The sequence below is a fragment of the Chelonus insularis genome, unplaced genomic scaffold (genome assembly GCF_013357705.1).
Source record: "Chelonus insularis isolate UGA/USDA-ARS -01 unplaced genomic scaffold, ASM1335770v1 contig_116_pilon, whole genome shotgun sequence".
In the NCBI taxonomy this organism is placed as follows: Eukaryota; Metazoa; Arthropoda; class Insecta; order Hymenoptera; family Braconidae; genus Chelonus; species Chelonus insularis.
In genome coordinates this window covers 841,810-1,063,575 of record NW_023276357.1, presented here as the reverse complement: position 1 = coordinate 1,063,575, position 221,766 = coordinate 841,810, and the positions used below count along the sequence as shown (strand labels likewise).

General features: G+C 27.7%; 9 protein-coding genes and 3 long non-coding RNA genes across 40 annotated transcripts; 7 read left to right on the top strand and 5 right to left on the bottom strand.

Annotated features, from left to right (window-relative positions):
- Positions 1–327: 327 nt before the first annotated feature.
- vap (RAS p21 protein activator vap) lies at positions 328–7,007 on the top strand. Of its 2 annotated transcripts, XM_035078349.1 has the most exons (13): positions 328–464; positions 682–1,051; positions 2,307–2,488; positions 2,564–3,143; positions 3,225–3,704; positions 3,790–4,133; positions 4,278–4,469; positions 4,656–4,854; positions 4,920–5,138; positions 5,215–5,447; positions 5,597–5,738; positions 5,832–5,969; positions 6,090–7,005. In XM_035078349.1, exons 2-13 carry the CDS (start codon positions 1,007–1,009, stop codon positions 6,165–6,167), a joined length of 2,832 nt encoding a protein of 943 aa, XP_034934240.1. In that variant the 5' UTR covers positions 328–464; positions 682–1,006; the 3' UTR covers positions 6,168–7,005. The 2 variants fall into 2 exon arrangements, with proteins under 2 accessions (XP_034934240.1, XP_034934251.1); XM_035078360.1 differs by lacking the exons at positions 328–464; positions 682–1,051 and having other exon boundaries at positions 2,348–2,488; positions 2,554–3,143; positions 6,090–7,007.
- Positions 6,995–10,779, bottom strand: LOC118064085 (uncharacterized). Its single transcript, XR_004690022.1, has 3 exons — positions 10,177–10,779; positions 9,390–9,704; positions 6,995–8,779 (listed from the first exon to the last, which is right to left on the bottom strand). It is a non-coding gene; the product is annotated as an uncharacterized lncRNA (long non-coding RNA).
- Positions 10,696–18,165, top strand: LOC118064049 (NF-kappa-B inhibitor cactus). 5 transcript variants are annotated; one of them, XM_035078427.1, is made up of 9 exons: positions 10,696–10,930; positions 11,103–11,464; positions 11,570–11,887; positions 13,593–13,801; positions 13,877–14,180; positions 14,258–14,724; positions 14,816–15,037; positions 15,113–15,804; positions 15,970–16,181. In XM_035078427.1, the coding sequence occupies exons 1-4, from the start codon at positions 10,794–10,796 to the stop codon at positions 13,751–13,753; spliced, it is 978 nt and encodes a 325-aa protein (XP_034934318.1). In that variant the 5' UTR covers positions 10,696–10,793; the 3' UTR covers positions 13,754–13,801; positions 13,877–14,180; positions 14,258–14,724; positions 14,816–15,037; positions 15,113–15,804; positions 15,970–16,181. The 5 variants fall into 5 exon arrangements, with proteins under 5 accessions (XP_034934318.1, XP_034934298.1, XP_034934308.1 ...); XM_035078407.1 differs by lacking the exon at positions 15,970–16,181 and having other exon boundaries at positions 13,877–13,958; positions 14,034–14,180; positions 15,113–15,928; XM_035078417.1 differs by having other exon boundaries at positions 15,113–16,181.
- A 4,794-nt stretch (positions 18,166–22,959) lies between these two features.
- On the bottom strand, positions 22,960–55,364 carry LOC118063996 (insulin-like receptor). 4 transcript variants are annotated; one of them, XM_035078307.1, is made up of 11 exons: positions 54,860–55,364; positions 39,291–40,237; positions 32,657–32,831; positions 31,908–32,154; positions 29,635–29,740; positions 28,028–29,389; positions 27,542–27,831; positions 27,061–27,435; positions 25,859–26,887; positions 25,524–25,768; positions 22,960–25,440 (listed from the first exon to the last, which is right to left on the bottom strand). In XM_035078307.1, the coding sequence occupies exons 2-11, from the start codon at positions 39,718–39,720 to the stop codon at positions 24,783–24,785; spliced, it is 4,917 nt and encodes a 1,638-aa protein (XP_034934198.1). In that variant the 5' UTR covers positions 39,721–40,237; positions 54,860–55,364; the 3' UTR covers positions 22,960–24,782. The 4 variants fall into 4 exon arrangements, with proteins under 4 accessions (XP_034934198.1, XP_034934217.1, XP_034934227.1 ...); XM_035078326.1 differs by lacking the exon at positions 54,860–55,364 and adding an exon at positions 48,245–48,676; XM_035078336.1 differs by lacking the exon at positions 54,860–55,364 and adding an exon at positions 45,518–45,863.
- A 215-nt stretch (positions 55,365–55,579) lies between these two features.
- On the top strand, positions 55,580–58,722 carry Hpr1 (THO complex 1-like protein Hpr1). The gene is made up of 8 exons (XM_035078372.1): positions 55,580–55,829; positions 55,943–56,632; positions 56,711–56,958; positions 57,019–57,315; positions 57,421–57,570; positions 57,640–57,787; positions 57,895–58,128; positions 58,236–58,722. The coding sequence occupies exons 1-8, from the start codon at positions 55,794–55,796 to the stop codon at positions 58,398–58,400; spliced, it is 1,968 nt and encodes a 655-aa protein (XP_034934263.1). The 5' UTR covers positions 55,580–55,793; the 3' UTR covers positions 58,401–58,722.
- A 70-nt stretch (positions 58,723–58,792) lies between these two features.
- Positions 58,793–60,737, top strand: LOC118064038 (lipase 1-like). The gene is made up of 7 exons (XM_035078395.1): positions 58,793–58,918; positions 59,045–59,225; positions 59,298–59,412; positions 59,489–59,735; positions 59,825–59,983; positions 60,066–60,293; positions 60,547–60,737. The coding sequence occupies exons 1-7, from the start codon at positions 58,820–58,822 to the stop codon at positions 60,700–60,702; spliced, it is 1,185 nt and encodes a 394-aa protein (XP_034934286.1). The 5' UTR covers positions 58,793–58,819; the 3' UTR covers positions 60,703–60,737.
- On the bottom strand, positions 58,956–61,210 carry LOC118064071 (uncharacterized). Of its 3 annotated transcripts, none has more exons than XR_004690017.1 (6): positions 61,147–61,210; positions 60,247–60,327; positions 60,076–60,169; positions 59,850–59,966; positions 59,518–59,749; positions 58,956–59,204 (listed from the first exon to the last, which is right to left on the bottom strand). It is a non-coding gene; the product is annotated as an uncharacterized lncRNA (long non-coding RNA). The 3 variants fall into 3 exon arrangements; XR_004690020.1 differs by having other exon boundaries at positions 61,126–61,152; XR_004690015.1 differs by lacking the exon at positions 61,147–61,210 and having other exon boundaries at positions 58,960–59,204; positions 60,247–61,011.
- A 224-nt stretch (positions 61,211–61,434) lies between these two features.
- On the top strand, positions 61,435–63,822 carry LOC118064030 (lipase 3-like). Its single transcript, XM_035078383.1, has 7 exons — positions 61,435–61,560; positions 61,682–61,862; positions 61,981–62,095; positions 62,168–62,414; positions 62,490–62,654; positions 62,738–62,965; positions 63,507–63,822. Exons 1-7 carry the CDS (start codon positions 61,444–61,446, stop codon positions 63,663–63,665), a joined length of 1,212 nt encoding a protein of 403 aa, XP_034934274.1. The 5' UTR covers positions 61,435–61,443; the 3' UTR covers positions 63,666–63,822.
- Positions 63,823–63,925: 103 nt separating this feature from the next.
- Positions 63,926–164,263, bottom strand: Mp (Multiplexin). 16 transcript variants are annotated; one of them, XM_035095183.1, is made up of 24 exons: positions 164,155–164,263; positions 158,516–159,697; positions 150,251–150,330; positions 118,860–119,125; positions 118,513–118,788; positions 85,665–85,733; positions 80,709–80,783; positions 76,771–76,849; positions 76,587–76,696; positions 76,243–76,419; positions 75,681–75,881; positions 73,013–73,036; positions 72,473–72,824; positions 71,997–72,373; positions 71,070–71,084; positions 70,823–70,918; positions 69,270–69,471; positions 69,097–69,171; positions 68,432–68,526; positions 68,256–68,348; positions 68,023–68,145; positions 66,413–66,427; positions 65,869–66,179; positions 63,926–65,755 (listed from the first exon to the last, which is right to left on the bottom strand). In XM_035095183.1, the coding sequence occupies exons 2-24, from the start codon at positions 158,527–158,529 to the stop codon at positions 65,374–65,376; spliced, it is 3,507 nt and encodes a 1,168-aa protein (XP_034951074.1). In that variant the 5' UTR covers positions 158,530–159,697; positions 164,155–164,263; the 3' UTR covers positions 63,926–65,373. The 16 variants fall into 16 exon arrangements, with proteins under 16 accessions (XP_034951074.1, XP_034951090.1, XP_034951082.1 ...); XM_035095199.1 differs by having other exon boundaries at positions 68,432–68,523; XM_035095191.1 differs by lacking the exon at positions 164,155–164,263 and adding an exon at positions 161,346–161,429.
- On the top strand, positions 126,177–128,106 carry LOC118074244 (uncharacterized). The gene is made up of 3 exons (XR_004691202.1): positions 126,177–126,563; positions 126,813–127,670; positions 127,749–128,106. It is a non-coding gene; the product is annotated as an uncharacterized lncRNA (long non-coding RNA).
- Positions 164,264–164,699: 436 nt separating the features above from the next.
- Camp (Cathelicidin-like antimicrobial protein) lies at positions 164,700–166,237 on the top strand. The gene is made up of 2 exons (XM_035095954.1): positions 164,700–164,856; positions 164,918–166,237. The coding sequence occupies exon 2, from the start codon at positions 165,193–165,195 to the stop codon at positions 166,072–166,074; it is 882 nt and encodes a 293-aa protein (XP_034951845.1). The 5' UTR covers positions 164,700–164,856; positions 164,918–165,192; the 3' UTR covers positions 166,075–166,237.
- A 145-nt stretch (positions 166,238–166,382) lies between these two features.
- Positions 166,383–216,262, bottom strand: LOC118074586 (tRNA dimethylallyltransferase). Of its 4 annotated transcripts, none has more exons than XM_035095938.1 (9): positions 216,171–216,262; positions 204,986–205,123; positions 204,264–204,676; positions 186,968–187,103; positions 173,583–173,698; positions 168,513–168,609; positions 167,670–167,783; positions 167,369–167,554; positions 166,383–166,721 (listed from the first exon to the last, which is right to left on the bottom strand). In XM_035095938.1, the coding sequence occupies exons 2-9, from the start codon at positions 205,067–205,069 to the stop codon at positions 166,584–166,586; spliced, it is 1,284 nt and encodes a 427-aa protein (XP_034951829.1). In that variant the 5' UTR covers positions 205,070–205,123; positions 216,171–216,262; the 3' UTR covers positions 166,383–166,583. The 4 variants fall into 4 exon arrangements, with proteins under 4 accessions (XP_034951829.1, XP_034951800.1, XP_034951811.1 ...); XM_035095909.1 differs by lacking the exon at positions 216,171–216,262 and adding an exon at positions 214,662–214,825; XM_035095920.1 differs by lacking the exon at positions 216,171–216,262 and adding an exon at positions 214,501–214,616.
- Between the last annotated feature and the right edge of the window lie 5,504 nt (positions 216,263–221,766).

The following is a 221,766-nucleotide window of genomic DNA, read 5'->3' as shown; positions in this document are numbered from 1 at the left end:
TATCAATGGAAAGCTCTTGCTCTCAGGAATCCATTGAAAAAAAATTCTTCCGCTCTCAAAATTTCTAAGAACAAATAAAAGTTGCACTTTTTTTGACAGTTTGCCATGTGTATTTTTTGCTTTGTCCCGCTTGGAACTGATAATTCCGAAATTTTCTCATTTCTTGATTCCTTCATGCTTTTTTTTTGCATTTCTGTTTATTATCATTTTCCGAACGATTTCTCTGTTACCTACCCAATTTCAGTTGACATCGAGCTTCGACCTTCTACCGTATAACGCGAGGGCGTAAATTCAACTCAGGGAGACTTCCTAACTTTAGCACAGCCTTTAGCTCTGATAGTTGACAGTAAAATTACAGCCAATTAGTGTCAATTTTTACTTTTACTTATTACTGTCGAGGGTGAGCTATTTCCAAGTCTGAAAATTTCGTACTGGATGTGAATTCGCCTACGTTAGCTAATTAGGTATCAATTAACGTCATTCAAGCGTGTACAATTATCATTTATCCATCAATAATTCGAATAATACTTTTTATAAATATCCTTTACTTTTGTCATTTTATTATTTTTTTTTCTTTTATTTGTAAATACAATTTTCTAAAATGTTTATTGAAAAATTAAAAAATACATACACTAACATGTACAGTATCTGTTTCATCTGATTGTGGTTAAATTTTTATAGATATGTCATCGCAGCTGTATTCGAGACAGATAACGTAAAGTGACCGCAAAATTCTCATCTTCAATTTTTGTATTTTCATTGGAATTTAGTGTACTAACTTACATGCGTGTTTGAACATGGGTAGATTCTAAAGCAAAAGAAAACATAATGGATGTTGAAAAACGTCAATATATCTGTTCTTATAATAAATTATAAGGCTTTTTTTTTACTAAATTGAAAATGAATACTGGTGGTTGAATGATTTTGTTTTTTAGAGTTTTGTGAAAATTGAAATATTCATACGTTTTGTTCGTAATATCTTGCAAAGTGAATAAAAATTTACAAAATGGCAGAATTTGTTCGTGGAGGTCCTAGTATATCCAGTAATAAGGTAAACTACTAGTGTAGAATATTTATTTATAATTTCATTGATCAAATAAAAAGTTAAATGATAGATAATTTATTTTTTACTACGATAAAAATTTTACTGGAAGTGGATTTTTTATTTCATAAAAAATTCACAAGATTCGAAAGAACATATAAGCAAATCATATTTTGAATCCAACATCATTTAATTAGGCTTAATCGAATTTGCTGTTGTAGTTTGTTACAATAACCTACATCCAATTTAATTTAATTGAAATTATATTTTTATTTCATTATATTCAATTCAATCACAATATATTTAAATAAAGAAAATTCTGAATAAGCTGATATTTTCATGTACATAATTATCACTATTTAAATTTATCATGTTAATTACTCATGAGCAGCATTATAAAAAAGCATTGTGTTTATTATGAATCATCGATTACATTTGAGATTAATATATTATATTTAAAGAAAAAAAATTATATTATTTCTCATTACTGTTTCGATACAAGAAATGCTTCATAGCAGAAATAATATGAAATCAAGAAATTATAATTAATTTTTTAATTATTTAAAAATGGATAATAAATTCAATGTTTTATCTCTACAGAGTGTAGTAGTTGACGATTGTTAGTTTCTTATTTAAAATAAATAATATCTAAAGTTTTTTGATATTTTTATTTGTAATTAATGATTGAGTAATTAAAAAATTTAAATAACAAATTTTACCATTTAATCTACCGAACAATTTCTTTGAATAGTTATATTAATAGAAGAACTTGACTCTATTTATAATTAGGTTTAATCATCCAGATTGAATTGGCTAAACTTTTGCCAGAAATTTTTATTATATTACATCCAATTTATTTGGATTGAGTCAACTTTTCAACCTGACTTTGTCTAATTAGATTGAAGTTCCACCATTCCTTTGCTTAGTTTGCAACCAGTATTCTTAATAATGATAATTCAACGACCTTTTTTTTTTCTTCGTATTTCTTTTTTATAAAGTTGTTAGTTAAAAAATTATTATAACTAAATAATTTTGTACAACTGTATACTTTTCAGTGATTATAATAAAAGAAACTTTAAAATGATTGTATTAAACAATTTTTGTTATTATATAAATAAAAATTTAATAAGAAAAATTCAAACATAAATATTTTTATAATAGTTATCATTATTAAAATAAAATGTTCTGTCTGCTTCAATACTTTATTATTATTTGATATAAATTTATGTGGCAACTATTTTTCCACTGAAACATTTTATTCCAGATTGAACATTCTGTAAAAGGAGGATCTCCTAGTACTGGCAGCGAAGACGGTACACTCAATGAATTATTGAATGTAGAGAATGAATTCGATCCATTTCTCGAAAATATACCAGATGATCCTCATGATGCTGAAGAACAAGATAGTGCTAATGCAACGTTATTAACTGCACCTCCAGAAAATCAGTATGATCTTTACTCGATTATTAGGCATGAAATTGACGTAAATATAGTACACAAATTATTATTAGTTATTTTCAGATGGTATCATGGACGACTTGATCGATTTACGGCTGAAGAGAGACTATGGGATGCGAGCAAAATGGGTAGTTATTTGGTCAGAGAGAGTGACAGAAAACCCGGAAGTTATGTTTTATCTTATTTGGGACGAACTGGCATTAATCACTTTAGAATTACAGCTGTTTGTGGGGATTATTATATTGGCGGTCGTCAGTTTAATAGTTTATCTGATTTAGTAGCATATTATACTCGATGTTCAGATTTATTAAAGAGGGAACGGCTTATGCATCCAACACCACCTCCAGAGCCTGTAAATGATAAAAAACGAATAGTCGCTATTTTGCCATATACAAAAATGCCAGATACCGATGAATTAAGTTTTCAAAAAGGTGACATATTTTTTGTTCATAATGACATGGGAGATGGTTGGTTGTGGGTTACTGCCCATAGAACGGGTGAACAAGGCTTGATATTCCGTGAATTAGTTGAAGATCTGGATGATTCTATCGATCCAAATACAGTATTTTCATGGTTTCATCCTAATGTAACTAAATGTGAGGCAGTTGATATGCTGGTAAAAGCAGGACCAGGAAGCTTCTTAGTAAGTATTTTAAATTATTATTTACTAAAAATACTTATCATATGAAGATTGCAAATGAATTTTTAACTTAAAAATCTTCAGGTCAGACCATCAGATAATAGTCCGGGAGATTATTCATTATTTTTTCACATTAATAATCAAATACAACGGTTCAGAATTCAAAAAAAAGGCGTAAGATATCTCATGGGTGGTAGAACTTTTGAATGTCTTGATGCAGTTATTAATCGGTACAGAAAAGAACAAATCGTGGAAGGCCATACATTGGTTCAAGCGATGGTAACTGAACCAGATGGAAGTGTACGAGTCAATAGAGAAGTGCAACATGCAGAAAAAATTTATGCAACTTTAAGAGAATGTCGCGAACAGTCAGGAGCTAAGAAGAATAAAGGCATTAAAATGCAAGGCTATTTAGAAAAAAAATCGGAGAAAAATAAAAAATGGAAAGCCTTGTATTTTGTACTTCTTGTTGACGGAACTGACACTCATTTATACTTATATGATAATCCAAAACGAACGAAACCCAAAGGGCTCATCGATTTAAGCTGTGCTTATCTTTATCAGGTACATAACATTTATGAGATATCAATTTTTATCACTAATAAAAAATTAGATATAATCACTATTTATTCGTTGTTTATTCATACAGGTTCATGAGAGTGTATTTGACAGACCACATTGTTTTCAATTAGTTGAACGTGCTCTTCCTTGTTTAGCCACTGTGACATATTTAGCTGCATCTAATTCTGAACATGCTCAAGAATGGATTAATACTTTGAAGCCTCTATGTGTATCACAATTAACTCGAGCACCAAAAGTTGCACGTTTACGTGAACTACGATCTTTACATCTTCATATTTTGGATGCACACAGGCTCCCTTACAAATTAGTACCAAATCCTTTCATCATAGTTGCGCTTAATAATGTTAAAGTAGCTCGAACGAAAGTTAAAACTGGTTTACATCCACTTTGGGATGAAGAATTTATTTTAGAGTACGTATAATTTTAATAGTTCATGATTCATATCAATTCAAAATAAGAATTGATAAATTTAGTTTCAAATTTTAATTTAATATTTAATGTATAGCCCTAAAAAATTAACCATTCACTTAAGTATGTAATTATTTCTATGAATAGGGATGTGCCTCCTGATGTCATGTCATTCTCCCTCACCCTTTATAATAAAGGAAAACGAAGTAAGGATACTGAAGTTGCAGAACTATCAATAGAATTAACTAATCTAGTAAATGGTGAGGAAATGGATGATTGGTATCCGTTATCTGGAATTACACCCATTGGAGAATGGGGAGCATTACGACTTCGTATACGGTATAAATTCCAAATGAATTGTTTGAATAACTTACATTTGAAGAAAGTAATATATAAAGACAATAAACTGTTAATAATTGTTAAATATTTAATTTATTGCAAAGAAAACATAATATTGTTTGTTCAAAAAAACTTTTAACTGTTATTACCTAAAAAGTTGGTAATTTAATTATTTTTACCACACAGATATCGACATGATTTGGCTATGCCTCCTGAAGAGTATAGCCCGTTGCAAGAATTATTGTTAAACCCAGAGCTGCACGTTGTTCGTGCTTTAGCAGATGTGTGCCATTTGGATAGAATACCATTAGCCAATAGTCTTCTTAGAATATTCAGACATGAACGAAAAGAAGCTGATTTATTACGTTCATTAAATCAAGCTGAAGTATTAAAAATATTTTTTTTTAAAGTCAATTATTTGTTTCTATTGATAATTTTTTTTTAATTTAGGTTGATAAAGAAGATGAAACCCCAACATTATTCAGAGCAGCTAGTCTTACTACAACTTTGATGGATCTTTACATGAAATCAATTTGTACACCTTTTTTAAAAGCTGCATTACGTGATACTATTATTAAAATAATTGAAAGCAAACAAAGTTGTGAATTAAATCCAACGAAAATGGATTCACCAGATGATGCTTGTAATAATGCTGAATTTTTATTACAAGTAAGTTAACTTTTGAAGCATCAATCTTCTTATATTGTGTATTGATTCTTTGAATTATTTTTTCGATTCTGTTTAGATTTTGGACGAGATAACACTGAGTATTTTTACGAGCCCTGATGCATGTCCTAAAACTTTAAGGTACATCTGTGGATGCTTACAAAAAGCAGTAGTTACTAAATGGCCTCATGAAAGACTTGTAAGAACCCGAGTTGTAAGTGGGTTCATCTTTTTACGTTTATTATGCCCAGCTATTTTAAATCCTCGATCATTTAATTTAATTGCTGAACCACCACCACCTGCCGCAGCAAGGTATAAATAATTTAAATTCTAATAATATTATAATATTTTAAACCCAAGATTAGCATAAAATTCAAATTTACTAAATCGCTAAAGTTTGTAAAGTTTTTGTTTCTACTTGATGCACAAATTGAGTATTAATTGGTTTCAATTATTTCTAGATCGCTAGTTATGGTAGCTAAATGTCTGCAAAATTTAGCCAACTTAGTTGAATTCGGAGGCAAAGAGCCATATATGGAAGTTGTAAATCCTTTTATACTAAAAAACAAAGAGAGAATGGTTGTATTTCTCGATCAGTTATCGGTAATTGAATCTTTTGAATCTCTTTTACATAAATTTATTTCTATGTATCTGTTACTTATAATTTAATTATCAATATAATAATTCATTCAACAGAATGTCACAGAAAAACCAGAGCCTGAAAGTGCAGACATTAGAAATAAAAATTCATCAGACACAGCGAGAGATTTAGCGACATTACATCATATTTGTGTTTCTCATTTACGTGAGCTCCAAGTTCTTTCGAAAACTCAAGTAAGTGCTAATATGAAATTTGTAGGTTTTTACCTTAAACATGTTCACTTGCTGAAAGTGATTTATTTAAAATAAAATAAGTTTTTGATTGACTTAAAAAAATGTCATTTTCTTTTTCAGCCGACAATAAAGCAATTAGTAACAGTGACCGAAATGCTGAGCAAGCATAAACAAAAATACATGGAAATGATACGGTAGTGATGTTAATTCAAAACATGATTTTCATTGAACATAACGATATTTAATAAAAGTAATCTTGATGTAGTAATTTATGATACGTACAATACCGCTTTAATCAATGAATTAAACTTTTCAGACTGACGTAGTTAATTTTATATAAATATATACACATATATATCTCAAGCTTTTCCTGTCAATTTATCGTAAGCGATAAGCTTATATATTTAATTTTTTTTTATAGTAACAAACATTGAGCAAAATAATTATAACTGAAAGATATATTCTTTTGAGAACTTTACCATATGTCGATTACGAATAATTAACGAAAAGAAAAGCTCGATATATACATATTAATGCGAGTGAGTGTGGGTGTGATACTTTACAAGTGATACGATGCCATGAAAAAATACTTATACTGATTTTATAATAACTACAATTATTTAGCTACTTCATAATCGATACTAATAATACTAGGAGTAGTAGTAGTGTTTCTTACGCAATTTCTGACTAATTTCATAGAAATCAAATGGATTTTGATGATGACCTAAATATGTATAAAGTTTTTTAACATAACAATATTGGTTCCTAAGCGTCTTGTTTTAAGGTTTACATTATTTTATACTCTGTATTTTTTTCGTCATTTTTTATATCATCAATTTATCTGAAAGATCTATCGAAAATTATTGTTTTGTATTCTAGGACTGATTTGAATACATGAGTGCATGTAACCAAATACTAGAATGGTGATTTTTATATTGATATGTTTAAGTTATAGTGATATCATTTTTTATATTTCAAGAATTGTGATTCTGAAAAATTTAGAAAAAAAAACGAAAACTGTATTAAAAAAAATTTTCAAAAATACACAATTTTTCCATTTTACATCTTTTTGCTACAACAAAATATGAATTAATGAATGAATTAATCAACCATTGTATTTCAGAATGACGTACGTAATTGTTCCAAGTACTGGCAAATCCTCGGTCTCTAGACCAACGTTGGGCAACTTTGTACTATTAGAAGCAAAGCATGTATTTATGATTTTCATAAGAATAAGTGAAAGAAACTGCAGATCCTTGTTGAAATCCTTTGTATGTTTTTTTAGCTGTGTTCTAGATCTCCAACAATGATCTCACCTACTTTTTATCTGATAGTGTAAGCTCATCATAAGATTTTTATTCTTTATTCATCAAAAAAATCCAAAAAGCTCTTATATTTAACACCTTGATTATGATTAATTTACATTAGATAAGTATTTTGTTCGCCATAAAATTTCACTTCAAATTCTGCAAAGCATTATATATCCTGTCATACTAGATACAGCAGCACTAGACAGGGCTTGTTTTTAAGCTTACCCAGCTCTAATCGTTGTCACTTAAATTTTGTATGACACTCACATTTTTCCATGCAGAGCTAAAAATCCTACTTGCTAGTCTTAGCACATTCAGGATCCAAACAAATAATTGCAGCCTTCAAAGTATTTTTAAAGCTTCTGTAGTAGTTGTTAGTTCGTTTTTAATTCATAGAAATAAAGAGTAACCATGTCTTACTAGTATTATGTGTCTTTCTTAATTGTTAATGTAAGTTTACAGTGAATTTTACTAGTTCTGAAACGGGTATATTTAAGTATATCGAATAGAATAATATCATTAACCTACATCCGTAGTATAATTGATATCGATAGTTCATAAGGCGAAATAGAATAAGTTTATAACATATAGTAATTAAAGTATTACATATTTTTCAATTATGTGTAATTATTTACTTGTATGAATAAGTTACTTATTTATAAAATCCTTGCATCCTCGGGACAAAATGAAACAATAGTCGTGGTCGTGCTGGTCTGTGTAATTTCTTTGCTAGTCCTTTACAACACAACTACAGATTGGCGAAGGTAAATCAGTAAATTTTTTATTCAAAAACAGAAATAGCTTCAAGCTCTTCTGAAATGGGGTTCATCACTGAAGCCGTTGTAATAAATGAAAAGCTACTCTTTTTCAATTTTTTAAAATTTAAGTAGTAGGTCTTTTGATATACTAACTTTTAACTATGCATTAATAGTTAAGTCACAAAGTTAAGCAACTATTTGTTCTTTTGTTTGATACTAATCCAAATAAGTTCTTACCATAATAGCATTATCCATTCCGAATGATCAATATCATATCTTCTTGATTTCTTAGATATCATTAGAGTAGATGTTTTTTCATTTTCGGTTAGAAGTTGGACGTCAAATCATTTTCCTTGTAAGTTACCGTTAATATTGTCAATATATTCTGAAGAAGCCATCCACACGCCATTAAATTTATTATTATCGATATTATGCTAGAGTTAGATGCCTACAACAGTACTGGTTGAAGTCTTACTAAGAGTTTGCATCCTTCATCTAATCCAACTTGTACAAAAATACGAGTTTATTTTAAAGACATGCATTTCTAAATTCAGCGGCTACAGTTTTCGGTTGAATATCGTAAATCAGTTATTAGATTTTTAATTCTTACGGTCAACTATGCCATAATTCAAGGTATAATTTAAAAAAGATTCATACTTTCCAATGGTTGCCGTTTTATAGTTATAGAACCATAGTCCAATTAAAAAATGAATTATGAATGACTCTTTTTTGAATTTTGCATCTGAAAAAATGAAAAAGTTTTATACTTGTGACCGTGATCATAATTAATTAACATTAATTAGCATTTTGTCATATTAATAAAATCTTACTTCAAATTTGAAGCATTTTTAGTTTTGTTCATAATTAAGTATGATAAGATTAAATATTGTCAGAGGTCGATTTACTATCAATTGAACATATACTTTTTTTACTATGTTACACCTTATCTCGAATTTTAGGCATTTTTAGTTTTATTTATTTTGAAGTATGATAAGATTAAATATTGTCAGAGGTCGATTTACTATCAATTGAACATACTTCTTTTATGCCATATTCATAAAAATGGATCAAATTTTAAAATAAAAAATGAATACCAAGCAAATTCATTGTATTATGTAGAAAAAGTGTGCGATAGAATAAATGATTGATTATTATAATAAGCGAGACATAAGATATGGGATACAGTTTAGAAAATATGATAATTAAAATAATATACACTCTTCAATCATGTGCACTCATTTATTCTTCTTTTGTTATGACCCCTGAAATGGTCTCATTGTTTTCTCTCTCTCTCTCTCTATATATATACACAACAATTTCTATACTATGTCTGAGTAGAAAGTTCAACTTACCTTAAATGAAAAATTGAGCCATTCCGTAAGAAAAAATACAAAAAATTAATCCACTGAATACATCACTTTCATCACCGAGAAAAGAATTAAATTCACTAAACAATCGTCACTATTTGTAAATAACATTGTTGTCTCTGATAGAGTTGTATCAATACAATTGTTACGATAGAGTTGTATCCGGTTGAGTCATCATTACTCCTTTAGGGTTCGCTCAATCTCTGTCGAGTTACATTTTTGTCCGGTAACATCTCTATCAATAACCAATAAACACTGAAGTGCCCCGATAGCCAGTCCTGATGATCATGCATGGTCACACTGTTAATAAAACATATTTTAGATTGTTGTTGCGCGAATCTTTTTCTGTAGGTATTTCATTATTTTATCTATTTAATTGCCTAAAACTAGTGTGCAAAGGTCCATATACTTTTATATACCTATATTTTTCCGCTCGAGGCGCCTTAAAGCATGGTTTTTTCAAAGCCATCTTTCATGATTTATTTCAAGGACGTCTGAAGCTATTTTTGGTAATTTTATGTCCATTTGTAATAGGATTGTTTTATTTAAAAAACTCGTACGTTTTTTTTTATCGAAAACATAATATTATTTTAGGTTACTTTGTAATCTCGTATGACTTTGATATGCTCTTTAATAAAACGAACAAATGTATAAAATATATAAATTAGGGCCTTTCACACTAGTACGCATTAAACGTTGCGTTTATATTAATGTCGTATCTAACATGCATCTACAGAGTTTTCTATTAATCATATGCGAGATTGATACGTACGTTTACTTGAATTCGGCACAAGTACAATTCGTATGTTGTATATATACATGTGTATCACGTCATTCATGTGTTGGGACCCCTTAGTAAAAAATGAAGAATAAAATTTTTTAATATCTCGTTTAGTTTTCGAGATATTGATACTCCAATTTTCGGCCACACCGTTTTATAAAAAACACATCACGGCTTCGGGAAGCCTATAGCCTTCCCAGGTCCTGAAACAGAAGACTGATGTATGTTTATTTTCGGCCTAGCATTATGCTTAATCCATATATCATAATTTGTTACAATAACAAAAATAATAGTGCATAAAGAGCAAAACACAATTATGGCTGTATGTAAAATAACTATACATTATCATATCAGTAGTAAGGAAAACACAATGTTAGGAAAACCCAATTGGAATGAAAAATCTCCTAATGAACCCAATCCTGCATATATTTGTGAGAGGTTATCTTCAAACTATGAACTGTTGACAGTTATATCGGTAAAATAAAATCCCAGATATGGAATAATTTATATTCAGTTGTGTTGATTGTAGAGCAGTTCCCAAGATTGCCCAGTCGCAATTCGTTCCCCGAGTGATTCGGAACTATCCAGAAAAAATTAAATTCTTTAAAATGAGTTCAAAGGGAGTGAAATTGGAGGGTGCTAGCAAAGCTGTTGCCACTAATGGGACTCAAACAGAACAACCTAAGTTATACGAACGTTCTTTTTGGTATTTACAATTTTATAATCAAGACGCTGATGGTGACACGTAAGTAGATGTTATTTGTAAATATTTTTTTTCCACATGTTTACGGACTTTTTTTATTTTCAATAATTTATGAAAAGAAGAGTAGGAAGAAAATTAAATAATTATAAAATGGTGATTTTTTAATTCATTTTAGTGTTAATACAAGTAACTAAAAGTTTATTGTTTGTTTTAGACAACTACATGTATTGATGGCTCATTTACCTACATATACTGATTGTGCTCAGCGACTGATCGATGAAACCTGGCCAGTATCTCTCTTAAACATAGGAAACAATGATGGAATGACGGCTCTGCATTTGGCTGTGATAAATAATCAACCTGACATGGTCAGATACCTTCTCATTAACGGTGCCAATCCGATGAGTAAAGATAACTGGGGTCGTACTCCATTGCACTGTGCATGTAAGAAAAATAATATTGACATGATCAACGCACTTACGAATGATTTTAAACCCCTGGAGATAACGAAGATGAATTGCAAGAAATTGATAATACCTGATTTATCTAAAAGTATTCATGAGCGGAATCATAACGGTGAGTATTTTATTTTTGTAAAGACATTTTACTAGTTAAAAAATAATATGCAATATATCTAATGATGAGAAAACATGACTTAGTTTATTTTTTTTTATATTCCAGGTGAAACGCCTTTGTTCGTAGCAACAGAGAACGGACTTCTAAATATTGTGAAGCAACTGGTCAATTTAGGCGCAAAAATTAATACAATCAACTACAGAGATGGGCATCGACCACTTTACGTTGCTATTCGCAGAGGTTATAAAGACATAACAAAATTTATCTTAAACTATTATCAAGCAAACCCAGATGGAAATACGCGGTTTGAGTACTGTTATCCAGAGTTAATGAAACCTTTAGAACAGATGGAGCTTGATAAGGCGTTCATCACAATTTTAAAGTTGCCAATAGATAGAATGTATCCACAGTCTTCATCTGACAGTGAGTAATAATATATCATGTTATTTCATGACCTCTTATTGTATAGTTTATCAAAATGCATTATCGTTCCATGCATGTTAGTAACACAATGTTTCAAGGTCTCTTTACACTGCTAATCTCGAATTTCAAAAGTGTGTTATCGATATTATAATGTATTTAAACTGTGTTATTATGACTCTGCCTATTCAGTTATGACACTTTTAAAAATCTAGATTTGCAATACGCAATTCATTATTAAGTTTTTTGTTCTAGCGTTAAGAGTATAATTTTGTGTGTTCTATTTTTAGTAATAAACATAAAAATATCAGAACTATATCATATTGTTCTTGGAGAGAAACAAGGTCTGATTATTTTTATATGTTTATAATTTAATATGAAGTCCCAATTAGGGGTTATCACCACTTTTTCAATTTTTTAAAACATATAAACGACTCCATAATTAGCCCAGGTCGATTCTTAGTGAAAAACATATTGTGTCGAGACCAGGACTCGAACCCAAACCTTCTAGTTCCGTGCTGGCTACTCTATATTCTCATCTCTAATCGTATCAGTATTCGTCTAACATGACTATTTTAGCATAGACCTGCATAATTTATGTATTTGTGGATATGTCCCCTAATCGGAACTCTAGCCATAGTTTTATTTTTACTTGTTTTTTATTTTATGAAGTTATAGAGAGTAGTTACAATAAACACCTAAATTTAAAAAAATGTTAAATTATCTGTTCAATAAAATACTTACTCAGATTGTGATGAATTCCACGGTTTGAAATTCCCAGATGATGTCACATAGTTTTCCAGGATCTCTAAAAATGTGTTGATTAGTTTTAAATACAATTATAATCGTAAGTGTGTTTTACGTATGATAGTACTGTATGTTAGTTGTATAAATTGCTATTAAGTCTCATCTAGTTCAAAGATTGTAGAAGCTTGATTTTAAATCTTCAACACTGCTTGGATATTATTACTAAAATTAAGATAATAATTTTAATGAAAAACCGAACTTTGTTTTCGATCTTAATTTATTGTTATCACAATTAAAAGTAAATTATGGTCGGACATGATTCAATTTTATCAGGAAGAGTAATACTTATTTGTGATAATGATTCTTTATACCATTTTAGTTAGCTTTGGACTATTTGAGACATTTTGGATAAGCTTATATTTGTACTAATTAGTTATTATTTTTTATGTACATCATCAAAACAGGAAAGTTTTATGCATAACAAAGTAATTAGCTTATCTAAAACTATTTTCCTGGCATTGTTACAACATACTTGTTATATTATTGTGAATAACTTAGTTAAGTGTACATAGTTATATTATTCTATTTTATTCCTTTATGGTACATTTTATATTGAGGAATGAACAATCGGTACTCAAAGCACGTAATAAAAAGCAGCAGTGGAAAATACGTGTTTTGAGGTAACTCTGTTGTCCTTTGTAGATATTTTTGCCGTGCATATGTGGAAGGTTCAACAAGTTTAACATGACGAAATAAGCTTCTCATACTCTCATAGTAAAAATAATATATAGTGAAAGGGAAAGCGTATGTACCCTTAAGTTCATCACATGGCTGTTATCTTATATTGTAATTATTTTAAGAGTGAATTATTATTGCCTTTATATAGAATCTGATCATATTTTAAATATAAAGTTAATTTGCATTTAAAAATAATTTTTGTTTGACTCTTTCTAATTTTTAGAACCCTTTAACACGATGCTAGACCATGGATCTACATATATGCTTACTTGGTACCATTATCTGCGTTTTCCTTGGAGTCTCGTGAGTTTCAATTATCATATTAATCCCGATACCAGTCTGGAACCGTTCATCTGCATAACAATAGACAGTTCAGAAACCTAAAATCGATGTTCAGTACAAGATGATGCAATTATGTCTGGCTGACTCAAGGTTAAGTATTATTGTGCTAATTTATATTCAGAGATAATGCACTTCTTTTGATCTTGAACTTCTTTTATGATATAGGTCAGGAACGTTAATAATAAAGCAACAGTCTGTACTGGATTCATATCTTCAATTAACCTTGAATCGAACACTTCGAACTATGGTTGTAGTTATCTATGATTCTCGTATTCATATCAGCTATACACATGTAGTAACGTAATTATATTGCTTTTCTTAGAAGGATGATGACACCCACAGTCACTGTCTACCCATAATCTCATGTTGTGTAAATAATAAAGGTGTTGATGGCTGATTATAGAGTTAGGAATCTACAATGATTGACATGAGCTTTTATACCAGGGTTCATGAACATCTTTAAAGAAAGGTATCAATTTACCCTCAAATACATCAGCTGTTTGACTTTCACTGACACTAATTTTTAAAAAAAATCTTATAACTCAGAATGGTGAGAAACAGTTGGGCAAGGATTTATGAACTAAATAGCAAAAGTATAAGTGAAAAAGAAATGGACTACTGAAGGTCAAGAAACATCTTAGATATACCAAAACAATTACAGCTAGTCAAGTTCATAGAAGTATCTTATGGCTTATCTAAACTTTATGTGATCTTGACGCAATGAAAGCTGATCTAAATAATAGTATTATAAACATCCGGCTCTAATTTGCTTCTTAGCAATTTGCATGTCCCTCTTAGTTAGTTTAGAGTCCAGCTTTGTTCACAATGGACTTCCTAACAAAGGTCGTGAAAGTTGCTCATGATATTTTTGACTACTATGGAAAGTGGTACAGATTGATAGACATTTATAAAATCCTTGCATCCTCGGGACAAAATGAAAAAATAGTCGTGTCCATACTGGTCTGTGTAATTTCTTTGCTAGTCCTGTACAACACAATTACAGATTGGCGGAGGTAAGTTATTATAATTTTTTATTTAAATACAGGATTACTCTCTCTCTCTCTCTCTCTTTCTCTCTGTTTATTGCTACTCCAATTGTTTTAGGTTCAATCTAAAGAAAGTCTAACATCACAAAAATAAATATCTGAGTTTCATGACAGACTGTGAAAGGAATGTAGCCTATTCATGATACTTTGTACTTTAGTAGCCAATAACTATCTAACAAGTGTTGTGTATTTTCCCAAGGCAAAGAAATGGAGGGAGCTTAGAACAAACTGTTGTTATAAAAGAAGATGAAAGGGAAGACGGTTCAATAGAATTGATAGAGTAAGTAGCAATTTTAAATGCCTATTTATCCAACAAATGTAACAATATTATAGACATAAACTTATTCTTTTATAGAGTTTGTGGTGAGCAAGATGACTCATGTATACCTAGTGAAAATAGAACGGTTAAGCTCCTCTGACGTGGGATTCATCACTGAAGTAGTTGCAGTAAATGGGAGGCTACTCTTTTTTAACTTTTAAAAACTTAAACCAGTATTCTTAGTAGATTTAGTCAACTTGACAAATACTTAAAAGATGTAATTTGTATTTGGTAATTAAATTTTAAACATATTATCAGTGTGTTATTTTAACATATTTCGAATATCTAATTAGGACCTGGAAAGTAATGTTTTTTACACATTTAGAACCTATATTATAGCGAAACCAGGCAAACTTTTTTATTTGAAGGATCTTTAAAGTCCAACTTTCTTGGGCTTCATTCCTTACGATAATCTCTAAATACAGCAACTATATATTATTAATTGAGCCATACGATAAAAATGTAATACTTGTAGCCTATTGTAGTACAAACAGGAAAACATTCAAGATACTTATAATTGTGAGCAACCGTCGACATAGTTAGTCAGAAGTAGCCCTTCAGTACAATCGCATCCTGAATAATAAAAGTTATTCTTGTTCTTTATTATTTAAAAAAAAGTGTAAAATGAATTCAAGAATAAAAAAATTGAAACATTGTACCACTGCTGAAACATTGAGAAATTCTTTTTGGTATTTAAAGTACTATGTCCAGGACTATGACGGAAATACGTGAGTAAACATTATTTGTAAATAACCATTACTTAATTACTACAAAAAAAATCTACATTGAAACATTGATGGGAAAGAAAGATTATTGTTTAACTGTTGTATGAGTAATTTCGTTGGCCATAAATATTTTAACATTAGTAGCTAATATTTAACTATTTATTTCAGGCAACTACATGATTTCATTATATGCTCACCTACATATGACAATGATATTAAGAAATTGATAGATTCAACCTGGCCAGCATCTCTGCTAAACACACAAAATAATTATGGGATGTCAGCATTGCATTTGGCTGCAATAGGAAACCAATCAGACATTATTAGAAAGCTTATCGTCGCTGGTGCAAATCCATACGCAAGAGATAGTCAAGGTTGTATTCCACTACATTATGCATGTGGATTTGGCAACGATGATGCGATTATTCCACTTACAAGAGCGATCAGCGATGAAGAGAAGACAAAAATGCAGTCGAAACAACTAACTATACCTAATTTGAAGAAAAGTCTTTATACCCGAAATTTTAAAGGTAAGTTTTGCACTCTTATAAATACATTTTTGATTAAAGGGTACTGTTGAGTTGATATAATATGAAAGCATTATTAAATTATTTCTTTTCATTTTTTAAATAGTCCATTTTCTTATATTCCAGGTGAAACACCATTTCATTTTGTAGCACGGTTCGGATATGCGAACATTGTGAAGATATTTATAGAAAATAAATTAGTTTGATAAAGCTTGATAGGGAGTGAGTAGTATTGTATAAATAATTATACTTTTAGTTATGTTTATAAGGATGCATTCTTGTTTTGTTAGGTTTAGGGAGAAAGCATGAAAGTTAAATTTATAGGTAATTAAAATGTAACGACATGGATGAATTAATTTGATTAAGTTTGTGTTAAAAAATGTTTTAGGTAATATATTGTTTTACGCTTTAATTAAGTTATCCTTTATAAAAAGGAAAATTATGAAGCGGTATATTCAACGTTCCGGATAAGGAAACTAGTAAATACCATAGTATTATTTTCCTTACAGGTCAGTGAAAAATAATCTAAAATTAACATATTAGAAACCGAATTACGTCATATTTTTTGTTTATAGTAAATCTAAAGTGACGTGTTTGTTTTTCGTCTCTTTGAATATGGCTTCGATGAAAAAAGATATAAGAAGCTGCATAGTTGTCTTTAAGCTCAGAAAATTTCAATATGATTATTTATCTCTAGGGATCCTTAAAATCCAATTTTCTCTAGCTTTTTTCTATAAGGTAATTGCCAAAGTAATTAAAATTCAAATTCTTTAACAGTCATCATCGTGTACATTAGAATTTAATAGTCGATACACATTGAAAAATATTAATTTCATTATACGTTGCATATATGAAATTTGTAGTTTGTTACAGTCGAAACAGGAAAACATTCACGAAATCGTTGCATTTATAATTACAAGTAATGTACGAAATGTCCAGTCTAGAATCATCCTTTAGTGAAATCACACCCTGACAAAAAAGTTATACTAGTTCTTTTTCATTTAAATTCAAACTGTAACATGGATCAAAAAGTAAAAGAATCTGAATATGATGTCAAAGATCAATCACCTGTGAATTGTTGGTTTTCATCATACTACGTTCAGGACTATGACGGAAATACGTAAGTAAAAATTATTTGTAAATGATTATTATTTAAACTGAAAAGTCTATATTGAAAAACTAGTAGCTAATAGTTGACTATTTGTTTCAGGCAACTACATAAATTCATGCTTCATACACCTATATATGATAAATTGGTTGAGGCATTAGTTGATGCAACCTGGCCAGCATCTCTGCTAAACACACAAAATAATTATGGGGTGACAGTATTACATTTGGCTGCAAAAAAAGGCCAATCTGACATTGTCAGACAGCTTATCGTCGCTGGTGCAAATCCATACGCTAGAGATAGTCAAGGTTGTATTCCACTACATTATGCATGTGGATTTAACAATGATAAAGCGATTGTTCCACTTACAAAAGCGATCAGCGATGAAGAGAAGACAAAAATGCAGTCGAAACAACTAACTATACCTAATTTGCCTGAAAGTCTTTATGCCCGAAATTTTAAAGGTAAGTTTTGCACTCTTATAAAGACATTTTTGATTAAAGGGTACTGTTGAGTTGATGTAATGAGAAAGCATTATTAAATTATTTCTTTTCATTTTTTAAATAGTCCATTTTCTTATATTTCAGATGAATCACCGTTTCATTTTGTAGCACGGTTCGGATATGCGAACATTGTGAAGATATTTATAGAAAATAAATTAGTTTAATAAGGCTTGATGGAGAGTGAATAATATTGTGAAAATAAACTTTGTGGTTTGATTGCTTTAAATTTGTACAATTATTAACAGATAAGAGTAAGGACTATTTTTAAGTGACTTATTTGTCTTTCATTTCTTTAAGTATGTAGTAAAGCTAAGTAATGATTTGTTTAACATAAGCAGTGCTGTGATAAAGACAAACTTATTACTTAGGTTGTCTTTGGTTCGTAAGATGACTCTTAGGCACCTAGTGAAAGTAGAGTAGTCGAATTCTCTAGATGTGGGTCCTCTTACCTTCATAATTAAAATAAAAAGAGATATTTTTAGTAAGTAAAGTTTACATTATTAAGGAGTGTAGTACTTGTTTGTTCGTTCGTTTAATACTAATTTTAATAAGCTCTTAGAATAATAGCATAATTCACTCCGAATGTTCAATTCATATACGAATTGATTTCTCTCAAGAGTTTATGTTTTTTTATTGTTAATTAGAAGTTTTCTGAAAAATTCCATAAACTGAATATATGGTTTGAATATTGGATTATTTTTTATACGTCAAATCACTTTCCTTGTAAGTTGCTATTGAATAACCATCAGCATTATCAATATATTCTGAATAAGCCATCCATACTATTGAATTTGTTTTATTTCATTTCATAGCAAAAAACACATGGTAAATTAATATCTTGAGGTAAACATGTATAAGCACCATGAGAGTATTGGAGTACATTGCCTATATATGATTTATTTTATTAGTATCGTGATGACAGGGGTAGTATATATATAACAGTATATAAAATATAATAGAAGAAATAACCAGGATTTATAAGTCATCATTTATTTCAAAATAAGTTTTCTTAATAGATAAGCAAATTTTGGTTCATTTTCTGAAAAGAAAGAGAGAAAACGAAACAATCTAGTATCTAAATTTTGCTGAAATTTTTTTTTTGACAATAAAAATTTTATATTCTTGCTTGAGCTTTTAAAATTAAAGTAAAAAAACAGATTTGGAAAATCATCAGCTGAATGAATACCAATAGTAATTGCTTCGTACGATATGATTGCTATTTATCATTTCTTATTATTTATATGTTATTACACTTTTCCTATTCATAAAATCTGTTATGAATTTCAAAGTAATATCCTTCTTAGTTTAAGCTTTAATTCCATTCTGTACGTTGATCATTACTATGTCTATAGACTAATTTTGTTAGTTGATATTTTGAAAATGCTTTTTCAATTAATATTTGACCAATTACTCACTTAGCTATAATATTAATTCTCTGATGAGTATATGTACAATGTATTTCTACATTCTTAATAACCCTTTTCATTTTCACCTTAGGAAACCAATACTTCAAATCTTTTCTACCATGATATGATCGAGAATAAACTGGATTATGTGTATTACATTTCCAGAGTGTATTGAAAATTATAATTATCTTTTAATAGTAATGAACAGGGGAGGAAATAAATCATATATAAGATATAATATAATATAATAAAAAATGGTAATGAAAAAAAAAAAGTTTTTGACTTTTTCGTGAAGTCAAGCAATTGTATCTACTGTTAAAAACTTATTAACTTCATCACTTATCACTTATCTAATTCATAATTAGAAACTTATATAGCTGTATATGGTTCAAGCTTTTTGAACGTCATTACATCTGGTTTTATAGAAATTAACTGTTATTCTATGTCAATAGATAAAAAACATTAAGATCTTGGTCATACAGTCTTCAAAACTTTTTGATTTCAGTGAATTTCTTAAAAAAAATTGGATCTGATCTATGATTTTAAATTTAATTCCCGATCTAATTGGATCTAACATGTTTTGTAAATCATAATCATAAAGCTGTGTTATCAAACAGTGTTTTAAATTTGAATAAAAGTGATATCTAACTTATCAATTTGTTTCCTTTAATTCAACATCTATCCTTCTCTTTTATTCATAATTTTGAGCCTCTAAATTAATGTCTCTTTAAATTCATATGACAATTAACAGTCAATAGTAAGTATAACTTACATATATGACGCATATTCTTTCTCTTTTTTTTACTTCGGTGAAAAAACCCCTTGTTTGTTCGACATAACAATTATCTTTATTGTTACATTGAAATAAGGATCAAATAAAGCAATAACAAAATTCATTCACAAAAAGCTTTTATTAAAAAAGTTGTATTTGGTAAATAAAATTTGTTTTCCTCTTTGCATATAGCATAACGTATGATCATAATTGTTATACAGTCAAATTATTGGATATTATTCAATATAATCACGATATAGACGTATACAAATACGTCTATGAACGTGAATATTTAATTATTATTATTATTCCCAATAATGGCGCCGTACATTGACCAAGGGATGACCTTAAGGTAATATATTACAATCATCATAAATCCAGCTATCTGGTACTGGTATTTATTCCTAGAGTTTTTTTTCTTAATTGTCGTACAACTCTATAATGGTGAACACTCATTCCATTTATTTTGCTTATTTCAATGAATTATGGGTCTTGAAAATTTTGTATTGAGCTCTCTATTATTATAAATCGAGATCTCAAAGATTCTTTAATGATTTTCTTAAATAGTTTTTGTGTTTATTTTTTAAATAAAACTTTATATTGTGATAATGAAGTTGGCGCATCACACGAGCAAATTAAGCTACGTTTATGGCGTCATAATATAATCTACCGACAGTCGAGGCCCTGATATTTCGTTTCACTATGATTGATAGTCTTAGTCATTGTTTAATAAATTTTTTAAAATGCATTTTGCATTTTCATTAAGGTGAGATGACCGAGCTACATGTAGTAAAAAATAATTCAAATATCCTTTCTTTTGTATTGATTAATGATTACTGGATAAAAATGAACTTATTTGTCAATTATTCATCAACTATAAATTGTACTTCTTAGAATATTTTAATAGTGATCTCTCTGGTTATAAATATTTATATCATTGCCAAATAAAGGCAGTTGTCATAATTGAAATCATTCAACGTATTAAAATATATTTAAAACATAAAAACTAAAATACTATTATTTAAATGGTTAATTCATAAAAATATTATTCAAAAATATATCCATAATAGGAAATAAACTTGGATATTAATTTCCAAAAACTTGGATGAAAAGATAGAAGAACTTTCGTTGTAAGAAAAATAAAAACAATAAATATCAATTGCGCAAAACATACATGTGATAATTATGATATAAATTGATGAAATTTTCAAGTCTTGTATTTTATCGTTGAATAAAAAATAATGCATTTTATGGAAGAAAATTTAATCTGCCAGGCACCGCGGTGTGATACTGATTATTGAGCAAATCTCGTGTAAAGACAACCTATCTATTAGAGATCTTTTTTTTTCTTTTAAATAATTATCTTCGTTACATATCTTGCAGTTAGTTTTTTATTTACTTTTCTTAATTTAAAAATTCATCAATATTTTTCTTCTGCTCATTATAAATACATAATCTGCCCATTGATTGCTTGAAAAATAAATTATATTAAAATATTTCTAAAACGAGAACTTTCTTACGATCATGATCGATTAAAATATCATATTGTTTTAGTTGAATCGTTCATAGAAAAACCTAAAACAGTTCTGTAATATTTATCATATTAAAAAGTAATAAACTTTTTGAATGCTAAAGTGAACACGTAGCTTCAGTCACTTAAACTTATTGGAGTATACCTCGCTGTCAGCAATGCTAGCTTTCAAATACTTTATTAAAACTTATTTATTTTAAATTAATTATTTATTCATTTAATTATAGTACTAATTTGTGGATTGATAGGCTTATTGGCATGTTAAGTTCTTTTTATTATAAACTATTTGCATAAACGTAAACTTCATCATCACTGATTCATTTTTCTCACGTTCGTATACACTTTATATATACATACATGGTATTGTTCAATGTATACGCACGCATGTTTTTCATTTAATTGTATACATCTATATATAGATTAAAACCTAAATTTTTAAAAGTATAATTGTGATTAATTTTTACTTTTAATCATAAATACTTGAGAATACAAGAAGGCTTCTTGTTATTTTATTTGTTTGTAATACATTGGGTATGCAATTGACGTCGAATATCCGCATTGCATTTATTTCTTTCTGTTACATGATACCTATGTGTTGTTTTATATAATTTATTTGTGATGTAAAATGCTGTTATGTAGTGACTATGTTTTGTGCCTTTAAAGTTAGAGGCACAAGCGTGAAAAATTAATCAAAACGAGAATAGGGGTATAACTCTATTTGGTAAATACATGAGAGAAAAAATGATTTTTTTCACGATTTATCAATTTAAACTTATTATGTAAAGTACATTGTATCTGAAGTTAAGATTTAAACAAATAAAATACACAATTAATATCATTTAGTATTTGAAATATATTTTATTGATAAAAATAATATTTAGATTATAAATTACTGTTTGATTAGTACGTTATCAATAAATAAATAAAATTTAGCAATCAATTAAAAAATCGTTGTAAATTACATATATTTATAAATTATTTTATGCATAAATAATATTAAAATCTTTATTGTATTTTTGATTCATTAAATGAGAATTGTGTTCCCCATTTTTGCTTAAATCACTCTTTCTCTCGTTGCATTAAAGAAAGCAATAATATTTTGACTATAAGTACGTGTGACTGTTTCAATAAAATTGTATAATAGATATATTAACCATTCTGGTAATCATATTTTATGATCAAAATTATGTTAATTTAATAGTTTGTAAAAATATTTTTCAAAAATAATCGCTTGGATGACATTGGCACTGACGTGAACGGTACATCAAAAATGTTTACTGCATTATCCATTATGATTTTTAATTTCTAGAGTTTTGTGTTTCTTTTGTTTCATAAACGCCGAAAATTTAAATAAAAATAATTAGTAAAATATCCGAATGGTTAAGAAAAAATCGGAAATTTCTACAACTGACATGAGATTATTGATAAAAAGTGAAGCTACTATTCAAGAATTGGCAATAATATGTAATTAGTTCTTTTGCCATATTTTTTTTCCAAAGAGTTTTCTAGAAGTTCAATTTAACTACAGTACAATTTATATTTTTTTTTCAGTGGCTTGTTACATTTTATAATGTGGATTACAACTGTACAAAATTTTTTATTTAAAACCTCGATTAATCGCGTATATGGGCGATAAAAATAAAGTGGGTACTTTTTAATGGGTTACTGATGTGTTAATAATTATTGTTATTAATATTAATTATTAATTCATCATTATTGTATTCATTTCATTCATAAAAATTATTATTATTACTAATAATATTCTTATTTTAATCATTATATTTAATTATTATTATCATCATTGTTATTATTACTATAATTATTATTCATAATAATAGTAATAATAATACTTAATACATTTAAGCGGGTATGTTTGCAAAATAAACGAAAAATGGCATTACGGATAAGAAAAGAAAATTCGTGGAACTTCTACCATATTGTGTTAACTCATTAACAAATTGCAAGATTATGAGAGAATAGCTAATCAGTCTTGTATTTTGAGGCTTATCATATCTAGTTTTAATTGTATTGCGTTACTTTTTTTTTATTCATGTTCGTTTTTTCTAATTTCTTATAACGGAAATTAGTTTTATTATTTTAATTTTTACTGCTTGATGACCACTGAGTCAGTATTAATTTATCATTATATCCACTAATTATGTATAGTAGCACTTACAAATCGTGAGTAAATAAATCCTAATAATAGTACGAGTTAATAAAGCAATAGATGAATAATTAAATATTTGTGTTTATTTTTTAATTTTAATTAGAGAATTAATAATTCTTCTTTTATAAAACTATTTTTTTTTCTCAGTAAAAAATACTTATTTAGATAGATATTCTTTTTCTAATTTATAATTAAGAATATTACTTGAAAATAACGACATGCTTTTTCAGTTAGTTTTCAAACAAATGATTTGAAATTTATATAATTATTCACTTAAAAATAATTTTTCAATCAATAAAATAACAAGCTCAATTTAGAATCATATCAGTTAACTGATTTGATAGTCAGTTAATAAATTTCGTTTTATGCATAATTAATAGTAATTAGAAAATTTTTTATATCATCATTTTTGATAAAAAAATTTTGTTAAGTTATTTTTATATAAGAAAATATTCTTAATATAGTTATATTTATATTTACGTATTGAAACCATTCACCTAACTGGCTCAGTAGTCAAACATCGCAATGTAAAGTTCAGCAACACAAATTAATTATTAATTGTACAACTGTAGCAACCTTGGGTATATGAAAGAAGACGGAATTAAGAGCTTGATTGAACCTGCACCAATAAGAATCAAGTTTTTAATCCGTACACATTTACGTATAAAGGCTAAAAATTGTAGCTTATTAAATACATACTAACTTTAAATGTTACTTCAAAACATTAATTTTGTTTTTTTTTCCTTTCGTTTAACGATAAACACAGCAATATACATAATAAAGTCTTCAAAGCTTTCGATTTCCTTTTTCAAAATTCAAAAGCTTTTTTTATCATTTTATAAAACATTCATGCCACTAAAAATTATTACAATTCTAGGAGTTCATGTAAAAAAGCTTCCTATTATTTATTTATTTTTTACTTCTCTAATCGATAATAAACTCTACCATTCACCACAAATTTCTTAGACTACGTAGTCGTTCCACTAATATATCCATTATTCAGACTTTCTCCTTTTTCCAAGTAATCAGTTTGAAGTTGTGTGTCTGTATCTTGAACTGAGACAATCACGTCTACGTTATCTAAAGACGGGCAATCTATCCTAGTAGACCCTACGTCATTTGCTTCAATATTAGATAAGATTTCAGGACTTCGGTTTTCATAGTCCGGACTATTTTTGTGTGACTTATTAGGTCCTCGATTTCTCAAAAACATTTGATTTGTTTTATTCTGTGGACTTACAGAATTTTTCCCCGATAATGGACTTGTATTTACATGAGGCACGCTATTGTTCTTTATGGACGGGGAATTTTTTAATGATTTGAGGTTTTCTTCTACAAATGGAAAATCTAAAGTACCCTTGCTTGATAATGATCCTGCGGATACACCATCAAAGTCCTCAAAACCAGCTTTGAGAGGTGTTTTTGAAAAATTCAAATCGTGAAAATTAATCGGAAGTTTTGAATGTTCACCATAAAATTCTAAATCATATTTTAAATTACCACTACTCTTAAAACAAGTAGGATCAATATTTGCAAAATCTTCAAAATCTTCACGTAATGGCGAACCTTCATCACCCTCTCTTTCATCTTCTCGTAAATCTTCTAGTGTTGCTATTTCAAGATCTCTGCGATAATTAATAATGATTTTAAATTTTGCATTTTCTAAAAAATGACAAAATAAAACTAAATTTTTTAAAAAACATCTTACTTATCGATTTGAGGAGAATGAGAGGCGTTTTGAGTACGAGCTTCAATACCTTCTGGACTGTGATAAAAACTAACAGTTTCAAACCCGTCCAAGGGTACTTCTTGTAGAAGCATCGTAGCAATATCGATAAATGTAGGCCTTTTTGTTATTTTTTGGTTCCAAGTTCTTCGCATTAGTAAATATAGAGAGTCTGGACAATTTTCTGGACGCTCCATAACACCTCCATCTATAACGTATCGTAGAACCTATTGACAAAATAAATATTAGATTGATTATTTTATAAAAACAACTACCTTAATATAAAAAACTAAAAAATTAAAAGCGTCATAATCTACCTGGTCATTCGATAATCCTTGGTAGGGTTGTGATGCAAGTGTTACCATTTCCCACAGGACAATTCCGTAGCTCCATACATCAGAGTAACTAGTAAATACACCATCCTTTAAACTTTCAGGCGCCATCCATCTCACTGGTAAAAGTCCTTTTGTTCCTTTTCTATAATAATCCGTTTCATAAATATCTCGGGTCATACCAAAGTCACCAATTTTCACAGTGAGGTCTTCCGCTACCATACAATTACGAGCTGCCAAATCTCGATGTACAAATTTTTTTGCGGATAAATAAGCCATACCATCAGCTATTTCTGCTGCCATTCTTATAATTCTCTTGAGAGTTGGAGGCTGTCTTGACATATTTTCACATTGATCCGGTCGATGGCTTCTCAAGTATGTTTTAAGATCGCCATTTACCATCAATTCCATTATAACCAAGGTTGGTTGTCCTCGTGATACAACTCCTAATAATCTTACAACATGATGAGTATTAAAAGCCTTCATTACAGATGCTTCGTTTAAAAATTCAATGCGTTCACGATCAGTAGCATTTTCATTGACAGTTTTAACAGCACATCGGATCTCCGGCTTTAATTTATTGATATCTTTAGCAACACCTTCATAAACCATTCCAAAAGATCCATTTCCAAGTTCTCGAAGTAGTCGGATTTTTTTACGCGGTACTTCCCATTCATCAGGTACATAAACCGTACTAACATATTCTGGATTGACAGTTGCTATCAATCTCATACTGGGAACATTTCGCATTAGTTTCCGTCTACAAACGTAGTATGTAGCTAAAATTACTAACAATACTAAAGCCATGATGGTAAATATTATAATTAGTACTGTTCCTCTTGTACTATATTCTTCAATGTAAAAATATTGTACTTCCGAGTCAGCACCATTTCCTGCTAAACTTGTCGCACGAACTTTTATTGAGTAATTCCCAGATGCCAAGTCTTTTAAAGTATATGAGTAGCCAGCATTTACAAAATCTCGTCGAGGAATACAAACTAATACAGGCTGAACCTGAAACAAATTATTTAAAGATTAATTTAAAAATTATATCATCAATAAATAGTAGAAAATTTAATGATGAAAATTTAATTGATTTATGGTATCATTAAGTTTGATTGTTGAACATTGATTAAAAAAAAAACTCTTTTAAACCAAAGTTTCAACTTAAAAATTTGTGTCCTTACATTTTGAATTCCAATTCTCTTGTATTCGATCTGATAAGTAACAATCAATCCATTGGGTTGCAGTGGTTCATCCCATTGTAACTTTATCATTGGATGGCTGTTGTTACCACTAATCTTTTCTACTTTAAAAGATCCCGCTGGGATATCATCAGCGTGTTCAAATGGCAAAGTTCGATAACTTCTCATTGTTTTAGTTGAACAATTATCATTGGAATCATTTGGGATTGATTCACGACATGCTTGAAGTTCAATATTGTATACTGCAAAGTGTCTTAAATTTTGCATGACAAAAGAGAGATTTGAACTGGGTATCAATCGTTCAAATTTACTATATGTACCATTTATTTTCTTATCTGTGCCACCATCTTTTCCATTCTGAAATAAATATCAAAAAAATTATATTATTAGTTATTATTATTATTATATATATATATATATATATATATGAGTAAAAATTAGTTACATTGAATAGAAGCATTACCTCATAAGAAAAATTGGACTTTCTTTGTTGAGTAGCAGCGATAAGCATTTGACTGGTCGTATCACGCTTCCTTCTATTGTTATTTCTCTTGACATAGACTTGATTATGGAGTGCATCTTCAAAAGCGATTGAACTAGAAACTTCTTTCTCACGTAAAGATTGATCTGATTCCCGATCAGCACAATCACAAGATGCTATTTCTGGCAGTTTAGCACGACTTTCTGCCTCTGCTCGCTTACGTTCATCTTCGGCCATCTCTGCTATTGGTTTCTTTTCGGGTGTTTGTAAAGCTGAAATAAAAAAGAAAAAGGTTGCACTATTTAAAAAAAAAATAAAAATAACTTGTTTCAATTTTATAAAATTAATATCAATGTATTTATAATAAAAGTTTTTAAATTTAATAAAGTTGAGTTTTGAAATTAAAAAGAAGAAAAATATTTAATAAAAGATTATTATACAATGTAAAATAAGTACTATAATACTTACGTTCATCACAATAATTTCGCTGTGCGAGGAAACTGGGATCATCCTGTTCCCATCTACCGATAATTCTATAATGAGTTAAATTTCCATTTTTTTTGAGCGGAGGAAGCCAGGACATGACCAATTCGCTACTTGAATTACTCCAAATGAGAAGCGCTCTTGGTGCACTTGGAACTCCAGGCATAGTTGTAAAATATTGAAGTTTACTTTGAGCACCTGATCTCTCAGTTGCTATGGTATAGGTCTTAACATAAAATGCATACTGTGTATATGGCTTTAGTTGAGTAAGTAAAGCCGATACAATGTGTGAGGCCTCAGTAGATTCTGCCGCAATATCATCAACTCTCCATCCATCACCCCCACACGCATCACGACCATCATACATCGTGACAGTTTGATTGTTTGCTTCAATAAAATACACAACGTAACCCAATAAGGATCGAGGATCATGATGTCTGAATGCCTCCCATTGGATAAGAGCTGCTTCAGCTGTTTTCTTCGTTACTTGAACACTCAATTCAGTAACATTACAAGCTACTTTATCACCATTACTATTAGGTGCAACTTCCAAGTCTGTGAATTGAGGCAATTTTGCAACATCGCGCAATCTCTCGATCTTTTGAAGACAAAGCTTTGGATTGAAGTGAAAGAATACTTTAGGAGGTCCATCTTTAGATTTAATTGTCAATGGTGGATGGGAATTCCAATCCCAGAGCTCTTGAAGATTCTGATTATCAAGTACAGCCAATGTGTACTTGCCATTCTCTAAATCATTTCCATTTATCACTTTTAAATTTCTCAAAAAGTTTAGAGATATTAGAGGGAAACTTCGAACTATTTTTAAATAGCCGTCAATCTCCTCTATCATATTTAAATTATCTTCTAGCTCCTTCACCATGTTTTTTCCTCCTCGTATTTGAATTTCCAGACTTCCTCTGATATGAGTACATCCTCGTAGTTTCTGAGCTGAAGCAATGCTGTCAACGCTTGCACCTGAGCATTCTTTTAAACAGGGACCATCGCATTTCTTACACCTTGCTTTACCATTTTTCTCATCATCCATGTATCCTGCTGGACAGTCAATCACGCAAGTGTTATTGAATGGCTTATACGGATATTCTCGTACATTGCCATACGCCTCCCGGGGTTTCTTCATTTTCCTGCACTCATTCTCGTCGATACAACGACGATTTAAGAACTCGTATCTGCCCGGTGGACAGCGCTTGACGCATTGGTTGTCAAGTGCTACTTCTCGACATACCGTACAATTTTTATTTGTAGGTCCAGTACATCCTCCTAAACATGACGGATCACAGCATTCTCCGGACGGATTACATGCACGATCTCCACACTTTCGATTACAAACTGAAAAATTTCAACAGTTTTTATGAGTCAAACAGTCTTTTTTTCATACATATTTATATCTTTAATTATGATAATAAATTTCTTATTATTGATTGATTGATGGAAAGTTACTCGATACATTTATATAATCATTGAGAAATATATTTTTTTTCTTAATATTCTAATAACATATTTTTCAATTTTTAAAAATACTAAAATTTCAATAAATAATGAAAAAATAATTAACAAGGATTTTTAAAACTTACTTTTTTGGCAGTGTTGTCTGTTCCAACATAAAGTATCATCTGGCTTAGTTAACCGAGTTGGACAGTTTTTTTCACATACTGGACATCCATTTTTGGGTTTGTTACCCTGAAAATCAAATAAAGTCCGATAAGTATTTTTATTTATTTATATATTAGTGATATAAAAAAAATTCTATTTCATCAACGTAATTCTTTCCACAAACTTTGTGCTATATAAAAGTATAATAAATATTTGTACAGCTATCAAATAAATAAAGAATAAACATTTTGACGTAATCGTGATATTCCTGATATTTGGAAATAAATTGTTCATCTTACAATTTTTTAATACTAAAAAATGCATGATTTCATACATAATAGAATAAGTAAAGAATAGTTTATTTTGATACTTTAAAAGTTAAGTTAAATAAATAAAAAAAATATTAATTAAGTAATCAACCTTAAATCTTTATAATCATAATTATTATCAAAGATTGCCAAAAACAAGGTTAACTAAAAATTATTATGATTTTAAATTCATTGACAGTGTAATACAAATTAATTTAATAATTTCTTTCTTTGATTAACATCAAAATATTTATTGAAAATTGATTTATTTATTCTGTATGAGTGTTGACCTTATGGTTATATTAAAAGTTTAATCGATGATGACGCAGTAATTTCAGAGTTCAACTTTTGAGTTTGGTACCTATACCTAGTTGAAATACCTTATAAATAATTAATCATCATTCTAAGAATAGAAGTAAATGTAAACGATATAAATTAGGTCTAAGAATACGTATTTAAATAGAACATTTGCTAAAAATTTGAATAATCATAACTTGCACGTATTTAGGAGACATATGAAATTTTATGTGACTCTTATTATAGATAATTTGTTCTTCATTAAACAAGAAGGCTTTATGTGAAATTAAGTGACATCGTAAAATAGGCGAATGCTGACAACTCTGAGAAATAGAGCACACAAGTCTCTTTATCTTGGGACGATAATATACCAAAAGTGTGTGCTTATTCTCTGATTTATCCATTCTTCATCGTGAATCACACGGATAGCACGTGCACTAATACTAATATATGCTTGAACGTAGACAGTGATGTTAACCACAAATTAATATGTGTATATTTACATATAAGTCATAGACATTAAATGGTCTTATTTTTTTGTCTAGATAATTACATTGTAGTTAGTAAAATTTCTGATACATTTTTAAATGAAATATATTAAATTATTTTTGAGACTAAGATTAAATTCTATAATTCAATTTACTTATGAAAAATGGCTTCTGTTTTTACAGATAAAAATTAGTCTTATTTACAATACAGTGATCAAAACAATAAGCTGTTTATTATCTAATAATGATAAATAAATTTTTCTAAACAATTGCTAATAAATAAATGAATTAAGTTAGTACACTTTTTGGTTCATAAGAATAATTTCAATCAATGATAATGTTTTTAGGATTATTGATGATGTAATCTGGCGCCACTCTTAGTCAAGAACAATTGACTGAAGCGAATGGCTTGTCTAAAATGAGACTTTGATTCAATTTAAACTATCACGTCAAGGACAATTTTTTATTGAGCATTCGATTATTGTCTAGGGACAATCTACGATCCAATTTATTATCAGTCTACTTTTCTAATGTTCTTACATGAGAACTTTTCTATGACGTATTGCATATAGTGTCTGATAGACGTACTCTTTCAAAAACGTACACCGTGGTAAAAGACAACAGTCAGACTGCATGAAGGTCGAAAAACAAATTGCAAAATACCATATTGTTCTGTATCTAGATTATTTTTAATAGAAGAACATCGTAGACAAGGATAAACTTGGAGTTAATTACACTAATATCATGTATAGTATTGATTTATCTAGTTTACATTGAAAAATTTAATTTTATGATAAAAACATTACCGTATTTAATTTATTTACTACTCATTGATAGAAATGATATATAAATTAAAAATAATGCATAAAATAGTATTGCAAAACTGTGTATCTTTTTTAAAAACATGTTTTTCTGAATGAATATTATTTGTATAAATAAAGTATCTAGTAGAAGTGAAATAAAGATAAAAAACAAATGATTATAATAAAAAGTATCTTTACTTGATAGCTGAATAACTAGGTCAAAATTTGAATAAATGAGTCTTATCATTTCACAGTTTACGAAAATATTTAATATATTTACAAAAATAAATATTATTCATCTAATCAGAATTTTTTTTTTGCAGACAGTCTATGAATATGATGAGTTCAAAAATCTTACCGATATAACATGCTCTCCTTTGCCAGCTTTGGCAATTATATCCCAATCAATAGTGTCAACATAGCAAAGAGCAGGATTTTTTTCAAAACGAACAGAACCTCGTTGAATATCAGTTAGATGATGTAGGCCAATTTCTTGCAAGTGCATCATCTCAAATGTTACCAAAGCATAATTGATGAACAGTGAATGACCACGAATGACAGTTAGATTAGGGAAGAGTCGACCAACACTTCGTAATCCATTCACTCTGAAAATAACAATATCAATATTTAATCAAACCTTGTAACTAAAAATAATATGTTTATGATTTTTTTCCAAGTTTTTTTTTTGATTTTAAACTTAAGTACATTAATGATTCTATTTTATTGATTGAATTGATAAAAATAGTGCTAGATTAGAGAACAAGACTTTTACATTTATTGTCAATAAAAATTATAAATAATTTGATAGAAATTATCACAGTAGAGTAAAAATTATGAATAGTACAGAAAAACAACCCAAATGAGCACACATTTTTCTTATAATTTCAATATAGTTCATCAATACTGTCCAACCCCAGTAATTTTTCATGTAATCAACTCTCCATGTGGGAATGTTTATTTAAAGATTGAAATGAAATTGGAAGAATCATTTGATCTGAATCCATACATGTTATTATTTGCTATTTCACAAAAAATATAGAGTAATTTCCTTTCTGAATTTAAATATCCAATATTCTACCCAAAAATAATAAAAAAAAAAAAATTTACCTATAAAGTAAAAGGTATCCAGTAATTTCCACCAAATCTGGAAACGTGAGATTAGCATAAGCCGCATCATCTGCATGGTCGATCAACAGTATTTGTACGAAGCCTTCGACCACTCGGCAACCTTCCAGTCTTGAAAATTGAGTCACGCTATTTCTTATGTCTATGCTTTGGCACACTGAAATAAAAAAAAATCGTGTTAACCTTAAATTTCTTTTTATAGCCCTAAAATTATATTATTAAATCCAAATTATTCCCCTATAAAACCGTACAAAAAAAGTCCATTTTCGATATTATCATCGGTATGCTTGTAATGATAGCAAGTACATTATAAGTGCATGAGCACCAGGGTTTTCATGAAAAGAATATCAAAAGATTTCTTAAAATTACCCGTTCACGTGATACGAAGACATAAAATAATATTTTGTACGTTTTATTTTTAAATAAAGCATATTATACTTCGTCACATTGTACTTGTAAATATATCTGATTATGTTCTTTCAACGTAACTTATAATAAAAATATTTGAAAATTTAGCAGAAATTTTTTAAAAATAATTTTTAATGATGAAAATGATATTGACGCACGATTTTAACTACTATAATAAAATAATCTAGTGTTTATGCATTTTACGTCATTTGTCATTAAAGGAATAATGATAGTGATAAACTTTTCGATATATAACAGTTGTTCAAACTCTATTCAATTTTCCTACATATTAATGTCATGATTAGAAAATTGACGTCAATGTCATAAAAAAGATTGCATTGATAATAATTCTGTGAAATTTAAGTTATTTTAATTTATAAATAAAAAAGGCTTTTTATCATACACATTATTTTTGCTGCATAATTATCTTGTCAATTTTATACCCATTTTTAAAATATAATAAGCATTTTATTTTTGAGGATAGATATTTATATAAAAATAATCAATAAATTATTAACAGATCAAATTGTTTAAAAAGCAAGATAACAAAGAAGAATATAATAAATATAATAATAAATATAATATAAATGACTGGCACAGTTGTCAATTTTACTTTTATTTATTAATTGTTATTTTTAAATAAAAATCAATAATGATGAATTTTTATCACTTCCTGTCAGGTAGACTCTTATTTTTTTCATAGTTTGATTCATTAATTAGATACAAAGTTGAAAGCAAAAGTTGAAGATTAATATTTGTTCTTCCAGGTAAACATATAGAAACAGGATAGCAACATAAAATGAAAAACATTGATGCAGTTTTTAGAGAAACAAAACAATGTTTGTGATATAGTATCGTAAGGTATCCATTCTTTCAGTATGATTCTGGTTCACGAAGGTATCCTGAAGATTCTTTAGAGAATGAGGAAAAAGGACGGATCCACCACGTAACATGGAGTGCTTTAGTCTGAGTATGAAGTCGCGTTAGGCGCACATTCCTGACACTGGTTTCAAGGTTACTGAGCCGTTCACTCAAAGGCCGCACCAGGTGCTGGATTGACCAATCCGACTAGGCATAAGTATTTAACGACGCAAGTTCATTCGACTTACATTTTGCCACATTCTTTCACGAGGACGCTAACATTTCTTCTTCTTGTTTCTTTGTTCAAATAATTCATTTTTATGGACGTACAATATGTGTTTGGAAATAGCTAATTTATTGAAGCTCATTCTGGGCGCCTCTGGCGCTAAAACTGTTTCAATGTTTTTCTTTAACTGTTCTCACTGATATTATTAGAGACACATTAGATAAATAATTTCTTTTCGAGACAAATGTTTCAGTATATTAAAAAAAAAAACAACATTTCAACTAGGAAATGAGCCTAAAAATAAATAACTTATGTTTTCCTTGTGAAAAAAATCATTCATCAAAGGTTCACCATGGTGAACATTCTATCTTATAACACAATGATGAGCATGGAGGTGATCATTGTATTTTAAAATGAATATTCACTATGATAAACATAAGTTGAACCTTTGGTGAATAATTTATACAAATAACTATCAGGGTATTAGTGATATACATAGTTCAAGTATAGATTAATGATAAAGATAGTACATGTGCCAAAAGTTTAGTGATGTCAATTACTGAACCCAAAACAAAGAACCAGGATTAGAAGCTCTGGAATAGTTGATAACAAACATGAACTAAGTAGGGTTGAAATGATTTGTTTTACTTAGTTCCATTTTATCCAGGTGGTTTTGAGGAATCAACTTGGTCCATGTCTGATATCTACACATAGTCAGTCAGTCTAGAGCTTCATAGAGAGATATTCAGAAATTTTGATTATCTTTTGATAAAACTTTAAATTAAACTATGATTTAAAACAATCATCAAATGCATTATTAAAATGATTGTTAAACCATAATTAACTAATCATTCATAACAACTACTTTTACAATGTATTGAATAATAAATATAAATTTTATTATTTAATTTCAAATTAAAATATGATTTGCATGTAAAAAACATTTCTGACTTCCTGGCATTGGTAATTCTTGTTACAATGTTTCTTTACAATATTAAAAAACCCATTTAAAGAAGGAAATATTTATTAACATTCTACTGATAGTTTAAATAATACAATACTTTGCATGGTAATTTATTTTAAAAAAAAATAACAGGAAAAATTTATTTCAAGTACCTTCAATCATGTTGTAATAATGAAAATAATTACAAATCTACCTCTAACAATAATTGTAATAATAAAATAATCATTCTCTTTATTTTTTACAACATGCAAAATCAATATGATCTTGATGACCAATGAATGAATTCTATTGGTAAACAATTTAATTTCATTAAACAGTTAAATAAGGATTATTTATCAACAGTCATTAGTTATTTTCCATTGATTTAAGAAACCTCAAGAAAATCTTTGTTTCATTCAAAATATTATGGCACATGTTATTCTTTGACGTCAGAGTTTCTCTTTCAAAATAAATACCGAAATTTATCTGTTTAAATTGACATCATGAAACTTTTTAACTTGGTACAATTTCTTATTAACACTTCATTAATTTTTTCATTAATAATTATCAGTTATAAAATAAAAAAATAAATAAATCAATGCTAAATATAATCATCACAAAGAGACAAATTTTTTATTCACATCATTAAATATGTGATAATAAGTAATATGAGCAAAACGCCTTTGTCACATAAATGAGCTTTAATTTTTATAACTCGTTGGAATATTATGCATTTATTGTGTGAGCACTAGTGAAAGATCAATTGTTAATTGATGAGGCGTCGTCGTGACCAATGATCTCGTGACCAAAGTATAAAACAGAGAGTATAGACTGTGAGATATTTTTTATAGCCTTATTACAATTATAAACGCTTCACGTCATGCTTGATCAAATTATCAACATTCCAATTTACCAATTTCCTATTTAATATTAAATAAAACGTCATCTAAAATGATATACAAATGCAATCGCTATCATCAGACATATTCACAATATCTGTTTATTAACGAAATAAATGAATAATTTTTCTTTGAATGCAGCACCACGACAAACACCAGGTATGTCGAGACCGGATGAAATCGTTTTGCTGTCCCAATGGGATAATACCAGCCTAGACCTCGTATATCTCCTGTACTAAGTCATTCGATGCTGTTTGTTCAAGCTATTTATCATCTTGTTACTTTTAATACTCAATGATCATAGTATATTTGAATTGAACACTTTGCTCGTAAAATTTAGTTTATTGATACGATAAAATCTATTAAAATACCATGAATATATATGGTTTGTATATCAGCAACTAGATAACTCATTTTCAACCGGTTCTATATTATTGTTGCTCGTGAAAGTGATAGAGAACTTTTGGAATTATATTTTTGATCGTTGCAGAAAATAATTTAGGATCAATTTAAATTGATATGTAATAAATAAGTGTAATTTTTTTTTCAATCACCTGCATATTATTTTTAAAAATATTTCTCTAAAAATGAATCAGTGAAAATAACAGGACTACATTCACTAGTCTGCACTTAATTATTGAAAAAAAAATTGTTAATTAATTTTTTAAGCTTTGATTTATTTTTATTGATCAGAGAATTAATTCTTTATATTGCGAATGTTAATTAATTTTATATTCATTCTTTAAACAAAACATCATTGAATATAAAGCTATACTATTTAGATCATTGATGAAAATTGGTATTATCTTTCGAAAGTTCTTATCTTAAAATATAACTTAATACTTAAAGTGATAATTCTTTTGTTTTTAGTGATAGAGAGTAATGAAGATAATATCTGGTTTTAGATATAAATAATCTCATATTTGTCAACAAATTCAACAGCTATTATTTTTATAAATAAACAATTGTAATTAATAACATAGAAATACATTTAATAGGCATAATTCTGATTTGAGTATTTAGAAATCTTCAATAATAAAAATATTTTCAGATAACTATTTACTTCCATCATCAATAATAAAATAAAATGCTATAAAAACGAAAAATTTCTAGAATTCCATTAAAATTCATTTTCTTTTACCTAAACGATTTTAGTCAATAAAAAATAAACGGATTTAGCATCGAAACTCTAAATTTTATTACAATTTCTATTGAGAATAAAAAGCAAGTTTTTTTTTCAAGTACTTCAAACCACTCTTATGAACACTTGAAATAATGTCCTTAAAACAAGTGCTATTTTACAAAACCTGCTATCAAGTGAGTTTAGTTTCAATTGAACTGATTAATTATTAAAGTGAGTACACGACGACGATCTGGTGACTATAAAATAGTATGAATGAAGTTATTTTCACTTTACTCTAGGAGCTGTGAAATTACATGCAGTTAAATACTCTGCAACGTTTATTAACTTTTCTGATTATCATACTTTCAACTTGAGTATATTTCTAATCAATATCGATTTATTGGATCTCTGCAATCACTGGTAATTTAATTGAAAACTTTAAGAGAATAATAAAAATATTATAGACTTCTAATATAGATCAAGAAAAATAATTATATACATTATACAATATTAATATCCATTTTTTAATTATTAAAAATAAATTACGATTTAAAATTGATTAATAATTAATCATTTTTACACACGTGTTTATCTTCTACTATCCATTGAATTACTTGAAGCAATATTTACAAAAAGTCAATACTGAAATGATCACTTATATTTAAAAGTAATAATGATTATCTGTCATTAGTAACATTGATATAAAATCAATTATCAATTACAGATTGATAAATGGAATTTTTATAAAAAATATTTTGTAGTCATAATAAATACAAAAATTTATATCACATGAATCATTAATTGTTTAGTAAAAATTACAAAAACATTTACCTTCTATTATCTATTTTTAATTGTTTTATTTCTTATTTTCATCTATCTTTTTATTTCACCATAAAAATTTTTTTTCTATTATTTACTTATTCTTAAATTTACGTATTTATTTCTATTTTATTTATAATTATATTATCTCTCATGTTCATAAACACACAGGCTTTGTTTTTCATTTTACATACTTGATTCTAAAAGTGTTAATGAAAATTTTAAAGCCTTTATATTATTATAATTATTATTTTTTATCATTACTAGTAGTGACAATGTTGCAAACAAAATAAATTGAATTATTTGTAGTCAAGAAACACAAGCACATTATTTTGATATTGATAGTATATAAATAAAAGGAAAATATCTATTCTGCAGTGATAATATATCTTACGTTATTGACAAAAAGATATTTAAATCTCATGTGCTACGTTTGGTGAAGTATAAGAATAACTCTTAGAACAATTGAGTTTACATTTTATTTATCTTTCAAGATTTATTACGAAAAGAGTGATTGTTTTTAAAATGAATATATACATTTGAAAATAAATATCTACTGGAATAAAAAAAAAACATCCAGGAAGTGAGTCACAAATTATTGTAAATTATTTCACTTATAAGAATCAATTTATAATGGATTTACGATTTAATAAACGAGATATTTAATATGGATAAGTTCATTTAAGTCAATAGGATATTATTAATAAATGTCGTACGAGAAGCTGTCACTTGTGTTTAGTCGATATTACATAGTACGACAATTTTGCTATTGATAATTCTCTTTTATACGACACGTGTAAAGCTTAAAATGTTTTATTTTAAACATTCTTAGTAGTAAAGATATAAATAAATAAATAAATATATCTCTGCATGAATATGTAAAAATTTTTTACTGTGTTCATGTTTTAGTCGAGTTTGTTAAGTAAATGCTTCAACATTATTATTAAATATTACTTCATTCCAAATATTTATTATGAATAAGTAAAACTTATTATTATGATTTATTAAATTAATCCTCTGTACTAACTTCTCATTTGTTTGAAAATCGAAATGCACACCACTGAAGGAATCGTTTATAAAAAAGAATATGACTAGTAATAAATAAGTATTTAAATAGTAGTAATAAATTGATATGCAATAAATAAAAAAAATAATTCTCAATTTTTTACATGTTGATTTTAGCTTCAAAGTAGGTAACTTTTAACACACCACCTACTCATCCCCAGCCTAACTACATCATGATGGAAATTTTTATTCAGTACTATCCCCCACATACTAGTAACTAAACTTATTCATATATCATAATTTAATAAGAATAGAAAATAAATGATATTTACCATCTGATCTGGAGGAGTTCGAGGTTTTTTTAAGCGAAGTACTTAATTGCGCATAACTGGCAGTTATAAAAGAAAAGAAAATTACGATGATAAAGATGAGATGTAAGTATGAAAACGTTTTATTAAAAGAACTCCATCGCACAACACTTGAAGCACATCTAGACATTCCGCACTGATTTAAAGATTGTGAAGAACGTTGATGTTTTATCATTGTTCTTTTACAACAACGCCAACTGACACTATTTAGGCATTCGACTGTTAATTTTTTAGCTGTAGTCAACGTGACGTTGTTAGATTTGCCATAAAGACGTGAGCAAAGCTCACATGTATCATTCAGTCTTGCTGATGAGTTTAGGTGGACTAAACAATTTGGACATCCAACACTGGACTCTCTTTCGTCTTCTTTTTTATTCACTATGGAAGACTCCATTGGAATCAAATCATTTAATTATTCTTTCAAGTTATTTCTTCTTCTCCTTACTTGAAGGTGTCTTTAACTTTATCAGAATCAATCCACTATCTTTACGTGATCGATGTTATTGATAATGTAATGACACCTTTCAAGTAACCGCAGTAATGTCAGCGGCATTGACGTGGACGACACCACTTCATATTTGCCTTAAAGCTGAGGTAGACAAATCGGTGTTCAGGAAACATTTCTTTGATTCATGCCATTCATATAAACATCAAAAACATGTTGTTTATCATTTGGGGCTTTGTGTCGCCAAATTACTTGATGTGAAGTCATCCCGATCCAGATGGTTTGACCATTGGTCTCCAGAGTTTTATTTCACTGATTTAGGTGTCTCTTTTTCCACTTGTAAATATTTATGATGTTCACTTATTTACTCCATTTATAGTTTCTTTTTAATTATCAGTTCCATACATTTTTGTTATCAACTTCTTCAGCCAGCTTTCATGAGGTTTTATGGTGATGTATCTGATTTCTGAAATATAAAACAAAACAGGTTGTTTAGTTCAATTATTCTATTAAATTATTGACAATATTTCTAAATATATTCATTTGATTATATTTTGTATAAATTAATACATCAAAAGATAAATAAAAAAATAAAAAATTATTACACATAATTAATCATCTGAATACTTTTTTTTAATCAATCTGATCTTGATCTAAAGTTATTGAATGTATTTGAATTATTATTTTATTATGATTTTAACCTTTCATTTATTTTCTAGGTAGTGTTTTATCTATTAGTCAATTAACCTTAACTTTTTTTTATTAAATATGATTATTTATGAACTCATTCATGTTTGTTTTGTTAGTAAATATTTCTAATTGATTTACAATAATAAAAACCTGCACATTATTCAAAATTGATGTTAAACCAATAAAAAGAAGTCATACAAATACATTACAATGAACCATATGCAATTAAATCTACCTCGTATTTCATAACGTGGTCATAATATTCGTTCATGTAATCAAGTTCAGAAAGGATTTTACGATGAAGGTCGCATTTACGTTACCGTAACAAATATACCAAAACAAAACATATATATTTAATGAATCAATATTAACAATATTGAAATTTTCTTTTTTGTTTCAATTTAATTATGATAATTTACGCTGTAATGTTTTCACGTGTTTAAAAAAAAATTTAATAGCAAGCGTAAAATTTCTTTCGATGCTATCTATAAAAAGATTAAAAGCACAACGTACTATTCTGACACGTGTCATGAATTTTATCAAATGCTACTAACTACTTGTAGCAAAGAAAAATAATCACGATTTGACAAATGTAAAAAAAAATTGTCGAAATTCATACTAGTGTTTTTGTAAAAATTTTTTTATAACTTGGAAAATTTTTTAGTTCGCTTAAATTGGAGTATTATTAAGTTAAAGTAATTGGGGTGTTTATTTTATCATATTTAAGAATATAAAATTGTTATAATTGAGATTCAATAAATGTAATTATTCATACTAGGAGTGTACTTTGTATTATTGTAATAATAAGTGTATTTAAAATTTATAAATCCAGTATTTAATCATTTATGATTGATAGAATAATAATTATTACATTATTTATGTTGATTTAAATATAAAAAATCTGATAAAATAATTATTATTTAAAAAAAAATTTTTTTATACTCATTATCTTATTTATTATTTATGTTACTAAAAATAATTTATTTAAAAAATACATGGTAATTGTACTTGATTATTTCGAATAGAATAATCTGAGAATTAATTTATTCTAGTGTTTCATTTAATTGATAATTTTTTTTCAAGATCCATGGAATTTTATAAAATATGAATTAATTAACTTATCATAATCTTGAACGAAATATCAAAATAAGTATTTAAATTCAATAAAATATTTTAAAGTATTTCTATTAATTACATGAACATTTTTTTGTATAATAAAACTTTTTCCCTCAGTGTATGAAAGTTTATTCGAACTCCAATAATAATTTCATCAATTTTTTCTTTGTGTATGTATGCAGAATCAAGATAAGATAATCACACGTGGAAGTGGAACATGATATTTTTGCAAAATGATGAGTAATATATTAGATAGATAGATAGATTTAAATGATGATCAAGTAACGAGAAAATACGTTGATATATAATTTACAGTAGTGTATGTCGTATTTATGCAGTAGATGTTATTTAAATAAGTGTTTTTACATACACTTTATTTAAAATTTAGATCAATAAATGATGATGATGATGATGTCGACGAATTGTAACTAATCTGTGGTGTTATCGGATATTGTGAATATCACAAAACCAAACAATTCAGGTTATCATAAAATCAGCTGTCGAACTGACAGTATATCAAGCTTCGGTTCTGAGCATTAGTCGAATCTCAAGCTAGTTTCGGAGAGCAGATGTCAAGCACACCAGCATCCGGCTAAGCTTGACCCTGTTGTTCTGCGGTTCACATAAGAGAATTTTTCATCTTCAATTTTTTATCCATTTTGTGACAAATGGTTGAGTGAAACTTACTAATAATCAACTATTTAATTAAATTTTTTGCTTTTCAAGCTGATTAAGTGTCGATATGTTGGAGCTTCATCGACATAGTGTTTATATTTTCTTTAAAATAATTATTTAAAATATGAATTAATTAATTACTTATTTCTATTTTTAGTTGATAAAAAAATATATTTTATCAAGAAAAATATTAATAAAATGTCATTCATCACAGAGTGTATGGTTAAAATGAAGTATCAAACTCACTTTATCAAAGAAAAGTTGAAAATTCCGTAACACTATTCAATGGTTGCATTGTTGTGATAATTTGAAAACATATCAGCATTGTATGTACACCAATTTTGATATCATCACCAATATTTCAGGAGTAAAAAATCATTATCTAAATTGTGCATTAATTTTAAAGTGAAATATTGGTACTTGAGTGAAACTATGACTACACAAAACATCGAAAAATTTCAATCACTTGAAAGAACACAGACTACAAAGAAGCCAGTACTCGAACTTCGTGTTTCATTTTGGCACATTGTGTTTTTGTGTAGTCAAGTGTTATGTAGAGAGGGTAAAAAGTAGCGGGAGAAATAATAACACAGAGAGACACGGAGTATGCGAGAGAGACCCTAGGTGAGGGTCAAATAATATAATTTGATTAAAGATGAATTTTTCTCAATAACAAGCATTAATTAATTTATTACATTTAAAGGGTCAGACTGGTGGCAATAATCATTCACGTGCATAAAAGCATTCACTATAAATTTGTCTTATGATCCAATTAAATTATTAAATTTATTTTTAAAAGTGGAGTATAAATTAATTACTTTTATCGAACATCTATTTTGTTGATCAAAGATATATTCATTTTTCTCTTTTAATATTTTGGATAGAAAGGTAATTTAATTATTTTAATTGATAAAAATAAGACAAAGAGTTGAGAAAATGGTCGGAACAATGAAGTTTGAATTTCCAAATGTAAATTTATTCTTGTATATATCAGGAGTATTTAGTGCATGTGCCAAAGCTATAAAAAGATGGCAAACAAGTGCTAAGAAAATTCGAATAATCATTTTATAATTGCCTAAAAAATTATGGACAACTCAAAATGGTCAATTCATTTAATACCATTATCAGGAATAATGAAAACATTTTTTTTTTAAATTAATTATTTCCCATAAAAGCCATAAGAAATTCAAATATTATTATTTGTAAATATTTATAAAATTTTCCAAAAAAAAAGATTGCATGATCTTTTGCAACTTAATCATAACACCAATATAATTTAATAATAATTTAAATAATACAGCTTATCCGAATTAATAAATAAAATGAAATATTAACTTATTTTTATTAGAATTTTTTAAAATAAAAATTTTAATAAATAAATAATACAAATTAAAAAGTTAAAAATATAGATCAATATTTGGAATTTTTAGTGTGAGTCATTTTGTCATTGAAACTATTCTATGCAATAGATCTTTTTATAAAGTATCTTTGGATGTATTTCAAGATATTTATGCATCCGTAGATTAGGTCGACGCACGAAGAAAATTGTATTCTACTATGCCCTGATATCTTAATGCTTTCTTGGAAATGAAACAGGAAAAGAAATAAAACAAGATGAAAAAAAAAATGCAAGACTATGCATCAGTGACTGCTTCTTATTCACAAGTATATTACAATGTTATCTTACTTGTTATTTTCGCCTACAACATTCTCTGTTATGTCTGAACGCACTTCGATTTGCAGTTGACTGTGACAACTTTATCGGCTATAATGTAGACGGATAGAGGGTTTTTCTTAACATTGTGGGGATTAGAAATGGTGAATGTAGTAATATCTTGGTAATTCTCTATTTTACAGACATATTTGGTGCAGAAAAGTACCTCAAGTATAATGATTATTTCGATGGAATTTGCAACTACACTCATTTGATGATATGTAGTCGGCAAGAATCACACTTGAGTTGGTCAAAAAGGAGACAGATGAAAAAGAGAAAAAGATGGAAACCCGGCTGGGAATTTTGGCGATAAATAGGACGCTCAATAAAACTGTATGACGCGAGAGTAGACGCGTCGCACGGCTGCACTGGCTAAATTGATTTCTCACAGGAAATGCCTTTTGGCGTAAAATCTCTTTTTTGTCTGAGATATATGGATGTCTTGCCAGATTCATTTATATCATTTTTCCATTGATATCAACCACTAAAAATGAATTAACAAATTCAATAAAAATAACTCTCAATCATTAAAACAAAATATTTTTTTAAATAGAAAAAAATTTAATTTACACAAAAAATCCTTTCTAATATATTAGATATGATCAATATATTATTGTTACGCTATTTAAAATATATTTCAAGGATATTAATTTTTTTTTAATCGAAGTGATGGTTAAAATATTTTTAATTAATATAAATATTAACCGAATTTTCTTGAAATAATCTTTTTTAGATTTAGAAACGATTTTTTTCTTCAATAGACTCGATTTTGAATAAAATGGTGCATCAATATGTTTTATTATAAAATGCTATGAATTTCAACAAGTTTTTTTTACTTTTAAATTGGGGTATTTTTATTGGAGTCCAACGAAGAGTTGACTGTGAAAAAAAATCAAAAGATTTTGCTCTCGATGTTTTCGTGTAAACATCATCGATCTCTCTGAGTTCGTAAAATTGTTTATAAAACAGTTTGACATGTTCAGTTCTTTGTGAATCTATATCAGTATAATATCGAAATTTCATCGAAGACAGTTTATATCTCAGTTTCAAAATATTTTGCTGATTTTCTATCAAGAAATGAATTTAATAAAATTCCTCATTATTTAATGAAAAAAAAAAAAACACTTTAATAATTAAAAATCAATGAATTAATTGAATAAATTTTCTTATCTAAATATAAATATGGAATGAACATGAAAAATATTCTTTTATCAGTAATTGATTAGAATTAAAAATTTCATTCAATAAAATGGCAAATAAATGAATGTTGTCGACATATTATTTTAATCTGGAAAGTAATCATTCTTAGCTTCATTTACGTAACATAAAATATATATAAGTATATTATAGTATGAAATACTGAAAAAAAATATTATATACCAAAAAGTAATTAAATTTAAAAATATTTGTGATAAATTTTGATGATGATAGCATAAAGTAGTTTATTTAATTTTAAGAATATGACTTCAATGATATTTATATTCAATAGAAATGTAATATTTGCTACGAAATACATATATATATATATATATATATATAATATTTACGCACACAAATATAAGCAGGAAATATTATGAAATAAAAACACGATTGGAGTATCTTTTTCACCGATATGCCACCATAATTTGAAACAATAATTAAAATTTCATAAAATTAGCACGAAAATAATACATGAGAAGTTCTAAGAACAACAACAAAGTCCTAAACAAGAAGTCATAATTCAAGAAAAAAAAAAACATTTCTTCGAGACGCTCAAATATTTAATTAAAGGTTCAATGTCCTATTCGAAGAGACACCACCGCCGACTTTGCTACAAGCCTGCTGGCATGGTAGTACATTGATAGTAATGCTGCTGCGCGTACCGTAGCAGCATCAAAACGCCGGGCAAACTGAATGGGACGAGATGATGGTCGATACTCGTACCCCCGTACTTTCACGCAAATTCTCTTCCTGCCTGCTGAGGTGCTTACGCTACTCGCGACGTACTCCCTCTTCTTCCCTTGCCCGCTACTCGTTGCCCGGTCAACGTGAGGTCCCAGCCAATCAGAGTAGACTTGGAGTACGCGCTCTTTATGTGTACTTATGTACGACGTACTAACGTAGTAGTAGATGCACCGAGAACTGCACCAGACTGCATTCATGCATCCCAGAACGCCGCCAGAGATCGAGTTAAACTACACACGATCAAATTAGCTCAAGAAAATAATACTCCTTTACTCTTTAAATATCTTTTTTTTTTATGTTGCTAATTTATTAAAATTTTATCATTTTTGTTTTTTTATTTGTGATTAATATTCGATTAAAAATTTGTAATAATTTTTTTTTTCTTTTAATTAAAATATGTCTTGGAAATTGGAGCAAAAAAGAATTTTGTAAATATTGAATATAAAATGTTACTTTTAATTAAATCTACTAGAAAGGCAGTCTTGCTCTATGACTAAACTTTTAGGATCTGATTAATTTAAAAATGTATCATAGTTAGAGACTTAAAATTAGGAAACAATTATTTAAAGCAAAGAAAATCTTTAAAAATAAAGAAGATTAATTAAATTTTTGAATTCTACACAAAAACATGTTATTACATTTTTATAAGAGTTAATATTACCAATAAAAATTCTAAAAATAAAATTTTTCTTATTTATTCTTCTTTGTGTTAATTATTTTATTAATTGTAATTAAATAAAAAAAAAGCTATTCTGTTATCTGCTGACTAATCCAAGTAATATAAACAAATACTTGGAATTTATTATCATAAAAAAATTCAATAACAAATAATAACGGTAGTATATATTTTCTTAAAAAAAAAAGCTAAAATATTTCAACAAAGTGACGTAATTACAGTAATGATTTATGTTCACTTCAGAATGGTATTTATGAGAATGCAACAAGGAATGCAACGTTAATAACTGTATTGTTTACAATAAAATTTCTTGTACTAGCAAAATGACTAAATCAACGTAAGAACTCATGAGATGGTGTAAAAGGATGACCAAGAATTAAGATACAATAATGAGTATGAGAAAATAATTTACCAAATGCGAACCACTGAGTGTTGTCGAACCCGACTGTTCTCTACTCGTGGATCAAGTTCGGTTAAATTCGGATCAACTCGGTAGTTCTCGGATGAGGGTCTTGTCCTTACACATATTCGTCTTCTATTCGTGATCTTTCTCGTTAACTTCAGACTGTCTTTATGATCACTAACCGGAATTAAGAATACTCTATTTCTTCAAGTACATCCGTACATTCAAATAAACATATAGAACAGATTTTTTTGTCTAAAAAAGTAAAAAAATACCAATCGCATCGGTTCTTTAAATATCTAAAGTCATGGCCAAATTCATGAAACAATAATGCAATTAGTAATTAAGTAAATCATTAGAACACCTAGTGATTGATTAATAACAATCACAATGAGCATGAAATAATAATTGTTTACAAATGATTTTTTCAATTTAATTGTGATAGTCAATGAAGTAAATAATAAATAGTGAATTCAAGTAATGAATGGTAACAAAAACAATAGTAATTGTAGTTAAAGTTTATGTGCAACAAAATGACTCAAATACAATGAGAATCCCTGCTGTCTGAGGGTGGTTAAGTGAACCAGGGCGTGGGTGGATTATACACGGTAGTGGGGGAAGGAAAATACCAAACGGGGAAGAAAGGTAGTATGATACTACGCCGCAGTGTAAGGGGAGGTCGATCAATGCCGGCCAAAACATCGCCACATGCCTGACTCGCATTCTCGCACAACAAACTACCGTTGATAACGATAACGAACCCGATGTTCTTATTGCGATGCAGAATTACCCGAGAATGTCATCTAGTCACGATGTTATGTTATATATTAGATTTTTATTCAACTTGTTACCATACAACTTTAGCTGTTTTTTTTAGAATTGATTGGTATGTTTGTTATCATGATGTTTTCCGCAAAAAAAAACCATCAAATTTTCTCAAGGTTACCAAAAAAAAAATGATATTCAATAAAATTAATCTAAAGAAGAAAAATAGAAATGAATTGTCTGTTAAATATTCTCCTATCTAATGGAATTAATAAATTTTCAATTTAATATGAAAAAATGAAAAGATCTAATAAGAGTTTACGAATAATATTTCTTGAATTATATGATAAATAAGAAAGTTAGAAAATATTCAAGTACCCACATAAAATATCAATTAATATTGGCTATTTAATTAGCTATTAAATAAAATTTATTTATACGCAATATGTGACACCACTTAATGATGACTAATCTTAATGATTACACTTACTTATAATTTTAGTGTATAACAGGAATTATCTCTAAAGTGTTCACCAAATAATAAATCTTTTTTGGTGATCGTTTTGCGACGTAAATTTACCAAGTCCCCTATATGTTCATCCACTCAACATTCAATAATTTATTCCTTATTGACTAGGAAGAACTTTCAACAAAAAAACACATCTATTGCGAATTTTATCACTGAAAATTAAATTCAACTATCAATTAATAAATTAAGAAAAAAAAAATAATAAAATCGAAAATTGATTAAATATCGATTTTTAAGAGTATTTTCTAATACATAAGCATGACACTAAATTTTCTAAATAGTCTAGGTACGTTGTTGATCGGTGAATGTGAGTATTTTAAAAGCAAAGTACATAAATGTATCAACAAGTTCGTCAAACGCTACGTTAATCAAGTGTTGACGTATGTCTTTAATAAGCACGCGGTACTGTCAACGTAAAATAACTGAACGACGACGTAGAATAAACTGTTATGTGAAAGCATGCGCGGTACTTTTAGTGAAGAAAACTGCGGCGCGGACATTGTAAGGTACTTAGAGGGTGAGCATACCGTCGGAGGAGTAAGAAAGTGCGCAGAAAAAAATAAGACGGACTCCACCCTCACAATTTTCTACATAATTACTAATACTGACAATCTGTTGCTATAAGAATACATTTTTATTAATACTTAATTCTTCTTTTTGACGATAAAAATTAATTATTAATATCATCTAAATTAAATCATATTTATTTCTATTAAAAAAAAATGTCCTTTTCTATGTATCTTATTTGTTTAATAATTTAAGATTTATTGATCTTCTTTCTGATTCTGACTAACATGATATCATACTCTAATCATTATTGATTTAACTATTCAATTATTAAAGTAAATTGGTAATCAATAAGAACATGATAAAATTGACAGTAATTTTCTAAGTAGCATTTTATTAACTTGTTTATTTTTTTTTTTTTCAACTTATTGCATAATAAGTTGTTGAATTATTGTCAACTATTAGATGATTATAAACCATGAGATTACACTCTTTGAATAAATCAATAAAAATAACTGAAAATCAATGTTTATATACTGGTTATCAGTGCCAATAGCTGATTCACTTGAAAGCTTGTTTCCAACTAACTATGCTAAAAGTTGTTACTATACTATTCAATGAATGTTTAATGTATTTGTAAACGTTTCACTTTCTATTTTTTTTTGTTGTTTTGCTTTCATATGAGACAATGAAGATTTATTATTAAATGTACATTTTATAAGTCTCTTTAATTTTTATTGTTCTTTTAATTGTTGTAATATTTAATTATACTCTATAAAAATACTATATAGTAGATAAATAATTTAATAGATTGTTTATTAATCATATTAAGATAAAAGTTTTTGGTCATGAAAATTTGATATTAAATTCGATATTTTAACCTGAGAAGAGTCACGTAATACAATCTAACAGTTTTGATCATGACGTAGAGAATGTGCTTCAAGACTTTCCAGTCGTAGGCAAGTTGAACATTTCTAAGTCTTAGTAGAGTTTGAAGAGGCATTTTTGGTCCAGGTTTCATCAAAGATGAAGCCAGAGCTATCAGACTACTAACTTAGTTGGTATTTAAACGTTTTCAGGTACTCTAGAGTCCGAAAAAAATTTACAGTTGAAATTGTTATTGGTAAGTAGTTATTGGATTACTATTTATTAATAATTGAAATGGTTATATTTTTTTTTTTTTAGTAAAAATGATGCTGATTGAAACTTAAACTCTATTTGACTTCTAATGTATAATGCTAGTGGGAATATCAATGGAGAAATAGCAAATAGGTACGTGGCATAAGAAAGTTAAGGTAACAATCTCTTTGTAGTGTTAAACGTCACTTTATCTTAAACTCTAGAATATTTGTTCTCTTTTACGAATAAGAAGTAGGTATAGTTTCATTCCTATTATATTAAGTGAAGCGAGAAACCAGCCATCTTTGAAGTAGCAACAGCAGATGATGCTTCTCATGGAACTTGCGTATTCTGCTGAATATTTTTTGTGAATTATTTGAAATATTTTATTAAACAACTTATCCATTTGAATGTATGTAATATGATTTTATATTTATACATGAAAAATTGTCAATTAGTTTGTAATAATTATTATTACTAAAAGAAATAATATGTTTTCATTTAATTATAAAATTAAAATCCAATTTTTATTAATATTCTTGACTATTATGAAATCTTTCTATCAATATTATCATGAAAGTAGTTTTCCTTTTTCTGGTAAATTATTTTTGTGGTATTTAAAATATTCCAAGCCATGATAAAACCGGTAAAGAGAATGTATTTAACATTAAGGTAAGAATGCCACTTCATTTTCAGAATTTAGATTTTCTCGCATTTTTACAGACAAACTCAGAGACATCTATATGTCATTTCACCCTCATTATATTAAATGAAGCGGAAAGTTCGTCATCTCTGAAACCGTCAGAACAGATGTTTGTTTTCATAGACATAAATTACATGGACAAATTTAGATTATGTTGCATATTTTTCTCAAATTTTCCACAATACATACAATTATTTCATTTAATAAAATGAAAAAAATGTATTACATTCTCATGTTTTTTCCTTTGTTTTTAAATAATAATTTACATATTTTAAATTCAAAATTTACTATATCATCATGTGAACTGGGGTGTTATATTCTGAATGTTTAAATTAAAAAATTTCCAATAAGAATCAATTATTCTTCACCAATTGTTCACCATTAGTCGTTTTAGAAATAATTTATTAGACAATTTTTAATCACCATTTATCGTTAGTTGCTTTTATAATAACTGAGAACTAAATTCCAATTTCTTTTTATGAAAAGAAGAAGTGGAAAAAAAAGTAAAACCGGTTTGCTTTATATAAAGGGTATACGCCATGAAGTGGGAAGTTTATCTTCAACAGACGAAGTTTGCTGAGTATATTTTATAGGCTTCAACCCAAAAATTAGGCAAAAATATTCTATTTACTTCAACTAATTTCCACACATTTAATAATAAAAAAATATTTTTCTTTTCATTTTTTTTCTAAATCATTAATCTATTATTTTCATTCATCTATAATTAACGACAACAGAAAATAAATAATCTTCGTTAGCAAAGATTGTCTATTTACAAATAGTAGTATAAAACGTTGATGTTTACTTTAAGAATATAGTAGTTGTATTTATAATTGCATGTTTGTAACCAATGAATCATATAAATTGTATCCAATTATCTAAAGAGAATTTGATTTTAAATTATTTTTTTACATTCGATAAAAATATACTGTGATTGATAGATAGTTTTACTGATAAAAGAAATTTGATAAAATTTTCTATATTAAATTAATAATTATTAAATTGACATTTTAATTTTATATATATATATTTTATGGTCTATGTATAAAAAAAACCCTTTGAATAATTTTTTTTATTATTATTAAAAAATGCTTCTTTTTTTAAATGATATATTTAATGAAAATTTATCTAAAAGTCATATGACCAATCACTAAAATTTTAATATCAATCCAAATGATAAGATAGTTTATTAATGTTTATTAATATCATATCAAAATTTCATTGAATTCTTTATACCCTTCTTCATCAGCCAAGTCACCTTATAGTGAAACAAGTTTTACTGCATATTTTCATAATAGAATGAGCATCAAATGTATTTTTCAAGAAGATTATCTTATCAACCTTTTATAGAAACTACTATTTATTGATATAAATAAACATTCTAATCAAATTTCATACTTTGTAGAATACTTCAAAGTTTTAATTAAATATCAAATTTTTTTTTAGAAATCTAGTGTAATGTTCTAATTAACTATTTACTTAATGATCATCAAATTATGATTAATTGTTTTTAAATTTTATATTCAATGAACTTCAATTGCATCATGTATTGATTCACAAAGTTGTGATGTACTTTTATCTTTTTGAGTGAGCAATTAATATATATGTATAGATGCTTCATACACACATACACATATGCATACATACTTTACTATTTTACATGTTTTTGCACTCTTACAGATACAATAGTGACAAATACGCTTGCAATCTTGTACAAACAGATTTTCATTGATACATAACATTCAACAGAAAAAAAATATTTTCGTTGTGTCATAAATCAGCTGTTACTACAATCATCACTCGAGATTTCCTTGAATAGTATTTTTGCAAATATGTACTTTTGTTTCTTAGCCAGTTATTATTTTCATTCAAATCTGATCAACAATATTGTTGTAAAAACTTGATTAAATTTTTTTTAAATAACTTTACGATTATAATGATAACAGTATAATACAATATTAGCATTTTTAATTACTATGAGTGTAAATGTATTGAATGATTTATTGTTATTAATAACTGTCGATATTGGTAAGAAAAAAATATGTTAAAAAATAACGGTAACATAAATAATGGAGTAACTATGAAAAATACAATTACTATAAAGCATTATCTCAGAAATATGCCCTTGATGTTCATTCATAATAATGTCATATTATGTCAGTTATGTGATTAATAATTCTTGCAAAATATGTTTACCGACTCTTCCTACACTTGATTTTATTGACTTTAAAATAATTTATTATCTTTTCAACAAGAAAAAATTACTACTACTCGAGAAATAATTTAATATCTATTAAAATCATTTATAAAATTAACTTATAAATATTTGACTGTCTAGACATTTAATTATTATTATGCTCTAATTTATAAATGACATTAAAAATAGTAATTGTTTAAAAAAAAATTTGATTCAAAAAAATAAAAAAAAAAATGATGATTTCAATTGGCTTAAATTTATTTATAGAATGAATGAATTAAAAGTATTTAAAGAATTGATTATATTTAATTTTATTAAGGATATGTTTACTTAATAATTTTTTACTCCAATGAAATATCCATAAAACGTATTTTAAAAGCAGTAAAGGAGAATCTAATTATACATTTCTTAGTTTAATTTAACAACGATTGATTTTAAAACAAATTAATAAGTTTATTGTGTAAATTAAATGACCTTAATGGAAGGGAAGAATGTAGCCACATATTATATGTATAGATATAAAGAAATGTTGCAAAGAGGAATGCACAAACGCTTGGATCTTTAGTTGTAAGATATACGAAAGACCATTTAATAGGGATTGGTACAAGGAATAAGATGAAGAGAATGTGTACGTATTCTGTTCGGATCGTAAAACTGAGATGAGACGACCAGACTGTCGGTCATTGACTACACAAAAATATCCTGGAATGCTTATACATACATTGTATGTATACATGCATGTGACGGGATATTCTTGTGACACTTTTACTTGGAGTAGACGAAAAAATTAATTTTATAAAGGCGAAGATCAAGTTTAGAATCATTACTTGATTAAATATAATTTATTTAATGTGTAAATAAACAGAAAACACATTATTAAGCTTTCATTTTTATTACGAGTTATGTTATCACTGTCATTTTTATGGCAGAAATAAAATTAAAAATAGCAATGGGTAAAAATAGTTAAAATAAGGTTTGATATTTTTTTTAAATAAAAATCATAGATAAAAGACATCAATGATTAATATTTTTCAAAAATTAATTTTCAAAATAAGTGTGTGGTTTCTAATTCAAATATTTTTTTTATTTAAATTATCCCAAGATTTTTCAACCGAAATTTTTTAATAATTTTTTGATAAATCCACTTAAGAAAAACGGAAAATACTCATAATGTTAAAGTGTATAATGTTTATTAAATTGGCAGTGTAGTAAAGTATCAACTTATCTCTCACGATAGGCAGTTATGACCATCACGACATCCAGTTAATTTTTTTATTTTATTAATAATTAAAAAAGCAAAAAAAAAAAAAGAAATTAACTTCAAATATCAATGAAATAATATTCATTTATAAAATTGTATTTAATCAGTAAGTTTTTTTTCTTGGCTCGATTAAGAATCATTTTCATAAATAACATATAATTAATGGTTGATATTAGCCTGGGCATAATATTTATTCAACAGGCACATCAACATAAAATCAAGGAAAAAATTAATATATTTTATTTAAAATAAATTCAGCAACTTGTTGCTAAAGAATAATAGTAGTGTAGATAAGAATGAATTGGTAACATATAAGAAGCCAAGCGATGGGTGATCCATCGAAACGAGTGCGTCCTCAATACATCAAAGATTTCATCAGACTCTACTCATCAAAAAGCATCTTTTCTTCGCGTTAATAGAGAATCATGCTTCTAATTTTAAACTACGAAATGACACTTACATTATTTTTACTCCAATTTTGTGAGTTTATCAAACAGTAGAAAATTTTGAAAAATATTTTTGTAACAACTATTTTGTTAGATGATCAATATTTTGATTTGAAAACAACACACTTATGTATATTCAATAAATTGTTGATGTCAATAAATTATACATTAAGTTAAACTACGGTATAATAATACAGTGGCCCTGAGTTCTTAAAATACGTCGTTAGTAAAGAAAGAAACGAAAAAGAGAGAAAATAAATTCAAGAGAATAGATGTGCTAGAGTAGAGACATAAAAGTTATCAAGAGGAGAAACGAAGATGTGAATAGTCCAGAGATACTTACTGAACCATAGCACGCCGTGTTCCAAAAATTCCACGCCACAATCAGCAAGCTTGAATCGAACAGCAAAAAAAACACTATCCACACTAACAAAAGAAACTAACCACAAATATTTCTCACAATTCACTGAAAATAATTTATCGAAAATTCCAATACTGCGTGTCTTTAAAACTGATTTTGTGGGTCATAGATTTTTATGTAATTCGTACACAAGTTGTTTACTAAACCGCACACCACGCCATGCTCAACGAGCACTCGTCTGCCTCCTATGTTTGCTCCTTGACTAGTTGAGAAAAACAACTTTTGCGCACTATTTTGTTCAATAATCACACACTATTTAAACTTATCTCTTTATGATGTCAATATAAAGCTTGTATTTCAATTCAGTTAATTACTTAGAAAAAAGAATTACCACTCAACTAGATACTACACAATACATGCTTGCTAACACGTAAATCCGGTCAGGTCATCGTCCGCCATGCGGGAATAATGCGTTCAATGGCGCTCGAGTTTGCGCCGATAATCATTTATAAGTTTGGAAGAATACAAACGCCACCTATCCTAACCCTTTCAATAGTCTTAACTCAGTCCCGCCATCTTGTTCCTTTGTCAGGAAAAAGTTTCAATATTATCGATAATAAGTAACCATAATTCGGTCAAAAATTAATTTATTTGATAAAATTTATTAATAGAGAAATTTATTGATCATTTAAAAGATTTTACTAATAAAAATAATTAATTTTATCATTATTTATCATTAAATATTGACTTTTCCATTTTTGGCGCCTTTTAGAACTCCGATGTGACGTCATCTAGTGCAGTGTGTTTAATTTAGCGTATATACAAAATGGAGTTTTGAACACAGAGCTTCGAAAAATTCGTTACATTTATTTTGTAAAAAAGAAATAACTTGTCTTTTATAACAAAAAAATATACAATGGCAACGTTCGAAAAATTACGAAAAATTTATAGCGTAAGTTTAAATAAATTGAATAATCATGTTCTAATTCACCTTTGAGAAATTCCATTGAAATGTTCTCTAGTTTAGGTTATGTTTATAATTTGTTATATACTAATTGTTTACAGAATTACTTGCAGCAATGTCAAGCAATTTCTGATGTTGGAAATTTTCAAAAAAAATGTATCGAAGCTTGCCCAAATGATTTAGATAGAAAAGCTGCGATAGATCAAGCATTGCGAGATACTTTGCTTGTTATTCTCCAGGAAAATGCAACGAAAAATGTTTCTGCCTTAGAATCTTACATTACAATAACAATTGAAATTTGTAGAAAAGATTTAGCAACAACTAGTATGCCAGTAATGCTTCTGAGTGATATTTTTGACGCGATGACACTAGATAAATGTGAAAAATTATTCACTTATGTTGAGAATAATGTTGCTGTATGGAAGGAAGAATTATTTTTCAGTGCTTGTAAAAATAATTTGTTGCGAATGTGTAATGATTTATTGCGACGATTATCTCGTTCCCAACAAACAGTGTTTTGTGGACGAATTTTATTATTTCTTGCTAAATTCTTTCCATTCTCCGAACGATCTGGACTCAATATTGTAAGCGAATTTAATTTAGACAATCATACTGAATTCGGATCAGAAAAGACTGATGAAGATGCTGTAGAACCGATGGAAGAAGATGATAAGACAGAAACTAAAGTACAGATGGATTATAATTTATACAGAAAATTTTGGGCTCTACAAGATTTCTTTAGAAATCCTAATCAATGTTATAATAAAATGCATTGGAAAGTTTTCTCTGCTGTAAGAATTCCTCTTTTCAGATAATAATTATACATTATTGCTGTCATCATTAAATTTATTAGATTTTGATGATTTCAGCATGCTACAAGTGTGCTCTCTGCATTTTCTTCTTTCAAATTAGAAGATCAACGAACCTATTCTACGACTGGAATCAGAAGAGAATCAGTTGGAGAAAATTCGTACAAAGAAACTCATTATTTTGCCAAATATCTCACCAATCAAAAGCTACTGGAATTGCAACTTTCTGATTCTAATTTTCGACGTTATGTTCTACTCCAGTTCTTAATTTTATTCCAATATCTCAATAGCACTGTCAAATTTAAAGCGTAAGTATTCAATAATTCATATGAAAATATTTGCATCAAAATGACCTAATTTTTTTTTAGTGAAACTCATGAATTAAAACCAGATCAAATTGAATGGGTAAAAATAACTACAGAACAAGTATTCAATTTATTAGTTGAAACTCCTCCAGATGGTCGAGCATTTGCTGAAACTGTTAAAAATATTCTGAAACGTGAAGAACATTGGAATGCCTGGAAAAATGATGGTTGTCCACCGTTCAAAAAACCTGCTCATGATTCTGGTGAAAATGATGAGCCGAAAAAAGTTAAAAGAATGAGACGTCGGATTGGCGATGTGATTCGAGAAGCACAAGCTGCGGGTAGATTTAACATGGGAAAGTAAGTTATTTATCGATATTAAGGAATACATTAATTGAAATTTAAATATTGAATATTTATGACTAATGTTTGTATGTAGAATGTTAATCATTGGTGTTTTTGTAGCCCTGAGCTCACTAAATTATGGAATCTATGTCCAAATAATTTAGAATCTTGCAAATCGAAAGATCGAGATTTCTTACCATCATTGGAGACCTATTTCGAAACAGCAATAGTGGAATTAGATCCTGCTTCTATGGTTGAAGATGAATATAAGTAAATATAATAATAGTTCTTCAATCATTTGAAATCGTTGTATTTTTTTAATTTCTTCTCTTTTTAAAGGAAAGTTAATGATGGCAATTTCGGATGGAGAGCCTTGAGATTATTAGCTAGACGAAGCCCACACTTTTTCGTTCATGGAAATAATCCTATCAATAAATTGCCGGAGTATCTTGAATTAATGATTAAAAAAATTGCCAAAGACAGGCCAGTAAGTAATTGATTGATTTATTCAAATATCTATATCATATTGAATTCTTATTTTTTTATATAAATATTAAAATAATTAGTAATTAATATTAGTATTCACTTCATTAGCTTCAATCTGATGCTAAAGCTGACGTTGAAGAAACTACTCCTCCAGATTCCAGTGAACAAGAATTTAATGAAGATGTTCTGAAACAAGATTCAGAAGTAGTTGAATCAGAAAACTCCGATCATAAAGCTGGCAAGACAAATCCTATTACTGAAGGAATGATTATAAAACTTTCAGAAGTATTGAAGAACGATTGGGAAAAATTGGCTATTAAGCTTGGATATAAACAAGATGAGGTTCGATATATTTATCTAATAAATTGTTCATAAAATTAACGATAAAAAACTTCAATATAATTTGAAAAACTATTATATTATTATATAATCATTTATTTTTCCAATAGATTGCCTTTTTCCGTGGGAAATCTACTTTATACGAACAGTGTATGAGCATGTTGAAAATTTGGGTGGAAGCTGATGAAGATGCTTCAGTCGAAAATTTAGCGTACATATTGGAAGGATTAAATTTAACAGAAGCTTTAGTAGCCTTAAAATTAGACAGTAATTAATAAATATAATTAGATAAGAGTAAATATATTAATTCTGTACTGTTTTAATTAATTGGTATATTAATTATTCACCGTCAACATAACTGTTACAGCTTTATCAACTAATTATATCTGGGAATGAAACAAAAAACTACATTTTTTCATATTTATATATAAAATATAATGATTATTGTTCGAAGAAAAACAATTACGTACAAACATAAGTGAATTACAGATAAACGTACGTAAAGTTACACGCGAAACATGTCTATTAACTTTATAATTTTATATTTAAATGCAGTTAAAGATCATAAAATTGGAGTAAAAGTATAATTATATATAAGTAGAGGTATTATTATTTAATTTGATAAGCGAAACCCATTACTTACTAAAGTATAACAGTGTTTATTTTGCCATCTTGTAAAACAGTCACCGAAAAAATGATAAAAATTCAAATAAGCATTTTCATTTTTGTTTTTACATTTTGTAATATACAAGGTTCATTTAGTGATTTTTTTTTGAAAGATTACTGGTTAGCTGTAAGTGAAAATTAATTTTTACTCAGAAAATATACAATTTATTCAAAGGAAAAATTTATAATGAGTTTTTACTAAGTATATTACATGTCAATCAGCTTTAATGCTGTTACATTTATTCATTTTTAGGAGAATATAGCTAAACGAGATGGATATCCTATAGAAACACATGCAGTCACAACGGAGGATGGATACATATTGACTGTTCATCGAATCCCAGGAAGTGAAGGAGGACAGCCAATTTTAATACAGCATGGACTGTTAGGCAATTCTGCTTTATGGATTGTTTCTGGAAAAGCGCATTCATTAGGTTTCATCATAGTTTCATAAATACACTATAAAATTCATATAAATATTTTGTAATAACATTATTACTTGATAGCATACATACTAGCTGATCAAGGATACGATGTTTGGCTTGGAAATATTCGTGGGAATACGCAAGGAATGAATCATATTAACTTAACGACAAGCGATTCTGAATTTTGGGATTTCAGGTAATTTGATTAAAAAGAAAATTGATCAAATCATTTGCAGAAGATAAAAGATTAATTTTCTGTTGTAAATATAAAGTTATCATGAGATGGCTGTATACGATTTACCTGCAATGATTAATTATATCCACGCCTTAACCAACCGATATCCATTCTATATTGGTCATTCGCAAGGTGGAGCAATGTTTTATATATTAGCTAGTGAAGTACCAGATGTAGCAAATACAGTGAAATTATCCATCGGTTTAGCACCAGTTGCTTACAAATCAGATATGTGGGATCCAGTCTTACGATTAATATCAAATATTTTGAGAAAAATCGATGATGTTAGTAGAAGTAACTATTATGATATTTTAAAAATGAATAAATGATGAACAATAAAAAGAATTAGACTAATCTATCTTAAAAATTTCAGGTACTGTCAATTGTTTTTAACATACAAACTTTTATGACTCCGTTTTGGCCTTTGTTTTTACTCAGATTACTATGTGCAGTACTGTCAATAGGAAATTATAATTGCTTAGATTTGTTTCCAACACTTGTTGGTGCTGAAAGACCTGAATTATTTGATCAAGTAATTTTAAATATTATTACTACGAAATATTAATAATGTTTGATTAATAATAATTATCAAAGTAAATTTTTTTTTTTGAAAGGCAATATTACCAGCAGTTGCAGCTAATTTTCCAGCTGGAACATCCAAGAAAAATATGCGCCTCTATGCTCAACTTATGCAGACTGATCGTTTTGAACGTTATGACTACGGTGAAACCAAAAATTTAGAAATCTATAATTCTCCAATACCTCCAGAGTATGATTTGAAGAAAGTTACTCAACCACATGCAATATTTTTAGCAGATGCTGATGTATTCGCTCATCTTCCAGTAAGTAATCTTCTTACATATTTCAAATAATTCTCTGTAACATAGCATAGATTTAAAGCCCTTCATGTATTTCAATTACTATAGCTGTCTTATGTTCTGTTTGAAATAAAAACTTTTATCTTATCTTGAATGAGAATATTGAAATTGTCTTTCAATAGGAAAAATGTCAATACATTATAATGAATGTGAAAATTGTAGTTGTCAACAATAAACATAATGATTATCAGTTACTTAAAGTATATTTTTTTTACAGGATTTAAATAAATTATTTAATCTACTGCCCAATATCGTGGATGAACATCTTGTAAATGCTTCAGGATTTAGTCATATGGACTTTCTTTGGGGATCAAAATCAAGAGATGTTATCTATCCTCGAATATTAGAGCTTATTGATAGATATAATAATTGATAATTTATTAATAAAAATTCTATTAATTTACTATAGCTCATGATTTAAAGTATTTATTTTGTAAAGTAAATCATAAATTTGCTCTACTGTAACATCCTGGAATTCGAAAAGCTAAATAAAATTAACAAAATTAATCTGAATAACGGAATCATAAGTTTTTTTAATTAAAATGATTTATTATTTAAAACCATGAAATCAATTTTCATGAGAAATTATAAACATTCTCTGAAAATTTTAGCAAATTCTCTCGACGAGGTTTCTCAAATTAATTCAATATAGTCGATGATAGTATGAGAATAATTTGAATAATATTAATTTTGAAAAATATGGAAAAATTATAGCACAAATATCTGAAAAATATGAATAGTTTTATCACAAGAAATAAATGAGTGAAATGTATAATCATTGTTGAAATTGATATACTATATAGTGTTGTCAACTAACAACGTGTTATTAGAACTGATGCATTCAATTGAATAAAATAACTTTTTATACTTATATGTAATTACGATGAATCACTCAAAACAATAGAATAATGTATACTCCCACATATTTCATAAATAAACGTACAGAGTGACTTATATGCGACAATTAGAGATCATAAAATTTTATGTTATGATAAAATAAAATTGTAAGTATAATTATACATAAGTAGAGGTATTTTTGAAATTCGATAAGCAAAGTTTATAAATTTTCAAGATGTGTAATTACCCTCTAACAGTGTCTATTCTGTCATCTGGTATGACAGTCATTGAAAGAATGATTACTATTCAAATTAGCATTTTCTTTTTTTTCAGTACATTCTGTACTATCCAAAGTTCATTTTCTGATTTTTTTTTAAATGATTATTGGTCAACTGTAAGTTAAAATTGACTTTTGTTCAGAGATATTTCATCGATTGCAAGGAAATCTTGTAATTAATTTTTATCCAGTTTATATGTCGATAAGCTTTAGATTTGTTACGTTTGTTTATCGTTAGGAGAGTATGGCTGAACGTGATGGATATACTGTAGAAATACACAATGTCACAACTGAGGATGGATACATATTGACTGTACAACGAATCCCAGGAAGCGAAGGAGCACAACCAATTTTACTAGTGCATGGACTGCTATGCAATTCAGCTTTATGGCTTGCTTCTGGAAAAGAACGATCATTAGGTTTTTTTATAGTACTATCTGAAAATAAATTAATGGAAATCACTACATTTAGTGAACTTCACTCATTTATTTTTGAAGTTTGATATACGATAGACTTTATAAAAATATTATTTGTTAGCATATTTACTAGTTGATGAAGGATATGATGTCTGGCTTGGAAACGTTCGGGGAAATACATATGGACTTAATCATGTTAATTTGACAACAGATGATACTGAATTTTGGGACTTTAGGTAATTTGAAGTTGAAAAAAAAAATTGATTTGAACAGTAGACAATAATATTTTTTCATATATAATTGTAAAGCTATCATGAGATGGCCATATATGATCTTCCTGCAATCATTTATTACATTCAAGCCTCAACCAACCAATATCCATTCTATATTGGTCACTCTCAAGGCACAGTATTATTTTTTGTACTTGGAATCTTACGACCAGATGTTGCAAATTCATTGAAGCTGCCAATATCTTTAGCACCAGTTGCTTACATAGGCCATATTATTGGTCCACTTCAGCGATTTGCTTTATATTGTGTAGCAGCATTGTACAGAGTAATTATTTCTTCATAAGAAGTCGTAAAAGCTTTAATACTTGAAGAATAATATAAGTGTATCTTAATATTTTAGGTAGTACAAATTTTCACTAATGTGCAAACCTTTTTCACTCCAAGTTGGCGGTTGTCCATTTTTTTACTTAAATTATTCTGTGCAGTGTTATCATTAGGAAATTATAATTGTTTGAATGTAGTGTCCAGTTTTCTTGGATATGAAAGACCTGAATTATTCGACATGGTAATTTTGAATATTTTGGATAATTTAGTTTTAATAACATTCAATAAGTATAATAATTTATTTTTATGCTAATTTGATTAAAGACCATATTACCAGCAATAGTAACTAATTTTCCCGCTGGAACTTCCGCAAAAAATATGTATTTTTACGCACAACATACAATGTCCGGTCGTTTCAATCTATATGATTATGGTGAAGCAACCAATTTGAAACTCTACAATTCTTCAACACCTCCAGAATATGATTTGAAAAAAATCACTCAACCCAATGGGATATTTTTGGGGGACTCTGATATTTTTGTCAAGTTTCCGGTAAGTATTGAAAAATAATATTAATCATATAATCTAAAAAAAAGTTTGTTTAATCAAATTTAACATCCATCAATAGTTTGATTTAATTAGAAACAAAAATACTTGATCCATGTGAAAGATACATTTAATAGGTTTCAATAATCAATTCTCGGAAAATTGAGAAAAAATAAAAAACTAACTTATATTGGTAGATCGTTGCTTAATTAATTTAATAATAGATATTCTATTTTAATAATTAAAAGATCAGCAGAAAAATATTGAACCAAGATGTAGTTAAAATATTTATTTTTGATTCACTAATTAAATAGATTCAATGAACCAATTTTTACAATTAGATCTGGGTTCTTTCACATTTTTAAAGATAAGAAAAGGTAGTTTTAAGTAGAATGTGTCTTATTATAAATTAAAATTGGAATTGGCTTTGAAGTATTAACGATGTGAAATATTGTAATATAATATAGATACTGATAAGATAATGGTCAAGAACCAAGACAATAATAATAAGTTACTATTAAAGTCAATACAAGTATTTTTTTAACAGGATTTGAATAAACTATTGCAATTAGTGCCTAATATCGTTGTTCAACATGTCGTGAATGCTTCAGGATTTACACATATGGATTTCGTATGGGGAGCAAAGTCAAGAGATTTAGTTTATAATCATGTGTTGAAGCTTGTTTATGAATATAATAATCAATAAAACCTCACAAATTGAAGTTCTCTTAATTCTCCATAGATTTTGGATTTTAGAATTTATCTCTTAGATTATAGCTGTTATATCCATATGTATTTTTTTTATAAATTTACCTGTATAATCGCTCGATTTTTATATTTGATAAAAGTACGTATGAATATTGATGAATAAAAGTATTGAAAAAATAAAACATTGATTACTTTTTATTAAGAAATACATTAATAAAAAATACAAATAATGGAAATTTCGTTAAATTATTTTTAGCAAAACAATATGAAGGTAATAATTAATTATTCAACCATTTATTATTTAATTGATCCATCATAATAATGACACAAAGTATATGTTTTTTCAGTAAATATAATTCCTTTCCACACACAAACATTTTGTTATTTATACTTTCTCCATATTTTAGAGGTTTAAATTAATGGTACATTTACATTGGAAATTCAAATTCGATGTTTATTTGTTTCCATGGATATAAAAATAATTAAAAAAGTTATGCTAAGGTTGTCGAAAAAAATGACCTAATTTAGATAAGTTTTTTTCAAATAGTATGGTAAATGATATTGTATTTAAATTCTGGTAACATTATCATTTGGAATTAATAATTAATTGGAATCTCTATGACCATTTAAGTATCGCAATGTATTAAAAACAATATATTAATATCATTCTTAATTTACGTTAAGGTTTAGTATAAATCAATTCTTATTAGTACTATTAATTATCATCAGTAATGTTGTCACAAAGACTATACAAGATATGGCAGTATTTAGAACATAAATATTATCCACGCTTACATATATTATTCATTCCTAAAATTAATTTTTTGGCTATTTTTTATATCTAAATTAAACCTTTTAACATCTGAGATTTTGAGTATTTAATAAGTACAGTTACAAGTAATAATCTCAATCTTAAATATTTTCGTGGCAAAAATTCTTTCAAATCAACGTTTCTTTTTTTTCATTTATTATCAAATATCTAACTACGTTAAAAATGTAATATGAATTGAAAAATAATTATTGCCTCACGTAGTCTCATTTAATTATTTAAATTTTGAACAAAATTAACGTTTGATAATTGTGGGTTGAGAATATTTTCGATTGAAATTAATAAAGCAATTTATGTTAAATAATTTAGTCAATAAAATTACATAGTAAATATATTCAGGCATCATCAAGAAATTTTTACAATTTTTAAAAACAATGGATTTTTTAAATTTAGTCAGATTATATAAAATATCATAAAGCATTCAAAAAATAAACACTAGAGCTGTTTGTTTTTTATAAACCTAAAGTTGATCGTTTATTGTTGCTTGTACAGTACGTTTGAAACCGACATTTTATTAACATTTATAGCGATATTGATGATTTTTATTGATGAAAAATTTCTAGTTGAAGTTGTTTATTTTTAATAGTTATTGAGTTAATTTTATATTATCCATTATAGTATGAGAATATTCTAGGTGATATGATCGAGATATGATAACTTTTATAGAACGAATTTGAGACTCTCAGTCTTGTCAATGTAAATTATTATTTTTTACGATCAATTATTTAAAATCTCAAAGATCATTCCTCATCGAATGGTTGGAAATTTTTATGAAACTCTTAAATACTGAGGAGATCAAATTCGAGGTATTTTAATGCTCGAAATGATGAGTTAATGTATATTTAAAAACTTGTTACAGTTTATGGTAATGAAATAATTAGTTTTTCATTACTTTACGTAAATATGTCTGATAATCTTCTTCAGAGATATCATCATCATCATCATAATTATCATCACGGGTTTCATTATCACTAACATTATTTGTATCTTTGTAGTAATAATTATCATTGTGGTTGTTTAAATGAGTAGGAAAATCTATTAGACCTCTCTTTCTCCTCACTGTCTCACTTGTTACTTCTATACATAGTAATACAAATTTATTATCGCAAGAATATCGAGATTGTTCCAAAAGACGTCCTCTCGTAATTGGAGAACCTAATCCAAAACGGTCGGAACTTCCAGAATGCCAGGCGTCACAATAAGTATCCATTGCACGGTCTCCAAGCTTGTGGGATCCATGCCAAACTACTTTATTCGGCCTAAAAAATTTTCAATAGATTATAACAAATGTACCTTATGAAGATGAAATATTTTCTCATTCCACCTGAATATGAAATGGAATCAAATGGAATAAGATTAAGATGATACTTACCAGGTAAAGTCAGTAAGAACATTTTTTCCATTAAAGCTATAAATTCTTGGGTTTGGTGAAAAATAAGCTCCATTCCCGCTAAACATTTCCCTCCATGAATTAAAGAGAACATCTCCTTTAATGTTCACAATAGGCAAGTCTCTATCACTTGATCGCACTATGCTGTCAACATTTTGCACTCTTGAACTTAGAAATGCACGGAAAGTTCCTCTTAATCCTGCTCGTCTGGCTTGTCGATAGCAAGCAAAATCGGCTCCACTTAAACCGTGCATATCACCAGTCATAGGTTCATTGAGTGCAGCCATCCGCAGCTGTAATTTTTCAATATCAAGATTGTTTTATCTGTCAATCAAAATTTTTCTTTCTTTTGTTCTATATCTTATGTAAATTCTTCGTTATGATTTTTCATTTAATTAATTCACCACTGAATATATTTTATTGATTTTTTTTCTTTTATAAAATAAAAACAAGATGAAAAAAAATTTTTATGACTAATATATGTATTTATAATGATAAATATTATATGTAATTGTTAAAATATTACCTTTTTAGGATACCACTGCAGCATTGAAAATATAGTGCTTAGTATTATATTGGAAGTGAATGTAAAAATATATTATCATATAGGGTCAAGAAGGATTAAGTGAGCTAGCATATAAAGTGGCCTCTTAGTTATTAATGATGCTTATAATTACATTTGATAATTGAATAATTGCTGTGAAATCTATTTTTCAATGGAGATATTGTTAAATTTCACTAATAACTAATCTACTTCTAGGCTATCAATTTAATTACTAAATTATAATTGAGGTCACAAATAATTACAAATAATTTTGAAATACATTTTTTTATAAAGATGTACACATTCATAAGTACATTAATAATAAATGGTATAACTTAGTATTAGCTATAAAGCAGGTACATTAATAATCAACATAATTAATTCTAAAGTATTCGATGTGTACATTGGTGTTTTATGTAAGCGTATGTAATAATTATTGTTAATAATTTATTGATGTCTTTAATTATTGTAGGAATTATTTTGTTAAATATTTTTATAGTGAAAATGACTACTATTATGAAATATAGTTTGTTCATAAAATAACGTTTGTAATAATGGTGCATAATTTTTATTATGAGAATGAATTAACACTTAACTTTGATTTTATAGTTTTTCTTATTAAGAAAGAAACTACATTTAACTTTTTTAACCATTTTTTGCCCTCAGAACTCTTTTGATCGTTTTCCATCTTTTCCCACCTTCTTAACACGTATAAATCTTTTCATCAGATTATTTAGAAAGATAAAAGCATCTCATTTCATTTTAAATATTAGAGATTTTTCTTTTTCAATAATAAGTTTAAAAAAATTTTTTAATGAAGATGAATAATAAAATGAGTAAAACTATTTTTAATTTCAATCTTTGTTAAATAATTTTATCAATTTAGAACATCGATCGAATAGTTCACTCAAATAATTCAATTTGTCAAAATTATTGATTGATTCAATCCGACATATTGGGGAAAAAAAGGTTTTTTAATAGCAGAAAATTGACATGATTAATTACTTCAATTTTTTCTATTTCTCAGATAAAAGTCGTTAGTTAAAGGTAGATAAAGTTGTATTAAAAATAGTACTATCATTATTCAATGATAAAGTTTTAAGCAATGATGAGTTATTAAGCTTATTTGGCAATAAATTAAAATAGATAACGTTGGAAATCACATTAGTTTAATTAATAATATTTTACAGCTGATTTTCAATTAAATATTATTCTCGTCTTGATAAATAAATTTTCAACAAAGTTTGATTTTTGATTATTACAATAAAATGATCATTATTATTATCGATAGTTAATAATATCGATATCTCAAAAGAGTTTTTTTTCTTTTTATTGAACCATATGCCAATCAAATATTTTGAAACTATTTTTGACGATTGAATAGAACCAAGTAAACCGTTAAATGTTAGTTTTGAATTTAACTTGGCATTTTATAAATAATATTATCAATTGGAACATTGAAGATTAACCAAAAAACCAGTTTTAAAGAGTTATGTGGTTTGACCTTTTTCTTTCTGCATCATTGTTTACAGTGATGTATATATTCACGAATAATGGTATCGAGAAAAATCAAGGATTTAAAAAATACTCACCCCAGTTCCATTGGCTTTTACAGGTATTTGATTGATAAGGTTCGATGATTCAAAGGGAGGATTAGCTGGTGGTGGTATTGTAGTTGGTGGAGGTGTTGTAGATATCGGCAGTAATGTTCCAAGCTGATAAAAAATCATTAAATTTATATAGTGTTTAATCAAAACTAATAACTGAACAATTATTTTAAAAAAATTTGTTTTTGTAAATTGAATAAATTTCTTAATCAACTTACTGCTATGTATTGCCATCCATTATTTACACGAACCAATAATGCTTCTTCATCAATGATATAAGCCAATGTTCCAACAGGGCTCACATTTGACATCTAAATAAATAAATATTTTGTTTTTAGTGAGTATAAAAACCTTTCATGTTTATACTTGAGCTTTTATTTGAATTGAACAGTACCTTTATCATTGCTTCTGTATTTTGAAATGTCACTGCACCTGGGACTATTTTAGTTGTTGATTCATGAGATCCTTTCGTTCCTCCACTACCAGCTGCTAAATATTAATTATTTATTTCACGAAATATTTCCAAATTGACAGAATTCTTTTATGCTACTATTAACATTTAAAGTTGGGCTATTGATTTTAATCAATTACTTATCATAAAAAATTCATGATTAAAAACAACTAAATGCTTTGATAAACAGTTCTGAAAATAAATACAAGCTTTGAAATTGATGGCTCGGAAAATTAGGAGTTATTTTTAAAGAAAATTGATTGAATGTAAATGAATTGGGGCAGATTTAGATTTTTTTTTTATTTATCAAATCTACTATTGGAAACGTTTTCAATGGTAGATTTGCAATCCTTCAATTTTCTTGTAAGAATACTTTCAAACTATATTCGAAAGAAAAAAATTCTCTTTTGATGGATTAAATTGTAGCTTCTTTTGAACACTTTTAAAACATTATCTTAATTAAAGTATATCAAACTAAGCAACCAATAATCTATACAAGCTAATCCCTAAATAAAAATATAGCACAATAACTAATGAGTTTGAGAAGCTTATATAAAGTTAGTGCATCGAATAATCTACTTAATAATATAACATGATTAATACTTTACCAAAATGTTCTTTTAATTCTTTCAATTGCTTCAATTCTCGAATAACTTTCAATTCATCAATACTACTTCTGGCTCCTTGTAGCATGCAATTAAATGCAGGATTTATTTTACAGGATTTGTTTTATACAATAAGTACGAAATTAATTGCGAATATAATTCATAAGTAAATATACCTTGACGGGCACCATAATAATCCCTTTCTCCAAAAATATGACCTCTTCCAATACCAGATTCTACTTTCTGACCAATTAGTGATAACCCGGGAGGTCCTGGTGGTCCTGGAGGTCCAGGCAATCCTCTCTGTCCATCTTTGCCAGGAAATCCTGGACTTCCCGGAAATCCTTCATCTCCTTTTTCTCCTTTATCTCCTTTTATCTATGTGTTTATGAAGTAAATGAATTATCGATATTTTTTGTCCAGTGAAGTAACATAAATAACAAATAGAGAAGATAAGAATAATCAATAGCATTATGACGGGAATCTGGTTTTTTATTAATAGAGATACTGAATCATTTATTTAAAGAAAAACGCTACTTCGAATTGATAAAATTTTGATCTGTTAAATATGGGATTGTTGTATTGAATTATTAACTTTTGATTGAACGATATATTACTTGGAATTAAAGATTTAACATTCATGCATATGTTTAAATGTTCAAATATAAGTAAAATTTTTCATGCCAAGTAATATTTGCAAGCTTATTTTGTTATTTTTTCAAACAATTGAGTAACTCAATCGTTTTAGCTTACGAGGTGTCCAGGAGACTTGACCCTACAATACGCAAGTTGAACCATCTCCAATATCCTAACACGTAAATAACTTAACTCCACTGTAGAATCAAGTCGTTCAGTTCCCCTTATAATTAAAACAATTTATTTCTAGCTCAAAGACAGGATAATTTTTGTTTATTTAAGGTATCAGGATAATTATGGAAATATTATTTTTAAATATAAGATCGAAGGAAATTGATTAAAAATAGAGACAGATACTTTTTTATTCATTGTTTGTCATCAAAATGAAAGTAATTTGAACACAAATTTTTTTTCTACATAAACGCCAATCTCATCGTGTTTTTATTCGATTCAATTGTTTCGAATCAGTCACTCGGAATAAATCGCGTTAAGTGTTTTTTTTTCATGAAATAAATGGGTATACGAGTGTTTTACATAAGAATCAATAGTACTTATTTATATTATCGGAACTCAAGTTTATCGTTGGTTGGATTTGTTTAAAATTTATTTATCTCAATCAAATCAGTTGAAATGAGAAATTCAGCTATTGCTATCACTAACATTATATTGTTTATGATCAACTACTAGAAATTTATTAGTGAATATTATTTCTGCAATTCTAACTTGTTTGGCTCTAGTGTTTTTGAAAAAAAGATTATCTAATGATATACAATAGTCAACTGTGAGTGAGAATGTTTATATTTAAATTTATATCTGGGCATTAAAATTCTGTCAATCTTCATCATCATTGAAATGAGAATTCACTCACTGGATACTCAGCGAATTGAACCCTTTTCAAAAGTCTATATTCATGAGCTTAAATGCGACCCGAATCCGTCAGGTTAGGGGGACAAAAATCTGTCTGACATAATTTTTTATGATAAAAGTTAAATAAAACCTTAAAGATCTTATAAACGAATTTGAATTTTTTAAAATGTAATTAAATGAGAATTAAAGTAATAACAGAGTAAATTAAATTGATTTGGAAACTTACACCAACAACACTTCCATATGAACTCAGCATACCAGGTTCACCTTTTTCACCTTTTAATCCAGTTGGTCCCTGAGGTCCTGGAGGTCCTGGACGACCCTGATCAATAAATATTTTGATCAATAAAAATAGAAAAACAACATCGAGTTAAAGAGCTTTACAAATAATTTAATATTTGTACATTTCATTGTGTTTAGTAATTAAATTCATAATGTCAATACATCGCTAATAATTATTTATTTACACCCACCTTATGCAACTGGTTCTATATAGGCCAGCAAAAAAATTACAAGAAAATTTTTTTTATTTTTAATGTCATTGGGAACGTGTGTACTTATAACTTTAAAATGAGATCACTAATTAGACATTAATTTATTAGTGGGTTATTAATTAGTTGATTAATTATAATCAAGTTTGAGTTTTCAATTTTTTACAAGCAAATCTGGAATTGACTGAAGTTTACATGTAGTTCATTATCTTCATTTCATCAAATATTTGATGTTGATTTTTTGACTAATTATGCTGGGAAAACTATATCGACTAAAAGTTAGATGAATGTATGAGCCTAAGAAGAATATAAAAGACTAAAACATGTATTGTAGCTTTTTTTTATTTGATCATATTTTAAAATATTTATTTAATTTATAAATTATTTTTAAATTGACTTCATTCAATATTCATATCTTAGTGATAATGAGTTCAATAAAATAAACAGCTTCAGTATTGAAATGTGTTGTAAAATTTTTTTTAACAAAAAGTGCTCATAAAAATATTTTATTTCAGTATGATATATAAATTTTGTAAAGTATTTTTTATTCGAAACAAATCTTTTTATGCAATTCCTGTAAGGATTGCATTCTCTTGAGAGTAAGTAGTAGAATATCGTAATATGAAGTTTGTACGGGAATAATAGAAAGAAAATATGATTTTTCTATTAGTTTTCTTTTTCAAAACTACAATAGAGTTCTTTTAAAAAACTTTTTGATTCTTCATGCCATTAGAGAATTTCCGTTATTCAAGTATGCAGTATTTATAAATATTTCCTAATTCGAAAACTCAAAGAAATTTGCTTTTAAATTTACTTTTTTGTTTCATCAATGGATAAATATTATTTTGATTTAAATTCAGGATCATTATACATGCAAATTGATTTATTTATTATAATGCAATGCATTACCGGCCATCCAGGTAGTCCTATTTCGCCAGAAGTTCCGGGTTTTCCAGGTGGTCCTGGAGGTCCTGGTCGACCTCTTCTTCCTCTTTTACCTTCAGAACCTTTCTCTCCTTTAATCGTTACGTAATCACCGGTTCCAGCAATTGCTGTAACTCCAGGAGGACCTCTTTCGCCTTTTTCTCCCTTCGACCCAGCAGTGCCAGTTACTCCAGGAATTCCATCTTTCCCTGGTTCACCTTTCTCCCCTTGAGGCCCTTGAACTCCATTCATTCCCGGCTGCCCTGAAGGACCTGTATCACCTTTACTTCCCTTTTCACCTTTTACTCCGATTTCACCCTTGAATCCTCTTGCACCAGGTTCACCTTTTGGACCTCTTATTCCTGTTTCAATAAAAAGTTGTTGAAGAGTAATTATCGATAACAATCACAATTATTTATATTTAATTAATTTAAATGGATTGAACCAACTTATCTAATTACCCGAATTATTTTCACCATTTCCACCACCAGTTCCAGCAGGACCAGGAGGTCCAGGCACACCTGGTTTGCCTTCTGGTCCGATATCACCCTTTTCTCCTTTTTCAGCTGGTCTACCATTTTCTCCAGGAGCACCAGGAAGACCCGGAGTACCTGGTGCACCGGGTTCTCCTTTAAAGCCTTGGATTCCACGGCTGCCTTCTTTCCCATGATCTCCTTTGGATCCTTTTTGTCCCATCTCACCTTTCACTCCTTTTGACCCTGGTATGCCTGGTTCACCTTTCGTTCCGGGTATTCCAGGCTCACCCACATCTCCTTTTTGTCCTGGTAATCCCGGTCTCATTGTAATACTATCCTATTATAAATTAAAAAAAAAAATTAATTCCTCTGTAATACATTTTCATCATAAACATCTATTTCCCCAGCTTTTCGAGGAAACCGATTTTTTGTTTTTAGAATATATTCAATAATAGTGCAGCAGTTAATCAAGTATTGACTAATTTTTATATAAATTTAATCCGAATTATCTCTTTATATACTTACTCGTGAAATACCCCGAATCCAAGGCTGCATGCATAAATGATTTATTAAATCGTAATTAAATGAATAATTTATTCTCAATATCAAATTGTTTAATAAATTGGAAAATATCATAAGAACAATTAATTCAATAGCTATAAACTGTTTCCAACAACATACAACAATAAATAAACCCTTTTCAAACAAACTTGGTTGTGATGACCTAGATAAAAAATATTAATAAAAAATGTCACGAATATATATTAAATGTTTCCAAGATAACAATAACTTATATTTCAACTGGAATCTTTGTCTGTTTCTTAAATAATTTCTACGGTTCGTTACCCATCACCTGACGTTAGGATATATGTAGTAGGCGAGCGGGAAATTGGTTTCTGTATTCCTAAGGGAAATCGCGATGCTTGACCTCGTGTGTGCACCCAGTATGCTTACCAGCACAAGAACAATGCTTTGAATAGTATTCAGTATCTACTATCAGGTCCCAAACCAGCGAATGTGCAAAGGATACTATGAAATAGTTGGAAACGGTTATTAGATTTATACACGTTTTAGGAAAATTCATCAATTCTATATGCTAATAGATCTGGTCGCATGAGAGAACAATGCTTCAATTTCATTTAAAAAGTATTTTAAAAGTAAATTATTTAAATTGGAATAATCATGTAAAAAAATAATAGATAACTACAACAATGGTGGAAAAAGGAAATTAGTTTAATTTAGTTAAGTTTCTGACAATTTATTAATCAGCTATATAATTAGTAAACAAGCTATCTGGTAATTCAATCAATTTGATCAACTAGTTCATTGCAGCATTACCACATTATTGATTAATTCAATGAAAATTTGATAAATTACAATGCTTTTCATTTAATATGTCATTTTATTTTTGACAATTAAGATTTTATTTGATAAACAAGAAATAGCTTCGACTGATTCTATCTAGCATACAAAATTTTTAAAATCATCAAATGGAAATTAATTTTCTATTTTACTTTTTATAAGTACTTTTAAAATACTTGATGCGATTTTACAATTTTTCACGGTCTATTGACATCAATATTATTGAAGAAAATATGAAGAATTAAAAGTAAAGAAACTGGAAGATAAATAAAATAATAGAGATAGAGTGTATTGAGGTATATTCATGGAAATCAATGTTATAACAATACTTTCGATCGAGAAATAACAACCTGGAAGTTTTTAATAACCATAAATGTAGTTTCATTTTTACATAGCATCCAACGATGAAACTTTAAAAATCTTGAAGACATAGTTTTTAATGTAAATTTTTTTCTATTCTTCAGCTCTTGTTAGTTGGAAAAATTCTTAAACATTTTTTCATGCTCTGAATGCAGTGTTTTTTATGAAAGTACCTATTATTGGATTTAATTGGTAGAGAAATTATAAAAACATGTCGACAACTAGAATCAAATTAAGTATAAAAATGTATACTCAAAGTAAAAGAGGAATTAACAATATTATTTTTTATATTTACACAGAAATTGAATCAAAAATTCTTTCATTGTCTATATTTCATAAGTAAAAACTTCTGGTTTTTAATCTCTCCACTTTTTTTATCAATGTAGATTTTATTTAAAAAAATTTAATAGAAAATTAAACTCAATTAGGTGGTAAATATTCCGTTTTTTAAGACAACAAACAATAAAAGAATTAAAACAACACAAGCAGATCTTGAAGCTGAAATGTGCTCTCTAATTATTCTATTCTAAAGGTCTTTACGATAATTCGTTGAAATTGTTAAAAAGAATTAAAGAGAATAGAGCAATTTTCTTTTACAAAAGAGACATTTCGATAATTTATAAAGGAAATGAGTGAATTTTATTTTATTCTTTGGAAATAATTTACCAAATTGTGAACCACTCATTCTATAGAGCTGTCATTAACATTGATTTTGTTGTCTAATTTTAATCTTTTATTTTATGTTGTTCATTTTCTATTCTTCAAATTATTAAAGATAATTTTTTTATAAAATATCGACTGTCTTGATCGTATTGATAAAATGTTATAAGTTGAAAATAGTTTTAAACTTATGAATTGCTTCAATATATATTGAGCAGCTAAAAGACAACTATAAAAATTTGTTTCATCTATTTTCAAATAGAAAAATCTATCAACATCTACCAAAACTATAGCAGCACAATATTTCTAGCTCTTTATCAATTATTATTGATCATGATTTTTTTGATAGTGATGGAGTTTAATTTCCAACGTATCAAAAGTTTCTTTGCTATACAAATAAACTATTGTATCAAATTCCATAAATGCATGCATTCTATATTCATGATAAGATATAGTTCATTCTCTATGAGATATATTATAATTCAGATAATATCACCTGAAATTTATTTTGTTTGAAGCTATCAGGACATGTATATAAGCTTTGAATGCATCCAACTTGTCATAAAATGTTATTGCTAGTAGAAACGATCATGTTACAAACAGCATTCGAATATATCATCTCACTGATTCTCTAATTTCAATGACAGTATTAGAAAATGATAATCTAAAATGAGCGTGTTTATTATAAAATTGCTACTGACTAAATATTATAATCAGAATCATTAAAACAATTACTTTAATTGATAAATTTACAATAAAAGGAATGACATAAAACAACAGAGATTAATTGAGATAAATTTGGAAAACTTACTTCATGGGGAGAGAAGTCTTCAGATTTTCCAGGTGGTCCAGGAGGTCCTTGGTTTCCTTTCTCACCTGGAATTCCATCTCTTCCAGGCTCACCCTTTTGTCCTTGCGGTCCTTCTGGACCTGTCGTTCCAATATCACCCTTGTCACCTTTTGGCCCAATTGGTCCTGAAGGACCTCGTTCTCCTGGTGGTCCAGCAGCACCCTATGATCACAGTTTAAAGTTTGAGGTCATGAATGTCGAACATTATAAACTTTCATAACTCTAACTTTATAATTTAAATTCATAAAAATGAAGAAGCCAGAAAAAGTATCATTTTTTTTTAAATTCTTCGTGTAATCATTTTTTGATGAATAATGTCTGGTATTTTTGGAGTAATATTTGAAAATTGATTGGGAACAAAATGTTTTACATCATGTGGCTTTCATTTTATGATAGAATATACTCACTTTTTAATTAATATTATATGCAAAATTATTGATAACTGCTCGAATTGAATTTTTTACCATTTATTACTATATTAAAAATAATTTGCAAGAAATAGCTATTCATGTCCCTTAATTACCGTTAATCCCATTTGTCCTTGCTTTCCTTCCTTTCCCGGAACTCCTGGTTCCCCTTTTGGTCCTGTTATCATTTTAGGCATCAAAAAACTAGTCATCAAAGCTGTTGCATTACATGTACAGGAGCCAGGATCGCCTTTTGGACCTGGAGGACCTTGCAATTGTTTTGACAGCAAATCCTAGAAAATTTTTTATTCAAAATATCACTCACTCACATTAGATTATTTAATCTAAAATACTTTTCATGATTTTATCATTATATTCAAGTGTCATGTAATTATAATAATGATTAACAGTAGAGTGAATGGTTGTTCAAAAATATAGATCGTTAATAAATCAATGATACCTCTTCATTAAAATCATATCCAGTTCCAGGAGGTCCGGGTGGGCCTGGAGGACCACGAATACTTTCCCCCTTATCACCTTTATCACCCTTCTCACCTTTTAAACTTGAACCTACATATAAAATTTATGTACATAGAATTTCATACTTAATTATGTAACATTAATTCTCTATTAAATCAACTTACCTTCTAGATTTGGGGGTGGTGGTGTGATGAACGGAGGTGGATTACTTTCATTTCGCTCATCATCCTCGTCCCGACCAAACTGGAATATTCAAATGCGTTTCCATTGGAAAAATATCAAGAGCTTTTGTTATTATATCAGGCGGTTGAAATATTTAAATGAAATTTCATCAATTAGTTACAAAGTCAAAAGTTATATAAATTATTAATTGCTAGGAAATATTAAAGATAGCATGATTTATAATATTTTATTTATGTTAAAAAGTAAAATAATATTCTCATGGTTTTGCAGAAGTTTAAAGTTTGAAGTTACAGTTGCATATGATCTCAATTATTGACAGAAATGTTTGATAATTTTTTAACGTAAAGTACTGAAAGCATTGCAATTAATTAAAAAATTTTTATTTATTGAAAAAGTGACATAGACTAATGATTGATATCCTCATACTTTTTTTATAGATTTTTTCAGGTTTATTATACCCCACAGCTCAGGATTAGTAAAGTATTTTCCAATAATTAATATTTTTTTCAGGTTTGCCATGTTATATACATCGTTTTTTTTTTTTATAAAAATACTTAACTGATATTGTTTCAATGGAGCAAGATCAATTTTATAGAAAAATAATTTGTTTTAAAAGCAGTATAAGTTAGATACACAAATTTTTCAATATTAATGTCCTAGTTTCTTTTTTCTTGTTGTATTATTAGAAACAAAATCATTTTTTTAACTTTTAAAATTTTTTTTTAATTATAATAATCAACAATTATCTACTCTGTTAAAATTAGATAATTTACCTACAAAAAATTTATTCAATTAAAATCCATTTTTTCCTAGCTCGTTTCGAATACATGTTCAGCTAATGAGCATGAATGTTTGAAAAATTTTTACCTGAGAATGAATGACTTCGTTAATAACATATTTTCGTAGATGAACGTAAAAATATAAAAAGAAAAAATGTAATTTTTATTTCATCATAGATATTAAAAAATCTTCATGAAATTTTGTGTTAAATTTTTTTTCGCAAATTTATGTAGGCTGTCAGACAGAGAAAAATTCAAGTCAAGACAATGGTAGAGGTTTTAAATTTTTATATTGAGAATTTTCCGTGAATTTATCTGGGCCATGGACGAAAAAGAAACTCCAAAACAATAACAAAGGATTAGGGTAATAAATCTGTCAAGATAGATAAAATCGCTACTCGAGCATTTCACGTGAAAAATGTCTCAAATAAACTCCAAAACATTCCTATTGATGAAGATTAGCTTAGAATAAACACGTTTAATAGTATCAACCGAGTATTTCCGACGAAATTAAAATTCTATCATCTTCGTCTTCAAACTTCGACGTAAATTTATCATACAAATGTACGTATGGATATTTATTTTGAAACCTTTTAATGTGCTTTCAAATGTCTCTAAACAAAAAAGAATGACAAAATCACGAATTTTAAAAATCGACCTCATCATAATAACTTCCTAATGGAGAGCTAAAAAAATATTGAATTGAATGATTTTAGATTGAATCTATTTCAATTTTGATACTCGTTTTCACCAGTTTGAAAAACAGAGTGCAATTATAAAATAATATAATTAGATAAATGACATATTGAGTCTGTAAAACAATTGAGTAACATGATTATTGGAAAATAATTGAAATATATTGCCAACGTTACACATCTGCTGTGATTAAGTTACGTACAAAGCTTTGAATTATCGGTAATGAACCTTTCATGAAAAGCTTTAACGAATTGTTCTCTGTTAATTGTCGGTAAGACCTATATATTTGTATTCAATCATTCACCTCCAACTATCAGCGTTTCCAAATTCGATAATCGCAAACGTCACGAGTATTCAGCGTGTTGAGAGTCTAAACACCAGCAATTTCGAATGTCGATTCGATGCCTCGACTAATATAAACCGTCAGTGGAGAATGTCGCAGCTGGTTGTTCAACCAGTAGCCCGATTGCTTTCTCTCACCTTCCACGGCGATTGTTACATTGTCTATAGGTGTGATTGCTAGGAACTTGATGAGGTTAACGTGACAGTTCAACAATTTGTTTTAATTGTGCAATATTCTGGTTTTTTACATTCCTTCATCACTTCTTCAATCAACATTTATTTATTTTAATTTGTTCAAATGTTGATACCAGTTTTATTGGCTCTTGGTGAAGACATTGAATAATGCATATCAATGATACATCTCAACAACAGCAAGATTATAAACAATCAGGTAGACAACTTGTAATTTTTTTAAAACAACTTTGTTACCTAGTTCTAGCTAGCGTGCTCATCATCTATTTCATGAGCAAACTAGGGAAAGGTTGCCCACCTTTGCTGTAAACGAGGTAGTTTTGAACGTAGCATGGGCAACCATTGGATTAAAGTAATAAAATTATCATTACCAAGATAGGTAAAGAAAATTTTTATGAACCAGTTTGAGCCAGGTGCAATCTACCCTGTTCATAAATTCTAAGCAAAAATAAGTGAATGCAGCTATGATAGGATCCAATGCTATTGCTATGATGATAAAATCTAACGTTAAAGAATCATTTAGATTAGCCTAGAGAAAAGACTCTCAAATAGACTCATAAAAATTTCTTTTACCCAACTTTTCAATCATAGCTTTAATGCTTTTACCTAAATGTTATCCAGCTCGTGATACTGTCAGCAAACGACACGTCTATGATCATGCTAGAGTCTATGGTCCTCATTAAAACCATTGAAAGAAACTCTGTACCCATGTTAAAACCCAATTTAATATAAGTCAAAGTTTGGTCAACCTGACTCAAAAGAGCTCATAAAAACTCTTGTTACTTGATTTCATAAGCAATGTATTATTACATTGAACCAACCTAATGGTTGTTCATTTCTGGTTTACCAATAAGCTAGAAACCATAAAGTTCATAGAGCAAAGCTGAACAAGCATGAAATCAATGCCATTAAACTTTACGTATAAAGTCACTAATGACTATTTTTCTGTGAATTTATTATTTGAGCCTTTTTAACAGACATTGGAGATGTTTGATTAAATAATAAATTGCTCAGTGATGAAGAATAATAGAAAGTCTAAAACATCAAACTCATAACAGTTTAAATGGAGTATCCTTGTATTAAATTTAAAATAAATTATAAAAAGGAGTAATAATTGTTATTGAACTTGGGTATTCACATTACACTCTATTCAACACGAAAGTCCAATTGTTTGACAGTCATTGTAAATACGTACTCCACTTTATCCCATTTAATAGTTCTCTTTGTGTTGATTGTTTTGACTACATTTCGTTGTTATTCTTAAAAATATCTTCTTTGTCTTAATCTACTTTCTGAGCTAGCTAACTTGAATATAATCTTGAAAGGAGATGTAAGTGGAAAATACTTGAAAATTAGCTTTTACTGCATCACTGTTGATATACTTGAACAAGTAAACCGATAATTAGACGTTGCTTCTCCGTTAAGGCAAAGTTTAGAGAGTCAAGTTGAAAGGAAGTATATATGTATATATTGAAGGAAGTGGTCGACCGCCTGTCTTCTCCAGAAGGTTCTTCTGGTTTAAATGTAAGCTCTTTTCACACAATATTCATCTACTTCTTCAGATGATCTATTATTTTTCTAATCGAAAACTTTGCATTCATTATCATAAATCTTTATCAACTTGATTACAATAATAATTGATTCAATGTTAAAGTAATAAATTCTTACAATCATCATTATGAATTTTTTATCATGAGTGCAATCAAGAAACATGATGACGTTCTTGAAAATAGTCATTATATCAAAGGTTCCTGGTGGGTATATTAAATTCATTATTTGATGATAAGTGAAAAGTTACATGTGAATGATAGTTAATTTTGATGATGATGTTAGTTACATAGAGTTGATTATTAAAAGCAGTAAGCCAATATGTATTTTAGTGATAACACTTTAAAAATAGTCATCACTACCTTATCAAAAATGTCTATAGATCCAGACCCCTCCAGCGGGTCGTAAGTACTTGATCCTGAGTGTTCTGGAAAGAGCTAAAGTGAAAATAAATATAATATAAATGTAAATTACCTGTTTACTTATATTACTATTTTTATCTAGTCAATAGATTCTAGTGTGCATGATAAAAAAAAGGTCATGTGGCTTTTTATAATCAAAACTTAATTATTTCGATAACTTTTTCAATATCTTATTATTTTTCAAAACTGATTAACACTTTCATGTATTCATGCTTCAGATAATTCTAGTTTTTTTTACAATTTTTATTATATAAATTTTTTAAAGGATTCCAAATGGACTTATTAATCTAGAGTTTATTATGCAAGAATTAATTAATTACTAGAGGATCTTAAATAATTAAGTACAGTCATGGAGATTAAAAATGAAAAATTAACACTTAAAATATGATAACTAAATAATAAATTGGTAAATTTAGAGTAATGAGAATAGATATAATTGAAAGAAGTTGAAAACAAGTTCAATGCGATTGAAAGATCAAATCAAAATTAAATGAATTTAATATAGAAAAAAAAGTTTTGCTATTTCCAAATCTCAAGTTTCCGCGCTAAAAAGCTAATTTAATTAAATTAATTATAATGAACTCTAAAAAATTACTATGTAGACCAATTTAATATCTTTGCAACTAAAGAGTGCTCTAGAAAACTTAAAAACTAATTAATTAAAAATGATTTATGTCATTTATTAAAACTCGACTAAAGTTGTTTATAAAATTAGATAAACTTTTGTTCTTTTTTATCGAAAATAGACATAATAACTTATCGAAGAAGTGAAGCTTATCGAATTTATCGATACTTTTATAAATTATATAGCTGTAGAAGATCAGAGAATATCTCTATTATTTTCTCTCCTGACCCCATTATCGTCTCAATATTTATCGTAAGTCTGAGAAAGTCTCATTTCCTTTTATCTGCAATATCATTATAATTTGATGGGTGGCGGTTTATAAATGTTATTTTGTAAAATACAAAGTCTAATTGCCTCTCGTTCTGTTTCCAATAGTATTGATGGTGTAAAACCTAACTTGTTCTTTTAGATCCTAATAGAACGTGATTTTTTCTTCCTTTTTACTCTTTTCGCATCTCATCATCTTAGCCTGCCGTCTCATTGCTATCTCCGTTGTCTGCCGAACCGTTCAATTTTCACGCTTGCAATACCGAACTAGATAGCAATCAGCTTGAACCTCCAGAAACGAGTCTTTTATACTGTGGTTGGAAATTTTCGCTTTGCTTCCTCTTTGAAGTATATATTTTTTTTTCCATTTCATTCGCTTTTACAAATACTTTTTTAATATTAATAACTTTTTTTAATGGAGTTACTTATGATATATTTTGAGTATTTTTAAATATTTACAGTTCATATGATTTGATGAAAATCGTTTTGTTTGTGTACTGATGTGCTACAAATATTTGGTTTTTAAGAAATACACTAAATTGAGAGAAATTGAACATTATCTTTATTTGTATAAATAAAAAAAATTACTTGGAACAATTAATTATAAAAAACAATTACTGTATTACTTTATCTATTTATTTTAAAAATTATTATCTTGAGTTAAAATATTAAAACTAAGTCTCAAATATTCATTCTTAAAGTATATATCTGTACAAATAAAATCTCAATTAATTTTTGTATTATTTAAATTAGATTTTGAATTATTTATTTGATAAAATTTCCAATTGGCTTTGAATTATTTTATTAATTCATAAGTAATCATATTCATTATCTCATTATTTAAATTAAAGAATAATTCATTTATTATTTTAAATATCATGTCTTTTTAATGATGTCATTTAATAATTTGTGACATCACAGTTAAAATACAAGAAATAATAATATATTTATTAAATGTATCAAAAGATTATTATTCTCAAATTGAATTACACTTACTTCTCAATAAATAAATTAATGTTTTTGTTCCAAGTAATTTTATTTCTAACATAATTCCCTGTATAAGAATAAACAGATGATTCATGGACCAATGATTACTTCACCAAACCTTTTCTAAATTTCATGATTAATCAACTAGTTTGGTTTACGATAAGATCCTTATTATATTATAACTTTTTAGGAGCTTATAATCACTTCTCTAAAGACTACTCATCAACTAATAATTAGCAGTTATATGACAGTTGTTTTGTTCTAACCTTGCTCCAAAGTTTGTGGTAGACCAATCATTGGTCAGATAACTCGTCTACTAATTCTTCTATAGACAGTGCTGTAAATTCTCAACATGGAAAATTATTTATCAATTTGCATATGTTGAGTTCATTTAATTGATTGAAATAAAATAAAATGAAGTAGTCCATTAAAAAAAAAAATTGAAAACAATTAAATACAAATTTAGTATCACTTATTTATAATGGATATTTTTCTATACACTCATGAACAATGCATATAAAATATTCATGAATAATCGATCTTTCATAATAACTTCAATATAATTCTTTATTTAATCCATTAATAACTTTTCATTGTTAATAATATAAAACATTTTATTAAATTGTTACCAAGTATGATGATGATTATTATTGAAATATACTGTATTTAGCACACTTTTCTGAACATATTTATCGTATTTAATGATTATACGTCACTGAAAGCGTAAAGTATATTCAGAGATGTCTCGTACTAATTGGGAGTCAGACTAAACAAACTTTAGAATTGCATCGCGTGATTAACTCCTTGTTATGAAGTTCAGAGAAATCAGCACGAAATTCTATTCCATTCTATGCTAAAACTTTCCCTTGTTATTGAATTTTCATAAAAATATCCAAGTATTGTTGTTTGGGATGGTAAACATTTAAAGTTTAACTAATCAAGAATAAAAGCATATATTTAGTTATCAATTTTACCATGAATATCTAGATAATAGGAAAGAAATCATTAGGATGATAAGCACCTTGGGTCACTGTGGTAAACTCAAGAGAATATTAAATATAAAATAGCTGTGCAAAACAGCCTTGTGGGCATAATCCTGGCTCATAAATCTCGATTTAACGTCCATTCGCAAGTGGAGATGATACTAACGTATATATCTATACCTATATTTTATTATTGAGGAAAGAAAATTGAAACGAATTGAATTTAATGTCTGGCTACATTCTCTGGTTATTACGAAATTAAGAGATTGAATTAATTAATGTGAGAATATCAGATCATAAGAAATAGTTAGAAAAAGAAGAAAATATAAAAGACGATGATTATCTTAAATTGCTTCGTAAATCTTACAAGCATTAATTGATATTTTATCTCCACCATGATCGAAAATCTCATTCAGTTTAGATGTGATATAATAAATATATCGAATAGTTACTAACAGAAAATGGTGATCTGAAATACAGCTCAACTTGAATCTTAATAAAACTTGAAAAGCAAATGATAATAAAAATTTATGTGTTGTTTTAAAATAGAAAAAAAGTAAATATTCCACTTGGCTAAATGCCTTAGGGCAATGGCCAGTTGCAATTCCTTTGTGAATTACAACAGAGACATTAAAATAACATGATGATATAAATATTCTGGAATTATTTTTTAAATCTGTGCATAGTAAAAAATTAAATTTCTTTCTTTAACTTATAGAAACTTTACACCTGGAACAATCATCAATAAGTGATGAATATTTTTTTTTAGTGCAGAAATACCAGTTATACTTTAATAAATTAGTGAATAACATTTTAAATATAATTTAATTTGTGAAAAGTAAATTTGTTTCTAGTATAGAAGAAGTGTTTTTAAAAAATATGATGGAATAAATAGATAATAATCTAGTGCCTGTGGTATTGAAGCAGATCCTGAAACTTCAGGTCAATATAAAAGTTATGTAACAGTCAATTATTGGTTAGTGATTGTATTTATCAAATGAAGCTACTGGTTGGTAAGAACAAGTCGATAAAAATATTTCCAATTTAATTATATTTTTAGTCTCATCTGTTTTCCATAAGGAAACGACGATAGGAAGGAATTCCTTTTTCTAAATGGAGGAAATAATTAAATAGATCAAGATTCATGAGTAGTCCAACAGAATTTTTATCCCAAACTTTTTTCTTTGGTGAAAAGTAGTGATAAAGTGATTTTTTTTAGAAATGTCTTATCACCAGGAAATGATTATTTAAAGACGTTGTATTTAATATTAAAGATGATTCTATCTTAAAAGAAAATAAGTTCTTGAAAAGCTTAAGCTTAATAAAATTAGAATAGAAATTTCTATTCTAATTTTTTGGTAAGAATATTTTTAAATTACCAAGTTTTTCCTTTGAAGATTATGAATCAGTTGAACCTTATTTTTATTAAATAAAATATTACTTTTTATGAATGAACTTAAGTAGTTCTTAAGCTAATTACAAGTTCATACTTAATGTAACACGTAATCAGTGAGTTCCATGAAATTTAATAGGTATAAATAACATCAGATATGAAGAACCTTCATGTTGGACTAAACTTAAAATTTCCACAAGACGTTGAACTTCTTAACTTAAATATTTAAGATAAGAAACGTTAATGAAATTTTTTTGAACCAGTTCTCAACTAAAGTTTGTCAATCAGTTCCATGAAATTTTCTCTCAAGGAATACATTCTTAAATATTCAAATAATCTGCTTTTCATACAAATAACGATTTATAATTAAATCTTTCAAAGACTTTACCACAGAAAACAAACCAAAAAAATGTAATGAATTTTTCCTATCAAATTTAGATCTTCATTTAGTAAAATAGGAATATTTTGAACATAATTTAAAATACTTCAAACCAAAATATGAAGATAGTTTGAAATTTTGAACAATTGAACTCGTATTGAGCATCATTAAATATTATTGACTAACACAAACTTCAGTCAATAGACTGTTTGAAATTCAAATGAAATTCTTGAGCTCGTTGGACTGAACTCAACTTACTTACCTCCATGTCAGAACATCTAACAAGGTCTGGTGGTAATCCGGAGTATAGTTTTAATGTTTGTAGAACACCCTTGAAAAAAATAATCAATCAAGCAATGCACATATTATTAAATCAATAAATAACATCTTCCTATAAATTAAGTCTCACTTGTCATTTTGATTAGTTATTGTCAACTATAATTATTGTTTCATCCTATTTCAACAACTACCACAAGTTTCATTATGATTTTTAATAATAATTTCACATTATTAAATTTATTTATAAATACTTTGTCTTCATATTTTCACAGTATTTTATGACATAAATATAATTATATATCATAATTCCAAAATCATATAAGATACTCTTTCATCAAAACTTTTGTCAGAGTTAGTAAAAACATAACATGAAAAATAAGGATACATAAATTATAAATGAAAAATAATATTCACAAGAATATTTTATACAAATTATTTTTTATTTCATTCAATACTCTAGGGTAATGTGAAAAATATTAATTAATTTTCTAAGTTTGAAAAATCAAGGATAAATATACATATGTACCAATGGGAAATGGAATCAAAGACTGTGCAACTATAACACTCTATAGACGTTTATCTCCAACCGTAAACCACCAAAATCAAATACTGTTAAATATCAAAAGGCAGGAAATTCTCATCAGACTGAACATCCGTCCAATCCGATTAAATGAGCTTTACATGCAAGGCTGTTTTTTATCTATGAAAATTTATTTATATCAATAAAGATGACGAATATTTTTCAAGTAACTGAAAGAAATAAATATAATATTGTTAATGACATTAGTCAATTCAGTAGAGAATAATTGAAGGTGTTTACTTGGATGTTGTTGATGAAAATTCCTACACCATTTGTATTATAAGCTGATGATCTCCAAATAACTGAAGTAATTTTGATCAAACAATGTTAAAAACAATGTCAATTAAACCAGCTTTGAAATGAAAAAAAAAACTGCACTGGAATGGGCTCATATGTTTGGAAGCTTTGATGATACTAGCAGATAGACAAAGGCTTGAAATTTATAATACTATTCTGTTTGCATCAAACTTTAAAAATACAGCCATCAAGTGACTGGTATATCAGAACAGTTAATTTAATACTAAATCTAAAAAAAATATTTATTAAGTTCTTATGATGCTGTGATCATACCTAAGTTCAATAAGAAAAAAGTAATAAAATCAAAGTGTAATAATTTGATGTGTATGAATAATTACCTAAATCTGATTGAATCAAATCTATCAATCAAAAGGATAATTAATCTTAATATAATGACCCGGATAGACTACGTTATAAATGACAATGGAGCATAATAGGTAATTTACCTACATGTCATTCATTTTGAAAATCATGTTATTAATGTGGGTATATTTTTTTCAATTAGCTGATCATATCACGCTAGTTCATGATATGTTCTATAAAATCATTAAAAAAGTTTTTTGATGTTAGATTTTACTTCATCCTGCTGTTTTACTTCACTTTTCACTTAATCGATCACTCAAATACTTTCTCAACTTCAATTAATTCATCAATTACAGCTTACATGAAACTCTGAGCTAATAATGAACGAAATAAATTAATTATTACGAATAATAGATGTTCACTTTGTCGTGATTGAAGATTATTTTTGTCTGTATGTGTTAAAATTATTCATTTAAAGATATTTCAATTAATAATAACTAAAATAGATTAATCAAATGGATAGATGGATTTTTTTCTCTAATTTGATGTCGTCATTTCTTACTAATAATTTGTACTAGTGAGAATTTTTAGAAAGCATCCGTTACAACGAGAATCGAATAATTTAATATCAATTTACCTAAAAAGCTGTATTGGAGATCTAAAAAAGTTTACAATTTAAAATTTCTGTTCTGAAGTGCTTCGTTCTCAATTTTTAGTGATATTCTGTATTGCCACAGGATAATACTAGCAAGTAACTGCTTTCAATTTGATAATTTAAATTGACGTTTAAAATTTGATATAAGAATACTAGTTTAACTACTTTGTCCAAGGTATTATTAATACTTTACTTAGGCTATTATGGGATAAATTTAATAATGGTCTATCAATATAACAACTACAATTATTAATCCAGAAAATAATTTATTTTTCACTGAGATTATTCAAACAGGTGAATACAAAAACGAACTCTTTATTTGACCCAGAATAAACGTCAGAGGAATGTAAATATTTGAGGGTTGAATTCTGCAGTATTTAGATTTTATGATAAATATTTTCTATTTTTCAAATCACACCCCATTTTATTTTTTATTTGAATAATCTATGTTTGAACATTTTTAAAAGCTACCTGAATATAGATAAAGAACATTTTCACCATATTTTATCCTACATTTTCAACTTATCATACACTATCTTTCAAAGCCTTTTCTATCACTGACTGGACCAATATTCCAATGTTTATAAAAACTATTTTATTTGATTAAAAAAAAAATTTATAAGATCTTTTAAAAGTGATAGTATTAATCATTTATTTTGTACCTTGATGATGAATAGCAAAAGTACAAATGTGAATGAGATTACGTGTAAAGGAAGTGATTGATATAAATTCAGAAAAATAGCATGGTGGTCAGCAAAAGTTAAAGGTGATCGGAAACTTTATAAGTGAAGCACAAGAATAACGCAACAGGCGCGTCGATCTAATCTTAACTGCATCCTTGCACACATATGATTTATCTTAACTATCAGAGATGATGTATGAACCTCTTGTGGAAACTATTCTGCTCTAGTGGTAGCAGCTTCAACATCAATTCTATATACGAAAGCCTGAAACTAGACCATACAACGCTTGAGTTGGTGAACAAGTTATTTGAAATTTATATGAATTTAATTTTCAATATCTATTAATCTTCTAAATAAATATTATTTAAATAATTTGAAATAATATTTGCAATTATTTTTATTAAATATCATCTAATACACTAAAACAAAAGACATGAAAATAAGTGCAATAGAAAATGAAAAATCACTGAAACGTCAATCTTTTCTACACTAAAATCTCGAAACAGAGTTTGGCCCTTGAACAGCAGTTCAATTCTCTTCGTAAAAAACATCTTTGTTTTTTTTCGTTTGATCTTTTTTTTTCTATTGAAGCTTTTTTGCTCAGTGTCAATTTTCTTTTATTTATTGTTCTATACAGGAAACAATAAAACCCTTTTCTCTGGCAAAACACAGACTGTGATTAAAGTGGGATTAATTAAATTTCTTGGAATGTAACTGAAAAAATATCAAATGGAAATTGTGGCAGAAATGGAACATAAATTCAATTATTATTTTTATGATGAAACAAAAAAGATTTTAAGTTTACATCAAGTGATCTTTGAGAATGCTTTTTAAAATGAATGCTATTGACAGGGTTTAGAAAAATATAAATTTAGTATTGAATATTAAAAATTCAGTGATAACTTTTCACACTTTTGATGCGTTAATTAGATTTACAACAAGTATACAATAAAATTAACTTTTGTTTGCTACAGTTATCTATCACGAGAATTGTATATTAAATGCTTTCGATAAAAATGGATTTATTTTACAAAAAATAATAAATTGCTAAATACTTCGAATAAAGTGTATTTCAACAACTATTTCATGTATGATAGAGTAAAATAAAGGGCTTTTAACAATCCATGTTTAAGTATCAAATTCAAAATCATTGAATATTTGATGTACCTACACTGGCCTGGAAATAAATGTTAAAATTAAAGCAATTATATTTATTCAACATTGATTTCTCTCGTATCAACTGATCAATTGATCAATGAAAATTTTTTAAATATAATTATTTAATTTTACAATATTTCCATTAATGCTATTATCAGATGAACAATTTAATTATCCTCCTATATTTCCGTTTGGTAGTAGGGATTAGAACAATATGAATTACTCAGTGCAGAGTAAAATAAGATACCTATAAAAGTCGTTGGAATTTTATAGATCATGATCTAAATTAATCTTATTTTAAATTATAATAATTGTTGAATTATTTTATTATATTTTATAATAAAAATAAAACCAAAAAACAATGTAAATGTCGAACAAATAAATAAATATCATATTTATGATCGTTCCAAAAATTAATTGCATGACCAAATGGATTGTCTCTAATTGTAAGTATTGATCATCCTTAACCATCCATTATCCAATTGATTTGATTGTCTGTTATATAATTACAAAGTTGAAAGCAATAAGAAACTATTATTCAAAAATAGAAATAGCTTCTTCTACTCGAAGCAGTAATTGTAAGAAATCGAATCAAACATAATTTGATCAAAAATTTATCAACTGAAACAAGATTGTAGTTTGTAAGGTTTACAGGAGAGTCTTGTTATGAAATCCACCAGTGACATGCGTGAAGCAAAACCAGCTTCAATTATCCTCAAGTGCCCTAAATCCCATTAATGAAGTATCAAATGAAAATTAGTAAGATCAGGGAATATCAAGATCAAAGGACAAAAAGGATTAGTTAGGGAGTAATAGCAAGTAATAATGTTTCAATAAGATAAAAGTCATCATTAATGTTCAGTGAATGCAATTAATTACAAAATGTTGACCTTTCTGCTTGTAAAGATGGCTTTGAAGATGATTGGTCTAGCACAGATTTCTATCACAAAACTCTATTGTGTATTGTAACATTACAATCTGTTGTTTACCAAACTTTGGGGTGATTGACTAGAGTCTTATTAAATTCGTGCTAAGTGTGACACAAATTTTGATAGACCTGAAGTTTGCATAGACTTTCATTTGTTTAATGAAGTAAGTTTATAAGTTTAGAAATAGAAGGCTGGATAAAGTAAGTTTATTTCTCATAAATTATATTTTATTTGTAGTTAGAGCATTAAATTTTATATCAATTCTACTTCAATACTCCACTACATAATAAAGTTCAATTTATGGCATTCAAAACTTATTAATTAAGTTATTAATTTCGTCCAATCGATTATCATTTAACTTTAATTTAAATATTTCTTTCTTTTTATCCAATAACTTCATAAAATTAATATTCACCAACTTTTTATTAATACCCTATTATTCTAAAACTCATGATAACAATATATAATGGAATCATTGCTAAAATTGCGATCATTTTGTCATGATTTCAAGAAGTCTGAATCAAAATAAAAGCAAATAAAAAGTCATGATATTTATTTTAATAAATAGATGAGCATTATAAGTCTTCATTTCTCCACCTTGAGCTAATGTTTCTTTAAAAATATGATCAGTGTAAAAAATAATTTCGTACTTTTCATAAAAATAAATCTTAAAACCTTCCTTCTTTTTCACTTGTTTCTTTCAACCACAGGTTTATAAACTGTGAAATATTTTTTATTAAAAAAAGTAATTTAGATATAAGCATGTACATACATTTTTGATGAAACTTTATATCTATATTTGCTTATTAATATAAATATTACATGAGACACCGTTCATTACTAGACTACTTATTGTTTGTATTTATTGGAAATTCCAGTTTGTGATTCATGATATGACATCTTGATGATCGATGTAACGTGCAAATAAAAATAGAAATGTAGGTTCAATTGATACACCTGATGTGTATGAATAGAATATCATAATAACAAATGCATGTATTGATCAAGTATTCGTGATATATCAGCGTTGTATTATGTTCAGAAAATAACAAGAAAATGTGAAAAGATGACTTAGATGAATCATGTTGTAATGTCTGCACATATCAAGCTCTTTGGCACGCTTGCGTGGGTTAAGATTTAAGTTATGAATCAGCAACTCATCAAGCTTGCAGACAAGTTACTGACGGGTAGTTGGTCGTCCTTCAAAACTAGTCATTACAGAGTAGGCTTAGGAAATTAAGCGAATAAAATGCTTTAGTAAATATATAATCATATAAGTATGCCAGTGACAAATCCTAAACAACTACTCCAACTTAAGCTCACTTGAAGGGGTTGCTCTAGAATGGCTTATGAAGTACTTAAATCAGTTGTATTATGACTGTTGAACATATAAAGGCTAACTGTACGTATATTCATATTTTATACGGATCTTTTATTAAATAAGGATTGAGAGCATGATGGTTCATGAAAAGAACTTTCTAGGAAAATAGAGGTGACTATTCTAGAGTTCAAAATTAAATGCATCTACTATGATATTTTATTTTTAATAGTCATCAGTTATTATGATGTAAAAATTTCTTTTAAGATTAACTTAATCACTTAGAGTTTTTACATTTGAAAATTTTTGTTTAAAAATTACACAAGAGCTTGTAGTTATTCTTAGTCATAATGAAGGCAGGAAAAATATTATTACTTTTGAAAAGAATTTTTACATATTTGCGTTCACTTCAATCCTAAAGGCAAAGATGTTTTTAATCAGATTTGAATAAAATTATCATCAGGAAAAAGATTATAATATAAAGGTATTTAAAATGGATTCAGAGACAGAGATCGAATAGAAAATAAGTAGATTAGATAGTTTTTATTAAATCGAGTGTAAAAATGATCCAAAAGTAGTCGTAATGATTGAGATAAAATAGCCCAGTTTTTTCTAAAAACTGTCATTTGGTGTTAAATTCTCATTACTGTTTCTTGTTCCTTTTTATGGCCATAAGTAGATGTAGCACAGGCACAGTCAGACCAGACTCTTAAAGAACCATGCCCATAGCTATGACATATTATTATATTTTATTCAAAAGAACATAATAAACTGAGCGACCAATTTTCAAAAAGAAATATCATTATTTTCAAATAAACATATCTTCTTATCAAATAACATAATATATTTTTTTATACTGATTTTGTAAATAATTAATAATTAATAAAATTTTAATTAATTTATTCTTAAAATATCTAATGATATTTTATTTTGACCTTTTTTCATTTTTTTCATTGACCTTAATTGCACTAGACATTTTTTTAAAAGCAATAAAATATGCAAGATTTTCAAGTAAATTACTTTAATATTCCAAATTATTTTAAATTAAATACCCAACGAATATAATTGTTAACAACAGTACAATATTGTATTATGTTGATTAGTAATTGTCTAGTGAAATAAATAATTAAGTTTTTATAATTAGATTTAATAGATGAATCTAATCAAACGTTTGTTGACATAATACAATTGTAAAGCTGTTGTTATCATATATTACGACAATTGATTATTACATTAAATTCCATGCTTATTACAAGGAATTATCCGATCATACATAATTTGAATGTCAACGGAATTCAGTAATAATAATTTGATATTCATCCTCTGTGATTCTAGATCTTTTTTCATCAGAGTTGATATGTGGATATTTAAAATATCCAACGTGGATAGTTTAAATGATCGTAATACCAGAAGTGCACAATGTATCAGACATGTGGTGATATTCCGGCCACAAGTATAATATGTTTTGTCATGCTGATAATTATACCAATTTATTTGAGGTAAAAGTCACTCATTAATTTCTACTGAAGTTAAATATCTCATGGTGCTATATTGCCAGCCAAAACAAATTACATTTATGATTCAAAATTTTTTATTTTATTTAGAAATTCAGATTTATTCATTTTTAATAGGATGTAGCATTTCAGAAGTGTTAATTTAAAATTGTTAACAAGTAATAAGTAACTAAATGTAAACAAAAAAAAATTGTTTAACAAAAGTTCTAATTATTTTTCATAGTGATTTTTGACTATTAAAGTCGTCCAAAAATTCCAAAAAATTACAATTAAAATAAATATGAAAATATTCAATAAAATACGTTTGAAGCAACGATCGAAATATTTTCGATATCTTCTTCAATAGAATATTCCCTAAAGGGTAGTAAAATATATTGAAATGTTTCTCTCTCTATATATCCACCTGAACTCCACTTCAAAACTGTGAGTAGACCACCTGTATCTACTCCCGTACACTACCTTCGTAATTAATCCTCTACGGTACGACGTACACCCCGTGAATAACGAAAACGTAATGAACATAGATGAAAATTTATGAAACTGCAATGAAAGATCTGTTGACATGTTAAATAAGTGTTTTCATTATTTATACATTTATGAAATGAGTAAGTGAAAAGTGAATGATTTGGGTAAACTGTAGTGTAGAAACTCTTATAATACAGTTGAATTTATTTAAATGAAGTTTTTTAAGTAAATAAAATAAAACAAAAGTTTTCAATTATCTGAAATGGAAAAGTGTTAATATGAATTTTATAAATAAAATGGTTTCTAATAATTTTATTCAATTAAATACTCTATCAAGATAAAGTTGAAATAAATTCATGGTGTTTTGATTTTCTAATCAACTATTAACATTAAATTGAAATTTTTTAAATTTATCAATGATTAATTTAATAAATAAGTTAAATATTGTTTGTGATGGAGTCCAGTCTTTACAGTTTAAACAGGTTGAAAATAATTTTAATGAATAATTATTCAATTAATTGTTTTGTTTTCCAGTTAAATTAAATTTAATTTCAGAATTTTAGCAAATGTTCTCCATTTTCTATCGTTAAATTTAGATTTGTGCTCGAGTGTTTGTAATTATCCCACTTCCTGCTCCAGCGAAACTCTAAATCTTGCCAGACTAAGTTGAATTTGATAAGACCATATTAAATCTAACAAGATCTCAATGGACTTATAATTCAGATCTTGATAGATCTGATGGTGAATTTAACAGCACAAAGTCATTCTGAAATAAAGTCTGGAGTGCAAGAAAGGTCATACAATTTTTTCTAAACTTTAAAATTTAAACCACCCAAGTGTTACTTCATATTGGTTCTGGACCTCTATCATTTGTTCAAACTAAACCACATTTGATGCAAGGATTCTTTATATTTCAAAGTCAATAGACGTGGAACTTTTAGAAAACGAAAACAAATTATTTGAAAGGTTTCAATCAAGTTGACTTTAGATAAACATGATTTATTGGAATTTTCAATTTTTAGTTAGTAAAATTGGCTATAATTGATACCAGGAACTTCAAAGGTAATTTGTTCATGACAGTAAATTAATGAAGTTCTAAATGAAAATTTCACATTTGGAATGTTAAAATTGAAACCATCATATGGAACCTGAATAAAGATGATATTCAAGATCTTGATCAGTTTATTACCAGCAAAATAAAAATTCAAAACTGTACTAATTATAAATAAAACTTTTTACACTCGGACGATGGAAACAGCAATATTTTCTAGTTCATTGACTCGTTGAATTCAATTATCGAAGATGATTTTTCCAAATAATTTCCTCAATTTATTATGTCCTTCCAGTTATAACAACAAAGAGAAAATATTCCATTAAACATAACAACGTATGGAATTATCATCGAGATTTATCCTAATAATGAAAGAATGTATTTTACTAAAAGTATATATTCATTAATATATATTGATAACCACACATCAGATAACACATTGGATAATAGAAATATCAATAAAATCGTATTAATTTCAATTGGAATAGGTATCAACATATAACGACATCATGTATTATTCAAATAAAAATAATAAAATTCATTGGTATATACAGATTGAATATTGATGTCAGCAGATGTATAAAGATGTATTGATATGTATAAATAATTTTTTTGTGTTATTTCAAATGAGAAAACCTAAAAATGATTGTTGGGTGATGATAATACCATCATAACTATCAACTTTTTGCATTTGTTTTTTTGCTGACAATTCATATATTGTTAGTTTCTATTGCACTTTTGGAGAATTGACTTTTTTTGCTTTCATGTTTTCTTTTTTTTTTTGAAACTTTGGTTTTTGCACATGCTAGCACTTTTTGTGCTGTGTGATACTAGTGTGTAACAATATTATATGTCTTGTGCACATACAATTATTAAAATGACAGTACGACTATGAATTGTAGTTGGAGATAACTAAATTCGTCTACTCGTAGTTATTTCTCGCATTGATCCCACGGGTGTGCCTGTGTCTCAGCTGTTGTCTGTTCTCCTGGTTCGAGCGTGATTGGACCCGTTGCCTTCGTGAACGCTCTTACCATTTACGAGAGTCTATTCATTAACTCTGCACACCTCTATATGTATCAAGTCTCTATATCTGCACCAGTTTTCCCTTTTGTGTCATGGTACAAGTATAACAATCAGCTCATAGACGCGTTTTCATTTTCTCATTTATGTTATCTTACAATATTATTGTTCTCTTGGTACTGGTTCATTTCAATAGAGACCCAGTTACGTTTTATACTCTTTTCCAAGCTGTGTTATGAAATATCAAGCACAAGTTGCTTCTATTAAATCGCTACATCGATCTAACTTTAATAAATCTCATTTATGTAATATTCATGTTATAAGGAAGCAAATTTTATTTAAAATCATGCAAATTTATTATTTTCATGTAAAACTAGATCAATAAGTAATTTCAGTGAATGCTGGATCCAAGCTAATTATAAACCATAGATATTTTGCCTTAAGTACTTTTTTATGTTATCTTTTTTTTACCATTTCAATAATTTTAGTGGATTTCTAATTAAGTAACTTACTCGCTAATATATGGTAATGAATTTTTAACCAGTTTAACCTGGTTATTTTTATTTCAAAAATTAGAACAAAATCATTTCATTCTAAATCTAAACTCAATGTTCCACTTCCCTTTGAATCTAATAAAAATAGTTATTCATTGGAAAATAATCATTCACCTGATAAACTCTGATAAACTTTATGTTAGGTTTCCACTTATTTAAGCAAAATTTATGAATTAGTAAATTATTGTGTTGAATTAAAAGTAATTATCCTGATGGTACAAATTCCCTGGACATGATTTAAAATAAAGTAGATAATTCCAAGGTTTATTTTATTTCATGAATAGGATGTATGTCAGTCAACACGAACCAAGTTTTATCTCATGTTCTGTTTTCATGGAATAGTATCTATAACATGTAATAATAATAATTTATTAGCAAAGTTGCATTGTCATGTTACCATTCTTGACTAACCCGCTTCCGGCATCCTAACTTTTACTAATGTAAAACCTGCTTAACGTGTCTAACCGTCGTTGACGTTGTGTCGTGAACCCATGACTATGCTCTTCCCAACTACATTTGCAATGCGGTTAACGTTTCGAAGATACAAGAAGTCACTGTGTTATAGTTGAAATTTGGATAAAAGGACTTGACAGATAACGTGTGGCTAACACTTTGTTTATAAGCTATATAGAAAGTATCAAGGTAACTTGATCTTCATTTCAATGCAGCATTTCATTGCTTTCAGCCTTGTCTTAGTTATTTTTCCAACTTGATGATAGGTATTGATTGAAATGATGGTGTAGTTTTTGAAGTCGATGCTTTGTGCTGCTTTTACTTTATAAAAAATTTCAAGTGTAGAATGATTTCTTTTTTGCTAGAGTTGACATTATTTGGTGGTTGAATAGCATAAATTTCCTATGAAAAATGTTTTGATATTTTCTTGTAGAAAAGCAATATTTTTCAAGATAGTTCCAGTTTAAAGAGCCTGGAGAAAATGTAACCTCTTGCTTGGTTTTAAATTTTAATACTTGGTCTACCATCCTAGAGGTATTATATTATTGACAGTTTGAACGTCAATATTATGATGCATGTGAATAATTTTAATGTTTCTCTTTCCAAGTGGAAATTTTTAAAGAGACATCTTTCAGCAAAATCATCTTAAATAGATTTTAAAATTTGTCTACAGTAGACTAACGTCAAATCACTTGATATTTTTTGTGGTGTAATTTTTAAAATAGTTGTGGATGAAAAATAAAAATAGAAATCTCAGAGATTCAGATGGAATAATAACTTGAAAAGAAAAATATCAGTCAATGCGTATATGGAGAATTGAAAAAATCGAATACCTTGAGGTTGAACTATTGTTGTGAAGTGACCAACTTATGTGAATCGTACGTAGTTTACTGAGAAATTGAATTTACTCGAAATTCAATAGATTTCGAAATTCCTAGCTTTTTATACTATACCTATATTTCCTTCATCTTTTAATGATGTACTTTACTACTTCCTCTATCAATCGTTTAAAAGAGTCACTAAAAATTCTATACTTCTCTAGATGCAATTTCAGATCTTTTAACATCCTACATTTATCAAATTAAAAAATATGTCAATAACTTCAACTATTTAGTTCTAGATCATAATAAAAACTTTTAAATCTGCTTTGCTCAGGACTTTACGTTGACTTCAATAAATAATTGTTTTTGAAACATTTAAATTGTTTTTTATACACTGAAAAAAATAATGTTGCTAGACGAAGAACAATTTTATTCTTGATCATAATATCCTCCAATAAAAAATCATTATTTTTAATTTTCTTTCATTCTTAGAAGAAGAATAAAAATCCTTGAAATAAAACTTTTGGATTCTTCTATACAAAAAAAAATTAAAATATTCTCAGTCTAGGAATTTTTTTCTAGTGTATTATGTACAAAATTACAATTCGAGCATTATCATATTGAATGAAAAGAATACATTTTTTATCAAAAATATTTCCTTATTGTATAAATTAAAAAAAAATTACTTTTCAACTTATATAAAAATTGCATTGGTTTTCTTTCTTATTTGCAAATAATTGAGTATAACTGATCGATAAATTATATTAGAATACACTTACGTGCTTATTGGCAGTATAGCCAGTAACTTGTTGAAGCTTACTGCTGACAGTTTTCACACCAGCATTGTTAGGCTTTATGCTTCCATCACTGGTGTGCCAAAATCCAATGACTCCTGTTATTACCAAGGCGATAAGGGTTGTAATGCCAATAAGCAATGACAGGGTTACGATCTTGCTCCGAGGTGATATTACCATCGCCATTGTGAGCGTTCTTCTTCCACGAAATTAAAAGTATTGTTTATAACATCATCACAGCACGATAAAAAGATAATAACATTTTAATAATAACACAATCATCACTATTTCTTTAACTTTTACTTTAAACAATGAAAACATTGTACCATTGCTTTCTATTGTATTTTTAATACTTTTTGCACATTCTTTTCTTTATTATGGTTATAGTTATTCTGTATTGATTATTCATGTTGAATATGATAAGAATCTCATCAAGTTTTATATTATTTTTACAAAAAGATCAGTAAAATATTTTCTAAAATGTCTCCACCGATTCATGAGAAATATTTTTATACACTAAAGGTAGAATGAATCGGGACATTCCAATGGAGAAAAATCACTTCTATAACGTTTTATAAATAATCTTTAAATGTATCTACAGTATATTTCAATTTTTAGCATTTATATTTTTTCCTATTAATGCATATATTTTTTATGTTTTCTTTAAATATTTTTTTTTGTTAATTAAATTAAACTTAACATTTCACTGGTTCAATCAATAATTTAATTATAGAGGACATTGATCAGTTTGGATTTCCAACAAATTATTTATAAACTCGAGAATGTTTTCCTAAACTTTTCGATGAATTAAATTGGTTGAATCCACACAACATCTAGTTAATAAAAAAATACAATAGCACTGATTATTCTGATCCTCTATTTTCACTGGTTAATCCTTAGAGTATTATTTTCTTACTGTATCGCAGGTTATTTGCATTTCTCTAGAGAATGAAAGTTAAAGCAATCTTGAACGTCGTAGAAATGACAAACTCTAGTATCAAGGGATTAGTTAACAACTTTTCATTTCTTTAGGCTTGTTAGATTTAATAAATTCTACTAAAATTTTTTTCATATTGAAAAGAACTGACTCTGTAATATTCTTTGAATCTTAAGAGCTTTGAATTAACATATATAATAGTTTATGAAAAGAAATGTTTGGTGACTAGAGAAATTAACATTTAGTTCTCTGTTGTCGGGTTTCATAACTGAATATTACAAAAATTAAATCCTTATAGCAGAACTAAACTCTCACCAGCAACTATGAGTTACAGAGACCTCATCAAATACTAAAGTTCACATTAATTATGAACAAAGTGGTAATAAAACAACTTTTTAAAATGAAGTTGATAATTTTAGCATATATTAATGGTCATAAGAAACCATCAACATTCACACCTGGTCTAAATTACTACAGTCTTGAAAAAAATTCAAATTTCCAACTTTATGTAATATAAAAGAAACTAGGTTCTTATAAAATGTATCTTGATGTTGTATTGATAGATTGACTCACTGACTGACTGATCATCGAAACCTCTAGGGTGCTTTATCGTTGACCTAGAATCTTGAAATTTAGCACAAAGGAAAATATCGTAGCACTAGTAGAAGGAAAAATTTGAAAGCCATTATTCCTTTGTAAATTCATGTATATGGAAGCTTTAAAATGCTAGCTATCTTTTATAAAAAAAATTAATTCATTTGTAGTCAATAAAAGCTATTCTATGGAAATATTTTTGGAGATAGGCAGAATCAAATGGTCTTTTTTTGAATTATTTACTTGAATCATAATAAAAAAAATTCTGTTCAATTGCGTGGATAACTTTGGAGAAAAATAATATTTTGTATTCTGAGAAAATATTTGTATGAGTTCTGACACAACATTGTGAGATTAAATGCCCAACTGTGTTTTGATTCACAAGAGATTTTAATTGATTTCAGTTATATCTATTCAGCTAAGTAGTAATTTTTAGTTGAATTGTTTTTAACATTTTTTAAAAAATTGTATTGATGGTTTTTGTTTTAGAGTAATACATTAAATTCGACATGAAAGCCTTATGGTGGTCATGTTTGACATAAATTGCTTTGTTGTGCCAAACTATTATGATGGTAAATCGTAAAACCAAACTTGAAGTCTAATTACCAGACATTTGCTGATCGATTTCTACAACAATTGAATTAGTTCGAATATTCTATTTGTCATGGAGACTCTTTTATGTTTGTAATCTGATTGACTTTATTATTATTATTATCATCAATGAATAAAGGGGATTTTTTTTTCAAATTTCATCGTACAATTTGCTAGAATTAATGAAATACACTAAATAGCATTGATGAAGACATGTACACTTTCTGAACATCAAGTAGAAATGATAATCATTGGTCAGCCGGGTCTTAACTAGAGCCTCTGGTGTTCGGTTGGATGCCAACCGTGAAAATCCAAATAAAGCCAAATGGAGAATGTTACACTCTAAGTGTTAAAATATATAGATGATATTTTTTTAATAAGTAAAATAAAATTTTTCTACTCAATTCAATATATGCATACTACTAAACAAACTTTTTAAACAAATATTATTTTTAATTCATTGTTTGTTTTTACTAGAAATGTAAATGAATTTTCAACAATTTATATAATAAAAAAATATATTATAAAATGTTTATTATTTAAAATAATAATAATTATAAAGATAGAAAAGTTCACGGTTTTCTTTTATCTCGAAAGATTAAATAAATGAATTATTTTTAAAAGCAGGAAAAATTTGTCAGCTACAATTGAAAAGCATTAAAAAAAAAGACAAATGCAGAGAGGAAGAAATAGATGATAGAAAGTTAACGCTGCTTTCATTTTACACGTTGTAATATACTATTCTGTTTGTATTCTATATATTCACTCTTTCTAGGTACCTTGAAGAGAATGCAGATGTGACCGAGCAATAGCGCACACTGTTGAGTCCTTTCAACGTTAAGGGAAACAATGGTCGTCCATACGGATGTTGGTGGAATTCGTGCTTACGAATACGAAGAGGCACACCGGAAGATAATGTAAACGATAGTTGTAGATATCTGGGTCGCATTTGCTTGTTTTTCTTTTTTTTTATGCTTCAGGATTTTACGTTCATTTGATTGTAAAAAAATTCCCATAGAAAACTTGTGTAGTATAAAGAAAAAAATTTGCAATGGTAAATATTTCGTTTTGATGTTTTTTCCGGTTATTTTTATTGTCTCCTAGAATTTATTGAATGATTTTTTTTTGCATATGCATTGTAAAATTTTGTGGAAAGCTTGAGCTTTATGAAATCTCATGTGTCATAGTAACCATCAATTCTTGTAGTGTGACAAACACATAACGTACGTTACATTGCAAACAATAAAATCTCATTGCAGCAGATCATGATGATATAATTCATAACATATTCTGATCTTCAAGTCTACCTTTCATAACAATATATCACTTTTTTCTCTTTGTTATTCACAGAATACTAACACACACACACACTCATACCAAAATAAAACCTTATCTTACTTTTATCCTTTTATTCTGCTAAAAGTTTAATAAAATAAATGACTAAAAAGCTCTTGTAGAAAAATAAAAAGTGAGCTAAATAAAAAGATTTTTGAGTGATAATCTAGAATACAACCTCCCACACTCAAAAAGTGTAGAAATGGAAAAGTGGTTGGTGAAAGGTTTCAATACCAGTGTCCTTTGACTCTAGAAAGCATAAGAAAACTCTGAAGTGTGCATAGAAAATTATGTACCAGTTAAATATTACATACAGAAGCTTTTGTCCTTAGACCCTAATGTTTTATTAAAAATCAACTCTTTAATAATTCAAAAGGCTTTCCCTTTCAAAAAATAATTACTACTAGCTCGAAAGGAATTCAACATTATTTTTAAATAGATCCATTCTTCCAGACAATTTCCTCTATTATTTTTTCATCAGCCAATTAATGTTGCTATCAAATAAAAATAAGACTTTATCATGTTTCCAAAGTGATTTAACGAATATCGTTTATTTTAAACGAGAAAATTTGATTTTATAATTAAGTCAATTATACCATTTATTTGATAATTCAATTCTTTCTAGAAAATCATTCAAATTCCATCATTTTGCTGTTTGAATCAATAAAAAGCAGTTTCTTTTATTTGAAATAAAAAAAAATGAATGTCAAAGCAGTAAACTAATTAAAAAAATAAATTAATAGTTATATTTGATAACTTATGATTTAATTAACATTTTTTAAATTACTTTTGTTTCAAATTTCCTACTTTCAATTCAATTTTAAATTAGAAATTTATATTTTCTTTCAATTTTGTAGTCAAACAATTAATTGATATCCTGAAATTATAGATATTGTTTTAATTGACAACATTGTTGTGAATTTACATAACCTAAAGTAAACTAAAAAATAATTTTATAGTTAAACATTGAATTTTTAAAATCTTAATCAATGAAATTTAACTTTACTCTTTTTAGCAAACAGTTAATTTATACATCAACTTTGCTAATGAAATTTTCATAATGGAATTTGATTCAATTATTCAATTATTACATGGTAAATGCTGTATTTCATTCGAATTCTTGGGAACATATGTTTTACTAATTAAAATTGGTTATTTTGTTAATAACGTCATTTAATATTTTCAATAAAGGGAATTTATAAATTAATTAACATCAACTGTTATGTTAATAGATATTATTGTTCATCAAATAAATAAAAACAAAGTTAGTTTAAATAACAAGTAAAAAAAATGGTTGAAAATTTTAAACTCATTGTTGTAAATAATAAAACTTTTCTATCTATTATTTCACTTGTATAATAAATTGATTTCAAGTTCTACCATGGCTACTTGTGTCTAAAGAAATGATGTTTATGCTTATAGTTGTACAAGAACTATAGTTTTTCGTAGATGACAGCTGCTTTGTTGGACTCAAAAGCTACATGAGATGTAAGAATGAAATATGACCTAAACAAAAAAATATCTAAGAGGAAATTAAATAAATGGTGGTAAAAGTACAAAGAATTAAGTTATTTTATTACTTTTTTGATAATCAGTAATAATTAACTAATAATTACTTTTTAAATAATCAGTAATGTCGTAAATAACTTTGATGTCTGATGCAAGAAAACCAACTTATTCTCATTTATAGCAAACACAGTGGAAATAACAATTGTTTGTATTTTAATAAAATAACTAAAATTGCTGTGAGATTTTAATTAGATAGAATTTTTGATGTTACTTTGAAGTACTGAAATATTTTCACAGGATTTTGTTGTCATTATAGTTTGTAGAAAAACTAGTTATGATAACTCGACAAGTTTATGAGCTTATGTTGAATTCATAAAAATATTTCTAAGGATAAAAAAAGTTAATTACCTATTCTGAAACCAAAAGTTTAAAATACAGATGATAAAAACACAGCTAAATACGATATGATACTTGGTTAGTATACTTAGTATTATTTAATATTTTAAAAAATCATATTAAGTTTTATTTATTAAATGTCCATCAATAACTAAATAATCAACTGGTACATAATGAGTGAAGCTTTTATACGTAATTAATAAAGTCTTCTAACGCTGGAAATTTTTAATTAATATCAGAGTATTTAAATTCTATGCTAGAAAATGGGTTTCCGATTCTATGGAGGTCCCAAGTATTAATAGATAGTATAGCCATCAATGACAAAGGATAAATACGTGAATGAAATTTAATCTCGACGGGAATTGTTGTTTCATGAGGCAGGTTATAAGCTGCAGAATTCAAATTATACAGCAATATGCATCTAATTGATATATCTGGAAGCTAATCACTAATTAAGAACATGCATCAGAATTTGTAGTTATCTATTCACATTTTGTACTATGAAAACATTAGTAATTGATAGATTTTAATAAAGACCATATTCACTAAAATTCATAAAATTTATCGTTTACAATAATTTTATCTGGGATAATAATGATGATAATAGTCTAAAGAACAATGTTGATAATAAATTTTATTGTTTATAATAATGGTTATTGCAAAAAGACTCTAGTTGAACAAGCATATGCTGAATCCATAAAGTCTAGATCCAATGGTTTTAACTAGCTCTATGTATTTCTACCAAGCTACTTCAGTGATAACGTAACAGTTCTAGAAGTGATAGACTAGGTTTTCAAAATATTAAATAACAGAAACCATTGACACAATCAATCATCAAGACTTTACATCGTACGATCCAATTTATAGAGAATAAATGTCAGATACGTAAAACATGATTTATCGATTAGATGATCTTCAACGAAAATAACCATATCATGAGCAATACAGAAATGGTGGATGTTTATAGATGAAATTTTAATTTTATAACCCATTTATTGGACGTGGAATAGAAGATTAAAATAATTCAATTAATAATAGAAATTCTCCATTTAACTTCACAAAATTATTGCCATGAAATACTGTATGACATGTTGGAAGAACCTTTTTATTATACAAATGGAGAAATGGTGTATACCTGAATCATCATGGCTCAAACCATAATTAAGCGAGACTGTTAATAGGTATAATGAAGATAGACAACTCAGCCAAACGGCAATAAGTCAGCTCTATTTATTTATTACTTCAACTTTAAAAATATCAGCATGAGTGTAATCTGTTCAGTCAGCTTTTAATAATCATGAGAACGATGATGGAAAATTTATTTGATATTTTTTTCTTCTTTAGTCGAGATTTAATAGAGAAATTCATGAAAAAATTCTAAATCTCGTGATATTGGTAATTTCATTATTGGAAAAATGCTTGATGATATTCGGACTAATTATGACGACCAATTATGCAAATTAAAAACCATTAGTATCAACAATTACTTTTATCAGGAGATTATTATTTTTATCGACTTATTATGAAATTCATTCTATACCCAATTATTTGGTGATATCGATTATATTATTATCATCTCTTGAGCACTCTGCAACTTTAGCACAATAATCAAGTTCTTCATTTCTGTGAATTAATATTTTATTCGATTTTGCGAGATGATCATATAGCTTGGAATTTTTTTTTAAGAAAAATTTACATTTTTTTTTTGTATTATAAGAGTTTTGATAACAAAATAAATCTTTTTAAAGCTGAAAATTTATTTAAACTTGATTATTTAAAACAATTTATTCAAAGTGTAGAAATAATCAATCAGAAAATGAGTTACTGCAGTTGTGATGGTTTAAAAAAGTCAATAAAAATTGCCAAGTCAAGTAATTGTTTTTAACTTGGTATAAATAAAATAAATCAATTAATCCACTCATCATATTCTTTTGATAACTAACTAAACAAATACCAATGTTATAATTACAAATAGAGGGTAAATATGTTTTTGTGTTAATTTGAAAAATATTAAAAAAACCTAAAAATACGTTATATGTTAGCCACTAAAAAGTTGAGTAGAAATGCAATATTAGAATTTTCTGTAATTGGAAATAATTTTTAATTACATTTTCAACAATTTAGATGTGATATATCATGATTTTTTAATTTTGAAAATGTTAAAACGCTATCAATAAAATGGGGAATATTTTTATTAATATTAAATAGAAAATTTTATCTACTTTCCAATGACCTAGTTTGGACCAGAAAAGATTTTAAATATAAAAAGCATATTTTTCATAGTTTAATCAAAATTTTCTCAGTTATCCCATTTTAAATCTCTCATATTTTATTAAATATTTATTAACTATATTCAATTGGAAAAAGCCACATTAATGCATGAAAATATTACTTATAATATTTATCAAAATGATTTGGTGAAAAAATAAAATTACTTTTAAATTGACATGAGATGCATTGCGTGCATGTGAAGTAGTAGGAATTCTTTGCAGCCTTTTTATCGATATTTAAAGGGAAACGAAGTAACTGTGAACACTTAACCAGAAAATTGATAAAAAAAAATAAAACACGTATTGCTGAATCATGAAATGTAAAATTTATTTTTCCTGTCAATTTATGTCTTATATTACTTCCTTCTTTTTCGTGTATTTTTCAATTTTTACGAATGGTTACTCTTTTTAAAATTCGTTCATTCTCCTTTAGCACATTTAAATTGCTACATTACTGCCACACATAATTACCATGCTATCATATTCGCTATCTTGTTTGTTTTCATAATACAACATTTAAATCTGTAGGAGTGTAAAAAATAAACAAATAATCTGATTGTCAGAAGAGGTTGATGAAGATTGATTGACACTGATAATTGAAATATGAGAATTGGTTATCTTTAGAATATCAAGATTCGAAAGCAAACTAGAGGAAAGGTTATTTTAATAGACAAGTATACAATGGACGTTGTCAATAATATTGAATTCATGTTGTTAACAGGAAAAAATTCAATTGCTTATTTTCATTGTTCATTCATCACTTGAAATATCATACAAAAAATGTAAAAAAAATAATTCAATTAAAAGTTACTCTAACGAAGTTATTATAGTTCAACTTATAAATAGTAACTACAATTATCGTGTTAGAGCATAATATCAAAACTTGATGAATTTAAATGATATGAAGCATGAGTTGGATTTCATCGAAAATTAAATTATAACATAAACTCAATATTAAATTTAACAAGCCCAAGATGTTACAATAAACAGGTTGAAAGATAAATGATAGGCATTGAGTATATTCATTTGTCAATATGTTAAATATTATTAAAAAGCTATTGTTACTTTTTATGCCAACTTCGTTGATCCAAATAACTGCTCTAGAATAGCTTCATTTAGTTTAACAATTAATAAATATTTTTATTTTGCAATATATCTATATATTTATTTATATATATATTTAATTTAGAGATTAAAACAACACTGTTCCACTGACACTTTCACTGTGATGAATTTAGTCAAGTCCATTTTGACGAATGTCAACAACTTGGGATACATGAAAACTATTGGTATAATAATATGGTAACAAGTTTTCTCGCGTCACGTGTACAGAATGTCTCGTTATTACGTTATCTCCTGGTCTATATCATTTATTTTTTTTATTCCGTGCATTTTCCAGCGATTCCGGTAAATGCAAATCGTCAAGAAAGTTTCGTAACTGCAGAGATGTAGCCTTATCATCGAATGCAGACTGTCGATTCTATTGCACGACTCATAAACAAGAAGCCACGAGAGCATTTGATATCGCTCGAGACTTTTGAGAGGTTCGCGGGTGTGAAGCTGCCGCCTCGCGGCTGCTCAATGAACTAAGCTAAGCGCAAGTAGAATTATCCCTCAATGATACGCGCAACCCCAAACGCGCTGCGACGCTTTTCCTTCCACTTGGTGGGGGTTGCTTTTCACCTTTCCCTCACCCTCTTGGCCTCTTTTCTTTTCCGTCAACCATCCCCACCTTTTGTCTTATCATCCGTTCTCAAGTGCTCCGTTGAAATAAATATGAAATAAATAGCTAGTCTCCTGTGAGAAGGCAAACTAATCCTGTCGACTCCCTTTATGAGTTTTTTTCTTATCGCCATTGTCTCTTTTGGCCTTCAAAAACCTTTTTCTTCCCTGCCCTCCTAATTTTGTATTAAAATGTAAGAGGACACGGGGATTGTTTTGGAGTATTGCATGCAAATAAATTGCTGTAGCAAATCTACATTGCAATACGTGGAAATTATTAAGATGGGCTTATTTAAATATTAATTAGAGTTTCATTAATACATGAATAAACATATGATATTAGCAAATAATTATTAAACAGTTTTTTTTACTATTAATATCCTAAAAATTAGCCTTATACAATTTAATAAAAATCTTACTTATATTTTATTTATAAATTGGAATTTTTTATAACAAATTAAAATTGTTATTAGTCATATAAAGTCATTAACAACAATATTAAGCAAATTTTTAACAATTCTTATCATGTAATAAGTGAAGTTAATTTTCAATCGCCTTTGACTTTATTCATTTCATAGTTATTATTTATTATACAAAAAATAACTGAACCGAATTTGTTTAAACTCCCTTCAGACCTTTTTCATTGTATTATCTTTTAAATAAAATTTGCCTGAAGTCGATATTTCTAGTGGTTCTCGAAATATGGGAAACAAAAAAAATCGGACATACGTACGTACATACATGCGAACGGACAGTAGTACGTACGTACATAAATTTATTTTTAAACCTCCTCATATGCTTTTAAGCATCTTAAAACGTAAATATATGACAAAATTACAATAATTTCCTAATGGAAAGTTAAAAAGGAAAATGAATACTGATTTTTCTACTCTCATTTTCAACATAATAAACAAAATAGCTATATATGTAATTTTCGTCTTGATTAAAATCATTTATATTTTATTGAAGTTAATAGTAAATAAATATCAACGTTTTGAAAATTGAATAATTTATTGAATTGTAGCTATAAATGTTTTGTAAATTAAATGAAAAATTATTAACTTTGTTTCATGTTTCAAACATTAATTAATAAATATTATCGACAAAATATAATTAAATATGAATAGAGGATGAAACGATTCAATGTAATTTTTTTTAAATCGTACGAATATTTAACCATATATTGAAACAGAATTTGACATGCAGAGGCGTGATTTTTATATACAAATGTTGAAACCTGATGTAGATTAACGCCTCTTTCTCTTTTCCATTTCTCTTTCCCTGATGGACTAACACACTAGGACTCGAAACGATTCTTTTTCCCGTTCTATTTATCTATTTTTTGCGCTGTTGAATTAGTTTGCTGCTGATCGTTTGGCGTGATACGTGAAATGTTACGGAAAAAAATAGCACAACAGTGAACGAGGAGCAAATGCGGTCGCAAGTGGGAAAAGTTGAATGTTGGATACAGGACTGAGGAATAAAAAATGGGACATCTACCGACTTTTACATCTGCGCCCAGGAGAGATGATCGATTCTCATCGATTATTATGCTATACCACAAATATATCTATAATATGGTTCACAATATTTTCTAAAAATTCTTCTAAAAATAATTTGAAATATTGTCGTTTATATCAATCACTCTAATAAATCTACAGAGAAATTTTTTTTAAAATATCTTTCATCGAAATTTAAATAGAATATCGAATATTTCATTATTAAAAAGTTCCATTACGATTTTTTTTTTATTTAATAACTGTTGTAAAAGTATTATTTTTTTGTCACAAAATAAAATATAAATTCGACTTCTCACATTTAAAAATATTTTATTCACTCAGAGTCTCGTTATTTAAAGATGAAAGAATTAAATAGAATTATGTATAAATAAAAAAATAATTAATTACAATAATTTGTTTATGTACTCCAAGTTTGAAATTGTAATTTCAATGAATTGAAGTTTCGTTAGTATGCATAAAAATGTTCATTATCTTTTATCTTTTTAATGATGAAAGCACTCGGCCTTCTGTATTACGATATCATTATCTTTTAAAAAGCTCTAACTTTGATAAAAAAAACCATTAACAGAATACATCAATAGGATATATAGATAGAAAAATATATCACAACGAAAGTTATAAAAATATTAACATGAGAATAATTATACTTTTCTGAATGTTAATTAAAATAAATTTAGTAAATCAATACCAGAAAAAATATAGTAGATGACATTAATAACTATTAATCAAAAGCATCATTATAGAAGCATCAACTTTTCTTGATCATCCTTTTGTTTGAAATCATTTTTTAGAGGCATTGTTATTCAACATATATTTCATTCCATTATTCACTCAGGTGATGTAGAATCAACCCTAACTTCAAAATAGCACAGACATCTTCTAGTACATGAAACAAACTATTTGTTGAAGCATACAACAAATGTACTCAAAACTTGAAATATATTGACCTTTTGATCATACAGTTCAGTACACTTAACTTATCAAGTGACTGGATATGTTCACGTGGTATGTGAAAAGTACATATTAAAAGGTGTATATAAGAAAGTTGGGTCCAGTTGGAAACCTCTGTATATGTACTTTGCCTTTTCTTCTACCTAGTGGAACACTTTAGTACGACAGCACTCCAGTTATTTGCTTCAACAAATAAATGTATTTTTCCACGACATGTTGGTAAAACCACGAAAACTTTACTTAGTTCAATAAACAAAGTCACGTATGGGTGAAATGTCACATGAAATATACAAAGTATTGAGAGGTCAGAATAAAGATAAATGTAACATTGATTGATGCAAAATGACAGCAACTTTAATGATGATTAGTTTGATTCAAGTAACCAAATGTCCAAAACAGCATTATGTAACTGTGTGCTTATACTAAAGTATTTTCACTATGACAACGCTTGTTGCACCGTATTGGAACTGGGTGTTTTGGAATGGAAGGAATATCGCCTCAAAGCTCGCTAGCTCAACCACAGTTAGAAAATGGGGTCTAGAGTGGCAAAACTCGTATAGCTTGTTGAACGTGCTGAAAATCCTGATTTTGCTTTTATCCACTTCCTATATAGCTTGTTAGAGTTTCCTTGATACTTTGCCCATATGTTTACTAAATATTCTTTTAATATTCTAAAACTTTTTAAAATTATATCATAGATGACTATGATATCTCCAATGAAAGAACTTCTTTTCTGATGAAATTTGTTTATTTTTGCTACAAAATGGTACTAATGTTGCCTTTTTTTATTAAAGCTACACTTCCAATATTCTAAATAAATAAAATCTTTAGTTCTAGCAAGAATAGATAAGTAAATCAAGCATACAGTTCAGCTTTTGAGTAATTTTCTTAGTCACTCTTGACTTATCCTAGTTTTCCTGCTCTACCACAATCTTTTTTGTATTAATTATATATTAGGTAACTACAACAGGTTCCAACGTAATTAAGAAAATCTTTCAACATCTTAGTAAGAACGAAGGATGAACAATGTTGGACTGAGAATGAATAGATTGTTCTGATATTGGACAAGGATTGAGCCAATCTTTACTGAACTATATTTGATCCAACCTGTACTGCCGCTTCAACATATTTCTGCTATGGTTGATCTGTTTACAGAATATCTAACTTTAAAAATCATAACTATTGTTGACACAGACTGTGAAGCTGTCATGTTAACAGTTTATTTTCCCTCAGTATAGTAGACTATTAAAAGTCAAAGACATTCCTATAAAAATGATGTTGTCAATGGCAGCTATTCTTTCTGAGATACTTGGTCAAATACCAAAGTTATCGTTTTTCTTTTTTACTGTTCAGTACTTTTAAACTTTCCTCTATCTATTGATGATACGACTTTGGAAATACTACGTGCAAATACCTGCAGAAAAAATATGTTTAAAATTGCGTTAACTACACTTTTGAGTTTCGAGTAAGTTAAGAATAGCAGCAGTTTGAAATTCACTTGTAGAGATGTATGGTTTTTTTTTTGTAAGGTCACGTCACATAAATTTTCTATTCAGCATAAGGTATCTTCAATTTATCTAAGATATATATAAAAGTACATCACCAGATTTGTATATATTGATTCTTCTTTGAGAAGAAAGAAAATCAAAGGAAATTATTTAAAAAGGTCTAAATTTAAATATAGACACAATTCAAGCATGTTACATTTACCGGAATATTTTTTTTAATGAAAAAAGAATCATAATGGACATAAAAATGACTGAATGAAATTTTCTTTGCAATTTTGAACCGGTACATGAAACATTTCACTTCCTCTCTATAGTTGTTAACTTTTTTTTCGTCACAGTCATGTAACATCACTGGAGAAAAAAATAAAATTTCCACGATGTGGGTTTTAAAAAAATTTTTAATCCATTAATATAGCATTAATAGATTCACTTTCGGTGTATCAATGCTTTGAAAGCCACTCGGAAAATCGACTGGTTGGTGCAAACACAAGCACTCAATGCTTTAATAAACAAAGAGAACTTACGAATAAAGACATGACTGTTATCGATAAAAGTAAAAGTTATTTGATAAAAATGAGAGTTATTCAAGTGAAACTTATTTAAAAAACATCATATAAAAGCTTCAAAAAAGCAACAGTTAACTATTTTGTTTCGGAAATCCTATCATATTCCTCAGTCTATTATTTTTATTAAAAAGAACTATTGTTGGGATAAAATTTTCAATTTTCCTATTTTTATCTGCATGGCATAGGAATGAACTTGAACGATATATCGACGCAAACACCCGGCTGGTATATAAAAATCGATTGGTGGTTCGCACGCTATACTCTGAAATTGAGATACACTAGTGTGTAAAAACGATTTATTTTCAAAATAAACTGATTTTGATCTTTTTTCTTTCTCTGGTGGAATCATCATGATTTATTTAAAACTTTTCTTTATTACTTGAATGTCACGCTTGTCAAATTTCACAACTAAACTACCAATTGATTTATCACAATTCAAATTATACCAGAAACGAATTACGGAATTTACGAATCTATTAAGATAGACTTTCGTAGATTACGAAGATTTATTTGATCAACTCGCTTGGATAATGTGATTTTTCATACGAAAACAATTGGCTTTATTTTGCACATCAATCTTCTACCATTTGCTATTTTTTTTTTTATTTTCTATTTTCTTTTTTTTTTTTTTAATATCCCTGTAGTTATTTGATATTATTCTCTTTTGAACTTATTTCAATTTTTTGATACACAAACAGAATTTTTTAAAGTATTTAAGTGGAAATTTTTAAAAATGGTGTGTTTTGAAACGAAGTTATTGATAACAGTCAAAAGCTTGTGGTTAAAAAAAATAATATAGATAAATTTTGTTTGATTCAATTAAAATATTAATGTTTTCATGTTATTAATTCTTCATTGTTATTTAAAAATAGAATTTAATTATTTTGATTTAAATGTCAATAAAAATATTTTGAAAAGAATGTTCGGTTTATTTTGCAATTGAAGTAATTCAAAGTTTCTGACAACATTTTTTAAAGCGTTATCGAAATTCGAGGACATTCTAGTTGATTTCAATGCTATCTAAACTTATTTTGAGTCTCTTGATTTTGATAGCCTCTGCACTAAATCTTCAAATGCTCTTTATCTGAGCTCGAATTGCTACTTTTTCACTTCTATAGCTCTGAGTAAATGCTTCTTTTCGCTTTAAAGTCTTTGAATGTTATTTTTTAAAATTGTAGAAATGTATCTGTAAAAATTATTATTGATATCTTTGTGTATGAAGGATTTATTTTTCAAAAAATATCTTGAGTTTATGTTTTAGTAATATGCAATAATAATTTCAACATTAACAGGATTATATAACAAGCTGGTTTATTTAAAAATATTGACTCATTCTAAAATTAATATTTTCTTTTGCAGTTTTTTCATTCAAAGAACTGTGTTCATAATTTTTTTTTACTCCATCTATTTTTGTCATTGAAAATAATCTTTTTTAAAAAGTTGTTAGGAAAAATCTTATTTGTGATATTTCTCATTTAAAAATGTATGTTTTGTGAAATAGAATTTTTAAAAAAGTTAAAAATAATAAATAATCTAACAAAATCGTTCAATTTGCAAATTTATATTTTAAATATACGATGTAATTTTTTTTCGTTACCTACACTCCGTTAAAGTGAAGAGCTTATACTTTTTGGAGCTGGCAATAAGTCTGTAGTTAGAATGGAAAAAAATTAGTGGCAGATACAAAGTGCTGTAATTGAAACGAAAGAAAACGGTTACAGGACTAGAAAAAATATGTAAGGGTGAAAGATTATACTGTATATATTTTTTACCTAAAAGAAACTTTTGCTCTTCATTATACAGCATGTAAACATATTACGTAGTTGTATTGAAAACATAATTATATGTTGGTTTACTTATTTCAGTAAAATTCTTAACACGAATATAAAAAGATTTTGTAGAAAAGAAAATCCTGAATAAATCCGTGACATCCGTTCGTTGTTGGTATTTTTATCGCAGCAAATTTTCGTGGTTGCATCTTAGGCGATAAATTTAACTGAGGGCGGTGGCACGTCCATTTAGACTGTGCAAATCCTGTTTTTTGGAAAGTTAAACGTTCCTAAATTTTAAGCAACCGTATAAACAGACAGTATAGATATATTGCACTAAATGGTGTCCGTTATATAAAAGAATTTCACAGTCATTTATCAGGATGTTTTTACATCAAGTTTTTTTTTTTACTATTGTATATCTTCATCACTTAGTTATTTACTCTATTGCCTTGTGAGGGCATCAAGAGCAAGTGAACAATAGAGAACAAAGAAAAATTCTCGAAAAATACTTCGAGTCCAGAAGGGCCAGAAGAAAGTAAAGGATAGTTCGTATCACGGGTGAGATGTAAAGGAACAAGAGGAAGAAAACAAAAAGAGAAACGACGGAGACAAATGAAAGGTAACCGTGACGCCAGACTCCCACGCGATAATAACTTCTTTGCTACTCTTACTAACATGTGTATCCTATATGTGTGAGGAGAAAAATTTATTTCACTCAAACATTCAACACATTCCCAACTTTTGCAAATTTTATAGAACTTATTAGTTTACATAACACTGTTTTCTTATAATTTTTACATCTTTTTATTCCATTTTTACTAGGAGATTCATTTTTAAATAAGAAATTAATGTTATTTAAGCTTCAAAAGCTATATTTTTTATGCTAAATTATTCTTAAAAATTATGAGCTGTATGAAAATAGATAATTAATTTTTAATGTTAAATTCTATTCTTGATACTACGTCATGAGATAAAATGGTAATAATAGGACAAGATTTGGTGAGTAAAAAAATAATGATGGATTTGGAAGATATGTGACATGTTTGATTTTAAAAAATCAATATCCAACACTAAAACAGTGATTTTTTCCATAAAACATAGATGGTTTAATCAGAAGACTTAAAATACATCCAACATTTATGGAAAAAAATTCCAACAGTTATTCTCTGACATATTGAAAAATGCATTCTTATCAAACTCTCTCTCTCTCTCTCTCTCTCTGTCATGATGGTGATAGACATGTTGGGAAATGTATGAGTTCTAAATTTTTTTTTTTTATTCCAGAAGAACAAAATGATTGTTTCGTGGATTTTAATGATGCAAGTACTCTTCATGATGCTAGATCACTAGATACTGATACCTAATTGATACATTAGTGATAATAAATACTCTAGCAAAAGTTAAATTTCCTAAATCAAAATGATATTTCAAAAAACAGAAAAAAAAGGAAAACGAGAAACTGAAAAAGTTTTTATGTTTATTACGAAAGGTAATGATCCTCAAATAAAACTCTAACACCAAAACGAATAACGATACCGAACAGTATGGTATGCTTTGTATTTTGAGAATAACCCAGAAAATAGTGGGAAGAATGAAACTAAGGGTAGAAAATGGGTAGATATTCTCATGATACTTTCCGCACGTTTTCTTAATAACTTTCAACGGGGTAAAAGATTCTGCAGCGGGTCGTCGTCTTTCGCATATACGTTCTTACATTTATTGTCCAATAAACCATAGACCGACACTGCTTTTACTGGAATCCACTGACAGTAATAGCTTGAAAATGTCGAGAAGAAAAAGAACAAGTTAGATGAAAAAACATCGAAAAATTTTTACTGTATGAACATGGCTTTCTAATTAACCTGCCAAGTTTAATTTATGAGCATCTCCGGTTGATCAAGAACTGTTTTGAATAAATAAATACTAAAAGCCCAAAATACTGTTCCTACATCAACTCATTCACGCTTTTTTATGATGAAGGATAGTAGAGTTGATTAATTCTTTAAAGCAATCAAAAATAAAAGAAGAGTTTATAAAGAATTGAATGCGATTTTTAAATTGAGAATAAGATTTCATGATTTTTTATTCTTCCAGTCACCAAACTATTACATATTTAACTGTGATTGACATGAAAAACTACCGAATTTTATTTGTAATCGATAATCAATTCAGAAGCTTACTTGCAAAAACCCTGACCTTAAATTATTAATGATAAGTTTCCTGTTAGAATACTTCGAAAGATTCTCATGTAACAATAATGATAAACTGTTGATATTTATTAGAAGAAATGATGATCTATTGATATAATATTGCAGATAAATTAAAAACAAGTCAGAGATGAAGAACAAATGAGCCAATCTAAAGCAAAAGTTACTCAACGATAAAGATATAATTTTAAAACTCAATATTTTAATTAAAATCTTTCAAATTATAACTGTTAAAAAATTCATTCTTTTACAGAAGACTCAGTTGAATTTATGTATTCAAATAGCTATTCAGTAAATCGACATTATTGTAATGAGATCGTTATTTTTCGTGAGTCATTGAACCAATTAGAGGGTGGAATTGACATACTCGAGGAAGCTTGAGTACTATGCACGAGGGCTGAAAATTTTGTGGTATAATAAAAGGCAAGTAGAAATATATGACTTCTTTCAGTTCTATTTCCCTCTTATATTTTTTTTATAGCGTTAATACTCTTCATTACATAAACAATGCTGCGTTTTTTTATAAACATCTTATTCATCCATCATAAATGATAAGTGCTTTAATATTCTTTCTAACTTATCAAGAATAAATTATCCATTTAAAGAAGAATTTTTTTTCAATGATACAAATATTTCAATGGTCTATTATTTTTATTCTGAAGCTTCTTATAATGAATTAAAAAGTATCAGAAACTTATAGTCAAAGAAGTTGGAATACTTTTCAAAAAGTAGTATAAAAATATATTTGAACTGTTAGTAAAAAAGCTCGAAAATGACGAATAATATGTACACTTTGCAAAGATGAGCAGGAAAAGAATACAAAGTATTTAGTCTGTACAAACGATAAGGTTTTCTTTTCAAAACGACATCAAAAACTAAAACTGTGATTGTGATGGCTTTATTTAAAACTTGCTATTCTGCGAAATACAATCCTTTGCATTTTTCTTTCACAAAAAAATGCATGTACGTCTATATACCAAATTTTATACTATCGTCTGCAAGCACGTTTTATTCAATTCTTTCTATTGTTTTAAATCGAATTTTACATGAGATATTATCTATAAATTCTCACAAATTCAGATTTTCAAGTTTATAGTTAGCAATTAATGGCCAACATTATTCAACGTAGTTTTGTACACATGTGGGAATGCTTTTTTCTCCAATCATAAAGATTTTTTGATTTTTTTTTTGTATAGCAAAATGCCCGCAAAAATATCACATTGAAATTGATATCGAAAAGCTCCTTTTATTAGAGAAAGTGTTGGTCATATATCGTGTTAATCTCCAGTATCCTGGTTGTTATTTGTTTCAGAAAAGCTTCAATATGTTTTGAATTTAAAAAAAGATATGATGCTTTCTTTATAGTTTGATTTTTTACTTTTTAATTTAATGATAATAATGAAGCATAAACTAATTATTTGATTTAATCGATATTAATCAACTAAATTGCTTCAGTTAATTATATTTTCCACCAGCTTGCTAAAACTACTAAAATTATGGCATTGATGATAAAGTGTTGACTGTATCTCAGTCAACTTCATTACATAAACATGACACTATTTTAGGGTTTTTGATGTAGATATAATAGAATGATCGTTAATTAACATCTTTTTTGTCTTTGAATTTTTTATAAGCGAATATTAAACATAAAACTCAAGGCAACTTGTTGAAGAAAATTCAATAGAAATGTCACTCTAACATCAAAAAGAGGAAATGTATCGATGATTTATTATTAAAATTTTAGGAATATTCAATAACTTAAATAGTTAATGTAAAACAAAAAATTTATGAGTCAAATTCACAGTTAACTGACTGTAGGATTGATCATGTATTTTGAAAATAGGATGTGGAGTTGAAGGTATTGACATGATGGTATCTCCAACAAGCATACTTTTTCCAATGTGATATAACTATATTCATCACCACGAATTTGCAGAATGATGGGAATATAGGTGGAAACCTAAACCAAAATCGCCACGCGAGATGTGAACTGTGAGAAATATCCACGTCAATATATTCTGGAATGGTTTTCACTTTACAGACTGCTCAGATACATGGCAAAATCTAACCAATAATGAACACTCATGTAGTCGGTAATATTTGCTTAATTATTTCCGCATGTTTATGACACATGAGTGTACATATTACTTCATATTGATTCTAAGGTCATATACATATTAGTTTCCAAATCAAAGTTTATCAATTTGTGATATTATCTCGCATACAGAACTAGATGAGATAAAATAACTAATAATATTCTCTGACATAATATTTGTTGTTCTTTCTACTTGGCAAAAAATAACAAGTGAGACTCATTTATAATAAAAATAATAATCATAGAATTCTGTTACTTACATCATATCTCTCCTGAATGTGAGGTCCTGCTTGAGCTATATAAAGTGTGCTAGCTGTATCAAACACAAGTTCTTGAGGAATCCTCGTAACCTTCTGTCTGGCCATCTCATGACAGTTCAAATAAAGAGCAACATCTGTAGTTGATACTCGAATCACTATTTTGGACCATTTTTTTATTAGTTTAGGAACGCTGAATTTAGCAACTTCCTCTGAATGTGAATGCTCATCTGAATTGGTATAAACCAATGAAACATTTTGATTTGATGCTGGGCCTTCCTATAATAATAAAAAGAGACATGAATGTGAAATGAATATGAAATGGGTAGACAGAAAATGTTTCAACTTACTGATATACGTAAACCTAATTGAACAACAGTGTCGAATGGGTTGAGTACTGCAAACAGATAAGCATTCCTCAGAGATGTTGGTTTGAAGGTTGCAACAATCGTAAATTCAGCAGGTAATTTTTCTGGTAAGCACAATCTATAAGGCTGTTTAACCTCTGAACCAGGACGGAAACCAAAGGCAAAAAATCCATCTAGGCCATCATCAATATATTGATTCTTGTCCTCTGTGGTTACTACTGCAGCTTGCAACAAATCATACACTGCATCTGGAATTATAAAAATAGCATTTATAAATAAATACATTCAGATTAACATATTAATAACATTCTATGTTAAAATTAAAAAAAATTGATCAATTATTTCTATGTTTATTTATATAAATTATACTATTCATGCTAATATAGATAGTAATTTCATTGAGCCTAGAGATAAAACATCAGAACTTTACCAACAATCAGGTTTAATTTTATATATTATCACATTAAAGTCTCTAGATAGAAAATGTATACATTTAATCAATGCCTCTTTACCAGGCATTACTACAAATGTGATTCCAATATTTACGCTTCTCTATGTAAACAGCAGCATGGAGCAAGATAAAACTTTCAAACAAGCATAACAGAATTATATCAGTTCATTTTGTTTGAATTTTCTTATATTTTTTATTATGACAATATAAAAAAATAACATTATCATTCTTTTGATATTATGTTTAAAACCAGCTTGAATTTATTGAATATAACAACTCTAAAAATAATTATTAATTGAAATAATGTAAATGCTTTGTAATGGCATTAAAATTAGTTGGCTGCATTAAAGGTCAGTGTGATACATAGTACAAAGTATCAAGTTTGAATCTTGAATGGTCGTAGTACCCAGTTCATGACGAGAAAGTTAATGGCCAAAAAAGTTAATAAAACCAGAAAGAATCCAAAAAAAGGAAGGAATAAATAATGGTAAAAAATGTAACAAAAGATAAATCTTAAATTAGTAACGATAAACCATTTCGCTTCAAAGAATTCTCTGACTCTCATTTTGTTACATATTTTTCATTTAATAAAATATTTTAATTTGTTGTCCCAGTTTTTATTTGTCGAAAGAAGTAGATATCCTAGAGTAATTTATCATCATAGCCACCAAGGTTGCTTTCTTCAGCAATTAATAATTGCACTTAATAAAATGATGATTTACAATAAAAATAAGGATAATATCCTTGAGTAATATTTCGTTATAGGTTTGACCTAAGTTGTTGATGTATAATTTTCAACGATTTATGTAGCATTCGATAGAATGTGGATTTTGTAACGTTAAAGGTGATAGTGTTGATAATAGATATTTATAGCGAAAGAACGAAGTACTGCAACAAATCGTATTAAAACTCGACTGATGTTGCAAGCCGGAAAAATACCGTGTCCACTTTCCGTTTTCGAATATGTACTGTCCTCGATTCTCCCTTTTCTCTGTGTGCTTTCCGAACTTCCAAAATATATTGGATGATGTATCATCGAAATCCTCCAAATGTACTTCAACGTCATGCGATGCATTTCCGCTAACAGTGATAAAACTTATCAACATAGTCAATTTTCATTTATTCTATCAATTTTATACAAATAAAAGCTCTTTACTCACCACTTTGATGCCTGTTAAAAATATTAGTCATTTTTTTTTAATCAACTTTTTTTATTTTTTCATGTTTATTTGACTATTGATTGTGTTAATAAATGTATTGGTGAGATTATATTTGAAAGGAATCATTTTAACGTATATTTATTAATTGGAAAATTCTAGATGAAAAGATGACTATTACCTGTTGGGTGGATATTTTTAATTTTTTTAAAAGATTTACTTAATTACTCAGTCATCAAAGTATCAACAAATCCATATATACTGAAAAAAAGTTTAGTTAATTGAATCTTTTTTATTAAATATTTCTTTCAAATCTTCAATTTATTTTGAAATACAGAAAATATTAATTTAATTTTTTTTAGATTCCACTGAAAAAATATTATTTTTATGTTCAATTTTTTGCTTCTAAAGATGGAATAAAATTTGTAAATTCTTTTTGTAGCCTGCTGATTCGGGTCAAAAAATTAAAAGAAATAATTTATTAATTAGAACACATTACAAATCTTTGCGGTGAAAATTTTATTATGCACCAAAATTGTAATATTTATAATTCATTTTTTTCACGATGAACAATTTTGGTTCATTATACACTTTTGTATCAGAAAGAATTGTAATGTACTCTTATTAAAAATAATCTCATATTATTTGTCGACCTGGAGTGACAGAATACAGTGAGTACAAGTAACATTTACAATTTCTTTCTCTTTATGTACTTTAAACACTTGAAATGAATAAAATATTTTCACAATATTCTGACATTTTAGAATCAACTATATTTTTACTCAGTCCTAAAAAGTCTTCCCTTGATACAGAATCAATAATACATTTCTCTGATTTAATGTCTAATTTTTCTTACTCACTATAGTTTATTTTTTCTTCAATGTCATGAAATTTAAAGGAAAAAAAACCATGGGGGAAAAAAATCTCTAAAACTTATTTTTTAATTATATCAAATAAAATTTATTTTGTAAGCTCTGCTTGCTCATGTTTTCAACTTATTCTTTTTAATGTACATAAAACTTTCGAGTGTAGGTTTCCTGAAGACTCCAGGCATCCTGTTATTTACTTTAAAACTTTATTGTTGGAGAAGATTCTAGGCGTTTGAGATGCATTAAACACTAGTATAAAGCTCTTAATTGATTGTGAGAATTTTCAAGGTTTAGAGGATTATGCGGGTTTTTCATTGTTTAATATAAATATATACATACATGTATTTAATTATGTATTATTGTATAAATAAAATATCACTTTGAATCAATCGATTTAATTCATAATTAATTGTTATAATCCATATTACTTAAATGAATAAAACTAATAATTTGGATCTAATATATACTAAATTTGCAATGAATTCGATATCAATATATTATATATATTATTAAGCTCTAAATTATGCAACATATAATCAGTAAAACATATTGAACTAGAAATTGAATTAAAGAACCTATTTATTTAATTATTCTTCCAAAAACAATACAGATTATTGAAACAAATAGATTTGAAATCTAAGAGGTACTTACAAATATGAAAAAAAAAGAAATCAGGTGTATTGATAAAATAATTGGGGTCAAAGAAAAACTAAAATACACCAAAAAAAACAACTTGGGTTCAGAAGTGTAGAATGAAAAAGTAAAAAGTAACAAGGCAACAAGATACATGTTAATTGAATAATGAGAATGATAAATGAATGTAAAGGAGTGACTGATTAGCATAAAATAGTTGGATTACAATTTTCCAGTATGTGATACAAATTTTCGTTTCATTCTTGATTCAACACATTTAGCTTCCTTTTCAAAGTGCTAGGAAAATGCTTATCGCTTCTATTTACACATTTTTATTCTTTTCTTCCATGTAAAAGTAGTACAAAATGGAAGTAATAAGTTGGAACCAACGATAAGAGACAGATTTAATCAGTAACTTTAGACAGTGAAAAATGTATCATGAAGTTTTTTCTCAACTGTTACCCCTTTGATCGAAATAAATTTTTATTTTTAATCCTATCATTTTATCTTTTTAAGACAATTAATGCAGATAACTCAAATTTTTTGAAATTTTGGATTTTTCCTCAACACTTGAACCAATAAAAAATTCGTAGTGACTTACAAAGAGTGATGTTAACAAGAGATACAATGTCAGTTTGCAGTAAATACTCTATTTTCCCTCTTATCGAACTATTCTTAATGTTATCAAAAGCTATTGAATTCCTGGATAAAATGTTCAACGAAAAATCAATAAAATTTTAGTTCAAATATATAATAGATGGGAATAAAGCTCTATTAATCTAATTAAATCAGCATTTTTTAATCAGATTCATTGAAAAAGTTATAGCCCCAGACAGTTCATTAATTATCAAATATTTTTTTTCTTCTTCAACTGTTAATAATGAAATCAATTACCAAAAGAGATAAAAATATTTTACGTAACATTAAATTTAATTTACTTGTTCAACTTTCTAAAGTATTCTGATGTTCATAAATGTTTTTTAATCTCCATTTAAGTACTTGGATTGGAACTAGAATGTTCATGATGATTTTAGATCATTCAGAACATGATGACAATGATAATGTCTATTAACAAATAAATGATAAATTTAATTATAAATAACTTTTTGTAAATTAACTGAGCAATTAATTCCCTAAACGACATATTGAATATTATAATTGGTATTTTATCCAATGCATAAAACTTGTTTGCATTAAATGGATATGAATTAGTGTAAATAAAAGCATTGAGAAACATTTACTCTGTATCTAGAACTATATATTCAGTTAAGACAAATGATTCAGCATTGACATACAATGTATACTAAATGTCCAGATTCTTAATGAAAGTGAGATCAACCATGCTTGTGCGTCAATGATGTCAAAGGCGTAGTCCTAGATCGATGTAATATTACAGAGGTATCATGTAAATCAGAGGATAGGAAGCTCTATAGTATCTTCAGTACTTAGCTAACGACATACGTATATAGGGATAGTCGAATACGCCCACATGATTCAATATCAACTAGCTAAACTATTTCAATCACGTGGAGTTTGCCAACATTCTTCTCTTAAAGCGAGTAAAATTATCGTTTATACACTATTACTATTAAGAAAATATATAGATTCAAAATACTTTAATTTATGATAGTCAAGTGACATTCATTATCAAGAATAAAAAGGAATTAAACTTACAATTATTTCAACTGTATTGAATAAAAATCTAATAATTCAAGAAGAGGTTTAAAATAACACTTCAAGACCATTCAATGTAATATGTCATCAACAACTTATAGAAAAAGTGAAATCAATTTTTAAATGTTTAGAAGTGTTTAAAGGTTGTTAACCAATTTTCTAGAATTTTTTTATAACATTGAACATCAGATATACTTAAGTGTTACGTTTCAAAACTCTCAATAAGTTTTATTGTAAAGTAATAATCATGATTGAAGCTAATTGGTCTTTTAAACATAATCATGAATTTTTATAGAAGTGATCAACCCAAGTACCAATGTTGACCAAATGACTTCAGTCTTGGACCAATCTTGCTTCCTCTAGATTCTTCTAGATTTTTAGATAACCAGATGAAAATTATTTATGAAGTAAGATTAAAATCTAGTTAACATCTAGAAGCTGGTGGTTTCATATGGTACGACACACATAAGATAATCCATACGCAAAGTCTCAATGTCTCCCTCTCAATTGTGGTGAAACAAGATAATTGCCGCTTGAATGGTCACGAACAACAGTTTATATCCTGACTAAAGGTACGGACCATATTGAATGTACATTGCACTGATATCGAATTGATTCAAACACCACAATAAGTAGTGAAAAAAAAGATGGATATTGGTAGGAAAAAATTTGAAACCACTTAGGAAATAAATGTAATAAGAATTGTAATAAATATTTGAAAGGAGTATCTCTCTAAGAGTTTATAAGTTTGTGAGAGTAAATTATTAATTCATCTTAATGTGCTAAAATTCTGAAAAAAATATAAAAATTTAATTCGATTTTGAAGAAGTTTATTGCAATATAACTGGAATCTTTTGAATAAATTATACAAGCAACGAATATCTTATTCACGTGATATGCTAATTCGAAAATCATAAAGTCGAGACGTTATTGTGGAGCACATATTCTACATGGTATATTAAATAATTCTTTTCATTAAAATTTTCAAAAGTGCGTGAAAAGTCGACACATCTGCATTAAAAAATAAAAAAGAAATCAAAAAAAATTTTACGACACTTTTTATGAAGGATTTTAAGAGCATAAAATATCTTTTAAGGATTTGCAAAATTACATATCATTTATAATGTTCCTTTTTTTATTTATTAAATGTCTGAAAGCCTCTTAAAACTTATTTCCTACATGAATAGAATTAATTTTAATCATCCTTCTATCAAGATACACACAGATATATGGCAGTTTGTTGAATTCAGTAATTAAACTTTCAACAAAATAAAGAGAGTATTTAATTGTAAAAGTATATAAAGTAATGAGTAAGATAAATTTTATTAGAAAATTAATTTTCATTTAATTCAAAGGACATTTTATTATGTGTCCTATTGACAAATAATTTGTTGAGTTCCTATTAAATAATTTCTTCAACATTGGTACCTTTGAATATGTTGGAAAACTGGAAGTGAATTAACCTGAAGTTTTAATTGCTTAGAAAAAGGATAACAAATGCTAATAGAAATGGAGTTTAAAATAGAAATTCAGGTAAGTTATGAGCAACAACTTTTCAATTTTTTCTACATTTTTTTAAGAGTCTTTTAATTTTTAATTGAAATTATTACCTGATCGAAAGCTTTAATGATTTTTTTTAAATAGTCAACTAATTTTATTAATCTTCTGTGATCAGCAAAACTACCCCTAGGTGTTAGTGACTGAGCAGATAGAAAATTAAGAATTTTTGTGCAATTTTTTAGACATCGTTGGAATGTATACTTAGAATTTTAGCTTCAAACTATTTTTAATTAATTGATTTCAATGATCAAATTCTGAAGATGTTTCCAAGGATTGTTTTGGATGCAAATAAGATAGTAGATATATTCTTTTATTATTCTAGCATTAAAATATTCTTAAAATAAACTAAAAATATAAATTTTTAATTTCAAAAAGATTCAGACAATGTTCTAGATATCCATTCTACTCTACATTTATTTTTTTTTAACTAAATTGTATTTTTATATTTTTAATTAAATTTAAACTGTTGTATGTCATTCTTAAAAATAATTCCAGAATTCATTTACTTATTACCAGCATTTTTAGATCTAAAAACACAGATAAATGTGTGAGTGATATTATTATCACCAAGTGACTTGAAGCCAGGGAATCTTTATTATCTAACGTTTACGTTAGCTGTATTTCTAAGCTTAGAACAGTAATTTTCAGTTTCTTGTTTTTCTTAGTGTTATAAGGGAGAAGCGGTGAAAAAGAACGTGCGAGTGAACACCGACACTCAGCAGTGTGGAAAGAAAACTTATCCAAATACTGAACTTCAGAACCGAGTACTTGTGGAGGAGTTGGAGGAAATAAAATAAAAAAACATATGAGAAATACTTACTCGAAGAGTGTTATATGTAACAAAAAACAAAATTCAACTTTTCATAGAATTTTTTTCAATTTATAACACACTAGAATTGTATTAAATTTCAATAATTTAATTCTTTCAAAAAATGTCCTTAAACAGAATGAATTTCACTCAGTTGAAAATCGATTTGACACTCAGTATAAATAATGTCGAGCAAACTCTTATTATTTCATTCATTTTAACTACTGTTCAATGCTCAACCGTTTGACTTTCATTTTTCAGATACTTGAATATTTATCTATAATGCCATATAATTTTTATCTTTTTCTATAAAGGAAATTCTTCTATCCGTACATTTGAGATTATTCATGAATTTATGGTATTTTTGAAAAGGATATATAGTAAAAATTTATGAAGATTTTTTATTATTCTGAGAATAACGAATGCTTAAGAGTAAATCAGTTAAACATGATGGTTAATCACATTAGCCATAACTGAAAATAGTTAGAGTATACATTACAGAATCAAAAGCTGAAAAATTAATGAATAAAACCTGTATGTAGAATAAAATTTTATAATTACGAATATCATCATCGAGAAAATAGTTTTTATATTAAATATTAATATTTGGTAATACTGTATGTCAATTAATAAGCTTCAAAGTTTACTGTAAATAAAATTTTACGTTCTGGATGGTGATTATTTGCAAAGAATTTTCAATATACATTGAATAATTTATTATAACTTATTTCAAAATGAATATTTTTAACTGAAGGAAACATTGATGATATTTTATGCTTTTAGATCACTGAAAGCAATTATATGACGATGACAACCATTATAGTTAGCCGATTTATTGATCGAAATCGGTTTATTGTGTGAATAATTCTTTTTCCCACGAAAGAACAGGAAATATGTAAGAGAATAGGAAAAATGTATAAATGTTGAACGAAAGAAAGGAGATGAGATCTGGGATAGAATCTACATCAGATTCGCATCTAGAATTTTAAAATAGAACATGCAAAAGAGTCTTTGGTAATACCGAAACCCGAATCGACGAGAAACCGATAGTAGTAGAGTCGCGTGGCAAGTCACTTGGTTCCATTCCCGACGTGACTCTTAGCGGTTTCTCTACGGACAAGAAAACGTAACGGATTTAGTGCTTCTGAGGATTCGATATAGTGACGTTAGTATTGCGAATGTATGCAAAGAGGACTGAGAACTAAGCATGAATTTCAATGATTTTATATACACCGGAAACACAAACGTGTATAAAGTTTGGGTACAATTGAGCGGCTTGGAAGGATAAAATGACAAAATAGGAAAATTGTAAAGATAATAAAAGAAAAAAAGAATTAATTTAAATGTATACACAAGGTGTACTGTTGAAATTGTTTGTTAGGCACACCACTTATGCCCTCATAATGCACCCGTATTTATTTTTGTGATATCAACATGGTTTCAAAACCATGTCAAATGAAAAGAATCATCACAAGAAGTTCAACTTCAAGAAGAAGTTAAAAGTTCACGTGAAAACATTAAATAACTTCATTATGAAACTTACAATTATGTAAATATGAAAAGAGTCATGTTGAATATGAGTTTAATAAACGGAAAATACTACTTGGAAAGAGTAAAAGAGTTTTTGTTGACAAAAATTACGTAAGTTGAAAGTATATTTTTTTTTCTAATTTTTAAAATTTTTTATATTCACCCATTTTGTTCTACAATTGATTTCAGACATTGAATCATTAAAAATATTTCATTTCAACATTTTTACATCAAAATTAATCTAAAGTAAAGGAATAGAAATATGTAGATCATCAATTGAATGAAGAAATTCATGGATGAAGATAAGAAAGAAGATTGATTCTGTGATAATCAAGCAACCTTTTGTTTGCTACATATTAATAGCTTACAAATATATCTCTTTCACGAAATTCTGAATAATGTCAACTAAAATAACCTCTCCTACGAAAGTCTAGAGCTGTTTGAATTTACTTGAAATCAAAATTCACAACAGAAAATCTGAATGGCAACCAAAATGAAGTTCCCTTCAACTTTAATACAGACTGAAATAATAGTGAACCACATTACAACGTGAAATAGTCTAGTATTAATAGCTGCCAATTATTATGTAGAATATTGTCATCAAGTTCATGACAATCAATAGGAAAAGCCTTTTTGAATTCAAAGGTATTAGCCTTTGCCTGTTCTGACATAGCTATTCCATTTGTACATCAAATCTTCGTTCTAGTTTCACATGAGTAATTAAGATTACTTGGAAATGCTTCATTTAATTGTAAAATTCTTGCTCCTACTTTGAAGATCCAAAATTAATGATTACATTGCCAACCTCTGTTATAGTGAACATGAAAAAATGTGATTAAAGTAAATCCTCACATAGCCTAGATTTACTTTGGACAGATCATATGAAGACTAGTTGCTAATAATCAGCTTTGTTCTATGTAAAAATGAACTCATAAAAATAAATATATCTTTGGGTGTTTTTTTTATTTCATGTTTTAATTTTTATTTGACATTCCATGGTGTTTATAGCAATTTTAGAAATTGTTTCAATAACCAAAAGTTTAAGGAAGCTTTTTAAAAATTATATTGAAGATGTCCTGAATGGAGTTTATTCCAATACATAATTTTAAAATACATTATAAAAATATATCTAAAATGGTGTAAAATATTTTCAAGTATTCTGAATAGAAGACACCTTTGAAAAAAATTTATACAAAATTTTGTAGCAAAAGCTCTACAATGTACAGCATTCCAAAGCAAAAAATTTTTTCAGTTTATTTCATTCACATTTAAATTTACAATATAGGCAAAAATTCTTTTATCAACTCCAGTTTAATTAATAAACTGTCAATTAAATTTTTTTATCTTAATTTCAAAATTTTAATTAGTTACAAATTTCTTGTAGAAATATTAAATTTAATATTGAATAGTTCCACTACTTTCGCACTCCAGTAAATGTAAGGCATTATCAGCATGTTCATTCTCTTATTTTAAATTGAATAAAACTATAAATCAGTTAATTACTTAATTTTCAACGTAATATTCAGGAATTATATATAATTGGTAAAATACATGGATGAAATATTTCGATGTTGTACTATTTAGTATAAATACAAATACATGATCAGTGCATGTCACATAAGAAAAAGCAGCAGTAGCACTACTACTACGACTCGTACTACTAATACTAATACTGTGACTATTATTCGGAGCAGTGAATGCCGTGGAAATATTGTGAATAAAGCATTTCGCATCGTTCTTCTCAAACCAGTCAGATGTGTTCAATGGGAAATTTAGTCCAACTACACGTCAAGAGTGTATAGATGTTGATATTTTTTTTTACTACGCTAAAAGCAAAAGCGAATGAAATGCATTCATCCGTTACCTCGATATCAAGAGACATCTCAAACTCGAGAGAAGTATGGAGTCGATTCGAGTAAACTAGATATGTGAATTAATGCCATTCTGTAATTTATTGTCGAGCATTTAACTCCACTTACTTTTCATAAGCATAAATTCAATTAATTAATCGTTGAAAAATCATAACAGCCGAGTTATTTCCTGAATCATTATTTAACATACATTCAATCTCTCATTATCCAGTAATATTTCATCTAAGAATTGTTGTTAAAGACAATGTTATTGTAATGATGAAATATTACAAAGGTGCAGAATAATAATGTCAAATATAGTCAAGATAAACATTCATGATTTCACTTCTCTAGAAATAAATCATGAATTAATTGTTATAAACAATATACACATTGTTAAATCATATCAAGTTATTTATAATAACATTTTATTGATATTTGTCGAATAAAATCATAGTAATGATCATTCAATAAATTTAAAACATTTCTAATTGTTTATAACAAATCACAATTTTTCTATATGAATGCATTACTAATATTCTTACCTATTTATGTATTCTGTCGTATCTTACATATTATTGTTCTACTTTCAATAGAATGAACCACTTCTATATTATAATACTCTTAATGCTAACTATGTGAATTATTTTACTGCAGGAAGCTTTACTTGACATGTTTTAGTTCAATAAAAAATATTCATTATTATGACAATCAATAATGATATTTCAAGTTCTATGATTAAGTCATATGAAGTAATATTAAAAAATAAAATTATTACAACGTTAATTAAAAAATGTTTATGTTTATCTTATGCCACAATTTTGCTCAGTTTAATATTCATAAAAGCTTCTATATATCATATTTATATTTAACAAAATTTGCTAATGTTGTTTGTTGATATGGTGACTAAATAAAAAATTATTGTCATAAGTTCTAATGTTGACATGAAATAATTAATTCAAATTTATACACTTATTACAATCATGTCTCGTGTATTTTTTATGCACATGCATTGACAATTGTTCCACTAGTCCAGCAGTAACTAAATCATACATTACTAGTCATTTTCCATAACTAATAGAAAAAAAAATTAACAGTAATTTAATGTCAGGAACTTAAGCTGATCACGTTTATCTTTCAATCTTAATGGAAACCATTAACATTACTATATTATTCTTTTCAAAAGTATGACTATTTTTACTTTGCATTACGTGTAGCTTTAAAAGCCCTTAGGTAGAAACTGATCTGTTATTTTTTCTACAAGCACAAACAGTAAAATCGTGTAAAATAAAAAAATTACATACACTAGGAGAAATGCTTTAGTTAATAAGCAATAATCAATGTTGTGTTCTTGGAAATGTTAAATTGATTTTGTTTTAAAAGCATAAACTATAATTTTCTCAATTTTTGTATTGCCAAATTAAAAGCTATACTACTTACTAAATTAAAAAAGTAATGATTAAGCAAAGTTCGAAGTTTTCAAACTGTAAATTGTATTGATGTGAAAAAAAATTAGCTGAAAGATTTTTTTCACTCTATTGTTTCCAGTAATCATGAGCTTTTTGGAGAAATACACATACCAAGTGCCATCTGTAGTTAGAAAGGTTTACAGTCCAACGTAGTGATAGACGGTAACTACGGCATATTTTGTATCATTCTGATTACAAATCTATTTTGCTTTGCATAACCTACTTAACTTGAAACAAGAAAAAAAAAACCTTTAGACGCTCATTTTCGAATTTCGATGATAGAGGGTTCTTCTGTACATTTTGGTGCTCTTAAAATTCGACTTTAAACAACAATTCATTTCAACAACCTTAGAACCGGAAATGGCGTCAATTTTCGCATAAATTATGCTCGGATCATGATTTTGACCATTGCATTAGAAAGCTCTTGCTCTCAAGAATCTATCGATATGCTTGTAGTCTACTTACCTCTTATCGGTCGAAAGTTATGGGAGAAAAACGAAGCTATGCTCCGATGAAACATGAAAAAATCTTTAAACGCTCATAACTCGAAAACTAAGCGAGATACGGCATTTTTGACGGGGATATCCTATAGGGGGGATCGAATTTTTTACTCAGGTCCAGATCTTTCATATGAGTCCTCGATCAACCCCGTAGCATTATATGCATAGAAGTTATGCACATTTTTATGTTTTGCAGTTTTTCAGGAATATCTCTTGATTTTACTTACCAAATATGGTCAATAGCCAGTGTTTGGAACCCGTCTCGTCCCCCTCTTTCCAATGAAATCCTTAATTTTATGATCCGAGCATAATTACGGTTTTTTGCTATTTTTGAGGTTAGAGCAGAAAATTTTCAAATTTTGATGATAGAGGGTTCTTCTGTACATTTTGGTGCTCTTAAAATTCGACTTTAAACAACAATTCATTTCAACAACCTTAGAACCGGAAATGGCGTCAATTTTCGCATAAATTATGCTCGGATCATGATTTTGACCATTGCATTAGAAAGCTCTTGCTCTCAAGAATCTATCGATATGCTTGTAGTCTACTTACCTCTTATCGGTCGAAAGTTATGGGAGAAAAACGAAGCTATGCTCCGATGAAACATGAAAAAATCTTTAAACGCTCATAACTCGAAAACTAAGCGAGATACGGCATTTTTGACGGGGATATCCTATAGGGGGGATCGAATTTTTTACTCAGGTCCAGATCTTTCATATGAGTCCTCGATCAACCCCGTAGCATTATATGCATAGAAGTTATGCATATTTTTATGTTTTGCAGATTTTCGGAGATATCTCCTGATTTTACTAACCAAATATGGTCAACAGCCAGTGTTTGGAGACTGTCTCGTCCCCGTCTTCCCAATGACATCTTCAATTTTAAGATCCAAGCATAATTACGGTTTTTTGCTATTTTTGAGGTTAGAGCAGAAAATTTTCAAATTTTGATGATAGAGGGTTCTTTTGTACATTTTGGTGCTCTTAAAATTCGACTTTCAAACAACAATTCATTTCCAACAACCTTAGAACCGGAAATGGCGTCAATTTTCGCATAAATTATGCTCGGATCATGATTTTGACCATTGCATTAGAAAGCTCTTGCTCTCAAGAATCTATCGATATGCTTGTAGTCTACTTACCTCTTATCGGTCGAAAGTTATGGGAGAAAAACGGAGCTATGCTCCAATAAAACATAGAAAAATCTTTAAACGCTCATAACTCGAAAACTAAGCGAGATACGGCATTTTTGACGGGGATATCCTATAGGGGGGAGCGCAATTTTATTACTCAGGTCCAGATCTTTCATATGAGTCCTCGATCAACCCCGTAGCATTATATGCATAGAAGTTATGCACATTTTTATGTTTTGCAGTTTTTCAGGAATATCTCTTGATTTTACTTACCAAATATGGTCAACAGCCAGTGTTTGGAACCCGTCTCGTCCCCCTCTTTCCAATGAAATCCTTAATTTTATGATCCGAGCATAATTACGGTTTTTTGCTATTTTTGAGGTTAGAGCAGAAAATTTTCAAATTTTGATGATAGAGGGTTCTTTTGTACATTTTGGTGCTCTTAAAATTCGACTTTAAACAACAATTCATTTCAACAACCTTAGAACCGGAAATAGCGTCAATTTTCGCATAAATTATGCTCGGATCATGATTTTGACCATTGCATTAGAAAGCTCTTGCTCTCAAGAATCTATCGATATGCTTGTAGTCTACTTACCTCTTATCGGTCGAAAGTTATGGGAGAAAAACGGAGCTATGCTCCAATAAAACATAGAAAAATCTTTAAACGCTCATAACTCGAAAACTAAGCGAGATACGGCATTTTTGACGGGGATATCCTATAGGGGGGATCGAATTTTATTACTCAGGTCCAGATCTTTCATATGAGTCCTCGATCAACCCCGTAGCATTATATGCATAGAAGTTATGCACATTTTTATGTTTTGCAGTTTTTCAGGAATATCTCTTGATTTTACTTACCAAATATGGTCAATAGCCAGTGTTTGGAACCCGTCTCGTCCCCCTCTTTCCAATGAAATCCTTAATTTTATGATCCGAGCATAATTACGGTTTTTTGCTATTTTTGAGGTTAGAGCAGAAAATTTTCAAATTTCGATGATAGAGGGTTCTTCTGTACATTTTGGTGCTCTTAAAATTCGACTTTAAACAACAATTCATTTCAACAACCTTAGAACCGGAAATGGCGTCAATTTTCGCATAAATTATGCTCGGATCATGATTTTGACCATTGCATTAGAAAGCTCTTGCTCTCAAGAATCTATCGATATGCTTGTAGTCTACTTACCTCTTATCGGTCGAAAGTTATGGGAGAAAAACGAAGCTATGCTCCGATGAAACATGAAAAAATCTTTAAACGCTCATAACTCGAAAACTAAGCGAGATACGGCATTTTTGACGGGGATATCCTATAGGGGGGATCGAATTTTTTACTCAGGTCCAGATCTTTCATATGAGTCCTCGATCAACCCCGTAGCATTATATGCATAGAAGTTATGCATATTTTTATGTTTTGCAGTTTTTCAGGAATATCTCTTGATTTTACTTACCAAATATGGTCAATAGCCAGTGTTTGGAACCCGTCTCGTCCCCCTCTTTCCAATGAAATCCTTAATTTTATGATCCGAGCATAATTACGGTTTTTTGCTATTTTTGAGGTTAGAGCAGAAAATTTTCAAATTTTGATAATAGAGGTTCTTTTGTACATTTTGGTGCTCTCAAAATTCGACTTTCAAACAACAATTCATTCCAACAACCTTAGAACCGGAAATGGCGTCAATTTTCGCATAAATTATGCTCGGATCATGATTTTGACCATTGCATTAGAAAGCTCTTGCTCTCAGGAATCTATCGATATGCTTGTAGTCTACTTACCTCTTATCGGTCGAAAGTTATAGGGAGAAAAACGAAGCTATGCTCCGATGAAACATGAAAAAATCTTTAAACGCTCATAACTCGAAAACTAAGCGAGATACGGCATTTTTGACGGGGATATCCTATAGGGGGGATCGAATTTTTTACTCAGGTCCAGATCTTTCATATGAGTCCTCGATCAACCCCGTAGCATTATATGCATAGAAGTTATGCACATTTTTATGTTTTGCAGTTTTTCAGGAATATCTCTTGATTTTACTTACCAAATATGGTCAATAGCCAGTGTTTGGAACCCGTCTCGTCCCCCTCTTTCCAATGAAATCCTTAATTTTATGATCCGAGCATAATTACGGTTTTTTGCTATTTTTGAGGTTAGAGCAGAAAATTTTCAAATTTTGATGATAGAGGGTTCTTTTGTACATTTTGGTGCTCTTAAAATTCGACTTTAAACAACAATTCATTTCAACAACCTTAGAACCGGAAATGGCGTCAATTTTCGCATAAATTATGCTCGGATCATGATTTTGACCATTGCATTAGAAAGCTCTTGCTCTCAAGAATCTATCGATATGCTTGTAGTCTACTTACCTCTTATCGGTCGAAAGTTATGGGAGAAAAACGAAGCTATGCTCCAATAAAACATAGAAAAATCTTTAAACGCTCATAACTCGAAAACTAAGCGAGATACGGCATTTTTGACGGGGATATCCTATAGGGGGGATCGAATTTTTTACTCAGGTCCAGATCTTTCATATGAGTCCTCGATCAACCCCGTAGCATTATATGCATAGAAGTTATGCACATTTTTATGTTTTGCAGTTTTTCAGGAATATCTCCTGATTTTACTCACCAAATATGGTCAATAGCCAGTGTTTGGAACCCGTCTCGTCCCCCTCTTTCCAATGAAATCCTTAATTTTATGATCCGAGCATAATTACGGTTTTTTGCTATTTTTGAGGTTAGAGCAGAAAATTTTCAAATTTTGATGATAGAGGGTTCTTCTGTACATTTTGGTGCTCTTAAAATTCGACTTCAAACAACAATTCATTTCAACAACCTTAGAACCGGAAATAGCGTCAATTTTCGCATAAATTATGCTCGGATCATGATTTTGACCATTGCATTAGAAAGCTCTTGCTCTCAAGAATCTATCGATATGCTTGTAGTTGTACATCTGAGATGTTACAGAAATATCGAATTGGTTTTATAGCTTCTCTGTATGTTGCGAACAGAGCCGGACCTTTTCCATTTAAAAATTTGTGCTTGAAAATAAACTGGCTTAGGATTCTCATATGAGAGCAAAAGAGAACGCAAAACTTATCTCTTTTCTCTCTTAGATTAAGGGGCGCGGCTAGAATAAACCGTTGCAACGCCATCGCTCGATGGGTACACAGAAACTTTTATGTTGTGACCTGAGATTACCGACATGTTGACCCAAAATACCGACATGTTGACCGAAACTTCGTCCGGATTTTTAACACAGCATTGGACTTCTCTACTGTTCTCTCTTCTCTGATTAAACAAACTTAATCTTTATGTCACTATCTATGTATTCACGTTACTATTGAAACTATGATGGTCCTCAAAAAAAATATATTAAGATCATTAGTATTAATTTGGTGGTATTATAAACTAATTTGCAATTTATAAATCCAATTACTTTGGTAAGTAATTTTTGTTTTATTATTGTTTACGAATGATATGTTAAAAAATTGATAAATTTATGATGCATAAGCATAAAAAATAAATGTTGAACATATTACAGTCAAATTTTAGGTGAAAATGTGCATACTTCAAGAAGTATTCAATATTTTATGAGAAAATATTGTAAATAGCTAGAAGAAAACAAACCAGATGTTTTATATTTCAAGAACCTTTTTAGCAAACAGGTTTACTTATTTTTGATACTTTAAATTGTCAACACCTAAGGTAAAATAATCTGTTGAATATTTTTACAAGCTGATGATTGATGCTGAACTCATACCAGATTAAAAAAGACACAAGCAACTGATTTACAAATTTTAAATACAATTTTTCAACTATTTCATTTTATGGAGATCCTATGTGATTGGTTGTTGATTTTGATAGCACTGGAATATTGATTTTCAATCGACGGATGATCATCATAATTCCATAATGCTATTTATGAAAGCATATTTTAATATACTCTAGTTGATGAGATGATTATTGTTTCAAACATTGGAAAAATAAATACCATTAAAACAAGTATAAAGTTGATCCATTATTCAACATTATTTGAAAATATATACTTTTTTATACAGTCAATAAGTATCGTGGCAAGTATTTTTAAACTTGAAACGAATTACTTCAGCATTTATAGACAATGAATGAATTTTCTATCCCCAAAAGATGATTGTAACTTGGATTGTTATCGAAAGTTTTATGAGAAATATGAATTCTTTGTTTTCACTGGTCTTTCTTCATCTGTCTTATCTTTTATTCTTTCTCTCTTGTCAGGTATTGTCTTACAAAATTTTTGTAATGCCCTGAGAAAGTACGTCAGAAAGTTTTACTTTGAAAACTTAAAGAAAAAGGTTGACTTCTGCATCTTAGATTGTAAAGGACCAGCTGAGCATGATAAAAATTGAAGAAACGTCGATGTCAAAAGACAAGATAAGAATATCTGATAGATTTCTATGAAAGATTTGGAGTTTAATCATTGTGATGTAGTTGAATTGACTAATACCTTTTCAACTCATTGACGTTAAACAATTACTCAATTGTTCTAAGCAAGTTACTTTAAATCATTGAATGAATTCTGATGCTTACAGGAAATGAATATAAATTTTAGAACGTATCAAATTACTTGAAAGCAATCTCAACGATGTCAGAATGAAATAATTTAACAAGAATTTGAAATTTCATTAACTTGTTTATGCTATTTAACATCTAGCCTAGACGTTGTTTTCAAGTTTATTTGAACTTTGAAACCTATAGACAACAAGCATTATTTTGTAAATAAAGCATCAAAGTAGGTTTCTTTGCTGAAATTTAATTCACTTCCACGTATTGTTAGTATTCCTCAACCACGTTTATTTATTTATCATGTAAATTTTGTGTAAAGTGACCGAATCCACCCGTTCTCTTGTTTTCATCTCTCTCTCTGTGTCACGCAAGACTTACTTTACTCTTCCGTGATATACCGGAAGGTTTCACCCTCTTAAACTATTTATCCCTTTCTATTATGCAGCCGGAATAACAACGTCGACGTTGTACTACCGGACTCCCACCACTGAGCCACCTAAAATCTCTGCTTTGCTCGCGGCTTTATCTAAGATGCTTCTTCGGGTTATCTTCAAGCTAACACTTGTTAAGTGCATGGAATTCCATTTTCTCTAAAGCCTTGTATGTCGAGGAAAAATTTGCCAATGAATTTTCTGATGAACTTGAAAGAATAAATGAATTATTAAATATTACGGCAATTAAGAATTCTGGTTTAGATGATTTTTCATGATAAAATGAAGCAATTGGTTCAATTCATTATTTAGGAAATTTTATCCAGATAATGAATGTATCATCTATCTTGGGAAATAGGAGTATATGTTACGTATGCAAGAAGGTAGATTTCATTGACAAGTGTAAAGTTGCAACATGAGCCGAATCTTCTATTGCATTTATATGAGGATGAATAAGGATAGCATCATCTGAACCAAAAACTAAGGTTACATCTTCATTCGTCTTGTGGTGAATGTAATAGAAGCTGCTGCTAAGGCAAATGCTATAAACTTACACTTGTCAATAACTACTATTCGACATGTTTGATGTACAATTTTTTTGAATTCCCATTCGTAAAAGTTTTTTATTTTGGAAATGACAGATGCAATTTTTATAGTTCACTGCATTTTTACTCCAATGAAAAGTTTTTTTTCGATTAAAATAGAAAAAAATTTTCTCCTTGTAAGAGATGAGAAGTTTTTATTTGATAAAAAATAGTTTTTTTTTTTTATTAATTTAAAAATGAGTTGTAATTTTAATGAAATATTTATCTGGTTACTTAAAATCTTTTAAATGACTTTTCTATGATTCAAGCTTTTTTATTCATCAATTATTTAAATTTTATATCTTGCTCAAAAAAATTCTGTTCCAGGAAATTTAAACTTTAGTAAAAATAAATGACATCCAAGCATCCTTACAATGATCATAAAAATATTCTTTATCATCAAAGCTTTTTATTTTTATCCCAGTAATAATCTTCGACAAATTTAAATTCTCACTTAATGATTATCTTTACGAAGATTCATGATACCATTTGTCTTCTTTTTGAACATTTTTCTAAACTTTCTCATTTTCTATCATTCTTGATGTTTTTACGATCAATGGCACGTTCACATTCCTTCAATTGCGTTTACGCTTGTGTTACCTCTATCCTCTTCTTGCTACGATCCCAGAAAAGTGACAAATGCTACCCGATAAACGGAAGATCCGTCATCCGACTAGCTCGTAATGCTTTATAGATTGAGGACCGTATTCCTCTTTCGACTTGATATATCACCCAAGGGATCGAGTATAAAATATAGCGATACACTACGTGAATCGAATCGGATATCTACAGCTTTTAAGCTCTTCTAGAATGAATACAGAGTTTTAAACAAAAAAAAAGAAATCAAGAAAACTCCAAGTGTCCATCATGAATCCAATGTGTTCACAAATAAAGTCAGGAGCAAATTTTCTTTCTGCATCAAAAAGTTTCCAGACAGAAAATTACTCCAACGATCACCTGGATCTTGGATCCTTTCTTCCATCTTTTTTATGATTATTTTAGAAATATTATTTATTACAAATATTATTGTAAATCTGTCGTTCCTATTTGAATCTTCCATTCCAGAGAGATGTTTATTTTCATTCTGCAGCACAATCTTCTTATTTAATAGACTCATCACATAATAAAGGGACAGTAAAGAGATACAATATGTATAGAGATACTAGCACATTACTGTCTTGAAGTTGTACATTTCAACCTCATAATTTTTTAGTTTCATTTGGCCAGTCTCCAAATGCATGTTATGTGTTGCATAGACTATAATAACAATTCAACTAACTTAAATATTCTAGCTATAATTCCTGATGTTGGAGCCTAGTCCTCTGAACGTTCCCTACTTCTTTATTACACCACGATGTGGCTTTAATTAGACTGCACAAATATTCACAATTATACAGATAAGTTAAACGAATGCCTACATAGCTTATAAAATATCACTTTTGTGCTAAGATCATGATAAACAGAATTTATACTTTTTAACACTATGATAAAGTGAATTTAATTCAAAGGTCGATACAATGAATTCTTCAAGATAAAAGTGATTTCTTATGAGATGAAAAAAAAAATGCTAAATGACCTTGGTTGTTTATTAAATATTTTCATTAATAAATAATGAAGCTAATTGTACATAAGATATAATTCTAGGAGAATAAATTGATTCAATTAGTTAACTTTAATTAATACTTAATTCTAAATAGTCTTGTTTTCAAAGAGGAGTACAAACGACTTGAAAATTTAATCAAGGCGTTGAGAAACAAAAAGGAAGTCGAGAAGGCAGTGAGCATCTCTAATATGACATCTGTCTTTGTAATAAAACAGAATGGCATAAAAAGGTCTTCACTGAATCTAGAAGGTTACGAGATAAGCTCAAGCTGAGCTTACAGTGCTGAGTGAACAGATGTACTCAGTAGACGTTAAAAATCCTTATTGTTATTATTTTCTTCCTTAACTCTCTTTGCTTTTTTTTTATTTGTTACGCCATGTCACAGATTATAATACATAAATTACTCTACTATTTTTCACGTTTGTACTTATTTTGTAAAGATAAATTATTTTTCCCAAATGGGAAATTACTTGTAAAATATCGGGGGCCGACTTTCATACTATGTGGTAAGCAGTAGAAAAAAATGTTATCTAGAAAAATGAACAAAACAAAAAATAGACATGATATTACAAGTAGAGCTTATTTATTTTTCCCTTCAGTATTATGTAAGCTCTAGATCTTTTTTTTTCATGTACTTTTTGTTTCTTTGCATCATTTCTCATGTGTTTGTTTTATAATACAAAATCACGTATATTTAAATTGTGTAATCCTGTTTCGTAGACTCAGGTGTTCAATAGGAGTTACAATTGGAATTTTTCATTCTTATTTTCAATAACGTCGAGAATTAAATCTATACATGGAAATATTACTATTCTTGCTGTTGCCTGTTTTGCAGCTTTAATCTATTCAATTGAATTTGCAAAAAATATCCAAGTTTGTGTTCTGAATTATCTTTTTTTTCTTTTCAAATATATGACTACGTATTTATATCAATTTTATAGTCATTTTTTTACTTCGAGCTTTCAAAAATAGTAGCTCTGAATTTATTTGCAATAAAAAATTGTAATTGAAAAAAGATAAATGGTTTTGAAAGCTTGAATTTAAATGTATGTTTAAAATTAATAGATCACAAAATTATTAAAAGTAATAAAATAATAAATTTAAAAGAAAAAAAAAAAGAATTATGAGTTGCAAAAATTCTAGATTGCAGGGATTTTATGTACGACTTTTTTTTTTACAAGTCAAAGCTTAAAGTTGATTTCAAATATTTGAGAATAAGTTTCCAAACAAAATCTTGCAAGAAAAGAAAAGAAAATCCTTCTTTTCACAAATCGAACATTGCCCATGGAGAAGCAGCTCGTACAAATCGTGTGAATATAAAGAACAAGTTTTCATCACTTTTTTAAGCTAACGGGTGGATTTCGTGGAAGAAATATAACTTATAAGAAATCATAAAAATGTTCCTTATGGATAACTTTTGAAACAGACAATTCTCTTTATTATGATTCAAAATCGTTTTATATCAGAATTTTAATCTAAATTTTTTCATTCAGAAAAAAATGAATCCTTCAAGTGTTAAATTATTACATTGATACGATTTAACTTTAATACTATCAATGTTTTTTTTTTTGTTTTTTATCAACTTTAGAATAAGCTTGTGAAGAAATCAAATATTTAAATTCTTCAATGTGATGATATTTAAATCAAATGAAGTTTCTCGTAAATTTATTTTCTATTTGCAATTGATGTAATATGACCATAAAGTACAATAATCGATTACTCCCTCATGATATGTACTTGCACTGTGAGGAATCGTTAGTGCAATATGGTTCTCTCGTTCACCTCATAACTCTTCAAAACGATCGACATTATCTGTGATCTTGCGGTACGCGCAACGACGAACGTCTGATCATAAACGCAGTTTTACTACTTGTGGTAAATCCTGCTATAGCACTTTTCTATTTCAACCAAGTAAATTATTGAACTGTGAAATTTTCTACTTTTATGAAACTAATCTATCCTTTTGGATAAATTATGGTGGTAAAATTTGGAATAAATTATTTCTAGAAACAATATAAAACATTGAATTTTATTGAAATAAAAAATAAATTAGTTTGGATTTGAACAGCTGTTTTTGTCTTATTAGTAATATTTTTTAATACAATTTCAACTACGGAAATAAAAGTGTAACTTGTTATGTACAAGTGGGACCATGTTTTGTTCAGGATGTAACGGCTTTATATGATATGGAGTAACGACTGTTGTTATATTCAACACTTTACTACGAGTGAAAATAAAACTTTACGTGTGAAGCATCATTTTCAACCTTGTGCTCACGGTTTTTAACTTCATGTTCAATGTTTCAACATGAAGAGAATTATTCGTGTTAATCTACATCATCGATTTTGATGATGATAAAGTTAAATTGCATTTTTTTCTTCAAAATATACTACTGTATGAAATGGATAAAATTATTTTTTAAAAGAGAATTTTTATTAAAATCAGTGTATATTTTAATTATTGTTATAGAAAATAATGGTTATGAATTTTATATGATTTTTTTTTTTGAGGAAAATTTACTAAGTTACTTAGTAACAGAAACGAATTTTAAAATCCTAGAAATGTTCAATTTAAAAAAAATAAAAATCGAAACTCTTACAAATTAAATCGAATTTACTTCTCTATTCATTTCTATTTATAGTCATTCTAGTATATTTAACTTCACATAAAATTATTCTAATAAACATGTAAATCCATCCCTATAATTAACTCGGTGTGCAATTTATAGTTATTTATTAATAAAATTACATCCAGTAGAGTAGAACCTATTATTTTTTTTTATATCAGATTAAATAGAGATTTTATTTTTTGTATAAATTATTATCCAGTGAATTAATGCATACGATTTGCATATTTTAGAAATTTTTAATTACTTATGCGCAAAGTTTTACAAATATTCAATGTTTTTGTTGAAGAAGATTACAAAATAATAAAGATTTTTAGAAAAACAACAGAAAACAAAAATTTACTTATTACAAACTTCTCTATAACACAATTATGTAAATCTGCTACAACATGAGAAATGTTTTAATAAACATCTCTCACAGTTATCATTATATTTTCAAACATTGAAAACAACAAAATGGTTTAAACTTAATTGTACTTAATAAAAATCATCATGAAGCAATGAAAAATCATTGTTACAAAGTTTTTTGAAAAGTTAGCCAAAGACATCATAAAGTCAACTTCCATATCTATTATTTTTATGGCAAAAATCTTCTTATTACTTTATTGAACATTAGTTGAGAATATTGGAGTGAATTTTAAGCGAATCTAGAACATAGTGTACGATCTCGAAAGTTGCGAAAATGAAATGGAAACTCGAGAGTTTTTGTCCTCCCAAGAGAAGCGATTCTATCTCTCGTATAGGAAAACACTAGGGATTTTTGTGAACGGGCGATCACGTTGGTGTACAGTACGCGAATGTTGCCTCTCGTCCTGACCATTAGCTTGAACAACCATGAAAATAAATGAAACGCGTTAAAAGGTACTATATAAAAGCCCGGTGGGACGAATTGGAGGATTATGTATTTGAAGATGATCCTGGGGGGAGAAAAAAAAATTGCTAAGCGTAAAAAATGAGAAATATTAGTGCACTTTTGAGTTTAAAAAAAAGTCTTAGATATAATTTAACAACTTACTTTGATTTCACGCTTTTTGAGTTTAAGAGACAGTATTTAATACCGTGTAAAAGATGAGAAATTTAATCCTCTTTTCTCACGCGCCATGAAATAATACTCCAACATATACTTTTGTTCCTTTTTATTTTAAGATAAACCATTTTGTTATTTTTAATGTAAGTATTATCTTGAAAACAAATAAGGTCATAAAAGAATATAAAAAGATAAGGATAGAAACAAGAGCTAATATAATGGATATCTCGAAAGGTGGGAATGTCGAAAGAAAGTCAAAAAAAAAAAAACAATGACTGAAGAAAAATAAAAAGCTAATGAAAAAAAGATTTTAGGTAGGTGAATAGTTAACAATGGCTTGCAATAGTTGCGACACTACTTACACTAGATGTGTTGGTTTCTTTTTTTTTTTGTTGTTATTTTATTTCTTTTTCTTTTTTTTAAGAGAGATACGACATACTGGGTCTGGTATTTTACGAGTATGCTCTTCGAAAATGCTCAGTACTTCTAGCAATACTCCTCGACCTCATTCCATTTTTTTCTACTCTCATTTTCGTTTTCTCTATACGTGTAAACTCGTAAATCGGATAAATTGCCTTTATTTTTATATTGCAGTGGATAGAATGTAAAATATCATCCGAATAGTCGGACATTTAACCGCTATTTTCCGAAAGATATCAGTTCAGAAGAATTAAAAACTCTTTTGTTCGATTTAATTGAATATTTTTGGCTAGTTAATATTGAGAAGAATATATATCGAATAAAAATTACTTGCATTATTAGATTTAATCTAGGAAATGTAGTAGAAAAACATTGCAGCAAACTTGATGTCTAAGTGTTCTTATATTGCCCCAATTTTGCTTAATTTTCATTCCTTTAGGGGTTAATTTTTATCTCCAATAAAGTAATATTCATTGAATATTTTTCTGAGTACATAAATTTGAAAATAAATCATCGATAATATTTTTTTCCATAAACATTGTCTGACTAGTGTGTTAAAATTGAATTATAATGAAATAATGCATATTTATCATAAAAGTATAAATGACAGATCAGAGCACACCTTTCAACAGTTAACTAAAACAAATACGGATATTATTCTTACATGGGAACGTGAAATAGCCCTGTGAATCTTATTTTATTTAAATATAAAAACACGTACTCATATAAATAACAACATTATACTGTGTAAGAGAAAGAGTGTAGAAGTATGTATATTCAGCATATTACACAGTCAAAGTATAAATTACCATGTTTGCTGGATTTAAATGAAGAAGTAAAACGAAAGCTTAGTACACGTGGTTGGGATGAAAAGGTTGGTGTATAGTCTGAACAATATTTTATACTTGCTGAGCACGCACATAGTTCAATGTGTCTTCACCAACCAACTGTATCACGTCTTTGCAATTCCGAATTATTTTTGTTTCTTTTCAACTTCAGTTTATTATTCGTATTAAATTATTTATAAATTTACATTTTCAAAGATTTTTTTAAAGATAACCACTATTTTAAATAAAATAAATGAAATGTAAATAAATGAAATTATTATTGTTAATAAGTAAATATTAAAAATAAAGGAAGAAAAAATATTTGTTAATGTTTGTAAATATTTTGTTGCAAAAGATAAAATGTTTGTTCAAAAATTACATGATAAAAAGTATTTATTATGAAATAATATGTGAAAAATGTTGATAATAAATTTCAGATACAACAGTCAGATGGACGAGGCATTAAAAAATGTTCCCACAGGAAACGTGTCGTCTGTTGACATTGCCAATAATGGAACGTCATTCATTTCTGTTTTTAAATCATGATATATACAGTTTACACTACATTCTGACATAATTATGGACAAATGAAATAAGTAATTAACATCATTATTCCTTTTCTATGATTGGTAGATAAATTATAATTCTAGAACATTAATTTTAACACGAAATAATAAAACATCAATTTACTGCTGTTCTACGAAGAGATTATACTTGTGTGAAGTTAATATTTCTTTTTTATAATAATGTAAAAATAGTGCAATATGTAAAAGTTTTATTATCATTTTAATCAACAGAGATTTAGTTATTACTTCAGACATAAAACTGATTTTATTATTAATTAAATCTGTAATTTAAGTATAAAAATTTTATTATGTCTTGTTATAACAAACATAAATTGAATTTAATTAATTACTTTGTTTTCTATAGATAACTTTTAAGTACAAGTTTGAATAATCGTAACAAATGGAGAAAAATTATATTAAATTAGAGTATTATTAACATTTTTCCCAAAACAGCAGGTAACATATTAAAATAAATTAATATTAAGTAAAAATGGAAGCTTTATAAAACTCGTTCTCATTTTATTTACGGCTTATGAAAAGTTTCCATGATAATTCGTTGACTTGTTATGAGCATATTAAATTTTAATATTGAAAATTACGAAAATTAAATTGACCTGAAAAGCTTAAGAGCCATAATAGAAAGTGAAAAATTTCCTTTTGTAAAAACTTACGAGTTTTCTCGCATGGGTAGAATATTTTTTATTATTACTTTTTTTTAATGTTTAATTTAATTTGAAATTAAACTTATTAATATCAAATCAACCTTTATTTACGCAAATTGTTGCTTTGATTATTGTTTTTTAAAATTATATTAAAATATTTTTAAAAATAATTCATTCATAAACATCAATAAATATTTAATAATTATTAATATTAAAAAATTTTGTTCAATGAATGATTTAATTTAAGAGGAAATAATAATAATAATAATATTGCTACTATTTTAATTGTAATTGCTATTATTATTACTATTATAAATTTCTCCATATCACGAGACTAAAGAGTCCTCACACAATACAAAGTAAAGAACACTGAAATCGTTGTAGACTATATTCTACCACTAGGAAACGTTTTATATAACACCTATGGGTGTTATATAAAACGTTTCCTAGCAGTTGAGATCATATACATCAAATAAAGCTGGAGCAAATATAACATAACACATTCACATTCGTAACATAGACTAACCTAATTAGTATAAATTGAAATATACGTAACGACAAGTTGAGATTATATTACAAAGCACATGAAATTTGTCTCTCAGAGTTAACATTGAATTGACAAAAATTTAATTCAAAAATTCTAAAGATTCTATAGGTAAATAAATATATATATATTTTCATCATCAAGAAAGAAAGCATCTCGTTGTGAAGGTTATTATTTTAAACAAAAAAATGTGTTAAAACTTGACACATAAAAAATACAATCGACATATCTTTTTTAATTTTTCTTAGATATACTCGAGAAACTCTTATCACGGGCTATTTTACATTCGTCCCTTTTAAGTCGAAATCATTTAAATAAAGACTCTAAAGAAAAAAAAAATATAAAATTGTAAAAAGCCGGAGGGGTAAACCCAGACATGAGAACAAATACGAGAAGCCTCACGAACGGACAACCATTCAATCTCTGGGGTTGAAAGAGAGTTTAAAAAAAAAGTAAAAACAGAAGATATGTAAAATAAAAAGGACTTGAGAAAATCGTGGAAGTAGTTTTATCCATTCAAGACTTATATTCCAATCCAGAGAACCTTATGTCCTCCGTAAATTTAAGCCGAACACCATGTGTACGTATGGAAAGGTTCAATAAAATCTTTCCGACTATCCTTGGATCAATGATAAAATTATATTTTATTACTTTCTCAATTTGCAAGTGAAATCCAAATAAGTTGTTTTACTATGAATTAAGTATTTTTATCAATATTTTATTGTTTATACTGCTATTTTTGTTTAAGATGTTTGATGAAGTTATAGGAAAAATGATATTGAACACAAGTGAAATCATCTAAATATATAATTCACATAATAATCTTATGCTTTTCTAAAATTATCCTTTGTTTTACTTTAAGTTCTTCAAGAGTCTTGACGATAAGAGAACATGAAACATACTGAAATATTCAGCGAAAACAAGACACTCCAATATTCTTGTCAGTATAAATTCATGAAAGAATCAAAACAAAACTCTTTCTTTACATAAAAGAAAAGATAAATTCAATAATAATCAAATATAGATCTGGACTTGCTTTATCTCCTAACAACGAACTTCCCATTTACTAAAATCCATAATTTTGTCGTCTTTTAATTGTTTTTTATAATGAATTGCTGTTGTTATAAACAGTATACAATTGTTTAATCATATAAATTTATTTATATAAAAATTGTATTAATTTTTATCGAATGAAAACCTGATATATGTTTTGAAACCTTCCACTATGCTTTTAAATGTCTCAAAACGTAAAGATATGATAGAAATACGAATTTAAAAAAGTAATTAATTATTTTTTATAAAACTTATGCATGTATATCTTTTTGTTGTTCATTTCAATGGTTTATTACTTCTAAGAAAGGAAGCCTAACATCTGTATACAGACTCGTAAATAATTGTCTTGTAAAAAATCCAAGTAAAAGCACTCAATAACTATCAAAGAAATTTAATAAGGATTCTTTGAATGAACTTTTATATATTTAAAGGCTTCACATTTGATAGGAGCGAGGAGTTGTATTTTATTAGATACGTTCGTTAAGCGGAGGAAACTAAATTAAATGTGAAATTCGATTGACTTTGATTCAATTAGTTGCGATGTCTGACCATGCATAAGCTGTACTACTTGTTTAGTTCAGATAGCGATAACGCTACTACGTAGACATAAAGACATTTATTAAATGAATAATGTAAAATAAAATTGAGAATTTTATTCACAAAATCTGAATATTTATATTATTATTATTATTTTATTTTATTCACTTATAATTTAGTATTTATTTCTATCTCATTATCCCTTTACAGATGTCAATCAATAGATCTTATTAATGAGTATTGTATTTTTATTTTTAATAACCTGAGTTTAATTCAAAGAAGTTATTTATTTAATCTGATCCTCTTCAGAAGTCCTGAATAAGGCCTACTTAATTTTTGAGACAATTCACCTAAGTACTCCAAGTACCTTATTACTACCCTCCAATCACCCAGGTCCTTTTTTATTTTCTGGAACTGAATGTATTATAAGGGCCTTAAAAATAAAGTAACCCATCTTTGGGACCCCGAAATATGCATCAATTGAAATTGTTGCCTGAAATGAGAATCAGATACAGCAATTTGTACAGTAATTTTATTCAGAAGATTCTTTCAAAAGGTATCCCCTGAATCTAATTATCTTCTTTCCTCTTTATCACACATATTATGTAATTATCTTGAATTATATAACCTTGATAACATAATTATCTCCTTGTCAATATTACTGTCACATTAATCCTGTGATTAAGATATTAAAATATGATAAATTCAATAACTACAACTTTGACATTAATAATGAATTAGTGCTCTATTTTGCCAATGTTTGAAAGTCGAAGGCATCAAATATATTTGAATAATTGATGAGAATAAAAATTAAACCAGGTAAGTATGATTTATTCAAGAAACATTGAAATATTAACTTAATTGAGTGTAAAGATGCAATTATATAATCATAAACGACCCAGAGATAAGAAATCAATGACCGAATATCATAGTTAATTTTCTACTTTATAAATTCAATCATAAAATCGTCTGTATTTATTTTTACTTTCGTTAAAAAATAATTAGTCAACGATTTAGCAATGATGAATAAAACTTTAAGACCATCTTGTGTTTAATTTTTGAAGCCAATACAGCTATTTATTGATACCAGTATCAACTTCCTTCATGATTAAACTCATCAGAAGATAGCTGATGTATTGATTGTTAATTATTTATAAATAATATACAAGGATATTCAGACAAAAAAAAACTACCGGATATTGTACAATCACAATTGAACGTGTCTTTTACTATTGTCGACAGAGAATTAAAAATTGTGACGTGGGTGGAATGAAATTTTCGTACCCGTCGGATGAACGTAAATGTCAACGGAAAGACATAAAAGGTCTTTCGTGCGACTTGCTATACATCCTGGCACTTCTATTCTATTGTAGAACGCTTCTTCAGATCGATTAATGTATAACTATATATATATATAAATAGATAACAGCAGTCTCTTGAGATACACTACGTCTTCTATAAATTTAAACTTATAAAAAGGAACATCAAGTGAAATATAAAAATAGATTCTTTGAACATAATAATAGCAATATATGTTTTATGTATGAATCATACACTACTTTGATAATAACTCATTCAAGTTCCGGCTTAGAAACTCAACGATTTTTATCTGATTATTTTATTATTAAAATTGTAAAAATTACTAATTATTAATTAAAAATAAAATTAAACTTATTTTTTACATTGAGAAAAAAATTCTTTGCTTTTGAAAATATATTTTAATATTTATAGATTTAAATGCAAATGACATTAGATTAATTCTTATTATTAATTAATTCTCTTGCAACTATTCAAAATTTTTATTTTATTAATTAAAAAAAAAATTACGTATTAACAATTAATTTTTTTCTAAGTGTATTTATAATATTATTTAAGCATTGCATATTGGAAGCTTTAGAGTATATTTTACTAAAAAAAAAAACCTTTCAAGTTTTTTTTTTTTTTTAATATATTCATTAGAATTTAATAAAAAGTGTGGATATTTTTTTAATTAAAATATTTTTATGATAACAAGATTAAAAGAATTAAGTGGTTATTGAAGGGTTGCATAAAACAATACAACAAAAAATTTTAATTAACCTATTAAAAATGATATGAAGGCTTGACGATAGATTAAAATAAATTTGATGGAATTTTATCATAAGCAGATCCCCTCACTTGACCTGATATTAATCAAATAATAAAAGTTTATCGATATCTTTAAACAACATCAAAAAGAGAGATGATAATAATCGTATTATATCCAAAAGACATAACGGAAAAAGCTTTACTCAGTGATTCCATTAGCGATGCTCAACTTTATCATTTGAGTGAAGACTTACCTTTTTTTTCATCAAGATAGCTCGAGTCCGCCTGAGTACGACGCCACGAACACAGAACAGTGGAGATCAGCAATAGAACGCTGAAAATAATTGTTTTATTATTAGTATTATTACCATTACATTAAGAAATAAGTTTGAGAAAGGAAGTAAATGCAGAATGGTACCAACTAAACTCATTAGTGTAGTAAGAGGTAACCGCTTGGTAAACGAACGATTAAAAGGAACGAAGGTAAGGCAAAAGAACTATACATTCAAGCCATTTAGATAACGCAAAATAGTAGAAATTCTACGTGATCTTAAAATTTCTTACAAAAATCAGAAATCGTGCTTGCTAATCGAAGTTTCCGTAGTGTTTGAAAAACTGAAGTAAAAAAAACAAGCACAATCTCACAGTAATCGCGACTACAACGAGAATCCCAAGACGCATTAAAACACACGAGGCATCATTGATCTTTGAAAACGAATGTTCGATTCGAGGGGATTATGAGGTATCTTACCCTCTTGGGTTTATCGCTGTGTCCCGTTGGATTTATGTATGGAATCGTTTTATCCCGCAGCTATAGAACACGCGAAAAATCAAATAAAATGCTCCACAAGAAATGTGATTTAAAAAATCGTTGGAATAATCTTGGTTATTATTGTTTTATTTAGGATAATGATCAGGGTCAGGTTCCCATGATTGATAAAAAATACTCTTCATCAAATCAACTCTTGATTAATAAAACTAATTGTAAGAAAAACAAACTTGTAGTCAAAGTAAAAATAAATCTGGGATCAACATAAATGATTCTATCTGATAGACTTGATCAATCATTCCACAAGTATCACTGGCCTGATATATTTTTGAATCAGTTAATAATAAACAATTAGATAATAAGTAATTTGATGGAAACCTAAATTGAGACCAGTGCCCTAGTGGGAAGCAAGAATGGCTCATTTCTGGTTTAACATTGGAGCAAGGTTGGAGATGTTGGATCAGTAATGTGCTAATCTTGCTTCCTATTAAAGTGTTTCTAAAAGTAATCATGCTCTATAGAAGTAATAGTTATTTTCTAAACTATTACTTAACTTATTATTTCTTTTTAACTAATTAAATTCTTTTTGTAAATCAATAATTACTTTGTAGAGTATTCAATTTATTAAGGTAGTTCCTTGTCTTTATGAAGAGGTTTGATAATCTAGACTTTTACTTCAAAACTATTTAATATTATAGTTTAATATATTTTCATTTTGTCAACCTTATATCTAAGTCTAGTGACTATAGTTGCACTAGAGTGTGCTAATTTTAATTAATGATTGCTAGATGAGATAAAGTTTCACTTATAGAAAATAAAATTACAACTCAAGTTTTGTCATAAAACATACCAACTTATTTAACAAATATGTATTATTGTTAGTTTTTATTTTGATTAATGAAAAGTGTTAATGGCCTACTGACAGATTTATTATTTAAAAAAAAAACACATGAAAAGAGTTATGAACTCTCATGTGAAATATTGATTCTAGTTGTCTGATCTACACACAATTTTCACATCAAATAATAATAATGATGAAATACTTCTTAGTTTTGTGAGGGACTTTTTTACAGCATTTTTATGGTAAAGTGACGATAAAACAATAGACAATTTATCTCTTTATGATTATAAAAACAATAAAAAGAAGAATAGCGAAAAAAAGATATGCAAAGACAGTAAGATCTTAAGGTTATCGGTCGTGGAACAAAGTTTAAACGTCACCATCAACAAATAGAACAATACAGAATATCTTTATAAAGTTTGACGACACTCTGGAAAGCTTATAAAAAAAATAGTTTTCATACTTTTGGATAATACTACTTTCATAAGTAAAGGTACACAATTTCTGGAAAATACTTTCATGACATTACTGTGGGTGGAATCTGCCACGTACTACACAACTATGCTATCTACATAAACTGCAATGTTATAGATCATGTCATTTGCTGATAATTTTATAAATATATATATACTATCAAAATCATTATAAAGCTGTTGTTGAATCACGAGTCATCATATCAATTCTAAACCTAAAGTAAATGATCTAGAGCTTTTACTTTTATTATTAAATAATAAAAAATTTAAATGTATAAACATTTATGGTATTTAATTGAATAATGACTTATTGAAAGTTTGGTATATAATAATCACTTTTAATCATCATAATAAATCAATTACATAATATTCAATTAGCATCAAAATTAAAAGATCAATCTCATCAACATCATCATTGATGTTTGTTTTCTTATGAAATTAATTTTATTTGTTAACAATTTAATGATCAGATTAAATAATTTGATAGATAGAATTCCAACTTACTACTTTTTAAAAAACTTTATTTGATTATATTGTAATTATTAATTATCTATTAATGTACTATTAATTATCATATATTTCTGTGTGTACAGAGTTGTATGTATTGATTGCAATAGTAGTAAAACGATGGAATCGCTATCTCAATAAATATTATTGGCCCCTTTATAATAATTATTCCATCACAATAATGTAAGTCAATGACTATTTCAAGTCAAGTTTTACCAAATCCGCGATAAATTCTCGGAAGCGTGACTCAGTATTGAAATCAAGCTTGGCAATCGTCCACGCATTTCTGATGTACGTAATCGTGTATAAATATATCTACATTGTCATTTGTACTTCATATTATGAATAACATGACCATATTTTATTTTATTTCATTTAATATAAGACCAGTTACGCATTTTGTATAGCATTCAAATGGATTCATTTATTAATTAACAATTGAAATTATAACAATTGTTTCTCAAGACGTAAGAGAAATCATTTTCATTATATATTTTTCAGCTATGTCTGTAGAATTACATGGATAACATAGCAGTGGAAGGTGGAAGTTCTGAATTTTTTTTAGGACGTTGGCTAAAAATAGAAAAATAACAAGCAGTGTATAAGTGTGATCTGGATCACATTGGAGTGTATGCTAAGATCTTCCTGATTCTTTCTACACTTTTTTTTTTTGTACTTCTGAAAAGCAAACTGATTGAGTCTTTTAAATTGAAAACGAGACACATTGATTGCATAATTTTATCATCAGATATTGCTAGTGTTTTCGCTAAAGAGTGACTGACTTCAGAATCTAATGAATTGAGAGAAGAATGATGACTACGTAGGAAGGGAAAGTTTACCAAGAATTTATTTGATAAACTCTGGAGATATATGATTTCTTCGAAGATCAGCTTGATTCAATATATTTAAATGAATTTTAAAACCTGTTCAACCTCGAGAATTAGGAATTGGCGAAAAAATGGTGATTCCAGGAGCTAATGTATAGTTGAAATATTCTTTCAACACTTGGTGGATACAAAATTCTAGCTGGATGTAATCCTAGACATTCTATTTTTTATTCGTGTTTTTAAATAAACAAAGTTCTAAGTACATAAAGCAATTTAAACCGAGCTAAAAAATTTTTCTTCCAATAAAAAGTTGTTTAATTCAAATCATCTAGCTTAAATACATACAGAAGAATGATTTGAGTCAAGGATTTTTTTTTTTTGACACATCATTATCCTCAATTATACTACAAGTGTGATTTTTTATATATTCAAGAATTATTCAACAAAAAAAGTATTTGTTTTCTATTAAATATTGTTTAAATCAACATATTTTTCTTTGCTACTTTGATAATCTGTAATGTTTTTTTGTGTGTGTATTGTTAAAAGTGTTTTGCTAGCAAATCTTTAAAAATGGCCACAAAGTAGAGATAATAATATATAAAATTTTTCATAGCTATGTTTCTATTTGTCATCCACTCCCATAAATTTTTCACAAGATTGTTATGTATGCTATGAGGTCAGGGCCTAGATATATTATGCTGTATGTCTCGACAGTTACTCTCATCTGTTGGAGGTCAGATGTTCAAACATTCTTATATAGTACTTCCTTTGAAAGTAAAGCTCATTACCACTGTCATTATGATCTACTTTACAACCTATTTGAGGTTTTTATTCTCAATTCTTTCTTACAAATTGATATTTAATCTTTAAAAAATTCTTTAACACTTATCAACCTTCATCATTCGACAATCATATGCCTGACATGTTGGCAATTTATGTAAAATTTCAAAATTTATTCATAGTTATTCAGCAATATAAACACCCTAGGTAATAATTTTACCAACACATAATTTACAGTGAAGCTAAAATGATCGTTAACAAATACTGTGCAATAAATTGATGATTAAAAAGCTTTTTCATTTAATTGAGCTTGATTAGTGATGTTATTTGGCTATTCAGTAGTTGAAGCCATTGGCGGTGATTATCAAAGTGGTAAACACGCGAGTTAGCGGACGATCTCGGTGCACAAGTCCTTAGAGGATCATAAATATTTGGAAACTACGGGGGATTCGTAATTACAGCTTTGGTACTAGAATGCGTAACAATAATTTCGTTTTATTGGTCCTCATAGACGTATTGATGAACACAATATGGTGTGCATTAACATGAATATATACATATAGGCTTGTCTTTATTCTAAATGGAAAGTATATCTTTAAATGACAACCATCAATTCTTCATGACCTCATAGGAACATATCGATTGTTATATCATTGATAACAGTCAAGAGAAAGGAAAGTGTTTTGGTTTGGTAATATTTATGATAGCATTGTTACTACTCAAGCTTGATATTGAGACTTGATTTTTCAAGTTTAGACATGGGCTATTAATTTATAGACTTTTGATGTTGGCAAGGTTTCTTGAGAATAAATGTGTTGAGCTAATTTGAAAGGACAGTTGTGGTTGTGGTGATGAGTATTAACATTCAAAACAATTTAGGATAATAATGAAAGTATATAAAACATGCCATTTTCGTTAAACGTACTGTCAACGAATGAATGACTTGTTGATAAGTGCTTTCAATTTAAAATTCATAGTAGGAATAATATATGGGTTCTGTTGCAGAGGAAAGCTGTTAATTTCTACGACGCTTGAACTAATCCAAATTGAACTTACTCGTTTTGTACAACCGACATCAATTTACATATGCCCGCCCCTTTGAATCCGCCACTCAATCTCTCAAAACATTCATACGCTAACACAAACGTAAATTGTATTGGATAAACTTACAAGTTTACAATTAAATTCAAACCTAGCCTCTCACATTTATCATTAAGAAATTTATTAGACTGCTAATTTAATAGACTATGATTAAAGAATATAGTGCAGTTAAGTTCATCAATATTTCTTCTGAAATATCAAGAGCTAAATAATTTGTTGGGTTTTTATCCTTTGTCACCAAAGTCGGTTTATACTTCTTTTTTTGGAATTCATTTCTTTCAACTTATCTGATCTACACTGACAGAATTGTTAAGTAAAAATTACCATAGTAGTTTAGGTAAATTGGCAACAAGCCACAAGTTGTAATAAAAATTGCCTAAAACCTATGGCAAAAATTATTTCAAGTTTTATTAGAACTCATAGCTTGACCCTGGTTCATCCAAGTTGCTATGATAATTTATACTTAACAATTGTTTCAATACAAATATAAAATCTATCCATTATAAAAAAGTCTACAGTAGTTTAAATATTAATTCACTAAAAATAAAATAAAATATAAAGAATCAAGTAAGTCCAAAGAGCTAGACATTCTCTATAAATCCAAAAGGTGTAAAATATAAAATAACACTCATGAATTGTGATCTTAGCTAAATGGCTGAAACAAACCCATAGTCTTGGAATCATTTTTCACTTACTTCCAAGAGTATTAAAATTGATAGTTTGTTTATGGAAATTTGACGTCAAACACATTTCATGTATGTTGTTTTACCACACTTTAGACATCTTAAATTCACAATGTTTTCAAAAATGTTTTCAGTAAGATTTCAACTTCTTTTAAATACTAGAATTTTAAAGAAAGTAATACCTAAAAATAAATGAAGACATGATGATTAAGTATGATATTTAAATTTAAATCTAAATATTTAGTAACTTAATATATCATGAAAATGCATTAACTGTAACATTAAATGCACTACGTCCACATAGATTCTGTTAAATTGAGTTTTATAAAGTTGAATATAGTGGATAATTACGTTAGCCAGTAAAAGAGATCATTTTTTCTCAAAAAACTTTTTAAATCCATTTTTTTGGTTCACCTATACAGATTACGTCCTTTCAACTTCAATCTAACATAAAAATAATTAAAAAGTACAAAAAATGGAACTCTTCAAAAAATAATTAATTAAATTAAAAAAGATTATTTGTTTGTGTATTTTTAAAGTCAAAAAGTTAAAAAAATGTTCACAATTACTCTTCTAGCTTTTACTTTATAAGCTAATAATGATGTAATCGACTTTTTTTTGGTTCGTTTAGTTGTTTATTGTACAAATCCGATACAGAACATTTAACAGATGAAAGTTCCAGCTGATGCACTTCTCTGAACCTGCCGGATGTTAAAATACGAACGAAATTTCAGAGAAATGTGAAAAGCAAACGAAGTACGAGTACATAAAAGTTGCAACTGGCGTCAAAGCGGAACCACACGTGTCACCAATGTCACGAAAATCTTTTGAAATGTCGTTAAATATCGAATGTAAATCTAGAGAAAACAGTTGCTAAATTGAAAACTAAGATAAATGACATAACAAAAGTTAACATAATTGGTTTTGCTTGCTACTACAACTGCTAAATACTTTTAGTAATACCGATCTACAAAATCGAACACATTCAGTTGTCGATATTTCTAAAAATTAAATAATAAAATCAAATAAAAAGTTTATCCTGAGAAAGTAAAAAAAAAATACCCTTATTTTTTTATTATTTAATATTTTAGATGAACAGAATTTTTTATAAAATAATAATAATAAACAACTTCGAAAGCTGTTATTTATTATTGAGGAAATAAGTAGCAGGGTTGTCACGCCTTGTTCATGAGTAGATGTGTATTACTCGACTGACTGGCTGCCTACAAGAGCTGAATGATTTTCAATAACTACTTTACATTAATTGAAAATTAAATGAATTGAGTCTCTAGACCGAAGAAAAATGAATCAAGTCTATAGAAATAAGGATGTTAAGTATATAAGTACACAGGTACTTGGGCCTATATTTTTTTTATCGATAATACCGTAAACAATATCTTGTTATGATTTAAGACAAATTGAAAGCATTTTAAATATTAATGAAATGGACTTGACAAAGCTGAGACGTTTAATTAGATTTAAACAAGCATGGCTTATATAATAATACTCTTAAATTCTCTCATGCATAAAAAATCTAATTAGTCATTATAAAGTTTAATAAACAGTGTAATACAATCATTAAATCAGCTAAATAACTCTTCTACTCAATACTTTCAATTTATTATATTTATCGATTAGTTAAATTTTTTTTTCTAAATTATTATCAATAATTTATAGCACAATATCGATAATAAATTTATTGTATTATTTCTTTATTTATTTCAATTTGAAGGAAAAGATTTTAAAATTTTGCAAGATTGAGTAAAAAAAAAAGCTAATAAATTGAAAATGAAATTATTTTTAGAATTATACATTGATTGGGTATTTTAAGGAGTAGTGATCGAATATGATACGCAACCAATGCGTTGATTACAGGGGTAAGTTTTAAATACTGATAATGATCAATTAAAATTAACTACTTTCAAGAGTCCCTATTAAACTTTTAACATTTGCATTAATTATAGACAATTAAAAGTTTAAATCAACAGCTTAATAAGAATTTAGATTATTTTATTTCACGATAGTTGATGGATATTTACTTAGTAATGTTCAATAGTTATTCATGATAATGATTTTGTAATCACAGATATAAAATTTGTTTTATTAAATTCAATTAAAACCCTTAAATCAACAAGCTTTTTAATGATAAATAAATTATTATACTGATCCAAGTCTTTCCATTATGAATAATCTTAATTATTCCATTTATTACATTACTCATTGAGACAATTTTTTAAAATGCTGGTATAATCTTTCATCGAATCAAAAAAATTCTGTCATCATTAGTCATTTGATCTTACCACTGTGAGATCTGATTAGCGCAAGTTTTTTCTTTCAAAAAAAAGTTAATAGAGTAAAAAAGTCTTAATCCCCATGAAGATTAAAAGGAAACAATAAAATGAGATAAATTATCTGGTTTTATATAATGCTGACATTTCATTCAGATCATCTTAATATGTAAATAATAAAATAATAATAACCAGATTATTTTACGTATTAATAATGAATAGAACTATGTAAAAAATTTGCAAAACTTACATTGGAAGCTGCATGGTTGTTGAACTGTTGATGTGAATTGCAAACAAGTTTCAATCAAGTAAACACAGCACTAATCTGTATATACACCTTATAAGAGTTGTCTGTCAACTTAAACCTTTCATATATTTCTTTGTATACACATATACATATGTACGCCACTCAGAATTCTTTTTTACTGTCCGTAGAGGTCGCAGTCGCTAAAATGCTTACATCAATTCCTCTCTCGGTCTCACTCGTGAGGTCAATGAACAAATTCAGTAAACCGCGTAATCAACCATGAAAAATTGGCGATCTTGACGTTGCTCACATACGTTCATATTTCATCCAAGCACAGAAGTAATATGATATCCACTAGAAAGTTCTAATGATTCTTGAATGATGATTAGAAGAAATGAGATCATTTCATTAGGTCATTTATTTGTTTTCTTGCTAATTATTGTCTTTAAAATGGAGTCACATTGCCACGTTATCACCCAATGATTATGATAGCTAAATATTTTACTCCCGATTACGCCACTTTCTAGTTATTCCACGGGTGGCGCCTTCTTATTGACAAGGTCAGTCCTTTCAACTCAAGGTCGATCGATTACTTCTTTTAATCAATAATAATATTGATTAATCAATTCAATCATATGATCCAACCATTACCATTATTACCATGATCATCTTCATTCATTTATCGTCTTTTTATTCTCCTCCAGATAACTTTACTCCGTGGATCAATTATTTTTAATCTCCATCAACACCATAAGTCTTCTGAATTATTGACACATTAGTGGTATTTAAAAATCATCCAAGAATATCTTCGTCGTGTTAATTATATTCTGTTAAATTTCATCAATCTTCCGGTGACTTTATTGTTTTGAAATCTTTTTCATCACGTATTTCTGGTACCAGTTGAATAAAAATGTGAACTTATGATTCTCCGGTAGTAATAAAACGTTTTTTTTTAGCTTTCGCCGCTGTGATGAAGTAGAATGATGTACACAACTGAAAGCCGGTATCATGCGTGATTTTCTAGGCGGTTGATTTAAATTTGGCTCGCGCACGTGGTGGCAACGGCGTCATACCCACGACTGCCGGCATACTGACGTTGAACGCCGGGTTGAGCGTCCCCATCTCGCGGTTGTCCCACCAACTCTACGTTGCAATACTGTGTGTGCAACATAATTGTCTTGCCCCCTGCAACGAAAAAAAATAACATGAAAATTAATCTGTAACAATTAGGTGTCAGTATTAATTTTTTTAATGATTGGTTAATTGTCATCAACAATGAATAAATTGTATTAAAGTTTCTGACATCGATTCTTTAATATAACTTCATTTATTTCAGCTGTAAAAAATAAATAAGCTCCAATTATGCAAATTTGTATGTTTGATTTTTTGATTTTTATACAAAGAAATTGATACCACGTCATGGTAATTCGTAATGGACGCGTGGAAACAATGAATTGGTCATGGGTCGACAGGCGTGCAATGACTGGGTTAATAATAATGTATTTATATTTCTATCGATGAGATCCTTGAGAATGTAAAAGTCTTAAGAGAAAAAATATAGAACAAAGTCATTAAATAAATTTGCAACTTAAGTTTTAAAAGAATCGATCAGGTTGACAAACTTTTCTTAATGAGTCTCTTGGCGGATGTTGCTAATCTCGAGTAGAATTTCCAACTTTCCAAAGTCACTTTTATGAACAGATCATTTAAATTATAGGTATAAGCATACAGATGACTGTAATTATGTTTATATTTGATTAAATTCTTTAAATCAACATCTAAAAGTCTTTGAAAGGTCAGTAGAAAGGATTTCAATGGAAATGAATTCATAGAAAATAAGCGAAAATACTTTGATCAAAAAATCATTAACATAAAATTCGTGCATGTAATTATAACAGGTAAACATTTGTGTACAATACAACGAGTGGAATAATTTAGTTTTATCATTGATTATGCATGCTTTGAGCATTAGATTCAATCAATAGAGAAACTTGGAGTGAGCTAGATCGTATTCAATGCACTAAACTACGAGGATTGAATAAAAACCGCGGGAAAGAGTCTTCGGTAATTGATTGTAGGAATAAATAAACACAAAGAATTGGATTATGGTAACTGTGGCATTTTCGAATCTGTGATAAGATTAGTTATTTACATATTTAACTAATGAAGAAAATCAAAGGAATAAATATATGTCATTCAAATATCTACTTCTAATATCATAGACTATTTTGTACAATTTAATCTGACATGTGCTTAATTTGACATTAAAATTTTGAAAATAAAATAGATAAAATACTCTTCCATTTTTTACACGATAATTAATCTTCATTTTTTATATTTTATAATTATAATATTTATTTTGAATGGGTTCTATTTAACTAAATATTCAAAATTTTATATAAATATATTATTCTGATTTTAATATATATCCTTCATTTTATACTATTAATCAAAAATAAATAAATTTTCAACTATAATAAATTTCTATACTAAATTATTTGTCAGAAGCAAATAATGAGCACAGATGCATTGTGCATTTGAAATAGATAAAATCATAAATGATCATCTGACGGAGGTCATGAACCGTAAGTCAACTTGATAGCAGCAAATCTCATAGCTAAGGCTTTCAACTAAGTATGAACGTGTTAGTAGTCGCTTCCGTAGTGATTGCCATACACACTTCTACATTCCGTTATATGTACACAATATAAATATTGAGTATAATGAATGAAAGAGCGGAAGCAGTGTCAACTTATCAAGACGTTACGTCCTTTACATATTTTATCTATTTTATATATCAGTTGTAAAGTATTAAGTGAATTCATTTACTCACATAGCACATTAGTATATTTTACGATAGTACTTAAACATCTGACATGATGCATGCTACTTTCATAGTCATGCTTTTCAATAAAATATTCAACGCATTACATCTATTAAATATTTATTACTTATTTTTTATTCATTAGGAATTTAAACTATACACAAATGCACTTTAAAGTAGAAATAAAAATTAATCCAAAGTGGAAAGAATAAACTTTTCGAATAAATCGTAGGGTTTCTCTAAATCACAGACTTAATGATTCGGATTTACGGCCACAAACAAAGTCTATACGTCTTTAAGCGATAGAGGATAGTACTTTATTTACAAACACTAATCTACTATACTGGATATTCAATTGAATAAATTAAAAGGAAAAATTTATAAAGCTTGGTTAAAAAGAATTAATTGTTGTAATTATTTATCTGCACGTTTCTATGTGCCATGGCCTTATTTACAATTTTATCGATGCTCCAATGTATTAACTCACCTCTAGAGAATGAGTATGATATGATATTTTTAATGATTGAATAGATCATAAAATGCAGTAATAAAGTCATCATAGTCTATTCTGAAGCAACACTTGAACAATAGACTATAATTATTTCTATTTTTTATAATATTAAAATAATCAATATTAATCATACTATTTTTGGTTTAATTGATATTCATTTCATATCAATGAAAATGTAATAAAATTATTTCTAAACGAATAAAAACTTTTCAATTATCAAATATTTTTTTTTAAAAAAAAAACTGAGAGCTTGTAAAATTTTTTTTTGAAGTATTTAAAATTGGCTTCATTTGAAAAAATTTTAACAAAATGACTTTTTTCTTTATTTAACGTTGGATGTAAAATAAAGAACTAACAAAATCATTCTGCAAAAACGGTAATATGTATTGCTTTTTATTTTTCAATGAACGTGATATTTTTTTATTTTTTAACTACAAACTGACTTAGTTTGAAAAAAATGTAGATAACACAGAAAAATAGAAGTAAAATATTTCACTTCGTTTTCGTTTAGTTACGCTATGAGCTTTAGCTCGCTGTTGAGCTTAAGCTCGTTTGTAGTCGTGAAGCCGGGCACGCTCGCATAAGCTCGAAAGCTTAACTGAACACTACTATTCGAAGAGGGAGAATCAGAGAAAGCAAATAGTATATATTGTTGAATTAGCCAAAGTCGTAAATATTCTTTGAAAAATATGTTAACAATGTGTGTAGAGGATTTTCATAAAAATAATTCAATAGTTTATATACATAACAATTTTTTAAGTATTCTGATCTTTAATTCATCATGAAAAGTAATTTTTTAAAATGAAAACAATAATAGATGATGATGATATAGATCGGTCATAATATAGATGAGTAATCTAATTGACGTAATAATTAATCTTAATTTTGAATGTAATGTTTATTATTAAGAGTTATATATTTATCAAGACAACATGATGTAAGAGTCATCAATAATATTATTGTATGTATTGTTTTTTTTTTGTGCAAATTATCTTAGATGAGTCAATAAAAGCTATGATCTATATTTATTGTTAATATATTAATAGACATCACTACTTTCAATCATAGCTATTTATACTTTTCAGTGTCATAGGTTACTAGAATGCTAATTTATTACAAGAAAAAAAAATAAAATAAATAATCTATGAATGAATTGATAAAAGATCATTAAAAATATTCTGCAAACATAAATAGTGTATACACACATTGTTTCATATGTTCATCAATACTTTATATTATTATTTATTATTTATCCATTAATTTCTTTCATGTAATTTTTAATTATAGATAGAATATAGAAATGTAATAGACATGTTGGAATAAATAATAAAAAATTATTTTCGAAGATAAAGTCATTATAAAAGTGTCGCTAACATACAACAGTCGGGTTCGTCAGTTTTACAAAAGCTCGTCTACGGTGTTAATTGAAATCGTCAAATAATCAAGTAGGCGATGCGTGAATACGACGCCAATCATAAAGCTTTTTCATAGGAGCTACATGGTTTTGCCGACCCAGGGGGTTCCCACATTCACACTCCGTAGGTTCAGACCTTACGTTGCATAACGGTAACAATGAAACGCTTGTCAATTCCAAATACTATTATTAAATGTGCAAAATAAATAAAAATGCAAAAACAAGTTGTTGGAATACTCATTAGATGGACTTTTGTTTTTTTATACTGAAACAGAAAAAAAACAAGTGAAAAAATCATGGCTAAAAAAATTCTAAATTAATTAATGAATAAATAATCAATAAACTTAATTACCAGCAATGTTGGTGTATTGGGTGGTCTTGTCCATCCATGTAAATATCTCTCATCAATATCGTATTTGAAATCAACTTACATGTGTATTTGTATATAACATGTACAGTTACAATAAACATATTATTGAGCGAATTAATTTCATATTTATGATGCGAGAATACTCATTGAACTAACAAATTTTATAACAAACATAGTATCTAGATACTTTGGCTACCAACAAACAACTATCACACTAATAGGACCGATTGTTCAGTTACACAATGAGTAGGATTAACCTGTTGTAATATGACAATTGGAAATATTCTCGTTTTCTATTTCAGAAAACTCCGTTCATACTTAATATTCAATTAGTGAAAAAATTTTTTTTTATTTCAACTGTATAATAAATATTTTCATTATTTTCTTTTAAGTTTACATCATTTGTATGTACTATTCTCTTATCGCTAAAGAAGCGTTGACGCTTTGTTATAGAAAGTTGATTTTTCCAAATCAATAAACGAGTAGATTAATATCTTAAATTAAATATGTGTGTATTACTTACATTTAACAATGCCATTTTTATTGTGGAGATTATTTAAATAATTGGAGGAGAATCATAAGCGTCTGAACATCAAATTTGAAGCGTGTTGTCCGTTATTCTCCGACTGTTTCGCCATCTTGGATAGCTTTGCTTTTTCTTGGAACTTCGGTGCGTTGGAAATTGATACACACAACGCCATCTGCTGGCTTGTAACACAAACGATACGTAAAATATTTTGTTACCATTCAATGGTAACTCTATATTCAAATTTTTTGGCAGGTGGTCTTCAAAGCCTTCTTGAATTGCATTAAATTGTTAATAAAAATAGTTATTTGCAAGTTTTCAGGATAAAAATGTCAAAAACTTTAGATATAATAGTTTTAAAAATATATACTCGTAGAAAGGTAGCAATATACATAAATATGAATAATTTCATAATAAACCTACATGCCAACTTGAGATTGTTTGGTAAACAGAAATTTCAAATGTATAAACTTGAACGGTTAATCTCTGTTTACCAATACGTTTAATTCTCGAACTCTATTCAGTATTTATTATATCATGGTCTTGTCAAGCTTGGATTAACGGTTGCTCAAATACACTTTCAAATACTAGTGAGAAAAGTCTACCGAGTTCTTCTTACTTGCGTTCTCCAGCAAGTGTCCACGTACCATGGAAAACAAAGAAGAATAAACTTCAGATGAGTGTAATTTAAGAATAAAAGTAAGTTTTTTTTTTAATAATAAATAAAATTCTTGATTTACCTGAAAAATCATTATTTCAGGCAGTTAAAACATTGACAACCACTTCCGAAAGTAGGAGTTCATAGTGGGCACTTCATAAATAATATCCAAGAAGGCATCCAAATAAGCTATCGTATGTATCAACTATTTTTTCTGATATTCAATCAAATAATCGTCAAAAATTAAGAAAAGATAAGAGATTGATCAAGAACACGATCTGCCATATCATCATAGTTCCGATAACAAGAAAAATTCAAGTGTCAAAGCTTATAAAATTTGTGTAACAGAAATATTTAACGAAGACCTTTCGAAAAAAATGGACTCGATAAATCAGATATATAGTTTTACATATCAACCAAGTTTTGAGATTACCCAACATCTCATGGAAGTTGGACTTAAAGCTGAGCTTCATCGTAGCATAAATGAAGCTTGTGGTTCTGGTAAATTCGGAATTGAAAGAATAGTACATGAGCAGGAACTCGTTGAACTTACCGGTTTATCATTTATGACATTTGATTATATTGTATCATCTATGCAAAATTACAGAGATACGAGACTGAGTATGCCAAATAAGTTGCTACTAACTTTAATAAAACTCCGAAGAAACGAATCCTTTCATAATCTTCATATTATGTTTGAAATTGATGTAAATACTGTATACGAAATTTTTGTTGAAGTGTTAAATTCTCTTTGGTCTGTATTGCACGGTTTCATTCATTGGCCTACGAGGGAATTAGTAAAGTCTTCATTACCACCAGTATTTGATAAGTATCATCCTAATGCTCGTGTTATTAAGGAGTATATAACCACTAAAATCAAGGACAATCAAGACATATCATTATTTCAAGGCCAAAGCACAGCTAAATTTTTAGTTGGAATTTCACCGACTGGTGTCATTTGCTTTGTCTCGAAGTGTTATGCTGGAACAACAGAGAATTCTTTTGTAACAGAGAATTCTGGTCTACTTGATTTAGTCGATCCAAGAGATGTGATTATATGTACTAAAGAATCGTCTAATCACTGTGACGAAGTACTCGATTATATTGGGACATTAAAACAACGCATAGTGGATTTCAATATTCTCTCAAACGTATCTTCGGATTTACTACCACATATGAATCGCATCGCTTTTGTTGTTTGTGCATTAGTTAATGCACAAACCCTCACCGATTTAAAGATAAAAATGATGCAGTTATAATTCTAAATATTCAACTTATTTTGCATAATAACAAAACAATAGCAACAGTAGTTTGTATGCATTTTTTTAATGTTCTTTATTTATAAAATAGTTATGATATCTTTGTTTTAACTTTTTTATTTAAGCGTAATTAAGTTGGCGTTTCAAAATATTGACGCTTTTTTATAATTTAGCCAAAAATAGAATTAGTATCTCTTTAATTTTGAAACTTAAATATTTGACATATTTGATACTCATGTTTTGACAAGTTTTATATTAATATAATTTTTTACACGAATAAGTTATATGTCACATTAAATTTTTTTTAATTGTAAATCTACGTAAAATATTCTGTCAATGAATTTTCCAAAGTTTTTCCAAATCTTTGTATCATTGTTATAAGATTACAACCCATTAATCTCATCTGATTATCAAACATTTGATAAATAAAAAATATCTTACTGCTTATAATTGTTCTTTTATCATTATTATTTTCCTTATCACTAATGAGGCATTATAAATAACTTATACTAATTATTTAATATTTTTATTCTTCTATCAATTGGTAAATCTTCAGATTTTTCTCTCTTCCTTTTCATTCTTTTATGTCTGGCACCATTGATGTGAGATTTAAACTGCCCTTCGCCGATCAAAACTTTCTCGCAAGTCTGCCAACAGAAATTGAATGATTAATTGAATATTTTTTCTCTTAATTTATGTATGTTATAAATTTCCAAGTTCTCAAGTATCATTAAAAAAAAAATCAATCTCTATATTTATTAATTAAATATCACATCTCTTATTGTCTTTTCCCTATACATTTTTATTTATTCTTTATGATTTTATAAAATTTTATGACCGAATTTATAGTGTTATATAATTATTTTTGAATGAATGATTAATAAACTAGCCTAATCAGAAATGATTAGTAGAATTATGATATTTAATTAGGAATGTTTAAAAATACTATAAAGCATAAAGTACAAAAATACTCAGAGTGAACTTTGGTTGTTAAGTATAAACATATAAATGAATTTTTATGATCAAAACTGTAAATTACAAATAATAAAAAACAATTAAAGTCTGTTGACACAATAATCAAAGATAAGAATGCAAAATATATGAAAAGAAGGTTTATGTTATTTCAAAAAAAAACTTAAATTAAAATTTCGCTGACCTTAATAATTTATATAATACTTTTACAATTAATAAATCCATTTTATATCAAAAATTAAATTAATAAAATAGTAGAAACTTCAACTGATAAAAGTTTTTTTATCTTCAAAGTAAAACATAAAAATAAATAAAATTTTACCTCACACCAATGTGTAACTTCATTACTACTATCAGTAGATTTCCAACATTGAACATCTTCATTAAGAGATTTTTGAATTGGTGCGTCACCTTTTATGTTTGCATCTATAATTGCCATAGCCGGTTCAAGCACTTTGGAATTCCATTCTTCAACATTCGTGCAATCTAAACTGTAGATTGGCGGCAACTTTTAAGAGACAATATTCAAATTTTACTATCATCATTATGGATAAAAATCATACATTCAATATTTATAAGTTGCATAATAAATTATATTGCTTATGAAATTAATATTCATATACCTGTCTATCCCGTCTTTTTAAAAATCGATTCATGATCCATCTTATCTGTCTTTTAGCATATCTTTTTGTCACTAATTTGAGATCGTTGATTCCTTGTTTTAAAAGATCTTCTCCCTGTAAAGTACATATTTTTAAATCAACTTGTTGATTTTTTTTAAATACATAAAAGTGTAATATATTTAACTGATTTAATTTTCTTTATTTTCCAATGAATCGTCAGGAACAAGTTGAGTAATCAATAATGACAAAAAGAAGTAGAAAAGTCAATTACATATTTAGTTTCAACACATGATGCACTATAACTGATATTGCATTTTAACATGCAATGTTTTCTGAGAAAAAAAAATTATTTTTTTCAATCAAATTTGTTTATCGATTGACATTATAATGTTTTAGGTCATTTTTGAATAACATTTAATTATTTCTTTCACTTCAAATAATTTGGAAGTTAATAACTTTCTATAATTATAACAATATTATCATAAATTATATTGATAAATGAATAATTTGCGAGAAATTTAATAGTAAAATCAAGAACTTTAAATTTCATTTTATCATGCATTCATCTTCGGACAAAAACTAGTAAAATTTATTACATCATATCAATTGCGCAATGATTAGTTAATGAATAAAACATATGAAGGATGTTCAGCAAAATATACCCAGCACAAATAAGAATAAAAAAAAGTTTAATTAATTTCAAGTTCATTGATGCAATCATCGATCTTGTTGAATTTATAGAAGGTAGAGAAATAATGTAAATTTGTTATATTGTAATCAAGTATTGAGAAAAGATCTGATAGGATAGTGAATATAGTAACTTATTGGAAAACTTTTATATACCTTTTTGCTATTTCTCTCATCCTTCGGTAAAATCAAATAATTGTGAAACTCTTTGAATCCAATTGATTGAAAGATACCTTTCGTATAATCGGGTAACCTGAAACGTAAACATTTATGATATTACTGATCAATTCATCTTAAGTTCTAGTTAAGTCTAACTGTTTCAAGACAATTTTCTCTTGCAATACTATCAAGAATTGTAAACAATTTATTTTCGTTTCAATAAATCTCAGATAATTAAATACATAAATAAGTAGTCTCATTAATAAATCTACAGTTATTTATAATTAATTGTTCTTTTCAAAAATTAGAACAGGAACTCTTTGATACTCTTTAATGGATGTATTTAAATAATATTTCAAGCTAGTGGTAATTTTAAACTTGTGTAAAACAAAATTATCAATAAATTCTTTGAATTACATATTCTGTGAGTTATTAAATTGATTAATATGTGATGTTAAAATGAAGCAAATTTAATATGAAAATATTAATAAAAATAAATATCTGAAAACTTCCATCATTATCGTTTCACCTGTTTATTATACAATTTTTCTTATCAACCAGTTTTATTTTCTCAACCGGTTTGGTTGATAACTACTAGTCAAACGTAGGCTCGTTGCATGCATAGTGTTAAAAGGCTTCATAAGCTATAGATAGGGAGAGAAAAATTCATGAAGGAATAGGAAATAAAAGCCCGCAAGGGAAAGAGAAAGAAGAAAGCGGAGAAAATCATATAACTGGTATAGTATTACTTGGTTTGTATGCTATCACTTGTTTTATAGCATGCCATAAGTACATGAATAGTTTGTTTTTATGACAATGAAAATGGTATTTAATGCAATAAATACATATAAATAAAATAAAATTATAGATCGTACTGAACATGATAGTTTAAGGAAAAACTTTTTTTTTTATAATTAAACTTGTTCTATAATCTATAGCTCACAATATAACAAAAATTATACTGTTCCAATGATAAATAATACTAATTAAATATAATTACTGAGTCAATATATACAGGTAATGTATTTAAAGATTTGTGATGCATTTTATACAGTATACAGATATAGTTAAAATTTTATAAATTTATCGATAAAGCATGGAAAACTTCTGTCGCCATGTTAACTATTCTGACTGAATAATCACTGATGAGATCTGGTAGATAATAATAAAACTGTCGCATTATTATCAAATTCATTTTCCACTGTACTATAAAATATTTTAATCCATATTAATATCATCATGATTGAAATACTGTCAAGTACATGGACATTTGTGTCAATCTCTTCATTCATATATGTCATTGACGTCATGGAAATAATAGATGCAGATTTTTATTGCTATTTGGGATAGTAATTCTAAAAATACTTTCAATATCTCATAAGCAATAAAAGCCGGAAATAGAAAAAAAACGTTACTTGTTCTAATTCTGAATTTCACCATTTTCATGATACTGCAAATAGAATTGTTGTATGTATCAATTGCTATCATTTATCAAAAGCGAATGGGCAAGTTTCAATGTGCTACAAAAGTATTACATAAAGTGAAAGTAAAATATGTGATCTCTTCAGAATATAGAGATTTATACAAGTATATAATAATCAAAAGTCCAAATGTCTTTAAGGTCATCGACAGAAATGGTTAAATTTTTTTTATGTTAAGATAAGACACGTGGAGACTAGATCAGATGATTTTGACGTCAGATACCCTGATTACTTATCATATTTCGTATTTTTCCAATGTCTACCCCCCACTGGGATTTTTGCAGTCTCTTCTTTCCTAACTAACAACCTGTCTATCAATCTTTCTTTGCTATTTTACCTACTGAAAAGACCATTTTTTTAATTAAGTCTACTCCTGATGTAGCTATTCATTAGGTTAGGTCTGCAGTTAACAATTTCTTTATCCTAAACTACATTCAATTTCTACCATAAAGCAGAAATACTGTAATAAGAAACCTGTATCAATAGACTCTTCCTCAAAATTGTTGTAAAGATTCTTCCTATCAACAATTGGAACCCGTGACTGGCTAGGTGCTAAACTAACACACTAACCAATCAACCACTGAAGCATTTTTTTCCTGATTACTTATCGAAGATGATGAATTATGATACAAATAGCCTAAATCAATTATCTTGGAGTCAATCTAGAAATTAGATTAACTATTATTGTCGAATAATTCTTATTGAAGTTGGCTATTACATTTTATATTTTTCTATATTTATTGTTATATACTGGCTTTTAATTAAATATTATTTACTTTTCTCCCGTGTAAATGAATCATTATCATTACACTAACCAATTTGTTGATTGCAATAAGTAATTGATGCACCATCAATTTTGATTAAAAATAATCAATTGTTTTATTGTTTCAAGATGATTTTAAAATTTAGTAAGTGATTAAAATTCATATTTATTAACTCTTAATTGACATCCAAATTTTTCTTATCTCCCAAGTGATAAAAAGTAAATATTGATAGATGAATGTTACAGTTAATTTGCATAGTAACATACATTTTATCAGTTTATTAAAAATATTACGGTCGAATTTTGAATAAGTCATTTGATTTCATTACTAATCAATTTTAATCAGCTGTCTATCTAGATGTAATATATAAATTGGAGATAAACAATGAGAAAAAATTGAAACAAGACTGTAATAATGAAATATGTTATAGAATTTACCTGAAATTATTTTAAATTACGAAAATAACTGATTTCAAGATTAAAAAATGAAAAATAGTTGTTAATAGAATGACAATTGATTTAAATATTCTATTTAAATGACATTTAAATGAAACATCAATATATTCAGTTTTTAGAAAAATAGTCAAATAATGATTCTGTATTTACTTTATCATTCAAACGACTATACAGACAAGTAAATTTAATGAATTAACGTTTGCACGTAATACACAAAATATATATTAACATTAACTTGAGCCTATCGCATGTCTTGATAGCAGTTCTCGTAAAATGTATGATAATTATTATTTATAATTATATCCACACTTCTGGTCAAACCGTCTCCACAGGACATTTAAACGAAGGACAAGATCAGTTGCAAAATGCACTTAATATTCATTCTTTTTCCCTTTATTTTATCTTGTTGTCTCATCGTCCGTTTTTCTGTTAGAGTTGTCGCATCGTGAGATATACAAAAAAGGTATTTGATGAAGTCTGGCTCAAGTGGGTGTGTCCCCCAACCATAAAATACGAAAAAAGGAAATAATTCCTTGAGAAGCAAAATCAACAAGATACGCGTCTGGCATAGCGCCCCAGTCTTTTTTCAGACAGATAATTTAGCATCTCTTTACTTATAGTATTTAATGTCTTTTAACATTTTCTTCCAATATTTCACAATTCATTTCTTTAAGCTGAAAAATCTTTGTCAATTTATATTATTTAATAATAATTAATCATCTCCATGGTAACTTTTAGTAATTCATGAATTTAATTTACATAAATATTATTATAAATTATGATTACATAATTTTATGCGAAAAAAAGGAAAAAAGTTTGTGTATTTGAAAGTCTCGATTTTTTATTTCCAAAGATTAAAAAAATGAAGCAAACTTTATTACATTTACAACAGCTAGTTCTAAGAGGAACAATCCTTCTGTCGGTATTATTTGACTTAAAATGCAATTATCATAATTCGGGGAATATTGGTCTTTATCTTTTATTTTATCATTTATAAAAATTTCTATGAAAAATACTAAACTTGTATCATAAACTAATAATACTATCTTTTATTGAAAACTATTATTTTAAATTAATAATGTAAATAAGTGATGCTGCTAGAGTAATGTACAGGAACATAATGATAAAAAATATTGTCATAAATAAATAAATTATTTGATTTAAAATATTGATAATAAAAGAAGTTACGAAATGTTTGTATTAAATTTTAACTTTTGGAGTATATTTCACAGACTAAGCTAAATATTGAAAATAGATAATACATTTAAAATAAAAAATAAAATTTTTGTCTGAACACTTAATATTTAGCATAAAATAATTCATCAAATTTAATAAATAATTCGTATTCAAATTGCTCAAATCTCAATGTATAAATCAATGGTTAAATAAAAACCACATGTTTCAAATTCGCATGCTAAAATGAAGATGTCAATGAACTTTCAATATTGAAATGGAGATTGTTTCAGAATAATTACAGCCTAACAGATAACAAACAATTATTAGTCAAATTAGAAAAAAATTATCACTCTTTCATTATAATTATCTTTTTTTTATCCTTTATAAGGAATAAACTCTTAAATATTCAAACTGATGTCATTCCAACATAAGTTAAAAATTTTTTAAGATTAGTCGTTTATTACGCAACACCCTAGACATATCATTCTTACACGTGTCGTTTGGATAAAATATATATGTCATTTAAAGCAATTGTCATATCACCGATAAAACTTAATAAAATAATACTCAACAGTCAATCCTTAATCTCAAATCTGATTCAGTGTTATACTTCTGAGTATCGACATTATAACATTTGATAATTTACTAAAATATTTTGCACGAAATTAATTATTATCATTTTGATCAAGCTATTTGATAAGTTTATAACTGATTTAATCACCAAAAGAATGATCTACTCGACTTGAAACAATTCACAGTTAAGATTTGACTTAATTTATAATAATTATATTGAATATCCAAGTAACTTGACTTCATCATCAACTGATGTTTACAAATCTTTACGATTAAGAGACTAGGCATGCATAATTTCCGGAAGCTATCCAATAGACGCAAATCACGTGTGAGACCGGAGATTTACGAACGTGAATTCAAAGAAAACCGGAATGCGATTGTGTGGTCTGCGTACGTACTGATGTTGATACGTGCACACGTTATGATGCTTCATTGTTGGTATATGAAATTACAGTCCATCATAAAAGATTCAATAATCCAACAAACGAATTTTGATTTCTTCATGTATGAGTAGAATTGGAAAAATCATTTCTTATTGTGAATTCTACAGACATCATGATGGATTTAATCATATATTCACTTAATTATTTGAGATAAAATTTTAGTAAAATTACTTACGAATTTTCGTTAATCCTTTGTTCATTATATCGCTCATGAAAGTCCAAGAGCTCCTGCACTAAGCCAGCTTCCACCATCGAATCTACTCTTCGATCTAATCTTTCATTCAGTACTTCCTGTAAAAAATATCAGCATGTTATTAAAAGAAAAAAAGTGTGAAGATTATTTTTTATTTATTATTAAAATTAATAGTAAATTTATTTTAAATATTTTTACACAACTTCTTCATTGTTTAATTTAATTTAATTAAAAAGTAATTATTTATAAATGAGGCTCCAATTTCAGTAGTAATTTTTTTTTCATTTTGAATAATTATAAATAGTTACTACTTGAAGATAATTATGTAGTAATACATAAGCAATTTAAAAGATAATTGTACAAGAATTTTTATATTTATTTATTATTTTTTATCTGCTAATAACAATCTCAGATAAAAGGTGACAAATCAATAAAATATTAATGCCACTGATTGATCAATTAAAAAATGTTTTGAGATTTAAAAAAAATGACTAAATATTTAAAAATAATTTCTTTGTCGTCAAAAAATTTCACGAATAATTAAGAAAGCCAATTGAAATTTAAATGATTTCCATTTTTAACATTTTTACCCTTATTTTTGATTTTACTTTTTTGTTTTATCTGTTTCTTCTGCTATATATATATTCAGAAGAATCTCTTTCAAGTAGTCAGGCGTGTCTGGGACTTTTTCTCACGTCCATTTATCCATGTGAATACGTGACCTCCTCAACTCGTTCAACAAATACCACTTTATAGGATATTTAAAGAATACAATGTAATATAGTAACCGAAAGATACACATCTTTATCGTCATTCATAATTGAGATTCATTCTTCTCAGTATTTTTTCCTTTACGTTTACTTTTTTCTCATTCACTTTCAATTGAGATACTTTATTTCACGATAATTCACAGATATTTGGTCCAATAATTATCAAATAAATCATAATAATCTTCAAATAAGACCAATGAGATTGGATTTATACCTGACAATATTTATCAGAACTTATTAAGTCTAATTGGCTGGTAGAATAATTCCAAGTATTTGTTAAATATTTGTTTTTATTCATTTTGACTTTTTGACATAATGAAATCGGTCTTTTTCTATGATATTTTGACCAAACATTCTAATGGTTTATTTTAACAACTGTTTGATGTTCTATTTCATACCAACGTCTCTATACGCATTACATGAGCACCTAAAATGAGGCCAAGGTTTTTAGAGACACGTGCGTTTAGTAGTTTTACGCCACTACCTTACCCCAAGTGAATTTTTTTGAATACTCTTTGTTACAAGTATGTTGATGGAAATGGTAAAAGAGAAAATTTTGTTCCAATACTTTGTTCAAGATTAAAACATCTTTTCTTGTCAAATTAAAAGAACGCATTAAGTTAAATTTTCTTTCAAAAGCTTATAACTCAATTCCAATTACTGTGGGAAAATTTTGGAGATAAATTTGATGGAAGGGAGAAATATAGTTTGAATGTTTGACTTATTTTATACGAATTGAGTTTAAAGTTCACGAGCTTCTAGTAATGCAGCAAAAAATAAGGGGTTCTTGTTTCCCTAGTTTTTTTATTCATTACAGAGCGATGGGAAATACGAAAAAAGTAATTTCCGGATAATTTTTTTAAAAACACTGATGATAATTTTTTTGATAATAATTCATTACTTAATTTAGTAATTTTAATAATAATATTTTTGATTTTGATATTGAAAACTCGATTTTAATTCTTTTAAATTTATTCATTCAAACAACATTAACATTTAATTTTTTTTCAGCATTCGAAAGTTAAAAAAAAAAATACTTAATAATTAAATTGGACAAAACTATTTTACATAACTTCCATATGCAGTTCATGAATGATTTTTGTCAACAATACCAAGAAAAAATTCATTTTTGCATAGAAGAGAAAACTTGGTTAATTTTGTGTATGAAAATTCTAGACACATAATTATTGTTAAGAGAATGTAAAAAGTGAGAAGCATGAAAATGATCTCATCTTGTTATTATTCATGAATTACAACAAAGTGAATATAAGCATATGAGTATTGACTGGCCAAAATATATTTAAACATCAAACAGGATAATTCAGATGACAATATGTCATGTTGTGCATCTATAAATAAAAAATTAGCCATTTAAATGTCATTAATAAGTTCTATATTTTTTTTGTCACTATATATAGATATATTCATTTAACTAAATATGCTACAGACAAATCCATGACCGTGTAAATTTTTTTTATATACGTAACACGTCGCCGTGTGCCGGTGAAACGTCGGTAGAAATCAATGTGTCTGTCTGAAGGCCGAAGGAGAGAAGATTCCTAGAGAAGTTCTTTGTTTGCGAACGAGTTGTGATTACTGGGAACCAAATTTGATCTTTTTCTCGCCCGTTTCACCAAACTGATAAGCTGTCTATATAATTGGTTGAAAGCTAAAATCACTTTATATTGATATTACTTAAACCCGGTTTAAGATACTCATTTTGAATCAATCACTATGTAGCAGTGATATCAAGATAAAAAGATTTTTGGAGCAGAAAACTTTTTAAAAAAATCTCAGATTCATCTCTTGAGATATTCTATTATGATATGAATATTTTCTGATTGTAAAACATTTGTTGCAATGTTCATTAAAATAAAATTAATTTATTCGAGCAAACAGGAAGTGTAAGAAAATATAAAAAAAGAAAAAGACCATGTGAACAGATGGATGGAAAGAGTTCAATAATTAATATAAAGAATAATATTCTAATGATCATCAGCATATAAATCTTCGATATAATTTTTTAATATTTTCAATATTGTTTATTCACATGTCAATCGTTATTTTATAACACGCAGTTTACTATAATAAACCTTTTCGAAACAATTTTATTTAACGACGTATTTTCCAACTATCGATCAGTCTCACATTTCACAACTCAGTAAATAAAATTATTGGAAAACTATATATAAAATGACAACGTTAGTCACGAGAAAGCCTGTTGAACATAATTTATAAGTATAAAGATGAGCTACTAGTCAGACAATAGTACCAGTATGTAAACCACAAAGTCGAATGGTTCAAATTTCAAAGAAAATACTTGAAACATCACAAACCCTAGAGATGATTTAATTTATCCAACTTATTCTCTTTGCTCTTTGTTGATTCCAGCAAATCGTTTCTTGTTAGTGTGTTTTGCGTCTGCTTGATTCATCTTTTTCTCCTTGCCTCGATAAGTTCAAGCTGCGGGAGTCGCATTGCCGGAAATACCGTGCATGCCGAGAAATAAAACCACTGTCTTGGTCCGGACCGCGTGCGAAATTCAAATGAAAGAAAAAATCCCCTTGTCGAATCAACTTACGAGCAACCAATGTTTTGATATATCGGTTTAATTATATTTTCAACTACGACACTTGGAGGACATAAATATACCCTGTTAATTTATGCTAACGATTTAGATTTCCATTTTAAGCACTGCATCGTAAAAAGGTAAATTATCATAACAAAAAAATGCTTGGAAAATTATTTTCTAATTTAATGCAATCATGATATGTATTTAATTAATATTTTGCAAATTATTTAATTGAAGATAAGAAGTTGAATGAAATTTAAAACAAACGATAGGACGGTTAGACAATTAATAAGTATTCTGGTAAAATATTGATTACATCGATTTGTAAACAATTATGTTGGAAGTCATTAAATGCAGCAGTACTAATTGTTGCAATCCGATATCTTGAGGGGATTTATTATTAACTTCCAAGCATTCTTGGGTTCGACGAAACATTCCCCCAGCATATCTCTATTCCCCTTGTTAAAGTCTATCGTCTGTAGACTCCAAAGGCATTTCTAATTATAACGGCGCCTCGCCGAATTATCACTATGTTTCCACGAGCGACTGCCCAGTCTACAAAGAAAACCTCGTAGACTCTTTCACTCATATCATATGTCATATATTTTGACGTTGAAACCAGAAATGCCGAATACTGCCATACTGTCATTGGTGTTACATTTTTTTCTGTTTAAGTGCAAAGGAAGTATTATTCAAGAAAATAGATTACTTTAGTAAAAAAAATTAGAAAATGCTTTTTAATTAATTTCTTTCTATTGATGCGATTCCTGTTTATCAATTTTTCCATTTATTAATGCATTGAAACTTATTAACATTTATTTATTTATTTATGTTGGTTTTTCCGTGTTCCACTTTATTCCTCTTTCCTCCACTAATTTTCTTAGAAGTCATTTGAATAATTTTGATGAAAATGACACTTGTTTTCGTGTTTAACAATCAACCTGTTAGAATTTTATCCTTGAAAAATTTATTTTTATGAGATATTAGGTATTTATTACACTTTTAGTTTTTAAAAATTATAATAAATGATTCTATTAATTAAAATTAAATTTGACTAATTTAAAACCATTAAGAGTTATATTTTATCGAATAAATAAATTTTTTTATTCAATATAAATTCATCAGTGAATTATTTTTTTTTTTGAAAAAATATACTATGACAGTTGAATTTAGCATTTTCTTATTTTATTTGTATTTTAAAATAAATTTAAATATTTAATTTATTAAATATCTTAGTGACTAATTAACATTTTTTTATAATCTTCAATTATTTTTAATTATGTAAATTATTTACATAATAAATTTTATTAAAAAATGAAAGAAGAAGAAAAAGAATAATGAATGTAACACAATACATTTTTATTCACAAATTCTGGACTGAATATTGGGTCTAATCAGTGGTTGACCTCGAAAAAGTAACAGAAAGAAAAATTGGCGACGAGCTGAGGATAAATTATTTATTTATTGTATAAAGAGACAGCAAAATTACTAAGCTATCAAGATTCTAGAATATCTTAGAAGGGAACATAAAAACCGTTTAGATTTTTATTCCAGATTCTTGACCTATTGCCAACAGGCAAGGCATCATGTCTACGCTATAATATGAACACATAAAAGTAGTTAGAGACCGCAAGCGACAACAAATGCTGGGGCAGGGGAGAAAAGTCCAGAACAAGAGCCAGCCTCAAGACAGGAAGTGACGACACCCATGGGATAACTGGTCTCTGCAGATATACCATAATGTCAGCAGCTGTTGAGTAAGTGGTATATTCACATGCGATATGTGTTCTCATGGAGCAGACACTGAGGATACAGAGAATCTTGTGTGGATTGCTTACACATGCACGAGTTGATCCATGCTTTCGAGTGGGAGCAAATGAATACGTGATATGAACTTGCAGTCAGAAGGAAGGATAAATAAATTAAAAAAAATAACAAACTGTGGTTTATATGACACTCTGTGGAGGTGGAGCGTAGATAGGTGCGACTCTGGAGGTCTACTCGACTCACTTTTAACATGGAATGAATGTTAAAATATCATTGGAACAGATCGAAAGTTTATTTTTGCATCAGTTTCTACTTTTGTTGAGTCTAAATAAAAAAAATTTTAACCAAATGAATTGATTATATATTGAATTATTGATAAAGATGCAATATGTACATTAAAATTTAATCTTATCACACAAATTTAATTTTAAATGATATTCTGGTTTTAAAAAATACATTGTTGAGCTAATCTGAATAAATATTGGTGATATCAAACATTTGTTGATGATTAGATGCTATTTTAGTCGCTTTTATTCTGACTCAAGATCTAATTTAATTTTTATGCTTCAAATAGAGCTATGTTAATAATTGTTATTTGAATAATTGAATGTTTTTTTATTATTATTGAATAAATATTTTCAATTCAAACAAAGCCATTAAATAATTAAAAATATTTATTAATAACAACAAATACATTAATAATAATTGTTAATAATTTTTTTGAATTTCAATGAAAGATAGAATCATAATAATAACAATTGAATTAGGATAACAGTCTGATTTTAATAATAGATCTGAATCATTTTCGAAGGGGCATTCATTGCAGATGGATAGAATTGTTCATGGGGTGAATTGAACAGGGGATGCATTTCAGAAATTGCAATCGTAACAAGATCATTCCATGTATAATATGCATGATACAACTGCATGAAAAATTACAAACATAAAAAAAATTGATTTAAAAATTATACTACTATGTACAATAATATTATTCAAAATACAAAAAAAAAAATTCAGCAAATAATTTTTGCACATCGTTGGAGTAAAAATGACGGCATTTTAGGGTGAATTTTACCCTCTATAGGAAGCAATTCTTTTTCCTATAGGGTAATTTTACGTTTTTGTAAGATAGTTTTTTTACTTATCTTCTCTCTACGCAATTTTTCAAAGTGCAAATAAAAATAGAGCTGTGTCATAAAATTTGAATTTTAAAAGAGAGTCGTATAAATTATCAGAAAATGTTGTGCACAAATAACTGACACAATAATTTACAAAAAAAGAATTGCTAACTAATCTTTTGGCTGAGTTGCTTTCTTCATTGCAAATCTTCTTGAATGATTACAATGCTTGACTGAACATTGAATTTTCTTTGTTTCACTATTAACTTGAACCACAGTTTCCTGATTGATTATTAATACTTTTTATTCTGATATAAAAAAAAAATCCTATCGGAAGTGCAGATAAGATTGAAATACCATTTGCATAAGACATTGTATTTCGTTAAGCTTTCATGACAGTGTTGATGACTCTGATGCAACACAACTGGTAAAAAAACATCTTTACAATAATTTGAGTTATAAATAACAACACATACAAACAATAATGAGAAAATATGTCATATGAGATATGACTTGACATGCAGTACATCATGTCTACAATCTAGACTCTAGAAATCTTTTTATCATCGAAGAAAGGAAATTTCTCCAACGAACTTCATTACTTAATTAACAATACTTTCCTTGTGTAAGACCAATAAACTATTCTTGATTATAATCACCCTGACTGGCACATTTAACTCATGAACAAGATATTCAACTCTCTAGTGTTGCTATCACTATTTATTTTTCATTGCAGTTATCAATGATTACAAATTACTCTACAATAAATTCTCCTTTGAATGATCTATTTCACTATCAAGTCTTCTGTAATCATTTTTTCATTATCAATCATTAGCACACTTTTTATTTACTACTGATCCATTTTTTACATATTTAACAAACAAACTCTGTAAAACATGACCAATAAGATCAAGAAATTAAGTAATACCTTTTTTTACAGATACATATTTAGAAATAGTTAAAAGTAATAATAATAATTGACAACATTATAAAACTAACTATTTTATTACTCTGCTATAAAACCTAAGAGCTATTGACCTCTTACCATAGCACCACCTATGTACTTTTTATGGACAGAATTCTTTTTCAACTATTTAATCTATCAATATTCATGACAATTTACATTTTCCAATGGCTAATAAGGTATGCAAAAAACATACACTTATACAAACTAAAAGAAAAAAAGTATAATAAAGTAATTACTGAAGTTCATTAAAATATTCTACTTCTAAAAAGTATTTACTAAAATAATAAATTAATTGACCTCATGAATAAATATTTGTCACTTCCAAAAAACCACATGTCTGTAAGCATACAGTATTTTGATGTAACAACAAGTTTCAGTATTTTAGAGCTTAAACTAACATGCACCACGCTAGACTAGCGCAGTGGAATTTACCGTGAAATAAATGTTCCTGCAAAGTCTTTGATGAAGGGAATAAATACTAGCATTAACTCGTTGAAAGTTCTAGGAGAAGAAAAAGAATAATAATCAGTAAAAAAAAAAATTATATAGGAAAGTAAGATAGAACAAAATAAATTGCAAGTGTTAAAACGCGCCAAAATATCTACACATTTACAATAAAGTGCAACAGAGAAAGAACTACTCGATCGTAGACTTAAGAGTCATTCATAAAAATAACTTGGCGTATAAGTACACAAGATAGTGTATAGAGAGAACGTACGAGTAGTGTAAGAGTACTACACGATGCACTTTCATGACGGTGTTTAAGTATGTGGACGTGAGGTCAAGTGTAATCTGCACGACTGTATGTGTCGTAATATAAAAGCGTCGCGAACACGTTTGAATAGTAAAGGTAAGTAGTATTTAAAAGAGAGAGAAAGTGATAGCAACTCGTACATATATACATTATGTCTACTGCTTTATTTATAGATTATTGAGTATGACCCATAGCCAATGCATTTGTGTTGTTTTTTTCGTGGGTGTTACCAATTGAAAAGGAAACAATCGAACCATTCAATTATTTTTATGCTAGTTGATGTACTGAGCAATAAACAATCGATTGTAATATGTGTGAAAAATAACGGTACTAAAATGTAGATTGGACGCCAAGCTTGGCAAATTAATTTCCTAATTATATGTTATGGCATAGGAAATGATTCCTTTGACTCTAAATGAAGGTGATTTGATGGATTCTAACTATGTGATATAATCCATTAGTCTGAAGAAATTGGCAAAACCTGTTTCTACTCTTTTTACTACTTATTTTTCAATATTTGTTTTTTAGTCATTGAAACATTTAATGAGGTACTCTCCAAAGAATAATAAAAATATTAGCATCACTGTTATGACATATGAAATAATAAACAAGATTTATGTAATTGAAGTAATGTTGAAGAATAAACAATTAAAATAATGCTAATTTTATAGTTAAGAGGACATTTTATTAAATGTGACCTCTTTTGCAACATTTAGATAGAAAACTGAAGATTAACTAACAAAAAGTCTTTCAATGTTGATGATTTTTCTTCGTCAAGTATTCTTCTAATAACAACTAGCTTTTATGCATATAAACAATTACCATAACACATTTACATCAACTAAATTGTCATGAATAATGGTTCAAATAATACTAAATAAAATTTATATTGATAGGTGTTATTGATTAAAATTGGTGAGAATAGTATCATTTATTTAGAATTGCTAAGAGTTAGCTGATCTCCTCATTACCATGAAAGAATTACATTATCATTTTTCTTCATAATCAATATGACATATTACATGTTTTACGCACGCAAGAATTGATGATGTAAAATAATGTAAATTGAAGATTTTTCACACGGTTAAACTGTCCTTGTTACGATGGGTCATCAGTTGGTTACCAAATATACATTCATAATTTAGATACCTGCCTAAGATTCCTATTAATGAAAACCAGTGATCCTACAAGTTCGCGGATCTATGATAGTAAAAGTAGTAATATAAAATACCTGAAGTAATAGCGAACAAGAAAACCATGAATGACAGTTGAAGAAAGAGAGAGAGGTAGGTAACATTCTCTCACGAATTCTTTAGCCAATTATACAAACAGCTTTGACAAGTATGCATACATGTTTCTTTAAAACCATTTGAATCTTTACGTCTTCGTCAATGCTAAAAAACCCTTTCAGGTCAAGGCAAATACTATTTTATGTGAAATAGCTAACGTTTGCGAATTTTTACTCAGCTAAAATATTTTATATTAAATAATTGGTGATGTTTTCATGTCTTTCGACATCATTGAACAAAACTGATGTTGAAAATAGAATATAATAATGCTTAATTAATATTTTTTAATAGCAATTATAATTATGGAAAGTTATTGTTGATGATCATGATGATAGATTATTGTTTAGTTAATTAGAAAAAAAAATCAATAATAGTTAGTACTCCTCTATTAAAGTTATTCAAGATTTCTACTTAAGTAATTTTACATCTTCAATAATACATTGAATTGATGTTTTTTCTTTAAATACTACATCCCTGTTGATAAATATCACAGGTATAACTCAAACTTTGTTTGGTAAAATGGCAAAAATAATGAAGACATCATCCTTACTCATTTATTTTAAGTAATTAAAATTTTATATTCTGGTATTTTGAAATTTCTGACCTCATTCTCTTTCAAAAATGCTATGACTCCATGAAACTCTGTATAATTATTGATAGGGATCTATTTGACAACCGATAATAAATTCACTAAATAAACCATGGTATAAAATGACCACTTGATGAATTTCCATTGATGAATTAAAATTTTTTGCAGGTCATTTCTTCGAATTTGGTACCCCATTATGACCTTACCCAATTCATTTTCTCAGAAGTTATGGGTGTCTATCAATAATGAATAATTATTTGCCTATTGGAATAAAGAAAATGAAAGATCCTATTCTACTTATAATTCATTTTAAACATGAAAATTTAAATTCAAAAGCTTGAACTTGATTAATAAAAAATTTCAGAACAATGAATGCTCTAAATGCTTTCTAATCATTTTTCAACAAGATCACCATATGTTGGAGTCTACTATGATCAATAATTACACATGAATACAAGTAGAGAAGAGTAATATGAGAAGTTGTGAGAATAAATACCTTCAAAAAGGAGTAAAAATGTCTGAGGACAATACGAATTTAGAAAACGATAAATGGGTTTATTGTAAAAAAAAAAAAGAGAAGACAGCATCAAACCCTCTTTAGTATTTCATTCCTTTCCCTGCTCATGTGCCTCTCGACTAGGATTAAGTCAAGGCTAACAAAACCTCTTTCACTAGCGCGTATTAGTAGGTACCTGTTCCGCGAATCGACCATCACCAACATGATTCCAATGAACGGGCTCTCTTTCATCCTGAGCCCGTGAGGCATAAGAAGGTGATCTCGTCGGTTTACTTCAAAAATTGTTTGGCCACTGAAGAGATCACGATGATCGTTCGATTAAGATCTCGGTTCTTCTAAAATGAGCCGATAAAAGTTCCCGCCATTAAAAATTAAAACAACTTTGCCAATTTAGAAACCAATAAATAATAATAATAATAAATGAAACAAAATTTTAATTAAATTTTTTTGAAAATTATTCATGTCATTTTTTCTATTCTTCAATTTAAAAAAACAACAAACTGATGTAATAATTCCAGAAAAACATTGATCAAGTTTTGTTTAATTTTAGGTACAATTGATTTAATTGAAATTTCTTCACTGGATTTGGTCATTCTAGTCACACCCTTGGACTTATGATAGATCAGTGAATATTTTTATTTTTTGTAGCTATTTAAAATGAATGATTTGCAGTATTGATGGATAGACAGTCACATAAGAAGGAGACCTTTCCTATCATTCATTTCAAAAAGCTTAAGAAACATAAGAATATTTTATTGAAAATTTCTCATACAGTTTATTTATTTCTTTTTTTTTTCATTTAAATAATAGATTCTGCTGATTTTGTCTTTGTGAATAATTCTATTTCTCAACTATTTAAGTTAGATGATTCACAAAGCAGCTGAATAAAACATACACGTACCAGCACTGAATTATGTCTCTCTTCTATTTTAGAAAACTGACAAAATGAACATTTTATAATAAGTTCACTTAAAAATGATGGTTTTTTTGATAGACATTCATTAATAATTTAACTTATCTGCTCTATCTGTTGTCCTAATAAATCAAGTCAACTTATTTATGCAGATATTGTTATTTTTGCGAAAATTAAACTAGTAATATAGATGAAAAATTTAAATAAATGAACGAAAAAAAACAAGTTTTGTCTCTCATCAGTTTAGACGACAAATAAACCAGTAACTCAGTCGTAAGCAGTTGTCGTTTTTATACTGTACGTTATTTTCTCTTCCTGTCTTGGCAGTCGACGACGAAAGAAGTCTCTTCTAGGCGCGTCACCCGGGCGTAGGCAGAATTACTTTAGGCTTTTATTTTAACTCGACCCATTTCTCTTCGACCGAGCGAGCTTAGAGTAAAACAACCTATACAAGAACTTTTCCTCTCTGTCTTATATCCTCTTACGCATGAGCAGCTTCCTTGAGAATTGCTTCCGTGAACTTTTGAATTTATTGTTATTCGTTCTATAATCATCAAGATCAGTAAACAACACATAGATCTGGAATATATATATATATACATAGACATGTGCGAAGGAGAAAATAGTGGCAATGATGTCAATGTTCGACTATAAAACACTTCCGTCAGTTATACCCACCCGCAATCGCCCATGTATTCTAATATATTAAACTAAACTATTTAAAAAACCACCCGAAATATCTACACATCAACAAGAAAAACGAGTCTGCGACCTTGATAATTTGCAAAACGCGCGTGGTGACTGCTCAGTTCGATGAACCACCCTTCATCACTTACACATAAATAAACTAAATCAACCTATTAATATCATCTAATTCATTGATGAATTATCTAATTTTTTATTTATTTTTTAAATCAAGAGAAAACAGTTATTGTTAGAATTTTATATCACAATTAAATTAGTTGAAAACAGTAAACATTACATTAAATAATAATCAGTTGATAATTAAATACTAATTTCACAGATAATAAACAAAAATAATTTGATAAAAATTATTATGACATTTGGAATACAATTTCATGATGCTAGAGAATCAAAATATTTTGCTGCTTAATAGAAATTTAAATGAACTTTGATAAATGAATATTTTAATTTCGAATTGTCGATATTAATTAGACATGAGACTATTGCTTCAGATCAAAATTGCAATAAAAAGCCTATTAATTACCACGTCCTACATGTCTATAAATTTTTTTTCTACTGATGCAATTCCTCTGGCCATAACATCAAGTACTTTATTATTAAAAATAGGATTCCTAACAAAAAAAAAATATTTGCTGGTAAAACTAAAATTATTTCAATAAAAGAGTACTAAATTTTGTTGAAATATATTAAACTTAAAATTATATCAATTTTTGTCTAAAAAAAATCCAACGTTTTAATGATAAAAAAAAAATATATTTTTAGGATCAATCCGATTAAAAATGAGCTTAAAAATATTCTGGTAGGCAATTGAACCATAAAATTAGCAAGCATTAATTTAGCTTGGCAAGTATATACACATGTATATGAACTATGAGAAATGTACAAGTTGGTCTAGAATAACGGGAAGAGCAAACTCTGGTGAAGAGAAAGAGGAGAAGATAAAAATTGAAATTCCAAACGATACTAGACTCGTTTTACAAGTGCTCCAGTAATTGATGAGATGACAAAGAGATATAATGTAACAGTACTTTTTATAAAAGCTTGCGACGACTAAGAAGCTGTGAGCAAAAAATAAAATAATTAGAAAAATATAGCAACCGTTACTCAACATTTCAGGGAAAGTTATGTTTGTCGGCCAACGACACTTGAATTATTCCATAGCTATCGAGAATCTAGTTAACTGCTTGGTCACGATAGCAAGGACACCGACCCAAATGCCCTCAATATACGAAGGTTTATCGGGGAATAAATATTAGATCGTAAATACTCGTAAATCCAATCAAGAAATTTCATCGACCGAGTGCTCATAAATTATTGTTAAATAAATTTCAGAAATATCATTTGTATAGGCTGTGTAGCCTCTATATTGTAAAGATGAAATGTTTATGCATAAATAAATTACTCACCCGATCGCATTGTAGCCACAGGATTAGTGAGTTTGGAAAACGTAAAGGACCACCTAGACCTGAACCGCCTGCATTTCGTTGATGCTCCAAAATTTCCGAATGAGTCGTTCCATGTTTTATGAATACCTCTAAAGACCTGAAACAATTTCATAAAAGAATCATCAACCATACATTATTAATAATAAGTTGCTTTTTATAGACCAATGAAAATTTTTTATTCCAACAAATATTATTATGATACTGTTATATGGTCATATTGAATTGGTCATTTTGGATATGAATTTATTTTTTATCCACTTATATTCTTGATATAATCTGCAGCTTTATAAGCTTCATTAAATAATATTAATGCAATTCTGCATGTAGAATGATTTAATTGAATTTAACAATAATGTATAAAAGCTTCAATATCAGCACCATCAATAAATTGATAAAATGAAAAAATAAATGTACTTAGAAACAATGAGCATGCAGAAGCAATTGATTGTTTGTTATTATTGTTATTTCCATATTATTGTCATTCTCCAATCAATTGATGTCCAGTTGCAAGTGATATCAACTGTCAGAACAGTAATGTTTATTGACAGCTATGGTAAGTTACTGTGGAACGTCAAGTAATATTTCCTCAGTAACGATCTTATTATTGCATCACCAATTGCGTTATATTGATTTGTTGATTCATGATTGGTTGATGATTATTTACTATTAAAAAGATGGAAGAATTTTTATAATTCAAAGAAAATGGGTCTATTGACTTTGTAATTGTACTCCTACAAATATAATAAAAGTATATTAAAAAAACGTTGATTGAAGTAAATTATCAGTACAACAAATCATAATTTCTCTTAATGATAGAGTTACATTGATTTTAAAAGAAAAAAAGTAATAAAAAGAATATATAAATTCAATTTTCATAAAATTTTCTTATTAAAAATATTCAGATTGATCATGGTTAAGACTTTGTAGAAAGTCAAACATTTTATTGTCATCAATACCATATTAAAGTGGACAGTTTTCATTAAAAATAATTATCAACTGGTGTTGTGCATGAATGAATATTTAGGTTGTAATAAAAAATACTGTTAATTATTGACAAAGTGATAAATAAACCCACCAATTCAATAACTGGATAAATAGAAGAAGTGATGACAGGTTAGTGAAAAAATAACTAAAAAATAAAATCGATAAGTGAGTTACTCAGAAAAAAATCTAATCTCAAAGCAAAGAAACTTCCGCTTGTGAAGAGTTGGTGGCGCGACGATGAGGCGCCCAAGGCAAGTAACTCCACGCCACCTTGTTCAACCAACATAGAGCTCACGAAATCGACGAGGCGTTGCACCAACACCAATTGCAACCAGTTCTCATTAGCTTATCAACTATGAGTATGTTGCAGATATTTCCGTCAGTCTGATCGATAAGCAAAGTCGTGCTGTCTATTTTAAATTGTCATGTGTACTTTACTGTCAACATTATCACATTACTCAAGAGATAGAAAATGCTTTTTTTGAATTACTATATGAGTTTTTCTCTAACATTTCTTTTGCCATCATTTTTTAAATTTATTCCTTAAAGATAGGTTGGAAATATTTCACCTCTAACAATAGAATTGCTATGAATTGTATCTTCTTGAATCAAGACTGCATTATAAAAGCCTTCATTTTACCATCAAAGACTTACTAATGTGTTATTAATTATTTTATATTGATGTTAAATAAAATAGATTGGAATATTCATTGACATTGCTTATTTTACATTGTTAAAGATATTATCAATGTAAATTTAAAGAATAAAATCGCAATAATATTAGTTTTTTAGATGTTCTACCACTAAAATTTAAGTTATCTTCTTTTAATTATCTCCTTTCATAATCAGAGTTGATTTTGAATTACAAAAAAAAATTCTGATAAATTCGTATAAGCCACAGGGTCACATCCGCTGTGATCCAGAAATTAGAACCAGTCCATAAATTGGTAGGACAGTCAAAGACCTGAACTCTGATCTGACTTATCCACAGATTAATGATTCTGACGTAATAAGAATCACCTAATCTAAAACTTAGCAATAAAAAAAAAATAATTACAACTAAAAAAGCAATCAACTAAAATCAATATTTATAAATAAATAAAAACTCTTTAAAAGCATGTTAATATTATTGATAATTAATTATTGATTAATAAAAAAATTTCTTTTTTATTTTAATATTAATTTTTAATAATTATAGAAATTTAAAATCAACCTCACGACATTTACCACTAATTTATCTATAAAACGTAAGTATTGAAATAACGATAATGAGAAATAAAAGATAATGTTTTATTCCATAACGAAAAAAAAACTAGTTTAATTTCCGCCATATCTATTTGATGCTTTGATAACTTTTGAAGGAAAAATTTCATTCTCTACTAAGTAAATTTCATCATTCTCAGTATCTACTTCAGATAAAAATTAATTTTATAAACATATCTACTTCAAGCATCATAGAGATACACTGCAAATCTACTTTCTTTACAAAAAAAATATATTAAATATTTTGTAACAACATCAACACATATTTTTAATTAATAAATAAATTTTTATAATAATCTTATCTCACTCGTTACTACCTATTATTAAATATATATTTAAAAGAAAATTTGCATTCAAAAATAAATAATTCATCTAAATCATTTGTTTTAGAATTTAAAAAGTCATTTTTTAGTGTAATAAGATCTAAATTAATTATATAATAGAATGACTTTCTTTTACTTATAAAAAATAGGTATTTAAAAATATAAGAATGTCTGAAAATAATATTGCAATATCTAACTTGACGTTCTTATAATAGGTGATAATCTGAGAATACTATACATAATAGATTTACATGTACCGACACTTAAAGATTTTACGTCAATTGTAATTTCTCTTACACACAAGACCTAATTGAAAGAGCAAGCAAAAAATATAGCTGTTACTATAAGGCTTGCAGTTACGAAACCGGACACGTTATACATTTGTTCCAAGGGGCAGCTGATAGACGATATATATATTATATCTTTACTAATGCAGATGTATTCACTCATAAACCCCTTCATGTTATCCGTGATTTTGACTCATATTGATAAATGTTGCGGATGAATTTTTTTTTCTTTTATTAAACTAAACTTCCTTACGTAACTATAACAACCCAACATGTAATATGCATAACCAAGAATATACAAGAATAAAATTCAAACACCCAAAGGTATTGAGATATTCAGATGTATATGGAAAACTAACTTTCACCAATCATTCAGAAATATCTGTGATAGTTAATTACAATTATTAAAGTTATTCAATGACTGTAAAGGTATGTTCAAACTTATAATTTTTAGATTCTTTTTAGTTGTAATTAGATGTTATTTAAATCTATCATATGAACTATTCATTAGTTTTATTTACCTTTTGTGAACATTTATTTTATATTTTTTATTTCTCTTTGAAATTATTTTTATAAAAATTCTGTACTAATATTCAAGATAATGTTTTAAATATTTACAATAAAGTATTAATGAATTAATTAATATTTAAGATAATAATCAATTTAATAAATAGAAAATAATAAAATTAAAATAAAAATGCTATATTTTTGGGGATTCATTTCACATAAGTCAAAAACTTCTACTGCAAACACTAATTACTATAGTTAATGACTTTAAATTTGCTTGTCCTACACCCCAAGTCATAAATATGATATAAATCGACTTAAACTTCTACTCATAAAGATATCGAGAATATAACAACAACGAAATGATCAAAATTTTTTACTTTTATCTGTTCTAGATGAACTTTGAGGTCAGCTATTAGCTCTGAAGAAATCTAAAAGTCTCAAGTAATACTCTGTTCATTAAGACATCATATTAACTATGTAATGAAATCCATTTAAATTCATAAATCATTCATCACAGCATAAAAAAGTGTAATTTGTTAAATACAAACATTTGTTTTTTTCTTTCCTCAAGATCAACTTTGAATAATTGTCGTAACTATGTAGCAAAACAAATAAGTTAAATGATTTCTATGTTAATAAGAAATGATTAATAGGCAAAATGAAAATTCAATTGTACAAAAATTCAAATTTAAATTGCTGACGAAAATTTAATGTTACAATTTAAATGCTTTACTCTGAACTCTCTTGAGTAGTTTGTCAGCGATGTCTACTCGTCTACCTCTTACTTTCACTGCTCATTCCCCTCGCACTTATTCTGGCATGCGTTTGCTGATGACTAACGTCTATTCAGTATTTCATTGGCATTCTGCCAAGACTTCTATTTCGTGACTGATAGATTTTTTTTCATCAAGATCTTTATTTCCTGCTTGGCAACCTTGATGAGTACCTTCACCTGTAAAGATCTTACACTAATCACATTTTGATAATGAGACACTTGGAATATATTGTATTCTCCAACCAATATAAGCCAATTGCCGGATACTTCTGGTACAGAAATATAGATTAACTTATTATTACTTCAAACATGTGCTTTAATATTGGAGTGGATAACTTTTTAGACTCCTTCTGTCACGATTCAGAGATAATTGAACATTTAAGATCATTTTATGATAGAAACTTGTTATAGAAGCATCAAGTTTACAGTGTGAATATGATTTTAAGTGATAATTCAGGTAGATTTCACATCATAGAGTGGAAATAACTGTTCAGGTTATTTATTCTACTGTCTCGATGACACTAGTCTTGATGAAATGGCAAAGATATTGCTAGCATTGATATTTATGAATCATAAATCATCTAAGTATGTTACAATGTTATTCTCCAGTTTACTAGCAAAGAGAAAAATACAAAAATAATATGCACGTTATGATGTTGTTTCATACATATTAACAAGTCAAAATATAATGACTTGTTGAGGAATAAGAACAGTAGTTTTTATGATAACGAATTAATTTTTTACTTGAAAAAATATTATCAAAAGCTTCAACATGTCTTATCATGACTAACACACGAATCAATTCTATTTTTTCAATCAACTAAACACACATATGTTTCGTTAGAAGATTAATTATATCGAACACGAATGATGATTAATAGCTATCCGTTTATGAATAAGTTTATATCAGACTTAAGGTCTACAAATAGAGTGCTAATAATTGAATAAAAATGTCATACCTAATTTAAAAACAAGAATGATTAAGATAATGATCACTTTTTTAAAAATAAAAAAGAATATTTTTCCTTTGAAGTCTGGTTGATCTTTCGATCATTTCTTTCATGAATAATACACTGCTAATAGGTTCATTATTAAACAATTAAAATGCAAACTGTTATAAGTAGTTTCCGGTTTATTAATTAGTAATTAGCATGTGGGTTGGAGATGGGAACAGAAATAGGTAAGAGAGACACATGTGAATAAGATTTATGATTACTGAAATAAGCTAAGTCACAGCAGTGAAATGATAAGACATGGAGAATATGCCTCCTGATATTGGCTATCAGTATTGGCGCAGGTGTTTTAGCATAGAGCGCAGGTGTATGCGACAAATTTAACAGTGCGGTGACAAAAGATGATAGAATGTAGAAAGACAATATGAGGTAATAAAATAAAGGTATGGAATGTAAAATATTACCAACCTATATATCGAACAAACTTACAGCGAGACTTTTAAGACCGGACGTGTAAGATAGCCGAAGCGAAACGAGTCAGAGCGAAATCGATAGGATAGATAATTTCACATGGGAAAGCACCAGTTAAAGAGTAAACTATAGAGTAGATACCTAATGAACTGGACGATAGCTGCTGCGTTCTCAAGTTCTCAAGTATTTCTGGATCGAGATACAAATCGTGGATTAAAAATTTTTACAGAGGTAAAAAAAAATATTCGAGGAATTTATCGGAAGCAGATACTGGTGCTTAACCACTTTGGTTCATGTGAGAGATAAACAATGGACCGGTTTATCGTGAATCTCAATTGACCGTTAATCAAGCAAAGTCGTATATAGAATTGCAAATGGAAAGGTCGACTTCAGCCGTTATATTATTTGTCTGCAATATTTATATCTTGTACTCTTTTTATCTGATTGAACACAACATAAAATGTGTTCTATAAAAATCACTTACAGTATTCGTAGCAGCTTTCATTTCACTTTGAGATTAACACTAATATTATTTTTCGGAAATACTCATTAAAGTTTTATCTTAAAGACTTTTTGAGCAGCTTACATTCAGCTTCTTAATTGTCGTTATTTTCTTCAAGTTTTTCATGATGAAAATTACTTTATTTCATTTCATTCAGCTTTTAAACAGGAGATGCTAACTATCTTGAGGCATCTGTAAGCCCATTGAAAAAGCTTTGATATTTATTAATTGCTCTCGACTTTCACAACTTGTTTTTCCATGTTGTCATAATGAATTTCATTTAAAATAATATCAATAATCCTGTTTCATCAGCCATTTCAGCATTTACACTGATCCATTTCTTTCTTTTTTCAGTATTTAAAAAATTATTTTATGTGAAATTAACAAATTTATTGTGCAACCACATTCATGACCAAAAAAGTTTTGTGTTATAAAAAAATATGGAACATTTACTTTGCAAACTCCATTGATTACACTGTAAAAGCAAATTAATGTCCTGACGTCTTCCAGTAAATTCAGTTATTCCAGTTAATGAATACTGAAAAATGCAAAATGGTTAATACTTATTTCGAGTAAATTCAATGATATGCTACTTGAAATTAATTCTGAATTATATAAACCATGATAAATATTTCCATGTTTAAAAATATAAACTATTTTACAATATGATACAAGTTTTTACGTAATTTCATTATGATTTGAACCTTGGAGAAAATACGATTTTATATCTTTGATCAAAGTATTTGGATTTTTAATGTCAGCTAATTGTGAAAATGAAAGCTATCATTTAAAATCATAGTACCTATTTTATTCTAATAATAAGTGTTGCAAATATTTTTTTTTCTGGTGTTTATTGCATTATTCCATCTCTTAAGTGGGAAATATTGTTTAGTTTGGCATCGAATTTGAAAATATTGATGAGAAGAGATATTTAATTGGTAATTGATGATGAAAGTGGAAAGTTTATATTTTCTTGGAGGTCCTTAAAACAGGAGTCTTTGTAATGATGGCATCTATCAATAGGTATTTTACAATTAGTCTAGAGCTATTATTAAATTTAAGTATAGGTATATAAACTGTTAATAAAAATTGGAGCAAGAGAAAGAGAGGCTTTCTCAATTTACTCAATCTAGAAACGCAATTATCGCATACTTGAGATCATTGTAGAATCTATCCGCACACACCCTATCGGTTTTGCGCAATGCCACCACTTTGTGTATTATACCTATAACTTATAGGTAGATCTATCAAGTGTGGTAAGGCCAGTAACTATGTGCTCTAAGTATTTTTACACCTCCTTTTTCCAGAATGAGAACGGCTTATCACCGCACTGGTATCATTCGCAATGCGCGTGAGAGACTTTCTCCCTCTCTCTTTCTTTTTTTCATTGCTCACTTGTAAGCCTTGCTCTCAAAAAAACATCCCACGTGTCTTCTCACACATCTATATGTGTCATTGATATAAAAATATCTGGCTGATGAAAAATTACAGTCCACATAACTAATTTATTTAGTATGTAAATTAAGATAAAAAAAAATTCGCTAAATCACTGGACACTTATCTTATTTTTTAATGAATGTTTAGTCTTTATAAAATACGATTAACACAAAATTTCCATGAAATACCATCAGAGTAAGAATAGTTTGTTACTAAACTCATGATATTATTTCAAATTATTTCGAGAAATTTACTGCTAATATTTTTTACTTACTTTTAAAATAAATTTTTAGGAATCATTACTTATAGTTATCCAATACTTGTCCATCAATTATTTGTTTATTTTTATGTTATAATTTCTCTTCAAATTTATATCATTCCTCAGTAGAGTATTATATAAATTAGACCGTATAATTACTTCGATGGCAGAATCTTATAAACTTTTAACAGATATAACAGATTTCCCTAGAGGGCGAAACGCTCTCACAAACCAGTACTACTTGTATTTAACCACAGGGGGCATCGAGACAGACTGATATGAACAGCTTAAAGATAAGAAGTTGATTGGAAAATGAAATAAAAAATAACAACAAAATACGAAATCAAAGGAACTTTTTTTAGTAAATCAATTCGTTCAATACCTTTAATATGCTCAGTTGAGTCTGTACAATACACAATAATGTAGAAAATTGAGTTGATTGTACTCCAAGTATGGACTTTCCAGATGACAGAGTCTATTCTTCAAGATAAAAACTCTTATTACTTCGCCAAAATCGAATTTGTTAATTTATTATGGGTAGCAAATGAAGTCAAGGACAAGAAAAGAATATAAATAATCTTGTTACTTTTAAATTTAATTTGTAATGTAATATTTTACTTTGTCACGTTCAAAAATCAAATTATAAACCTAAAAAAGCTTCTACATAGCAATTGATGATGATTAACAGAAATTGTGTTTCATAATCCCATCTAATTCCTAGCAGGTATCATGAGAGAAGATTTTAATAAAAATTTATCAATTATTTTTGTAAAATAAACATGAATATAGTCTGCTTTTAGAAAACAGTACTTTTGAAATTCAAAATTGTACTAAATTAACATATATGTCTGAAGGAAGTAGTGAAGGTGTTTAAATAATGGTTACGTAAACTTATATAAATAGGCTGAAAAAATACTTCCTTGAGTCGGTAGACCCTTCTGACATTGACATCGACAATGAAATAGAATTCTTCGAAGAGAGACTCCAAGGTTAACTCAATAGATCACCCTTCATGATAGCTATCAATTCAGAAAATTTTTTGTATCTACAAAAGTATTATGTATTAGATATCTTTTATATACATGTATATATATATATCCTTAAAAGATACGAAATCTCCGGTAACCGCAGCAGCAGAAAATTGACCTAACATTGATCATATCACTTTTTGATTCTGTAAATTGCCATTCTATCAAGACCAATATTTTAGGTAAAAGAAATATATTGAGATTGACTCAACTAACATAAAATAAGAATAGTTTTGATTACTTCAATTTTACATACAAAGAGGTGATGGAATACTTGATCAGAGGTATTACTAGGAGATGAAATAGAATACTTGATTCAAACAGCAGGTCATCAGTCTTGATTTCTTTGGGGTTTTTAGAAAAACCTGACAATACAGAAAATTGAGTTGGTAAATGGGGCAAAAAAAGTTATTAATTATATATGAATATTTTAATTACGTTAAGAAGTAAAAATGGTCCTAAGAATGATCTCATTTTTTAAAAACTCTTCTAATATCTACTAATTAATTTTTTGTCAGAGTAAAATTGATAATTACTCTGAGAAAAATATGCCACTTATGATTACTGTATGACATACTCCAGATAGAGATTATTTATCATAAGTTATCTCTGAAAAATTTGAATTTCATAAAAAAAATTTTCTCTGAATTTTCTGTCATGAATCGCTTCTATAACTAGATTAATCATTGATCAAGCTCAAAGAGTTATTGAGCTTAATAAATGGCAATTATATTTTATTTTTATTATTAATAACTGATTAGAATGAACAATAAATAATTGCACTATATTATCTCATGGATAATTTATAGTGTAAAACAGTCTATATATTATAAACAAACGAATAAAAAAAGCAGACAAGAAATAAAGTATGTTTAAAAATAATTGTCAAACAAAGTGTTCCCATGAAGACACTTAAGTACATGAGAATCGTTGGTGATATATTTTTACATATCTCAATAAGGAGACGTAAAATTTCTTGGGCCATATGTGGCAATCTTGTTTTCTCTCAACCTCCCTTCGCATATATACACGGTACAGATAAATTCCTGTCAGGAATATGAATAAAATAAAAAAAAAATGGGATAAGTATAAAAGTAAATAAGAGCAACATTTAACGGACATAATTAAGGAGAATTTGAGAGAATTAACGAGCTGATATGGATGTAATTGATGAATTACTTAGCAGCAACACATGTATAAAAAGGTTCACCTTGTGTGCAGTTAATATTAGGGAATGTGGGTCTAAATGTTACTTTTATACCACATATAGCCTAATGTTGTCTAGACCGGATAAGTCAGAAATATTTATCATGGTAAATCGGTGATTACGTCACGATAAACTCGACGAGATTGCTCTGTATTTAGAAATACTGCAGATATTTCGTGGGCATGACGATGGCTGGAAGAATGGCGAAAAGAAGGGACAGTGAGAGTGAGACGTGGTACAGGAGCCGAGGGAAATAGTTGTTGGCAAAGATTCAAACGGTGATTGCAAGGCCTTGTCTCAGCGAAGCGCGTCCAGAATATTTTCTTCCATCGAGAAGTGCTGGTGCACGAGTGTCCGACATCTTCTCTCTCTTTTTGATTCTACCATCGCGATTGAGGTCATTCCTCTCCTGTGTCTGGCTGTACCTTTTTAGTCATCCTTCTTCCCTTTTTTTTCATTCTTTATTCGTAGCCTTTTTCTTTTATTTTATAACATCGATACGTAAAGTTCGTTTGCTGCCAAAATCAATTGTTACGAGTCGAGGTCATCGACTGCATGCACCAAGAGAGACAGTAAAAGAGAAGGCTTTCCTCAAGTTACTGACTTACGAGGGTCTTCCATGAGATTTCAGAGGGTATGAAGGTCTTCATTCAATCTCTAGACTCTTTAGATTCTTCAAAGTATCCAGCCATCATCTTTTTTTTCCACCCTACTATAGGAAATCATTTTTTAAATTTGTTCCTGATCATTTTCACTATTCAGGTTCATTCCTTAAAATGAGACAAATCCTATTATTGCTTTAGGATAGTCTTGTCTTTAATAGAGAACAATCTTGCTCTTATCACAAAATAGTTTTATTACTGTCACAGGATTTGGCACTGTTTCGTTTTTTTTCGAATAAAAATTTTTTATTTAGCACAGTTCAATAAAAAAAACTCATTGGTCCATCAAACGAGAATTAGCTCGTTTCTTCACTAATTGACATCATAAATTTCCAGATTCTATTAAAAAATTAATAAACCTCCAATATAAACACATTTATTATCTTAGAAGTACAATGCATTATATGAAGCAATTTAAAACTCCAAACAATAAACATTGGAGTCTTCTTACAGCAATAGCATGTCATGAATTTATGTTTACCAGTGAATTGAGTGCTTATGTTATTGAAAATAAATGGACACATATTTAAGCGATGTATTTTCTTAGAATATCACCAGTTGCTTATAAAAGTTATCAATTTTTAGTAACACGGAATAATTCACCGTTCAAAAATAAACAAAACTTTTCTACAACTATGGGAACTAGGATTTACTAGTTTAATATCAAATCAGAATAATAACGTCCACATGGAATTGATAACAAGCAGAGCAGTAGTGAGAATAATACGAAATATAATCATGATTCGTCAACCACTTAATCGTGAGATAAATTAAGAAGTTCTATTGCAAGCAGTTCTTTCCTTGTAGCTGATATTGATTAGACTATCAAGTATACTTCCTACAGAGTCTACTTCATTTACAATTCTTTTTCAAATTCAGACATGAAAAGTCATTTTACAATGAAACCACATTTTTCATGGACATTTTTATTTTAGAGTATTTAAATTATAGAAGAAGTATTGATGAGTGATTAGATAATATATACATATTATATTAAAAGCACTTCCTGATGTCAATTTGTGCTTCATTCTGAGAATAATAGCTAAGTTATTATCAAACTAGAAAAAGCTTATTATCGTTTGCACATCCTTCAAGGATAAAACTATACTATTTCCACTGATACTTGATGTAGATGATAAAAGAATTATGCAAATGAATGATGATATAATCTATCTATGTGATAATATCACCTATACCTATTTTTTATGCATACCAATTGACTTCAATTAGAATTGTCCTTCTTGGTTGAGCCACTTATTTTCAATAAAACCAGTCACTCATAGTATTATTTTCTTTGTCATGCCATAAAATATAGGAATATTTGAATTAAATAACTGTAAATAACTCTAATGTACACACGAATAAAGAATTATTCATAAATACCTTTGTGTGTTATTTTAAAAAATTCACGTCAAGTTTATTTTGAGGTAAAATAACACATGTTTATTGAAGTTTAAGGACATAGTTACCTTAAATTGTTATTACAAATAAAAATTTACTCATAAGTTATTTATTCTAACTGTTTGAAGACTGAATGTTCGAGGGGATTTCAAAGAATGTATAATCATTAATTTAAAGTACTAGATACGCTACTTTTAACAAAAGAAAATTCAAGATAGTTTAAAACTTATGATCTTATTAGTTGCTCAAGAGCAAAGAAGTCAAATAAATAAGATGAAGAAGAAAATTTCGTTCAATCAATTTTATACCCTGATGATCTGCTAGTAATTAGTTTAGAACTTTTGCAGCATGTGGTATTTAATTATATAATTGATAAAAAAATTTATTTCCTTATATAATATCTCCTTTTATTAATGGACAAGGACTTTGTGTATCAAACAATTTTCGTCCTAAATGACTTTATCTTACTCATGAAGACAAAAAAACAAAACAAAAAGAACAAAGAAGATGTTGATCATCAATGCCATCACGAATTTATGTAAGTTAATAAAGTTTAATTGGTGAATTTTTAAAATTCAACCTTTTAATTAATCATTATTAAATATTGAAATCTATTATCAACAGCTATCTAAATTTTTATAACAAAGTGTTGGTTGTAAATTCATATTTTAATATTGAAAAGATGCACAATGTAATCAGCATAAAATCTTTTTCTTTTTCAGAACGATTTAAACTTTCAGTAGACTGTACTTATCTCATTTATTGTAAGTAAGAGTTAACAGGAAATACAAAGTGGAAATAATATGTTATGCTTGAAATATTCTATTTAACTGAAATTCTTTTATTAAAAGTCTTGTATGATTAAAAATTTTGCAATTTTCATGATGAGAAAACCGAGACAGCTGCTACGGACATTCATCAAGACAAAAGATGTCAACGAAAGACTTAATATGAGTTGCGTGTGAAAAAGAATATATCATTTCTCAGTATGTTGAACAATATTCTTTGCAACAAGAAATTCATCGATAGCCTCATGACAGTGTGAGACATGTATATATGAAAATGTTATACATCACAAAAATACACCCTAAAGGAAAGAGGAAACATGCGAGAAAGGTTTTACCTGATGCGCACGTGAAGGTCAAAGGAAATGACCTGGCAGATTCGCTTGCACCTGCACGAAGAAGATACGGAATGTTGGACACCCGCAAAGATATTATAAAATATCTCGAACAAAATATAAGGTACTGCATATATCAGTTTCACGATGAATGTAAACCACAGGATGATGAAGACACTTGAGGTTAACGTACTTTAACTTTTTCTTAATCAAATTAACCTGAACAAGTAGTTGAGGAATCGTTTATAACAAGAATAGTTCAATAAACAGAAACAAGTTTTCATGTTCAATAAGAATTATAATATTCTTCAAGTATGTGTGGTTTCAAAATATGAAATAAAAAAATGTTCAGTTTACAGTATACTGAAGAAACATAATAAATTATTTATAATTGTTTTAAAACTAAAAATGTGAAAACTTGGACAATTTAGATTTAGAAATGATCATCTGCTAATCAAAAGTCTAACACGAGGATAAATTTGAGACCAAAAATTATTATAAAAGAAGCTCAATTAAATCAACAAATTCCTATTATTTTTATCCAACAATAGATTACTTTTTCTAGGTCTTTGATTTATCTACAACATGAGCAAAATTTTTACCCAAATGTTATTGAAAGACTCATGAGACCTTAATTGCCTGTTCTAAAAAATTAATTGGCTAGTCTGAGGAAGAAATATTTCTACTAAGCAGCTGAATGAATTATATGGAAAAAACTTTGCATGCTACAGGACTGTCTTGTGGTAGAGATAAGACTGCCTTGAAGCACTTAGAGGGTTCATCTTGCAAAGACAGAATATTAGTAATCAGTAATTTATTGAAATAATCCTGTTGTGGTCACAAGACATCATGTTATAGCTCTAACATAACACTTTTCAATTGTGAACATAACTTTAAATTATTTTAAATGAAAATTAAAAAATCTAACTACATCCGAGACTTCATCAAATCATGTGAACATCAAATTTAACATCACCTGCATGGCTAAAGCCATTCTGTGAAAGTGAGGAGAGTGTTCACAAGGTGTTAATTTATAGCTGTAATTAGTTATTATTCATTATGTCATTTATTTAGTATTCATTTTAAAAGGAATACTCCATTTATGAGTGATTTCTATCAGTAATGAATAAAAATGTCATGATATAGATAAAAATTTCCTTGACATATATCAGGGTTGTTCTCGGAATTTCAACGCAAGTTTACTATCAATATTTTTAATGTAATAATAAAAATTTATATTTTAAATCATTCAGCAGTTTTTATAAAATATTTTAAAATCATTTTTATTAGCAGTTTAATAGATTTCAATATTTTATTTGTGATTTAACTAATGTAATCCAATGAAGATTTAACATTTTCATATGAACACTGACAGATGTGAAATAAAATTAAATAGATAATAACACATGATGTGTGTTAATGACAATAATAATCATAAAATAATGTGTACACGCCAAGAGATTGAAATGCCAGCACCTGCCGCATTTATATCTTTAATTCCTATTCGAAAACGATCTTCATTGGATAATATTGGAGGATACCCACTGCTACTAAAGAAAAAGCAATAATGGTGTGGCGCAGAGCAGAAGTATATAAAACAGTTTTTTATACACAACATAATTACTCAAGAGGTTTGATCATGGATAATTGAACGTCTGAACACGATTATCTTCATCCCTAGACATTTATTGGCTTAGTATGAACAGAAGTGTGCAAGTTAAAATGTTGTTTAACGAAGTCGCTCGTGCCTAGTGAAATCGCGTGAGAGCATCGTCATTTTGAAGAGATACTTATGAGAAAAAAATTTGCATATATATGATGTTTGAAAATATATATTAAATGGAAATAAAATTCAGATAAAAAAAGTTTAATGTTAAGTACCAAGTGGGTATATATTCATTAACCTCGTTATTTTATACTTAAATTTACATTTTTTCATTTCTAAAAAAAAGTTCACTAAATTCAATAAAAAAAAAACAATGCAACTGACTCTTTTAAATCTCCATGATTATTGTACAGTCAATTATCAGCCATAAAAGCTCCAAAAAGTACTCTTAAAGTTTTTATTGTTTTATAAATTGTTGAGCTATTAAAATTATTTTTCATAATTATAAAGTAACTGATGAAAATGTAATGACGTTAATAAATTCTGAGGAGTGAATTTATTAATTTCTCCAGTATGCTTATGTTTAAGGGTAACGAATTTCCTTCTATATGAATTAAAATATTTCTAAAGATCAAAAATTTGATTCAGATCATTTTAATATTTATTATATCTTATAAAATATGCAACAGGATGTAATTATTATAACCCTCAATTAAGCAACTTTAATCATTTGATTTCATTTCTCATGTGATGATAAGTTACTTTTTTACTGCAAACGATTAACTCGTTATTTTTTATAGAATTTTATTGAATTAATTCAATGGTTAAATTAAATCAATTATTCAAAAAAGTATCAACAATAATAAAAAAAATATCCTAGGCTTCTTTAGTGAATTTTTTAATAAATTGGTTTGATTAAAAGCCTCATTGGAAGATTAAAAAAATATTTTTAGTCGTTTTCTTTATTGCTAATGTTTAAAAGCAATAAAGAAAGTTATATCTTTGAATTAATCTTTTAAATAAATAGTAAATTAAATTTAATTCTAAACTGGCAAAATGAGAAAGAGAAAGATTGCGTGGCTACAAGAAGTTGTATTATATACATCTACTCATAACTACATTCATTAAACGTCCAGACGATGAAACATCAAAGACACTCAAGCGCTTTGACTTTTAAATAATCACCCAGAATAGGAAGTAAATTTATTTCTACTATACCTACACATCTGACATATTTTTGAAAACACTAAAAATTTATTTCTACTTCATGTTAGTTCTATTTACATATGATGACGAGTAGGTTGAATTTCCTATTTCATTTCTGCTTTATGTGTCCTATTTATGTCATACTCTAGCACGCAAAATTAACTTTCATTACACAAAAATACACTCGACGAATGTCTCAGAAAGTCATAAATATTGAAAAGTGGCAATTATTTAAAATCATATTTCTGCTCTTGAAATTTTATTTATTTGACATTGGGACATGAATTGGAGAAAGTGATTTATATTAATGTGATATGATTTAACCAATTTTCGAAATGTTTACTAAAGTATTTTGATGTATTAATCAGTTGGAAGGACTGATTATGATGTAAAGTTTCATCAAAACAACAGTTTCAGGGGAACGTCGATGAAAATATACTGAAAGATATTTTTTACTCGATTTAATTTAACAGAATGACAAGTTTTTATGATGTAAGGAATGAAATCCCAACTCATTATGAATAATAGAAATATTTTTTGCTATGTAGAAAAAATTTTCTTGTAAAAATGATTATATCAGAATGAGCAATGATGCTTCTTAGAATGGTTATGGAGAAAAATGAATAATTGTTGTATACATAAGCTGACAAAACTATAGTCCTTGATTAAAAATGAATTCATTCTTGATCATAAGATTCTTAAATAACGAATATAATAATATGTAAAATATAAAACGAATAATCGTATTTTTTATCAAAGAATATTGTGATCAAGAATGAAATTATTTTTGATCTAGGAATATGGTTCTATCAATATATGTTGTAGAACTATTATATTTAAGCTGATCATACAAACTCACTTTCTATCACTGATAACTGCATTCTGTGATCCTTTTTTACCCAATTATTTACAATAAAAAGATTGTCTGGTAAATCAAGATTTACTCAATCAAGTATTTAACTAATAAAAAATTAAGTTTTCATTTATCATAATAAATGCATAGATAAAAATTTACAAGTCACTAGTAGACTACAGACTTGTCTCTTAATTTAATAAAAAAATTCTGTCAGTGCAAGATCATTAAAAACCTAACATGTACTAGATGAATTAAAATATTAATGACATTGATAATATTCAATACTTTTTTTTATATTCATTGATAAAATGTGAAATCAGCTGCTAGAATATACACAAATCTCTATTTCTATTTCTCACTTTTATCAGAATGAATAAAAAAAAAACATTATTCTTACTAAAACTTACCGGATAATCTTTCGCCTATTATTTGGATGCAAGTATCGTGCTCTTTTTGGATCAATTTCAGAAAGTTTACGATAAAGAACTTCATTGGATTCATTACTGTCTTCGTGTTCCATTGGCTTGGAGGCGACAAAAAGCTCTTCTTCTTCTTCTTCTTCTTTTTTCTCTTGTTCCTTTGGAATAAGTCTACTACCTTCGTCAGCTGTTAGTACAGTTGCTTCATCCTTGTGCTTGTTTTTAGTCTCTTTCTCACACTCGATTTCGCTGTCCTCGAATGCTCGACCATCATGTCTATTCATCAAGTTCCCAGACGCTTTAGGATCCTCAACGAGAATTTGCCAGAGCAGTGACTCAATGTAATAGTTCGTGCCTCCCACGATGATTGGCATCTTCCGCCTGGCCACTAAATCGTTTATCTGAATCGATTGAGGAAAAGGTCGTAACATGGTCGAATTTAAATATCTTACAAGAAACATAGACTAGGTCATCTTTTTTTTGGCAATTAATAAGAATTTTTTGTTGTCATTTTTTACTACTGAACTCACAAATCATGTTCTTTTTTGTTGATTAGTTTTGATTAATTATTAATTCATCAAAAAAAATGTTAAAGAAATCAATAATTACTTAATAAAACATTTGTGAAAATAAATGAATATTCAATTTTCTTTATGTAAAGCCATTTTTCTCAAAGCACATGCAATAGTGAATAATTAATAAAAGGATACAATTGGAAGAGCTTTTTTCTTGAAATCAACAACACAATAATTCATAAGTGGGTCCACGAGATTTATCATGTGATGTGGCACCATTGATTGTTCCTCTTGAGTCACTTTTGCGGTAATTATGTCTAACCCTTTATACACCTAAAGTAAATATTTATATTAAAATTTACATTTCACATATAAATACATTGGTAATATAATATATTCATATGTCATGTTTGCTTATGGAAATCATGGTTTTATAATTTTCACAATTTTTCATAATTTATACACTGATTTCTGTTGACAGTTTAATTAAAATTAAATAAATACTCGTGTTCTCTTCATAAAGGAAAAAAGAATCGAAACTTCTTTAAAAAAAACTCTTGAAATAACAAATTATCAAAATATGTGAAGAATAAAGAAAAATAAATTAAAGTTCCAATGAGTAATATTATTATTATTTAACACAAAAAAAAATTGATTATTTAATGAATCCACAAATTTATGGAAAGAATTATTTTTACATTCGTATGTTTTGAAGTAAAAAAAAATGATAAGGAAAAGCAAAAAAAAAATATTTATCATATAAAAACCTGTCTAGAAATCTTATAATTTTGATAAGTGACAAGTAATTGCTTATTAAATCACTCTAATGTTTGACGGATAGGATATGAATACCTGTATATAATTATTATAATTTTATCAAGCACATCATTAATATTACACAGATGAATGAAAAATTTCTAGTAAATATCTGTCAACTTACATTTAATTTTAAATAGAAAATAGTTTACAAGAGTCATCTTATTATCGACAAAATAAATAAATAAGCAAAATTGAAATAAAGATCTAAAAGGATGATACTTAAGTTGCAAGAATGTAAGCTTATAAGATACTAATCATGATTGCCTTGACCTGAAAGAAAATATTAAATATTGATTCAAGTGAAGAAATTAGTTGAGAGGACTAAATTGCACACTTGGATCATCTTAAGGATTGATACCTGAATATAAAAAGTCGAGTTTAAAATTCACAGTTTATCCTAGAGTAAGCTTAAGTCATTCGAAATGTATTTCAGAATAAAATGAAGAATTTAAAAAATAATTAAAAGCAATTTAATACCTATAGGATAGATAAGTTGGTAGAATCATTACTTATTCCAACATCATCAGATTTCACAACTAATTTGATTTTCTTTTCACTGATTTCTACATGCTCTTCACATCATACTACTTCCGTTACCATGGTCATTTCACTTGAGTGAATTGCACCGACATCATACAATTTTGTTTCACTACATTCATCACATTTAACAACGTCATCAAGCCTTTGGTTCGTTCCGTTCTCTTCTCAGTAATATTATAAATAAAACTTAACATAATAATTACACCGGAAACTGTATTTAACATTTAATTACAAAGTCTGTAATAATCTGGTTTTTTTGTCTACTGCTTATTAATTAGCAATGATCATGATGTCTTAGGCTTAGCAAATTATTGATTCAATGATCAGTAATTGATAAAAGCTCTTGAATACTTGAATCTTTTTCTAAACCTTATATTTAGGAAACTGTATTATTATTGTTATGATTGAACAAAATTCATTTGATGACTTTAAAATGCATTGGAATTGATGATCAAGTATCAAATTGAGAAAACTTCAAAGCATATGAATGTAGAGTAATTTATCAAAATAAAAAATGAAGAAACTTGAAATATTTTTTCTTTATTCATCAGCGTTGAAAAGATTCAATTTCTATTCATACCGGAAGTACATTACCATAATACCATTAGAAGGATTTTAAATAGACTCAATAGCTTCTATCACTAACTCACCGTCTCTAGTGTATAAAAATGAGCAAAAAGTTCTGAGTTAAGTCTATTTTCAGACAGTAAAAATTTTATGTAAAATAAAATGTGCTAAAATATTAAAAGTACCAGCAATATTGGATAAATTAAAAAATAAGCTATATTCTTTTTTTCGCGCTTTTTCACCCTGATAAACTGATAATTTATTAAGAACACTACAGCAAACAAACTTTTTTTTGATATTTTCAGGTCATCCATCATTTACTTTACATTGAATGTAAGAAAGTGATATTTCTTGTAAGAGATACTCAAGTGATAAAAGTGCTGTAATTAAATTATAAAAAATATTATTTTTAACAACAATTTAAAATTACTCTGATTTTCTTTACATAATAAAAGCACATGTTTATCAATATTTAAGTTAAACAGATAATAAAATAAAGGAACAACATACAATGAAAATTATAATTCAGTTGATCCTTATGCAGACTCTCTTTCGTAACGCGGTCAACCGGAAAGATTGAGTTCGAACGTTGACTTCAAACCCACTTAATTTATTCACACGACCAATGAGAGGGCAGATGTCGCGGTAGTTGATTAATAAACTTCAAGATGGGGCCAGAGAAGGTCGATTGATCACTCGAATGGCCTTGATGGGTAACGTAAGAAAGATAAGAAAGTCATTTGAATGACAGTTCACGACTAACCAATTTGCCAGTATAATGTTGATACAACATCCAAGACCAATTACTTTTCAGTACTATATAACAATATAATACTAAAATATTTCGTTGGTGTCGGCTGTCATTGAGGTTGCTTCCATATTCGGTTAACAGAAACATTAAAAGCGATCTTTCCGCCTCTTTTTGCTTCAAGTACTCTTAAGTAAAACCCTCGAGTGTAACGGGCCGATGCTAAGTAAATTAGCTCGTTCACTTGTCGGTAGAAGGGATGCTCGAGAGAGTATTATACTGTTTCTGTCTATCTCACTGAAGAAACAGACTCTTAATTGCATTGAGTGTCGAAAATAGTACCCAGGAAACAACTATCCAGTCGACTTTAAGTTTACTTTTTTGACACCAAGACGATTACTTTGCAGCTTCCTACATTCTATAACACTAACTTTTCGCATTTGAATATGCTATATTTAGATGTCGTCAAAAATCATTTACTTTTATCTACAAAAATAAAAATAAACTAACAAGAATAGATTCAAAGAAAATTAATATTCCAAGTGTAACTTTTAACTTAGACTTTGATGGGTACCACCACTAAATTTATCACCAAAGTTGCAATGTCCATTTGAATGATAGAGAAGTTTTAATGACAAATTACGTGACTTCTATAAGAGTATGTGCTGAAATCTAATGACTTGAGTTGATGATTATGAATATAATATTCGAACTGGATCAAAATCCTTCTGATGAGATGTAACTACCCAATCCCCATAAATACGACTTTTTATTCTAAAGATATAATAGAAGATCTGAAAAATAAAAGCTTTTATTAAAATTAATCCTCAAATTTTTCAAGATTTAAGAAAAATGAATAAAACTAACATTTCATAACTTACACATTTAAAACTTTTCATCTTTCTTTCTTCACACCTGCGAGAGTTTTTAAGTAAATTGTCTTATATTATTTGTCTGCAAGAATAATCTCCATTGCCCGAGATGATTCTCGTGAGATCTTTTAAAATGAAGGATATTGTATTCCATTTTCTCATGGTATCTTCATTTCGACTTGCAAACCGGTTCATTCTTGTCTGATATACATTTTCTTCATTTATAAAATCCTTCATGACACGTGGGCGTGTCAAACATATCAAATATACTATACACCACAAATTATTTTCCAAATGATGTCGCTCTCATTTTGTAATACTTTTGTTATTACTGGTATAATTAATTGCAATTATTTTCTCCACATTATTTTGCAATTGGATCATCATTTTTAGTCTTGTTTAGTCTTTTAATTAATTACTTTAAAAACAATTTGATTAATAATTGTCAAATTCTGATTAGCAAGTTTTCAATCAATTTGTCTATATTGATAATATCTTTACTATTCAAAGTGATTATGTAATTCTGTAGTAAATTATTACTAGACATGTAGATAAATAAAACTTCAATTATAAATAAAACGTATTCAAATATAACTTTGCAAAATGCTACGGTACTTAATGAAATGAAAGTTCAAAGTTGTAACAAGAGAGCTATGGTTAGTTCTCATACTCAATATAGTTTCCTCTCGAATCCTATTGATAATTTTATACACTCTGAATTCTTTATACTATACCACAATTTAGGTGATTTGATATTCAAGTGGCTCTCGGTAAGAAGTAATAACTCATCTCTCTTGATTGGATTATAATAGTTCAATTTAAAAAATAATCTTGGATTTTTTCAATTCAAACACTTCTTCCAGAATTAAGATGGTACTTGCTCAATATTGATTTTCTCTTATCTAGAAAGCATGATTGAATTTTTCTAATTTATTTACTAATAATTTTCAATTATAATTTTAGTTCATAGGATTTCCAACTTTATTTTCTCCTCATGATGTTGATTAAGTTCACTTGTCAATCATAATTATTTACCAAAACAAAGGTAATTTTACTAAAATATATTAACTAGTACAACACTCCCTATTTGGAGAAGTCAAAAAATAATTTGAAATTCATTGAAACTCAAATTTTTATTCACCAAACGTATAAGTGGCATCCATCTAAAAGCATCAAAGACTTCAAACAACAGCAGACAGTGTTGATTAATTATACTGTAATTCGTTCGATGGATATCCTCTTTACACGTCTATAGTGAAGACGATCATTAGTACCAAGAGTATTCGTACTAATTAACCAAGAATACTAAGTGGTTCTTGAATAAATACACTGCAAACAGCGGGTGTATATCACCATCTTTACCAATAGGAGCAAAAGAAAAATCAGAAGATGGCGAGAATGCTACTTAATAGGGTTACTTTCTCAGTTGGTTCAAGTTATCAACTTTGTTGAATGCAGTTATGTAGAGTGAATGGTTCCTTATTATTGATCTTCAGATTAATCGTATGTACACTTCAATGCCTATGTGAGGCTTGGAACATTTTTCCAGCTTTATACCTCAGTATAGTTGATAACAATCTATATAAATGTGCTGAGATTAAATGATTTTATCTGTTTTATAGATAATTAATCTTCAATTGATATTTTTTTCAATTATAATTAAATAAAATCAATTATTAGTTTTTATAGAATTAATCGATCTATCGGTGTTTTGAAACAGTCTAAACTTATGGAAAAGGAGTATTAAACTGGTCACTTCTAGTCAAGAAGAAAACAGGATAAATAAATGAAGAAAAAAAAAATTAACTCTTTTCCCAAGTCGATATTAATCTATGATGTTAATTGACAAAGATAAAGGTTGATTTTTTTTAATTAGTTAAGTGGTTTATTATACGAAATTAACACTAATGAAATAATTAATAAAAAAAATAAACATTTACTCTAGAGGTGATCAAAAAGGTTGTATTTTGTTAGAAAAAAGTTTAAATTTTTATTTCATAGATATGAGAATTAAAAAAAAATCATGATAGCAAACTTTTAAGTCATAAATTATTAGAAATAAGTGTTAATTTATGTAAAAATAAAAAAAAATCAATTTCAATTCATAATTAATAAAAAATTCTTAATAAAAGTATAATCTCTTTGTAGAATCAATGAATATTTATTGAATTTGAGTAAAGAAATCAATACTTTGAAATAGCAAAAATATTTTCTTTTTTTCCTGACTAATAAATTTTAAACAATTTATTACTTGAATATTATAATATTATGTAAAATTAAAAATGTTTTACTATTAGAACTAATATAAAAATTTAATAGCATAAATTTTTAATTAATATAAAAAAATAAATATTAATAAATTTTTCATTATCATAAAAAATTACTTTTCTATAAAAACATTTTTTTGTTTCTCACCTTTTGGAAATCATTAGGTATGTAGAAAAGAATAAAAAAAAACCCTAACCAAATGAAAAGTTATTCATCAAATATTATTTATGTAGCTTCTTACAGTTTCTGTTCCAAGAATTTTCTCCGAGAATTTCAACACTTGTGTAATCTCTATCCCACGGTTCAGTATTCAGTAGACAGGGAAAATGTTTATATCACATGACTACATACGAAACGACGATTAGATCATCACTTACTAGTCAAGGTTGCCCTTGAAGTAATTCATGAACGAAATTTGGTAATCGTCACATTGTCAATGAACTTGGTCTTTTTTTATCTTTTGCTTACTTTGTACTCCATCAGAAGTGAAGGTCTTTATTTTAAAAAATACTCTAGCCACCAGAGTCTAGCCTAAACCAGTTGTAAATTTACCACAACCAAATGAGACCCTTTTGGGTGGCTGCGTTTGATGGTATAGTAATAAAAATTGACAATTTACATGATTAATTTTATTCGAGAATTTTTATGGGAAGTGTATAGAATATATTTGGAGTGAAGAAATATTTCTGCCAAATAAAACATAATAAATTATAATAAAATGTACATAAAGGGTTCTAAATTGTCATTGAAACTGCAGACATCATGCTCGTGAATTTTAAAATTATTTCTAAATCAAGATCTATAGATAGATGCTTAATAAATTAATAGAATCAAACTCAAAAAATTGATCTCTTTTGTTAATTAATTATTACCACTTCAACATAAGTGACAGGTGAAATTCATCAATGAAAACCTTGAGAATGAAAAAATAATGTGGGAAAAAAAATTATTAAATTTTCTGATATTTAAAAAAATTAAGACCATAAAAAGAATGACCATTTTCGAAGAATCATATCAATTTCGAGGAAAAAAAATATAAGATGTTTGCTCTTACGAAAAATCTACAGTCTCAGGATGTCTCTTAACAAGATTATATAGACTATCAAGAATGAAATGTACTTGCGTTGACTTTTGTCGATCAGAGTCCCTTTTTTCTTAGATAAGTAAATAGCTAACACGTGGTATGACTACATACTACACTTTGGAGAATAAAAGATTATATGTTTAATTTATAAATTCCGGAAAAAGGGGAAATGCATTAAGATTCATAGCATCATGCAGATGACGAAGAAATCTAACCCATTTACCCGGAAGTTGTAAAGACATATAAAAACCGGAATTTTATGTTTGACTGACGAATATCTAGACGTCTAGTACCTACATCTGTTCTCGAGATCTATTCTGATGAATTAAAATTAAAATTTAGTTGGAAAAATACACAAAATAATAAAATCTCTAATTTATGTGAAACAGTGTTTGATCTTAGAAAGAAAAAATTCAAATTTTACCTTTGCGGTAGTGAATTGTTTTTTCATTATATAAATCACAACCTAAATAATATAAATATATATGTATAAAAATCACCAACATTACTTTGATGGTACAAAATCCAAATGTGAAAATAGTTTTATGATTGAAGAATATTAATCATTTATTTAACTTGTAAATTTCAACATTTTTAAATAATTTTTTCCATCAACTAGTACCAATTATTCTTTGCATAATTATATCTAATAAAGATTAACGAATACTTATTGCTCATTAGTATTTATTGCTTATCAGGTGTCAGTTCTGTTATATTTCATCATTATTTTATAAGACAAGATAAAAAATGATCTCCATGTATCGAACACTATTATACATGATAAGAAATTGATGATGAACACAAAAAACAATCAACTATTTATCATCTTAGTTAAATATAAAGTATGAATGACGAGCGCCGTAAGACATTTAACCGGAAACCTCAAGAGTTGATTATGAATTTTATCTGAAACTATGTCATGTGGGCCCTAATGAGACCATTTGAATGAAGGCCGCAAATCCTAATGTTGAAACACGTGGCAACCTCTTCGATCCAACCGTTCACAAGAATATCATGTGATAAATATGCTACGGATACGTGTGGTTTTGTTATCCAATGTGTGAGATAATGGAAACGACCAATTTGCACTTTTCTTATATTGTGATCATGTGAATTGTTGTGATACATAAACACTCAGAAACGTTGTCATTAATCTATTTATATGATTATTTCCTTCTATCATTACATACTGAGAATTTCAGTTAACTAAGTAAAAGTATATCTTCAATCTAATTCAATTATCTTTAAATTGTATATAAAATACCAAAAATCAAGTTACTATCAATCATTATAGATAAATTACTCCATTTCACACACTTTGAAGTGGATATTATTTTTTATAAATACCTATTGTTGTAAGAATTTTATCTTACAAGTTATAATAATATTCAGTCCATGGAATAATTGTGATAAATAATAGAAAAAATTTTTACTGTGAATTTTAAACTATAAGATATCCTAGGCATACTTGATTATAAAACGTTTATTGAAGTGATTGGATTTACAGTAATGCTGCAACCATATCAATTGAAAAAAGGTTAACCTTTTTTCGAAACAAATGCTTTGATGACTACTTTAACCTACTTTTCCATAAATATTAAAACATAAATATAAATTATTTAAGCATGTTTCTTCTGGCTAGTTATTTTTATGTAAATTTCAGAATGGCAGTAATAAAAAAGCAAAAAACATAAGCAGAATAAGTAAATAATAGCTTGATAATTTCACATCATATCTTTTAACTAGCAACTTTTTGTTCTTATTTTGTAAGAACTCATATACTATGGTGTTTTTGGTAGATACATGAAATTTTAGTGCTCGAGTTAATTACACATGCACTGTTGCTATTATTCAAGTACTTAGGGTAATGAAGACAAACATTTTATAGCTACAATCTTCAAATGCAAATGACGAAACTTTGTATTCATTTGCATATAATCGAAAGCAAATTCTACTAATATAAATAGCTCAAATTATCGGAGTACGTGCAATAATACATTTTTACGTACTCAATTTCTTTCAAATATTCTATCTATGCAGGGGGCAATTTAAATTAATTACACCAATCTTCTTGGTCTTTCACCATTTCTATCTAACCTAGATGTGAATTAATAAATTTATAAATAATACATTTTACTAGTTAATTAGTAGTCATCAGATTTTTGCATTTATTGGATGAATTTTAGAAAACCTGCAATCATATGAAAACAGTATAAAATATTTAGAAAAATAATTGATGGATTATTAATATTATTCTTTTTTCATGGCAAATTGATAGGAAAATAATTATTATATAAATTAAAGAATAAATTGGAAAGTTAATATGCATATTCTATCATTTTATTATTTATTAAATAAACGATGCAAAACGATTTTGCATCAGCTTAGAACTGTTTTATTTATTCTAAAAAAAAAACTTTTTTATTTATGGTGCAATATCAAAACTGTAAATCCAATGTTCAGAAACAGATTATTATGGATATTATTATAATTACTTCAATTATAGAAAAAAAAAATAAATATAGCATGAAAATATGTAGATTGAAAAAAAGTAATGTTTTTTATTACCATATATTATTGATAAACAACCATCTTTTTTGTTTTTCTTTGTAGCAAACTAGTATAACTAGTAATTGTTAAAATAATTAATATCCATTAGGTCTTCATTATTTAAATTATTATCAACATATTTTTCAAATAAAATCAACGTATGTTTGATTCCAACCTCAATACGTTTCTACTTCAATGAACGTTTTAACTTCTTATTTTTAATTGCTTTACATAAAAAAACTTTATTATAAAATGATATTACGTTTAAATCGTCAAGCATTACTGCTTTAATTTGTGCGTAGTTTGATGAAATAGACACGAAACGCAAATATTTCGTGTCTACAAAAACTTAACCTTTAAAAGCACGAGGTACCGTGCGCATGACTTTACACGATGGATCAAACCAATCTGACAATTTCTTACCTGCATACTGTCAGCTGAAATAATTTCTCCGGAATATTTGAGAGCTAATTCAATACCTAAACGGGATTTTCCTGTGCCGGTTGAGCCCAGAATTACAAGAATAGGCACTCGCGACATATCAATAACCTGCGTAATCTCTAGTTTATTATGCCACAAGTCACAGTACTGACAAAGAGGCAAAACGATAAAGTGAGATAAAGAGAATTGATGAAAAGCGCATGCGCAGCTATAGTCCATCCACGCGCATTCTTGTGAGCATTCTATTTGCTTTTAAATAGCCCCGTTCCACTCGTTCCATCGTCGCAGACGCGGGTATTTCAAGAGTAACTGGAAAATCGCGAATGCTTGGTGCATACCGACTACACGACAGACTATAAGTAACTAAAAGTACATTCTCTAGAATTAAACACGTTACAAGAAACTCTACACCACACTAAAACTAGACTTAAGGGCCACATGTATTTCCTTCAAAATGGGTGCCAAAAGATATTGCATTTTCATCGTTTATTTATTTGCTCTTGTTTCAATAATTTCACAAATAAATTATAACCTTAAATTTTGATTATTGATCCAATAATTTGGTTTTTTTTGGTCAATCAAAAATGAAATTATACTCTAATATTTGATTGAAAATAACTAATGATTATTAGAAATAATTATTTTGAGGTTAAACCTAGTGATGAATTTGTTTATGATTGTATAAGTTTTATTTAATTATTGAAACTCGAGCATAACTTACCTAGTGTTCGTTGGATACTCTAAATAGATAAAGATGTCATAAAATGACTTGAAGATAGCAAAACAATTTTTTTTATTATGTTGAAAAAAGTTAAGTAATAGTACTTTATTGATAGTTCTTGTTTCATAAATAGTTCAGAATGAATAAATGAACGTTAACATGAGAATATGAACATTTGTCATTAATTCATAAAACTCAAGACAATAAAGATAAAAGAATTTTTGAAATTCAATTTCATTTATTGATTATTCTTAACTTAAACAATTCATGTCATGTATTTTTAAAACATTTCATTGTTCTTTCATTTTTTCATTCATTACTATTGTCACTTATTGCAATATAATTTATATTTATGATATAAAAATGAACAAATATCTATTATTATTTCAATATTTACAGATAGATTACTACATTTACTTCTATGATAAGCAGAGGAGAATTGCAAGAAGAAAATAAATTGTCACTTAAGATTAAATATAAGTTATGTAACCCATTTGTTTACAAACAAATTCTAATTTTCTTGTAGCAAATAATCAAAAAGTTCAGTAAATATATTAGAAATGATAATGTCACCGATAATCCGTTAGCATTGATTACAACAATGTCATATGTGTTGTTAATATAGGTCATTATTAAGAAAACTTATTGTCTACAGCAACTAATAAATGGATATTTAAGTCAAGTAACTTCCTCTAAAGTTTCTATTTACTTTTTTCATAAATAAACATGCTAAATTCGATAGCAAATTCATATAAATTATTAAACATTACCCAGAATCTTAGGAGGAACTCTCACATACATGCATTCCAACATAATTCACAACTGTTATGTAAGTGATGAATTGATTGATAAATGACACTCACGACTTACTGACGACTGAGAATGAAAATTTAATCTAGACTTTAAACAATATTATTAATTATATAATTAATAGTTTCAATGTATAACTATTTCCGATCTTGTTATGAATAATATTGTATTTAATTTTCCAAGCATGAAATTGAACTCCATGATGTTGCACATGGTGCTGCAACTTCAGCATCTGCAAAATTAAATCGTGGAATCCCCACAATAGCTTAGTGTAGGGACTATTCAGTGTTCAACGGGTTTCCCCAAGTCTAGCTAATAATCAGTCATGCGATTTTCCCACTTAGTCCAAGATTGATAGTAGCTCTAACAGATTTGCAGTTTGATACATCTGGATACTTTTAATTCATTATATCTATAAATTTTTCCTATTCAGTTAAAAGGAATTATAAATTTTTTTCACATTATTTTCAATCATTAACACATCCTAGAATCTTATATAATTGTAAAATGTACATTATTTAATGGTTATTTTATTTTAAGAATAATATCAACATGTTTATTATTAAAAAAGGTAAGATGTCAAGCGAAAACTATAGTATTATGACTAACTATACGAGTTGGTAAGATTAGATTCGTTCTTTTTAGAATTAGAACTCTTGATAAGCTAACGCCATAACAAAAATCATACATAAAAGAAAATGTTTTTTTTACGATGATAAGGTAGCAAGTGAACATAACTGGTACTTGATGTAGGACAAATATTAAATAACGGAAACGAAAACATTAATATAGTTTTACAGCGCTTTATTAATATATATTTTTTTGAAATAAAAATGTCAAGGAAACTGATTATCCTTTGTATACATATTACAAAAATGTGCAAAAACATAATATTCGGATTAATTGTTGAAATTTTTGTGTTTGGTTTTTACATTCATCAAATGTATATGCATCACTAGTAACAAAATTCGATTTTATTTTAAACGGAAATGTTTTTTAATATTCAAAAATAAACAACTCATCAGTTCAATATTTTTGAAGTATTATCTAGTTAAAATGACTCATTTATCAGTTCGTAATTACTGGATTTAACCATTGTGGCGATTTAATAAACAATAATATCTTAAGTACAATAAAAAAAAATTCTTCGGCTTTTTTATTTTTTTAATTCTCTCACTCTGTTTTGCCTGGAGGAACAAAGTTCCGAGTTAAATCATATTAAAAACTATTTTCTACTTAGACAGTTTTGTAATGCTAACATTAATTAATAATTTTTCAATCACACTTTATGTCTGTTACAAAAGTTACACTTTTTTTAAAAAAACTGTGTAACACAACAAGCTTTTATATTTTTCTTATAGCTAATTTTTTCTCTTATTCTATCTTAATTGATTTCATAACAGATGGGGAGTATACATTATTGAATAGAGGTATATAAATTTTTACTTATTACTGCGAACCTTTGATATAAAGATTTTTCGCTTAATTATTTGAACATATAATAAAAAGTGTCATAATTTTATAAGTGTTGTTAGTTTGTTTCGAGAGACTTATTATTTATTATTATGTTCTTATTAACTATAGTTGGGATCAAATATTGTATAGCTGGAACGTTTTAATAGTAATGTTAAATACTCAAGTACATACAAAAATTTATCAATTACAATAATCCAGTAGATTATTGTGATTTCTAATCATCAAAGCACACTGTCGAATTTATACAATCTCCGAGTAATAGGTACAATAAAGTCAGGGACTTTCACTCACAAAATCTGTCATAGTTGATAAATGATTTAGAAAATTTTATTCTTATTCAACTATAAGTTATTTTTATACAAATCTATGGTAAAATCCCTTTTAAAGCCACTAAGTCTCTGGAGTATTAAATCGCTACGAAAAAATCATGATGTCTTGTAGAGTAAAAAAAACAATAAAAAGCTATCAGACATCATAATTCATCACTTGAGCGATAGTCACTTTGTTTATATAATTAATATTTTTTTTTTATTATAACAATTTTCATTGCAAAAATAAGAGATTCTATAGATTTACGTATTACAGGTAAACTAGTTTCGATTAAAATTCATCCTTCCCTTTTTCTTGTTTATTTGCTATTTGCCACTTTCTTTTTCATTTTCACAATAAAAAATTTTCTCTTTCTTTTTTCTTATTAAATCGCCTCTTAGAGATGAATATTCATTACCAATGATACTTCTATGTCAATTTTTGTTTCCTTTTACAATATATGAAAATAAAGGGGTAAATAAAAATATCGTTTTACCCTCGATAAAAAAACTTACATTACTTATATGTGAATAATTAATGTGCATATATCCTTGACATTTTATATATTTATATAAATTCAAGCATTACAAATATTAATATTATTGTTTATTATCTTCATTATTATTATGATTATCAATATTATTATTAATTGATTGATAATAATAATATTAGCTCTATTAGCAGTTTATAGCACTATTATTATTATTATAATTTTCATTATTAATATTATTATTAGTATTATTACTATCATTATTATCTTGATTTTCGATTATTTGTAAAAGCATTTTAAGTTTCGAATATAATTAAATGTTATTTTTTTTTACTTCCATGTAATCGATTTATTACATGGAAGTTATTATTTATACATAAGATATTAAATCGTACATTATAAATTTACATAACTAAAAAATTCAACGAAATTTTTTGCATTTAGTTTAGATCATAAGCAAAAGCACGCAGTCCTTGAGAAATCTTCATAAAAGTTAAAAATATTATTTATTATCAAACTGCTCGACAAAATAACATTTACGTGCTTCAAAAAATCAATAAAACTATATAAAATAAATGAAAACACTTAAAAAAAATTTTTTAATCATAACGATATGTTGAAAAAATAGAAAATAATAGAAAAATTTAAATTGTGATTCATAATATGAAAATCTCAAAAATTTTATCTTTTATACTTTTCTTATTTTATTTCTTTAGTATGAATTTTTCGTTTTTTTTTTGTATTTTTTTCTTTTCAATTGTCAACAAATAACTGAATATCTAAGAGACGTTCAGATCAAAAAATGTTTCTATTTTTTTTTTTATTAATAAAAATAAAATAATTTCGGGTTCATTTTCACATAATTTTTCATTTTCTTTCTCATTTTCTATTTATTATGTTTTTTATTACAATAACTATCATTTTTTCAATATTTATGAAGCTAACAGGTACGTTTGCACTCTTTTAAAAACGACAACGATACACAATCTTGAGGTTTTATTTATTGAAAATGACTTTTTATAATATTTAATTTTTTCTATTTTCATTAGAATCATTTTTATCATATTTTTCAATACCATATTTGATAATTAAAGCTATCTTCCAACATAAGTGATGTTATCGGATCCAATTTGTAAAAATAAATTATTATCATTATCAACAATACAAAAAATAAAATTTTTATATTTAAATATCAAAGTTATAAAAAAGTACATTCTTGACCGACAACTGATCATTTTTTTTGGTATATTTATATAGCATGAATGTGAAAAAATTAAATAGATGGTGTATCATTGTCGCAAATGTATAAAATTGAAAAATTTCTATGTCAATGATATCATGAAAAAAGAAAAATAAGTGGTTTTTAAGTGGTTTTACGGGATATTTATATGAATTGCTATGGAAAATAAGATGAAGTCTTGTCCTCTTTTTCTTATTTTATTATAATAGTTGGCACAATAAACTAAATCAGTAAAATGAAAATTCACGGGTTCATCAATTATGAAAAAATATCTGAGCATGGTCGATTTCTTTTTTTATACAAGGCACGTGTTACAAAGTTATATTTGTCAATTTCATATTTTAAAATAGAAATGAGATGAGACTATATCTATATTTTCTATTCGACTCTGAATATCTTCCTGTTAAAGCGTCCGTTACATTTTTTTCTTACTATAATATATTATCATTGAATGAAATATAACGCGAAATCACCATCTAAATGAAAATTTTATTTTCAAAAATAAAAATATTACTATCAAAAAGAATCATTCTTTTACACAAAAAAATTTATACTTAATTTAACAACGAATGATTTTGCACAATTTAAACTTTTGCATCTTTTTGAGTAGCATTTTTTTTCAGTTTTTGAATTCAATTATTTAAGATTAAATATCTTATTGAGCAAGAATATTATAAGTGTAGTTTACGCATTATTTTATAGTTTGTTCTCAACAAGAATAATTTTTCTCTTAATTTACTTGTCGACTCAATATTGGAATCATTATTTCAGTATGAATAAATTTAATGAAGCGATGAGTAAAAAATTTTTTTATATCATTATTAAATAAATTCAATATTTTTTATTGAATATAAATAAAAAGCCGTTGACATGCCTTAAACAAGCTTTGAAACAGCGATCATTATCGATTTTAGTACCATCAATGAACTAATTCTAGATCAAGCACTTATGTATGTTGCAACATAGGTTTTGAATTATTTCAATATTATTAGAAATTCTATTCAACTAATTAATATGTTTTTATCATTTTATTCATTGTACATAAATATTTTTTACGTATATACGGTAGTAATAGTTTTTTTTACATTTACACTGTTCTGTTGATTTAAACATCAACTATTTTTAATTATGAAATTTTCTACTCAATTATATCAAGAATACACTCTTTCTTGCTTCTAACATTTATCTTGAAAAATTCAGTTTATATTGTGAATATTTATTTATTCTATCATTCATTCACTATCGTTACTGTTAATTTCTCGTTTTCTTAAGCATCCCATTTTCGTCCTATTAAAAATGTATATAAGCAAATACTGTTATCTACATATGTAATGAACACATTTTTTGTTTTAAACTTTTTCTAATTATTCGTACATAATTGTTTACTATACGAACCAAACTTGAACAATATTTTTGCATTTTCATATTTACATGAATCAAAATAATTAAAATAAACTATTAGAAAAAACTTCCTAAATGATTACCATAAATGTTCATAAAGTGAGCAAAAATATAAATTATTCAAACAATAATATTCTCATAAATTATTTTTTAGATTAAGGAATTTATAAAATTTTTTCTTCATTTGTAATAAAAAATAACCAATCGATCGTTTTAGAAAATGAGTCCATAAGCCGTATGAGCAATTACTACCTTTCTTTCTGATTTTATTTGCAGATGATTTTGCAGAAGATTCAACAATTTATTTATATTTCGGATAAAGTATTTTTATTGTAAAATATTCGGTGTACATAAATTACTTGTAATTAAATACAACCATGAATTAAAAAAAAAATTAAATTATATTTTCATCAATAGAATAATATTTAAAAATAATTATTGAACTCAGAAATAAGAATAATTAAATCTTTTATATATATATATATATATATATATTTATATATATAACAATACAACAATATAAGATCAGTGTCAAATTACATTATTTTCGTTTTATTTTTTCCGAGTAAATTATCACCATGAATTAATAATTATAAATGTTATTTTCATTTGAATATACGATTCACATATATAACGTTAT

Coding starts and splice junctions, on each gene's coding strand:
- vap (XM_035078349.1), top strand. CDS start 1,007: ATGGCAGAATTTGTTCGTGGAGGTCCTAGTATATCCAGTAATAAG. Junction 2,489..2,563: donor ACTGCACCTCCAGAAAATCA/GTATGATCTTTA, acceptor AGTTATTTTCAG/ATGGTATCATGGACGACTTG. Junction 4,470..4,655: donor GCATTACGACTTCGTATACG/GTATAAATTCCA, acceptor TTTACCACACAG/ATATCGACATGATTTGGCTA.
- LOC118064049 (XM_035078427.1), top strand. CDS start 10,794: ATGAGTTCAAAGGGAGTGAAATTGGAGGGTGCTAGCAAAGCTGTTGCC. Junction 10,931..11,102: donor CAAGACGCTGATGGTGACAC/GTAAGTAGATGT, acceptor TGTTTGTTTTAG/ACAACTACATGTATTGATGG. Junction 11,465..11,569: donor TCATGAGCGGAATCATAACG/GTGAGTATTTTA, acceptor TTTATATTCCAG/GTGAAACGCCTTTGTTCGTA.
- LOC118063996 (XM_035078307.1), bottom strand. CDS start 39,720: ATGGAGTCTTCCATAGTGAATAAAAAAGAAGACGAAAGAGAGTCCAGT. Junction 32,155..32,656: donor GGATACCTTTTACTTTATAG/GTAAATTTTTTT, acceptor TGTTATTTTCAG/AGTGAATGGATTACGAAGTG. Junction 26,888..27,060: donor AGAGAATTGGAATTCAAAAT/GTAAGGACACAA, acceptor AATTTGTTTCAG/GTTCAGCCTGTATTAGTTTG.
- Hpr1 (XM_035078372.1), top strand. CDS start 55,794: ATGGCAACGTTCGAAAAATTACGAAAAATTTATAGC. Junction 55,830..55,942: donor AATTACGAAAAATTTATAGC/GTAAGTTTAAAT, acceptor AATTGTTTACAG/AATTACTTGCAGCAATGTCA. Junction 58,129..58,235: donor TTGGATATAAACAAGATGAG/GTTCGATATATT, acceptor TTTTTCCAATAG/ATTGCCTTTTTCCGTGGGAA.
- LOC118064038 (XM_035078395.1), top strand. CDS start 58,820: ATGATAAAAATTCAAATAAGCATTTTCATTTTTGTTTTTACATTTTGT. Junction 59,984..60,065: donor GACCTGAATTATTTGATCAA/GTAATTTTAAAT, acceptor TTTTTTTGAAAG/GCAATATTACCAGCAGTTGC. Junction 60,294..60,546: donor ATGTATTCGCTCATCTTCCA/GTAAGTAATCTT, acceptor TTTTTTTTACAG/GATTTAAATAAATTATTTAA.
- LOC118064030 (XM_035078383.1), top strand. CDS start 61,444: ATGACAGTCATTGAAAGAATGATTACTATTCAAATTAGCATTTTCTTT. Junction 61,863..61,980: donor TGGAAAAGAACGATCATTAG/GTTTTTTTATAG, acceptor ATTATTTGTTAG/CATATTTACTAGTTGATGAA. Junction 62,096..62,167: donor ACTGAATTTTGGGACTTTAG/GTAATTTGAAGT, acceptor ATAATTGTAAAG/CTATCATGAGATGGCCATAT.
- Mp (XM_035095183.1), bottom strand. Junction 85,734..118,512: donor ACATTCAGGAGAGATATGAT/GTAAGTAACAGA, acceptor ATTTTTTTCAAG/GGTGTTCTACAAACATTAAA. Junction 73,037..75,680: donor AAGACTTCTCTCCCCATGAA/GTAAGTTTTCCA, acceptor TTATGCATGCAG/CCTTGGATTCGGGGTATTTC.
- Camp (XM_035095954.1), top strand. CDS start 165,193: ATGGACTCGATAAATCAGATATATAGTTTTACATATCAACCAAGTTTT.
- LOC118074586 (XM_035095909.1), bottom strand. CDS start 214,778: ATGTCGCGAGTGCCTATTCTTGTAATTCTGGGCTCAACCGGCACAGGA. Junction 187,104..204,263: donor AATAGGCGAAAGATTATCCG/GTAAGTTTTAGT, acceptor AAATTGTTTCAG/GTCTTTAGAGGTATTCATAA. Junction 173,699..186,967: donor TGTGGCTACAATGCGATCGG/GTGAGTAATTTA, acceptor TATTTTTTACAG/GAAGTACTGAATGAAAGATT.